The sequence below is a fragment of the Chamaea fasciata genome, unplaced genomic scaffold, assembly GCF_029207755.1.
Source record: "Chamaea fasciata isolate MVZ Bird 193981 ecotype frontalis unplaced genomic scaffold, bChaFas1.0.hap1 SCAF_3, whole genome shotgun sequence".
NCBI classification, from domain to species: Eukaryota; Metazoa; Chordata; class Aves; order Passeriformes; family Sylviidae; genus Chamaea; species Chamaea fasciata.
Genome location: NW_027094088.1, coordinates 75989262 through 76277619, shown reverse-complemented (window position 1 = coordinate 76277619; position 288358 = coordinate 75989262). Strand labels below are relative to the sequence as shown.

The 288358-nt window shown below is 36.7% G+C and overlaps 1 protein-coding gene and 1 long non-coding RNA gene across 6 annotated transcripts in view; both read right to left on the bottom strand.

Moving 5' to 3' along the window:
• Window positions 1–5490, bottom strand: part of LOC136287794 (uncharacterized) — a 14711-nt gene extending 9221 nt beyond the window's left edge. The window contains exons 1-2 of the long non-coding RNA XR_010720339.1: window positions 5429–5490; window positions 4829–4903 (exon numbers count right to left, since the gene is read on the bottom strand). This is a non-coding gene — a long non-coding RNA (uncharacterized lncRNA). The remainder of the gene's footprint in view (window positions 1–4828; window positions 4904–5428) is intronic.
• An 89398-nt stretch (window positions 5491–94888) lies between these two features.
• EPHA7 (EPH receptor A7) lies at window positions 94889–261891 on the bottom strand. Of its 5 annotated transcripts, none has more exons than XM_066179541.1 (17): window positions 261580–261891; window positions 257560–257624; window positions 252622–253291; window positions 206641–206796; window positions 205435–205770; window positions 142155–142279; window positions 138384–138552; window positions 130637–130745; window positions 129886–129941; window positions 125970–126095; window positions 121653–121838; window positions 121032–121093; window positions 119777–119986; window positions 118578–118727; window positions 113919–114112; window positions 112631–112786; window positions 94889–99097 (listed from the first exon to the last, which is right to left on the bottom strand). In XM_066179541.1, exons 1-17 carry the CDS (start codon window positions 261674–261676, stop codon window positions 98902–98904), a joined length of 3063 nt encoding a protein of 1020 aa, XP_066035638.1. In that variant the 5' UTR covers window positions 261677–261891; the 3' UTR covers window positions 94889–98901. The 5 variants fall into 5 exon arrangements, with proteins under 5 accessions (XP_066035638.1, XP_066035636.1, XP_066035633.1 ...); XM_066179536.1 differs by lacking the exon at window positions 94889–99097 and adding an exon at window positions 106290–111457; XM_066179537.1 differs by lacking the exon at window positions 94889–99097 and adding an exon at window positions 106290–111457 and having other exon boundaries at window positions 125970–126083.
• Between the last annotated feature and the right edge of the window lie 26467 nt (window positions 261892–288358).

Genomic DNA, 288358 nt, shown 5'->3' with positions numbered 1-288358 from the left:
CCTGATAGGTTCTGGCTATATTTCACAGCTGCTTTTCCTGTGATGCACCTTGATTGGAAGACAAATATTAGTGGCCTAGTTTTTTACCAGTTCCACAGATATTTGCATAACAGGGAGGAAGATGATGATTTTTGATAACAAGACATTTTCTTTATCTGTTTGGGGTAAAATTTTGCTTCCTAAGCTGAAACAATTCTGCCCATGCAAGAGTTTTGTCTTTATCAAACTTTAACACATTCCAGCATAACTCCTCTGCTTAGCAATATCTACTTTAGAAAGATGCAGCCCTCCAGTAACTGATGCTCCTAAGCGACCAACAGTAGCATGAATCATAAGACACACAGCTGTCAGTATTAATTTAATGTTTATGAAGTTGCATGATTAAGGATCACTGTAGTCTCCAATCTCCTTATCCCAGCCACCATTAACTTTAAAATCCTAGTGCAAGAACGTTTATCTCATAAACTTGAATTTACAGACAGTTCTATTCAGTGTTTTAGTGAATCCTTTAGTATGCCTCTTCATATATTGGGTTATACCTCATACTTAAGTAAGAGACTTAAAAATCACAATTGCCTCAAACACTGCCAAGGCCACAGAAGGAACTTGCCATAAGATCAGCCTCACAGTGTGAACTTGAGATAAGCACAGAAGAGACAAATTTTCAACAGGAAGGCATTAATCCCAGGCCTAAAGAAGGTGAGTTTTGGTTAGAACATGCTGGCTAATGCATTCAGACAAAAATTCCCACTGTGACAGACCGTGGGAAAGGAAGCAACTTCTTATAATTATATCACTCCAGTTTATGGGAATGTCTGCAGTCACCCTGTGGATACCCAGGACTTGGACTATATAAAACTGCTACTTCCAGAAGAATGACTCCAGGAACCCCCACCACTGAGAAGACCAGTGTGAAGAAAGTTCTGCTGTCTGGATCCAGGAGGGGTGATATCTTTCTACTTATTCTCTTTTCCCTCTCTTTCTTCCTCTCTCCCCACCCCATTCCTGTTTCTTTCTATCTCTTACATTTACTATTAAATAAAATCCACACTATTGCCTTTGGCATATGATTCATATGATTTGATTTGCATCTTAACTCAGGCAGAAGCATTTCTCAATAATCAGACCTTAACAACACTGCCTTGTAAAAGTGTCAAGACAATATTAGAAAAAAAAGTTTGAGACACCTATTTATGCATTAAATTTGTTAATTACTTTCTGATGCTAAAATGACCAGATCTAACAGGTAGGAACTTCAGATCACACAAAACTGCAAAGGCACTGGATTCACAAACTCTGTGGGATGCCTTCATGTAGTGTAAAAGGTTCAAAATGTTCATAGTAAATCATGCTTGAGACCAGATACAAAACTGTTTGTCTGACTCTTGATATACCAGTAGGTATTCAGGCATGAAAACACATGAATTTTTGCATACAATACATAGTATAAAATAATCAGGTATTTTATCTATGGAAACTTCTAGCATCACAGGGTTTTGATTTAGTTTTATGAAACTTTGTGAGTCTTCTTTTTAGCAAGAAATGACCACAATTTCTTTGGAGATAGAACCTGAAACATCCTGTGTAAAAAAGAGAGGAAATCAAACCACAGTAAAATGTTTAAAACATGCTCTACCTATTTGGAAACATGAACCTTCACTCCTAAAAGGTGAGAAAAAACAGGTGCAGACCAAAGTGTGTAATCCATCGGTGTAATGTATGGCAGTAAATTACCTGCAAGTATATGCCTGGTTCTGCCATTACTCTGCCAGATGTGGTGTGCATCAAAGCTGATGCAAAGATTGACATTAATGCATAGATTAACAATAATGGATAGAGATGTAGGCCACAAGAAAGAGAAATTATTCAGCATTTTCTTGCCTGAGGACTAGTTCCTTGCTGCATACACTTGCTAGCTAGAGTTTCTTTTTCCTTTATTATGTTGTGCTTTATGAAGCTTAAAAGCTTCATTTTTAACTTTCTGTTTGAAGTATTTTTCTTAGTTTCCTTAAAATTAAAGTAGTTCCTATCAAACCACTGATGATTCTTTGCCACAGATATATTTTGTACGAGTGATACAAATGGGTTGTGTGAACATTCCTTCAAGTATTCACCATAGCTCTCACATAGGTAAGCATAACTATATACTGATTTATCATTTTGACTTTTTTGTGTTCACTTTAGGATTAAAGAAATGGTTTATGAGAGTAATCTTGTCACATTGAAAAATAAGTCTTTTGGAAGAGTTTATAATAATCTCTAATGTCCACTCCAACCCATTATTCTCTGAACTTGATTTCTGCCTGTTTTATTTTCATAGTTTTTTTATTTCTACACTTTCCTCTTACCTTCACTGTTGCACACATAAAAATTTTCACTTCCTTCTTTATATTTAATGTATTCAATATTTATAATTTTAGCTACTTTGAAGTTAATATACAACTCAAGCTCTGACTATAAATGCTGACAATAATTAGGTAATTTAAGTTTAATTACAGCTGATTATAATAATAAAGACAGAAATGATAAAATATTTTTTCAGAATAAATTATTTAATGTATTTAACCTTTCTACCAGTTGTCACAGATATCTTATTGCAACACTCTAAGTCAAAATCAAGCTTTAAGAGTACTTCTTTCTTCCTAAAAAATCCACTGGATTTTTAAAAATATCAACTCTTCCTTAAAAGTTGCAAATTGTCTTTCTTTCATACTTTGAGTTTGCTGTAACACAAATGATTAATAATCAAAATGGATTGAAATGTATTCTGAGGGCCAATTCAGACTTGTTCCTGGGAAATAACTTCAGCTACTAATTTTTCTTTGTTTTGATGGTAAAGATATTGGCAAATGAAGAAGTGGATTTAAACCACTAAATTGTTTCTGTGGGTCACTGAATAACTAAGAGTTCAAGAATTTTTCTATATATTCAAGTAAGCCCCCAAGCGGAAATTATATTTTAAAACTGTAGAGATTTGGGGAAACTGGGATACAGTCTTTCAAACAACAGTGTCCCTGGTGATGAAAACCCTTTTGAAAAGGAAAAACAAATGTTTGGGTTTTCTCCTATTTTTCTTATTGTTTTTTACTTTGGCACACAAAATTCTTTAGTCTAAGAAGGCATTTGGAATCAGAAAGAATGGGAAGAGGCTGCAATATAAACACCAAGTTTCCGATTATTGTGACAGTTCAGGAATAAATACTGTATTCACTTCAATGACATATAAAGAAAATTAAATGTCTCTATCAAACAGCTTTATACACAGCGGAAGATTAGAACAGTATTTTAAAAAGAAAAATAGAAAGAAAACACCACTGTGGCTCTTTTTTAATTTCTAAGATATTTATCTCAGTATCCTATCCAAAATCCAAAGCTTCATTTTCCATTCCAGACATAGTTCTGTATAAATATATAATCTCAAGTTCATCTGAAACTTTATAAAATTTGAGGTAAAAAAATAGATTAAAATATTCAAAAAATTCTTTATCCTCTAAAGAATGGCAGACTGGAGAAAATTACAGCAAACTTTACGATACATAGGGCTCAGATTTGTTTCAACTTCAGTATTCAGACTTGCTGTTAGTATGAGTAATTAGGGTGCTTGTCAAACAATGTATTTCATGACACCCATGTCCCATGAATCAGGTTGATTGCGGTGTTCATAGCAGACAGGGTAGGATATTACTTATGCTCTTTAAATTGTCCGTTTATCAAAGTCTGGTGTTTCACAAAAGAAAGGAGATATATGGGGGTCACATCTAAAATATCAGAGACAAGACAGAGTACGTCTAGTCTATTCCAGAACATTTTAAAATTATCTATTCACTTTACTCAATTTGAATTCAGATCTGACCTTGTTAGCCAGTAATGGCAGCTATGAATAGCTAAAAATTTTAAATGTATTGGGAGAATCTGACATCAACACGGTTTTTTGGTGGTGGAAAAAGACATCAGAGCTGCAGGTTTTTCAGTGGAGTACAGCAAATAAAATTTTTCATAAGAAAAAAAATCTTCTAAGGGAAACAATGGAATTTGGGAATGAGTGAACATTGATGTTCCCCATATCCAAACACAGTGAGGCATTAAAGACCTTTAAGGAAATATGCTTAATGTCTCTGTGTAGATGGTAAAGAGCCAAAAAGGGTCTTGATCCATAAAAATAATAAAAGTACCCTCCCAGGCTCTAAATGAAAGATTCCAAACTGGGTAGAGCATTACAGATGTGGTCCCAAAAATGTGAAAAAAAATATGTGTTCATATTTTTCTGTGGCTATGAACAGAGAGTAGGGCCATCTGAAAACAGAAATCATTTTTTGTGGGATAAGGAGAAGTGAGTCTTTTGCTTTTGTATTATGATTAACTTGACCCAAGACAGTCATGCTATTTTCTTAACCTTCTGTAGCAGAAAGTCTATGGAGCAGTAAAAAACCAAAATACACCACAAAGGTGCACAAACTGACTTTACCCAGGGGTCCATTTACTAATTCAATACAAGCAAGCTAAAGAATTCTGTGAACAGCTTTTACCTACTTTGTTGTTAGATATGTTACAAAAAAAAAAAAAAAAAAAAAAAAAAAAAAAAAACAACAAAAAAAAACCCCAAAAAAACCAAAACCAAAACAAAAAAACAAACCAAACCAAACCAAACCAAACAAAAAAACCACAACCAAACCCAAAAAACCAAAACCACATCCCATTCCCATTTTCCCTAAAGTCACTCAGCACCAGTTAACTGCCTGGAAAGAATGGCATTAGTACCAATCTCTTTGATCTGACTCAGCACTGCTCTGATCAGACAAACTTAGAGTGATAGAAACAGAAAACTTGCCTTATTCCTTGAAGTCACAGCTTCAGAAACAGCAATCATGGCATTCATCAGCCCAAGTCGGGGTTTAGAAACAGGCTGTTTATAAAACCAATGGACATTTATTCAAGTAAAAGTAACTCTTTCAATGAGTTATGTTTAGTAATACCCAAACATATTGGACAGATGATTACAAATGTTCTAAGCAGGCTATAAACTTAAAGGCTTTATGGGTAAACCAGGGTCTGAGTGGCATATCTCATGCTATCAGATGCACAAAACAATTTACTAGAGAAACATTTTACCTTTAATTAACTCTTTAATCACATTGTTAATTAGTTTTAAAATATAGCACAGATTAACACAACAATATTCATTCATTATCCTCAAGCCATTTTCTCTCTTTGATATTTTCTGAAGAAACAATTTTGTCAGCTGTTATTTTAGTGTCACATGAACACTATAAACATCTAACTCTTTTGCTGCAGATGATCACCGCTATGCCTATGGACCCATATTATAGGGAGAGACAGTTATGACCTCTTTCATAATCTAAATTTGGCTACTCTGAAACCACCAATGCTCAGCTGTACAAGGACCCACTTGATGTAATACAGCACCTACAGAATGACTCCTGATCTCAGTGCCTTGACTGACTGCCTGTTGAAGTCCGTCTGATACCTAAGACATGGAGGTATTTATAGTGTCAGCTGCTACTTGTGCACTTGATAACAAGCAGCTACAGTTTAACTGCTCATAAAGCCTTATTTGAACCCAGTGGGTGAAGCAAAGATCCAGGTGAGCTCTTGTCCTAGTGGATCCTTTTTTGTACTGCTATGGCAGCATAGTAGTGCAAAAAAATGTGTGCAACCTCAGCTGTAGGGCAGTCTGAAAATAATGTATTCCAGTGATTGAGCCCACCCTTCAGTTCTAGCTTGAACTCTTGCAGAAAACTAGGGATAATTTTGTACATGACCATATCATAGATAAACTCTGTGTATTCACCTTTTGCAATGTTTTTTATGAGACTCATAGCTACATCAATTGCACTATGTATTGCTCAGCTTATTTCTTCCAGTGTAACTTCAAAAATATTTGAATTTTATATCAGATACTCTACTATTATCTCTTTTTAAGGCTGTTAAAATTATGTTAGTATTACGTGTTTTCTGAAAAAAACATGGAATATACGACATCTGCCAAATTCAATTTTCTAGATGGTTCATCCTTAAATAGGTATTTGTTTCTTCTGCCTTAATGTAAATCATTACACAAAGATTCAAAAATATATTTAATTTGATTGCTTACAATAGCTTTAAATGAAATAATATATAATAATTTTGTCCTTACAGTGGTGTAAGATCTGTCCAGCTTTCTTTAATGATAACATTATCTGTAGTCAATAGGGTTTTCCTTTAATCATTCTGTCAGGACTAGATCTGTAGAGATAAGCAGTATTAGAAAACTTTCGCAATTTCATCAGTAATTTTAATAGAGCTGAATATCATAAACCCTATTTCTGTGGGAAGCTTTTCTGTGCCTATGTGTTTAAAAAAGAATATAACTTTTAAAGAAAAAATAAATCTTAGGTAAAGTTGAGAAAGTAAACAAACACAAAATCAATCAAAAAGCTCCCAAAACATTTCCTACTGCAATACTGCTTCTGGAAAGTTCTAGATATTTCCTGCCCAAATAAGATATAAATTTTGAAAAGGGAGTGTAAATTTTTGCGCCTTGGCCCTTGATTTTGGAGATTAGAGATGTAATTTTCTTTTCTTTTAAAATTTATTCCATGTACAAATAGAAAATTCTGAATTCAGTTTTAACTCTGCCTTGCACCCTTAAAACCACATATTTATTTCCTAAATCGCTGTCTGGAAAGTCGTACTCTTCTGTGACAGGCAATCACTGAACTAGCCTAAAGCCATACTGACAGAGCTTTGAAGATTAAAAGTGTAGCATTGAACTGGATGTAAATGGAAGAGGGAAGGAAGTTTAGCATACAGAGCACTGTCACACTAAACCTTAAAAAAAAAATTGTCCTGTGTATGTTAGAAGTGTGGATAATGCACTGAGAAAAGCCTGTGTGTTGCTGTTCCAGGAGTAGAGCAAGAGTTGTCCAGTATGACCTTTCAGATATCTACATCTCAGTCAGCCCAGGAAAGCTACTCTGCCTCCTTCCTCATGTGTGAAACACAATTATATATCTTTGTTGAGATATATCATGTTAAACTTGTACAATTGGGGGACTTCACTTAAGTGTTGGATTTGATGATCCTTGTGGGTCCCTTCCAACTCAGAATATTCTGTCATTTATTATAACATTAATAGTGAGATGCCACTATGACAATTTTATCCAATAGCCACTGTCATTTAGAAGACACCTCATGCTGTGATCCATAAATGTGTCTGTGCAATTTAAAATTGCAGAATTAGTAAAGATAATTAAAACAAACAAGAAAAAAAAACAAAACATGACAAACCAGTAGTAGTTGATAACTTGTTTTAGATATATTTTGGAGGGATTTTTTTCAGTCTTGCTCAAAATATTTTTATATACTGAAAATCATAGGATTCCTTTTGCCTGGCCACAGTAAGCAGTAATTTTCCACAGCAGACTATCACATTCTATACTGATGGGGAGAAGGAGCTACTCCCTGTGGATCCTGGGACCTGCAGACACATTTTGGCAACAATAGCATGTATTGATTCAGGTTTGATCTAACTATTCAAAATTTTTTTAACTATTTTAAAATTAATTTTCTGTAAATGATCCATAACATGTAAAGGAATTTTGGTATCAACGGTCAAATAAATTTTCTGAGAAATGTTCAGAGAATACATGTGGACAGCAGTGCCAGGACAGAAAGAAATTTTGGATCATATTCTGAGGAAATTCTACTGTACCTGGAGGAGACTTCAGGCTGGGAAAGTTGGCTGTAAGTGGAAAAACTCATGTGGAGCTTGATATTAAATTATTTGCATTGCAAAATTCCTTGTGACACTCAACACCATTTGTATAAGAAATTTATGTTACTGCCATCTTAAAGAAAATTTGCCATTTAAAATTTATAGTAGTCTAATATAACAACTTTGTGATCAAGCCAAAATAAAATCAGCAGATATGGTGGTAAGCAATAATAAAATTAAATTTCCTCTTACAGACCAAACTCTCTTTTCATCACTTTCTGCATCTTAAACTTAGTTTATTAACAAAATAGCTGTGTTCCTTTAACTTCTATTTTGAGTTCTCTGGGAAAATTATGCTTTGACAGACTTGCCTTTAGGGTTTCTTCCCTCTCTGATAAATGAATTACCCTAGGAGATAATTTTATCTCTTCTTTCTAAATTGCACTAAAACAAAACAAAAAGTCATTGACCCTTCTGTAAGGTACATCAGCAGCTACAAAGGGTTATGCTGACCTAAACAGAGCCGACATCATATTATTTCAGTGCAAATAGATGTAATAAATAACAAGACATTAATATTATCATCATTTCAAACACTAAAAACTTCTCCATAATTTCCTTTACGGAGCAATATTATAGTTGTAGGACAATATGCCTTCATTCTGCTGAAAATCTGCAACTTTATGGACAAAGAACCTGATTCTGATAGATGATGAATGTCATTCCACCCATGGGGTTTGTGGATGCTGAGCACCTTTCCAAGGGATGCCTAGTACTTCACAGGATCAGTCCATAGTAGCACAACTGCAGTAATCTCTTAGGTTTGTCACATGGGCAATAGAAGAATGTTATAAAGTGTGTTTAGATGAAATATATCAACCTACTCAGCTCTTAATACTGGCTCTGGTGAGTCGATCTGAAGACAGAGTTGAAAAAGTTGAAAAAGTTTTGGATCAATATAGGTAAATAGGAACACAGTAGACTTACAGAGGAACAGAAATCCCAGTTTTAACTCTATAAAAAGTAAAGAAATTGTTTTGTCAAGATTACTGTTTAGTAGACCCTTCAAAGTCCTCCAGTGTTCAGAAAACTGTCCTCTTTAGGGGAGATGTACAAAATAGCACTGGCTAGCATTTTCATTTTCATTATATTTGTTTTCCTTATGCTTGACTGCTCCATACAAAGTCATTCCCCATAATACCAAGCAATCTAGCTTGCAATTTTAAAAGCATCATTCACGATAAATAAATGTATCTGTCAAATCTCAGAGTAAAACACAAATGTTCTGTGCTTTCCATGAGAGAAATATACAATTGAAAAACTCCTCAGAGTGATTTTCTCTGAGGTCCATCATATACTCATATTTAATCGACTTTTTAGTCCAGATGGCCAATGTTAGGAATTCTTCATAGCATATATAGAAATAAATTTACTAGAACAACAATATGAGCATTTTATAAAAAACATAGCATATCTGATGTTCACATGCCATTTGTTTTCTTTCTAACTTAACTTCCAAATCTCCTTGACCCAAATGTGTAGAGCACCCATGCAAGAGTAATCAACTTCCAGGTGCCTGATGCATACATGCCTGGGATGGATGTGAACTGCAGTACACCTGAGCCCTTCTTTCTGCTGGTACACACTTGAAAGAAGAAAGAAAACCAAGCAGAACTCTTAATTTTTGGGTCCATGGTATATTAGACCCAGAAGAATGTAGAATTCAAGATGATAATACACTTCTCTAAATGTGAATTCCAAGCAAGCACTAAAATAAAAGCCAATGTATCTGGTGGAAGAGAAAGGAACAGCAACAAAACCAACGAAACAGATGAGCACTGTAGTGCTCCCCTCCCCCCATACTACTGAACATAGATGGAGTAATTCATGGTTTTCATTGAGAAAGATGATTTCTCGGTGTCAGAACTGATTTTGATTACATGGTTTTGTGTATCTACGCTTTTTAGAAATTTCTACCACTCTACTGACCTAAGAAAGAATTCGGACTCATGAAATAATAAAGGGATCCCAAGTCTTATAGTCACGCTAGGAGCTTCAAGATATCTGGGAGTCTATCTCTATGACTTTAATCCTTATCAGGAATTTGACAAGACCCAACAAAAGGAACCAGTTTTTGTACACTTTGTGTCCTTCCTTATTAACTAAGCAGTCTGTCACTCAAGTAACTGAATAAGTATTGACAGACTTATTCTCACAGGTGTAATAAGTATTGCTACCTGTCTTTTGCAGTTCAGGATCTGAGCCACAGGCAGAGAGCCATGAAATAGGGAAATGCATAAGCACACGCTCACCTGAGACATATCTGAGAATCTTGGTTTACAGAATGAAAGCAAGGAATACATTTCAGAATTTGCCTAGATATAAATGACTTTCAAAGATTCATTCAAATGGTTGTAGCAACATTAAGTCTTAAAAACCCAAGGCTTCTGAATGCTGCTGAAAGCTTTTATTCATAGGTTCCTCTGCAGCATGTAGAAACATCTTTATAGGAAAAAATCTTTACATACAACAGATAAATTCCAGTCTTCTTTTTTTTTTTTTTTTTTTTTTTTTTTTTTTTTTTTTTTTTTTTGTCTGACGGTTGTTTTGTAACCTTAGACACAGAATTTTATTGGCAGCTGAAACCAAATCTAAACCTATCTGGGAACGAAAGATGAGAAAAATTCCATTATATAAAACAATCCCCTTCAGTTGGCCATATTTTTGCTACAAGCACTATTTTTCATGTTTCAGTGATGGGAAAAGCAGATTTAAGGGCTTCCTCCAGATAATTTTATTTCACTTTTTATAAAAGAATTAAATCCCACTGAAGAAAAAAGTTATTTACTTTTTATTTTGAATAAGTATCATAATAAAAGTAAAATTCACAAGGACTCAAACAGACCTGAAAATTTATTTTTAAAAATATTTGCTTTGGTCTGAGGAGTCTAAAGGGTTTCGGATAATTAATTAAGAGCAAATTTCAGGTTGGGTGTGATGACTATATTTTCTCCTGACTATATCATGTACCAACAAAAAGTAAGTGTTTTATGAGTCATAATTATGTGTGAAATCTTTGTTCAAAACTGTTTAGCTTAAGATCATTGCTTTTAGCAATTAGTATCTTAACCCCTTTAAAATATGCTGAAAAATATTGATGAGATTTAATAGATATCAGAAGTTCACATGTCACTTGGCCATTGAAGATTTAATTAGTAAATCAACATCAGAGTATATTTGTAATAAAATGTATTTTATGTACATCAAACATGGAACTTGAACTATAACTGTAGAACACTTTTTTTTAAAATTAAGAATCTTATCCGAAACGAAAAAAAAATCTTCACATTCAGGAAAAAATCTTAGGTTTACTTAAACTCATTACAAAAATAATACTTTCTGAGGCTTTTCATCAGAAACATTAGAAACTCAGCTGCAGTTGACCATTTCCCTCCAAGATTAAAAATGTATTAACACTAAGTAAAATTAAATAAATAATCCAAATATATCAGCATAATCTTGTTACTTGTAGTGTCGCATCTACAATCTTTCATGTGTTCTTCCCTTTAATTTACTTATTCTCATTTTTGTTAGTGCAGCCTTCTCTGGAGTTTTAGAGGAGCCACTTTTCCTATATTCCCAGGTGTGCCAGGGGAAATTTTGAGGTAGGTTGCCAAATTGCAAACTTTTTTCCAGGTCTGATCTGTCAAAGCAGTGGAAAAAAACAGGGGTCAGAACCTGCAGTAAATATATTTTGTTGTTTGTTGTTTAAATTTAATCAAATGTATCAAGCTGACAGTAACTGGAAAGCATAACGCTCACTTACTAAAAAATAAGTTCAAGTGAGTTTCATATGTCACCACTACAAAATTTACAGGGCTTTATTTTTTTTTACTTTGGGACATTTTTATATAAAGCAGTCTAATCTATAATGTGCTTGGTTTGATAGAGAATATTGAAAGTTGAATTATGAAATATAATAATAAATTGTGTTTAAAGGCAGCCTGTAAAATGCAGTAATTTTCTGACAAAAATGAGACCACAAAAGAAATTTAACATTTAATATTTAAATTATTTTTTTCTCTCCATATCCATTTACTCTGTGGTATCAGAACTTTAATAACATTACCTTTCCTCTGTTTAAACATTGTGATAACTTTTAGCCATTTTTAAAATTCATCTTTGGCATATCCTGAAAAAAGATGTTAACAAAAAATAATGGCAGGGAACCTGTTCATTTTTACTGTGAAAGAAGGAGGAAAATGCAGGCACAAACAGAACTGAAAAGCATAAAGATGTGTGAAATGTAAGGTTGGTTAGAATATCACTAGTGTGGGAAAAAAGAAACAGAACCCTTTCTCTCATGTCCCTGCTCCTCACTGACCTGGTCAATAAACCTACCCAATTACCAAACCACTGCCAAACACTGCTTGAGGAGACACCAATTTTTGTACCAGGAGCAGTCATATGCGTGGAGGATAGACAATGGACTAACAACATCTGTGTGCAGGTGTTTATGTATCTCTAGCCATTTTTTTTTTTTAATCCTGCCCCTTGACAGTTTCATTGAATGTCTCTAGCTCTTGCAGTCCATAATCCCATAAAATTTTCTTTGTGATGCAGCAAACAGGCAGGATTTCATGTCCCAGAATCACTTCCTGTCACCTCTGGGTTTTCCTCTAGGCATGTGTGCAAACTCTATTCGTTTAGCTGCTGTTTGGTTAGTGGACTCTGGAGGTTTATGTAGATATAAGATATACAGAGCTGACATTTCTGGCAGACTGTGATGCTACTGCCTTTTCTTTTGTTCTCTATTGTTCCTTTCTTTGGCATGAAGCAGATGCTTATAATGTCTGTGTTGTGAGTAGGAGTTGAGGAAACCCTACTGTTCAACTTCTTGTCAATGTTTAAGTCTCTGTGGGCATCATTATTTATACCTCCAAAGGAAAACGTGACATTCTGGAATTCTACAGCAGGAAAGCGGTCAAGTATAAATTTTTTTGAGTGCAAAGATCTCCTTTTGCGCACTGGTGTGTTACAAGAGTCAAGTGAGAGATATATCTTTTCCAGACCTATCCTCCCCCTGAAAGCACTGAGAGCTTTCTACTGTGTATTAAAAGTAAGGTGAAGAGAGGAAGGTTCAGTTTGCTACAGTAAATGAAAAGCATAAAATAAAAAAAATTAGATCATTGTAATCTGAAGCTTTTTAGATGCTGTAAACAATAATGAACACTGAAAATACTGTAAGCAATAATGAACACTGATACCTAAATATCTAACAGAGCAATCTTATGAAGTCATTTGCACTTGAAACTGACTTGCAGTAAAATGAAGACTGCAATTTAAGCAATATTGAAGCAGCTTTGATATGAATAGATGAAGGGGGCTAAATCCAGGGTAAAAAACTGGTCAACACAAACATGCTTCATATTTTTAAACTTTCTTTTTCAATTTTAGTTGAAAAAAGAGTTCAACTGAATATTAAACATTTTTTCAACTAAACTTATTTTATTCTGACCTTTAAGTATTTCTAAAGCACATCTTGTACTGAATTCCGCCTATCTGATATTTCATCAGTTTATCCTACCTTTACACCCTGTATGATTCTCATTTACAGTGGGCTCTGTTGTTGAGTGTAAAGAGGTGCTACTATTTACTAATTGTAATAGCAAGGTTATTTTAAATTGCCAAAATAGAATGCAAAGTGAATGAACAAGAACACATTAAAATTGCTTCATTTATAAGTGGGAACAACCCCTTTATCAAGAAATTATGTGAAAGATACACCCAATGGTTTTCTATCATCATAAAGTAAATGAAGCATCTGTGAGGACTGGGAACCAGGGTTACAGAGATACCCCTTTCCTTGAAATGTCAAAAAAATGCAGTTCATAACTTGAGTAACTGATAAAAAAAATCAGCTAAATATTTATTTAGAATAAAAAAAGTGTCTTATTTGTACCTATTCTTGCGATTGGATCAAGAAATGCAAAGCAGTCTTTAAGTCATCTCAGGTATTCCTAGGGCTTTTCAAGAATTCGTTGGTAGCTCAGATAGCAGCAGGTCTGGAATATCTCTGTACTCTGTCTTCTACATTCTGTAAGAAAAATAATGGTAATCCAGATTCTATGTCCTTGACAAAGACTGTTTTGTTACCTGCCCTGAAATCCAACTCCAGAAATTTTGTGGTAGCTAATGGCCACTGGAGATACTTTGAATGACCGAAGTAGTTAAAAAGGATCTCACTATAGCTATTAAAAATGCAATATAGAAATTATTTCATGGTTTAGACTTCTGATTTGAAAAAAATTAGCAATCTTTCATTTCTGCTTAGAATACGCCTATTTATGTATAAAGATTATCTGCTGACTTCTAATGTTTGTCTCTGGGAAGTTTCTCTTCACTGATGAATTTTCTCATCATGCTTTTCCTCCATGAACAGCTGTAAATTTGGCAAAGACATATATTTACATTCCTGAAGAACTTATTTGGCAGGTGGCTTTTGTTTTTCACAACCTGCTCTCTCTCTTAGATGGTAAATATTTTTTGTCTTCTTTCCCTCTGTGATTCTGTGTGACAGAAACATCTATTTTGTAAATTCAGATTAATATTGTATCCTGTCTGTAGTTATGTAGTTCACTGTAATTGCTCTAACTGAAATTAGTGAATATTAATAGTTTTATCCTTGAAAGCCTGGCAGATTTATTTTTTTTTTCTAAAACAAATGCATTGTGCCTTGCTCATGTTAAGACTCTAATTTCTGGACTATCTCATTCAGAGGATTCTGGCAGACTGAGATCTGCAGGCCAAATTTTACACAAATTCCTTTTTGCGACCTTCCTTCTTTGCCTTGTAGCAGGAATAGTAGTGAAGTAAAAGGTCCAAATGCACCCCAGGGCACCTTGGTGAGACAGTGGAGGTGTCCCCACAACAGGGATATCCACCCATGTTTTTTCACTAAATTTTTTCACACATCCTTCTTCACTAAATTGTATTTCCTGTTCATGGCAAGAAGCGAACCTGACATCCAGTTCACAGCTTTATTATTATTATTATAAATAATACAGATTTTTATTTTTGATTCAACAGAGATTATAAAGGAAAAAGAAAAGTAGATACTATTAAACACCGTTTTGAATACAATTTCAAAATAAATATAAGTCTTTGAATTTGCACAGTAGAAATCATATTCTACACCATAAAAGTTTGTTTTAAATTACATTCTGGACAGTGCATTTTCTAGGTTTCATGTCTAGTGATCCCCTTAAAAGACTGATGCCATTTGTGTCTGGCAATGATAACTACCATGTACTGTGGCATTCAGAACCAGTTATTTTAATCTATTCACACTGATTTCAGAAAGATAGAGCTGCATTGTAATATCTTGAGGCAAAAATGTACGTCTCTTGAATTGGTTTTGCAAAAAATTCACTAAAACTAAAATGACATTTTAAGCATTAGAGGCTTTTCATGCCATAATTTATATACACTTACAGTAAAATAGAGAAATATGTAGATTCATTTAGTGAAGCAGATTTATACATTCGTATTTTTTTCTTGGGACTTTGAGTAAAAACCAAATTGGATCATGAAATACCCAGTCTCTACTAGTCGTTTGGTACAAGTTCACTGTCAGAACATTATTTTCTATAGGGTTTTATTAAACCATTTAAAGAAGAGGCAAAGTGACTCATATACAAACTCAACTATAAAGTTCCAGATAGGAAAAGACCTGCTCCCTAGAATCCTAGTCATATGTGATGACAGAAATATCCTAAGGGAGAGAAAAGCCCCTAGCACATTTATGTAACTGAGATTCAAATTAATGTATTTCAGTATCTCTTCATAGTTTGCATTGTTTAGATTTTAAACAAATCCATTTTTCACCTATTTCTAAATACTTTTAAATGGTGTTGTGTCTAATGACATGTTAAACGTAGTCCATAATAAGACTGAGAAATATTCTCCAATACAATAGTAGTACAGTAGTACGCCCCTGATAGAGTTTAACATCTATCACTTTCACTGCTTTATACACAATCATGATTGAATTTCACTTTTGACTCAGTTAACTACCAGTTCCCAATGCAGTTGATGTAGAATTTGTTGAAACCTATCCATAATAAATCAAAACATAAATCGTCATAGCTATGTAAATATGAGAGAACCCGTTTGTGGTCCCACAGGAACAGACAAAGAAAAGTCATTTTATGGTACGTAATGAATTTGTATCAGTCTAGCCATTACTGCAAAGAAACACTTTTCTTGTTTGTTTTCTCACATTAAATGTGAGGTAGAGCAATTTACTCCCTTTGGTTGATGGGTGTACTGCTCCACTTTTGTCACAGAGTAAAAGGTTATATATATAATATAGTGTATATGTACGTACATGTGTGTGTGTGTTTATAAATAAAATAGTATATACCAGAGAGACTAGCATAATGTAAATCCACACTTATCACACTATAATCTGTGAGATAGACAGACCTTGAAATTAATAAAAGTATCTCTGCTTTGCTGTCCATAATGTTGGAACTAAGGCTAATACTGTTTTTTAGTCAGTTAGATCCTGATGACAGTTTTGTGAACTTCTGTCATAGTATATATTTTTAGCAAAGTAGAATTGGCCCAAAAATCTTAGGTTGTTCCTAAAATATTTTACTTGTTTCTTCCACCTGTCTGCCTCCCTACCAAGGAGGTTCTCTGATATGATTATTGACACAGACGTAGCAATTAGAAAAGACTCTTGGCTTTTCCAGGAGCCAGCTCTTGACTGTTCTGATGGAGATAGATGCAGGAATTCAAACTGCTTGAGATCAGCCTCATTTTTGATACCATGTCCTTTGAATTGTCCAGGTTTACCAGTTTTATAGAGTATGTTTTCCTTATAAATTTCTTAGATAAAATTGTATTATTTGGAACTGTGTCGATTTCTGGCACAAATTAGTTAACCATACCTGAGGGAAAAGCTAAGCAGACTTAGGTGAACTTTCTATTTCAGTGGAAGATATAATTCAAACTGCAATCCACAATTTCCTTTAAGTGAGGACTGAGCAGTACAATCTTAATCTTAAAAAAGTCAGTAACCACAGATGTCTTGCCTTCCAGGTGAAGACTGGATTTCACACAGGGTATCAGTTTTGAGCTTTCTGTGTATCTTAAAATTATTTCTATTTTCTAAGGAGGTTTTTTTGTTACTTTTTTCTCCTGGATTTGTGTTTTTGTGTCATTAGTGTATGACTTTGGGAACCACTTCTGTCCTGTGCATAGGGAAAGCTTCACAAGGTTTGTGCACATACCAATAGCACTATCAGATAATGTATCATCCTTCAGCCTTAGCAAGAAGCATAGAATTGGCTCTGCAGTGGAATTCAGTCAAATCTCGTCTAGCTAACAAGTCTCCTAGTTTCATGTACTCCCCTGTCTCCTGGCAGGGACGACAAAATTGCTGGAATCCAAACACACAGAAAAATGTCAGCAAAACTAGGGGGATTGTAGAGGGAGAAGGAATCCTAACATGTTTAGTCTAAAATTGATATCTTACTATATTTGAAAAGAAATCAGAAAATAAAAGAATGAAAATACAAAGGACTGTATGAACTTTGTAAAAAATTGAAAAATATTCAGCAGCACAATGGAGAAAAAAAAAAAAACTTTTTTCCTTATATAGTCTCTGCTTTGGCTCAAGTATAATATGAAGTTAACCTCAATGGAACACACACTGAATGCCCAAGATAACAAAAAGACATTTTTTTTTACTGTGATACCTTTATGACCTACAAAAAATTTGAACTTGTTTTCTTTTTTTCTACTAAAATATTTGTAAATTTTATCTCTCATAAAGCCTTCATCTTACTGAGAGACCTTCGTGAACTTGGGTCTTGCTATTTCATTTACTTGTTTGGGGTTTTTGGGTTTTCTTTTAGTTCAGTGTATTTCTAAAGTAGATATTTTATTGTGTACTGTCATTTCCAGGACACTGAAGCTTATTTCCTCTTTTATACAAGAATTCCATATATATATGGAGATTAAATTACCAAAATTTATTTCCTCCCAGAAGGGAAAAGTATTTAAAATGTAAAAAAATTATGTAAAAAGCTATTATTATCCTTTTTAAATTTTTCAACAAATATTAAGAGAACTAGAACAGACTACACCAGAAGAGACTAAGGGCAGGAAATTTGTTTCCATTACAAATGGTTCCTTCCCTTTATTATGCACTGAAGACTTTCTGTGGTGACGGCTCCCGTGGCACCTTTCCACCTGATTGCGCATTGCCTGCATCTGGGCGAGCACACATGGAGCATTCCGGGTGCGCTGGGACACGCCTGCTCCCGTGGCTCCTCTGAGCAGGGCAGCCTGGATTCCCATGGAGCTGCTCACTGATCACTGCTCAGCTCATGCAAATCAAAGTAAGTCACAACAACGCCGATGCTGCTGCGTCTTCATGCCAGAATGCTCTGCTGAGCCTTGGCTTGTTTACTGCTGAATTCCCTGCAAAGGGGAGGCTTGGCTGTATAAACAATTGAAGACCTTAATATATAATTAATGTGTTTCTTAATTAAATAGTAACCAAGTATGTTGTAATGTTTCAATTAAGAGTACAGAAAGTAATTAATTATAATCTTAAATACTTAATGTGAGCATGCCAATTAACAAAATGCTACTTCTCTAATTTAAAAATTGCACTTGCCTCAATTTCAGAATAACTGTACATTTTTTAGGGGGATTTGTTTTTCATTGCAGGACTTTTTTCGAAGAAAACAACCTTTTAAGTTTATCAATAAAATCTCTCACTGTAACTAACTTTACACACATATAAACCAATATAAAAATTTTACTTAAAAATATCATGCCAACTATTTTTTAAATCATCTTTTTCAAGTGAACGATGTAAAATCCCCATTTTAATTATTATTTCAAGGATACTTACTCCATGTCTTAAGTCATATGATTTAGGCATAAGGTTATTGCATTTCATTTCCTCTGGTTAACAAGAGGTAAAACAGTAGTAAAGTCCCTGGAATTAAACTATCAATTCCAGTTGGATTTTAGCCTTTGAAGTAGGTGTTTTGAGTCTCAGCTCTAAACATTGTATGTCGCTGGAGACAACGCAGAGTCACAGCAGTTTAGCAGGAGCGGGGTGGAAGACATATTACAATATTTGGATTTCTTTAAGAGGTGCTAGTTGAAATTCATTGCTGGCTTTCTTTTCTTCTTCTTTAGTGTTGCCAGTGAGGTATTCCAATGTACAAGGATGAGTTCAAGTCACACTCTGCATAAAGTCATACACAGAAAGGTAGGATGAATGGCACTGTTTGCAGTAACCATCTGTTTCTATGAAAATAAGCCTGGCATTTTCCACTCATTGCACTCCAAGCTAACAATCCTTTCCTGAAATGCAATATGAAACTGATATAATCTAGAAATCATTTCTTTGGACCACTGTAGTGGTAATATTGATAGAAAAACAGAGGTTAGATGAACATTTTTACAACACTGAGAAAGGAGAAAAAAGAAAATCAAAATTGGTTCTTGAAATAAGGATAGTATACCATATTTAGGAACTCCAATGGAAATAGGCTTGACTATTGCATATCACGTTTCCCTTGTGTTTAAAGAAAGTCAACAGAAGTCCAAATTTTGTGAGCTTTGCAATGTCTTAACCTCACAAATTTGAAGCTTCTGTAAAAGATTCCTCCAGAAGAGTCTAGCCTGATGCTTTTAATCCTGAATGGAAAGAATGCAACAGAAAAGAATAAAAAATGGTTGAGTACTCAGCTTGTGAACTCTGAAAATACAAAACCCTGATCATCTACTGCTTTAATAGATCTCTGAAATGTAATGCAAAAGACTTCTTAAAAGTAAAGCATAGACTAGCCCTTCATTTATTCTGTAAAACAGGTTATGACTTGTTTATTTCTGTAAATACAATATAGACAGATTATTTATCTGAGGAGTATCATGCGTTACTTCAAGGCCTAAAGCCTGACAGTATTAATTATAATTGTCATTTTGAATTAATAATAGGCCAAACAATAATGATAAACAAGCCTAGTATTTAATATCCTTTCATATTTCAGTGGAGCATAATGCATTGGTACAGAGGTTACTGCCTTTCACATTATTTAATGTTGACCAAGGTTATATACATTATAATTGCTATGAAACTAAAGCAGTTATATTATAGTTTTAGTGCAACCACAGAACCTATGTTTAGAGGATAATTAAAGTGACAGGTTTTTTGCACATTATGAATACTACAACTCTCCTTTTATGTCATTCTAATTTATTATAAAAAAGCCTTTATGTGTAAGAAGCATGCAAATGCACATGGGGTTTCTTTTCATATCCTATTCATCTTATTATCCAGTGCTTAATACTGAGCCATGTAGCACAAAATATAACCCAATATGCTTGATTACCTCTACAAGCTTCTCTTTAACTTTTCATTGCATGACTGGTTGGAATGTGCAAATTATAACTTGGAGCAGACTATTCTGAGAGAATAATATTTTCCTTAGGAGCAGTGTGGTCACATCATATTTCCACAGCAGAAGGCAACATTGAACTACCTGCCCTGACAGAGTTCATTTGTCACCAGGAGTTATGCTATGGTAGACCTCAGAGCAGCAGAAGTTCCCTATTTTATAATTAGGTGGTACAATTCTTTAACTACTCTTAAACAAAGTGTTGAAATTATTTTCTTGGGGTTTTATGTTCTTTATCTTCAAGGATAACTAATATGTTTAACATATAAAAATAGGAGTTCACATTCATCTTGTTGCTTGAAGACGTAAACCAAGATCTGATTGATCAACTTGAGAAGCACCTCACAGAAAACTGATTTGTTAGCTATCCATGGCTTGATTTTTGTGTAGTCTCTTGTATCTCGTTTAAGCCCCTGTCGAAGACCGATTATTGAATCAGGCACACGTATGAGTGGCCCTTCACACTGTAATGTTTGTAATAATTTAAGAATATGATTACTTTCATATAAAGTCAATGACTAGAGTTATGTGTGAAACCTAAGGTAGTCATCTAGGATCCTTGTGGTGGGCCTAAATTTACCCTCTGAAGGTAAATCGCAAATACCTGAAAAGCAACTCATCACCACTGCCTTTGATATCTATTCTGGGATAGGCAGAAACACCCTCTGCAAGAAGGTGTCTCTTCATTGTCCACACAGAAAACTAAGAAACGACATTTCAGTTTTGATGGCTAAATTTGCATAAAAGCAATCTCAGACTTAATCAATTGCTAAATATAAATTTATCACTTGAAGAAGGAAGTACTTCACAGTAATGAATACAACAAGTTTTCGCAAGGACTTTGGGTACAAACAAAACCCAGCAAGTCTGGGATCCTTCTCAGTTCTCACATATATGAAATTTGTATTGCACACAAGTCAGTAAAATCCCTTTTTCAGATTTTTAAATTGGTTTATGTGTAATGCAGGTGGGTACATGGTGTGATTTTTTTTAAAAGTAGATTTAGTCATATCAAAAACGTAATGAGAACATCCTTGAGTCTTGAGTCTCATAGATATCCTTATATAGTGATCCTTAGATCAACAGAAACATTAGAAAAGAAAAAAGAAAAACAAGTCAAAGATCATCTACAGAACTGATGAAGTAGCTTGTTTTAAAATGGCCTGAAAAATACTCATATGTCCTCCTATTTGTCCATGTGTCTTTGGATCCCCAACAATAATGGAAATAGTGAACCTCTGGAAACCATTTACTAGGAGAATTTGGTGAATTTGTCATTATCAATTCATGTAGTATTCCCTGTAAATTCACTAACAAATCTCTTTAGAGTTCTTAGGGATCTCACTTAACATTCAATTGTTCTTATGGATCCAGCTTGCAGTTCAATTGCAGTATATTTGTTTAAATGGCACCAGTTTGTGCTCAGATTGTCTCTAGACAACAAATCCATTTGTCACCTTTTGGTTGCTCTATTACTTTTCTTTTTGTTTCTTTTATTTGGAGATTGTACTGGATTTTAGAGGTGTTCTTGAGCTGCAGCTTTTTCTTAAACACCAGTTCCTACAATCTCGAGTTTTTACACTAAAAGCATTGTTAATGGAGGTTTGACACAATATTATAAAGGATGCCATGTAAAACACTCTCATTTTAGTCACTTTTTTCATAAAATTGGAAAAGAATACGAAGACAAGATGTTAATTTCCAAGTTAAGAGGAGCACTATCCTTTTTTTTTTTTTCATTTGACACCACTTCCAGAAGTAATAATGAGTATGTTTAATTCTTAAGTAGTTTAGCACTTTCAACTGTTAGTCTCTCTGTGCAAGGTTTAAACTTGCAAAAGAAAAAAATCAACAAGCAACATTTTACAGGTTCCCTGAATCCTAGCATATGCTACACATTTTATGCTGTCAGGAATGCCGTCTTTTTGCTCAGATTTTTTTCTTTGTAGAAGATAAAACAATCCTGAAGAAGAAAAAGAAATAACCTCTTTTTTTCACTTTCTGCATGCTCAGAACACAGAAGACTTAAGGACCTTTTCCAAAATTGTTACAGCTCATCCTTTTTTTGTTTGTGCCCTACATTTCGTATATATAGTTCACACTCTGCAAATTCTTTTGTGTGTGAACAATCTACTCTTCTGATCTTACCGTTACTGCTGCATGGTACATAATATGATCACAGTTGTGTTTTATTTCCATATGGAAAAGAACTGGGTAAAAGACAGGGTAGGCAGAGAGGACAGGTGAGTTTTTCTGTCTCCTTAAACCTCTGCACCCAGTTTCTAGTCTGCTCTCACTACAGAATTATCGAGTTCTCAAAATACTCTGGTTTTTGTCTGAAGTTTTTGCAAGTTGGGTTCCACCTGGCACACCAACCACTAGGCAGGTAATCTTGTGAGCCCTTCACAATTTTGTGCTCACAAAAATATAATTGCTTTTATCATTATGACCCCACATACCCATACCTTCTGCATTAGCATATGGCCACTTTTCTGCCCCTTCCAGTGGATGTTCCAGATAGCCTTGCAGTTCCTTCTAAAACTTTTTGCAATAGACTGTGATTTTAAAGCATGATCTAGTGTCTAATTTACTTTTAATTTCAAGTTACTAAAAAATAAAATTTTATCCACTATGCTGAAGAAACCTGAGTGTCATAAATTGAAAAGCTTGACATTCTGCAGAATATTAAGTACTTCATTATTCAGCAGTGCATGCAGTACCTTTGCAAAACACATCCAGTATTACAAAGTCTTGTATGTTCCTATGGAATATGCAGCAGACTAGCTCTGAAATGATAAGACAGTTTAGCAGCAGTAAGAAATCCTTTGAAAGTACATTGGTTTTTAAAATGTAGTCAGGAAATATTTTAGGAAAGATTTGTTGGGGGTTCATTTTGGTCCACTTCAGACTGAGTCAGCGTGCTTAAATATTTGTGATGTGACTGCTTCTTGTTCTATATACATTAACAATACATATACATGATGTGTGAAGAGACACTGATACACAGTGGAACTGAAATAGTGTTTCATTTGTCTTTACAACTTTCATTCTAAATGTTGGCATAACTGTTGTCTTGAGTAATAACAGTAGCAGGAACTGTTAAAAAAACAGTTTTAGATGCAAAAATGTGTAAACCACATCAATTGTTGTGACTTATTGCCACAAGAGTGAGCAAATCCCAAAGACAGTGATGCTATCATCCTTCTTCAATAGCCCAGTTACCAGCAGTCAACTGGAGAACCTAAGTATTCAAGCCAGTCATAACAGGACATGTTGGAGAAATGACATTTGAGATGGTCTTATCAGTGTCACTGAAGGGTTTTATATGGTCATCAACACTCACAATTACATTAGAAATGGAATTAGATGATGGCTTCTTTGTTACCAGCTCCCTCTACTTAAAGGACTCTAAGAAAATATTACAACACTTGAAAATTATTCTCTACAATGAATTATTCAACCATTAAATCCAAAAAATAAGTGGACTATCAGACCCTCTACGGTGAAGAACAGACTGCAGCTATCCAATTATCTGCTCCCTTGGTTGCCTAACTGATCTATGAAATCAAATTAAACACCAATCTCCAGATTTAATATTAATATTTCATTGTTAAGGATATGGACCAAATCTACTGAAACAATGAGGAATACCTAAGTCCTCTTGTGATTTTCAAATGGAAGATAGTAAATCTTGAATGATTAAAATCTATAACCAGCTATTCCATTCTCTAGAACTGAGAGTTATTAACCTGAATTCTCGATTTTTATGCTTAATTTGCAGCCATGTTCACTCTATCCCATCTGCATCAATAAACAAGTAATGGAGCTTACCAAAGAGGATAGTTAACAGTCTCTCTGGTTTTCTGCAAGCTGTTTTGAGTTTCCTAGTCTTCTTGTTTGCTTTGCTCTTGCTTTTGCTTTTTCCCTACCAGAAGTTATTCAGTCATCTAAGGGGACAGATACTGCAACAACAAGGAAACTGAGAATCATATCTGTCCTCGTATTACTCTTTTTTCTTTTTTTTTTTTTTTTTTCTTTTTTTTTTTTCTTTTTTTTTTTATGTTTCCTTCTTCGTCCTATTCTCTTTTACACATTTCACGTAGAAAAGCCACTAAGCATTTTCATTAGCAACCAGAGTTGAGCTGAAATGCTTAGGAGTTCTCTGTTTTGACTTTCCAGAAACATGGCAGAACAATACCTTTCTTTGGAGGACATTTTTACTTGAAAGAGGAAGGAAAGGGAAAGAGAAAGGGAAAAAAGGGAAAGGGAAAAAAAGAAGACTGATTTAAGAGAACAGATGATTAGTTGTCTCTTATTTTTTTATGTATATACTATTTCAGTAATTTCCACTGTTTCCTTTGTCAATGTTTCCCTATTAGTTAGTGAAATATCAAAGCATCCCTTATTGCCCCTTGTCAGTACATGCCACTCACAGGTTGAGATTACTAGGCTGAAAGAAAGTAGCACTTCTTTCTTTCAGTCACCTGGGATTTCAGGACCTTTCTTCTTGAGGAGAGATGACTGGTTAAAGTCTTCAATTATGTTTCCACTATCCAGTCTCCAGCAGCTTTCACATCCCTGAGTATTCTAAGACCAGGCCTAAGTCACCACCATTTCAGCTAAAATCGTTTCAGCTCTGTGATTGACGGTGAACATTTCCCATGGAAAGAATGATGTGTTCTAGATTTAGATGGACAGAATCAATTATTCTGCCACATTCTTGGCTTTTTAGGTTCATCTTAAAGGATTCTGGCAACTATTCTTGCCCAGAAGCTTTCCTATTCCAATTTGAGCTTGATGTACCTGGACAACTGGTGTCATATTCAGGGTAGAAACATGTTTTAGCTTTAAATACCTACATTTTTATGGTTTTGTATATGTTATGGACACAGGTGACCACATATAGGTTTTCCCTGCTATAAAAATGGCACAGGGTGTTTAAGACATTGACGTATGGCTGGTAGATAGAACATAAGTCTAGGAGAGCCTCATGCCTTTCTGCAGTAGCACAGAGGTTAAGCCTCCTCTAGGCCTCACTGAACGTGTTAAGATTCTAACATATCCTCCACTTTTGGCACCTATCTAAAGGCATCCAAACCTAGGTATGTTAGTTTCAAACTGAATTTCAGACTTGACATCTGGCAGGAAATTTGGATCCTGTTAGACATGAACTATGCTGCACCTAGTACAAGAGCAGCATAATTGGCTCCTCATGGGATTTGTTCCATTCTGAAAACATGAAAAACACCCTGAAAGGGAAATCGTATAGGAAAATTTGTAACATCTAGCAAATTCTCAATGTACTTATATTTAAGACTTTTCTTGAAATATCAGTTTCTAGTATTGAGCCATTTTTCTCCCATCTATGATGACCAACCTTGGTCTAGGTCTTAAAACCTTTCAACTAGGAACAGAAAAATTAGCTATTACTTGGTGCTGGCAGCACAGTTCTGGGTCTTTGGACTCTTTTTTCTTAAAACCAAAAGTAATATATGCCATACATTGAAAGAACTTAGTCTGCTTCTTATTTAATTCAGTTCCATCATTAAATTCTGGGAGGTGACTGCTTAAGGATTTTGTGTGGTACTGGAATCTTGCTATTGGCATCTGGTTCTAAAAAATAAGAATTCATGAACTTTTTTAAACCCTTATACCATGTTGCTTCTATCTGAGGTCTGCTACCAAATACATAAAACTGACGATTAATCATTTGAATTCTTCATTTAGAAAATATTAGGTTCGGTTCTACTGCTTATTAGTCACACAGATTAATGAAAGTGCTTGTCAGCATCATTTGTCACTAAAATACAAATTTTACTGAAAGTAATCAAAACCTTAGCACAAGACCCAGAATTTGCTGGCAGAAAATGCACATCTTCTGAAAGCAAAATTGTTTACAAAAGTAGTTTTGACAAATTTATTTGGTTTGATTTTTTGATCATAAAAGATAATTATGTTTTCTGCTTGAATATGTTTTTCAATAGGCAAATTAATTAAACTGTTTTTAAAACTAAAATTATTAATTATTAAAAAAATTTAAAGAACAAGTTGCATTAATTTGTGTGGACAGTTGTTGAACTTTTCTTTAAGATTTGGACATTTGGTCTCATTTAAGATTACAGAAAAAAGAATCTTGAGTATTTTTTCCAAAATCTTATAATGACATTAATGAAAAAGTCTTCCAGGGACATAATAATGATATCATGACTGTCTGAGAAAGAGGTAGAGAGGAGATAGAAATGGATGATAACTCCCATGGATTCCACTTCTACGTTGTCCCAGCTCCTGTGTTATTTAAAATAGATAGTTCAGTTTACCAGGATGCTGATCTCCATCTAAGAAGTAAAGCAAGCAAACAAATATGCCCTGTGCTCTTCATAGAAGTTACCTTCCACAACCTCTTTGTTGAAAGTAGATTTCTGTTCTATTTTGCACAGGGGTTGCCAGGAAGAAGAGGCTTTTGACTGTGATATTAAAATCCAATTATTTTGATTTTAAACTTCGGATTTAAAATGTGCAAAACATTTGTACCTAAAGTTGTACCAGGGTTTTTGATTTCATTTGTTTTGTTTTTCCTATTTAAAAATGTCTATTTTGGTATGGTATTTATTTAGAAATTAATGTATTAAGCACTGCATGAGCCAAGTAGCCAGTGGCATAAAGACATAGACATAACTCAATTATCACTTTAAGTGAGATGCCCATATTCTATGAAGAGGATACACATTTAATCACAGTTTCATATTGATCTGTAACTACTGATAAAAAGATAACTATCTAATGCTGCAAAACAGAATTTAAAAACAAAACCAAGAACCTTTCATACAATTGCTTCAAGGATACATAGATTTAGTAACTTTTACTACAGTTGCTCTGGGTTTAAGCCAGCACCATAGCAAAATATCCCTTCCTTAATGCTCAGTGGACCACCAACATGCCTGTTCTCCTCTTAATGAAAGTAGCTACAATTAAGATTTTACTACAGAGTTGAGACTCCCTTATATGGAATGTAGCTGTTTTGGTTATTCAACATAAACCAGGAAAATATTTTCTGACACGATTTTTCATTTGGCAAACAAGGAAAGCCACAAATAATTTATATTAAATTTCTAGAATCTCAGATTCTATTATAAGAAACAAATATACCTATATGCATGTAAAAGTAGACTGCAAAATATTCAAAGAAATCTGGAATGCTCATTATTATGAATAATCCCTTAAGATAGAAGAATGTTTTAATATTCTAACAGATTACTTGGATAAGTAAATATTAAATTTAAAGTTAACTTAAGGTTTTATGTAGCCTTTGTTAAAGGTGATGGAAAAACTTCCAATTGATTTCAGAGGGGCATAAAATGCATTCTTGATGACCATTTGGGCATGAGGGGTTTTTATTTGGGTAATCAAATTAAGACTCAGGAGAGGTTTTGCAGAACTGAGTTTTGTCATAATAACAATGTACCATTTTTTTATATCTGCATAAAGTGATGTATACTTTGGTGTATATCTATATATTTATATAGATATGCATAGAGTTAAGTGATTACATGTAATGAAATTATGTAGTAAAAATATGGTTTTTAATATGCCTTTGGGAAAGGAAATTGCTGATGAATCTACATCACTCATATACATTCATAAGTATAAGCATTTTAAGAACAGGAAAGATTTATGGTCACTTAAGATGACCTTCCACTCAAATCAGGTCATAGATTTCACAGGTTTCAAACAAAGATTATCAAGCCTCTATTTAAGGTGGAAATGGGGAATTCCATACATCCTGGATAAGGTTTTTAATTCATGATGAGAAAATCTGTATCTCACACATTAAAAAAAAAAAAAACAAAAACAAAATCCACAAACAAAACAAACAAACAAAATCAACCAAAGAAAAACACTTTTATTAATTTCTCACCACATGACTTCACTTTCCTTTACAGTAAAGCTGGTAATCATGAAGAATAAATGGGAAAGGGAAGCTGTTCTTCCCGCACACACGTTGAACATTGTGAATTACCTCTCAAACTTATTTGTGATAGGTTAAAGTAGGTAGTTTTTCTCACTGTAATGTGGTTTATTCACATTGTCATTTGTACATGATTATGCTTCTGTTGAGGTCTTTCCAAATTTCTAGGAATATATTTAAATGCAGCTTATCTCAAGTGGCTATCAATAAAACTTTCCTGACATTTTCAGAGGGCTATTTTTTCCTGTTGTTATTTCATTTCTATTTCCCACTGCTGAAAAAGCCATCTAATTCAGTACGAGTACTGTTTTACAGCTTTTGAAAAAGAGGAAAATTTTTAAGAATATAAATGTATTTCTACCTTTTAATAAGAATGTTGAATGTCAAACGGCAGAAAACCTTCAGAATAAACATACTCTGAAAAAATAACTCGTTCCTCTGTAGAAAAAGTGTTAACTTTCAAGTTGTAATCAAGCTTTTCTTATTTTAGTCAGCCACAACGGATTGTACCTTTTTTCCGAAAATTTAATGTTCAGACCCTATACACTAGGCAACTCCACTTTTTTTGTTGAGACATCTAACATTGCAGCTGTAATCACCCATTATATATATAAGAAAAGGAAGACAGGATAGGTCTGTAAAAGACAGAAGGTGATCAAAGTTACATAATATATGAAATTCACAAGAAATTAAAGATGACCCCATGCATGTCAAAACTACATACATTCAGCAGAATACTAGGAAAGAAAGAAAGAAAAAACAAATAGAAATAAAAAGAAGAAAAAAAGGAAAAAATAATGAAAAAAGAAAGAAAGAAGACAAAAGAAAGAAAAAAGAAAAGAAAGAAAATAGAAGAAAAAAGAAAAGAAAGAAAATAGACAAAATAAAGAATAAAAACAAGAAGAGAGAAAGAGGAAGGAAGAAAGAGAGGAAGAGAGGAGCAAGTGAGAGAGAAAAAAGCAAGTGAGAAGCAAGAAAGAAGATGAAAGGAAGAAGAAGGACTAAAGAAAAAGGACAAAAGGAAGAAAGGAGGCTAAAGAAAGAAGACTAAGGAAAGAAGACTAAAGAAAGAAGAAGAAAGAATGGAGACGATAGGAAGAAGACTAAGGAAAGAGGATGAAAGTAAGAAAGAAATACAATGAACGAAAAAAGAAACAATGAAAGCCAACACAACCCTCCTCCTCTTTCCAAATTTGCAATTAGAGGTTTCAAGAGAAAGATCTGGGAATAGGGTTAACACTTCTTTACTAGGAATATTAAGAATATAAATGTAGTAGTACAAAAAATACCAAAACAAGCAAACAAACAAATAAACTAAGAAAAATCCTAGAAACCCTGACAGAGTCAGAAAAAAACCTGTCACCCTGTTGGTCAGGTTGTTTGTAGCAGTCCAAAGTAAGCCCTCCTGGAGTGGCAAATGTGGTTCTTTTGGAGTAGAGATGGTCCTACAGAAAAAGGATCCAGTGATAGCAAGATGGGTCCAGTCTTCCTCTGGGAATCTAGTGGGAACACCAGATGCCTGGTGTTCCTACATCTCAGTTTTTATCTAGGTAGGAATGGTTTGCCTCCACACACTGGGTGGAGTATCTCACAATGGGATGGTGTAATGTGTCATGTCATTGGTAAGCCTTAATGGCACATTAGCAGCCAATATCCCGTGGAGAGAGGATGGCTGTTGGAAAGAAATAAGGAAGAATGCCCCACCCGGTCTTAACTGGCCCATTATCAGAAGGCACCTGCCCCCTCCTCCGTGGAGTTACAAGAGAGAAGGGAAAAAACATCTCCCCAGCTGCTTTCAACAGATGAAATAGAATACACATTTTTTGGTTCCATAACCCAAGACATTGATACAGACAGAAATGGGCACACCTGACATGAAGCATCCAATCATTTAAACTGCTTTTGGGGAACCTGAGAAGACTGGATTTTGAAAACCAATATGAAATGGAAAGTTCTGAATTATTTTTATTTATTTGTCACTTTTTAGAATGAAAGTTACAATACTAGCTTCTAGAAGCACAGAATTTCATGTCATAAAGCACTCCCTGAATAAGTTTTTCAACTCAGCATTAATGATTCTAGTAAATTGCACATCCTAAGTAAATTAATGCCTAGCATTCATACTTGTTGGATTCTGATGTCCCATTATATATCATTCCTCCAAAAGAGAGAAAAAAATGCTAATGTGAAACTCAGAAATGGAAGTGCTAACTTTTTAATCAGTTCCATTTCCTTCACTCTTATAAACTCTCAAATTTTTTTATTTAAAATAAAATACTACTTAGACACAGAGATACATGACATTTTTCATGAATCCCATTTCATTCTGAGCCTTTTAAATTGTGTGTAGAACTCTATGGAAAAGAAGATATAATATGAGAATATAAAGGTTTAATTCAGACCAAGCACAAAAAGAATATATGCCAGACTGAAGAAATCAACACTCTTTATCATATATGATTTCTCCACATATTTATTATGTTAATTATTTAAAGAATATAAGTTACTGGCAAATAGTAGCTCATATTTTCATTACGTGATAGGTGCCTATATATTATTAGTGGTGGCACATTAACAGGAGCCACTAAGTTTTAGTGAGAGAATAATCATGGCAGCGGGTTACAGACCCTTCAAAAGAGCTGATAAAAACATAAAAACATTGGATAGCTAAAAATAGAAATTATATTAAACTTTAAAACGAGATTAAGGCATTTAAGTAAGAGAGCACAGGAACTAATATATAGCAAAACAGAAGACCATGACCAAACCCATAGTTTTGGTTTCAAGAAAGCCCTGAACTTGCTGTAATGTAGGTATCACTTTGGCCACCACCATAGTGTCCTCAGGCTCTATAACCTATGTGATGTATCCCAGGCTCAAAATCTATGAATATAAAAGTATGTTCTTCAGTACCAGCAGTGCAATTGTGTGGTAAGAAAGAGATAGTGCTAAATGTAATCCCGCCTCTGATATATTGCAGCAGTGTTAATTACCAGAGTGGGAACAGCCTTGCCCTCACAGCTATGGATGTGATAAAAGAGTGAGTTAGTTAGTAATTGGTTGGTTGGAGTCTGCTGGCTGTGTTGTGAGGAGGAAGGGACAAGGGGTCATGTGAGAGATAGATAAGGTAAGCAAATGAATGAGGGACAGACAGGGTTAGGTGGCTGTACTAGGGACAGAGAGCAGTAAGCTGGGACTGCAGAGGGAAGAAAGAAGAAGGAGAGAAAGAGCCAGAGCTGTGTGGAGCTGCCCATAGGATTGCTATGTGGAGAAGGTATGAAAGACTTCTAGATAACATGATGCTGATGCTTGAAGCGCCCTGAAGTTTTTTTAATAAAGCACTCTGAGGGGAGTGGCTGTCTCAACTCTGATATATGGTGACCCTGATGTGATGAGTGACATGGTGAGGGATGTGATTTGCAATTGGGCTGTAGGGCGAAGTGCAGCAGTGACAGAGCCCAGCAAAGCTGAGAGCAGCAGGGGAAGCTGCTAGTCTGGACTTGATTTTGAAATCTGGAGTACAGGTGAGCTGCTGGGAACATAAAAATGGGGACTCAAGTATCAGGAGAGGTAAGAAGCTGATAAGGAGCTTTCTTCAAGGCTGGTACCAAGGAGATCAAGAGAAGAAAAGGAGAGAAGTTTGCAGCTGGATGAAATATTTTTAGAAGTTACCGTTACTTTTCACTTATGGTGTTATGTTGATTTATTGTAATCAATACTTTTTGTGGTGACCACCTCAACATATTCATTCTGGACCCATACGGGGAGGAGAGGAGAGGCGGGGTGGCATTGGTGAAGCTGCTAGTCCAGCTGTGATTTTGACACCTGAAAGCAGGTGAGTCACCAACTAGTAATAATGGGGCATAACTTATCTAAGGAGTAAGAGACTGTTTTAGCTACTTGGTAAGCTTTGTTGAGAAATAATGGAGTTTATACTTCTGGAGGATATAGAGATGCTTCCCACTGGGAATGGATTAGGGAATCTGAAAAGGTTTGGAAAGGACCCTAAAGCCCACCTAGACCGTGAGGTTTGAAGTCTACAGGAGGGATTCCACAATTGTGGGGCCTACAAGAGAACCATTACAACAGTAAAAGAAGATGAGAACCATTGCAAAAGGGAAATGAGACAGTTTGTGGAAGATAGAGAACATCATGCAAAGCAACAAAGATGAAGAACAAACCAGAAAAGTAATCAAAGCAGCTGATACAGAAGAAACTGGAGACAGAGCAATTCTATTACGCAGTACAATGTGTTTATTTGTAGTAAAACATGTGTTGTATTTAAACATTTGTATAACTGTTAGTCCTAAGAGAAATACATGAATATGTCATAATGTCGAATTACCTAAACAGGTTATTCTAGAAATGTTCAGCTCTATAATTAAAAAAGAAAGGGGAAATTGTGGTAAGACAAAGAATAGTGCTAAAGGTAATCCTGCCTCTATATATTGCACCTGTGTGAATTACTAAAGAGTGGGAACAGCTTTGCCCTCACAGCTACAGGTGTGATAAAAGAGTGAGTTAGTTGATAGTTGGTTAGTTGGAGTCTGCTGGCCGTGCTGTGAGAGATAGATAAGGTAGGCCACTGTATGAGGGACAGACAGGGTTAGGTGGCTGTGCTAGGGACAAAGAGCAGTGAGCTGGGACTGTAGAAGGAAGAGAGGAGAGAAAGAGCCAGAGCTGCGTGGAGCTGCCCATAGGATTGCTACATAGAGAAGGTAGGAAAGACTTCTACATAACATGATGCTGATACTTGAAGCCCCCTGAGGTTTTTATTGAAGCACTCTGAGTGCAGTGGCTGTCTCGACTCCCACACAGTTCTGCATAAAATCCAAATATTGTTATTAGATGTTCTTCAGGAGTTCCTTACCTTAAAAATTTGGAGGATTTGTGAATAAGGATAAATTTTTGTCCACAGCCCGATGACAGGAATATTGCAGCGTTTTTATTAAGCTTGGTACAAAAATCACCTTGTACGTTCCTCAGCTATTTTTCAGCAATTTGTTTGCTGTTTGACACCTGGCTTGTGCCAGTCTGTGGCATTTATGACTTCAGGCACCTGAGGACTGAAATGCTTGGTTTAGATCAAGTCAAATGGCCCCAAAGAGGAGTATGTGGGTGAAAGATAACTTTTGACATGCTACAGATTAATATAGAAGATTTATTGGATTCCTACTGCCTTTAAATTCTCTGAAGTATAAAACATAAACTTGTGCCAGATGGCTTGTATAGTTGCCCATATGAGTAAACTGACTTCTGAGTTAAGTTCTGACATAGCTGGGACTCCAGAGACCCACTAGATAAAAACCTTAGTCTACCTGAATCCACTGTCAAAGTCTCTACTGAGACTACAGTTTATTATTTGAGAACCTCTCTGGGAGTTTTCTGAATGGGTACTGAGTACTGGATAGTTCCAACTCCAGTCTCTTCCTTGAAGGAGCAGTCAGAACACTCCAGGACCAAGCCTTCCACACAAAACTCAATGAACAGCACCCTCATTCACAAGAGAAGCTTGAGATTTGTGTGAAAAAATTTGTTGTGTAGGTTGAGATCAGAGGCATTTTGACTTCCAAAGAGCAAAGGAAGTAAAAATGTAAAGAAATTGCCTCATATTTATACATTATTTACCTGTCATAAAATTCAGTTTTTGACAGTAAACACTATCCTTCATTAACAGTCTGGGTAGAGAGCAGAGGTAGATGACAGTCACAGTTCAATCTGTTCTCAATATAATTCTGTCTTGCTGTTTCCTACATGATCATTAACAGTAACCCAACTATTTTCAGTATGATTAGCATAATTCTTTCCAAATGAGACAATGCTTAATGAGTAGGAGGGTGTTTTAAGGTTAAAAGAAAACTCAGAACCAAACAACTTCTCTACCACTTTTTTGTCTCCTTCCACAGAACATACAGAATGTCATTTTCTCCCCCCAGTGTAGCAGTTACTGAGACTCCACGTCTCCCTTCTGACTAATCTCTGCTTACTTTCAGTGAGGATGAGCATTCAACCAGCAGCAGCTTCTGGAAAGAACCACTCGGAGATGATAACCTTCAGGCCAGATCTTCAGCCAAGTAATGCTGGTTAACACATTGTTTAAGAATGCGATGACTAGTGTCTGCTTATGTGAAATCATTCAACACAGCAGAGATTTGGATGAGACCTTTTCAATGCATAAGCCAAAAGTGCAACATATGCACTAGCAAATCTTAGATGCCATTTTTTTAGCCATATCTATTCAGAGTGCTGTGCTGCCTCGTTACTGACCACTTCCCATAGGTTGCCAGGCATTCAGCCATCCTCGGGAAAGCAGGGCTCTGTAATGCGTAAAGGTTATTTGGAAGACAAAACACCACCACTATAAATGCTCCCTCCTTGCTTCTTCTTGACCGAGCTTTATAGGCTGAGCATGATGCCGTATGGAATGTCCCTGTGGTCAGTTGGGTCAGCTGTCCCAGCTGTGTCCCAACTCCTTGCGCACCCTCAGCCTCCTTGCTGCTGGGATCGTTGAGAAGCAGAAAATGCCTTGACTCTGCAAGCACTGCTCAGCAATAATGAAAACATCCCTGTGGTATCAACACTGCTTTCAGGACAAATTGAAAACGTAGCCCATACTAATTGCTATGAGGAAATTTAACTCTATCCCAGTCAAAATCATCACATCTTGACACAAGGTGAATGGAATCCAAGAAACTTATTTTAAATTAATAGTTGTAGAGGAGGTCATTGCCTTGAACTCTGCTGAGAAGTGAACCAGAATAAGGCTCGAAAAAAAGCTGTGTTTCTGATCTTCTGATCCTCACATTCAGGTCCCTACACTGGAGAGGTAAATTATGCAGGTAACAAAGTTTTAAATAGTGCATAGAGTGCATTGCACATGCTCTGATTCCATTTTATTAGCAACAGGATTTCATATAATTCAAAATATTGGGAGATATGTGTATGGAAAAGTATGGAGAATAATCATGAAAGTGAATGGCTCAAAGTCCTTTTGAGTCAGAAATTACTTAAAAATGGGTTTATTCTTATCTCAGTGCAAACTGAAGTCAGTGCACACACCTTGGACTGATCCACATTTGCACTGGAGAACACAAAGGAAATGAAACCTGGAAACAAAGATCTCTGCAGTAAGGCCTCACAGATGCAGACACAATCACTCCCCAGTTACTGGGGTGCAGCCTTGTAAATCATGTGAGATCTATCAGCTGCTCTGTAAGAACCTCATCTGAGATTCTTACAAAAAAAGAACAGCAGCTTTTGTTAAAGAGCATGTATAGCCCAGTACAAAGCAATGCCTCTTTTACTTATCTTCATTTCTTAATATTAAGGGGAAGGGGAGAAAACAAAAGAGAAAAAGCAATGTTAGTTACTGAGGAAACTTGCAGAATCTGAACCATCAGTTATCCATTTTAACTACGAGCACAGTTTGGTAAAAACATCTGGTCTATTTATTTTATGATTATTTTCTTTTGTAATCTTTGCCTTTAAGATTGGTATGAAGTGGAACAACATATTTCATTGACATTTTGTCTTAATGAAGGTGTGTTTCAGCTCTGCTGACTACCCCCTCCATCCAAAACACCTACACACATATTCACATACTCATTCTGAAAGAGGAAACCTACCGAAATACACAAGTTGCTTTTTGTCTCAACAAAGGAGTGAGTAGGACTGACAGTATTATTTCACAAGGGGAAGAAAAACTTGACTAACATTTTAAAGATATCATTATCCTTTTGTTTGTTTCAAGTTTGAAGTGTTAAAATGCTAAAATTATGCACAGTAATTGTGACGTTCAGGACACTGAGAATCAGAACAGACCTCCCATGGAAATTACAGATGCAAAACCAGCGAAGATTTGGCTGAGCTGTCTAAATAAAAATGCTGATGTAATCTGAAATCACTGCATGTGGACACCTAAATTTAGGTGTCTTGATTTTGAATTAAATTTTATCTTTGCAGTTTTCTACAGGTATGATAGATGTTTATTGTAAACATCATGATTCAATTGTCTGTGATGACTATACAGAAGCATGTAGTGCCATTTGAGATTTCTCAGGGTATCTGAGACACCTGCACAAAAAGGGCAGCTATGATATAAAATCTGTAGGAGACTAGAGACCTGGAAGAGTAGCTGCAGGTATCCCAAATGTCACTGGATGCCTGTGTGAGGACAACTGGACTAACTCAGCTGCTCCCTCTAGTATCTCTCTGATGAATAAGCTGATGATTGAGGATCGGCTTTACCTCAATCATGCAACATATTTAATATCTGAGTAAATCACTTAATCTGATTTAGCCAATTAGACAATCCCCACAAGATTTCAAATTATACTAGGCCTGTGAACTCAATGAATGGTGTCAGCAGCCATAAAAATTATTAAGTCCTAGATGCACATCCAAATGTGCGTGGCACCTGCATGTGTCCAGCCCAGGACTTAGCTTCGGTTATGGTAAAGGCAAACTGAGTCAGGCAGGAACACTGGATCTGAACTGAAACCTTCCAAATTCTAAAGGTAGGTAATCCTCAGGTTTTGATTCAGGTTTGCTGTCAGTTTGATATCTTTTGTTGTAAAGATCAGTGTAGGTGTGTGAAGGTGCTCGCACCGAGAGGCAAGAGCCAAAGGAGAGCAGCACAGCAAAGCCTGGGCATGCCTGCGCTAAGTCATGCTCCCATGGCGTCGCACCCGCTGGCAACCTCTCAGCTGTTGGCTGCTGGGCAGACGCACCAACTTGCTCAAAGACAGCACAGAGATCATTGCACAACACTTCACTGTGTAAGGCAGACATGCCTCTTGGGGAATACTTTGAGCAGATATAAATGGCTTTTGTGTGCAGCTGATGAAGTCTGTATTCAAGGGATTTTGTGTTTTAATGTTTAAAGTTTTAAAACAGAGAAAAAGGTAGGATAATCTTTCTTTCTACACTTTTTGCTCCTCTTTACCTGAATTGTGAGGTGAAGATGAAAGGATGTATATACACTTGGACAACTCAAGAAGAGTTTTTCAAGAAGAAATGCACATATTAACCCAGAAATCTTTGCTTGCAAATCAGTTTTAGAATTGGAAATCTGGAAGTTTTATGGGTCATTACTTTGTCATACATCTTGTAATTTCTTTGCTATGGTATGCATTATTTAAGGAAAATCCTTCCACTGGAGTTTACTAAATGTATTGAAGCATCTCTCCCTTTGTATGTATATTCACATTTTTGAAATTAGAGACTGGATCTTTGCTCTTGAAAAATTCAAAGACAGACACAAGTGAGATGATAAAAATCTTAACTGTTTACATTTTGTGACCCAAAGGCTGAGGCCCAAAGGGTTAAATTATGCTTAGAATTTACAATATTTTAGACAATAGTTGAAAATGAGATGCTCATAGTGACCTTTAAAAACCCAGGTATCTCTGCTGTTCCACTATAAAAGATATTTTCCAGAAATAGCTGAAACTTTATCTTTTCAGTAATTCTGTCTTAAAACATTGAAGAAAGGTTCTTTATTTTATAAAGTACCAAAACTACCCATGATAAAATCCATACTAGATGTCTTATATGAACCAGAGGAAGTAATTTATTACTATTATTTTGTTCAATAAACAACTGAGGAAAAATAAAAGCATAAAGAAACTGAGGCTACAGCCAACTGAACAGGCAGTGGCTTAATCCTGTGTAATTTTCCATTCAGTAGAGGATTTATACTGATTACAGTGACAGAGATGCTGGATGGATATCATACAGTAGCGGAGGAAAAGATACCAGAAAAACCCAGTAAAAGCCTGATGGAGTCTTTGTTCCCTGAGCCTCAGTTTACTATTCCTTCACTGCTTTCATTATGTCTGGATCTTGACAGCAAATTAAAATGTACTGGGAAGCATTCCCCACCTTCAGAATCATATTAACACCTGCTCATTTGCCCCATTACTTTTCTGAAGGGATAATTAGTCTGCATCTGTCCTGAGACAGCTAGATGATTCAACCTGCTTCCAGACACCTTCCAGAAAGTAGGAGTAGGAACAGCCAGTCCCAAAGAGGCAGTTTGCACACACCATCCAGCAAACTTTATAGTCAGGCTGTGCCACTGGATTTCTGGGCCATAAAACAGTTTATTAGTAAAAAATATCACCACTGTGGCTTTATTACAAAATCAAATCTGTTAAAGATCCAATAAAGAGTTCTTCTTTTTAAATATATCTCTAATTTGAGGATTTATCATTTTCTCTGAAGACAGCTTTGGTGGTCCTTGCTTCTTTTTGCCCATAAATCAAGATTTTCCTTTAATGTAGTAGCAACTTCGGGAAATCAGGATGTTGTTGTTATTTTGTTGTTATTTCTGCCTCTCTTGTAATGTTTATCTTCCTAATGTCTGTGTAGAGCTTTCTTAATATTACACTTTGTTTTAAAAATTATATTCTTTCATGTCCAATGGTATGAATCCATCACTCAGTTATCAATCTGACCATGGCATCTAAAAAGTACTGTAAACATTTTGTTTATGTTTAAAATATACCATTTCAGGGAAATGCAGTAAAAGTTTTGATTGAGAAATTATAGGAATCAAATGATTGAATGGTAATGTGAAAATCCGATATTTGACAATTTGTCTCTATTTCCGTGAATACTTCTTTAAGTATACTTAAAGAATAAAGTACTTATTCTATAAAGTACTTATTTTATAAAGAATAAAATACTTTTTTATTGCACAATATGCTATAAATGTTTGCCTCAGGATAACAATTATATGTTCCAGGAAGCAAGAAAAAAAGAGATTGTTGTGTCTGCTACATTTTCTAGAAAATATTTTATTTTGTTGTGCTTTACCCTCCACTGATTATAACTTTGTAATATACAGTCTTGGACTGTAATTTTTGGCTGGTTTTTGGCTTAGACTGAAGACTGCTTTGCCATTAAAGCAGGACTCCTTAGTCTAGTCTTTCTCTGACCCCTGCTAATGACAATAAATAAACTGAACTACCAGTTTCATGAAATCTCATTAATACTTTCCTGTGAAAAAGGAATAGCTAAAAAATATAGTGGTTCTACATAAAGGGCGCAAGATGGTACTTTAGGGACTTATTGCTTATACATAAAGAAATCCTGAGCTCCTTTTTATTCACACACAATAATACAAGTCTGCAAGTGTAACCAAATTTTGTTTGTCACACTTTTCTGCATGCTTAAGCTTCATCACTTCTTCATCTGAAAAGATCTTCTTGAGTACATTTGTATTCACAAACTTTTTCGTTTTTAATCACATCTGGAAAGGACCTTCAGCCAGTTAGTTGTAACACAGATCCAGAGAATTTACAGGAAGGGAGGAAGGGAGGAAGGGAGGAAAGGAAGGAAGGAAAGGAAGGAAAGGAAGGAAGGAAAGGAAGGGAAGGAAGGAAGGGAAGGAAGGGAAGGAAGGAAGGGAAGGAAGGGAAGGAAGGAAGGGAAGGAAGGGAAGGAAGGGAAGGAAGGGAAGGAAGGGAAGGAAGGGAAGGGAAGGAAGGGAAGGGAAGGAAGGGAAGGGAAGGAAGGGAGGAAGGGAAGGGAAGGGAAGGAAGGGAAGGAAGGAAGGAAGGAAGGAAGGAAAGGAAGGAAGGAAAGGAAGGAAGGAAGGAAGGAAAGGAAGGAAGGAAGGAAGGAAGGAAGGAAGGAAGGAAGGAAGGAAGGAAGGAAAGGATTCCAGAAGTGAATACTGAAAATTGACAACTTCTAGGAGAATATGTAGAGCCAAGGTACCTATGAACCCTATCCATAAGGATTATATTCTACACATTCTGAAAGCTTTAGCACCGGGAAAATTCCACTTTGATTTAAAATGAAAATATTAGTTGGCCTGTAGTAGGGTGGCTGACCTAAATCAAATATAATTGTATGCACTAAGAACAGCTTGAGTCTGAATTATCTGTGCTATAATGCACCAAAAGGTATTGAGCAAAGAAAAGGCTTGAGTTTTATTTCATAACACTTTAAATATGCAATTTGCATGTAAACTATTTCTGCGAATTATATCAGACAAATGACTAATTAAGAACAAGCAGGATGGAAAAGAATACTTGGTTTCTTGTGATCTCATTTGCTATTTTTAAATTAGGCTGAAACAATGTCACAGATGACCTTCTGAAAGAGCTAGTTGGTATTTTAATATACTCCTTTTATTTGTTGTTGTAGTTGTTGTTTTATTGCATAATATAGCACAAGCATCATAGGGAATACACTGAAATTATTATCAGCACAAAAATGAGTGCTGCTTTTAATTTTAAAATGTTGTCACAATTTTTTTTAACTCTTTTCAATAGTGGGTCTGTGGGCCTGAAAAGTGCTACCCCACATTAATATTTGAACAACCAAAGCACTAGAAGAAACTTTGCTGAGTAATTTAGGTATTAAATATGTTATTTGTGTTGTAGATTTCTGATGTCTTCCAAAGGTCAGAGGCCCTGGAACTAGATAAGATTCACTATAGTTGTACTTTCTGACTTTCTTCTACTGCCTAGAATTCCCCTGCTTTTGTGGTTTTTTGATGTTGTTGTTGTTGAGTTTGTTTGTTTTGGGGTTTTTTTTGTTGTTTTTTTTTTAAAAGTCTTTAGCACACATTTATTTCTGTGTAACTTCTTCAATCTATGATTAGGTATGTTTTTCTTTTAAGCAAGTTCATAAAGTTTTAAAATGTAGGCATGCATATATAACAGTGTATTCATCATTCCTCATCTGTAGCAATGTTCCTTTCATACATATACAAACCAAAACTAGAAAGAGAGGAACTGAGATCTTTCTCATTACTGGGAAATTTAAAGACTATATTCATCATCTCAGAATTGACTTAAGGACTTGCAGTCAGCCCTAGTCAGAAATGTTCCCTCTTGCTTGAAGAAAAATTTGTTATCTAAAAATTAAAAAAAATAAAAAAGTAGTGAGTCAGATAACAAGACTAAGTAAAAAACAGAATTAATCTTGCATTTAAGCACTAGCAATTTTGCAATAATGCAGTGATTTATTGCATTGATTAATTAAATAATGATGTCCCTTCAGCGGTTAAAACAGAAGTTTAACTTCTTAACAATAAAATGCATCTCATTCACTTGTAAAGTTGAAGGAACTGACAAGTTGCGTTCATTGTTCTAAAGTTTTTCTTCCTACAGAGAGTACTGGAATGTACCCAGCAGCTTTCATAATAATAGCAATTGCATAACACATTCGTTATTTAATTGATATTTGATACACTGGATTAAAAAAAAATCATGTTAAAAAAAAAGTATTTTGAAACTGAATTACAGCTTTAACCAACATTTGGAATTTTTAAAATGCGAAATCCAAGCTGATGCAGAACACCCACACACATTTTTTTATTGTGTATTCTAAATGTTAAAAAGAGGGTTGTGTAGTGCTTTGTTCCAGTGTTAGCTTCATCCTAATTTATTTACAATGTTCTTCTTCTGGTTTCCTTTCCATCCCTTCATATATATATATATATATATATATATATACATATGAGCACATGTGATCAACAAGTGAAAAATATTTTCATTATAATCTAGAAACATTTGGAGGCATTTTGTGTGGCTTATGTGACTCTCCCATCTAAAGCAGTCAGATTTTGTTGCAATAGCCCAAGGCAAAACTGACAGGAGATAAGGAAGACGGGCCTTTGAGGAGGCCAACAACACTGCCAAGTCACGTGAAACACTGCGATATGGAAACCCGTGCCTGTGTCAGAGGTTGGACAGTAGGAAAGCCAGCTCATCCACATAGAAGGTAAAAGAGACTGAAGCTCCCACATCTCTCCCTGCTCAGTCCATGCCCTAGAAGAGGAAATTTGCATCCTCCTTTTCTTTTCCATCCCTGGCTTATATAGCAACCTTGCAGGCAATTAACATAAGTCAGATTAAAATGCATTGACTAGGTAATATGAATGAGGCAGATATTTTCATTTTAGGCTAACTCTTATCAGAATGAATTCTTATTCAGGTTAATTTGAGGTACTCATGAAATCTCCAGAAATCTTACCAGAAAAAACATTTATCCTTGCTGGAAAAGATTATGTGTAGACATCACCCTGTTTCTCACTGAAAATGGTTAAGACAAATTATGGGATCCAAAAATGGTAATCAATTGTCTGCTCATGATTACTTTCTCATAGAAGCAATAGATCACAAGTGTCTAACTGTTTGCATGAGGCATTCAAATTATGTAGTGAGACTGAGGCCGTACTGAACACCATGGCTACCATAATGTCATTCATTAATAATCATTCATGCCGTGGTTGGGAATGACAGGACTGCCAAGAAAAGTAGTTGAGTAAACAGCTTTATTTGTTGACCTATGAAGTAATCAGATAACTTCTCAGGATTTTAAAATAATCCATTAATGTTAGTCATTACTCAACAGTTACTTGACTACATGTAACCATTGTTTAATCTCAGCATGACACTAAGAGCCAGGAGTTTTGCGCTGCCTCGTTGCCAAATGTCAGTCATTGTGTATTTAATCAGCCCTTTGTACACATTAGCACCAGTCGTAATAAACACCCTCAACCACCTATCTGAGCATCTGCATTTCAGAAAGCACAAATCAGAATGCCATCTTCACAGAGCCTTCATATGGTAAAATACTCATATACATGTATCTGTATATATAGATGTGTGTATACGTATGGACAATTTTGAAAGCTCTATTCCCCTATCTCTGCAATATGGAGAAAGGGAGACGGTCTAAAGGAAACTTCCAATATGGGGAGGGGAGAAAGAGTGGAAAATGGAAAAAAGAAGTTAAAGTGTATGGTGGAAAGAGTAAAGAGATAAGTCACAGTATGTATGATTTACTAGTTTATCACCAATCCTGAAGACAGGCTTGCACTTCAATCAGCCTGCGTAACTGAGAGAATCACTTCAGATTGATAGCTTTTATTCAGAACAAGCCTGTTCAAAATCTTAGACTCAATGAAATATCTGTCTGGCATCCACATTATTGTCCATAAGGAGCATTTTGTTGGAAAGCAGCAGTGGTTTACAAAAAGATATACTCCTTTTTCTTAGAATTTTCTGAAGATACTTTTCATTCTTTCTTTCAACAGGCTTCTATATGGAGACCTAGTAGAGAAGGATTATCATAGTTTAACATAGTGAAAAACTAATTGAATCATTAACTGACTATTCAGATTCAAATGGCTTCTCATTTGCACTCATGTTTATACTTCTGCTTTATTCCTGAACATCTCTCTTTAGTTTGCCTTGTCTGTAAAACTCCTTAGTTTGTAGCTCTATGATGAAGAGGTCATGTGAAAATTTGTATCAAAATGCTAGTGAAAGTCAAGTTTTTCTATTTATTGTCATACATTTTTTTCACTTTTGCTCTTGGTGATTAAAAACACACAAAAAAAAGTGCTTGAGATTTCACAGCTCTGATAATTTATACAACTTTTTTAATACAGTTCCCGAATTCTTGTAAATAATAGACATCATTAAACAAGAAATACATCATTAAACAAAATGTATGATTAAACAAATATTAATAAGTATCAAACAAATAATAATTATTATTTTAAAAATTAAAAATGTTTCCTTTAACTGTAAATTAAATTTTTGTGTATCAGCTACCTTGGTTGTAGTGATAAATTGAATAACAATTTTCTCCTTTTATTCTGAAAAATTCCTCAACAGTAGTGAAAATAAAAGAAATTATATATATATGATTAAAGGATCCTACTGGTGAAGTTCTAACATGTTTCTGCAAACAGCTGCCTGAATTTAAGTGCCTGAAAACATTTTTTTTTGTTGTTTCAAACATCAGTTCTCTGAATATCCTATTAAATCTCACCCTTTAAATCTCACTGTTGTCAAGGGATATTTCAGATTTCTAAGTAAAAATAAACTCGTTCTTTAATGTGTCCATGGCTGAATGAATAATCAGATGGTCAAACTTCATGGAAACCATTAACTCCAATTCTATAAATTGTAATAACATAATTATGAGCCATATGACATTTACCAGCTTAGGGTTAGCAGCAAGCATTAGTGTAAGGTGAATGTCTGTTTGAGCATACTCACAAAGGCAGAAATTATGGTGCAGTTCCTCTCAGAAATGCAGTGTGATTTTCTTCCAGGAGTAATCAACATTAATAGGAGAACCAAATACTGATTGCATTTTTGTTTTCATCTGTGTACAGAATGCATTTATATGTATTTAAAATTTTGCTTCCTTAACTGTTATTCCTGTGTGAAAGAGACAGAAACTATAGACATAAGATCAATGTGATATATCAATAAGATCATTTGTCAGAACAGCTTACCAGTTCACACACAGGGATGCATATTTAAATCCCATTGACTCATTTTTATTCTCTTCTGTAATATTTCTGGAAGATCAAAGGCAAGCTGTAAGTATGCAGGTTAAAATGTACCATGCACTCAAACTTCACTTAGAAAAAACCTAAGCAAAAAAAATTCAGCTATATTTAATTAAACTATAAGTATTTTTTCTTTTCTTTTTTTTCTTTTTTTTCTTTTTTTTTTTTTTTTTCAGTGGGAACAACTGTCTATAAAAACACTCTTTTAAAAAATCAAAAAAAGATCTCAAAAATCCAAGAAATTGATTAGAGACCTGAGAAGAGGGAAAAGCACAACTGTAGTATATACCTGAGTCTACTGCAAACCCTTGAAAATTCACTCCTCCTCTGCTCAAGCCACCAGTATCTCTTCAACACTCCTTGTAAACCTGCCTAAAATGTAACCAGCTTCATGCAGATTACACCTGCTCTGATCTCTTCCTGCTGCTCCCACCTATCCTTAGCCTCCTCTGACACAACTGACCACCCTCAATACTTTAGAGGTCCTGCTGCTGTAATTTTGTATTACAAGAACCAGTACAAAAGGAAAAGGCTTCAACATAGCCAAAATGAAGTTTCATTAAAGGTGAAGGGCAGTTTGGCCACTTTCAAGTGTGACAATCTCCCTTTGACATAGAACAGGCCAATAACAAGTGTCACAATTGCCACTCAAGCAGATGAGGACAGCTTGGCTGAGCTGTACCCAGCACAATGGGGCAGGTAGCTGTGACATTTGTGACCTGCAGATCACAGGCTTATTGTTGACATCAAGGCTATGCTGGAACAGGTAGTTTTGGCCAGTAAAATCATGAATTATTCCTGATGGGAGAGCAAACAATGGCTCCTTTGCCCCATCACTTCCTGTTTTTCTCCCTCTCAGGAACTGTACCATCTGTGTGCAAGCTGCACACACACACAAGTGCACACACAGTCTGTCTCTCTTTCTCTTACACTCCCCATGTGGACTCCAGTTTCCCTAACCACACTTTGAACTTCTTCTTGTTGTTTCAGCACCAGACTGGGTCAATGTAACAGACTTGTGAAAAGCCAGTGCCAAAACCTATCCTCTTGCAAGTATCTGGTCCTCAGTGTAGACATTATATCCATGGACATTTTGCCACACTGCACACATTTTCCAGCTACTCCTCATTTCTGTAGTAAGGTAATAATAGTAAAACAATGGGGATTTTTAGTGATCAATATAGTGAAAGTTCAGGTCTATGTAACAGCAAAGTTATATGGAAAATCTGTATCTACCTGTTCCATCTATTTATCCATCCACCTCTCCATCACAAATTTCAGGTTTTAAGAACAAAAGATCAGGTATCATTTACCTGAAATTTGATGTATTTCAAGCCAAACTCATGGTCTCTTAAATAAATCATGAAATATAAGAAATAAAAGGTAAGGTTTTATTTCATGAGCTAATGAATAAGATGTGAATGGCAGTTAATAGGTTCTTATCTACAGATTATACAGGAGTTTCAAATTTCTTAAAAAATATTAATCAGTATGAGGAGCAGGCAGGTACTCTAACATGAGAAAGATGTCCTTTTGCCAGTGAACAATTAATCCTAAAATAAAATGAAAAGTATGTGAAGTCTGAAACAGTTTATTCATAATGCAGTTTAAAAGTTTAAAAGTCTTTGTCACTTGATGACCTACAAGGTTTAAGTTTGCTGTGTGATTTTAAAGTGCAGTCCTTCTGGCATTTGCGTGTTGTTGATTTTTAATCCTCATGTACCACTTGGGAGTGGGAAAACAAATTTTAAAGGGGAAATAATCTACTTATTAGTTTGATACAGCAAAATGAGTGGTAATTATGACTGGACCAAAGCAAGAAGTTACATGAAAACTGTAAGTTACCTGTCCTCCCCATGCTTCAGGGGTGTTTTCAGGGCAATATTTAATTTTGCCTGACTTGATCCTCATTCACTACATTTTGTGCTTGAGGAGGGGTAAGGGTAGAGAATTTGGGAAGCAGATGAAGGAAACAGTCCAGTTTTTCCTAGCGGAGTTTCCTTGCAGTGACTTCCACAATTACAATTGAAAACATACAGGTTTAGCGAAAATAAATGAAGTAAAATTTTTCCAGAAAATCAAAATATTTTTTCTTCAAGATGTCCTTAAGTCAGAAGTAATTTTTTCATTACAGACCATCCTAAAAGAATAAAATCATCATAATATGAAAGGTCATCCTAACTGTCAAATTTGTTTTAACCAACATAATAAATGTTTCTGAGCTTCTCTTTAACTCATAGATTCATAGAATGACTCAGATTGAAATCTGTCTTCCAATCTAACAGCCATGTTAGAGGTCATCTAGCTACAATCTCCTTGCCATAGGCAGGGACAATTTCCACTATACCAGATTGCTCAAAAGCCCATCCAGCCTGGCCTAGAAGACTCTCAGGGATGGGGTCTCCACAATTTCTCTGGTCAACTTGTTCCGGAGCCTCACCACCCTCGCAGGAAAGAATTTCTTCCTTATACCTAATCAAAACCTACTCTCTTTCCATTTAAAACTATTCCCTTCATCTTACCACTAAGTCCCATTGTAAAAAACCTCTCTCCATCTTTCTTATAGGTTCCCTCCAGGTACATTGGGAGGCTGAAATTAGGTCACCCTGGAGCCTTCTCCAGGCTGAAAAATCCCAGTTCTCTTAGCCTTTCCTCATAGGAGTGATAATCCCTCTAATCAGCTTGATGTCCTCTTCTAGACTTACTCCAATAAATCAATGTCCTTCCTATATTGTGGACCCCAGAGCTGGACACAGCCCTCCAGGTGGTGTCTCACAAAGCAGAGCAGAGGGGAAGAATGCCCTCCCTCACCCTGCTGGCCATGATGCTCTGGATGCAGCCCAGGGCACTTTTGGCTGTCTGGGCTGTGAGTGCACATTGCCAGGGCGTGTTCAGCCTCTCACCCCAAGTCCTTCTCAACAGGGCTGCTCTGATCTGTTCGCCCTCCAGCCTGTGTTGGTACTGGGCATCACCCTGACCTAGGTGCAGCACCTTACACTTGGTCTTGCTAAATCATGAAAGATTCCCATGGACCCACTTCTTGCACTTGTCCAGATCCCTCGGGCTGGCATCCTGTTCTTTAGGTGTGTCAGTTGCACCACAAAACTTGGTGCCATCTGCAAACTTGCTGAGGGTGCACTGAACCCTTTGTCTACATCATTAATGAAGATAGGAAATAACACTGGTCCCACACAGACCCCTGAGAGACACATTTAGCAGAAAAGAAAACAAAAACTTCATTGTATCATCAGAGTAGACATCTGTTGCACAGACTCTGAAGTCAAAGAAATTTAAATGTTTTATTTGCATACTAAATTTTAATTTTTTCTAGAAAGTCCATGAACTTGAAAAGATGAGAAAATTTACTTTTGAAGAGATGTTTTTCAAATAAATCTTTCCTAAAATAAATTCATTCTTTGTCACGTTACACACTAGTATTAAAATGACTGTCTGAACCTTTCCTACAAACTGCTCTGACTGGAGAAAGAGAAGTTATTTAGATCATTCTTATTACCATCATCTAAACCACAATAACACTTTGAATAGCATCAAACCATTCTTCCTAACTGCATACAAACAAATAACAAGGAAATTCTCCCCACCACAAAGAACTTGCAATCTCATTATAAGACGATAGACACCAGATGGATGCAACAAACAGATGGAGGAAGAATAAGGTAGCAATGAGATGATTATAATCAGCATGATAAGCAGTGATGCATACCAGCAAACCGGCTGCCTAGCTATTATCTGTGCATGTGCGCACCCGTGTAAAATTTACATAAATACCATTTACATGGTATTAACTAATTCAGAACGTCTGATATTGTCAATTTATAACAACAAGAAATGCATCCTCTGTCAGTGAGAGCTTGATACCCCCAGGTAACTTTGGGAAGAAGTATTATACATGCCTGTTGATATTAACTAACGAGAGGGTGGAGAGTACTTCCAGTCAGCAATTGGTTTGCTGAACTTTAACAAAATCTAAATTTCCATGTTACTGGGAATTATAAGGTGAGGAAGGGATTTCAGGTCAGGAAGAGTCATCCTTCAAGGTTTTCTTTCCAAATGAAAGTAGAGACAATGAGTACTAGAGAGAAATGTGGTTTGGATAGGAAATGTGCTGCATGAGGAAGCACAGTCTGAAAGTCTTTATTGCTAAACATCTGAGGCCATTTTGTTCAATGTTAGGACAGAATTTCAAATGGAAAATTCTATTCATAATAGCAGAATTACTTTAGAAGACACTGCAAGATACCTGGGAAGTATGTGGTTAATATTTTCTCTTTGAAAAAGGAAAAAATTTTAAAATTTCTTCTAATATTTATGACCTAAATTTCCACCAATATTTACGTAGTGAATACTAGTAGAAAAATATGCTTGTATCTAATTGTCTTTGTTGCAAAGGAAGGTGTCTAAAGGTGAAAATATAAATTTAAATGTAAATGTATATTTAAATATAAATGTATATTTAAATGTAAAAGTATATAAAGCAGATAATTCTGCATACTCATTTGTTTTCTGTGTTACACAAATAACTGTGGGGAACATTGAGCTGCAGCCACCTCTGGCCTTAGGACAGCTTTTTATCACAGGAGCTTCAAGAAATATTATGAAAATTACAAAATTCTGCAAACTGCAGCACATATTTTTGTAATCAATTAAACAGTGAAAAACTACATCTAAAGTGCACTGCAGAAATTGTTTGCAAAAGATGTCCCATGCCCAAGTAAATGTCATTCTTCCCACTGTGGCATTCAAGAAATAACCTGAAGGGTGTTGCTTCTACCTTTTTTGAAATACCTATACAAACATGAAGAATATGCAGTAATGTGAATTTGAAACAGATCTTCAGGTGATAACAGTATTGCATTTGCATTTCCAAGAGGGATTGCAATGAATAGAAAAAAGCCTACTTTTCATTTTTCATGAAATTTCACTTCTGACTGCTTAAACAAGTATATATTCCTCATGGGTACTTCAGGACTCTGAGTGTTAATGCTGCTAAAATTCATTCAGTTTCTGAAATTAATTCAGGGGTTTTATTTAAAAAAGACAATACAAGGAAATGGATTTCTAATCCATTGCAAACAAATTTAAAGCAAACTTTTCAAACATATTGTTATTAATATAGTTTATTGCTGAAAATATTGTACTTTGTCCTAAGAGACATTATTCAAAAAAATTCTTTTTCACGCAATCTTTTTTATTTTAGATGCAGATTTAGGTATCTGAGCTCTTAAATGCCATAACTGCAAAGAAATTATTACCTTCAAACAAAGGGACTCTTTAAAGATGCGTCATTCTATACTAAAGTCTTCACAGATTAACATGATGAGGACATGTGAACACCTACTAAAAGCACATATGTATTAATATTTTTTTTCTTTTTAAAGGAAATATATAGAGTAACTTTTTATGCATACACTTGACAGTAACTCAGTCATTCTGCCACTGTTGTTTGATTTCATTGAATTAAACAGATAATTTGCTTACCCTAGTAGCAAATAATCTGAAGGAGGGCAAGCTTGAAATTGCAAAAGGCAGCCCAGATCTACCTTAATGCTCTGAATAGTTCTTTGCCTGTGAAAGAACTGTATCCATTGGAGTCTTTGAAAATTCCTATAGCCCTTCTATAGATGAGTAGGTTAATTAAGCAGTTTCCTTAGTGAAGCTTTCAGTTTCTTGTCTGATACATTTACTAGATTATTATGTTAGTTAGCTTTCAATCCAGATGTTAGTCATAGTTCAGGTAATGTTAAAAGATCATTTAAAAATATTAAAAGTTAAGAAGATGTTAACACCAAAATTTTGCAATGTTCATGCAATTTTACTAAAATTAAAATTGCCTTATTTCTTTGATTTAATGTATCCAGAGTAATGGGCTATATTAGAAAACATCAGCTTGGCTTCAATTTGAAAAATCTAAAAACTCCTACTACTTCTTTACTTTTAGATTTTACTTTCTTTCCATATTTATGTCCTTTATAATGGTAAATATTGCTATGCAATTATCTCTTCCACACTAACCTCAGAGAGAATAAACTAAACACTAATAAAATATTTTTTTTAAAAAGGAGAGATAAATAATGAAGAAATATAAGAAGGAGAAAAATGTAGATAAATGAACAACAGTAAGGATAACAAAAATACACTGAAAAGACAGGGACGGAAATATTCCTGAATATTCGATTTTATAGAAATAGTTTATTGCAGACTATTGTTATTTGCAGGTTTTTAATTCCAGCTGCTGCTAGGATTTGAATAGCATTGGTGAAACAGGTGATTACTTTCTCTGTGAAGGGGATTCCATGCCATAAATCATTCCACCATTCCCAGATCATGTTGAAGGAGGAAGAGTATTTCTAGTTGAAGCAACACACCTTTCTACTGTTCAGGGCTGTTGTAGGAAGTTGTGAGTCTTTCACCCTTCTCTGCCTATCTAGTTCATGCCACCAGGTGAAATAAATCCAAAATATTTCCAGTACAAGGAACTGAAGTGGAAAGGAAGTGTCTTTGGCTACAAGGTGGCTGGCATATCTTTATGGATGAAGATTTCAAGTTCATTTCTTTGGAACTCTGCTGAGAGACAGAGTAGAATCATCAGTGGCCTTTAGGATATACACATAATTCCTGATGTTATTCAGTTATAAATCCTTCATAGGATTTATGCCTGTCAGATATTTCTTATGCTAAATTCAATAAATTAATCAAAATATTTCATTTATTCATAAAAGGTTGGTGTCAGTTGCAATTAATTCACACTTCACTTTCAAATCTCTTGTAGAATTGTCATCTTTTGTGTATCTGAAAAAAGACAGAAGAACATGAGAAAATTGTCAAGATTTTCTCCCATTTCTCTTTCACATTTTTAAACTTATTTTACGAATTACTGACATTTTTAAAATTCACCAGCTTTCACTAGTGCAAATTAACTCATTTGGAAATATTTGGTAACTTACTGTTTTGCTGTCTACCTTGCTTATATGTCATGTCTCTGACTGAAAAAAATCTGATAAAACCAGATCACCTAAAGTGTCTGTTAATTGCCATGGCTAACATAGTGCAAAGATGAAAAAAAACTAAATGAAAGGAAGAAATTGCAGGTATTCACACATCAATGAAAAATGTCATTCAATATTCAGCCAGGACTACAGGGATTTGGTTTTCAAAGATAGAACTAAACCTGCTGTAATAAGTTAGTCTAATGTTGAACATCCGATTTACTGCAATAAGCCACATTTATTGTAGAATCAGGACCCTAAGACAGTAAACCATTTAATAGACACCTAGAATGGAATCTAGAACCCCAGTTTTGAGTCCTGTTTATTCAACTATATTTTCCCTTTCTGTTTTTGTATTGTTCCTAATGGCATATTCAAATTCTATGATGTTTCATGATGATTTTCCTTTCTATTTTTTAAATTTGAGAGGATTTTGCTTATTCTAGAATATTTTGAAATATGAATCCAATTTTCCCATAAGCAAGTGGCAACATGAGTTTTCTTTTGCACTTGCCTGTCAGCAGTAAACATATGACTACAATGAAAATGAAAGAACAGTTACACAAACAGCAAAATATAACCCATCTCTTGTCAGGTCTGAATATTGACAGGCCTGAAGTGCTTGGACATGTAACAGTTAAAAGCTTCAAATTATAAGCACTGAGTCAAGGTTTCAAGCTGCCTGTATGTTGTAGGATTGTTGCTGGACACCTAAGAGTGAAACATGCAGCTGATGATACATTGAGCAGAGAAATGAACAAGTGAGACAAAAAAGCCACATCCATAACTCTGTCTTTTTTGGACTCTTCTGTCACTGTAGCCTTCAATAAGTCACCCATAGGAAACTGAAAAACCCTTCTGAAAATGTAGATCTCATCTCAGCTCAGACATTTAAATCATGCCCCTGAGCAGAATCTGCCAAAATGTACTTCTTATGAAAAAACAGTATAAGGAAAGAAGGAGTGGCTGACTGACAACTACTGCCTGATAGGTAAATATAGAGAAAACTCTTGGTGAAAGCAGGGAGTTGCAATATCACATGTTGCCTGGCCTGAGGATATGAAACCAGCTACAGAGGGATAATTTAGCATATGCTACCTAGTTTGCACACTGTCAACTGAACTCTCCAGTCAAGGAAGGAAGGGTCAGCAGAGAGATCTGGGAGGACATAGTCCTACATTCCATATCCGAGACTTCTACAATAGAGATGGGAAAACTCTCAGACTTGATGTAAATATCCCTTCACCAATAAAGCCTGAGCTGAAAATGCCATGTCTTATCTGCACATGCGCTGTGCTTCAGGTATGGCAAGGCAGAGGCACTAATAGGACTGGCCCTGACCACCCCATCTCAAGGGCTGTCCCACCCTACTCCTGACCCAGGAGCCCACTTCAGCCAGCCTGGACTGTCAGCCCCTGGCCCTGAAATGCCACAGCAGGACTGGTCTCCAGCTCCCCATAGCCTTTCTCAGCCACGGGCCCTGCTGAGCCAGTCCCATCCTCAGTTTCTCAGCCCAGGTCATTCTCAGCCCACCCTGACCTCAGGTATATGGCTGGTGACCATGGCTGTGGCTGTTCTGGTGCCATCAGCTTCCTTGCTCCTGTCTGGAGTGGTGGGGCAGGTCTTGGTTGGTGCTCCCTGGGGGGCCCCCAGGCTCTACAGGCCTTGATGGGGAGCACGTCTGGACTACTTTATACTTTAAGTGAAACAGCTGTCAAACACAAGCTGGGCTTGGAATGTCTATAAAATTGGCTATTGGTAACTCTTTTCAATGTCATTTTTGCAGTGTTTCAAGAGTGAAAGTTGAGAATTTGTAAGCCCATGTGCCAAGGAAGGACCCAAGTTATTCTTTCATCCCAGAGGATCATGTCAGCTGCTAGACAGGTACACAGAATTCCTACGTGGACAACAGGCTTCCTCCTCTGGACTTGTCCTTTTGGTGAAATTGACCATTACATCTGCATTTTGTATTGCTGGAGTGTGTTAGTCCTGCTAGTCCAGAGCCTGTGCTGGGCACAAGGCTGGAGGACTTGTAGATCTTAGGCAGCTTAAGCAGCTGGTGAACGCTTAGGTACTCACATCAGATAAGAGGCAAATGCTTCAGGGTCTGATTTGTAGCAGAATCTTAAGTGCCTGAGCAATTTGTGAGGCAAAAATACACTCCCAGAACAGGATAAGTGTTGGTTTAACAGACATAGAGATCTAAATCTTGTTTTGGATCTTGCCTTCCATTCATATCTTTAAAACATTAAACAGTCTGTATCCAGGATAGCTGTTCTTCAAGAGGTACATCACTCCTGACAACTGTAATCCTCATGTCCTGACAAAAATCTCCGAAGAGAAAACTCTCCTCTCCTAGAGAGACATGACTTTAACAAAGCTGGCCATGTTAATCACTGTAATTATTCTTCAAAAAGAGTTTACTAGAACAACTTCCCATGGGAAAGAAAAACTGCTTCTCAGTCCTCTCTATCTTAACATAAATAAGCAGAGTGATAATATACTTACTAAACAGGAAATGTATTCCTATTTATTTGGGTTTTGAGAGGCAAATAGTGAAACAATTTCTAACAGTGCTGTTAGAGAAGTTTCTCAGCTTTTGAACCAAGTCTGTGTAGCTGCCTAGGGAGGCTGCAACTGTAACGATTTGTCTGCACAGAGCAGCGATCTGATTCAAGTGTATCTGGCAAATATATTTATACCTAGCCAAATACGGGGGTGCATAAGAATAACTCTCTGGATGAGTCTGGCAGATTGGTGGAGTTAGGATCACAGAGAATACTGGGTAATCTTTCAGAAAGTTTAATGTTTCAGCAACTATTGTAGGTCCTAGATCATTTCAGGTTTGAATAAGAGGACAGGACTTAGTCCAGTCCGTGCGGCAGTCAAAGAAAAAGCTGTCAGAGCAATGTATAAAGCATGGAAATACAGAGAATGGAGCATAGGAAGGAAATAAATCTCTACAGGATTTTTTTTTTCTTGGAGTAAGATCCAAACTGTTATATAAAATGAAACTTCAAGCCTTTTAATACTTACTCATTGCTGTTATTGGTGACAGGATAGGGTCTAGAAGAAGAGGAATCAGTAAAAGAAAACATTGCTAGCTGAAATATTTTATTTAAAGATATGAAGATATATCTAAATAAGAATTCTTTCTCATGTATATTCCACAAAGTTTATATTTTTACTAAAGAAGAAAGATTTTCTTCATGTAACCTTTCCTTAGTCATAACCATACCTTATTTTTTTAGAGAGAGTGTCAGCAAAATAAAAGTTTTCTTCTGAAACTACTAACATTTTCTTGCTTCTTATTAAAACAAATAAGAAAATTACAAAACCTCCAACCACAAACCAAAAAAAAAAAAAAAAAAAGCATTAGAAGCTGAAATTCTTAAAAAATACAGAAGGATTTTGTTATAGTAATAACATTGTGTAAATGTAGACTTGTGTGCAAGAAAGCCTGTTTAGAGGCTGAGTGCTTAGCCGATTTGTGATCAACTCCATTTACTGTTGAAGGATAGATGATTCTCCACAGAATACATTGACCCCTTCTAGGCTCCAGAAGCTCATTCAGTGGTCTTATGTCTGTTTGGAAGTTCCTTCCCACCAATATAGCTTAGGGGCTGAGGGGAAAAAAGCATCTTTTTCTAAGGCTTCGATGCTCTTCGACTTACCACAATTATTTTCCTATTTAGTTTGTTCAGTTGTTGGATAGCTCAGTATGTAAAGCCAAGGATTAAAAAGCAAGAAAGAAAATAAGAGGTGGTCTGAGATAGGCTGAGCTGTAAACTAAACAAGGAGAGAGTGACTGTGCATTATCTTCATGTGAATGGAGATTCCTGGGATAATGCTTGTGGCTCTTAACTGCAAGAAAAAGACTTTACCAATAGCCACCCATTGTCCTGCTTTTGTCAGGACTGAAATAAGAGAAGACAGGCTTTTCAGGTCCAGTCTGTGAGGATGGCAGGATGGAATGCAGTTGGATTCCAGCTGAGTGTTTGATGTCTTCATTTTTGAGGCCTCTTCTGAAAAAGAGCTGGCAGGAAAGTGTGGCCTTGCATAGAAAAAGGGCAAGTCCTGAAGCAAGTCGCTTCCCTAGTAATGAGTAGACATCCAATTCTATTATAATAATGTTCTTTCATTGCCACAGTGGAGCTAATAGAGTTGTGGTGACTTCACACCTGCTGCAGCCTGGAAAAAAAGTCACCATGAAATCTCCCAGAAGGCTACTGCTGTCTACAGGCAAGAGTGCAAGTGACAGATAAAGTGTCTGACAATGACATATTGCTTTAGGACTGCCATGAAATTGCTAGAATGCTGCAGTTTAATCTCCAAATTCCCTGCCTCTGAATAATATGAGAAAGGCTAAGAAATGATACATACATTTTAAATGTTACCATTTCTTTTCCTGAATATCCGTAGAAGCACTAGTATTCCATCTGAGAATTCTGAGATTTAAGCTCCTCCAAGGCCATGCATGCCTATTCAATTCCATACTGTTTTTATTACTGTTTTTTGTTAGAAAAGAACAGTTACCATCTAAGTGTTTACATTCACTTTCAAACGACAATTTGTTTTAAAAAATGTCAAGATCAATGGAAATGTTTCCAATGGCACAGGACTGTGTTATTGCTTTTCTCCAGATTCCACTGATAAACACAGGCTTGGTTTTTTTAAACAGCAAGATGCCATCTTTTTGACAGATACAGTATGTAGTTATGTCGCAGCATTATGATAAACCTTATAGGGAAGACACAGCAGGGTCAGAGAGTTTTCTACATTCCCAGCACAGTTTCCGTGAAAGGAATGTTTACATGACCTACAGCGCAAGGTTTAAATGTATGCAGCAGTTTTGCTGTTAACTCCCTGAACTCGCTTGCTGAGCAGCCTGCGACCAGCAAAATTCTACTGGACTTGTTACAGTCTTAGTGTTAACATTTTCCTGTCTTGTCAGCTGTTTTGGACATCTGTTGTGCTCTATAAAATGACTGCAGAAGGGTGATTGGGAGGTTTTGCTTGGTCTGTTTGATCCTCTGAGGAACGTAAATATTAGTCTGTCCTTTTGTTTATATTGGTTGAGAACAGATGAGAGAAGAGAAGGAAATCTTGGATATCAAGCCAATGAAAATTAGTAAGATTGTTGCTTGACAAGTGCTGTATTTGCCGTATTTGCTTTTTGTGACTCCTTTTCAAAGCTGCAACATGTACATAGAGAAAACCCAGGCTACATATGATCTCATGTTTTGTTAACATGTTTTTACAGAACTGATTCAGAACTCATTGTAGTCATATAGGGTTTTCATAATCTTTGTTAATATCTTTTGGCTGAGATGGGATTGCTTTATACATCGGACACATTCTATACACTGGAGAAATTAAACTGTCTAAAATGCCTTGAATACTTAAACAACACTTTAAGCCATTCTCAACAAGGCCTAATTGGAGCAAGAAGCAAATCAGATAGGGTGCTAACCAGTGACTGGTTGAAATTCATGCATGGAACATAGGCCAGACCTAGTGGTGTTTATTCCTTGTGCTACAAAATCTTATTTTTCCCTCAGTTGTTCTGAGAATATTCTATCATAGTTTATCCCCATAGCATTTAAAGCAATTTTACAGAAGCTTCTGTTGGTTGTAGTCTAGAAAGGCATAGAGATTCACAGAGAAAAGCAGTTATTTCTCAAATCCCAGTGGTAGACCGAAGAGAATAATTCAAGACTAGGTCTGGAGTGTTAGCCAGTGTTAGTCTTAGTAAGATCAAGTCCATATTCACTTCCTAGTTTAAAACTGGTTAAAAAATTAAATGAGTGTGAGCTTCAAAACTGCCTATAAATCATGACTGTAAGCTCCCAATAGTTTCTTTAATGTCATGGTTAAACTGTTGGAGATACTTGCCCTATCCTGTTTAAAGCTAACTTGATTATGCTTATGACATAATACCCTTGCTTTTTGTGACTGACATTCCAATTACTATCCACAAAAGAATGCTGCTTGCTCAGGAACTCTAATTAGTTTGCAAGTTTTGAAGGACTTTCTGAACAAAACTCAAAACTCTGGGGAACTGCTCATCACAGCCCTAATTTTGTGTCATTGTTCAAAACTTTCAAAAGTTCTTTAAAAGAAAGACTGATTAAGATTGCAAATAACTAACAGTGCATACTTGAAGATTAAAACATTATGGCTTTGATTTATTAGAAGTTACTCAGTTGAAGCATTTGACCTTGCTTAGAAGCTTTTTTTTTCTCTTCTCTTTTACTTACTGGCCTGCAGTTAAGTCCAAGTATGCTTCTTGCCTTTACACAGAATTATATGATCGGGATTTTATTGATAATGGGATGTCTAGTGTCTTAGATGTATTAAAGAATGTTACCTCTTTAAAATATTTTGTTTTCAAATATGAAATAAGTTCTTCTGATTTGTTTTTCCCTTGCATGAGCATATGTGACAACTATCTCAAATAAGACAGGCTACATGCTTTTTTCCCCTCTTATAATGACTGTAATTGAAATGTTTTCTGTAGTTGCAAAGAAACTTCAACTCAGCTATACAAACAAACTGTGTTGATATTTCTCTCCAAATACACATTTAACTAGCATTGTATCTTTAGTTATTGGAAACTCTCTTTTTAGGATTATTACTTCTTTGCAGACTTGAGATCTTCAACAACTTAAAAATGTGTTCTATGACTTACTTTTAAAAGCTTTCTGCAATAAATCAACCATATCTGAAGGCAGGAAAATTAAAAACATTTTTCCTTCTGAATGTAAATTCTTAATGAATGTCAACGTACGCCTTCTTCCCCACAGAAAAAATTCTAAGATAGCAACTCAGTCATGCTGAGATACTGACATGATAGGCTGAAGGCTCCCAAGTCAGATATGAGGGAAATGGGGCAAAGGATATGTCGTAGTCTTAACTGTCCTGCATGAATTTGCTTAGCAGCAGTAGGGGGGACTGGGTATGCTTTATGACAAAAATATCAGAGATGGTCAAAGGACTGCTGCCAAGGAGCATTCCCATGGATGGCGCAGTGCAACAGCAGTGACACCAAGGCAACTGCCTGGCCAGTTGCTAAAGGTGAACGGAAAGCACAACGGGAAAATGAACATTGACACTCACTCACAAATGAATTTGACACTTTTGAGAGGAAAGTGTAAATATTCCTCTTGCCCTGCAATATTTCCTGCCATACGCCTATCTCAGACCTGCCAAATTACCTGGATTCAACCTGTGCTCACTTAGATTTGTTCATTTAGATCTCTGGTACTTCAGGGACTGTTAATCCTGGAAACTCATAGGGAATCTCAGGTTTTGATCTCTCAACCCTTTTAGCATGTCCCACAGATGGATATGACAGCTGTTTGCATCTGACAGATTAAATTCGGTAAGTGAACTTGCTGTGTGTGTGCTCAGCCAGTCCTTGAACCAGAACCCTGGGGATGTATAGAAAGCAGGTTTACCAACTGAGTCAAAAGGGAGGCTGCCACTAATAGCTGTGGCTAAGCTTCTCTCAGTTTGAAGTCAGTTATTTTCAAGTCTTACAGCAGTTCTTTGGCACGAGAGATTTTTCCAGTGATGAAACAAGAAAAAGAGTTGATATTAATAAGAAGAGAGATGTTATACATTGCCAGAGTGAAATGGTGTGTCTCGTTTATTGCAGCAGGCTCGTGGCTGTGAATTATGTCATTAGTGCCTCACCATAGATTAGTAATAGGACTTGAGAGGGAGACGAGGCTGAAGAGTTGCTTTTTCCTTCCATGTAATTAAATGGACACAGTCCTTATAGAATTTTAAAATGTGAAAAAGATCTTCTGTCTTTATCACCTGATAAAATCTGGTCAAGGCTGTGTGAAGCCCAAATTATTGGTTACAGAGGTGTATCTTGATAGTAGAACTACTGGGGTGGAATATCTTTTAAAAATAGATCCTAATGTTAATTTCCTGAAATTGTCCCTTCAGGCAAGTTTCAGCATCTCTGTCAGAGCTTCAAAGGAGAATATTTCCACTGGCTTCAGAATAAATGTCAATATTTTGTTCTAAGACCCTCAGTCATGAAATCTGTTGGGTTATCCATCCCTTTCTCACATTTTAGGTACACGGAAAAGCATCTGAAATATGACTGTGTTGCTTAAATTAGTCCAAGAAAAACATAAACTCAATTCCTGTCGAAGTCAAGTTTCCTTTTTATTTTATCTTTGAATTCACCTCTCTGACTAGGAAGCTACATTTTTGAGAAAAGTAAAGAACTTATCCCAAAAGATTTCTCTCTTTTTGTTCTTCCAGCAACTATTGCAAACTCTAAGCAGGCATATCTCAACCAGGCAGCTGTGGCAGCCGTGAAGTCATTCTAGCCTCGTCTTAAAGTACTTGCTCTGCCTCACAAAATCTACAGAAACTAAATCATGCTTCTAAACAGATTTCTGGCAAATAGTACGGTGGACTTTTGTGACTATTTTGATGTTTTCTACTTATTTGCTTAGGAAAATTTCATAGGGGTTTGAGTTTTGTGTTGCATAGTGCCAAAACACTAAACTAGTGAATGGACTAATATTTTAGAGGATTTTTTTTACTGATTAAAAAAAAAAATAGAAAATGCAGCTCTCTAAGGGTCAATAGTGACATACAACTTTGGTAAGGATGATATTAGAAAAATGTGTATAGTTTCAGTATTCACAACCTTGAAAAGAGATTAAGAAAAGGAGATGAGGTAGCTAAATCCATAAATTTTTTTTGCGGGCTAGAAAAAAAATCTTAGAGGGAGAGATATAAAGGTTTTCATGTGTTAACTTTTTTTTTTTAATGGCTTTTAACTTATCATTGTCATCATAGATGGAAGATAAAGGGTACTGAGGATTTTAAAATATAGTAAAGAAAGAAAGCCATAACAAGATTTATGGCTGCAAGAAGAAGCAAGATTTCAGATTAGCAAGAGACCACTTTTTTAAAACAAGTGGGCCTTATTAATGAATGGAAAAGCCCAGCAAAGAAATTAATTCTCTGTCTCTCAGCATCTTCAAATCAAGACAAGATGCTTTTCCAAAAGCTCTGCTTTTTCTAAATACAAGGCCAGTTTTAGTCAAACCAGGACCATTGGCTTCAGTACTTGGTGAAATTTTATGTCCTATAAATAAAAAGGCTAGATAATCCAGTGTTCCCTCTGGCCTAGTTTTTATTAACCTCTTATTCACTTAAATATGTGTTCAAAAAAAAAAAAAAGAAAATGAAAAGACTGAGATCTTCATATAGAAACAATTTAATTTTTTCTTTTATTGTATCATCTTGAACTAGATGCACATATTTTTCTTGTGTCTTTTTGAAAATATGCATATACACTTTATTTCAGTAGATGCAACAGAATAAAAGTCATTTTTATTTCCTCAAACCAAAACCAAAATCAGAAAATCCTGAAATTCTTTACTGACACAAAGTGTCTTTTATCTGAAATTTATGGACAATTATTGTCTGTAACAATAGAGGCAAAAAAAATACAAGCAAGCTTGGGGGGGAATTATATTTTGTGAAATGCTAGGTGCTTGCTCTCATTATTGTACTAGACTTCAAGTGCAAATGTGCATTCAATATCAGATTACAGTTTGAGCTCCAGATGACTTTCCTGTACTGGTTTGAAGGTAAACCAGCAGGGGGAAATTAACACCACACAAATACCTTGCAAGAGATTTCAAGTTGGAGTTACAATTCAAAAGGAAAATTACAATAAAGGTGATAGAATAGTAATATTGGCTTAAACTGACAAAGTCGGAGTACAGCCTGGCCCCTGTTGGTCCGGGATGGTGGTCACAGTTGGTTTAAGCGGTGGTTGCAGTGCTTGCTGAAGTGGTGGTTGTGGCCTTCTAGAAAACAGTGGTCCTGTGGAAAACTGGGTTTCCATCTGGATGTCCAATGGTAGCGGTTGTCCGAGTCCCCAAATCCCCAGATTACGTACCCCAAAGCCCAGGCAAGAACGGTCAGTACCTCCCAAAGGGTGAGGAGTTTCACAATGGAATGATGCAATCCTATGAGTCATAGGGCATTCCAGGGAGTCATTGATGGCCCCTTGGCAGAGATGACTGCCCTTAGGCTCTATGTAGTTGTCAGGTGAAGGCCTAGAGACCACTACACCAAGCTCACATCTGTTACAAGTGACCCACCATTAACAGTTCATCAGGAATAATGTAGATGCCTGTGAAACACATAGTTTGGTTACACCCATACTGGTACTTTTTCTTCCTGTAACCACAGCACTTGCCACATCTGGTTTGCACACTCATGCAGAGCATTCAAAAAGACGAAGACAGGGTATGATGGTCTGTTTTTTCTGAAGTACATTTTGGCATTGGCCTAACCATGATTTGTTGGAAACCAATTAAAGTTGTGCTCTTCATTTCACAGGCAGTATCTTCAGGTTGATGTTGAACACTTGTAATAATCTTAAACTGCAACTCTGCAGTATCATTCTTATTTTTGAACTGTAGAGTATTAAATTTCAACCAATGAGTAATTTTAAATGAGAACATTTATTGGAAGGAACTAGAGACTACTGATACGCTGGCAAGCTCATATGTAAACCTATAACTCCACACTATCTCTCTGAGCCTGAAACCTTATTTCAGAAGAGTGTAGAAGAGTGTTTTCCTTTCTGCTGAGTTTTATGTGGAGGGCGACTGAGAAATTAACTCCATTAATTCAAACACTCCTTACTTTTTTTCTTGCCTCTCTATTGTTCTAATATACAGTGAACAAGGGAGATAATACCATGCAAACTTGTCACTAGGACAAGAAATCCAAATACTTTTAAAGACAGTTAATAACTGATGATACAAGTCAAGAGATGAACATTGTCCCATTCCTCTCAACTGGGTTATAGATAACTCTTATTAGAAGCTTACTATATTACGCAGCTCTGGCTTTCACCTGTTTTCTAGGTGAGACGTTTTTTCCTGTGCTCACCTAGTAATTTTATTATATCCCAGTAAAATTCAGTTGATTCATCAGTCTTCCAAATTTAATAAGCAATTATTAGCAATGACTAAAATTTGTTCTGTGTTGGTGAACATGCTTACTGCTGCCCTCATGTTGCAAAATGAGTGTTTACCTTTTATGTCAGTTCTGATCCCAGGTAATACTGAAAAGGACTGTGATATAAAAGTGAGAAATTTAAGAAAATATATGCAAAATCTGCATCAACAACAAAAACACAACAACAAGAAGAAAAGAAATGAGCTACTTCTATCTGCTTTTGAAGTGCAACAATAGGTGAAATTTTAATGTTTTACAGTTTACTTATACACGTGAAGATATTCTGATCAACTGTGGTTCAAAGGGCATAAAAGCATAAAAAGAAATCAGTCTGCAGAGAAATAGATAACATGCAATCTATTTAGGAAGAGAAATTTATTGGCTAAGGTCTTGATCATTGGTTGTGATTCTGCTAAAATTTAATTTAAGTATTTAATTTAAAGGTCAACATTTTTCTCTCAAGATTCTTCTGTGAAATTAATTTTTTGGAAGTGCCCAAATCACCTATGAGCCTAAATCTCTTCGTGAAAAAACCTTCAGTATCTAAAAATATTATCCAGGAATATCCAGAGCCTTTTTTGTATTTGTTATGCATTTCAATTCAGCTCTTTTTTTCTTTACTGTGTCCATACTGACAGCCAAGTACTGAATTCTATTGTCAGAGCAAATATAAGAGACATTTAATAGTACTTGGAAATCAATTTTTATATATATATGTGGCAGTATAAGAGAACTATTTTTCTTTTTCTTTTTTTTTTTTTTCAGAAAAGGCATGTTTAAAATAAAATGAAAATAATTAGAATATACTATAATAAAATGTCTGGAGGGAAAGAGGCTTCCTTCTGAGCAGTGTTTAGATGAGGCTAAACTCTGAATCACAAATAAAAATATCTGAATTGTTATTCTGTGTTCCTTTTTCACTGGAATCATGGGAAGATTTAAACATTTCAATCTCTTGTCAGCACTTCTGCTCAACATTTCTCTTGCATTTGCAAACAGAAAGAATAGTAATAATTTCCTTACATGCCCTATCAAGAGAAAAAAATATCAAACATTTCCCTGCATCTGAGGTAAGGGACACAAGGGAGCTATGCATGCTACTTTCTGTTGATTATATTGGGCTGGGATTAATGATAAATGATTAATGAACAGATTAGTTGAGCACCCATTGGGAATGGGGAAAATACATTCGGAGAAGAAAGATAGTGTAGGTGACTCCTCAAGGTTCTTTCCAGATCTATCTTCTATTGTTGTATGATAACATGTAAGTTCATCCTCCCTTGTTTCAGGCTTTTCTCTAAGGGGATGTCTCTATTCAAGGTCACTTATCTAGAATGATGTGCCCTATAATTAATGGCCCTAAAATAGTGCTAAACTGGCTAAAAGTGAAAATATGCAGGCAAAATTTTCAACTGCTAAGTAAACTGCTTCTGCTCACTTACCCCAGAGCTGCTACAGCTCACAGGGGATGAGTGTATGGCTCCCTTTTTTCAACTTTCACCTCCAAAATGTAGTGAGCTAATTCTCAATATTTAAAGTATCGCTGTGGATGAATTCCAACACTGGAAGCACAACTGAACTGGCAAACAGTAAATGGCTGCCATCAGGCATAAGCACTTGTTATATCAAAGCTTTGGCACATTATTTATGGAAGACTTATTCTAATGAGTTCCATCCACACCTACCAGATGTGCAATCCAGGATTATGCCAGCTGTTTACCAGAATGCTTGATGTCCAATATTATCATGAGTATAACAAGACATTCAATTTTAATGTTGCTGAATAAGGAAACTTTGTCGTAATATCTTTGTTGAAAACGAATAAGCAATTTTCTCACATACCCTGATTCAAAATTTTGGTGGTCCGGCCCCTGTGTAGACATGGGCACTTCTGTGCAAGTGAACCTGCACAAGGTTCTCCAGTGTTCATAACAAATTAACCTCATACATAAAATCTGTGGAACACTGAAATACCAAATGAACAATAAAGGAATCTAAACAACTAGATAGCATTCACCATTGTCTGTTTTTTTTCAAAGGAATGTGCAGGAACAAAAGCACTACTTCTAATAATACTCTCCATCAGAAATCTCACTAAAATTAGTTGTATCTTTGACAAATTCAAGTTTTACCAAACATATATGAGGACAGAAGAAATTAGTTTTGCTTTTTTATTGTGTTAGATTTACATAAATAAAATTGAAATGGTATTCCATCATGGAACATTGAAATCATTTAATATTAATCATTCCACTTCTTGGGTAGGAGCATTTAATCTTCAGATTTATGACTTTTAATACATTGGCTTCATGGTAATTGTATTTAAAAATACAATAATTTACCAGTGTAAAGAATAACTCATACTTTTAAGCAAGGAAGGCAACAAAGTCTTCTTAACAGCATTAGGTTTTCTGGGATAATAAATGTTTATGAGAACCTGCTTGGTTTTATAACCCATACTTCCCACCATGGGTTCACAACCTCTTCTCAGGAATCCACCTGCTCCAGCATGAGTCTCTTCCACAGGCTGCCAGTGAACCTCTGCATCCCTGAGGTTCTCCATGCCCTGCAGCGAAATCTCAGCTCCAGTACCTGTAGCAACTCCTCTTCCTCCTCCTCTGACCCTGGTGTCTGCCGGATTGTTCCTCTCACTTGTTTTCACTCTGCTCTTCTCTGGTTGCAGTTGGATTTACATTTCTTTTTTAATTTCTTCTGAAATATGATATCAGAGAAGCATTACCACAATTTCTAAATGGCCCAGCCTTGGCCAGCGGTTGGTCCATCCTGGGGCTGGCTGGCCTTGGCTCTGCTGGACATAGGGAAGCTTCTGGCAGCTTCCTCACAGAAGCCACCCCTGTTGCTGCCCCCTGTTACCAAAACCTGTCCATGGAAACCAATACACTACCTAAACTACTCACAAATCAAATTAGGAAGAAATAAATACAATGTGCTGATAGCCACCTAAATAAACACATACATTAAAAATTCACAACCTTTTTTAAAAAAAAAAGTTGCTTATAGATCTTTATTTAGATAACGAAAACTACAAGCAATTCACACAATACCTGTTTCCACAGGAAAAAAATTGTGGCACTAGTTTACTGTAACTCTTTTATAAAATAGATTTTTTTTTTTAAGCAACTATGAGGTCAGCCTTTTAAAACTTCTTTTTTCTTTAAATTGCTGATCAAATTAGGACTTACTAGGTTTTGATCTCAGAAAATCATCTTTTCTTTTCTTTCTTTTTTTTTTGTTCAAGTAGTGTTATATGTGCAAACATTTCCCACACAGGTCTTTGATTTGTTAAATTACCTACTCCTCTGTAGATATATTTCTAATGAGAAAGAGTAATTCTGCAGCTGATATGACTGCCTTAAAAATTCTAGTTTCTGACATCCCAGCTTGCTATTCCTTCAAGTAAAGCACCACAAAATGATGTAACAACATAGCCACATACTGGGGATATGTGTACTGTGGTTGTTCAAAGATAGGGCATGAAGACAGTTATAAAATATTACTTTGTTTATCTTTTCCTGTAGAACAGTAGTAATACTTGTAATCTATTTTTCAAGTCTTCTTTATTTCCCCTGTGGGCCTGATTCTATATCAAACCCATAAGCTGGTATATTGAAAACAACTTCAGATTAACATTTCTGTGTTGTAATACACCATTCCTAGGCTTTTATCTCTAAAAGCATTGTTAGAATTCCTGCGTTTCAATGGTGTTTGATAGATGGACAATACTTGGGAATGTGTATAAGTGTCTTTTATTCTGCTTCTGGTTGCAAATATACATGTAGAAAAAAAGTGAAAGATCTTGGCATGAAAAATATCTTTCACTGTTAGAACAGAATTTCCTCACCAATTCTGAATAAGCTTTATTCACTGGTCTTCTCCCATTGTTTCATTGGCACCTCTGGCCTAAAACATACTAAAGTCAGTAGGTATTGAAATGATTCATCATGTTCCAAAGTCATGGATATATTTTCCATATTTGAATCTCATTAGAAAATGAATATTATATGTTAAAAAGTACCTTAAACAAAACAAAAAGTTTGGAGATGAATGTAAATCCACTCATCAGAAAATTTAGTCAAATCATACTTAATACTTCATTCTTCTTTGTTATCAACCTAGAACAAGTAGTCATTTTTATCACATAAGTACCTGTTTGTCAGTCAAGATTAAATCACAAAATCACAGAATGTGGAGGGTTGGAAGGCTGATAACCTTTGGTGAAGAGTTGATCTCTGGAGATCATTTAGTCCTATGCCCATGCTCAAGCAGGTTCACCCAGAGCAGGTTGCGCCAGATTGTGTCCAGGAGTATTTTGAATATCTTCTGAGAAGGGCAGCCTTTTCCAGGGCTCAATTACCCTTACACTAAAGAAATTCTTCCTCATAATCAGCCTGAACTTGCTTTGTTCCCATTACTGCCTGCTGCCTCTTGTCCTGTTGCTTGGCACTACCAAAAAGAGCCTGACTCCATCCTCTTGGCACCCTCCCTTCAGATATTTGTAGACAGTGATAGAGTCTTTAGGCTGAGCAGGCCCAGTTCCCTCAACTTTTCCTCATAGGATAGATCCTCCAGTCCCTTAATCAACTTTGCAGCCCTTTTCTGGAGTCACTCCAGGAGCTCCTGGTCTCCCCTGTACTGGACAGCAGAGAACTGGACACAGAACCCCATACATGGCCTCACTAGGGCTGATTAGAGGGGTAGGATCATTTCCCTTGATCAACTGGCGATGTTCTTCCTAATGTATCTTTGGGTACCAATGGCCTTCTTGGCCACAAGGACACACTGGTGGCTCATGGACAGCTTGCTGTCCACCAGGACCTTCAGGTCCTACTCTGCAGAGCTGCTTTCCAGCAGGTCAGTCCCCAGCCTGTACTGGTACATGGGATTATTTTTCCCCAGATGTAGTACCCTTCATTTTTCTTTGCTGAACTACGTAAAGTTCTTTTCTGTTCAACTCTCCAGTCTGTTCAGGTCTCAATAATTTCAGGACAGCCTTCATGGCAGCCACTCCTCCCCATTTTTTTTCCTCAGCAAACTTGCTGAGGGTACATTCTGTCTCTTCACCCAGGTCACTGATGAACAAGTTGAATAAGACTTGACCAAGACCTGACCCGCAGGAAACACTACTATATTAAAGTCACCAACTAGACTGTGCCACTGATCACAATCCATCTCACTGTTTCCTCATCTAACCCACAATTCCTGACCTTACCTATGAGGATGTTATGGGAGACACCGTCAAAAGCCCTGCAGATTTCAAGGTAGACAACATCTACCGCTCTCATCTACTCAGCCACTTATTTCATTGCAGAAGGCTGTTGTACTGGTGAAGTGTGATTTCCCCTTGCTTAAATCAGTGTTGACTAGTCTGAGCAACCTACTTTTTCTTTTACATGCTTGGTGTTGGCCTCCAGAATGATCTTACCAGGGATGAAGGTAGAGCTGACTGGCCTGTAGTTTCTTGTGCCCTTCTTCTTGCCCTTTTTGAAGACTGGAATTACAGACTTCTCCAAGTCCTAGGCATCTCTTATGCTCTACATGACCTTTCAAACATGACAGCAAAGCTTTCAGGCTATTGGAGAATATGGTTTTATTGTTTGGTTTTTGGTTAACCTAATTGGCCTTTTAAGAACAAGATGAGACCCAGGATAATTAAAGTCTGAACAAAATCATGGGGGCAGGTTGCACATCGTCTTCTTGGTTGATTTGAGAATAGAGGATGAATGAATGAATGAATGAATGAATGAATGAATGAATGAATGGACTCCCAAAGATGATAGCAGGGCTGGAACAACTCTCTTGTGAAGATGAGCTACAAGAGTTGGGATTGTTCAGGCAGAACAAAAGAAGACTCCATGGAGACTTTACAACAGACTTTCAGTCCCAAAAGGGGCCTAAAAGCAAGCCAGAGGAGGCACATAGTGATAGGACATGGTGGAATAGCTTTTAACTGGAAGAGGGTAGGCTTAGATTAGATATTAGGAAGAAATTCTTTACTGAGAGAGCACTGGGGCACTGGAATAGGTTACCCAGAGAAGTTATGGATGACCCAGCTTTGAAGTGTTCAAGACCTGCCTGGAAGGGGCTTTGAGGAACCTGGTCCATTGAAGGGGGATTGAAATGAAATGATCTTAAAGGTCCCCTCCTGCCCAAACTATTCTATAATTATGCAATTCTAAAGATGCTTTGGGGGGATAGGCAGAGGGGAAGAGAATCTGGTTTGCAAGATATTTTGTATTACTCTTACTACTGTACTCGTCTAATGAGTCCCTGGTTGTCTTGATCCATTTTCAGCATTTCTCCGTGCCTGGAGAAAACTTAACCCATCCTAAAGGCCTATATATGGTCTGTGTCCAAAACAAAAGCCTCAAACTCACTTCAAACTCTCCAGGAATTCTGGCAGACAGTCCTTTTCCACTAATCATACCATATGCAGGTAAAAAGGTGCCAAGAGTCACACAAGACCAGAAACATCTCCCACTTAATTACTTGCTTGCATAGAACTTTTAGAAGCCAAATTTTAATAAACAAATTATTTTGCCATTAGTCCCCATCATCTTTTCTCAGTCTTAACAATGCAAAAGCTATCCCTTTCCTTAAACGTCTCTTTGGACCCATATCCAAACCTACGATGTTTAATGGCAACTTACTACTTGTTCTTGTTTCATTGGCAAGTACACCTGCTGACAACAGCCAGGCAAAACTGGAGTTTCCTGTACTCATAAACTTTCCAAGAGCCTCCTAGAAAGACAGCATACTCTCTCTTATTGAGAAATTACAAATCATATCCAAGAACATAATAAAAAAATATTTAGCATAGCAACAACAAGAAAAGAAACTGTTGAACCTTATGTGGCCATACTTAAAAATTGTTTTGCTCTCTTTTTGAAGGGGAATGCAATTTCATAGAGTTGGAAATACCTTTTTTTTTTTTTGTCACTTCATAGTGAAGGCAAAGTTGACTTAATCAAGAAGCTATATCGTGATGCATTCAACCTGACACAAAGTTGTGATCAATAGAAAAACATCTACCCTTTTGGCAGTAAGATACATAGTGTGGACATAAATTTAATGCACTTGAAACCTGAAAGCAGGCTCACATTTTTATGGCATATCTACAGAGATACAAGCAGTGCTTCTAGGAATTGTTACTAGTACCCTGTTTATACATGCTTGTATCTTGTTTTTTCCTTGTATTTATAACATCTTTATCTTTGTATATACATGTATGTGTGTGGTATGTGTATAGAGAGGAAGAGAGAGAGAAAGAACATGTTGTAAGCTTACAGTTACAGTGACGTCTCATAATATTTTATTAATATAATTTGCGTCTTTCACAAATGTAGTTGTATGCAAGATAAAACAGCATCAAAAAAGCAAGCAGACACACTGTGACAATTTTAGAAAAATTTAGATGAGAATTTGTCTCCAGTAAAAATGAAACAATAATTTTATAGAAAATGTGTGTCTGTTGACACTTAACATTCCCAGGGGAGTATTTATTGTACAGTCACCTTCATTTGTATATTCATTTGCTCTGTCATGAGAGCGAGTTGCAGTTTACTACAGAAAAGAAACATTGTCTGGCCATTTATGTAGATTGTATTGTGTCTCCTTTGTATGAAATGTTGTCACATAAATATCATAATGCTACAGTTAAAGTATCGCCAATAATTATGTATTGTGCCACTTCTAATGAAGAAGGTTAATGTTTTTTGGAAGAAGGAATGTACTCAGCCCTCCATGAAATCAATTTTAAACACAGTAAGCAGAGGAATATACCTGAAAGTAGCTCCCAAGCATGGGGGTGGATCAGGGTTAAGTGGATGCTCTTTCTAGTCTTAACCAACACCCACTCACAAGTGGGATATATGTGGCTGAGAAATTAACATACATCTTTCTTTACTATTTTTTACTCTTTTATTACATGGGGGAAAGAGTTTAACACAATTTGTTGTGGTTTTTAAGTTCACAGGTGAGGATTGAAGATTTTTTACTACTATCTAAACTCTCACTACAATTCTCACATTTTTCATTAAATGTGCAGCTGATTTAGGAATGCATCAATAAGAAAGTTGTTGGGTTTTTTGTTGGTTTTGTTGTTGTTGCTGTTGCTTTTGTGGGGGACTTTTGTTTGTTTATTTGTTTGTTTTTTAGCTGCTGCCAGAGACAAAGTTTTGAAAAGAGAGTCCTGAAAATGATTCAAAAGGAAAAGTATTTCTCTTGTGTAATGAAATTTTAAGCTGTAAAAAATGTCCTTTATCATGCAGGTTGACACTCAGACTGCCTAATTCTCTCTAACCTGATACTCAGATAGAATTTAAATCATTTATGTCTCAGACTGATCCTTTTCACCTGAGACAGTGGCATGAAAATCTGGACACCTTTGGTTTGGAAGATAAGGTTCGTAATATGCTTAAATCTAAGCTGTAACATATGTTTGAAAGTAGCACCTGGTTCCCACCTAAACCACTTTATAATTCACAGATGGGCTGGGAAGCAACAACTCATTTGGAATTCCCAATATGTAAAATATGATCTTAACAAGACAATGCACTCAGACAGTCTAGAATTTTAATTAAAATCTACAACCAGATGAAGAATCTTACTGCGGTTAATTCTGATAATTCAAATGCTTACATTAAGGGATATGGATGCAGATCCTAGAGCTTCAGCCCTGTAAGGGGTGTCAGAGCTATACATCCTGCAACCAGGAGGGGAATTTAAGCACCATATAACAAGCTGGACAGGAGCAGCTTGAGCTCCTCTGGGTTGAATTGGTGATACAGAGAGCAAGAAAAAGTGTGGCTCAGCTCTCTCTAAACCTTAAGACAATTTCTCCAGGTTCAGGATACCAGGACTCCAATCCATTTCTAAAAAACATTTATTTATTTTAAAGAATAAGCCATAATGCAAGAATTATTAATGATTCCTTAAAAGATTAATTCCTTAAATTCTCCAAATTTTGAGTCCTATCTTTCCTTTCTTGTCCCATTAAAGCGGTCTCTTCAATGCTTTCACAGTCATGTCCAGATTTCTACCTTGGCTACAGTGAAGATAAAGTTATTGTAAAAGGGTAACCTACTTGGTTTTCTCCTCCTGTGGCTGGGTTTTCAAAGGAAAGGACAGCCACTTCTGTGGTCTCTGTAGTGCTGGTTGTCTAATATAGGTGTACAGTGGACTAAATTGGAGTAAAAATTGCTTTCTAGATTTTGATTGGGAGACTTAAAGCTGTTCTGGCACATAAAAATAGTACCTATACTGGGAATGCAGAGGCATCTGAGGAATGTTCATTTCAAGTGCTAACAAGTCTATATGCTTTGGCACTCAATCAAGTATCAGTTAAATATATACTTTCAGGATCATAAATTTGAACCTAGACACACTGCTCTGACTTTATAGCCTTTTGTATATCTTACCTTGTGAAGATGTTGCCCACAGCTGTGAGGAAAGAATATGTACCTTCCCTTGCATTTACATTACTGAATTATTAACAATGTTGATTAAAGTGATCTTTTAGTTCACATTTTAAACCCTTTCTTTTAATTAATTAAAAACATTTACCTTTTTTTTTTAATTTTAAGTCACATAGTTCTTTTATCCTAGATAAATAGCATGCTGTCTTACATGTTTATTTACAAAAATATATTGCTGACCATCTCTGGTTTTGTTATTGAACATCGTTTTGTAGTCAAATCTGCAAATAGCTGAATTACTTCAAACCAATAGTCCAATTTTGTGTTTAATATCACATTGTGTTTAATTTCACTACGGTGAAAATGTCTTTGATGAAAAGCTTTTTGAAGGCAAAATGCATAATCCCAAATCTTCAATCACTGAAAAATACTACAATTCCATTTAATGCACTTAGTTTCAAAGCTGAAAAATTTAAAGAGATTCCTTTTGACACATTCTATTCTAAGTTAAAAGACTTATTCCAATTTAGAAAGCATGAGCATACCTTCAAGAAGGAAAAAAAGAATTCAGAGAAAAAGCCCAACATATGCTATGCTCCATTGTCTTAATACCATCAAAATAACACCAGAAGCCACTTGAGGATTCTCTGCTGAGCTGCAGAGGCTTGTTCACCAATCACTAGACATTCAAATGGAAGTAAGAAATCCCCTCTAAGACCAGCTAAAAGGCTGTGAATTATTCCTTCTTTCATCTGACAGACTTTTCTTGGACACAGAATGCAGAAATTGATCCGCAAAATAACAAAAAGCTGCACCCTAACTTTGAAAGTTACATGTATACATACATATTATGTGTGTCTGTATATGTGTACAGTGTATATAGTTATATATATGGAACCTGGGTCAGGTATCCCACTGAACTGCCCCTCTGCCTGCCTCACCTTAGCTGCTGAGCTACACAGTGCTACCGGCTTGCTTAAATGTCTTGTTTGTGCAAATACAGAGAGAAAAGGATTTATCAAAAACGTGATCTGAAAGCACACTGGTGCTGTCAGTGCAGATAAAACTTGGTCTCTGCTGCCAGCCAGGTGAGAAGATTTGAAGCCAATATTTCCAGCAAATCAGTCAGCACACAGTGCCTTCCCACACATGCCATCATTCTGCTCTTGGCTTTGTTTGCTAGAGGCTGGGGGTTAGGCAAGCTGGACATCTACAGCTTCTGCTTTCCAGCCTGGAAGCAGTCAAATGTGGGTAAGTCTGTGGGGAAAAGTGCTACGGTTTCTTATTTCACTGCAAGACATGGTACAGCTATGCATCTTAGACTTCAGATGATAAGTGTGTCACACACATTTGTAAGGATGCCTTCACAACTCGACAAGTTAAAAGCTGTTTGATGCCTGTAAATGGGATACCCTTTGCTCCTTATTTGTGCCATTGGACTTAATCCAGTTCCCTGCTGCTGACTTTCTTTTCCCTTCTTGCCTGTTGGACAGATATTTTCAGATAATGTCTTCTGATAACATAACATAACATAACATAACATAACATAACATACATAACATAACATAACATAACATAACATAACATAACATAACATAACATAACATAACATAACATAACATAACATAACATCTCTTGCAGTTCATTGTTAAGGTTGAGCTTATGAATCCCTGACCATACAAGCAGTAAAAATTGTGATAAGGGCAGAGAGTGGGTACAGAACTTCGAAATACTTGTTTACAATGCCACCTGATTGTTTCTGTGCTATGAAATTGCTTTTTACATTTTTCTCCCCAGTAATTCTCTGGTGAACTTATAATGGAATAATATTCTTAAGTCCCTTCAGACTTGAAAATATTTGTCAGCTGACAAACCCTTACAGGGTTTTTTTAAATGAAATTTAACCAATCTAAAAGTCTGTGTTATTTGTTGGGTTTTTACTTTTGGTTTTTTTGGGTTGTTTTGTTGTTTGCTTTTTTTTTTCCCCCACAATCACATTTTTATGGGAGTTAAAACTTAGGACCATGATAGAGAAAGCTTTTAATTTTTATGAGAAGGGGAAGAAATGAATAAATTGAGTGAATTAGCTTTGCAAACAGATCTCTAAATACAGTTGTTGCTCTGGGACTATCACTAGTGTTACGACCAATAAACAATTTGCTAATACTGAGCCAAGTTCTAACTCTCTTGCTGCTAATTTTTAGGTAGAAAAATTGCTTTCATTCTTAATAGGCTTTTCTCTCAATTATGTATTTTTCATATCCTTTGCTGAATGAAAAGGTAAAACTGTGCTCCACTTAAGTCTAAAAAGGTAGTTTTACTGTATTTTTTTCATACTTCGCTAAGTATTTGGTGCCTAATTTTCACCTTAATTATCTTTATCTCATATTTGAATAAGAGAAGAAGCGAGAAAAAACGCTCGCATTATGACTTGAGTTATCTTATATGATCCTAAATGAAAAAGCTTTTTTTAGATCTCACATTTTTTTTATTATGGGTCCACCTGCTTTTAGAATAAAGCTTAATTTTTTTTTTTGGTGTTGTATAATATATTTTCAGTTAGTTGGATTTGTACTTTGGGGGAAAAAAACCGAAAAAAACCAAAAAGAAACACGTTAACAACAGTCTTCCAATTTTGCTTCTTCAATTTTTCAATATCTCTCATGAAATCTAAGTTATTTTTCAACATGTTGAGCTTCCCACTAACAAAGAAACAAGTTTATTAAACTTTGTTGTCTTTCACCTTTAAAAAATAAGAATAATGATATAAAAAATAAAATAACTTTAAAAATCACCTTTTAAAATTTATTCTGCACTATTCAACTAAAAGATGTTGTTTATATTTGGAATGAGAAATACCCTTGTACCTAAGCTGTAAACTTTTCAATGTTATCTCCACAGGGCTGCCAGGAAGATTGGTTAGCTGATAGTTGTAAAGCTCAATGCAGTTGTGAGTTATCTAATTATTCCTAGTTATATAGATGAATTATTGGTTTTAAAAAGTGCAAAAGATTTATTAATGAGTCAGCTATCTAGTCTAGCAAAGAGACTGGAAGGTAGACCTAGAGAAGTAGGATTTTCTGATGTATTATACATGGACTGAGAAGAACGACATACCTCTAAAAGGAAATGTGTAACCAGGGAAGAGGTTGTAGTGGAAAAAGAAAAGGCAAAATCACAGGGCTGCTCCTCATTGCATTGCCTCCATCAGCCTGCACTGCTGCCCTTTTTTGTGGGAACAACACTGTGAATGTGACAAATGCAAAACTGGAAAATGCGACAAGAGTCCAGGATATGTTCCTACGGAAAAACATCCAGAACCATTAGACTATCCATATTTTTGTTTCTTCCTGGTTTCCATTCATTGAAGCAGGAATGCACATATTCCATAGATCCTATGTTAGATCTGTCAGCTTATGTAAATGTCTCAGTTTTCAGAGAGTAACAGTGTACTACTTGTCTAATATATTTGCATGTACTGGCAATTGTGACATGAGACCTATGGATTGTCATCTACACGGATGGATACTATGTACTCCAGTGCTCCTAAAGCGCCTCTGGACACCTGTGTTTCAACAATACCTAGAAATTTAATCTAAACTTAGAAGAACCATTCATGTCCACCTAGTGTACTTACAAGATGTGCAATGAGTGTTCTACTAGTGATAGAGAGGGCTTAAGATAGACCCAGACTTAGATGCCTTGGTCTCAAACTGAATTCCATCCAAGCAGGTTTTTTCTTGACTAAAAGGTGGCATTGCATACCCAGCACATGATGTTTACACAGATACAACTGTTTGTCTCGTCCTCACTGTTGAATTGGTATAAAAGCAAAGGTGTTATTAATAGAGCTCCCCTATGCAGCTTTCCCTGCTGGGTGCTGGCAGAGCTGTCCTGCACAGCATTTTCTGTTTAGCTGACCACCTAAGGTTTCTGTGCAGTCTCCAGATTTGCTGGGTAATAGAGTTCTTGGCTGCCCTGTGTGAATCTTTTCTCGGTTGAACACCAGGACATGCATGAACTCAAAGGATCTCACAATGGGTTCCTGGGCACCAGCCACACTAGCTTAATGTCTCAACACATTATTTTTTTTTTAATACTGTGTAAAAAATTATCAGCTGTGGCAACCTTTAGTAAGAGTCAAATTGCTCTCAAAAACACTGTTCATATTCTTACAGTATTTTTGCAAGTATTAAAAGTATTTCCAGAGGTTCCATTTTTCTCTTGCTTTTTACTGCTGTTTCATAATCTCTTCTGAGTTTTACCTTTTGTATTCGGGCTGCTTTCAATCTACCTTCATGCTTCCACTACTCAGATTATATTTTATAGAAGTCTGGCTTCTAATTATTCTCAAGACATTGCATGATGGCAATCTGTCTAATTCTACAACTATGTATCTGAAACTACTTGGAAGAATGCAGCTGATAGAATGTTAAAGTCCTACATTATTCACTCATGTCATATATTATAAGGGACTTTTCTGGCCATTCTCTGTTGCAAGAAAGAAACCTGGATATACAAGGCCTTGGTATGTTCTAAGCACGTCCTCAGAGACAAGCAGTCTGATCCACCAGGAAATTTTTCATGATTGTTCCTGTAATGCAGAAATCAATTAAAATCTCAAATCCACCAGACAGGCATAGAGTAGTTAGTTCTAATTGTCCAGATTTGTTGTGGAACATCAGCTAAGCAATAGTAACTTCTTCATGCCTCTAAGTTCAACTCAGAAATAGAGATAACAGTAAAAGCTTTCTCTCAGTTTCATGTTTTCTCTGTACTTAAAATGTTAATATAAGGTTTTTGTATTCAGAAGAGTGTGTATGTATTTGTGGGTGTACTTGTGCATGCATAGGGATAGAGAAAAAAAAGCTGCAGTACAAATTTTTAGAAACAGAAAAAGAGAGAAATATTTACTAGTTAAAGAAACAAATAATTTTTATCCAGTTGTAAAAAGTACTTATGTACGGTCTGTTGCTACTCCAGCTACTTTGGCTAGATCCATATTAACTAGCTGAACAGGGCAGACTCCAGTGCAGTGGTGCTCAAACATGCATTTAGATTTCTAAAAGGCCTTGTAAAGATTAATCTTTACATGTTTGTAAAACTGTATACTCTTCTAATGGTGCTTATCATTGCTTTAGACAAAAACAGTAGAAAAAATATATCTTTTGAAGATACTTTATTGTCTTTTTTTCTTTTCTAAAGCATTTTTCCATACAGTCATCACACTTAAAAATAAGAAATTTCTGTTCATACCACCTTCTAGAGGTGTCAGATATAAGCGTTACAGATACTTTTGCACTCCAGGTCAAATTGAGAATGAGAATTTTGGATCGTCTTGGCCAATATTTGCATACATGGCCAGCGCTACTGTCAATGAAAAGAACAACTCTCAAAACTTAAATTTCACAAACAGCAAACAGCTTACTTCGGGACTCTAAGTACCACACTTGTTCTTTCCATTGACTTCAAAGTCAGTAGATAAGCCAAGCTGAAAGATTTTTTTTCCTGCAAATCTATCATCATGATGCTTAACTGGAATACCTCTGGAAGACTAAATACCACCTATGACACTTTTTCTTCCTGCATAAGGTCTTTTTGAGTTTTTTTAACTTTTTCTCACAGACAAAGCACCAATACACACAAGAAATAGCAGTACATTTATATTTTATTTTTAGTAAAGCAAAATTTTATTCAATACAGAATAATTTGCATTTAAATAGACATGTTTAAAAGTATGTAAATGCCACCAACATATCTCTTCTTATTTTTGATGTGAATCTTATTTTTAGGAGAATTGTATAGCTCTTATGCCCTAATTTTTTAAAGTATACAATACTATTTGCTACTAAAAAAATCAGTAACCTAAAAAGAGGTTGAATGGTGGATCCAGCTGCTAAATCATGTCTACAGTGCACATTAAACAGCCAAAAGATATAAAGCAAGAATTTAATTGACCAGTTATTGGGTAGTGTGTGACATTATGTAGCTGTTTTAGCTGGCTTTGTAACTTCACACAAATCTATAACTTCATACTTCATGAGTCAGAATCAATAAACCTGCCATTACAGACTCCAAAATCAATCATGCCTTACATGCTTCCCCGCCTTTACTTCTTCCTATTTTCCTTCTACTTCCTAGCAAAACAAAACAAACTGCTCTGAGAATTTATAATCTTTTGAGCTAAGTAAAACAGATGAATTAGGAATGTGGATTCTATGGGAAAAATCACTTACCATACTCTTCAGGGTAGGGTGTACCCAAGCACTGGTAATCCAATGTATTCCCGTGCTCCTGCCCCATTATTTTAGATTATTGTGACTTAAGTTTAACATAATCAGCCTTAGGCATATGAAGATCTTCAGTTAAATTGAGAAGCAAAGCCCTAATTTATCCTTTAATGTCTGCAATTCCTCTATTCTTCTTTCTGAGAAGTCATTTTACAATCCTGATCTCCAATGCAGTGAATATATCTTTTCCACACTACTGTATTTTTACCTCCCCAGTTGAGGACACCAACATTGTGGGTGCTAAACTTCATCTACTTATGTACTTAACCACACATTCAGATGTCTTAAAGCCTCTACCACATAAATATCATGGATGTCCCAGAAATTTTCTAGATAAGCTGAATCTTTGAAAAAGAAATGTAACACACTCTTTTCATTCTAAAAATTTTGCTACAGTAAAATTGTGTCGCAAGAATAATTTATCTAACGACTCTTTAACCTCTTAATGCATGTTGGATCATTTGAAATCCTTATCCTGTCAAGAAGGAGGAACAAGATCCTTTAGATACCCTACAGAGAAAGATGTTCATGGAAGGAGTATCTCTGCTTTTTGAAAGTCCAAGAAATCACTTACCTTCATTTTAAGGTTAGTATTATTTATCAGAGAAAAAGGGAAAAAATGAATGTGAATATTATTAACATTTGAATAACCAAAATGCACAAGCTGCCCCTACATTTCTTCTCTAGGGGGTTTTGTTGTTTATTCAGTAAAAATATATTTATTTTGATGATAAAGTCTTGTCTTGGTATTTAAATGTCTCATGATGGAGGACTCATCTCCAAAGAAGCATATGAATCATATATGAAAACATTTCAACAGGTTTAAGTATGGTAAAAATATATATATATATATACATATATATATATATAATAACCTGTTTGAGCAAGCTGGGCCAAAATCTCAAAAGCAGGCAAGAAGTGATATGATCTTTGATTAGGTTCATTATTGTTCACCAAGGCATGTCTGCTAACAGATCTAAAATTTAATCTTGTGAAATGAATATACAAATACTATGTTTTGTACATCATACACTCCTGGCAGTAATTGAACGTCAACAATCTGAATACTAATCTCTTCTGAGCACAGATTTCCTGTATTTTCCTCATTATTTATTTATATTTCCAAATAGCCCAGACACTGCTCAGGATGTGGTTTAATAACCCTGGCTCATAGTGTTGAGCTATTAGTGCACTTGTAGAGAGAAGCTTTTGGCATGGATTTTGCTGTGTCAACCCACTGGAGCACTTAACAAAGGTTGGTAAATGAGAAATTTGAGAAGGGAACAACAGTTAGCAGGTGCCACGCATTTACTTGCAGAGCTGCACTTGTGCACTTGTTACATTGAACACGTAGTCTGGCAAAAATATTGGCTTGAAATGGCAGGGAAGAATGGAAAGAAAAAAAAAAAAGATGCAAAACACAATTATTTTTCCTGGTATTTGTTTAGTAGGTTCTGGCATTCTGGCACAATTTTTGCCCATTTATAAGAAGGGCAGTGCAGTTCCTCCACACAAGATGCCATGTCATACTTAATTAGCTTCTCTGATCTTTCTGAAAAGGGATGTGGATTCTTTCCAAAATTAATAACTGTGCATCTGTTAGCATAACAGTGAAGCATATTTGTGATCAATAGACCTACACATGTATCTGAAGAGATCAGTGGCTCTGAATGAATCTAATCATGTAATTACAAAAATTAGGCCATTGTACCAGTCATCTGTGTCTCTATTTTGCGGTAGTTGATTCTGCTATGATATTTTAAATTATCAAAGTGTCAGCCTTCCCTTCCCTTCCCTTCCCTTCCCTTCCCTTCCCTTCCCTTCCCTTCCCTTCCCTTCCCTTCCCTTCCCTTCCCTTCCCTTCCCTTCCCTTCCCTTCCCTTCCCTTCCCTTCCCTTCCCTTCCCTTCCCTTCCCTTCCCTTCCCTTCCCTTCCCTTCCCTTCCCTTCCCTTCCCTTCCCTTCCCTTCCCTTCCCTTCCCTTCCCTTCCCTTCCCTTCCCTTCCCTTCCCTTCCCTTCCCTTCTGAAAGAATGACCCTAGATGGTAAAATTAAATTAAAAATCCCTAATTAATTGCAATAGAAAATGGAGGAGAATTTTAACCAATCAGTACTCAGTAGACCAAAACCACAATCTGCTTTAAACTCCTTGGAAGCTGTTCAAAATATAGAACTTTTTGGTACAGATCAAGTTTATTATATTTTTTGGTTGCTCCATCAAATACGGCTAATACAAACACAGAAAGGGAAGAAAGAGTATAAAAGTGTTCCTACTTTCTAACAGCAGCATACACACCAACACTAACTTTAAAAACTGATGAAAAAGTTTGTTCTCTGATATTGTGGTCTCTATGTGGATAAAATTGCCACTGAAGTATATGGCCTGAGAAAAAATTGCAGAGAACTTCACAGCCAACGCACACCAGCTAATATGAATTATTCCTTTCCTGCAGAGGAGAGGAAAGTTCTGTCAATAAAATGAGATTTTGTCCTAATTCTATAGGAATTAATTACTTGTTTTATTTGGAAAAGAAAATAAAGGAGCTTGTAGATTTCAGTATTTATTCTTCACACCAATGTACGAACCATCACCAGTTATCACCAGACTTCAAAAATTTTAGATTTTTTTCCACTCTGTTAGGAATCTGAAAGCAACTCTACAACCTTACATACATGTAGAGAAAGCAATTAATCTATATGGGCAACCAATAGGTATTTAATTTCTGAGATCTTTAGGTTTTTTGAAAAAGTATCATCACCTCCTTCCTTTTGCACAAAGGTAATTATGTTTTTCAGTCAATTAATGCAAGATAAGCTTCATACAGATATGAATCCTGATGTTCCTTGTGAGTTATTTTGGCCGTGGAAAAAGGTAAATTTAGGTTCAAATGAATGTGCTATGTCACTAACTGACTTATCTGCTTGCAAGAAACAGTAGTTATTCAAAGGGGGTAAAGAACAGATCTAGCTGGGTATTCTGAAGCTGCTTTCACTAATTAAATAATTGAGGTCAGGTTATTTGTCAAATTAGAAAAAAACAGACAGACAACCAATAAGAAAAGATATGAGATAACTAAAGTTGAATTACAAGGGAGTTGTTTGGGTTTTTCCACAGGACTACACAGGGAGGCGTCACGGTAAAGTCTAATCTTTATAATCTTTTCACAACATGAGAAATGTTTGGTTTTTATGCCGACTCTACTGATACCTTGTGCCTTGATAAAGCCTTTCAGTAACAGCAAGCATTTGGCCTCTGCACATTGGTTTTCTGACCCTTTGTGGTGGCCTGCTTTTAACTTGTAACCGCAGTTCTTCAAAGCAGCATATCAGCTCTCCTGTGTTTGGGGAAGAATCTTGATGAGAGTGAAGTTTCATCATTTCCCCCTGAGGATCTGGCTTCTTTTCCAAAATGTAAATTATAACACTTCACATGCTGTCCCTGGCAGGACCTTTCTCTAAACAAAATGTGAAGATTTGCAATATGAAAACAATTTCTTACCTATTGAAATTGCAATGGAGAAGACATGAAAATTATTTCACTAGTCACAGGAATCATATAGAGAGGTTCTCTTTGCCAGTGGTAGATTCAGATTTGTAAGACGGTGAGAAACTGCTGCTGACTTTTTCCAGTCTTTTCTGGAACTAAAGATCAGCATGGATTTATGTGCTACGTGATTCAACTGACACCCTACCAAGGTAACTACAGTGTCTTTTTTTTTTTACTTAATACATACAACTTGTAATTTCTGTCTTCATCTTTATTTTTTTTTTCCAGAACAGCATCCCTGAAAAATGTTGACAGTAGAGGAGTGATCTCTGTTTCTGATTCCTGTCTGGGATGAGTTAACTTTTTTGCTCTTCCCCTCACATAATTTTGTCAATGAACCATTAAAATGACATGCAAGAGCTTGAAGTTAGAAGTGCTCTAAATTATGTATTTCTAGTACAGCACAGCTGCCTGGGAGATATGGGCTTGATTTCACATCCAGATCTCACAGTCCTGCACATTTAAACAGAAAACCCTTGAATAGTAACTGGTAATTAATTACCCTCTCCAAATTGTCATCTCCCTCAATCCCTGAGAGTGATACTGCTTCCCCATCGGCACAATAGACAATGCAAGGAAATAGCAATTTGAGATGTGGATGGCACTATTTTTTGTGTCATGTTCTTTAACAGCAAGTTGCTGCTTAGAATTCAAGAAATAGCTCTGACCATAAAGTGAGTTAATATTTCCACCCCCTCACCTTGTTAGGACCCCCACTGGGTCTGAAGAATGATTACAGAACTTTACATATTTTTCCCCAAGGAAGCAGCTTTTACAGACCATTTATAAGAAGAAGAGACCAGGTCTTGATCTCGTTGATCTGTCAGTTAAGTTACAGTATTGGTATTAGCTTCAATGGCTGTGGTATTCTGCAACCATGCTTTTAGGTTATCATGGGACAAACTGTATTCCGGAATTCAAAATAGGCTTGGAATAGACCCAATACTTTCTTTCCCTTCAGAAAGGAAAGACCAAAACTGAAAATAAGTCAATGCCTTCCCTGCTTTTCTGAAGATAAAAAATCCAGAGGAAAGCTCGAATTGATATTTCTAGTTCACTACTAAACACTTTGTTATGTTGAATAATTATTCTTCGTAAATAGATATAAGCATATTCGCACTTTGGATCCTGATTATTACTTTTGTTTTAAGGAAAAGAAAAACTTTGTTTTAGATAGAGATGTTGTTACATGCATTAGTTTTTTATACATAAATATTTATTCTTGTGAATGCTGATCACAGGATGCTGGTTTATGTTATTATCAAGCTTATTCTTACTGCATTGTCCCTTAACATCCAAATTTTGAATACATTTTTCTGCTGAACACTTTAAGCCATATACTACTTGGTTTCTCTACATATACAGCAGCATGCCATTGCACATGGAATTGCAGATTTTGGATTTTAATAAATGCATCATGAAATTAAAGGAAATATTAAATGAAAAACTAGTCTTTTCAGAACCATATCATGCCCACAATATTTTATATTTTTGGGAGGAAAATGGTCATTTGAGTATGAAAATATATAATGGTGCAATATTTTTTAGAATTCTGACTGTGAAAAGAGTATGAATAAAACTGATAATACTAAATTTAGCAGTAACACAGATTTTTGGCAAAAACTGAAGCAAAGAAAGCAAGTATACCTTTAAGAATACTTATCACTTCTGTCTTATTTTTCATTACAAGGTCTCAAAGAGCTTTATAAACATCAATTAAATCACACTTGTCTCCTAATCTACTTCAAATGAGTAAACTGAAGTTCAGGGAGATTAAAGGGCTTCTCTATTATAAAATAGTAAATCAGTGGAAGAGATGAAAACAGAATTTGAGGCTTGGATGAGAAGACCATATTATGCAAAATATAATACAATAAAAACGTCTTAAATATCATGGAGATTGTTTGTTATAGAGATATAATTGGATCTAATCTAGTGAAAACTACATTTATATTCTAGTGGAAACAAAATTTAGTTTGTGATGGAAGTATTCAAATCACATTTGGGACTGCTTTCCAGTAATAACATGCCCATTTGTGGGTGAAAATAGATTCTTGAAAATTGTTTGTACATCAAAGAATGAGTGAGAATTTATGGGTTCTTGTACCAGTATGTATGTATATGTACACCAATATGTTTATTTATATATATATATATATATATATATAGCCAAAAAAAATCATGTTATTAAATCTACAAATGCAAGAGGAACAGTGGGACTGAATGTGTTACCAGACCATGATAATTTTCATGCAAAATTACACAAAATAAAACCAACAAATTTAATCCAGTTCTAATCCTAACCATGAACACAGAGAGAGAAACCAATGTTACATTGGTTAACTGAAAACGTATTTCACTTTGCAGATATGTGAGCAGTTGTTTTGTAATATATATGATTTCTTTTTCTGAATGAGCATTATTTCTGCAAGTAAGGGCAAGTAACAGCCAAAGTTAAGACAATGAGATATATATAGGATATTTATTGTTTTCTATACTGACAAAAGTATGACCCACTGGAGTCTTTGGTGAAATTGAAACAAAGGTTTCAGCACTTCAAAAGGTTCATGATGTTTTTGTTCTTGGAGATTTATCTGACTGTATTATATCTGGCACTTGCTGGTGAGCAGCTAACAACATAACACAGTGGTGACTGCATGATGCTGTCTCTGTTCTCACTGTGAGCTGGGCGAAGATTCCTATTTTATATATCCTTAACAATTTGTTCCAGTGGTGGAAAAAAAAATCTTCTGAACTTGTCACATACTGGCAACAACAAAAGTAGCGTTCATCCAGGAATGTTTCTGTCTTGTTAGTTTTGGAAAGTTATCTGTGAAGTTGGATGTGTAAAGCACACGGCTCGGTGGTTGTGTGGGTTTATCTCACTGAGGCCTCCCAGAGCCAGCTCAGCACCCAAGTGTCACTGGCCTTAGCTCTAGATACCAGGTAAGGATTTCGGGGTCTTATACTGCAATCTCCCTTACACCTTGTCATTTCTATCTTTCACACATTTTGCTTGTTTCATAGCTCAGTAGAATTCCAGCTTTCCAGGCAACTGCCAGCTGCAGCTGCAATGTGGCTGGCACCTTCCCTCTGATTACCACTGCAGTCAGTGAAAAGTTTCTCACTGATTTTATCAGGAGCTGGACTAAGAGTTTTGTGTGGAAAAAAGCTCCTTCGAGACTATAGTCTGTAATACTCCAAGTAAATTCTTCTGACATACTCTTGGTCAGATAGCAAGCTTAAAATCAAATTGCTGCTTGCCAAACCAAACAGCTGAACACAGACCATTCCATTTCTGATCCACCTGCAAAAGTCACTAAAATTGCATTATTAGTGGAGGAAAGCTAATAAAAGTGTTTTTTCTTAATTTTGTTTTTCTTTGTGGTTGGCTGCAAGACTTTGCCTACTCAATTAATATTACTATAGGTTATTTGATAATATCCAGAGGAAAATGTTGGTTTATTCAGAATTCTCAGGTGAGCCTTTTTCTACACCAGACAGAAAATATACTTATAGACACACATATATAATACTTCTGTGACAGTTTGTCCATTTGCAAAGAACAGGAGGCAACTTCATAAGAAAGTATTCGAAATTCTCATTCTGAAATTTACTATTTCTTTCGTTCATGTGGGTATAGTCTCATCTAACCCTAAACCAGTTGCAAACTTAGCCATGGCACCTGGAGTTTATCTGTAGCCAGGAGAAAGAAAAGAAATGAATCTAATTCTAAAACAAGCAAGTCAGGTAAGAGGAATGACTCACTTTCTAATGAACCTTGTCTCTCTGCATTAATTATAGTCTTAAATAATTAATTTAGGTTAGATTTATATATTCTGTCCCACTATTATTTTTTTCTCCAGAAGTTAAATAAGACCTATTTTAAAGACAAACTTTAATCAATCTGTGAATGCAAAAATTTATGCATATGACTAAAATGTATGTAACATGAAATACATAATACAAAACCACATATATAGATGCCCAAATTCACATATGCATAGATTTATACACATATTACTGCCAAAACTCTTGCCTCGATATACAAGTGATCAGGTTCCTTAGATGTCTTTCTAAAGCCAGTCCTTCTGTTTCCTTAAATTTTACTACATAACCTAGTGACATCTCCCTGTGTCCTCCAAGGTATTTCATTAAGAAAATTACATCAATAATTCAGAAATACTGTGCCCAATATGATTCTGTTTCTTTTCAATTTTATCTTTCTTTAAAAAAAACCCAAAACAACCCAAACCACCACATTTAACAAATTTACTTGCCTGTCACTGCATTGCATTGGAAAACAAAATTGTAGAAAGATTTCTTTTCAAATATCCATATTCATTACATTAAAAAATAATTAGTTGCCTCTTTTAATAGTGATTTTAATGCCTAAAATGTCATTTTGATGACACCTCTGTTTTAAAAGATCCATAATGTTTTAAAATCTACCTTTTGTTGAAAAATTCTCATGACAGTGGAAGAAAGAGTTTATTAATAGGAAGATAGAGAAGGGCAGCAAATGTACTGTAAGAATGGGACCATCTTTATTTTCAAACTGATGTTAATTTTGCACCAGAGTAATATGACTCAACTGAAAATTGTTTTATTCAATTATATATTTGAGATAGATTTGAATCTGACAAACCAAAGAGGTGATGAGACACTACAGTTAAAATCTCCTATAAATGTATTTAGATTTAAAGTCTTACATACTTTTTGGCTTGCATTTCTCCTCCAGATAAATGTTAACCTTTTAAGAGATTGTTATCATTACAAGTAATTGTTAACAATAATATTGTTAATACTAATTAGCAAAAATGCTGCTACACACAGAGAAGAAATAGGCACAGATAAAACTACAGAGGAGGTGCTTGTTAGGAAACTGATCAAACAAGCTTAATTATGACCCCCAGATAAAGGGACTGCCATTAAGCCATTAAATTATCACAGATAAGACAGACGCTCAGGCACCGTCTGATGATAAATCACAGCTAAAAACAGCAAGGAAATCAGAGCTTGAACTGCTAATCCTTCTGAGGTTTGTGATGAGCACCAGTTCCCTACTGTTTTGCATCTATTTATATTGCACTTCGAACCCCCAAATGGCCTCTGCTTATCTGCAGCTCTAGATAATTTATGCCTATTGGTGTGTCACCTCACAGCAGAGGTTGTTATCAGGAAAGAGGAGTTTAGGAAATCTGATCCCTTGAAATGCTAATCCTCTGGAGATTACTGCACATAAACGAGTTTTCTGCCATGATTTACTTTTGTTTATTAGTAACAGAGATCAGCACTGTAGGCTTGCCATTTCAGACAACTGTTTGGGAATAAAGTGATCACTTAATGTGCAGGATTTTCTCACATGAAGTTGTCCTGAGTCTAGTAGTCAAAGGCAAGACAGTAATTTTCTTTATATGTCATCTCTTTAAAAGGTTTGTAAATATTTTTTGGCACATCAAAGGCTGATCTGAAACACCTCATTCCTTAGACCCTAATCCAGAAAAGCATCCATCTACACTTCTGTGCAATTATAAGCATGCAGGTCATAATATAGTAACTTTGATGGGATATTCTTGTCCTTATATTCTAGCTGTACTTCTGTACTTTGCTGGATCACATCCCAGCAATGAGATGTTCTCTGGTTTCATTCAGCTATGATGGGTACACTCCATGCTGAAATGGTTAATGATGAGAAAGGGTATGTGAATAGGAATTTTATTTAAATGCTTTTTCCCTGTCTTAATGCTGTTGAACTGCTAAGAAATCTTATCTTTCGGCATTTGATGGGGTTATTTTGGTTGGTAGCTAAACGCCATGATTTTTAGTGCTGCAGACTATCCCTATATGAATAACTCCCAAAACCATCAAATCTAAACATGCCTATTAGCTTAGTATGAAAGCTTGAACTGCAGGCATATAATGTTGCTGAAAATAGTGGACTAAACACAGCTGCTAAGAGTTTTCAATTTCCTTTTGTGTTGTTGCACTCAGGTTCAGTAGTCAGACTGGATGAGATCACACCAAGTGACATGACTGATTACCAATTAGCCAAGCACACTGAAGGTAGCTGCTGGTGGCAGCTACTGAGATATAGTACAATGTGTCAAAGAGATAAGGAGATGCAGGAAATTAAGTTGACCTTGAGATTTCATTACATTTAATGTCACCTAATGGCACTTGATAATATTAAATCCTGGTTACATTCACCTCACCAACTTCATTCCATCTGGTAATTAAAAAAAAAACAAAAAACAAAACAAAAACAAAACAAAACAAAAAACAAAAAACAAAAAACAAAAAAAAAAAAAAAAAAAAAAAAAAAAAAACCCAAACAAACAAAAAACCACCCAAAAAGTTTCATAACTTGTGCATTGTTTCTTTCCAGGGGAATACTTCACTTTAAAATGCATATGAGAGCAGTCTGGAGGGAAGGAAGTGGCAAAACCAGCGTCTGCTATTTTCAAGGGTGTCAGAGGGACTATTTCATTACTTTAAAGCACATATTGTATAATTTTGAGGTTATTTCTCAGGTCTCTTGTGGGAATGCAGTTAGCAGTTTTGTTAACCTTCTCCAAAAGCATGGAAGTGAAGAGGTGGAAAATAAAGCCATCACCAGAACAAAAGCAATGGATGGACACAAAAAGGCAAGTAAGAATGCAGATTGCATCTCTCAGTGTTTGTTTTTGTTGGATTGCATAAAATTACATTTTTATACACAGGAAGGTTTCTGTGAAATTTTGATTCAGATATAGCACAAAGGCAAAGGTTTGCTTAAATTATTTTATTCTTAACGTATCTCTAGTTTCTGAGAAAAGAAACAAAGATAAGACCTTTTGACAGGCTTCTCTACATCTATTTATGAATGTGTGCTTGAATATCTGTGTGCACCCACGGGTAGATAGATAAAATTTCTGGTAAACTCAGAGACAGAGCTTTTAATCTTTTGCTGAAGAATTTTGCCTAGTTGTACATAAGGAATTATGCACAGCTCTGGTGATAATTAAAATGTGATTACACAAATATCCAAATCCTTCATTTTCTATTCACCATCAATATGAATGTACAGATTTCATAGCTGTACAGATAAAATATAATTCTGAATGGAATAATGTGACAATTTCTACATTTTTATTTGGCTGAGATGAATAATATTAATATGTTTAACTAGCTTTAAACTTAGTTTGAATCATCTACAAAACCCTGCATTTATCTTTTTCAGTGAGCCTTGCCTACTTTTTTTATAAGTTAGAAGTCAAAGTTACAAATTGTGCTTTCAACATACATTTGAAAACATTAAATAATGAAGTTTTCAGAAAGAACATGTTCCATATATTTTACCTATTAATTGGCAAATGCTTGACAGTATAAATAATAAGAAATTTATAGTAAGGAAACTTTATATCTTGAACTGACTAAAGAAATTTCTGCTGGCTCTAGTAACCAAGACCTACTACAGTAGTGTTTGAAATATTCTTGTCCAAATTGGTATTAATTATGGTTGACAACAATGTATTTTCTAACTTTCACTTAGCTGAAATATTTAATGAAGCATATAACCAACTCCTTGTATTTATTAGAAAACCTGCCTCCAAACTGACCATCTCAATTTGTTTTCCTTGATACTTCAGCTTTGATTAGAATTGCTGTCCACTGGTTAAAAGTTCATTCGTAATATTAACATTGAGAGACTTCCCTGGCTATTCATCTACACCAATACATGCAGCATGAGCAACAAACAGGAACTGGACGTCATGGTGCAGCAGGAAAACTATGACATAATTGCCATTGCAGAAATATGGTGGGAAGACTCACACAACTAGAGTGCTGCAATGGATGGCAAAAAAACTCTTCAGAAGAGGTAGACAAGGATGGGAGTGTTTTGATTGCCTAGAATTTAATGATGGTGATGCTAGGGTTGAGTGTTTATGAGCAAGGATTGGAAGAAAGGCCAACAAGGAATATGTCATGAGAATCTCTTAGAAACCACCCAGCCAGGATGCAGAGGTGGACGAAATATTCTGCAAGCAGCTAGGAGAAGTCTCACACGGCTTTTGTTCTCATGAGGGACTTCAACTTACCAGATGTCTGCTGGAAATACAACACAAGAGAGAAGATGGGGTAGGAGGTTACTGGAGTGTGTGGAAGATACTTTCCTCACACAACTTCTGAAGGACCCAAAAAAGGATCCCATTGGACCTGTGATTTGTGAACAGAGAAGGACTTTAAGGTGATGTGTTGGTCAGAGGGCTTCTTGGGCACAGCCATCATGAAATAATAGAGTTTACGATTCTTGGAGAAGTAAGGAATGGGATCAACAGAGCTTGGCCTTCTGGAGGGCAGACTTTGGCCATCTTAGGAGCCTAGATGAAAGTCCCTTGGGAGGCAGTCCTGAAGGAGAAAGAAATCCAGGAAGGCTGGAAGAGGGAAATCTTAAAAGTACAGAGGCAGGCTGCTGCCACATGCCGTAAGTATTGGAGGTGAGGAATAAAACCAGCCTGGCTTAACAGAGAGCTTTGAGTGGAAGTCAGCAAAGAAAAAGAGTTTATGACCTTTAGAAGAAGGAGCATGCCATTCAGGAAGACTGCAAGGATGTCATGAGGCTATGAAGGAGGAAAACTTGAAGGCCTGAAGCCCAACTAGAATCTGGCTCCTGCCATGAAAGATAATATAAAGTGTTTCTATAAAGACATCAGCAACAAAAAGGAGGGTACGGAGAATTTCCATCCTTTAATGGATGCATAAGGGAATATAGTAACAAAGAAAAGTCAGAGGTAGTGCCCCAGTCTTCAATAATAATAGTAATTTTTAAGACACTGGGAGATAACCAGCCCTCTGAGCTGAAAGAAAGGGATGGGGAGCAGAATGAGCCCCCATAATACATGGGGAAATTTTCAGTGATTTGCTACACCATTTGGTGGACACGAGTATTACAGGGCCTGGATGGGATCCACCCGAGGGTACAGAGGGAAATGCCAGAAGAGTTCACTAAGCCATCTTCCATCATTTTTCAACAATCCTGGCTCACCAGGGGAATCCCCAATGACTGCAGATTAACAAACAGGACACCCATCTACAAGAAGGGTGATGTCAATGCTAGGCAAAGTCTTGGAGCAGATCAACTTGAGTGAGATCATATGGCACATGCAAGAGGACCAGTGGATCAGGCCCAGCCAGCAGGGGTTTAAGAAAGGCAGATCTAACTTGACCAAGCTGATTGCCTTCTCTGACAGGGTGACCAGTTTAGTGAGTGAGGGAAAGGCTGTGGATGTTGTCTCTTGGGACCTTAGCAAAGTCTTTTACACGATTTCCCACAGGATTCTCTTGGAGCAACTGGCTGCTCATGTTGTGGATGGTGTTTGCAGAGTAAAAATTTCCTGGATGGCTGGCCCAGAAAGTGGTGGTGAATGGAGTTAAATTTCATTGGCAGACAGTTATTAGTGGCATTCCCCAGGGCTCAGTGTTGGGGCCAGCTCTATTTAATCTTTATCAATGATCTCAATGAGGAAATTGAGTGCACCATCAGTAACTTTGAAAATCACACCAAGTTGGGCAGGATTGTTGATCTGTTGGAGGGTAGGAAGGCTCTACAGAGGGATCTGGACAGGGTGGACCAATTGGCTAAGTCCAACTGTATGAGGTTCAACAAGGTAAAGGGCTGGGTCCTGCATTTCAGTCACAACAAACCCATGCAGCCCTACGGGCTGGGGCAGAGTGTAAGGCAAGGTGCCCAGCAGAAAAGGACAGGAGGGTGTTGGTTAACAGCCAGCTGATCATGAGCCATATGTGTGCCCAGGTTACCAAGAAGGCCAACAGCATCCTGGCTTTTATCAAAAGTAGTGTAGCCAGCAGGACTACAGCTGTGATCATCCCCCTGCATCTGCCACTTGTGAGGTGACACCTTCAGTACTGTGTCCAGCTCTGTATGCCTCACCACAAGTACATTGAGGAGCTGAAGTGGATCCAGAGAAAGGAAACAAAGCTGGTCAAGAGTTGAGAGAACAATTCTAATGTGGAGGAGCTGAGGGAGCTGGGGTTGTTTTGATGCCTTGAGAGGCTGCCTAGAACAGAGGCTAGACAGTGTAAAAGGAATGAAGTAGGTATTTATTAAAAAGGCCTTCAAAGGATACACCTTGGGCAGTACAAGAGCCTGGACAAGGCTACACCCAAGAAGGATGACAGGTTGCATGTTTTTACACTTTTATAAGTTTTTGTTCATTTACATACTGGGGTTAATTGTCCAATTACAGCTTCAGATTATGAAGCCACATCCACCCAGTTTGCTCTCCTCAATTTGCTGTTGTTTATAAATTTTGGGCCTAAAGCTGCAACAGTGTCTTTGGTTTTCTGGCTGGAAAAGGATTGTTTTGTCTGACGAAACTGTGAAGAGAACTTGCTAACACTTTTTGTGAAGTTCAGAGTTATATACTAATGCAGTACAGAATCTGGAAAATATGAAAGCTAAAACTTAAGGTATTACTTAACACTGGGGAAAATGAGGCTTAGGGGAACCTTATTGCTCTCTAAAACTACCTGAAAAAAGGTTGCAGTGACAGGAGGCTGGTCTCTTCTCCCAGGTAACAAGGGGTAGGACAAGATGAAATAGCTTCTAATTGTGCCAGAGGAGGTTGGGTACTGGGAAAAAATTTCTTCATGAAAAAGGTTTTCAAGCATTTGAAAAGGCTTCCTCAGGGAAGTGGTGGAATCATCATCCCTGGCGGTATTAAAAGTTGTGTTGATGTGCTGTTTAGGACATAATCTAATGGTGGACTTGGCACTACTAGGTTAAGGGTTGGACTCAATCTAACCCTTTTCCAAACTAAATGATACTCATTCTATGATTCTTTTCTGTGAAAGTGCAAACATATGTGTATGTATTTATAAGAAAGAGAGAAAACAAGCATAAAATAAATCAAAGCCCTAAAATGTCAAAGAAAATTCACTAACTCAGGCTTTTCCTTTTATTTTTAAAGATATATTTATATATTTCTTTAGTTTGTAATAAATTGAGAATTCCAGTATTTCAGAGGTTTGGAAATCAGTACTTTAAAAAAAGTTAGAGAACCAAAAATGGGTTCAAATTGAAACGGCAAACTTTTGGAAACCTTAGAGAAGAGGTATGTAACAGGAAGTGTTTTTCTTTAAGAGAATGAGAAGAGGTGTTTTTTTTTTTTTTTTTTCTTGAAGAATCAGTCAGTCATTTATCACTTCCTAAATCTGGATTTTGGAATAGAAAAAAATATTGAGACAGGTCTTTCCATAATGTAAATGTAGTTTACATGACATTGTAGTCAAAATGCAACTAAAAAGACTTGTTTTATGAGTAAGCCTGTGACCAACAACCAATGAAGTCCTCAATTGTTTACTTCATAGAAAGAAAAGAGCTAGAAAGGGCTGGTGACATGCCCTGTGAACAAGGAAGGGGAATTTTTCTAGGATCTGTGTGAACACAAAATGTCAGAACTGGCACAAAGTTATCGCTTAGATGTTTTTGGACAAGTTTAAAAACAGAGCCATCTCCTTCATGTCTCAAAGTATTTGAGGCCTAGAAAGAACTTTCCTGTTATTTGGTGTAAGTGCATAGAAATCCACTTTTTTGCCATTTTGGCATTACATACAAAAAGGGTTGTGCCTGCCCAGTACACACCAGGAAGGACAGGCTGACCTGGGATTTATTATGAATTTTTCCTTGATCCCAAGTTTCTGTTCATTGTCTTTCATTTTATTGCTACCGGACAATCTTACTCAATTAATAACTATCAACTAAAAAGTAGTACCCATTAACATTAATATCAGCGAAACAAAAAAATGCTGAAGCACTGGAGAGACTGTGCCAATATACAAATCTAACAAACTGAAAAAGTAGAAAAATTACAAATGTGGGAACTACCTTGTATTAATATAGATACATAGATATAGATGAGAGAGATAAAGATAGAAAGATAGAAGTCATTCAGAGTTTGTTATTTTTTAAAAAAATGGCGGGGCAGACTGATTTGGTAGTTTGCAGTCTCTTAATTTTTGGCTTATTAGTTCTCGAAGTTCTCCTGATTAAGAGAAAAATTTACAGGTACCTAAAATGTAAAGGAACAGGTGGAAAGTTGTCATCCCAAATCTCTGGCAGCTGGTTCACTTTTGTCACTGGCCAGATTAGTATAGCTATATGATTTGATAGAATTACTTTAGAACTACAGGAAAATAAGCACAGTACATAACTGTGGTGTGGTTTTTTTGTTTGTTTCGGGGTTTTGGTGGGGTTGTGTTGTTTGGGTTTTTTTGTTTGTGGTGTTTTGTTGGTTTGTTTGCTTTGGTTTTGTTTGCTTTTTTAATAGTGGCAAGTGGGATTGTTTCTAAAACAACAAATAAATAAAAATATGCTTTTATTTTTTTTCTCTCAAATGTTCAGCATACAACTCAGCTTGAGAAACACTAAATGTCAGTCATGGTTCTCTTATGTTGCTCACTCCTTTTCCCCACTATGTAAGATTTTTGGTATGTTATGAATACTTATAACACGTAGGGTCTACTCACCTTTCTACCTTTACATACTGTATTCACATGGTAATGTGGGTCACGGCACAACACTTGTGTAGACTGAGCATAGATTTTGAAGAATTGCAAGAATGCCATTTGAGTGAAGGTAAGTTATGGGTTATATAGAGTGAGTCCTTTCTATACAAGCAAGTTTAACCGGTCTGCAAAGCTGGGATTCAAATTCTTGTCACTGCTTTCACTGGTGTTGCAACTTAGACCCCAGCTTAGACTTGCACTAAAACAGAAGTGGCTAAACACAGCTTTGAGTGCTCATGCTGACAGGGTAGTTCCCCAAAGCCCACTTAGTTGTTGCCTAACCCTGAAAGTTCAACATTCACTGGGCTAGAGAAAGAGAGATTGTGACCTCAGCATTGTAGTTTGGTTCCAGAGCTCACTGAAGGAAATAGTGGGATCAACAAGAGCAACAGCTTCTGTGGAAGAGATCCTGAAAGTCTTACCTCACAGCACCTTACAGTCCCATGAGTGAGGCGGTGTTGAAAAATATACCAATATCAGTACACCACTCCCTGGTTTAATTTACCCCATCTGGATATTTCTTCTTTTCATGCAGACTGTTCCCTGCTCAGTATGAAAGAGTTGGTGGAGGTTGTTGCTTAAAACCCAGATTTCCTCTTTTAGTGTAGAGGGATGTGACTAATCTGGGTTTACAGCTTTTGCAAAGGAGACAGGACATCAAATTGTCTAAAGGCATTCCTTGATGCAGTTTATGGATCTAGCCCTTAGCAATTTTTCACTCTGAAGGTTGTATAACCACTCTGTCAGAACCAGAAGGCAATGAGAAGGTCTAAAATCAACCTTTAAGGTTCCCAGTTAATAAAACATAAATGACAATAGTTTGAAGTCCTCCCTCCCCCAACCTTTAATACATAGAAGAGAATTACAGCAATTGGGCACTTAAGTGCATGCACAGATTCCTGAATTGAAGCATGAAATAAAACAAAGGATTTAAGCAAAAGTACTTTTATTAGTAGTAAAGGGAAATGTGATATCTAAGAACTGTCAGATGAGAAAGTTTGATACAAAATGCTTTTTATAAGTTAAATCAGTAAGGAACTGCCTGGAAAGAACTGCAAAATGATTTCACAATTTCCAATGCCCTTGGCTATGAAGGAGAGATGAAATCTGATAAAACAGAAAGAACTGAACAAGGGGTAAATAAGTCTAACTATACACACACAGGCAGGGACTACAAAATAACTATTGCTTGAGAAGAAAAAAATAAGGAATTAACATCAGACATCTCTGAAAACATCAAGTCAAGCACCCAGTATCAAGTAAAAATGTGAAACAGGATATTTGGATGGTTAAGAAAGAAACTGTAAACAAAATAGAAAACATATATATATATATCACTGTATAAATACACTGTATCGCTATATCACTGTATAAATACATCATACACTCTTATGTTGAATAATTCATGCAGCCCTGGTCATTCTGCTTCAGGAGAAAGAAGGGCAAGACAGAGAGAGAAGATTGACAGAAGAAGGAAGTAAAGTCACAGAATATAGGACAAATTCAGACTACTCATCATAGTGCACCACTCTGATTTGGGAAGCATTTGAACTGTACATATTGGATATAGACCCTCGAAGATGTCTGGAAGTCAACAGCTGAAGGTGTCCCTATCTGTAGGGATTAGTGGAGGCTTTCTAACAGGACTCTACCCCTGTACCCCTGTTATAAACACAGCCAGGTACACACGGCTATGGAGGCTTGTGGCTTGAGACGGTGCAGCTATTCTTACTTTATGCACAACCACGTGTCTTCTTGAAAAAGCTGAGAGACAATATCAGGGAAGGATCATGAAAAGAAGTATAGGAAGGTTAGAAATTAATATGTAGGCAAAACAACCATGCTGTCCTTCAGTCTCAGGATACATTATAATAGTTTGGTTTGTTTTCAATCTTTTTCCTGTAACACCTTGTGGCTACTGAGGTAGCTGGTATTAAATCCCTTCCCAAATCATGCATCCAGTTCAGTGTCTGAACCCAGAAGGTAGGTCAAACTGCATTTCCCAGAGGTTATGCCACATTTCCCAGTGGAATTTTTTTTTTTTTTTTTTTTTTTTTGGTAGCAGAAGGTGGTAAGGTGCCACATAGCTGAATCCTCTCTCAACACCAAAAGGTAGGTATGGATAACCTTCATATCTGCTATCATGCCAGAAACAGTGGCAAAATTATGCAAAATCTGGAGCTTCAGTAAATAAAATTAGTAGAAGTATTACCTGTGTTTTGATATTGCTTTATGTTGTGTCTCTTATTGCAAAAAGTTGTATGCAACTGAGTTAATGGAGTTCTTTTAAAAATGTAAAAATGATACATAAAAAATCTGTATTATGGGGTGATACTAGGACACTACTTTGCAATCCCATTTATTTAATGGTAGGTGGGTTGTCACAAAACTTTGAGCAACGTGTAATTGAAGAATAATTTAGGCAGGGAAGGTTTTGGTCAATCGACACCGTGGCTATACGATTTAAATCCAGTATTATTTCAATAAAAGTGGAGAGAAATTACTAAGGTGGGAATCATTCTTCAAGCACTACTGAGCATTGAATTTACTCTCTATTCCTCATATGTTATTTAGTAGCTGAAGTTTATACATTGACAGAGAAGGTCTCGTAAACCTCATTGCTAAAATGGTACCCTGAGATGACAAAGGCTTAATTAACTTAAGCAAAGTTCAAATTGAAGAAAATGAAAAGAAAGTGCATGGTCATTGGTGGCATTTGGAACGAAGTAAGCCACCATTTACCAAAATCCTCAAGCAAATGATGGCCAAATCCAACCAGTTAAGAATTTTTGGTAATATTTCAGCTATGACTTTCAGTTGCCTCCTTCTCACCCAGACAAATTATTTCAATCTTATCCAGAGTCACCAAGATATTCTTAAATGAGGCCATTGTCTCCATGACACAATACTTAAATCATTCCACTGCTAGAAGAAACTAAAAATGGGCGTCATTTTGATAAGGTGTTACAACAACCAACTTGATATCACTCTTGTTTACATTCAAGATGAATGACGCATGAAAAGCTGTGTTACCCTGAAGGAGAAGAAAAATTTACCCAGTTCTGTCCTCTAAAACTTACAAAAAAAAAAACCAAAAAAAACAAAACAAAACAAAACAAAAAAAACCTCAAGTACTTATAATAGCCTAAACATCAATACTTTGCAGTCAGAAGTACCAAGTGAAAAGTGTCTATATACGCCAAGGTAATAGAATACTTCATTAACAGCAGGAGTCTCTCAACTGTCATACCAGTACATCTGCTAAGCTATAACTATGTTCAGAAACAGTTTCACGGGAGACAGAAAGATCTGAGCCTTTCCAGCATGCTTTCTGATAAACCTTTCCAGGCAAAATGGAAGAGCTTTGAGGAGGATTTAAGTGGAGAAGAAAGCGACTTCACGTAAGTAGATCCAGTTAAAAATTCTTAAAGTAGTTGGCAAAATGCCTTTTCTCAGGGAGACATAGAAGCTGGCTTTGCTCTTTGCAGACTAATCATTAGACATGTCTGATCACAGAAGCAGAGGAGAAGGAAGTGAGGAAGAGATTAGACTTGGCTGCTTTTCAGCTTTCTTACTCCTGAAGAACTCTTACCTTGGAAATCAGGGAATTTTAAAATGTCTGACAGACCTAACATGGCAATTTTCCTGCTTCCTTCTAAAAATACCAATTTTCCAAAAAAAAAAAACAAAAACCCAACCACCCCAGAAAAAACAGTCCTACATAATTAATATAACATTTCATGAAAAGTTATAAAATGTATTTTTTTTCACAATGAGCAAAATCCACTTTTATATTTTTCTGTAATACTGAAATGATTATTTTCAGCATTAAAAAAAGCTGTTAAAATATTCTTCTTTCCTGTTTCCATTTCACTGTCAGTGGTATAATTTCTGCTTCTTTCTGTTCTAGAATGAAAGGACATTTTAAAATGTCCCAGATTGCCTGGAGTATTATAATTTTGCTGAGTACTTCTCAACAAGGCCTACTCGTAGGCAGAGGCAAAGACTCACATAGATTTATTTGCAGGAGTATGACTAATAGAATGCTCTCTACCTCTTGCTACCATGAGCAGGATCAGTAGGAGTTAATCTGTATCATCCCAGTTTAAACTTCTTCCCCAGCAGGATCTTTAAAAAGTTTATTTAGCTGCTTCTCCTTCTCCTTTGCTCTTCTATATACATATTTTATGTATAAGAGGGGAGCTAGAAAGAAGATGGGGAAGCAGGGTTATGTTAGCGTGAGGAACTTCCAGGGCAGGCTTCCAGGGCAGCTTTGCTGGCTCTTCTCTCCCTAGCAGCATCGCCATGTCCTGCTTCGCCATCCTCCTGAAATCATCATGCTCTTCAGATGTGGTCTTTCATTCTTGTCATTAGTCATAATCCTCAGTTTGTCAGATGTGTGTTCTGGCCTCTCCCACACACCTCTGTTTACTCTTCCTCCTGTTGCCAGTCTGTTCCTCCCTTCTTCTCCATGCCTTTCCATGCTTCTTTTCTACATTTCCATTCTCTAATCCCAACTACAAAGTCCTTAGGGGCTTTAAAAAAATGCCTCATAGCGTTCACTGTGCCTCCAAACCAATCTCATGATCTTATGGTTATAACTCTTGTTTTGCTTCCCCTTTCTGCTTCCTTTGTCTCCTGCCATTATGCCATTTCTATTCAGGCTGTCATCTCTTCTGGAAAGGGATTTTTCTTGTTCTCTGTTTTGCAAAGCACCTGGCATGTTTTTGATTCTGTCAAACAAATAATAACAACAGATATGAAATTTGCAGTGCAGCAGAATCCTGATATCAGGAAGTAATAGAGGCAAATTACACTATCATTTTCATTGCCATGTATACACCACTATTTGTAAAAAATTCTCATTGACTGGCTAGGTAAACATCAATAAACTCAAAAATTCCCCAGCAAACACCTCTAACATGAAGGAAATGTAGTTGTGCTTCACGTTGGATCTCAATGAGCCACAGGATTATACTTGACAATTTCAGTATTGGAAACAAAGGAAATAAATGAATGAGGTGCAGTTTTTCAGATGGGGATTAGGGTATAAAATTAAGTACTGGGAGCAGATGTAAATAACTGCTTAAAACAGAGAAGCAGGACAAGGGTGGAATGGGTGGGTTCAATTTAACTCTGCTTAATTAAAAAAAGCATACACAAGGTAGATATATTCTATCATGTAAGCTAATTAAAGTAGACTCTTCTTTAGCCAAATATTATCAGAAGCTCTTAGTATGGCTGAAGAGTCTTATAAAACATTTTGACTGACTCATCTCAGTCATTATATGAGGCACCTGGAGATAGTATTTATGTTACTTGTGCTGCTAGAAAAGTCCCAACAAAACAAACCCAGAGCTTAAAAAAGAAAAAGAAAAAATAAGATGTGGATTTTACTGTACATTTAGTGACAGATTAGTCATAGGAAATCTCTAAACAATACAGCTTTAGAACTAATGGATGTAGACCAGGACTGAATGAAAAATATTTTACATATGGCTAGAAATCTCTTAACTAAATTATTTGAAAATTCCTGGGAGAAAAGCAATTTGTTATATACACTGAGACAAGCCAACGTAACACTAATACTAAAGAAAAATAAACCAGCAGAGGAATGACTCCCTGCTATACCAACCAATATTCTTATAGCTGATTCCAAAGTAGTGTCTGTCATTCCAGCACATGAATTAGATTATTTAACAGTGTGAATCAAAGGGAAGAGACTCATTCAAGAGAAGAGTGATATTAACACATCATTGCATGCCATACATCTCTGTCACCAAACTGGGAAAAATGGGAGCAGATGTTTCATGATAAACCGAGAAGAGGATCTGATGTTATTAATAGCTGTAATATCTGAGGCTTAACAACCAAAACGAAAAGCTAGAGGAAGCAATCTGATGGAGGGACAGAAAGTTTACTTCTGTCTCTAGTAAAGTGTCTTAGGGACTAATTTTACATGAAGGAAAGGTATTAACTAAGCTAAATCTCATTTCTATAAGGTTTTTTTGCACCTGCCTTTGAAGCCCTAGTAATGCATGGAATGCATGAGAAAAGAATTTATCAAAAAGGCACTCTGAGGAAAAGTGTTTTCTAAAAGAAAGAATTTTTTTACTCTGATAGGTCCTTTTAGTATTTTGAAGACAAGTAAGCCTTTGAATTAGTAAAAATGATTGACATGTGAATTTATTCAAAGCTAAAGGGTAGTCAAAAATGGCACTTTGATGCATAGGTATTTAAAACCTCAAGTTATGTTTGTACTGGCTCTCCCTCTCCTGATATGTTTTGGTTAGCACCAGAATGAAGGTCTCCAGATCAAGAGATTAATGAGATAGGGTACAGGGCTGCCCTGGACTGTGGCACAGCTTTGCAATGGGCTGCCACTAATTCTCACTGCCTAAGTACTAGTTTCACCAGAGCAGAGCCCAGGTGCAAGCTAGCAAGTATGAAACATCAACAAATGGGAGATGAAGATCCCTGTGCAACACATGGCAAATCAGTGAGATAATTTCCTTGCATCTCTATGACCCAGCTACTTATTATCACAATGGTTCATTTAGCTGACGTGCTGTCCCATATCATTCCAGATTTGAATTAGACACTCTATCTCCCTGGAAAGAGATGGAAACCCAAAATGATTTGGAGAAACTGAAGGCCAGTGAAAGAGCAGATAAAGCTTCTGTAGTGAGGATAGCGCTTCAGTTCTTGGTTGCTACATCTGCATGGTTGGATTTAGTACTTATTTATCCGTACACGCCAAGGCCATATCTGAAATCAATAATGACAGAAAACGTGTAAAAGATACTACCCATACTGTAACTTCCACATAAAGGAAATCCTATGAGAGCTAACTCTCCGAGTGTCCTGGGTGAGCCATCATGTATCCCTAGAGTAAATCCCAAGAGTAAAAAGGGGATTCACAGCCTCTAACCTTCTCTGAAATTAAATCCCTAAATTTATCCTTTCAATAGGAGATGCATGTCAAGAAGGATCAGAGATCACATGCTCTTTATCTAGTGGTTGAGCAGTATCAGAGTGATATGGCAGTGTGGTGCCTACAGACCGAGATACCAGCTCTTCTGGGAAAAGAAGGCCACTCAATGTCTTCCAAGAAAAATCTCCATTTTAATGAGAACAACAATCTCCTCATTCCCAGAAGTGTCATAAGCATGATTTTCAGAGGAAGAAGGGGATTTCTGAAAAGGAAAGGTGCATCAGGAAGGGAAGGGATTGTACAGTGCAGGAAGTAACATAAGAGGTAATTTTGGACTAGGCTTACCCTAACCAAACTTTTCCCAGGCAAGCAGCTGCAGCTCAAAATGTCTGGCAACGTGTGAATACCGATATATGAGTCTCTCCTTTCCCACAGAGAGGTTGAAAATATCATGTTGGCCTTTTTGTAATACCTCCCCACAGCCCAGTACTGTAGAGTCAGTCTTAGTCTTTCTATGCCTTTCTCACCCAAGAGATATGTAACATTGTCACAAGCCCCAGAAAAGTAGGCCATTCATCAAATCACAGAAAAATAAGGTGAGCTTTATCCATAAGGATGCCAGACAGGTCTTACATGTCCACCCATCAGCATCCTAAACCATGGATAGCCATGATTCAGCTCTCAATAAGCATGAGGGGAGTCAGTCTGTTGTCTTGTTCTAGCACTTATGCTAAAAAAGGAGAGAGTGACCCTAGTAACAGCTGGATATCATTTCTGTGAGGTATCTCCCTACTTGCATCAAACAGCTTCTACCAATTTACAGCATATTCATCTGCTTACTAATGCTCACTGACCTTAGCTAACAAGGACTTCCATCACCAAAAGGCTTTAAATTAAAAACAACAGCAACAACACAATAGAACTTATGGTCTAAGCACTACCAAATACAATATACTGTTTTGCAAAAGTATGCTGCAATGGTTCAATGACACATTTTGCACAAACGTAAGTCTTTGCTAAGATATCTGGCTTCTGTTTCTGTGGTAGCCAAAGTGAAGGTCTTTTAACTTAGATCTGAAAATTCAGCCTTAAATATCGTGCAACCACTTCCGAAAGCATTATGATTGAGACATATATACATATACATAATCTTAAATTTAAATAATTTGACAGCATCTGATGTTAAAAAAAAGAGATAAATTTAGCTTTGCACAATTCTATTACAAATATACAGGTGTAAAAATGGTATTAGCTACTTTAAAGTCTTACTTTATAGAGATTTTTCTTCCCTTTTAAATAATAATTATTATACTTTGCTATAGTGAAAGCAGGTACTATTTCTAAGGTATATTTTCTGGCTTTTTCAGCAAATAATTCAGAAGCAGATGACATATTCAAGTGTCAGTTTTCATGTGATTTTCAACAATCCAGCTATATTAATGTCATAAAATCCCAAAGAAGTATTTGTAACAGTACAAATGAATGTGAAGAGACTTCCCCCTCATTCATTATGACGAGTGTAAAATCACAAAACGTAACTCTTTTCTCCTGCTTTCCTGATATAATCCCTTCACCATATGGGTTGGGTTTTTTTTGTTTGGTTTTTTGTTTGTTTGTTTGTTTGTTTTTGTTTTTTGGGGGTTTTTTTTGGGTTTTTTGGCTTTTTTTGTTTTTTGTTTTTCTGCCATTCAGCTCCCGCTTAGATTGCACTGCCAACAAAAAGATTTTGACATTATTTTAAATACATTCCATTAGCTTGTAACACTGGTGTTAACTGGGCAGTCCATGTAAGCCTTACATTCTGCTCTTCTGTATTCAACAATTCCCCCCTCTTTAAACACACTTCTTTTTCTGGTTTGCTTTGATTTGTTTTTACCCACGCTAAATGACTTTGGTACTTAAGAGCTGTCTCCCTGACTCATAGTCTGTTGGTTGTAAATAGACATTGCTTTTGTTGTTGCTGGGGTAGTAGATATTCCTTCCTCAGGATCATCTTCTACTTACCCTACAGGGAAGCATGGGTGCTGCTAGGTAAGTATTAATGACTGATGTCAGCTGGGGGGAAATTGAAGTACAGCACAGTGCTGCAAATAGCTTCCTACCTCATGGCTGGGAAAATGTCCCTCAAAGGCAGCTCTGCACAAGGAAACAAACACGGACAACTGCAGAGGGAATTCGGCGTTAGGAATACTCAAGTAACTACTGCAAGAAAGGTATGGTCTGGGAGTCACCCGGTTGTTAGGAAAGCAGTTTCATGGGATAGGAGGCAGCTTGTGACTGAAACTTGCAACAAAGAGCACACAGTCTAATTGGGATGCTTTTGCCAGCAAATAGAAGGCATAAAAGAGGATTCTCCTCTTGCACAAATTTAGGTAATGTAGGCATTGAGACAATTATTTCTCTTGAAAAGAGCGCTACGAAGAAATGCCTGAAAGCTGTTTTTTCTTTCCTTCCCTGCCCCGATTCCTGCCTTTGGCAGTGGATGAACTGAAGCTATGTAGTAAAGAGCAGCCTTTCCCTCCGCAACAGCAATGAATCACTTCTCCACAGCACTATGTGGTTAAAGCCCAGTAACATTAAAGGAGAATCCTCATTAAGAATACCTCTCAGTGCCTTGATGGCCCAATTTCTTCAGGTAGGTATATTGGCCTGGATTTGAACCTAAGTCTCTCTTTTTCTCCAGCACTGCTATTTTGTATAGATTAATATAAGGGATGACTTTCAGGCTACTCCTGTAAACAAACCAGGAGAGAGACTTGGAATGCAATGGCCTGAGGGCTAGAGCTCTGCAACTCTTTCACTTTCTGAACAAACTCCTAATCACCTAATCACTTTAAAAATGCCATTTCTGAGTGGCCTTCAGGAGGTATCTGGGTGATGTTACTAAGTTTCTTCCAGGCAAATCAGATTTCTCATGCAATGTACTATGTGAAACATCAGGGGAATAACACTTTTAATTTATGACTATGACTGTAAAGAACATGCTGGAGAGAACAAATCTGAGATTCCTGCACCTTCTTGCTGTTAAGCTATGCATGTATTCTTGGCATAGGCTGTTTGTCCCTGAGAAAAGGAAATTAAAACATTTTACAGCAGACATGTTAAAAATGGACATGCAGACCTTCAGGAAGCCAGTGTAAGTTGGCATAGTAACACAGGTTGAACAACAGTCAAGAAATTGCCTGAGTAATGTTTCTACAGACATGAAATGAGAGGAATCAATAGGAATACATTCTATCAGTCTATCTATCTATCTATCTATCTATCTATCTATCTATCTATCTATCTATCTATCTTCAATCTAGCCTCTTGCAAGCCAGGTTTGAATGTTTGAGTAAAAATAATGGATGATTTTTCTTCTCAATGAGACAGTATCTTTGGATCAGGAAGCTTGTTCCTCAATGTAAATTCATGGTTTTCTTCATAACTCTAATGACAGAATCACAGAATGGGTCAGGCTGGAAGGGACCACACTGGGTCATCTGGTCCAACCTCACTGCTCAAGCAGGGCTGTCCTAGAGCACATGGAACAGGATTGTGCCCAGATGGTTCTTGAATATCTCCAGTGAGGGAGACTCTATATCTCTGGGCAATATAATCACAAGATAATTTCTACTGCACTTGATTGATCCTACAGACATCATTCCTTCTGTTTTGTTTTGGCTCAAAAGAGGAAGGCTTTAGTTATGGACTTGGGGCTATAATGTCTCCAGTTTTTAAATGACTTGACATACTCAGTTATGGAACTCAGACACCAGTAGCACACAAATCTTTGGGCATAGTTATGGCTCAAAGCACTGGGTGTGTATTTCAGTGTTAGCCATGTTATGACTCATCAGATGACCTCTAAGTTGTAGTTTTTAATTATTAATTACTAATAGCAACACAGTTCTACAATTGGCTATTTGGTTCAATTACATGCAGAAGCCTTGGTCCATGGATGAATAGATTTTCTATTCCAGATTTAGCTCTTCTGGCACCGGGCATAATGTCTTGTTCTGTCCAAGATTCATTTGGCTGGCTACACAAGTTTCGCCTGGCTGCATCACATCTTTTTTCATAGTCTATCAAGACATCAGTTATTTTTTAACTTGTGCTTCTTTTTTGGTCAATCTAATTAGACATTTATTTCACCCAATTTGTATGGTATAAGTGCCAAAATTTGCTATCATTATACAAGACTTAAAGAACTACTCTAAAATTATCTGAGAGTAAATATCATCATAGTTCATGTCTTATTTTCAGGCTTGTATTGTAAAATACTCCTTTCATGTCTCAATTTCAAGTTTGCTTGAATGAGTTGTGTATTACCAGTTGCTTTCCCATCTGTCTCTATTTAGTCTCTTTGACAAATTCCAATCTGGCCTGAGGAAAACTCAGGGTACTGAAACCACTACACATTACATTATTAGGTATATTATATTAACAGTGCCTCTTTACTTAAAAAATCTTCACACTCCTAAACTCCCCTGCCAACAATGTCTTGTGGAGCCCTACAACTTAGACACTGTGAATGACTTCATGGCTCTCTTTCCACTCCCTCCCATCTTCTGACTTCTCACCACGTACCAAAGCAAGGGTTTTCATCCATAATTTCTAACCTTTCATAATCTTCTTGAATGTAACCTACAGGGTATACACATCACTCCATTCACTTTCAAACTGCCTAACCCTTACCCACCCTGAAAGTGCTCCAAGAATTTCATGGATATTACAGACATGCTAATTTTATCCCTTAGCCTGTCCCAAGAAATTTGGCTCTAAATGCATGTGTCAATTAATGTAACTTAAAAGTCTCAAAAAAACAAATCCAGAGGAAAAATTCTCACAAAAGTAACTTGCATTCTGCCACTACTCTTTGATCAGGATATTGCAGATTTTATGCCTATGGTTTAATCCTTTATATTTTTCAAATCCCTGTATGGAATGTTTTACAAAAATGGGGAGCCCCTGTTATACTTTGGGTTTCACAAACCATTTGTTGGATAAGGTTATTCTTTTTTTTTTTTTTTTTTTTTTTTTTTTTTTTTTTTTTTCCCCTTAAACTGTTGTATTCCCTCCCCAATCCATTTTTTGCAGGAACTTTAATTGCAGAACTGCATATTTCCAAGTAAATAGAGGGCTGTACTATGCAAACAATAAATATCTATGTTTAAAAGTAATTGTTGACTACATTTGAAACCCTTAAGGGAATACGAGAAGATATACAGGCTTGAGCCCAGGATTTCTTGTTCTACTAGAAATTTGTTTTAGAGTGAGACTTTTGAGTAGTTCTGAAAATCTGAAATCTACCATATGCAGGTCCATTATAAGTTAGTGGGGAAAAAAAAATCACCTGCTTCCATTTATCAGTTAATTGATCAGAAGTACAATCCAAACAGGTCCTGAAGATGGAGAAAACCTGGTGTAATAGTTGCTCAGCAAATTACAGCACCAACTCTCTGAACACCTCTGCAGCACCTGCTGCCAGAATGGTTCTTGGGCAAGAATTTGTATTGTACTTTTCTAAAACAGCATTTGTCATTCTTAATGGGATTGGTTCTCTCCCATGAGAACCTCAAATGTCAATTGTTCAAAATAAAACTAATAAGAGAAACAGCCCAACCAACAAACAAAACCCACCAAAGACCAAATGCATACCATGAGCACATAATTTTTAAACCACTTGCAAGGAGGCAATGAATTAAGGATGTTTTAGCTCTAACGTGTCACAAACACACTTTTAAAAGGCGAGATGACCATTTTTTGGCTGAGTTGCCCTTCAGTCTTTTCTCACAGCCAGTGGACTGCTTCACGCCATTACTGGGCAACAGAATGCTGGCTGAACCGTGCCCTTGTGGCAGGGTGTCTCTGTATTGCCTGGCATTATGGCTGTAGTGACACAATCACTCTCTCAGCAGTAACCCAAAAGTCATGGAATTTAAATCATTCTCAAAATTTCTATATATGAATTACTTAGAAAGTTAAGAACAAATTATTATTTTATTTCAACTACTAACCAATAAATGTAAAAAAATACCAACAACAAAAAAAACCAAAAAAAAACCCCTTCATCCCCCACATTAAAGCAATAGTTTTTTTAACATTCAAAACAGTGGAAACTATTCATCGTATATTACTATTAGTGGAGAAAAGCAAATTTAATTTAAAATAATTTTTTCAAACTCCCTCAGTGGATGCCAGATAGTTCAAGCTTAAACAAATATAAAAAACCTCATTTAAAATTGGAAATAATACAGACAGAGCTCAATTATTGAGATATTAAGGGCAACATTCAATTTGAGATACATTTAAGCATCTTTGCCTCCTGGAGATTTTACATGACAAGGCTTTAGATAAACATGGTTTTGCAAAACAGTGGCTATCATATCTGATCACATAACCTCTGGACTAAAGCAGTATGTCAGCAAATATTTCTGATTATTTAAAATATTAAATAACTATAATTTACTAGGCAGGTCTTCCTCAGAACAATCACAAAAAAATTCAATAATTGATATCCACATACAAAAAGCATGGCCTGTTACAAGTCTCTGAGTAATAATAATAAAAAATCACCTCTCTCTGTGATAAAGCCCAGTTTAAATACATTCTGGGATATACCAGTGGTGGAGGATCTGCCTTTCTAGGACACTCAGCTTACAAGGAAAACCGTAGCAGCCAATAACAGATAGGGTAGAAATCACTTTACCTAACTTTAGCTATATAGATATTAGACACCTAATTTAAGCTAATCATCTGGCTTCCCTCTACATCTAATGGAGATAAGCATTCCCAGAGGGAGATTCATCCTGCTTTTTTTTAGGCATCTCTCTTCTAGATGCTTGCAGACGGATAAAGTCAAGAAAGATCAGTCTCACAGACAGCCTGATAATCTGTCATTAGCAATGCACAATGTCCAAATTCTTTGAAATGAAGCCAGAACTGGATTTTTTTATTTTTTCCATCCTTTACCCTTTCATTCTCCCTGTGACCCAACTTTTTCTTCAGTTCCTCCCATGAACATCAACTTTTTCTGGCACTTTATTTTTCTTACCCTGGACTGTGTTTTCTGAAACCTGGGGAATTGTAACCAATGTCAATATTTTGCGGCTCTACCAGTTACAAATCCATTTACATGCATGTGCTCTAAACTGCAGCAATGATCTGAACATGTAGATAAGTTATCTGATTGATTGCGGTTGATCGCGATTGTGCTTTCTGGGTCTACTCTACCACTTTCAAATGTGTAAAAATCTGTGGCAACATTAAGGCAGTAAAGGTATATAGATGAATGCTAAAATATATTTACTATTCAAAGAAGATGGCTTAAATCAAACCAGGAAAATTAAGGAAGAAATACCATTAGGGCACTCACTTGTACATGCGTGAGCCCAAGTCACCACGCATGCTTAGAGGCCTCCGTGCTTCAGAATATTGGACAAGTCCTAAAGGTGAAGCCTGGCCTCAATTCTTTTGCATTTAGGGTTCATAGGTTCTCAGCAATACCAGCATTGCTGCGTGGTGCCTTTGATGACCAAGCCCTTAGAAACAGTAGCCAAGATTTATAAGGAAGCAGGTGGAAAGACTTCTAAATTCTTAGCTGGGTGCCTAAAACAGAAACAAGACTGACAAGCACCTTGCCCAGCTGCCCACAGATGCACACCCCAGAGGTGAGGCACCTAGCATTTGTTATAACACAAAATGGATGTTTATTAATTGTGCATTAATTGTGTTCTAATGGCTACTTGAAGTGCCTTGGCCAAGTGCTTGCAGGCACTAATTCCAATATTGGGCATGCAGCCTACTCTGCATCTTACTCCTACAGATTTTTTAGAAAATTAAATTTAATATTAAAAAAACATCTTGAGCTGCATACGTGAAAATAACTCCATTACTACTGAATGACAATCTAATACGAAAGAAGAAATAGTCACCCTTTTTTCTTACTCTGCCCAAATCCAGGCAATAAATTAGGCTTCTCAGCATGACTGTAAAGTGCTGTGAATTGTATAAACAATCATATATGGACACTGAAAAATAACCCTTATGCACATTGCATTATAGTTCCAAAAATATATTTACAGTCTATTACAAAGATTACAAATGGAAGTGTCTATGTATCGGGATTATGCTAGTTAAAAGCTTTTTACAGATATTCTTAAACAAAGGTGGGTGGGGACAGAAAATTATTATAACCAGGCTGATTTTTCTAGTGAAACAAATAAATAAAATGACAAATATAACACTGTACAGTGATCTAAAAAGGGGGAGAAAAAAGGAGGGGGAAAAATGATGCATTTAAGTTTTTGATAACTATCTTTGGTCCTAAATGTGGGAAAACACATTATGTAGCACTGAATATACATGTTTGTTTGTGATGCTCTGCAAGTAAAATAGAAAAATATAGTGCATTTTCAATGTATTCAGAGCTCACTACACATAAATGTGTGTACAAAACAAGACAGTATAAATAAAATTTACAAGTTTTACAAAGGAACATTTACAAGGTTTTTCTTTTGTTTTATTTTTTTTGTGTGGATGCCCACATTATCAAACCAGACCAATTTATGACTGATCCCTGGGATCTTTCTCTATCAAAATCAATAGAAGCAGCCCAATTCTCTTTGGAAGTACAGCATTTCATTGCTGGGGTAGTTCACAATTTTCAGATTTTTTTTTTAAAGCATTTCTCTCTGGTTCATATACATTCTTGCAATATCTGTAAAGACTCTTCATTATTGCTTATGGTAATTAAATATTTTAATCAAAGAAAAATTATATATAATTAAATGGTGTAAAAAGTTATTCCATTGAGCAACTACCCTTTGCATCTCTGTTCCTGATGAATGACTGTTGTGTCTGTGTGACCACGCACACACATGTTCGTTCAGAGCAGCAAAAGCTCGTAAAAAAATTGAAAATTTTGAACTGCCCCTTGTCTCATGCTCTACAGTTCTATATAAAAGCTATGTCCTTATTCTGACAGCTGGACTGCATACGGCTTAAACTCATAGAAAATATACACCAGCTATTTCTCTTGGATTTGCTAATGCGGAGTACTGAAAAAAATTGTGATGTGCTCAGATTAAATGGTTTAGGTAACACTGGAGAACTGCACCCGTACTCTGAGACACTCCTACAATCACTTGTCCATTCAATGCTGTGTCTCAGCAGGTTTACAGTTGTAGATCTACATCTCAGAATAAATCTTAGTTTAACTCTAGTCCATTAAAATCATCTTGCAAACAATTTGCTAAAAGTGCCTAGAACTACTTAGGGGTCATTATTGCTTTTCTTCTTCTTTACATTTTTTTTCTCTTTTATTTTCTTTTAAAAGATAGCATATGTATAACCTTAAAAAATTCTTTAAAAAATATCAGAGCTCTTGGCAACTTGCATTTTCCTGACTCCCTGCCAATTAGCTACCCATGTCGATACGGTGTTGATTTAACAAAAGGAAATGGCACAAAGGGATACCAAAGTTCAGATAGATATACATTGCTTGGTCATGCTTCTTAAATCTCTAGGAACTCAAATAATCCTTCAGAGGTACCCAGTGTAGTAATGTGTCATTGAATTAGCACTGAAAAGGTCCAAATATATAAACATCATACTAAAAGAAAGTCTTTATGAAGAATAAACACAAATGATTAAAAAAAGATTCAGAAATCACAGATTTAAGGAAAATATTTTGTTGAATTCAACAATAATATCATGATTTTATCTGACAAATATATTCTTTTTTAAATTTTTTATGTACATTTAAAAAGTCTATTAGATAAAAAGGAGGTTAGAGAGCTCAAGGTGTTTGTATGTTTATTCAGGTAGTACTTTGTTTATTGTCACTGCTGTTTTCCTTGCCACCACTGGTGGATGCTAATTCCCTTTTCATAAATTCTGGTGGCACTTAGGAGTTCAAGTCTGTAGGTGCTTCTTGTAGCTCTTCTATTCACTGCAGGAAGGACCCAGGAAATCAAGTGTCTTCTAGCAGCACTTCATATATACTGAAGGCCAGTGCTGTTCTCTCAGTCTGTCACCTCCCTCATAAGGGAGAAATGTCTATCACACTTGGATGCCAGTGCCGTGTAAATGTAGCATTTGTGCTCTCATAGTCTGAATGCTGCTCATGATTTTCTTTTGATGACCAACCAACGTGATCCCTAAACTCATCACATCCCTGGGGAAGATAAATGCGTACATTGTTAATTTTTCAACTTAGACTGCTATTGTATGGTATTCAGCTGTGAGTCAAAGCTACGCAGTGGTTTGGACTACATTGGGTTCTGACATGGAAGCTACGCCGTAACCTTAGCTCAGCACTGGGAAGTTCATACAGGCACTGTTCCACCTCTCAGCCACGAGTGCAATTACATGACAAGTGTCATGTAATTACACTGTGTGGGTCTCCACATCTGAGAAGGAGGTCAGTAGGTTTTATGTTAAGATAACCTTTTTGTGTAGCTTTTAAGGGCGCCCGAAGACAAAGACACTCCTCTCGTAAAATACTTCGGGTGGTTTTCAGGACAAAGTTATGTATAAATACAAGATTTTGGGGATCATAGTCTGTTTCTTAAAGAGATGCCTAGATGCCTTCACATATTGACACATACCCATCATGCAAATGAATGAGGAGCAACAGTTTCAACTCCGCTCCTACTAATACTGAAAGCTTGTGGACTCTGATGACAGGTCCCAAGTTATAGGCTGAAACCCCTAGTGACACCAGGCAGATAAGAATAGGGTTGAAATCTTGACAATATTGGGTTAGAAACTTGTTTAGAAACCCACGGCTCTCTAAGAGGAATTACATGTGTTTGGCAACCACCAGGACAAGGAAGTTGTTTGCAGGGTGTCAAGAAGACCTGTTTTAAGATGACAGTACTGATACAGGCCATGTTTGCCTTCAGAAAATTGTTTTGCTTCTACAGACTTATCCTGATGCAAAGTCCTGTTTTGCAGGACACAGACAGCCCCCAGCCAATTAGAAGAAAATTCCACATCTTCCTAGAACACATTGGGGAAAAGGTACCAATTAGGTGGTGGAGGCAAAGTGGTTATTTTCCTACACATACATACTTTGGAAGGGGCCACATTCTCCCTCAAATTCTAGTCCCTTGGTGTTATTTCAATTGGTCTGAAAAGCAGGGAAAAAAGTGATGCCACACAGAGGTAGCAGGGTACTTGCCCTTTCATGAGATGCTGTAATACAACATCATCAGCTGCTAAAATGGCTGGTTTGACCCCAAGTACCATGTTTGTACTCAGGGTAAAGTTTTGGAGTTGAACATTGTGTATTATTGTACCTAGAAATTCCCTAAATGCAAGTTAAACATGCCCAGTACTAACTTACTCAATAGTCATCCTGGCAACTGATTCAAGAGAGTTGTAGCCTGCTGCTGTGAAATTATCCTTATATCTTTCCATCTTAATAGCTTGTAACCATTCGCCTACGGAGCAGAAAGTGGTAAAATCGGGAGTGTTCTGGTCCAGAAGAGGGCTAATTGGTCTATGGAGAAGGAAAAAGGAAAGTAAGTTGTTTCCAAAGAGAGTAAAACATCAGGGAGTATTTAGCAAGGTGAGAGTCAAATAAGTTTTGGGTATTAAAAATGTCAAGAGTAGAAAGTTATAGGCCTTTATACACAGTTTAGATTATTCTGTGAATAGCTCTTGACTGCTCTGTAGCTCACAATATGTACTTCTTAAGCTTATTGACAAAAAAGATGAAAGGTCAGAGTGAGCAAAATCAGCCTAATGGACTACTGTTACCAACAGAAAATCGACCTTATTACCTAGCATGACAGCAGCTGTCTCTATGTTGCTGAGTAAAATAAAGATGCTATTCTTTTATGCATCTTAGAAAATATAGTAGTAGCTATTCCCATTTTTCAATTGGATGGGACAAAACAAAGACAAGGGAAGAGCAGAGACACAAAGTCTTAAGGTCATACAGCAAATCAGCCAGTAGAAGAATCAGGAGCAGAACACAGGCCAGTTGATTCCCTAGTACAGTGGTCTAGCTAGCAGATCAAAAGATTACCATGATTAAATAATTCACCTGAAATTTATGAAGAAGCCATTAAAAACTACATCATGAAATACAATGAGATGCAATCACTGAAAGGAGTTAAAAGCCAGAAAATGAAAGATAAAAATCTAGAGTGTAGCATGTCAAGGTACATTGGCCAAGCATGAGTATTGTTAATTACTATTTCTACTGTAGCAGTTCCTACGGCAAGGGATGCATCTTATAAAACTACAATAGACAATGATCCTTGCCCTCCAGACTTTATGGTTTTAAGAAACAAGGAAAACATAGACTGGTGGTGAGAGTGCAGAAAGAGTGAGGAGCAGGCAGTAGTTTACTGAGAAATGTGTTAGTTCCACAATACTTACTTTATTTTGGTTGTTTTATTTTTATACGAAAGTCCTTTTTTTTTTTTTTTTTTTTTTTTTTTTTGCTTTGTTTAGCATGGTAAAAAAGAAGGGCAAATGAGGGAAGAGAAGAACAGGGAACAGAAAGAAGGAGGAACTGAAAGACAGATGAAGTAAGTGTGAACTGGAACCAGCCACCAAGCAGAACATCCAGAGCCCGGCCATGTGCACTGTCATAAGAACACACACCAAAGCTTTTTCCTTACCTGCTACAGGTTCCCAGTGGGGTTTTCAAGCTGTTTGGATTTCTAATCATTTTGTCCAGAATGCCAACTATCTGCTCAAACTTTGGCCTTTCACCGCGTTCCTTCTGCCAACAATCCAGCATCAGCTGGTGCAGTCCTGCTGGGCAATCCATGGGTGCTGGCAAACGATAGCCTTCTTCGATTGCTTTTATAACCTAGTAGCCAACATAGTTAATCACTTTTCATCAACAGTAATTTAAAGAATATGTATTTCTACCCAGTTCAAATTTCTAAGAAAAAATAAAAATTAGATAAAAAAATAAAACAAAATAATTTTAAAAAAATCAATAAACTAAAATTTGCCATTGGGGTTGTAAAAATATAAGTCTGTTGTTTTGACACTAGCTTTCAGGTTTTCAAATAATTTCCCCAGCTTTATCTTTGGGCTCATTAAGCATACCGTTCTATATCTGCAGAACATAGCTATATTACCTAGACAAGTGAGTAGCGGGGAACAACAATTAAATTCACCAAGGGAGCAACAGATAGATTGATAAATGGAGTTATTTCAGAAAGCATTATTACTAGCCCCAAGGTTTTTACGAAAGAGTGTGTGGTAGAAGCAACTGACTTTTAAATGGATGGATATCTGTGCATGCACATACAAAATACAAGAAGCCTGAAGATATTATAAAAGGATCCAAGAAAAATGTTTAGCAGATAGAAATTGTTAGGGAAAAAAGTTGTATTCTATGTCTAGCCATGTTATATTAATGACAAAGCAGCAGAACTGTTCCATGTGAGAGAGCAAGACCTGGGTAAATGCTATTTTAATATATCACAGAGAGTTAGATTTAATAAGAGATGCTGCTAGATGATGACATGATCAAAGGACAGCATAAACGTCTGAACTAAGAATTACACCCACCCGTTGACTTCCTTAGCCAAGTCCATTTGGATTTAAGTAAAAAAATAAAAATGGATGAAGCAAAATCACAGCAAACTGCTCTAAACCTTGAGGGCAGAATAAAAAAAGCACATCAGGAAGCAAGGCAGATAAGAAAAGCAAGTGAAAAAGGGCTAAAACACTGTTCATGGGGGATTTCAAGTATACTGACATTGACTGACACAGCAGCATCAGAATTGCTAAGGAAGGGTGCTTGTTCCTGAAGGGGAGTGCATAGGACTGTTTTCTCCCTCATTTTACATAGAAAACAAGATCCGAAGCTGATCTAGATATAGTTCTGGGAAGTAGATCTGGTATGATAAACAAAGTTGGTGAATATCCAGGTTTTAGTAAAAATAATAACCTCAGAAAGAAAATATTCTGTAGGTTTTGTGAGAAAACGTAAAAATAGTAGACTGCAAAGTAGACAGAACTGCAGGCAACACAGAATGACCTTCGAAAAGCTGGCTGAAATCCAGTCAGGTTTTGTATCAAAACCTTTTGCATAAAAGAAATTTTGTGAAAAGAGAAGGCATAGCCCAGTGGTAGGGCACTGACTGCAGTTTTGTGTCACAGAATGTCCTTCTGACCTCAGGGAAGTTGCCTCATCTCCCTAGGCCTCAGCTTTTTGTCTGAACATTTAGAATGACAGTACTGTCCTACAGCTCAAAAATGACTGAGAAATATTAAATTCCTGCAGAAACATCCACACCTTGAAGAATGAGTGCAGTGACCTTTTACAAACATTGAAGTTGTCTGTCAGAGAGGGTGCGGAGAGAGGTTTTCTGCAGAAGAACAGGAAAATTGGAAGAATAGAGCTATATAGTAAAGAAAGCATTAAAAGTAAGATGTAAGATCCTTTAGAGTCATATTAAGAGGAAAAAGAAAAGGACAGCTCCTTAAGCTTAGAAGTAGTAGTGGAATGAAAATGAAAAATAATTTACAGCGTGTACAGGACAATTGTTGTGCTGTGAAAAGTAATACAGAAATCTCTGACCCTCTAAATGGCAAAAGGTATTAAACACTTTGAGCATGCTACGTAGGATTTACCACAAAAGAAGTAGTAGTTGCTTAAGATGTCAGAGGGCAGAGATCATCAGTGAGAAATGAAAAAGTAGGTGTCAGAAACAACAGTGCAACCACCAAAATAATATCGTTAGAACTGGCAAACCATCTACATAAGACTATATCCAAGAATGTAAGGGAGAGTGAAAACATGAATGAAGGGATCACAACAGGAGTTTTCCCCATTCACTACGAACTGCAGAGAAACCTGAAGAGAACTGTGAATAAAGATGATGATACTGTTTTAGAAAGGCTTTGGTGATACTTCAGAAATAGTTTCTCTGATGTGTATTCTGAGCAAGAAGGGTGAAACCAGGAAAATATAAAACAATGAATCAGCTAGAGATGGATGGAATTGCTGGGAATATTCAAAACATTGAAAAAATATTCTAAAATATTGATAAGTAAAGTATGACAAGGGTCCACTCTGCTAAGAAAGGAGGAGGTAGGGTTCAGTACTCAAAGAAAAAGAAATAGATGCAGTATATTTTGGGTTTTTTTAATAAGCAAATCTACAAAGAGAAAACAGCTGGAATTCTTACTAATAGAATTGATTTATATCATCTATACTTCCCACAATTAGTTTTTGAAATTCTGCTTTTGCTGCAAAAAGAGTAAAAGGGTATACTGTTAAGATTATGCTTTTATCAAAACCAGGCTATCTGAGGATGTAAAGCAGCATAGAAGAGGATCAGGTCTGTTCCCTTTATATACTAGATGCCAACAAGGAAGTATTAAATATGGGTAACTGGGCAATGTAATGTTGGAACTCTGACTATGGTCATATAATAATAATACAAATAAATGATTATTATAATGGTAAGAAATCCAGAAGTATAGCCATGCCCTTTCCTGAAGAACTAATCTGCACTGGGGTCAGAAACAAAATGAGACCAAGAACATCAGCAGTCTAATAGGGGAATGGGGGTTTGAGGGCTACTGTTGCTAGAAAGGGTGAAGCTGAGGAGAGCCCACTGCTCAGGGAAGTTGGAACAATGTCTACCATCTGTGCTCAGCAGGGAGTTTGTAGGATGACTTTTCTTTCCGTGCACCCTAGCTCCAGGTCATTGCTAAAAGGAGGGTCTTGCTTGAAAAGAGTCCACAATGCAAATATGTATCCTTCATCAGCCTGAAGTAAAGACTTAAAGGAGGAAGGGCAGAATTAAAGAAATGCTATCTAAATATCCAAAGTCAGGGAGGCCTATTATTTAGGAGATCTGGTCTGCTCTATGACTATACCCACATTCACTTTTAGGCAAAATGATACACCTAAAATACATAAACTAAGTGCAAAATTAGAACAACACATCTAGAATTTTTTATTACCATTAAATACTCCAACTCATGACTTTGAAGGAGAATAAATAACAAATCATTAGGTGAATCTAAATTTTTGCATCATAGATTATCTATGGGATTGGTAGGATGTGTATATAGTATGGGAGAACATGCCCAAAGATCACAACATACAGGAATATTTGGAATTGTTTTACCAAGCAATTGATGCATCTTTTAACTATGTGCTATTGAAGATTATCATGAAAGATGCTAAAAAGGGATAAAATTGTAAGAAGTGGCAATCAGATATTTTTTGAAAGAGGCTCACTCATGTGCTTTACATGCAGTTCTCAACAGAAGAAATACTTCTCAAAATCTAGTAAGACGCATAAAGATATCAAAATTTCTCCTCTACTTTAAAGTTTTTCCTTATTCTTCCTTGAAAGATAGGTAAGGTTTGCCTTTGAGGCATCTTATATTCCTGTCAGACTTCTTTTATGTTTGAATCTAGTACAGAAGGAAGGTGTCAAAAGAAATGAAACTCTACTGGGTGTCTGGGGAATGTAAATATTTCTCTTTCTCTGCCCCAAGGACTTGTTTGCCCATATTTTGACAGTCCATGAAATCTTTGACACTGAGACCTGTCAAATATTAACAACTTTGCACTGTGCCAAACTGACTCATCATCTACACTTTTATCTTTTTTTTTTTCAACTTTGATGTTGATCATTCAATCAAAAATTAAAATAACAATTAAAAAACCCACTCAAGCCCCCACCTGAAGAACTTGAAATGAGACTCTTTCTGACATCTTTCACACCTGTATGGCTTTTTCTTGTGTAATTTCCTTATTAATAGATACTCCTGTCAGAAGTCAAGATTAACACCCATCTGTTCTATTACTGCTGACCTGTTGCTCTAGATCATATTTTATGCAAACAAGGGTACTGTTAAATCAGCATAATTAACTTGAAAAAGCCAAAGTAGGTCATTAACTGCCACTCAGACTTTTAACAACTTTTTTCAAATGATTAATCATTGCTCTAAGGTCAGAAACCTCAGAATTATTTTTTATTGGAAAAAAATTAATTCTTTCCATGCTTAAGCATAGTAAAGTGAAGAGCCCATATTACTACTTTTGATGTTCCAGTTTTAATTGATACTTAGGACAAAAACCTACAATATCCATGTGGCAAAAAAAAAAAAAAAAATTGATTTCGGTAAAAAGTGAAAGCTCTGTAACTTTTTCATTTTGTGACAACCACACAGTACTGTGATAAATGTCATTTCTAAACCAACATTTCATACATTTATAGTGAAATACATATATATGTGTTTACATTATGTAGTTTTTGTAACACACATGCACACTCACAAACAGACAAACCTACATCTTGATTTGACATGTCCCAGTAAGGCCGTTCTCCATAAGACATTACTTCCCACATAACTATTCCATAACTCCACGCATCACTGGCTGATGTAAATTTGCGGTACTGAATGGCCTCTGGAGCTGTCCATCTCACTGGAATTTTTCCACCCTATGAAAAAAAAAAAAAAAGGAAGAAAGTTCTCTTTTTCACCCACAGAATTTTCATATCATCTTCCACAGAATGCATTTATGATTACTTCCATCAACCTTAAGAGCAGCACTTACACGATCTGCTATGGTTGACCAATTGCAGAATTTTCAAAGGTGCCTAAGGAAGTTTAGTAACTTAAAATACTTGGAACATAGATACTTAGATACCTGTATAGGCTAATTTCTCTCGAAGTGCTTATCCTTCCACTGATTTTAAAGGGCAGCTTAGATGTCTGATTTACACTAGCCATTTAACTCCTGGCTGGCTGAAGCTAAGTGAGGGGAATCCCAACCTGTGCATATAAATCCCATTGCCTTGTCTTATGTTCCTCTGAAATCTTGGTCTGACATTTTTAAACCAGGATCCCACTTAGAGCCCAATGGCAGGAGTGACAGCTGTGAACACCGTTGCGGTTTCCTGGATCTCTGTGCCTGTCGGAGCAGATTCCAGGGGGCCCTCCTTCCCTCAGCATGGGAAAATAGGTACAGGGAGGCCCCATGGGTGGGGAAAGTAGAACTGGCTCAACAAAAGAATAAAGAGCACAGTGTGACTAATGAATGCATATTTAAGAAGTGTCCCACCCAAAAGCAAGTGAAAATATAAGAATTGAGATTTGTCACAGACTAGCCTCAGGCTAGTCAACCCTTCGGTGAGATAAAATCTTGCCTGAAAAATAGTAATAGGCAAAAAAATATTTTAATTGACTCACAGTAAATGAGATGTTTAAAATTTTTGTGGGTAAAACTTCCTTATTTGTTCAATCAGAAAATTATAAGGAATGGAATAATGAAGATACCGTACAAACTTATTAGAATTTTTCAAATAAAAATGTATGTTCTTACAAAAATAATATCTCCTAATTAGAGACAGATTTCTGCAGATTTTCTTTTGACTGGTTAAACCCCCCCCAACAATTAAAGTATTTCTCTTATCTATACTCTCCAGAAGATACACTTCTTCTAAATAACCATATTTCAAAACTATTAAAATCCATTGATTTATCTTACGGTTGTAGTGTAGACAGCCTCTGGATCATCTTCTATAACTCTGGAAAGGCCAAAGTCTGATACTTTACAAACAAGGTTGCTGTTGACAAGAATATTGCGTGCTGCAAGATCCCTGTGTACATATCCCATATCGGCCAAATATCTCATTCCAGCAGCAATTCCTCTCAACATTCCCACTAGCTGAATGACAGTAAATTGCCCATCATGTTTCTGGTGGGAAGAAAACAGCAGCAATTCTTGTTAGTATAGCTGAGAGGAGAAAGAAGAATTAGTTTTACGACTTTGGCTTTCCACTTATTTACTCCTCACATAGCGAAGAAACTCACTTCACACACACTTTCTTCAGACATAAAGCATTCAGTTAAGAAATGTGTGAGTAATAAAGTACTGATAGTAACAAAACTTGCTAACCACTGTATATTTCTTGCTAACTCATGGCAAGTCACTTCTAAGAGAGAATATGTACTGAAGATTTCCTAACATTCTTAGAAGTTGCTTCTACGCTCTTCATCTATCAGAATAATTATTTGTATCAAGAAAATAAGAACTATCTCCTTTTTGTAACCCTAGCTACTGATAATTTTCATTCATTGGAGCTTGGAATTCATTAAAAAAAAAAAATCTGTTCTCTACAGAGTGTTTACAATATCGTCTCACACTGACATGCACACCTGGTAAGGAGTCAGAACTGACGAGTTCAGAACACACTTAAAAACCACTAAATTGATCTGAATTTGCATTTTTTTCCTTTTTTCATCTCTTAAACAGAATCATAATTCATTTAGGGATTCTTTTATGCTGATTTCCACCATGCTGAGACAGTAAAATTCTGCTCTCAAAAGGCAGAAATTAGGTTACAGGTATCAGTGGTTTTAATTTCAACTGGTGGCTGTATTAAAACCCACCATGTCTATGCCACACTAAATCACATAAATTCCTACAATATCCCCACAAGATCCTGTCTGATCCTCTCACTTCTGATCTGGTTTTGCTGAAATAACATAGAAAATCTGCTCGTATTTGTCAAAACTCCATTTCAACCTGAAAACCATTTAAATTCTATCTAATGGAATACAATAAATTATTATTATTATTATTATTATTAATAATAATAATAATAATTTTTATTATATTTTATTATATATGCATGTATATATATACATGCCCACAGGTGTAAGACATATTTTTAAATGTGTCAATATATAATATATGTCACTTTCAATATGTTTATATATGTTTTCATTTTGGTACTTACCCTAAGAAATGCATCTAAGGCCCCATTCTCCATGTATTCTATTACAATCATGACTGGTTTCCCTGAAAGAAAAGAAGACAGATATTTGAGAACTGTAAAACAAATGGAGTGCCTTTTTTTGATAAAATGCACGCTATTCCTTTGAAGGACTGAATCTTTCAGACACTGAACATTTCTGAGCCCTCCAGCACTGTTACAGAGCTCTAATTTCTTAAATATCTGCATGGAAAGTGGTCGTGATTCATAAAATCGAACCATACAAATCAAAAAGTCAGCGTGTTCTCCTAACTCCTGCTGTGTGAACAGGACTCTGGAATAATGGCACTTCAGATAATATTAAAGGACATGAGAAACCTTATCTCTCTGCATGGTCTTTGAGGCTAAATGAAACTAGAAAAATAATATGTTTCAAAGTACTTCATCTTTTAATCATGCGTTCATCTAAATTTCTTTCCTCAAGTTGTAGCATAAAGTAAGTATTGTTTCAGTTAGTTACGCATCAGAAGAAAATCCATTAGGAGTGTGCAGTCTGTTTATAATTTGAATCTTTGACCATGAATAAGGCAGAGCAATTTCTGCCGTCCTGTAGTTATTTGACTGACAGGCTGAGCTGCTGCTTACCTCTGGTAACAACTCCTTCTAGGTGAACTACGTTGGGATGGTCAAACTGTCCCATGATGCTCGCTTCACACAGGAAATCTCTCCTCTGCTTTTCAGTGTAGCCAACTTTCAGAGTTTTTATGGCTACTGCAACATCTCTCTTGCCAGGAAGCTTTAGACGCCCACTGCACACTTCACCAAACTCTCCTAAAATGAAGTAGATCAGTGCTGAATTACTCTGAATACCAGTATTTTTTTTAGTCTTTGATTCAAATAGCCACCGAAGTGTGTGTTTAAATTTAATGTGTTCATATTTGAAATGGATTACTTTGGCATGCACCTTAAATGAATTGCTGACCCTTATGGAATAAACACTTCAGTTAAGCCAACTGACAGGACTGTTATTTGAATATTTTAAAAGAATTGTAAGTAATTTCTTGCATTTTTTTCAAGAACAGAAGATAAAAAATGAGGTGGCTTTCATAAGAAAACACTATTATTGAAATAGTAATACCATTCCTAAGTAAAAATGTCATTCTGCTCTACATGGTTTCATTTCTATCAGTTGCAATGGGCTTTTTTCTTTCAAAAGGCAGCTCTTGCAGAGCTGCTTTTAATTTAGCATCCTTATGGTGTTAAATGAAGCACTACATTATTACCCTGAAGGAGGATAATTTACTTTACAGATTATGAAATTAAAGGTGTGACTTATAACAATTTTGTTCCATTAAACAAACACTAACAAATGCTGCAAGTCTTTAAAATGTTCTAAACTAACAGACAATTGGAACTTGAAGAAACCTGTGATAAAAAAGACCAAACAACCAGCAAGAATACAAAAAAAAAAGCCCCAACAACCAAATCTGGAAGAGAAGTAATTGTATTCCATCAGACAGGAAAGAGGATGGAAACATGTGAAATGTGGAGCTGAATGGCAATCTATCTACCTCACTATTAACGAGATTATGAAAGATTTAAGTATTGTCCTTTGCCTCACAGCGGTGTCAGCAGAGAGCGAAAGTGAGACCTCCAATTATGCAGACAGGAAGAAAAATCTTCTAGTATACATAGAAGAGGGTAGTAATGTATGTTACCGAATTAAAGGCAACATCTCTTTAAAAAGAAAGATTAATCACAAAAATATTTAGTAATCTGGTACTTCACAAATTCATCTGGAGTTTGAGAGATATGGTTCCAAGTCCCTCCTCCAAATCAAATCAAATCAAGTCAGAAATTTATCTTCTGCTTACCTGTGGAGTGTCTTAACAATAAGGTGTACACAAGTATGCCAACACACCTACATCTAAGATGTTTTAGGATGAGTGCTGAAAAAATGACTGAACTAGACAAGATCTACACAGAGAGTTTGATTAGATAATTCTTTTGGGAGAAACCTTGTGGGATCAGGACGTAAGTGGACATGCACACTGGCAAGGTGTCTGGCTGTCAGTGGAGAGAAGTATGCTTGGAAGATGGGCTGAATGCCTGAAGAGATAGACGTTGGGGTGTTTTAATGGATGGGCTGCAAAAAGTCTTGTTTATGACACTGCCAGTATTTGAACACTACTGTTCTCCTATCAGCCACAAATCGAGCTTTGGGAAAGAAAAAAAGGAGCACCTGGATCTTGGCTTCATAGTTCATCCAGAAGGGTAGAACTTTGACCATGCCCTTGACCATTTTTAACTGACTTGTTTGAGCAAAACTCCACTCAGTATGGCTCTTTTCACGAACCTTATTGAAGATGACTGCATACAGAAACAAATTCCTGTCCCTCACACTCTATGCTGCTGAACCAAGGCTAGCTCAAATCAACTCCATATACCTCTGTGAATACCATGCTGTACCTAAGCTAACTGACCACACAAGTGTTCCTGCCTGCATATTATCCTCAACCATCCTTTAACACCGAACAAAGAATGCCAAAAGGTATAGTTGTTGCGTACACAACAACTAGCTGCTCATGCCCCTAGCTTGGTGCCTTAATCTCCCTCCGGCACTTCATTAGCAACATAGATGACTATTAATGAATCCACCACTCACCTCACTCACAGCTCCTAGCCTCAAGAACTTCCTAAAGGATGACAATTTTCTCTAGCAGTACTTTCCAAAATTGTTACATTCCATGCCGAAAACAAGGCATAAGGATAGGAGTGTGTCTGTGATATTTCAGAGCCAGATAATTAGGATACTTGGCACAGGAGACACCAAGGCTTAACTCCTTTCCAGCTCTCTGTGATCTGATTTTGATTGATTTCCAAAGGCAGATCACACACACTTGGGCAAACCAGAAACTTCAACTAGTATGTTATGTATTTCAGGCCAGGATGCTAGCCAATGAACTACTTTTACTCCCAAGAAAATAGTATATTCAGCTGAAATGATTCCCAAAAATAAACTGGAAAAGATGATAACAAGAGAGGGAACACTGCACAGCCGCACAGCCACTAGCTCAGCAAGTCAACAAAGCAGAGGCTAAAACAAAGGATGTGTGGTATGAACAACTTAACATAGTGGACACCATATTCTCTATCTGACAGGTGGCCACAGCGGGATGGCAATGAAAATGTTGGCAAGGAAAGCACATACCCCTCATGCAAATTGAGCACAAGCATACTTGCACCCTGTTTGTGTCTGAGAGACATGACACTACTCAATAGTTGATGTGGACAGCATTGCAGACGCCTATTGAGATTGCTAAGTGGTTTTTCTGGTGCTGTCACTAGTAGAAATTCCAAATTCTTCTTTGATGTATGAGTTTCAGCTACTGCTTTGGGTCTGTTTGCTTCTGTTGTTCCTGGACGGCATTTCATTTCACTCCTGTTTGCTATTTACATCAACAGGTTAAAGGCATAGCTAAACACGACACACAGTATGCTTTTACCACTGCACTCCTAATTAACTTTCTTCAGATTGACTACTGACACACTTTAGTTGTTTTTGCTACCAATTATACCCATTAAAATCAAGAATAAATTCATCTGCAGTCAAGCAAATTAACATTCTGGAATATGTCATAACAGTGAAAATGCATTTTAAACTGTATACTCTGCAGCGCAAGTGTTTTCAGCATTTTTCTAAGAAGGCATTAGCAAAATCCAACTGAATATATCTTTGTGCTCTGAACTGTTGCTATGCTGGTAGCTTTTTAACTCAAAGAAAAAGATAAAGCTCAGCAATTTTTCTATGCTAATCTTGCATATTGCGTATTTATTAGAAGAGATGCTGCCATTCTGGCATCACAAAAATTACTAGTTAGCAAGGGCTGAATTCTTATGCTCTTACTCACTGAAGGAATAATTTGCTCAGCAGTGTGGTTAATTTCAATGGCACTACTCCTTGATTAAGACGTGATTCAACATGACTGAGGTTACTTTAAAAAGGCATTGTGAATTCTAAGTGTAAAATTTTTTACAGGTAAAATCACTTATTCTAGAGAAATTTCTTCTTCTGGTTTTAAATAATACTGCAACATGTAATTTACAGTACCAAACTACAGGGTGATTTTAAAAGTATTCTACTAATACTTATATAAAACAACAGGAAAGCAAAAGAACATTTCCTCCAGGAATCCAAAGTATTTGATATTTTTCTTACTCATGGAAAATTAATTTCACTACATGGAGTAGTGCAATAAAAATGTCACCTATCTTATTAATACAAACAAATTAAACTGCCTTTTTAGAGCATGAACACCATGGCTTAAGTAGGTGGTAGACAGTTCAAAAGAAAAAAAAAAACAACGTAGTGCTGGTGCAATTACAATCAGTCATAAGAAGTTAAACAATAACTTTTTGTATTCATAAAATATCAAAAAGAAAAATGGTAGAAGAAAAAACAGCCTCAGGGAAGATTTTGTTACAAAGAAACAAGGCCCTCCTACTCTCTATTTAAGATTTTGTGCTGCAGCCAGTTTTCCTTACTCACATGAACAAAGCTGCAGAGGTCAAAAAGCCCCCTTGCAAAAAGGCAAGCAAGCACAACTTGCACAAATGCCCAATGCTTTTACTGTGACAGTAAATAATAGGGAGCACAACTGACCCACTCCCTCCAGTTCCAATTTTAACAGCAGATACTTAATTAAAAACACATAAGCTTTCAATGTCAAGCAAGACTTTTAATTTACTCATTTATTTGGGGTTTTTAGCTGTTGTTGGGCTTTTCTCCCTGTTTGTTTTTACATTTTGGAAACAAGTGCAGCTTCATTGCTCTTAACCACTCTGGCAAATGCAAAAAGTTCTTCTGTACCTGAGGTATAATTATTTGCCTGTCATTATGATGTATGAGTTTCGATCCCGGCTAAATGGAACAGTTGAATCAGGAAGCCACGGCAGCCTTACCTGCACCAATCACACGCTCAATTTTAATACAAGAGGCATCTAGCTCCTTGGCGAATTGATGGACAGCTCTATTTGGGTCCTCGTAGGTTTCAGGGTCAATGTAGGTTTTGGTGCCTGGAAATTTAACTGTAATGATGTAAGAAAGCATGACTGTGATGAAGCAAAAGCACTCATTGTGCAGTCAGCCCAGGAATTTCATTATGCAGAGTGCTCCTTGGAAGAGTGAACTTGTTTCCATGCTGCCTGAGCCAGAGCTGCTCTGAGAGGTAACCTTAGTTTTAGGCATCATCTGCGAGCATGCTGACACAAGTACACACAATCCCATCTCTAAAAAATGACTAACATTAGAATCTGCATCTCCTCTTGAACTGAAAGAAATAATAAATATTAAATAGTGCTTAATGGAAAAAAATGCCAGGGTTGAGTGGGAGTAAGAACAAAGCAGGGAAAGGGTATAACACCAGCAGAAGAGGTGAAAGTTTCTTTTCTGTGTAAGAACATCTTATCCTCTTAACCCAGGATGTGTAAACAGCATTTCTTTATGTTACTTCTCTCCTCTAGAGGGATTTGAAAGGCTCCTCCACTCCTCTGAATTTGCTTAATCTACTGAATATAATATTGTTTGTAGACTGTGGCAATAGTCAAACTATTCACAACACTCAGAAATTACATCCTTAGGTGTATTTCTCACACTATAATCTGAACATGAGAAACACTGGTAGCCAACTTGTAAAGGCACAGGAAGGGAAAGTGGCCTCTGTGGCACAATTATCTCCTCTCTCAAAGACCTAAGTGAATAATAAGCAGCAACTTGTTTTTTGCCCATTCTTTCTCCATGCTTAGTGCAGCTCAGGCAGCACAGTTCCCTTAGTTTGCTGATGATTCAGGTAAATTATTTTTTGCTATTCTGGTCAAAGTACAAACTCCTGGTGGTAGTAGAGCAACCTTATTAATCAAGCAATTTTTATGAAATAAATTTGCTCACTAGGATTATACTCTTGAGCTTTAATTAAATCAGTGAATTAAAATTCAACATGAAAATGCAAAAATGTTCCTCTGTTAATTGACATATTCATATACAAAAACAGGATCAAAAGTCAATAAAAAACATAATTTTCAGTTGCTTGGTATTCTTTTAATTTAACATAAAATATATTAAATTTGAAAATACATTAAAAAAAGCTTATTAATCATGTGTATTTATGTTTTAGATGGTACTAATGACCTAAATCCACAAACCGTAAGAAAAAACCAAACCCCAAACCTAGAGAAATTGTTTCAGTAATATAATGAATTTAGAGCCAGGGAAATTATTTGAAATGTTGCCCAGATGTTGTTATCTGTTACATACTGTATTTAAATGGATCTTCTTTTAGTTGTATTGGAAATTTATATGTTGAATTTTTTTAAAACTATTAATATTTATTTCTTAAAACCAAAAGAGACTAGACAAAATGAGAATTAAGCAGTAGGTTGACCTCTGTTAGTAGTGCTTTAAGGCAAGGATATGGAGGAGACATACTTGTGTGTTTGTGATAAAGGGCCTGGACTGGAAGTAACCTTGTGAATCTCAAGTGGGCCTCTGATGGTTCTTTGTTCAAGCTGTCATAAAACATTTTGACAGGCCAAGGCTATCCTGGCATAGCAACATGAAATAATGCTGACTTGCATTTGCAGATATTGTTAGATGAAAAAGGGAGGAGGAAACCAAATATAAATCTGGATTGCTTGACTAAACTCCTCCATTGTACTTGTATCTTCAGGTGTAGCACTTGAGGTCAAAGAGAGATGAAGGGAACTGAAATGAAATATATGATGGTTCATTAGATGCACTGCTTTAGAATCTGCTTTAAAAAATGTTTGCTTGTAAATTTTTGTTCCACATAAGTGCTTGTTGTAAGTTACATTTTTGAAAACCCAGTCTGGTACGTCAGCACAGAAGAATGATGTCTAGCTACTACAGACCAAAAGGCCACCAGATGGGTGTTCACAGCTCTGTGACAAAGATGGTGACCACAGCACTGGGTTCCATCTCACTCTGTACATGGCTGTCAAATGAAATTAAATGATACACCCACAATCAAGAGATGAAGGAAAACTAGTTTGGCAAGAAGTGACTTTTTTCTGGTGCCACAATTTAAGAAAGACTGTGTGTGCTCAATAATCAGGGTAATTTTCTAGATAACCAGATTTCTTGAAAGTACAAAGAGGGAAAGGCATACTCATAAAATCTCACCATTCCTGGATCAACTATCAATTATTTAGTAGCAGCTTTCAAATTAATTAATTTACACTTTTACTGAAATAAAAAAAAAAGTCACCAATAATGGAGATTCTTATTTAGTTAGTGTATCCCTTTTGTTTATATACTGACATATAAGAATACATAGTTGATCTTTTCTATCAAGGACATAACGGGGATTTTAAAGGTAAAAGTAGTTACTCTTCTGGAGATGTGAAAAGCTTATAACGCATTATGAGAGGCAAATTTCAAATCCATCACTCCCAGAAGAGTAGCATTTAAGTAAAATGAGATTTTTGACAAATTCTTTAGAATCATGTGCACTGCAAAGTGCACGATACATAATTCTTATTTCATTATTATTTTCTGTCTTTCTGGCACAGTTTACGAATTGATTGACTAAAGCTGCAATGATGTCACTACTTAGTTTGACACTCACTACATTTAAACAATTTAGATAGCCACACACCCAAACTTAGGAAATGTGATCAATTTCCAGCTGATTCTTTCAGGGAAGAAAGCTAAAACGAAACCTTGATCTGATTTTGAGTGGAGCTTTATCTAGAACTATTCATTTAAAGAGGAATGCATTGAGAAAATGCTTAGAATTTATGGCTAGTGGCTACTTCATTTTCTATGTGACATTCCTTTTAGATAATAGCTCATGATTTTAATATATCTAAAACAAGCCCTATTGCTTTCAGAAAAACCCCCATAATAATCTGATGGATTTAAGCTACAACTGCAATTATTGGTAGACAACAAAGGCTAAATACAGCACAGCATGACTAAATAGCATGTACTAATATGAGAGTGACCAGGTATGGGAGAAGACTGGAAAGACTGGCATTGTTCTGCATCAGAACATACGTTCAGTTTAATTCTGTGATTTTTCCTTTATGGTTGCTCAAAATAATTTTGCAACTTAGTTTAACACACTTCCTGAGTTAATGACTAAAACAGGTTAAAACATTCCTCTCCTCTTACATTTTCAATTGTCATTAAACCAAGAAAGATGTGTTTTATTGAGTTTTTCCAGGGTTCTAGTTTAAGCTGAAAAGGTAGATGCAATTTTAACAATAGAGGCTTTTGGTACTATTCTTATCTAGGCAAGTGATTCTAGATCACACAACAGTAATGAAGAGGCTGACCTTTCTTTTCATATTAAATATTCTATTTTTAAGGATATTGTGTTTCATAAATATTGATGGTGCTACTGTATTCACAGTAGCAGAACACAGCTTTTGAGCAGAACAGCTTCATTTCAGGGTGATGCAGTGACTCACACTTTGTTAATCTGAAGTTTGCCTGAGGTTAAGATCAAAAAGTCACTTAGGCAAAGGTCTCTTGAATACTGCATCTCAGAGGGATCATTAGGACAACGTAAAACATGTATTCAAAGCAACCAAAAGGAAACAAAAAATGCAGAATGAAAACAAGAGTATTTCATAGACATGTATAGAAATAAAACCATCTGTGTGAACAATGGTGACTTTAATCTGCATTCTTTTCGTGTAGGTCAAATTTTTACAGTGTTTAACTTCCCACTTGCTATTTACACAGCATTTTTGAATTTCTTATGGCATTATCTCTCATGGAGTCTTGGTTTAGTATTGTCTACACTATTGCAATTGGGAATTTTTGAAAGGGAGAAAAAAAAAGCAAAACACTTACAATGAAAGTAAAGTTCTTCATCCCCTTCTTGATCTGCTTTGCTATAGCCACAATGCCTGAAAAGAAAGGAAAACACCAGTTTCACTAGTAAATAATGATTTACTTCTCACATCTAAAGTCCTGAAAAAATCAGTTCTCCAGGCTGGGATTTTCAGGCACTGAGCACCTAACTGCTGTAGGCCCTTTGAAACTTTCACCTATAATTCTATTGACAGCAGAGTTTTAAATAAATCATGAACAGTTGCAATCAAAAGGCTTTTGTATCAAATACCAGTCGGGACAGGTCCTAGAGAAAAAATTCTAGTTCTTGTGAAAGGCTTCTACAGATAAAACAGAGGATTAAAGAACTTGAAAGTAGAACACTGCTTTACATGAGGTTATTCCTAAACTTACTGCTGTGTCTCTTTTTCTTGAATGTAAAGTCATTTAAAGGCTGATCAGATAAAATGTCAGACTTCTCCATGTGAGAAAACTGAACAGAAAGAGAGACTTTGAGGAGTACAGGTAAAGAACCTGCTAGGGGTTCCTTTCACAGCACATTTAGGTAGGACAAAAAGAACATCTTGATACAAGTATCTCTCCAAAGTAAGAGGACAAATCATAAAATTGATAACAGGATTTAAATGAAAACTGTCCTTACTAAGAATTATTTCTGTTTCAGTTTTGAAAATCACTATCCCAGGTTTAACTGTGTCTCAAGAGTTCACAAGAGTGGTGTCAGATGTGGTTACGTCCATCAAAGATGCAATACCTTCGTCCGATGATGAATCCAAACACCATGAAGACCAGGATGATAGTTCCTGCCACAGCAACCACAGCTATGATAATAACAGGATTCTGTTCACTGGAGACAGCTGTGGCTACAAACAGAGCACAGAGCTGAGATTAGTTAAAAATTAGTCCCTGCTAAGGGACATCAAAAACTTAAGTCGATCATGAATTGTAGACTGTATGCTGTTGTAGACTGTCTTTGTCTGAAACAATTGCATTGATAAAGTTAGTCTAAAGAAGGGCCTCCACTGGAAATTCAACTAAATGCTGTATGGGTTACTGATTCCCTACATTGAATAAAAAGAAGCCAAGCTGGAATTTCCTTAGCCAAAATGGTACAGCCATTAGGTGAAAGCCAGCACCACTAGCATCAGCCACTTCCACTACCTACTACTGCTTTGCTTCATCTGTTTTGACTCCCTCCTAAAAGGGGAGTCCTGGATATCCTTGTAAGGAGGGACAGTAGGAGGGTAATCCCTAACTCTGCTCCTAGCCTCCCCTCTAAAACTCATTGATATGACTTTGAGAGTTTCCAAGGAAATAGCGTCTTTAAGAAAAATTTTTGAGCTGAAACGCTATTAACACAGATTTCCTAGGTAGCGTATTTCAATCTCTTACTGCTATTAATCATTGTAAATGGCTATTATTACTTACCATTTGTTTCTGTTAGCAACAAAAAGGTGCTTCCACATTAACACAAAATGGAATTCTCCATGCTTCAGAGAATTTACATGCTAAAATATCCACACATTATTGCTCTTTTTATTCAGATATGCCAATTCTATTAATATATGCAAATGTATACATGTCACATTAATGTAAACTGAGGATGTAAATACTTAGCCTGAGAAACCTTGTGGCTTGTCAAAAACATTGCTTGCCTGACATCTAATAAGGGTGGCCATGTACTTAGAAACACATTAAATAAGCACAGCTCTCTGGAGATGCACTGGTTTGTAACAGAGAGGATCTGAACCAGGAGATGAATAGGGGATGACACATGAGGGACTGTGTAAGTGAGAGTCAGCTGGAATCACAGAATCACAAAATCGTAAAATCATTTAGGTCGTAAAAGACCTCCAAGATCATCAAGTCCAACCTTTGACCAAACACCACCATATCAACTAAACCACAGCAGTAAATGCTGCTTACAGTGGCACTTGGAACACCTCTCTTGGTGGCCCATTCCAACACCTAGCCACCTGTTCAGTGACAAAATTCTTCCTGATATCCCCTGGTGCATCAAGAGCTTCTGTCTTCTTGTCCTGTCATTAATTGCCTGGGAGAAGAGACTGACCCCCACCTTAAAACAAGCTCCATTCAGATACTTTTACAGTCACTCCTCCCTGAACCTCCAATTTTAGAGGCTCCTCCCTGAGCCTCCATTTCTCTAGGCTAAACAACCCCAATTCCCTCAGCTTCTCCTCATCAGGCTTGTGCTGCTGCAAGTTCTCTTGCCCTTCTCTGGACATGCTCCAGCAACTCAATGTCTTTTTCAAAGTGAGGGGCCCAGAAGTAGATACAGGACTCATCCTGTGGCCACACCAGTGCCAAATACAGAGGGATGATCACTATCCTAATTCCACTGGTAACAGTATTCCTGAAACAAGCCAGGACATTACTGGCCTTCTTGGTCACCTGCGCACACACTGGCTCATGTTCAGCCAGCTGTTGATCAGCATCCTCATGTCCATTTTCACTGGGCCACTTTCCAGCTACTCTTCTATGGGCTTGTAGTATTACATGAGGTTGTGACCCAAGTGCAGGTTTCAACACTTTGCCTTACCAACCTCATACAGCTGTCTTTGGCCCAACAATTCAGACTGTCCAGATCCCTCTACAGAACTTTCCTATCCTCCAGTAGATCAACACTCCAGTCCAACTGAGGGTCATCTGAGAGCTTACTGAGTAAATCCACATCATCAATTATATTATTAAACAGGACTAGCCCCATTACTGAGTTTAGGGGAACCCCATTAGTGATCATCCACCAGGTGGATATAGCACCATTTACCACCACACTCTGGGCCTGGCCATCCATCCATCTTTTAGCCAGCAAAGAGCTCACTTGTCTAAGCCATGGGCTGCCAGTCTCTCCAGGAGAATGCCGTGGGAGTCAGTATTGAAGGCTTTACTGAAGTCCAGGTGGACTACATCCCCTAAGCAGCTAACTTGGTAATAAAAGGAGATCAGATTGATGAAGCAAGACCTGCCTTTCCCAAGCCCAAACTGGCTGTACCTGATCCATTTGTTGTCCTGTATGTGCTGTGTGATCATACTCAAGATGATCCATGACCCTCCCTGGCAGCAAGGTCTGGCTGACCTCAGCCTGTAGCTCTCCAGACCCTCCTTCCAACTCTACTCGTAGACAGGTGTCACATTGGCCAACCTCCAGTCATCTGGGACCTCAGAGTTTTCTTCATCCTTGGTTACACTCCTCCACATCAAGAAAAGGTTGGGTATTTTCTTTGACCCTCTTTTTGTTGTTAATTCATTTATAAAAACAGTTATTATCTTTCACAACAGTGGCCAAACTGAATTCTAGCTGAGTTTTCAACTTCCTAATTTTCTCTCCATATGGCCTAATAACATCCCCATATACTTCCTGAGTTGCCTGCCCCTTTCTTCCAAAGGTCATAAACTTTCTTTCCCCTGAGTTCCAGTGAAAGCTCCCTATTCAACCATGCCAGTTTTCTTCCCCCTGGCTCACCTTTCAGCACACAGGGACAGCCTGTTTCTGTGCCTATGAGATTTCCTTTCATCTCCTCCTGTTTGCTACCCATCCTGTGTGCATTGGTGCAGATGCACTTCAGTTGGGCTGATTTCACCCCCAACATTGGCATGCCACCTCTAGACTCACCGCAGCTGAGCCTGGTCTTACTCCCTTCTCCTTTCAAACCTAGTTTAAATCAGCCCTGAAAACTCAGAGGTTAGTATCCTTTTCCCCTATTTAGACAGGTGAACCCCATCTGTCTCCAGCAGGACTGGGGCCATGTAAACTGTCCCATGACTGAAATGCAGCCAGCAGATGACAGAGAAGGAAAAAAAGAAAACCAAACTGATAGCTGATTAACAAAATTAATGGCATGATAATATGGTTTACTGCTGGTATTGGTAACTGAACAAGAATGTCTACACCAGGATTTATGAACTTCACAGAATTGCGCTCCTGTTACAGACTTCAGAGGTTCCCATAGAAACAAATAACCTAGACTTTTCTTGGGAGAAGTGAGCCAATCAACATGATTTATTTTGTCACTGACACTGGCCTGTACCAACTGTTTCACCCCAAAATAACAAACCCCTTGTTATACTACACAGATTTAGAATAGTCTGCACTGGAGGGAAATTACACACACATGCATACACACACCCCTCTAATTTTATTTCCTGAAGAAACTTGTATTTTTTCTGTATTCTCTCTAATGCATATGAGGAAATGCACACTATTCCTGTAAGTCTTTAACTAAAAAAGAATTCTTATCTTTAAGTAACTATAACTTTCTGAGATACACAGGTCAGTAGGATGCTACTGTAGACTTGCTTATGTTTCAATTGTGTACCTTTCAAGAAATCAGTAGTGACTATGTTGTGCAAGAGCATAGGGGCACAAGTCATACAACTCAGTTTCTGCAACTTATCTAGGCCATCAAAACAGACAATCCCAAGGAATGTCAAATTTCTGTAAAACACAGCATTTCCTTAAACTGTTCCTATCTCCTTTTGAACTTCACTGCAAATCTCACTTGGAAGTGAAGAGGCAGCATCCTGTCATAATGGCCAGGGTGTGAAGCTCCATCCATCCAAAAAAGTTTGGAAAAATCCCCAGCCCAGCCTGTCACCTAGTCCAGTAGCCAAGATAAGTGCATAAAGGCTGACATATGTGAGTAGGTTGCTCTATGTAAGTGCCTCACAGATTTTGGGTACTGGCACATTCTGGAAGCAAGCAGACGATGTTTTTTGGGCTCTGGAAAATGTTGGGGACGTGGTACACTGGCCAGCTGGCAAGACAGGTGGGATGCAATGTATGATTTATTTTTATATCTTTTAAAAAAGAGGGGAGGGGGCAAATTGTGGGCATGGTCTGGTATAAGTTCACTGACAGCAGTGTAAGACATCTGCCTGTGTTCAGGTACTCTGCTGCTTCTCCTGTGTGATGAACTCAGTCTGCTGGTGAATCAGAACACAGCTTCTGGAATCATCCCTGTGGCTTGGCAGAAACAAAGATGCTAGAGTGTTCTTAGAGGAATGATTTTGAGATGCAGAAGGTCTTTTTCAGGGGGTGCCTGCATGGCTACCTGTTACTGGTGATGCCACAACAGTGATGAGAGGGAAGCAGCACCAGGACAGGAAAGTCCTTACCTCTGCTCCAACTGTGCAGTGGCTCAGAGGGCAACACAGGGAGCTGATACTTGGGCATTCAGCTACAGCTGGCACCTGATCTGAGCTCTGAGATGTGCACATCTGATGCACAATGCTTAATTTAAAGGAGTTACATTTAAACCAGCTTTTAAATACATGGTTGTAAGGATGGGGAATGCATATCTGAAAACCCTGGAGGATTAAAAAAGCATATCAGCTGAAAATGCTGCACAGCTGCTCTAAAAACTTCTCATGCAAGCAACTTCAAGCGCATGATTTCTGGAAAAGAATTCTTGGTGAAGTTCACCATGAAAGCTTCAATGATAACTGGATCCGTCCATGCCAAATACTACTTTCTTAAGTATTATGCTTTAGTCCTCCTATAAAAATTTGTACTATTGATATTTCAGACTTTAGAGATCAATTTTACATATAGATAATGCTTCAATCTTGTTTGATTTACTCTGATTCATGGAAAAAGGAAAGACTTCATGCCAGGTTTTGTCAAGTGCTTCTACTTTAAGAGTGAGAGCTGTGAAAGAGTCAAAGATTGGACTCGATGAGCTCAGAGGTCTCTTCCAACCGAATTGATTCTGTGATTCTGTAAGTGAAAAAAATCTGCTTCCATTACAAAAAGCAGAGGATCATCTTTAGGTCCACTTGCTAAAAACCACTTGACTTTTAAATACTTCAGTGAACCAAGAGGTAGAATTGACACTTAAGTGATATTTTATACATTTGTGTGTTTTTCCAAAGGGACTTCTGTTTCAAATAATCAGCCAACAAAAAAATATGACTAGAGCCATTGATTGATCCGTGCCAAACACAGTGTAGAATAGATACAGTCTGCCCTTATAAAGCATGTTTACCTCATATTTTTGAATTTTTTTCCATAAATATCTATGCAATACCCAACATGTATGATATGATCCAATACAGGTATAATATATGTGTATTTTATCTATCAGATAATAATAATATAATGGATATCGTTCCTCAAACACTGAAAAGTGGCTATACAGTTTCTATCACAATTCAGTAAACAGCATATGATTCAAAAATCTACTTAATTAACAGCACCAACCAAATAGTACCAACCAGTGGAAGTGCCAGGACAAATCCAGGCAGGCAACATGACTACTGAATGTGGTGGTCATTACCTATATTCTTACATAAATATATATGTGTGTATTTTTATCTTAAAATGCTTTGACATTTTTAAAAGCTGCATTCAGAAATCCACTGGAATAATGAGAAGCCAAAGCCTCTAAACTGTAGCATAACAGTTTAGTGTTCACTTGCATGGTACTTCCCTTGAGGTGCAAAGGGAAGTACCATGCAAGTGAACAAAACGAAACAATTGTTTTTTCCAAAAAACAATCCACTAAAGGTCTTCCTTTAAAATGTTAACAATAGATGAATTTAATGAATCTGTAAGTTCTGATAAAACTATAAATAAAATACAAGAGACAAATACTCTTATGTAAAAAAATTTTAGAAGAGTTTAATGGAATTTTTTATCTCAACCAATATTTTCATTATTTCTGAAAACCATATATGGGAAATTTTGGATGCTTACCCTTGCTGTGAATTATATTTTATAATTTTGTCTCAAGATAGTGGAAAATATGCTACTTCTAGAATTTTCTTTAACAAAAACACAGGACATTTTTCATGGCATCTCAAAGCATTTAACTGGCCTGTCACAAAAGAAACCTGCTGTGCATGCTGGCCAAGAATCCTTGTGGTTTATATGGATTTTTTTCATCATTGAGTCAGAAAAAGAGTACAGGAGAGTGGTCAGTGATGCATTTATTACAGGATTTCCTAATCTCCCATATGTTAACCAAACTCCAGTCAAAACTGTTTATCTTTGGAATCATCTTCGCTAATCTTAGCAGCTACCAGTCTGCTTACATTCCGTATGTAAAAAATACTCAGATAATTAAGGAAATGTTGGGGAAATATTTTGATGTACTAATTTAAACCACTATGGACAATAAATTATCTAATTAGCAGAAACTTATTATGACAGACTTCTAATTTGTTTTCCAGCAAACTATTCAAAATAAGAAATTACTTCTGGCTGTACCTCAGGTTCCCATTCTGCAAAATGGGGATTCTGCTACTGACTCTTTTTACAGATGGGAAATAAGCTATTAGACACAGAGCTAATAATATTAGTAATAACAGCTTACTTCTGCTATTATGATAATTACTGTTTCAGTTATGTCTATTAGATATGTGGTATTATTCATTATTTATAGTTTTCATATTCTGTGTGGAACTAAGGTGGAATCAAGACCTAACTACTGTATATTAAGAATAACCACAAGTTGTTCAGGTGACAATTAATAGGATGCTATAATGTGTGCCTGCACACAGTCTTAGATTGCTGCACAGGGTGCGTCCAAGGTATAGCTTTCCATATCCACTGAACTCATAGGCTATGTATTCCTATATTCCTAGCTCCAAATCTGGCTGACCTGATGTCAAGGTCAACGTGAAGCAAATGCTCTAAACCAGGGTAACCAAATTTGGGTCTGCAACAGGGTGGTGGAGCTGCCAGGGACACAGTTCCTGTGAAGGGGCTCAGCGCTACCAGCTCTCACCTGTGGAAGAAGATTTTTTGTTACACAGCTTACAATCTATATGAGCCTGAAAGGAACTTAGTATCTTTGAGATTCCTATTTCTTTACTAAACTAAATTACCAATGAATTCAAAATGCACTAAAGAAGGACTTACAGATAAAGATACACACATAATCAAAACTACCAAGTGGTTTATTCTGGGTGTTTCGTTTTGGTTTTTTGTTTTTGTTTTTTGGTTTGTTTGTTTTTTTGTTTTTTTGTTTTTTTGTTTTTTTTTTTTTTGTTCTTGTTTTTTTTTTTGTTTTGTTTTGTTTTGTTTTGTTTTTTCAGAAAATCAAACAGAAAAAAATGGCCTGGAGAAGTCTCTGTGGGTTGAAATCTCTTCCTTCTCCTCCCAGCTACAGAAGAATCTAGTTGAGTTACTCAGCTCACCACTACTCACTTCTTTTGTGGGGAAAAATGAGGGTGTATTTGAATTTAAAAAAAAAAAAAAAAAAAAAAAAAAAAAAAAGTCTTTGCGTATTAGAAGGGCAGCAAAGGAGAAAAATCTAATTTGTATCAAAACTCCTCCAGCCAATTATAGGACTAATTTTCACATCTATGGTAAAATAAATTATGGAAGCTTATCCTTCAAAATGCAATGACAAAAATCCACCTTCTTTTAGAACTAAATTCTTTCTAATTGTAATTATATTGCTTATGACTCTTTTCTTTCTTGCTTTACTTACTACCTCTACAGAAAGGGTTAATTTCCTGTAAACCTAATTCCTTACCTGTGGCTTCTTCCAGTGTGGCAACATCCAGTCTGGGGCTGTAATTTCCATAACCAGCAGCAGTAAAAGCACGAATCTGGAAAACATACACTGTTCCTGGCTTTAGGTTATTAATAGAAGCTGAAGTGGACTTGGTTTTCATTGTTGAATAGGTCCTCTCCCTTTGATCCTGGAAACAATAAGACAAAAGATCAAATGACATTTACAGATCCAATTTTATCATGATTGCACAACAACAACTGACAGACAGCCTGGGTAGTTTATTTCAATTTGCTGAATGCTCTTGTTCCCCAACAACAAAAAACAAAGCATACTCTGTGGAGTATTACAAAACATTGTCAATGCAATGAAGAGCTCTAAGTATAACATAAAATTCAAATGGGATGCTCATGTTGTTACTGAGAAACATCCCCTCCCAAAAAACACTTGCTTTTTTGGCTCTGATTAAATTTTGTGAAATTTTGATGAGAAATAGCCACAACTTTCCAGGAGAATCTGTGAGGTCTAAACAGTTCAAGGACAGGGAAACTTTTCTTTCCTGGTCAGAACATGACAAACATACAGCTGCACAATCTGCCTTCATTCTGCATTAATTCAGTTCATAGCTGTCAGAATTTTCTTATTTCTAGAGTACTTCAAAGTTATCATGAATTAAGTCCTAGACACTGTGAAATGAATGGAAAAACTCTGACTTGACATCATTACTTTGACATAGTACCCTTCCATCACCTCTAAAAAATACAATATCACCAATGTATAATTGGCTGGATTTTGCATAATTTCTGAGGTCCTTAACTCAGTTTTCACTTCAGATTTTTATCTCTGGCTTTTAGTCTTTTCTCAGTTTTAGACTCTAAGGCATAAAGAGGAACCCAGGGAAAGAAGCTCAGTATGACACTCCACAAATTTGAAGCTGAAAGATTACAAACCCTGTGAGTAATAACTCACTTTCAAATAGTACAAAAGCTGTATCACAGATCATTAGAGTATTCAAAAAGCTCTACTTATTCATCACATTTACTGACACAGATTATGTTTCAGCATAGATATGTGAAGCCCTGTTGATTTTTGGTGGCAGATGCAACCCTGATTTGAAGGGCAGAAGAGATGAATTAACCAACCATCTGAATGCACCACATGACCAGGGAAGCATGAGCCATACGCAGCAGTGCTAATGAGACGGATACAGAGGGAAGGAATAAATCTGTAACTCATTTCAATAATACTTCACCAGCTAAATGTGATGGAGAGCCTTCGCTGTCACAGTCAGTAAAGCAACAAAGGCTTTTGCTGAGATACAGGGCTACACAGAACATACATGATTTCTTTTCTCAGATTCAGTAAGGGCTTCTCCTGGCTCTTGCCCAGTCTGTTACTTGAGCAAGCCCACAGTCTTGGCTAGCAACAATTTTCCACATCTTCTCCAAAAGAATTTAAATCATCTGTAAGTGAGGACCATGGTGGAATGTATGTTGGTATATGAGAAAGAACAGGAATGTTTGAGAGATGAGGAACAAGTGTAAGGAAACCATAAACAGTCAGGTTCAGGACTGCAAGCCACAGTGGAATTTCAGTTTGGGTTTTGATGCATAAATGAGGCTTATTTGAATTGCCAACAGTCCTTGTATTCAAAACTAAATAAATAACAACAACAACAACAAAAAGTAACCTGCACTGGAAATCTCACAGGACAGGCTTATTTTGGAGATTTCAGGCAGTTTCCATTCCAGCCCTAGCCAGAAGTGAGAGGTGAAAAAAACCACTTATCAGAGTATTTCAGAACTACAAAAATGTTTGATTTAATTTGGCTCTAAAAGGAGCTGAAAGTTCAAATCCTTTTATTTTTCTTTTCTTTTAAACTAGTAGAACAAAACATTAACTACTTCTTTCATTCTGAGCAAGAAGATTATGAAGTCATTTTAAAGCTGAAATGCATTTTTTTGGAAGGAAAACAACCGTTTCAGTATTTGTGCAAAAATTGCCTCAGTTAAAGTTGTATAGTCCAGTTTATCTGTGACATTTAGAATGAGCTTTTTTATTCTCTTTTATTAATTTCACTGTATTAAGCATAATACTGGAAGATGTCTTTCCATTAAAAACAACAAACTTTAACATCAGTTTTTCTCTTTGCAAACATAAAAAACTGGCAATGAAATTTGGTTATTTAAAATGAGTAATAGAGAAAATAATAAAAGCCACATTCTTAAAGCTATCATTATATAAAAAGCTGGGTATCTTGGTCATTTTTCTGTCACTTTACACTACCCATTTAAATTATTTATTTTATTTGAACAGATAAGAAACTACTCTGGGCATTAAAAAATCCAAGGCTTTTAGTTCTCAATTTTTTTGTTGTTCTTTTGTTTTGTTTCGGGTATTTAGGTTTGTTTGTGTGGGTTTTTTTTTTCGTTCGTTTGTTTTGTTGTGGTTCAGAGGACAGTTGTGCCCTTATGAAATATATAAAGTTTTAAAAATACTTGGACTTCATTTGCATGTGTATGTATGCACATGTACTGGAGGAACAAAAATTATCTCCTAAAATTATTAAAATTTCTTCCAAAGAATTATTTAGCTATCCGTACGTATCTGCTAGATTTTCTTATATGAATCATTAGTGTGAACAACTTAAACTGGAAGTTAACATCAACAAAGAAAAATTTTATTCCTTTCTGAAATGAGATAAAGATCTTTGCATAAGTATATTTGTGCAATTCATCACTGAAAATAAAACATGACTCTTGATATTACATCCAATCTGGGCTGAATTTACCTAATTCTGTGTTACCTAGCAAGCTGACATGTTCTTTTTGATATAGGGATACTGTTACCTTGCCTGCAGAAATGTCTTCATGAGTGATCACAAAGGAGCCCCTTCATTATTTTTTTTAATTTGATTTTTTTTTTCACAGAATGTTTCATAACAATTAGGAGTATGTTACATTATGCAGTCAATTTCCCAGAGAATCTGGAGGAGCCAAACTTAGTTTGGGTCCCATGAAAAACACAGGGCTGTACAACCTGCCTTCACTTTGCTTTCATCCAGTTTACGGTTGTCAGAATTTTTTTATTCTGCAGTACTTCAAAGTTATCATGAATGAAGCCCTGGACATGCTGAAATGAATGGCAAAACTCCGACTGACATCAGTAAGATTGCAATTTCACTCTACCAGAAACAGAGATCACTTCATCTACTATTGAAAAGCAGCCTTCAATTAATTGTTGTGTTGAGAGAACAAGTGAAAAATAAATTTCACAGTCCTGGTCCTTTTTAAAAGGAGAAATAAGGAATATTTATTTCCTAAATGTCTAGGAAGTGTTTTCAAAATTTTCAGACATCAAGTAAAAGCTGCCCAACTCATAAGGAAATACAAAATGCAGTCAGGAGTTGTGCTTGATACACCATTTCAAGACTAGAATTACGTTGATACAGAAGGAAATGAAACAAGCTTCAAACCCAGGGTAGAATTGACGTGAAAACAGCAATGTAATGGTAAAAATATCCAAGTACGACTTAACAATTAAAATAAAAAGAAAAGAAAGGCAGATTTCAAGTGTATATTTCATTTTTAGTATGCCAAAATACAATACATGAGACGTGATAGCAATCAAAATTGCAGGATTTAGCTAGTTATTAAAAACAAGCAAAAATCACTGGCTTTGGAGAGACGGGGTAGTTGATAGCTGATGACTTTAACACTGTTCCACAATGCAGCAAGCCAACATAAAGCAAACAACACATTGTTGCACATTACAGATAATCTTAGCACTTACTTTCTCATAATACTTGATTTCATATTCAGTAATGACTCCATTGGGATGTTCTGGTTCCTGCCAGGAAAGCTCCACACTCCTCTGCAGCACTCTTTCTTTCATTACGCCACTAACTTGCGAGGGAGCTGTTTGGACGAGACGTGACAATAAATAAAAAGCAAATTTGTTGGATGCCTAAAACCAAATGTCATTACTGATCCACCCCATGCTGAGCCACTTTCATTAAGGTAAAAGAAAGCACCTTTTCATAGCTCACAATACAAAGCTAATGAATATTCTAGTAGATCCCTATTACTGTTCATAAACTTGGAACAGAAAATGAACTAAAGTGCAAACAGCAAAAGGTGTCATTGTTCGAGTTAGTGCAAAACTGAGATTGATGGGATAGGAAAAACAATTAAGCAAATTAATTCTGATGATGATAGCAAATCAAATTTTTAGATTGATGTGTAGTAAATTAAGAGTCTAAATATTTATTGCATATGTTTCTGAAATGCATATAAAAAGAGAAATAATCTTTTAGAAAAAAAAATCACATTTTAGGCTGATCTAATATGACTAATTACAGTTCTGCTTAGAAATAAACTCTCACATTTTCTGATTACAACATGACGGTGATGAAAATGACTTTGTTAAGAGACTAAGCCCACTCATTTTCATTAGTTCAAACCTTTCCAGGACATTTTCTCTTTAGAGCTACGTTTCCATATTTGGTCTTAGCATTTTTCAAAGTGCAAGACAATTTAAGGAGTAGATCTTATGGAACAAAGGGGACACTGTCTTCCTCTGCCTCACTCTACAGAGATATAAATAAATGTGTACTTCGTGCACGCACATGTACGCACACTGAGTTTCCTAATAAATATCTCCCACAATCAAGGACCTTTTGGAATTAAAAAACCCAAAACCCAATATAAAAGCATTATAGAGACATTGACTCTTATATAAAAAATGTTTAAGGGAGAATGTAAACTGTGAGAGACTGAAAAAATCCTCACTTTCTCCACTTATTTTAATGAGAAAGACAGCAGATATTTTGCTGATGTGCAGCATCAAAGGATGACAAACATCACAGTCTTCCTCAAATATACACACTGAATTTAGAATAAAAGTCCTGTAAAACTATAACACTTTAAAAACCAAGTATGATATTGGAACCATGCAGAACTTGATCTTGTTCTCATTCAGTTTAATGGAAATCAATTTTGCTCATGCAAAAAAATAAAGAAAGAGAGGACCTGACCATCAGCCCCTTACAGTTAAAAGCTAAAGGACATTTACACGGATAAGGGCTCGGTCTTGGGGCAGACTCAGACATAGGAAACGTGCCTGAGATAAATTTATTAGAAATAATATACTAGAGATAATACTAAAGATATTAAATAGAGAGAAATTAATATCTTTTTCTAACACAGAATCTAATACGAATTATTTATTGAAATTTTTTGGGAAAAAACCTGAAAATTTTAAATCTTTTAGGTAAAAAACCCCATCACCTTATTTCAGAACCTTGTATAAAGCTTTCACTTTGTAAAATTATGTAGTCTTCAGATAAAACACAATTCTTTTCCCAAACAACAAGGTGATCTTCACTTTCTCTAGTTTTTTAAAATAACATAAAACATCTAGAATCCACACTCCTTTATCATTAAGTATAAAGACATAATGATACAATTAAAATACCTACAGCACAATCAAGAAAATAATCCTCTGAAAAATTAAATTGGATTGTTAACTTCTTATTGCAATTTTGAAGTTCATAGGATTTTTAAAAAAAATGTAACATGTATGTTCATGTAGGTTTTTAAAACTTGTTTACATTTCATTGGAGATTCCAAGAATACATGAAAATTAGTGACTGAAGCCATGCATGATAATTTTCATTATGAACTATTTTGCTGTAAATAATCAATCGAATCAAAGTTGCAGATCTCTTACTCTAGGCTGCCTAACTAATAAAATCATAAAATTATATTGGACAGACACCCTGGGGGTTGCTGCACAAAGCCAGGATCAGTTTCACACTCCTTGCATTCTCCTTCTAAAAGCTTAGAGTATTTTCACTCTTTAATTAGTGAAATACATCCTTTTTTCACAGCTAGGACTCCAGAATGCAGTAAACTAATTTACTGACTAGTTTTCTTTGACATGATTAACTAGTTGTCGTCTTTGCCTAAATCAGTACTCCTGCATCCTGAATGAATTTCAGAGAGGTCATTATGCTTCATGTATAATTTTCTATCTTACCCAGAAAAATGTTTCTCAAATTGCTAATCTTACATTTTTAGATGTCTGAAATTGTTAATGTTGGTACTTATTATTGAACCATTTTATATTTCCTAGGTCACTGGAATTTGTTCTCCATGTTTCCTGCTTTTTGTTTCCGCTTATCTAATTTTTTCATTTTGATGGCCACAGCATTCATTTTTCTTAAAGCAGTGAAGCAAAATAAACTTGGTATTAGTTAACTCCGTGTATGTGGGGAAGGAACAGCAATGTGAAGGAGGAGAGACTGAGAGAGGGGGAAGATTTTCATCGAGGAAATGAAATAAATACACTATGTGACATTCCTACTTAACACCTGTACAAAGTACATCAAAACCAGGCATACTCCATTCTTAAAGAATTTCCATTCAAACTGAAATCCCAGTGATTTATCAACATTGCAAGACAGCATTCAAATTGGTTTGGGGTTTGTGTGGGGGGGTTTTGGTAATTTGTTTTAGTTTTGGATTTTTTGCACCCAAAACTCAAAAAAGGTCTGCTACCTTTCACTGTTAGAAGAATCACATGAGGGAGAAGAGAAAGTCCAGACCTACAGTCTAACCTTGCATACGTTGGCAGCTCTGAAGAAAATTATATTGCATATAATTCCCATACCATATGAGATTCCTAAAATGCAGCATGCTACCTAACCTTATTTTGAGTCCCCATGTTTTTCAGGGGAAGAAGGGAATCATTAAATTGACTGAAGCCTGAGCAGACTACTCTGGCAAGGAAGACCACTTTGTTTTCATTGCACAGAAATCTCTTCAAACTAGAGCAGCCACATAAGCCAATCCATTGACGTGAGAGGGTAGGCTATCCTTATCCTTATCCTACCTTTTGGGCTGCATTTCTGATCTTTGCTTAATGAGAGTGTACAGGTCAGAAGCATTTTGTTCTTTATTCTAGTATAGCAATTTTCTCCATATTCTCTCTGTGGCTTTCTTACAGATGGTTTTACCTTCATGTTTTATTTGCTATGGCTTCTGACACCTTCTTTTAAACCTTAAGGCAACTTCTCATTGCCTATCTATGCTAATTAATTAACAACTTTTTATGGCTTTGAAACAATTATATTTGAGCAAGCTTGAAAATTAGTTAAAGAACACAATTCATCCTTAAATATGAGATAAATAAAAGAATTAAATTACAAAAAAAAAAAAAAAGATAACTCTATAAAAACAGGATTAAAAATAACACATTTGTTCCCATTTCTACCTAAACCAATAATGATAATAACAATAATGATAATAAACTACTTCAGGGTGTTTCTTTTGTAGTAATCTACTTTTTGTCACTGCATCTCTAATGAAGTCTTTCATGGCAAAGACACTCCTTAAGCATTTCTAGACAACTATATACCCAGTCCTGAATGACTTGAGCATGCATAATCCCTACTGTATCACTTCAGGTTACAAAGAAGCATCACTTGACAGAATCATTATTTCCATAATATATTACACAGGGGGGATACAGGCTGTTCAAAACACCATTTGCTATCAACTTTCTTTCTGATATACCTCATCTCTTCTTTTTCTCCTTCCTGCTGACACAACATCCAATGCATCAAACACACACAGCCTCTCAGGGCCAACAGGCAGATGTACCTACACACACAGCATAAGAAAGTACTCTGAGAATGACAGGCCCTCAGCATACTCATTCACCTTTTTTAAATGCTTCAAATATACCATTCAGCAAAAGAAAAAATTGATTTTCCCCAGGTTTCAACATCACAGCCACTGAGAAATATAACTGTGCTGGGTTTTACTGATAAAGCCTTCAAGTTATATAGATTTCAAGCTGGTCATCATTTTCAGATCAAGTTATAGAAAAAGTTAAAACTGAGGTGACAAAAAGAGCAGGATATTCCAAGGATATATTCTGTTGCAGAGAGAATATTGCATCTGGTAGACTAATATGTTCCATACTGCTAAGCCAATCATATGGTACATTATTAATATGTGCAAATATTAAGGTATAGAAAACTGTAGCAATTGTTTTGGAAAGCACTACTTCTAGTCCAAAGTAATTTGAAAATTTTATAATATAATACTGTTCATGCCTTTAATCTCTATCCTTAGCTATTCTCTGGTTCTCAAGACTAACATTTTCCTTGATCCATAGTGTGCTTTCCAGAAGGCAAAGAGGGAGGTATCAGAACACGACACCAAAAAAACCCAAAGAAAAACAACAAAAAAAATCCCCAAACAAACAAACCCCCAAACCAATCAAACTAAAATGCCAAGTAAGCAAAAAACCTCCAATAAAAACTGAAAAATTTAAAAAATATGAAGCTGGACTTTAACATATAAGAGGAACTCGGCAATAATGTACCAATTGCTGGCACAAAATCAGCTACAAACATCTTTTTACTGAAAAAAGATAAGTCAGCAAAAGGAACATACCTATCAATTTCTCAGTGATTTCCTAAAGACCTGAATATTGAATGTGTCTCAATTCCATCAACAGCATCAGTCATGGAGACTTTTAATTTGATACTTTTTAGAATTGTCTCTAGAAGCAGCATCCTGTGTATTTAGTAGTCCATGTATATGAAAAAAACCACTTAAGATTCTTAGAAATAAGGGTTTACAATCCTGCAGTCACACTTCATGCACAAAATTTCATAAACGAACAGGAGTACGTGCTCCTTGTGCAGGACCAAACCCTATACTAACAAATGCTACCAAATCTATGCTTGCAACTCTTGTTTCATGACTTGTCATACAAATTCTAAAGAATGGATGGGCTATCAGACTTCCTTAACCTTTTTTTTTTTTAATTTCCTTGTCTTACAACAGCAATAATGTGCTGAAGTCAATCTGAGCTTCCTCTAGTACTTGCTGAAGTCGAACAATAACACTGGCACTTTGATAGCACCCTTACAGCACTTCCTAAAGGACAAAAACTTGGCTTTTGGCATATTTTATTTTCATATCATGAAGATATGCAAGGATCATTCAAAACCACCAGCTTTTCCTACAGCAGCAATGAGATCAATTTTACATCCCTTTAAAACTGTATCTTAGGGTCCAATGTAAGTTTTACGTGACATAAACCATTTTTCTGCAGCAGTGTTCTATGGCAGTTGAGGGGTGTTTTGAGTATTGAGCCCGAAGGGGACATTGCTAAGACATGCAAAACACAGAAAAACAGGGATATTGGTCTCCCAATGGTTATAACCTACTCTGTTATTTCTTTCTAACATGTCTTTGCTGTGTCCTTTTTCAGCAGAAATCTTTGGATAACAGAGTTGTTTTACCTCTACATCTATTTTAAGTGAGACTGTTATCTGGCATTTTACCAATAGCAAATGTAAAATGAACCCGTGTGTGTATATATATCTATATCTATATATACACACATGCATATGAAAATAGTAGCAGAAAATTTTGCTGTTATTAGCTCTTAAATGGTTATTCAGGAAGAGAATACAAAACTCTCCACACTCCATTACAGTCCTGCACCCAGATTACCCAAAGGGCACCTTTCTGCACCAGCTTTTGCACTGATTTGCTCCCGAGACAAAGAGTGTAAGTGAAGTCATAACCTGGCCTGCAACCATGTTCTGGTTTGTTCTCAAGGGAAAGAGGCATCAGAATTGCCAAAATTACTAAATAAGAGTGGAAGGCATACAGATTATACACCTTGAAGAATTGCAGCTGCCGCTGTCAGGGATCTAGGGGTCAGCATGTGGCACCACACTGGGTTTTGTGCTGGTCTGAAACAGGATACCTCAGGATACATGCCCTTCCTTGCTTCAGGACACGAGCCCTGGCTTACTTCTAAGGAGCTGTCTGAGGTAAAAAGAGCCTTGACCAGGTTTGCTAGTACAGGGCAAATTTTAATACTTTACTGTAGAGCTATTTCCCTTACTTATGCATTTTGTTTCTTAGAAAGATACAAAAGCTTTTTTGTGAGAGAGAGAAAAAAAATAAAGTGTTTACTATACTAATTATTCAAATTATTAAAAATTTCACAGAACTGTAATATAGCACTCACTTGAGTGCTACTAAAGCCATGATATAAACTGCCACAGCTTGTCCTTGAAATGCTTGGAAAAAAAATGCTTACATTTCACTTCATGTTTACACTAATACGTGCAATAATTTTCATGTTATTCTGTATCATAATTCATGCAAAAAGTTAACAGAAAAGATCATGATAGCTCTTAAACTGATTAAATGTATCGATACAAATTCACAAGATTTTCTGTTTCATTACAGTGCATTTCTCTCCCCTCAGTTAAGCCTCCCCATGACAAAGCAGCCCATGATAAAAGGTTATTGAGTACCACTGTATTATGCCATTAGTACCCATTGCTTTGGATCAATGGCAGAGAAATTCCCCACTGTGTTTACAAGCTGCAGCATTCAAAAAAAGACCCAAATAAATCAGATATTTTACACTAACAATATCCTACAGAGAAACCATTTTAACTTCCTCGCTGACACACTTTACTTTCCAGCTCATAAATATAACACAGTGTGCTTACAGTGCTGGGTAAGCCATCAGCAGAGGCACACACAGTTGCTCTGAGCCACTTGGGGATGTCATGAGTACATGGGAACAGGTAAGGTAGTCAAGTAGTACTTGACTGCATTACTCCATCACATGTTTTGCCATTACTTTTATGGCTGAGAAACTCTCAAAATATTTGCTGATCTACAGAGAGGAACAGAAGCAGTAGTTTCCCATACACTGTTGATTATCAATTAAAAAAGTAGAATCATAAAATATGCTGAGTTGGATGGGACCCACGAGGAAAAAAAACCAACAAATACATTCTGATCTCCCCTAATTTCACTAGCAAAATTCTAAGAAAGCTTATGATCAATAGCATTATTACCAGATATGTAGTGATTTACTAATTGTCCATACCTTTTAAACATCTGACGCATTTAAAATACATAATGGTTTGGTAATTTCTTCATCAAACTCAAAACTTAGCAGCTGGATCAGTTCTGTATGCTGTCTACTCTGGCAAAATTCTAGGGAGGGAAACCAATAGAAAGAAAAAGAATCTACCAGAAAGAAATGAAACAGTTTAGAAAGATCCAGCTGACAGCTTGTCTATCATGTTTAGATTTTTTTTCTGGTCACAGTCTACATCTAGGCCCATTCTATGAACTCCCCTGTTTCTTCTGCCTGACATTTGGTACAAATATTACTGTTATGTCTGCATCTCATTTCTTTGAAAACTGGCAACTTGGGCATCAATCAGTGCTGAATGGATGCTGAGTTGCGTAACAAGTGACAACGTCTTCTCCCAAGATATCCACAACTCTTGTTTAGTGAATAAGTTTTGACATGTCAGGCATAAACCTGATTCTTACAAATGTGTTAGAGTAACAAACCAGCCTTACAAATAACAGAGAGGGGCTTTTGTTCTCCTGAAGTGTTTGTTTTCCTTTGCAGAAGAAATATTTCTATGTTAATTAGCTTTTTCTTTTGTCCTGTGTTATTTTGTGATTCATCTTTCAGAACATTTCTTTTTTTTTTTTTTCAGGAGAAACATCTGCCACCAGCCTTGCTGTAAATCCTTGGCACACACATATTATTCCTCATTAAAGAAAACAAAACACCATCAAACTCTCCAAAGATGAGGATACTCTTTTCCCTGGTGGGATACTCAGACTCGTAATGTTCTCCTTCTGTCTCCAGTCATCTCTGCTGGCAAATGTCAATTACAGACACAGGTTTTAGGGGACAGAAGGATAAAGAAACAATTTACAAATACTTTTCTCTGGAAACAGACAGGTGTAATGACTGAAACTGTTTGCTGTAATTGAATTTCATGCTGTCATCTATTCAGTCACAAATAGATGTCAGCTTCAAGGATGCTACACATGGGGAAAAAGTAACAACAAAACCCCCTTAATACATTCTTATTGCCACTGTATAGGGAAGTTTGCCACTCTAGTTTGCGTTTGCCACTCTAGACTTCAGCAATAGAAATGTTTACTTTTAGAGAAGTGTATGAGATGATTTAGAAAAGTGCCTTTGGAGGCCTATGGAGTAGTTAGATTGTGTTTATTTAGTGTAAGATGTCCAAGACACAACTGAGTGAATTCCAGCCTCATAACAAAGCATTTTGTTTTAGACACAGACAACCAAAATCTGGAAACAAAGTACCAGGCCCAAAAAATTAAAACCAGTTGATCAAATATTAACAGAAAAGCATATAAATATTCTATAAAGATGTCAGTACAAAACAATAATTATGTGCCAGAGGTTTGATCAAACTGTTGCTTCCAAAGATATAATTGTTCTGTGGGGAAAAAAATAGTACTCGACTACCACTCCTCAAATGTGTAACAACTTCTGTTCCAGCCTTCCAAATTCCTGTGAAAAGCATCATAATGGCTCTGCTAACAATGGGGACATTTCCAAAAGCAGCATTCACAGGGTAGTACTCACCAGGAACACAGGAAGAACTCCATGCACAAACAGCTTGCATTTTTTCTCATGTTATGAGCTGTTTTTCTCCCAAAAAGCAATAAATCTCTAGAATTTAAGAAGATGGATAAATATCCATCTGGGAATCTCTGCTAGAGTGATAAATATCAGAAGCAGTAAGGCTGAAGTTATTGACTATGCACAGGAGGGAAAGTCACGTCCATGAGGAGAAGGTCAGGCAGAGCAGACAGTCCATGATTCCCCAAGTCAGGATTTGTAGAGGAAGAAGTTTCACTGGCCAGAGCGAGGTCACCACTGAGGAGAACTGCCACTGACATTAACACAATATTCAAAATTTCTCCTGATGTACAAAAATTCACATACATTCTGTCAGCTGAGAAAAAATCCATTTGATACAACATTGACCATCCCAAATGAAGTAACTTTGGATGTTTGCATGAGCTGTTCGAAAAATACAAAAATACTCTTGTGCAAAAGCAGAAGGAAAACCCCTTATCTTTGGGGGGATGTATTTTGCAAAGTGAAGCTATTTGATTGATTTGAATACACAAAAAATTTAACATCTTACTATTAAACAGCAAAAACTACTTTAGACATAATGAGAATATTTACTTAAAAATAACGCTAACAAATTTTGTATATAAATATATTTAATTTTTTAAATTTTCTTATTTTTTACACAAAAAATATTAAAACTTTTAATACATTTATAGGGCTTATGCAACTGCATATGATTAAAAGCATGATTTTTAAAAAAAATATCCCTCCCATCTATTACCTCTGAAAAACTTTCTCCACTGACTACATAGCGCATTTAGGTAGTGATTTCAGAAGAAACAGATAACCTAGTAAAGCAAATAAAACTTAAAAATTTTGTATGAAAATATGGGGTTTTTTTTTATTTTCTCTTTTTACACCAAAAATATTGAAACGTGTAATACATTTATAGGGCTTATGCAACTACATATGGTAAAAAGCATGATTAAAAAAAAAATATCCCTACCATCTACTACACAAACAGTAAACTCTGTACATAATTTCAAATAAGATCTTAAACATTCTTCCCTTTGAGTAGACATTAGTTCCCCAAACTCCTTACTACAAAAAGTAACTTTGGATTTAGGGGGATTTCCTTTATTTGTTTGGGGGTTTTTTTGGGTTTTTTTTTCTTGTTTGTTTGTTTGTTTTTTGTTGTTGTGTTGTTTTGTTGGTTTCTTGGGTTTTTGTTGTTTTTGTTTATTTTTGTTTTGTTTTTGGTTTTTGTTATTTGAGAACATGCTACGGTTTAATGCTTCTCCAGGTTTTGCTGACCAGAAAACTTTGCTTAAAGATTTGTCTGATGCAGAAATGTATTAAGCTGGAAACACATCAATCATTTAATGAAAGATTTTACTATGTGGTTTTAAATGCTATACAGGATCATCTCTTTTTTTTTTTTTTCTTTTTTAACAGGCTTTCTAGTGGCTTCAGTTCCCTGAATACTATGAGACTCTAAAGGAAAGCGAAGTTCTGTATCCAAAGGTTAACTTCTTGGAGATTTACATTACGAAAATGTCAATTGCACAAATTATAAACCCATTTAGCTTACTGATTAGTTCTACTTTTAGCATACAATTTAGGGCTCAATTTTGACCTCTCATCAATTATATTTTAGTTAAGCTGCATTGATTTTATCTAAGTTATCTTTGCTTTATAACCAATAGAAACAAGACCAGAATCAGGTCCTGAGGGTAAAGTAATTAAAAATGTAATTACCACAACTGATTATGCAACATAGCTACATCATTAATTGGCTACAACTTTTTATATATTTTTTAACAAAAATATTACAATTACTTTGCCACTTTCGCAGAGATTGGTCTTTACTTTTTTTTTTTATTTCAGAAGTAATTCTAGATGAGATAACGACAATCTAAAACTTAGGCACCTGGGTGCACTTCCCCTTTATGCGACTACAGCACACATAAATTAAGTGCTTAAGTTCATCCAAACAGGTTTTCTCCCTGCGATAGAGAGGTAAGTGCACTGGAAAGATCCAAAAAGAGAGCCTGCCTTTTTAAACTGAGACCTGTAAATTTTAAAGCATCACTTAGAAAAACTTTCTCCACTGACTACACAGTGAATTTAGGCACTGATTTTAGAAGAAACAGATAACCTAGTAAAGCAAATAAAACTGACACATAATATTTATGTACTTTTTAGGTGAGGTAGACCCCATCTTTCTCACACACTATTCCTTCCTTCCTCCTAAATTTTCCTTTGCATTTAAGGAGGTATTCCATTATCCTTAAAGCTCTTGAAGGTAATTAGCCAGGAGTTTGCTCTAACTTACATCTCATGCAAATTTTGTAGGATCCGGGTTTCTACATACAATAGTTTAAGTCTAATTCCTTGTGAGCCTAGAGGCATTTTAGCAAACTGCTATTCAAATACTGTGACTACTTATATAACTCCAGCTTCACAACTGCAGAGAATCAATTTAAAGATTAAAATATTCCTATGAAGTATTGAAGTCTGAACTAATATTTTATAAGGAAAAAAAAAAAAAAAAAGCCCCACAAAACAACAAGACCAGAACAGCTTCTGGGTTGGATTCTCTTTCAATTTTTAATGGTGTGAAAAAGTAGTGACTGCATTGATTCCCTTCATCCTGGATGTTGAACTTCAATCAATATCCAGGTTGAAGGAGATGAAAATGGAGCTCTTAGCAGTAACACAAAACCATGCAACAATATGTCAGAAAAGCTAAAATTAAAAAAACCCAACCAAACCAAACCAAACCAAAAAACCAACAAACAAACAAAAAAAATACCAAAACTCAAAAAACAACCAAACAAAGCTGGTTCTGTTTTACTGCACATTTACTCAATATAATGGAAAAATAAGCAAAATTGCATAAGTATCTTGAATAGTTTATTATGGTTCTATTGATCTGAAATAATAAACTTTATATCTGATTCTCCGCTCCCTTACTCATAGTTATGGTATTGGGAGAGAGTAGGGTTGGTCTGTCTTTCAGACTGCATCCAGTGTAAGCTGTTATGCAAAATCAAAGTATGAAGAATGGTGTCTACATATCTAACAAGTCCTTCCAGATTGTAAAGCAGACAGAAAAAAGGCCATAAAACCAAAATGTCATAAAAGCAATTAAACTTGAGTCTTAACAACAGCGCAATCCTGTGTTTTAACAAAAATAACTTTTCCTATACAGACTGTGCAGATCATTTTTCAATTACTATTTTCCTATGAGACCCTCCAGGTTTTCAGTAGAAATTATTGCTACCTACATATTTATATAGCCCAAAAGTTGCACTTGCCACCAACAGCAAGAGATTCTAATTTAGTGATTCCAAGGCCCCTCACTAGAACAGCAACTGAACTGACATGAATGAGAACAGCGTACAATATGGGTCATATTTAGATGAAACAATACAACATAACTTAGACCAACAGTGTATTAAATAACAGAATGTGCAAGGTTGCATGGTATGTAAACAGAAACAGGACTACATCCCCTGAACAAGAGTGTAATATCTTCTTCATTTGAAAAAGCTCCAGTGTAATTATTTATAGTCATGAATGCACAATAATATACATATTAAGATGGATATACATCAGACTTATAAACATTTATAGCTGGTTTCCTTAATGAATATGGTCTCAGCACCACTTACTGTATGAAATAAAATAAATTACTGGTATTAGAATTTCCCATGACAATAAATATACTGTATGGTCATTACTCCCCCATATATGTGCAAGTAAAATCCCTGACTTAAAAAAATAGCTGTGCTAAACCACTTAGAAACTTCTCTTCTGATCATTCAATGACAAAAATAGTCAATCTACTCATTACCTAGTTATGAGTTTTTGAAGATCTTGATGTGAGCACTGCTAGAAAAGGGGAAATAATAGAGATTCCTTAACTTACAGATTACTTAGCTAATAAAGTTGTATTGCACATATGCTCAGGCATAATAAAAACAGAAGAAGAAAATCCCCTTTTTTTTCTGTGTGACCAACAGTGGTTGGATTAGCCAAAAAAAAAAAAAAAAAAAAAAAAAAAAAAAAAAAAAAAAAAAAAAGCTGGCAATGATATGTCCAAGTTTTATTTTAAATCTCTACTTGAAAGCTTTTTCTTTTTTTAACCTTGTCATTGCTCTAATCCAAAATAAAGGTTCATGAAATACACATATAAAGTCAGATAATACAGAGTCTCATGGAACTTTTTAAATAACACCTGTATCCACAGGAACCAATCAGATCTATATACATGCAGCATGTGTGCAGATTAAATAGAATAACTATCTTCAAAAGGACACGACTGCAAACTTGTTTTAAAAGTGGTATACACAACTGGCTTATCTTTTTTAAAAGAACTATTACTGCATATATTACAGTCTTTAAGGTAATGTCCAATTAAATATAATTCTCCTTATCTGGATTCAAATTTCACACCCCAGTGTGCCATGGATTGATCCCATCTAATTTTTCACCAGACATTAAAATCCAAGTCCAGGGTCATTAAGGTCCTTTGAGTTAGTGGAGAGGGAGATCCCGAAGGTCCTGATGGTCATTCAGATCTCAGGTAAGCAAATCTCAGCTGTGCCTTTAAGCTAGATTGTTTCTACAGGTGTGTCCTTAGATGGAATCTACATCACTTGACTGGCAGGACTGTTTTCTCATTCTACATCTTTCATAAGGTTTGTGGTTTTTTTATAATTTCATTATCATTTTTAAATTTTATATCATTTATTTAATGTTTGTTTTCTCTGATAGAAATATAGAGATGCTAATTTCTGGTATTTGTCTCAATTTATTACCCACAGCTGGGAACTAGCCTTCCTAAATTGAACCTCTGAGTCTATTTAGTAAATGCCTAAAAACTTTCCTAAGATGAAATCTAACCAAGGAAAGGGGCTGCCCTAAAAGGCTTACAGAGAAGTATCCTCTCTGGTACAATTCAGGCACCCAACTAGGGGGGCTGGACACCCCTCTGAGGGATGGTGGAAACATCTGCCACTTTTCAAGAGGTAAATGAGGCATATCCTGTAAAGAGTCTGGCTTACTCAGAGTTTAAAATTTGTGTCGATACTCAACACACAGCCAAGTTTGGCAGACGGAGTCTACCACCTACCCACCTTTCTGCTGCAGTCATTAACTTTTCTCCAGAGTGCCTAGAAACCACTCTCATCCCCTAGATACAAAGAGACTTTTGAGTTTTTGCAAGTAATTTCCACAAGATTGTATTCTATGAAACCACGTTAAAAAATAAGTAAAAAAACCATGATAAATTAGGATTGTGACTAACGCAGATTTGTGAGGTTTAACATGTGAACAGCTGGCCAGCTGACCTAGAGCACAACAGCCAACAGCCACATGCCTGTGTCTTAAGTGACTCAGCATGGCCTGAGGTTACAGGATCACCCCAAATTATGTTTGAACTCTACACTTCACTGTACAGCCAGACCACCCAGATTACATACTCTAGTGTTAAGCATGTACTTCTCCCCTTTTCAGCTCTGTGGTAAACTGCTTGTCAAAGAATTTAAAATAATAAAAGAGATCATCAATTTGATTTTTAAAATACTTAGAATGTATTTTTACATTTGCATTTTGTTAATATATATATATTTAATATATACAATATATTTAATATATATATTTAATAGATATATATATTTAATATCAAGATAGGTCTCAAACCACCCCACTCCCCCCTACCATTCCCCCCCAAAAGGAAAGAAATTCCAAATCTGCAACACTTTTGAAGAAGATGGATTAGATTATTGTGAAATTATCCCATTTGATCCTTTCCTTTAGTTTTCATACTAGTCCATAGCTCAGTGCATATGGTTCAAGAAGAAGGGAATATGGTCCCAAGAAGGGCAATGGAAAGGGAAAGGGAAATGGAAAGGGAAAGGCTGTGCCTTTTTTTAATCAGTGCATTCTTTCTGAAAAATCAGATGCCTGCATCTCTTTCATTAAATTTAACATGAAGAAAGCAAAATCTGGAAAATTTTTGGCCCAGTCCAGACTGTGTAACAGTAGGTGAGTACCATGACTAGTCTCAAGTACAGGCTCAGAGGGTCAGGAATGAAAGCAGCTGGCTAGAGTTTAAAGGAAGCTTAACTGTTGTGGGAGAAAGCCATTTTAATGACTTACCAGAGGCTTACAGAAGGTTAAGCTGTCTGAATAGATACGAACAATGACAATAAAAACGTTAGACAAAAGAAATTCTCCTTACCTATAGAATATCAATGCTTTATCAGAGGAGCTTTATCTTGCTTTAACAAGTTGAATCATGCAAAAACAAGATCAATAAGGGAGGATGCCTTTAAAGCTCCATTGTTGCATAATGAAAATTACTTTGAAGAGCTGGCTGTGAGTTCATGGAGTAAGCAAACTGTCCCTGCAGGCGCTGGTGACATTAGGCAGCTCAAAATACAGTATTTCACTTGAAGCACATCTGACTCATTCTATTGGCATAAACATCACATGTTTAGCATTAACTGCTTTTACAACCAGCTTTATAAATATAGCTTGCTTCCCCTTCCAACGGCTGTCTTCTCCTTTCTTTTGTTGCAAATATTTTTGCTTGTTACTTTTGCCTCTGACAGTTTGACAGTTATTACCTTAAGACATTGCAGGTGTTCTTTAGTTCTTTCCAAAGAATCATCTAGGTACCCAAAGCCTTCAGCACATTAACTGGTGACTAATTTTTAATGGTACACCTAAGAGAATAAAGCTCAAAGGCAGAAAATACAAATAAATATAAAAGGATGACAGGAGCATTTTATGTTTTTTAAAAATCCAGCGGTATTCTTTTTATGGCGAAATGAAGAAGAATCTAACCACTAGCACTTTACAACATGGCACTGTAAAACTCAGGTTATAACAAATGGAACACACCACACGCTAAATTAGGCTATTAATCAGTAGAGTGAAAGGTGGATCGACACTGTTGCCATTTCCTCAAGATACAGATTTCCAGATTGTCAGCAGTTATCCGGATAGTGATGGTTTTGCTGGAATGCTGGTTTTGCTTAAACAGCACCCTGTGCCCCAGTCATTCTGGGACTGAAAGTAAATCTCCCTGATTTCCTTTGCTTCCACAACAAAGTCCCTTTGCCAGGAATCAGGATGTAGGATGACAATCCAGAAATGTCCCCTAGCCTGTATCAGCTTTTCCTGGACAGAGCCACAGGCTTCTCTGAATAGAAGCTGATATGGGCAAAACTGTTTCTCCTCTCAGAATAAAGCAGACAAGAGAAGAAATACATATATATATATCCTTCTATATATCTGTTATACTATTATTTCCTTCTTATAAATGTATGATGAGTGATTTGAACCTTTTTTCTCTATAGAATTCCTATCTTTCTTCCACATTCTCATTTTGTTTGTATTGAAATGTAAAACCAAAGTCCTACTTCTCGACACAACTATGATTTATGTTGTTTCATGTATTTAAATGCATTCAAAGTTTTCAAATGAAGTTGTGATGTTTAAATAATAAAATAGCAGAGCCTAATGTAGACTTTAAGTGTCTCTACTGCAGAAGAACCAAAGAGAAAGTAAAAGACAAGCTTCTTAAATATAGCAAAATAGAGATATTGTAAGGAAGGCTATATTCAGTCATCAAAAGGATGGGTAAGAGAGGTGACCAAAATTTACATATAGTTTAGAGCAACCTCTGGAAGCTGTATTTCTAGGTCTCCTCTAATATTAGTACAGAAAATCTTAACTGTAATTTAACTGAAACTTACATAACTTAATCTTTTATTTAAAACAGAAAATCTGACTACAGCAGACTGTGATGTTTGCTGTGGTGTTTGCCCATGGCAGATGAAGAGGAGGATTAAAAGTTACATATGTAAATCAGGATGTACTAGCGTTGAGTGGTTTGTTTAAGAGACAATTATGTTTGAACAGAGATTGTCGAAATTGGGCTCTTTTGTACATTCTACAATTATCTTTCATCCTTTTAATTGAAAATGGTAAATTCACTTCAAAATAATAAACAGGATATGGTACCCCTTTCCATCCCTCTTTGTTTTGGAACAATGATCTAAATCTAGTCAGTAGAAAGCATCCATACTACTAGCCTGCATCCCCCAAAGGACTGTAAGGGATGTGACACAGCACGTATCACTTGAGAAAGAGGCCCCAAGAGCAAAATGCTGCTAAGGGCTGGAAAAATAAATTATGTCTTTGCATCACTGGAATCATCAAGCCCTGTGTTAGATCACAGATATAATTAAAAAAAAAAAAAGAAAAAGAAAATTATGTGAGCAGAATAAAGAAGCAATCTTAATGAAATTAATTTTTGTCTTCTTTCTTGCAGACTCTTTTGTCATGGTATTGAAACAGAGTTTTCTTCTAAAAAAAATTAATGTGTCTTTGTGCAAATTCTCAAAAGACTTTTTTTTTTCGAGGTAGCTATTTTGAAATTGCTGTCTTAAAAATGGTTTATTTAATGCACTTTATAAAACTACTTCTCTCTTAGACATATACTTTTATGTACTAACTTAGTGCTTCCATCTTTCTTTTTAACTTTCTAAGTTTGTTTTACTACTTGCATTTTTTACAGCTTCGAGGTAAACAACAACCTCACCTATGTACATCAGGATATGGCTCTTAAACTCTCTGCACAATGAAGGCTGCACTATGGCCTTTCACTCAAGATGTAACACCTGGCACTCCTTTTGTTTGGTTGGTTTATGCATTTTCTTGTCTACCTGAATCATTGGCCATCAGTTGTGAATAGAAGCTAATACACCTGCTTTGTTTCCACTGCTCACAAGCTAAGTCCGCTCACCAGAAACAATCAATAGTACAAATGACTTGTGCATTAATGACATAAAATAAACAAAAAAAAAAGCATTAAACTGATGATCTTCTAATTATCACATCTTTATTGAGGCATTGCCTGCATATTTATAAATGCTGTTGGACTTTTATACTGCCAGGGCATTGATTTTTGCCAATTAATGAATCTCTGTGTCCTGAAAGTATACCGTTCTTTCTTGTGCTAAATACAGATTTCTGATTACACAGAGATGTTCTTGGGAAATCACTGTAATTTTTCATTTTGATAGTCTTTTATCTGTGAGAAACAGCACACTGAATTTGCTGGGATAATTATCATGCCCAAACCAACCAATAATAAATATCATAAAATAAGCAAACAAACAAAATCCACCAAATTGATGCTGCTAATAAAATAGTCCACTACATTATGTTTCTCTGACAAAAAAAGAAAAGAAAAATGGTAGTATGCCCATGCAAAGGCAATCCTGAATTTTTCAAGACAGGTTTTATAGCAATGAGGTGCTACCATAGCAAGTATTTATATATTATAATAGGTTCTCTCATTTCACTTAAAACATTTATTGTTTATTAGCATTTACTAAAACATTGGGGAAATACCACTTTTAAAGCATGTTGATTAAAAAGTACAGAAAACGAGGAATTTCATTACCAACAGAGATACAGCTGCCTTAGGTGTTAGATATTTTCATCTAAAATGAAGTTGGGGACCAACAGTACCTTAAGCATCAGCATCTGGTGCAGTGACTGAAAGGTGTCTGGATGTCTCATACTCTAATGGTGATTTCGGTCCAGAAAACCCAGGTTCACCATCACACAGCTTTAGGCACTAAATGGCACACCAAAGTTAAAAATAATATCTCCAAGACTCAGAGCAAAGTCACCTTCTGATTTAACATCCCTTTGTCTTGCTGTTGGATTCATGAGAGTTTAAAAAAAACCCCTGACTTTATCACTAAAAAGTCTTCTGCATAGGTGCTAAACTTGATAAAGATTTAAATTAGGCCTGCATCCTTATCTAGAAAGTGTATGTGACTGAACTTACACAGATATATTGTCCCAGGGGAGTCTGGAAAAACAGGGGTTTTTTGTCAAAATATGATCTACTGTGCAAATACAATCTCAGTTGGCCAAAGCTTGCCCAAAAGGTCAGCAAAGCTAGCACAGCGGATAAAACACAGCATGACAAAACACTAAACAGCCTAACAAAAGGATTAAAAGGAAATTAACCACATTTACCATTATTTTTAAATTTTTTCCTTCTTTATTCTTAATTGTGGAAATGGTGGCATCTCTATCTAAAGCAATGGTGAGAGGAGAATTCAGGGTACTCAGTTCACAGTGAAATTCCTGCTTCAAAAGCTGCGTCTGTTCAAGTGTAAACATCAATCCAGTGATCTGTGCTAAGAAAATGCAAGAAAACAATATCCTGAGCTCACTTATATCTCTCTTTCAAATAGGGTTTCTGTGTATATCCAAGACTTGGCCACAAATGCTTCTTCCACTCAGAGGAAGTTTTCTCAGAAATGCCATTTAAACATTTGCTGCTTGTACGACTTTAAATTACACAATGATGAATATTAAACAATTAGTTTTTACTTATTAATTACACCCATGTATTCTCGCTTTTTCTTTTTACAGGATAAGGTTAATTTATAGAAAAGACACTACAGGTCCTGCATGGCAAAGAAAAATTAGGATGTATTTTTGCACCTACTAGTACTGCCTGTGAGAACTACTCTGTAAAAGAACTGAGTGACAGGAGCTGGACTATCTCAGGAACGGGCGAGTCCATGGGTGAGATGCCCTGGTACTTCTGTATTACAGATCTGTATGAAATACCTTCCCTCAACTACGGTCATTACAACCCTTTTTATTCACCAAAAATGAATTTTGCTCTTAAGATCTGGCCACCTGAGAAGAGACTTTCAAAGGCAGAAGCAAAAGCAGGTGCCATAATTTTATTTTAAGAATGATGGCTTAAGGGATACTTTTTGTGCTCGTCTTAAATTTTTTTTTATTTTCAAAATCCAGACATTTCCACGGGGATATAAGGTTAGGTTTTTAGCTGAAAGAAAACAGTATAGTTTCAGAGAATGTTATAATTTAATTTCTATTTATGTATTGTATACGTAATTTTTTGTTTGGTTTTGTGCATAGTGAACAAAATTAAACTCACTGTTATTCAACCTAACAATTCTGACCAAATTTAACTTCATGTGTTCTGATAACACACATAAGATTTTTCTTCATTACAAAAGGATTTTTTTGCTTGGTTGGTTTGGGTTTTGTTTTTTTTCCCTTGTGTGTGTTTCTGTTATTAATGCAGTAATACAGTTTATATCTATCTAGATGTAACCTAGTGTTTGGTGCATAAGGCACATATCTGTTACACTTGAACACATTGAAATACTAGGGTATTCATTGAAAGAAAATGCTGCAGTAATGCAAGTCACATGGTAATGTAAGTCATGATACTAAGATTCAAAAATGAGCACTATAGAATATAATTACACAGCAGGGATTTTCTATTCTAATATATAGCACTGTCTCAATGTAATATAAATTATAATATATAATACATATATAATATATGTAACGAACAATAATTTTTTAGAATTAAGGAGAGAATATTCTAGTTACAAATACTTTGACAAAAATTAATCTAATAATAATTAGATATTAGATCTAATTAGATAAATAATGTTTCATTTACTTATTTATTTGGATTGATCCCCCCCACCCCCCCACCAAAATAACACCATACACAAAAACAACCAAAAGCACCAATAAGATTCAACGTTTAGTAATGTCTGAATTCAACAGTTCCCATTGTCAAACGAATTTTCACTGGTAATTATTTATATTCTTTTAATATTAAAACAATTTCTAATATTAGAACTTTCTTTAAAAAAACCTAAAACAATCAAAAATTACTAGCATAATTATTCATTTTAAAAAGCACAAATATATTTTTCTGGGTTTCACTGTGAGTTTTATAATCTGAAATCTGGTTAAATGTGTATTTCTTCAGTCTTTAAGAGAAGTGGTATTTTAAATACTCCGGGATGCAAACTTTTCCAAGTCACAAAACTTGCAGACTCTCACTAACTTCTGACTTAATGGAAACTCTCACTAACTTTTGACTTAAATTCCTAATCTAAAGTTCAAAAACTACACAATGTTTTTTTCTGTCATGTCTAATAAAAAAAAAAAAAAAGTCCATGTCAGAGAGTTAGGAAAGAAGACATGGGAAATGTGTGTCGAACCAGCAGATAAAGATTTTAATCTAAAATGGTGGAAAGAAATTTGAGGAATCTGTATTGTTAACTAGACAGAACCATCGTAAATTGGCATAATAAATGAGCATGTCCTAATTACTCAGGAAGTTCCTGAAATTAGAATCATAAAGCTGTCCTTCAGAGTAAGGACTTTTGTCCATTCCACCATGCATATCGTTGGAAGGAGGTAAACAGGACATTAGCATTTCACCTTGTCCTTGGCATAGCATGCCATTGTTACTTAGAGTAAAAAGCTTTTTTGGTTACAGAATGCATTTTTATATGCGGATCTAATGACTAATGTGTCAGCCTGAAGTCTGATGGGAGCCTTTTAATGCTATTCCAAAAGAAATGGAAAACAGTAGGCAAAAAAAAACCCCAAAAAACCCAAAAAACAAACCAACCCTGATAATGACCCTGTCTTTCAGCTAGTTTGGTAGCAGAGTTATATGGCTCTGCAGATGAGAGATAATTTTAAGTATACTTCAAATATAAGGCAGAAAGTACAGTGATTCCATGGAATTAATAAGACATATTCATAGCAGAAAAGTAACTGAATTATGTCTATTTTCCCCTGTCTTATACATAAGTCACTGCCATTCTCTTTCTTTATCAGAAATATCTGCATGAAACAAGATAGGGTACCTCTATTTCTATCTTGGATAGCAGAGCTCAGTCCTGCAGAAAAACCATAAAGTTGATTTGTGACATCACAAATAATGTTCCGTGTAGCAGTTCTTATCAGATTTTGGAGTAAAGAGTCTTTGAACAATAAATCAGAAAAAGATGGGTCATCAGCAGAAAAAGCTTAAAAATATCTGGAAAAATATAAAAATAGAGCATCAAATGGGATAAAGAAGTATTTAAAGCTGATTTCAGAAAAGGCCTGTTTTCCCAAACTGTGTACCACAAATATGCAATGAGAATACATATTCCATTTCTCTGAATATTTAAAATGCACCGGCAGAAGTCCCTTTCTTATTTCCCCATTAATAACCAATAATGCTGGTAGTATATCCAGACATCAATAATGTCAGTAGGGCATGATAATGGTAATAGTGAAGGAATAAACCATAGTATTACAGTAATGATTGTTTCCAGCAGCTCCTAAAGTGTGTTTAATATTATATAAAAATATAAAGAGAATGGTAACAAATATGCAAAATTTAAAACTTTCCATTATCCCATATTTGTCAGAATTCATCAAGATGAATGTTTATGAGCATCTCCATTACACTCAATAAGGCATAAGCCCACAAAAGGTGCTTTCAAAATGTGTACTGTTTAAAGATGGACAATTATGCCAGACCAAAAAGGAATTTCATAAAAAAAAAAAGAACAAGGAAAATAATAATCAATAATTGCTATTTCCTTGCCAGAATTTCCACTCAATTATTTTGCTGCAAGTGTGGCTCAAATAAATAGGCCTATATAAATATGTCATAAAATCCCCCACATTCCACCATTTCTTTTTTCACTTAACATGGAAGATGAGTATTTCAATTATTTCAAAAGTTTGGTATTTTTCTTCTGCAAACTACTAATTAGAAAAACCAAAAAACCCATCAGTCTGAAAAAATTTAGCCAAAAAATTAGAGCTTGGTCTAATCTGTAACCACATTTAGGCTAGGATTATCACAAGAGTAAATATGTTTAAGGAACCTTTGACTTCATACAACTAGTTTTATTAGGAGATGTTTGGCATTGATCCTGCAGCAACAAATAGTTTAAACTTTTGCCATTTGAGGAGTATACATGTCTATGGTCATACCTAACTGTAAACACAGTATTGAGGTACAAAAGGAAAACTTCTTCTTAGTACAGAAAGTATAGAAACACAAAATGAAAAATTACCATAATTTATTAAAAGAGAAATATTAAAAAAGACGGCAATTTTCATAAACCATATCTAATTACACTTGAAAAACAGCCAAGTGTACGTAAAATTACATAAACCCATGTAAATCTGAAGTAAAAGGGACAGCGTTTGTTAGCTAATGAGCTTTACTTTTTAATCTGCAGAGCAGTTGAAAGGAGAGGCATTTCAGAGCAAAGAAAAGTCCACCATATGGTGCAAGGAAAGACGCATAATAATTAACCCTTAACAAGGGAAGCGCTGCATGCAACCAGCTTATGAATTCTCTCCACATTAGCTAGATTTCAAATGGTGACATAGTTTTAAACAAAGAGAAATCTGGAGGCACCCCAGCAGCCCTCCTCAGGAGTGCTGTGGCTCAGGCATCTCTCTGTGCCTCAACAGCTCACTCCTCTCCTTCCAGGCTTTAAGGCTGGGGCGAAAGATTTTGATTTTTTACACCTCCAAAACTTCTGAGCAAATATTTTTTTTGATTCTGTAGTATAGATGGGTGAAAGAAAGGAGCACAGTGTAGAAGTAGAATGCTTAATGGACTTTTTGGAGCATGCTGCAGTTCAGTGATCTGATTGCATACACATGTTAACAGAGGGGCAGGAACAGGAGCCCAGATCCAAGTAGGCTACATGTTCTTCTACTAATGCTCTTATTAAAGAAATGTTCCCTTAAAGAAAAATACAGTTCTTTGCGTGGGAACACAGAGGGGATAAATTGATAGCTCTACTCCTTATCTCAGGACGACATCTAGGGCAAAGCACAAAAGAGGGGGAAAAAACCTGAAGAGCTTGTCGCAATACAAATGCATTATTGCATCCTTGCTTCACTCAAACACTTCAAGCACTGTGAACTATCAGGATTTCTCTCAGCTTTCAATATTTCAAGCAAGACCCTAAGAGAAGGAAATTTGTATGTGCCAAGGTATCAAAATTAAAACATCTGCAGTAACATTAGATATTTAACTTCATTAAATTTTTCTGGGCACGTCTGGATTGTAAGTGCAAATGAAATGCCATGCTAGTCAGCTCTACCAAACACTGTAAAATTATTGCTATTAAGAGATACATATAGTTAGTTTCTTACCAGGTTTCTGGTGCCTGGCATCAGGGATATGCTTTCTGGAAAGCAGGTTTATGCACTTTGACAGATGGGAAGGATAAAACTTCCTTTTTTTTTTTTTTTTTTAAGAGGATAAAAATTCTTTGTATTCATATGAAAATGTTAAAAACCTGTTTGCAACTCTTAAATTTCAGCACATTTCCTTATGAAAATTGAAGAGGATTGGGGGGGAGAAGTAGGATCTCATTTCAGACAGCATAAATAGACAAAGTGCGAGAGAAGCTTCCTAAAGGTATTATTTTAAAAGAGACAAAAAAACAAGACTGAAGCACAAAGAAAGTTGAGGGGATTCAAGCATACAATATATTCTTTATCTTCCATGAAATGGTCACTGTTTTGAAGCCTTTGAGGCTTAATAACTAATGAGTGATGTGCCATATGATAACTCAAAGCTCCATCTCAGGATCCACCCACACCAAACCTTTATTACTCCTGGAAACTACAACATTTCTCAATGGCTCATTGAACTGAACTCACATAAACTCTGGTCTGGCAAGTGGGAGAGCTCCGAATAAACCCAAAGACAGAGCTATCCAAGAATTGCCCTTCATTAGCAGGAAGCTTTAGAAAGAAAAATGCGACTTCCATTACTCCTTCAAACTAAACCAGAATTAATCTAATTTGTTTGGAAGCTGAAGAGGAAAAAAAACCCAAATACATATGGGGGGAAAGAGGAAGTGAAAAGGGGCAATGGAAGATGTGAAAGAGAGATGAAAGAAGAGAGAGGTGGAATCAACAAACTCGTAGCTGTGAAATCCTGGCCTGTAGATTAGCATAACCCAATCGGCAATAAATTCAGGATATGATTTGCTCCGGCCTCAACAATTAAATCAGTCTGAATGCTACTTTATAAATCATTCAGTCATTTTTTAATAAGATGAGCTTCTGGCAAGATGCTTTCCCTCACTGCCTCCTGGAGGAGATTACATTTTAAAAATCTTTAATTTCTGAAAGTCTTCAATATGCTAAAGTATGGGTTGCTCCAAAAAGCAGCTTTAGCTCTGTGTTTCAACAAATGAATTGAGACTTAATACACAAAGAGAAAGATGATTTACACTCATTGCCTCTCACAGATTAGTGTAGGAAAGAAAACCCAAAACCAACCAAAAAAATAAATAAATAAATACCAAACCAATATTTTTTTTTTTTTACATAAGCCTTTTTACTTTGTGGAAAGGCTGATTTTGTTGAATCAATGCTTTTTTAGTCATGTTTCCAGGAATGGGCAATACTTTAAAGTCAAATTCACCCTGATACATCTGGGTTATACTAGATTAGATTCTGAGCTACCCTGAATCAATCATTTACCTGAAATGAGTCACAAAGCCACAGAAAGGGTTTTCTGCTTTTGATTTTTTCCCTTGTCATTTTCTTCCTGAAAGATAGCACTGCTAGAAAATAAATCATTTATTTAGAAGTTATGCCATACTAAACAAATAATTTAATTTTCTGATTCTGAAATTGTTTAATCTGATGCAAGAAAATGGTAGGAGTGGTAAAAAGATTTTTCATCTACTAGTAAGTAAGTTCAGCTTCGTAAATTCTAAAAGCCCATGTTTAAACTTTCAATCAAGTGAAGTCAATGACATTTAAGAATATTCTGACTTTTGGTTACTTATTTTGTTAAAAATAGTTGTTTTGTGGGATCAAATCCAAATTAATTAACCCATGTATAGCCAACTGCTTGCTTTAAATCTAAACTACTACATTCCCATACTCCAACTACATTTATAAAGAACACAAAAAATCTTTGCCCTTTAAATTTGAAACATTGTAGGCAAAGGATTAAAACCTCCATGTAACTACCGGTAATAAACATTAGGCAAACTTTGCTCAGGGAAATGCTAAGCTAAGTTACTCTGGGTTTACACATGGATGCCATCATACTTGGTAGAAAGATCTCTGCCAAGCATTTCTATGTTCTGCTGCATTCTTCCTTTCAGAGTCCACTTCTTGCAGTTTGCCTCATGTCCCATCAATCTCATACACGCTGCAGAGGGAAGAGTATAGAGGGAATTCATCTAGAAATGAATACACCTGTTGCACATTAACTTCAAGGTGAATTTTATTATGATTTGTCCTTCCTTAGCTTTCCATTTCAAGCCTCTAGCTTTGGACAGAAAAAGAGTGAAACCTTGAAGGCATGAGCATTTGTATGTTTACATACAAATTCTTAGGAAGAAAGGATTAGGCCAAAGCAGAAATCCTACAAACATGGTTATTACCTTTTCATTAATTAGTTTCACATTTATAAATCCTTCCTAAATTATGATATACTGTGTGTATTTTTCTATATAGCCTGGACATTCTACTCTTCTTTTGGCAAAATCTATTCTGTAGACAAAATCTATTCTGTAGTCAATTCTACACAACTCCTATATTTTATCAAGGATTCACAGATACGACAAACATTAATACATTTCAGGTCCTAGTATCTGTCTGAGGTCCAAGATGCTTCAAATTATATGTATGAAGTTAGTCAACTGTTCTTGTTTTTCAGTTGGCTTTTAAATTATTTGGAAATTTTAAATCTCTACATGGCCTTAAGGTGTCTCAATATATTTAAAGACACAACATCTTGTGTTGTCCACAAAAATCAGATTCATTACCCTGCATGCAACAAGGCAAAAATTAGACACTTAAGAGACATCGATTATTGATTTCAGAGCTGCACAAGCCTGACTGCTCAGTGGTATTCACCAGATCAAGCACACCCACTATCCAAACTTTTTATTATTCATAGCTTCAGCAAACAAAGGAATTAGTGTTCATTGGTTACAAGTTACACCATTTTTTTATTAATTAGTATTCCATCTTCTATTGGTTAATGATTCTCTCATTTCTCATCATAATTAGTCCACATGCTCCATCTTTCTCTCCTTTTGAGTCAGTGGGATTCTTGGGTGAGTGGTCCATGACTCAGTGGTCATGATGTCCCCCCGCCAGAATTATCTTTTATCCAGCTGGAGCTGATTTCAGAACAGTTGCTAAATTGGCCTTGTTAGTTTCTTCCTTATCTTGGGAGTTCTATCAAATGTCCTTGTGGCCTGTAAATGCTGTGTCCTTTGTGTCCACTATCAGAGGGCATCCTTCTTCCCAAGCTTTTTTAACCTCCCCCTAGGTCTGAGATCATTGAACACATCAAGCCCTAAACCTTAACAAGGCAATTCTACCTACAAGTAATTAGTTTTTCTAACACCTGGACATCACTTACAGCTTGTTACCTTCTAATTAACAGATTGAATCTCTCTTTTTGTTGATTAGGCTTGAAAGCATACCAAGATCAAACACTAAAGAACATCCTTTCTTAAGAAAACTTTACATAGTCCATATTTTGGAATACTATGACTGATATGTTTGAAAGTTTTATCTTTTTTTTAAGCTCTAATCAAACCTGCAGGGGCTGACTTCTCTGCAGTGATGCAGCCAATAGCTTCCAGCAGCATGACAGGAAGCCCCAACAAGATATGCAACAAAGTCCTGAGACCCTAACAAGGCCCCCATGATCGTTACTGCCAGAAATATCTCAAGATTAATTCAGCAGTTTGAATATTGTACCCAGATAGTTTTATTAAGTCAACACTATTAATTTTTATAATATGAAATTGCCCTTCTGCAGTCATCATCTTATGGGGTTTTTTTCTGAATAACCTGACCGAAAGTTGTAACTGACATTCAGACTCAGAAGGGAGTAAGTACAGCCACTGGAACATTCCTGAAGCAGCAGGCTATCATTTTATTCATTCATTATACGTGGCATATAAGAAGAACCTGTCTAGAGATAACAGGGCTACCACCCCTGAGAAATGCTTGGCTGAATTCATTTAAAGTTCAGACCAATCTTTAAATTCTCTCATCCTTCTTCTTGAGGGGAATAAGACACTCAAGAAGTAATTCAATTGTTAAAATCCTTTCTTCTGTGCTTTACAAAGGAAAAAGCTCAACTATTAAAATACCAGGTCACCTCGCACAAGATGAGTCTTTAGCTGTTTGCACACAGAAGATACGAGTCATAAGCTGAACTAGCTAAACACTTACACATATTTGGTTATTCATTTCTAATTAACTGTTCTTCATCCCTCCTCCTCAATGTCCCCAAAATATTATGAAGTATGAAATAAAAATTTGCTTAAGTTCTCTTGATAGTCATTCCCTCTTCAGTTTCAGGAAACAGAGATTGGTCATAGTTGCAATATCCTAGAAAAAAATTCTGCATTACAAGAAGCACAAATGGGACAAAGAAGAGACACAGACACACTTAAAAACTTCACATTACTGAACAGGGCAGGTGACACTAATATGTCAGTTCCTTGTGGCACTCCGTGAAGCATACAACTTCTCTGCAGTTGAAACTGCATGTTCCTTCTCTTCCTCCACCAAGCCTTACTACACTCAGCCTCCCTTATCATTATGCAGGCCCAGACACTATACCAAACCCAAAATAGTTAAAAATTTCTACACTATTAGTTCAAAAAGCTGCACATAATGCAAACTTTTTAAAAGGCAATCATGTTGTTCCATCCCTTAAATTACTGTATTTGTACAGGAAGAATGGATGGTTGCATATCAGAAAAACTATGTTGCTACTATGACTGGAACCCTTTGATATTATTTGGAATAAAGTTATTTTGCTATGATGGCCAATAAAAATTACCTGTGGATTAAATCAACTTTAAATAAAGACAAATATTAGAAGACACAAAAAATACTATTAAATTTACTATGCTGATGCTGGGAAGAGGAAAAAAAACCCACAAAAAAAAGAGGAATATTTAAGATCCTCCTTGTAAGAACATAGATATTCTGAATTTATTTTAGTCTGGGATTAGATGAAATAGAACTCTTTCACACAGGTATTTCTTAAACTTGTATTTTCTATTATGTCATAGCAAATGTAAACTGAAGGTGTTATCCAGAGTTTAAATCTATGTGAAAGTGACCTTCGAAGGACAACAAAGCTGGTAAAGGATCTAGGGAGTGGGTCATATGAGGAATGGCTGAGGGAGCTGGGGTTGTTTAGCCTGGAGGAATGCAGGCTCAGGGGGGAAGCTACTGACAGGATGAGAGGACACAGCCTCAAGCTGTGCCCAAGGGAGGTTCAGGTTGGACATCAGGAAGAATTTCTTCATGGAAAGGGTTGCTAAGCACTGTAATGGGCTGCCCAGGGTGGTGGTTAGGGGCACCACCCTTGGAGGCATTCAAGAAACAACTGGACATGTCAGTTAGTGCTATGGTTTAGTTGACAAGGTGAAGATCAGTCAAAAAGGCTGGACTCTATCAACTTGGAAGTCTTTTCCAACCTAAATGATTCTGTGATGCCTGCTCAAAAGATACTGAACTTGATACTGCTTCAAAACAACCAAAACTGTATTGTGCCTCCTGATAGCTGCTGCTACAAGACTTTAACACCCTGGGACTTCGAGTTTCTCCACTCTCTCTTTTCTTCAGAAACCATCTTCTACATCAGTGCTCAAAAAGAAGCTTCAGAAACTTCCCTGGCAACAATATAGTTTCTGTGGAGTGAGTATTTAACTTTCTTTTTGACAGCATGAATTTACCTTCCATGCTATCAAGTTCAAATAGCCTGACCAATAACATGATTATCAATCCTTGCTTAGTTCTTATTCATAAGCTATTTCCTTTGAAATGCAGAAAATCTGATTTAAAATAATTTATTTCATTCTTCCTTTTTAGTTTGTTTGGTTTTATTCCTCTAAAATCCAGGGAATATTGACATTTCTGAACACAATGGATAAACATTTTAAGAAATGCCACTCCCATTGAGTGATAGCTTGATTTACATATTCTGATTTGCGAAGTTCTCCATCTTGAATAGAACAGGCTAAAATAATCTGGAGATATATCTGGTTGGCTGACACACTTTCTAGATACTTCCTCTATTTGGTAATAGGTTGTTTAATTTCTGAAATTTCTTGGAATCAGTACATAAACCTTGACAAATCATCACACTTCTAAGACTGGAAAGAGATAGCTGTGTCACAAAATTTAATTCTCTGTTAACTACATTGCAGACAACATTATGTGGTCAGGATATAAAGATTAAAAATACTGTGGGGTTGCTGCTTTTTTGGCTGGAAGATTGTTCTAGAATGAGATGCATGCATTTTTAACTCAAGGAGCATTTCCTATCTGTCTTTCTCTTGCTAAACAAGCTAGGTACTCTAATTTCTTTCACTTAGGAGAGGCAAAATGCATACATCTAACTCTGCTAAAGTGTTTGGGAGGAGTTATTAAACAATCTCTTAGGTAGGAGAGAGATCTGAGTGGGAGAGAACTGTTGCCTAGGAAGCCTGATGCCAAAACTGCTGCGGTGAAGGGGTAGGAGGTAGAAGTGACAATAGGAGGGGGAAGGAAGTGAAGGAAGCAGTATAATGAAAACTCTGATCTCTCTCACTCCCTTTCTAGACTCAAACCCCTGTGGTACGTGATAAAACCCAAACAGAAGTGTTATTATAAGTCTGCTCTTTGGACAGCACACCGATAGATACAGTTCTGCTGAAAACAAGTTTAGAGTAGTATATCACAAAGAAGTGAATTAGGTCTCACTCATTTTGTCTTCTTACTGCTTTGGATTATTGCAGCCCTGGCTTTTCAAATGATGCAGAGAGGTGGAATGTATCCAGGCAAATTATGATTCCCTTTTCCTGCTCAGCAAGCCAGCTGAAGAGCAGTAGTGCCAGGATGCTCCTGAAGTCTGTTCAAGCCCTGAGAGTTCCCCTTGGAGAATCTGCCATACAAGAAGAACTAACATCTTCCAACATCAATGCAGTGATAGAGAGGATAATGCTGCTTTGGCTTTGCATGTAATTATTTCCCTCTGGTTTTGACCTGGTCTTGGCTGCCACGTGATTCTTGATGCACTTTTTGAAGGATAAAATATATAGACTATTTAAAACGTGAGAAAAAGAGAGAGGAAAAAAATTAGAAGGGAAAATAGGATGGCATTTCCAGGTTTCTATCCAAAATATGAACCATATAGCAACCAGATTGTCTTCAATTTCTAATACTTTAGGTGAATGCAGTCTATGTGTGTAGCTTAAACAGACCATTCTGTAAGAATTCTGTAAGAAAAAATAATTACATCATAAATTACCAAAAAAAATTCACATCAAGTAATCAGCCTGATAAAATGATTAAGGAATAAAACTTGGAGTTGAGATTTTTGGATTTTTTACTACACTCTGCCAATGATTTCCTTTCATATCTTCAGCAACACTTGATATCTCTCCATCAGAAATTCCCAGTGCAACACTGGATAATAATTCTTACCCTTATTTGTGATGGATATGAAGACTGGAAAATAATCAGCACATCACACTTTCCTAGGGATTTTCCTAACTTAAACATGAAACCTACAAGGCATATCTCTGTGAAAATATAACATAATTACTGTATTAAACAAAAAGGTCATTGACTGCCCCTGCTGTATGTATTTAATAAGAACATTTCTGAAAGACTGTTACTACTATTTGTATTTAGCAAGTGTGTGAGGCAGTGAGATTATCCTTGCTTCTCTACAGCCACCAGCAATTTTTCTTCTCCCAAAGATGACAACCATGAAAAGTACTTGCTTTCTTATAAAAGGCATGTTTTTTATTTAAGTATTCATTATTATTATTATTATTATTGTTACTGTTATTGTTATTGCTATTATTATGCCTTTGGAAAAATGTGTTAGCTATAGGTTCTACTACAACTAGTAGAGAATAAAATCATAAATCTGAAAACATGAGATTTATTAAGTTCATTATATCTTTACAGACTGACTTTCTAATTGCAGCAGCAGCACACAGGAGCAGCTGGTTCTAGAATCTGCAAATGAATGAATCCATCAAGCCACGATTGGTAGGTTGTGAAAAGGCTGTTCAGTATTATAAAAAAAATCTTTGGTTATCAAAACAAAGCAAATTATGCTAATCAGGGTGAAGATGAAGCTTCCTTCAATTTTGCCCCAACTTACTCAAACTATTAAGCTTTTATTTTATGTAAATAATTATGCATTACAACTGAGTGTGCTGACACATACAAGAAAATAAACATAGCAAAAGGCTTTCCATTTTTAAGTCATCTATGCCTATTTCTTCTTTAAAATATATAAAAGGAGATAAACAAGTTGGTTTGATTTGGCAAACAGAGAGAAAGATGAGGAATGAAAAAACCCTCTCTAATCCACAAAGTGGTAATATGAAAGATCAAATTTACTAAACATATCCATGAGTTTGGCTTCCTGAAACACAAGGCAACACACAGCCTTGACTTTGTAAGTGAGTCAAAATGTGAAGGCAGCAGTACACAGCAACTCTAAATCAGCACTCTATGTCCTGCTTTCAAAAGAAGTACATTCAAACTCTTGTTGCCTTGAAGAAAGCAAACAATAAGGAGACAATCATGTCTCAGGTGTCAAGCAACAGGAGAATAATGTGCAATTTCTGTTTCAGTTGTACATTGTTCAAATATACATTAAGACTCTTATGCAGCAGACTGGTTTACTTAATCCAGCAACTTCCATTGTTTTTTTCCAGGTATAGCCCATTGTTGTAGCACTAATGTCCCCATACCAAAGATAAGTCAAATGTATCACAATATGTTTGGAAAATTAAAAAAATTGGTGTCTTTGCTAGGGCTACAACACCCCTTCCAATAGTATTCTTTATGTAAAGCACTTTCTTGCTCATAACATATCCATACTATTTTCTTTATGGATTGCTGTACTAAATTTTAGTTTTCAGCTCCTAATTGTAACAAACAGACTATGCAAGGACTTTTATTCTTTCTCTGTTTATAGCAGCTGAACTGCCACCCAGTATTTCTGCCTCTTCATAGAACACAGCTTAAATATGACCATTTTCCTAATTTAGATAATTCCTATTGTCTCTGTTATCAACTATTTTGGAATACACCTCTGATTTCAATATCTTTCTGAAAAGTTTAAATCCTTCTGACACACTTTATAGAAAAACTTGTATGAAGAAAGACACGGTGTGAAGCCACATATATATACATATATATATATATATATATATATACTTTCCTACCTATCTATACTTAAATATTCACCACCAGTTGTTGGTAAAAACTGTACCTGGATTTAGTGCAAACTCCACCTGCTAAATTTTAGTTTTATGTATGCCATGAAAATAAAGAAATGCAGCTGAGATCAGACAACTCCCTTCTTTTCACACCTGCCCTTTAAAACTACTAATTTATTAAATGCTAGGTTTCACTAGAAATTAAGACCAAATGTGGTTTTAATATAGTGAAATTTTAGTATAATTATATATTAATTTTAGAGAAAATGCATGTATGTATGTTATCATTTTCTCCACTGAAAAAGGAGCTCCAAAAGATGAGCTTTGTATTTCTTTGTTGTACCCCAGGGAAGAACAGTTATACTAGCTTTTTTAAAAGGAGTGCAGCCATTCGTGTACAAAGCATCTTTGTCAAAGTTCATTGCACAAAGTAAGAACCTATCCTCAAAATTTTCTTTTTAATTAGATGTCATGGAATATAATTTTCATAATTAGGTCATAAAATGGCTATATATTATTGAAAAAACAACATAGAACTCAAATTGAAAAATAATAAGAAAAAAACCTGACATATTCTTTCAGGTTAACAGGTTTATCTATAATATACTAAATTGCATAAATGCCAGTGTAAAAATATTTTTTTACCAGAAGTTCTATATTAGTGGTAATAAAACTTAGTGCTCTGGAGGCAGTATGGTCCTGCACAATTAGTAAAGCCCTGAGACAGCATTAAAATATAAAAGGTGAGATGAAAATAAACTTACTGCCTCATAGGTTCCCAAAAGAATCTGGACACAGCTTAACCTTGTAAGAGGTTCCCTATGTCCCTCACACCTAGTGCAGAAACTGTGTCTTCTGTCCTGTGGAACTGGCATGAGGTAAATATGTGTAACAAACCTACTCCCTTATAAAACACCATGGTTCTTTATGTCTCATGCCATTGTTTCACCACCATTAAGTTTGCATAATTATGCCATTTCCCTGCCAACAGGGAGTGCACTGGAGTGCATAAATGCACACATGCTTTAAAAAATGGAGACGGCCATGATATAGAAATGGACATCAACAATTTGAATGTTTGAGTAATTTTTATTTACAGGTACACTCTATGACTGAAACTTCTAAAAATGCTCTACATTATAATTTTCTTATGCAACTTTCCTACAGGGAAGAAACATGGCACTTGAATTCTGCACAAGCTTATGTTTTCAGGAAGCCTAGTTCAGTGAAATGCAGGATTAGGATGCCTTTCTGGCACTTTTTCATGTTTCCCAGGCTGGATTATGAGGGAAATTGGAACGGTCCCCAGGAGATGACAGCCGAGGGGGGGAGCTTTCTGTATTATAGCAAACTCCAAGGATGCCCTAAGGTAAGCAGAATTGCTCAGAGTTTGCACAATGCCACATGCTGTTATTCTGTTACTGAAGGCACCATTACATTTCAGTACACTGTACATTCACAACCCACCGGCAAAAAGGTGACAGGCATCACTGGTCATCTAGCAAAGCAGTTTGGTTCCCCTTGGACTGCCATTTATAATGCAGCCATTTTATATGCCTGGAGAGATATTTTTGTCTGCTACCTGTGCAATGACAACAAACAAAAGAGTCTGCTTCAGAATATCACATGCTAAAAATGAGGGAAAAATTCTTTGCTGCCTACAGGATAGTAGTGTGCATGAATAAATCTCATGTCCCCGTGTGTTACCCCATTTGTACAGGAATGCCACTGGAACAGATCTCTGCCATGCCAATGTTATCAAATGTTGTGTATGGAAAATAAAGAAATGTGATCCGCTTTTCTTTATGGTCCAAGGTGCATCTATGCAACATTTGGGAAAGCTTGCACAGGAAGAACAATTGTTATGGGAAAAATAATAATATGGTGAAGAAAAAATAATTATGAAACTGTTTATGCTTTAAAAAATCTAGTTCTAGAAATAACACTGAACTCGAATTAATCCCTGGTATAAATGCATGGCATATTATTAATCTAAAGAAATCCAAAACTGTCTTAAGACAGCTGCATGGCCAGGATCATAGAAAAGGTGTACTTCTGTCCCTCATCCATATTAAGCTTGTTCTAAGGAGATTCAATCTGAAATACTTGTTTGAAATGAAGGTTTTGGCTCTGAATCCATATTTTTCCTTTAAGACTCCCTGGCAGTGGGACTCTCTCCCACTGTTTGCACAGTGCCTGGCACAACGGGACATCAAACCTCACTGTGTGCATTAGACACAACTGTAAAATCATTATTGTCTACACATATCTGTTCCATCTTGGTTCCTCAGTAGCAGTCATATGCCCTCTCCTCTCTCAAACCTCCAGCTGAATGTTCTCATGTGTGAAACAAGAGACTACATTGGTAAATATGAACTATACAGATTCTGAAATCTGCCAGCAAAGGATACATGGTAATTAAACATCAGCAGATGCGTGTTATTTGCTAACTAGGCCTTAAACATCAATACGTTCAGGGTTACGTTCTGCACTCCTCAGGCTATTTATTAAAGCATAGTAATTGCAAATGTTTACCTGTTTTGACTTTTCTTTTTTTTAGATTTATTTTTAAGCCTTTAACTTCCTGCGGGATTAAATTCATTCTTACAAGGCCAAACTAATAAAAATTTAAGAAATTTGCCACTAGATGATCTGATGAAGCACCCTCTCCACTTCCAGTCATTTCCGCTTTTTAGCATCTTCAAGCCTGACATCAGTTTTGGATGCAGTTAAATGCCAACTATCCCGATAAACATGTACACTACCAGCTGTGGCTCCATCTGCTCAACTAAACATTTTCACACCAAATCTGCCAGGGAAAAAAAAATATTGTTTTTGGAGTTGGTTTGTAACAACTGAAATATTAAAATCTTAACTCCAGGTGGCCCTTCACTTGTCTATTTCCTCCGATGAATATATTTAGAAAAAACAACCATCTATTTATAGTCTACTTTAAACCTACAAAATCCTATGGCATGAACTTGGTGCAAAAAGCACAGATAAATAAAATGTAAATTGAGAGCTGATAAACCTTCACATTGCCTTTTGCAGAGCCCTTGCAAATGCCTCTGTGACTGTGACCTGACCATTGTGCAACAGCAGCTATAAATAGGTCCTGGTCCCTCTGCCCCAGCCTGGAGGCTGGCAAGGCTGGTGTCTTTGTCAGCCTGCTCCCAAAGGGCTGCTTTGCAAACCCAGAGTGGCAATTGTCACTTTTTCTTTTTTCTTGTTTTTCTTTATGTGAGGAGGAATACCTGCAGGATCAGTGCAGACAAAATGCTACCAGAATCCTGGATGTGCTACCAGTCTGCATTGACATCCACCTGTACAGCACACTCTCAAGTCATAGCTGTGTATATCCCTTTGCATCAGGCAGAGATCTAGCTCCCAATCTGTTAAACTCTTCTTGCTTTTGAACAGTCAGGTCTTCTTAAGCAAAGAAGTAAAAGCCGTCAAGAAATGGCAGAGAAACACTGTGAATGTGGCTCTTGCTTGGACTGTCAAACTCATTTTAGAAAGTTCATGTGGTAATGAGAAGGCACCAGGACCAGCACCTGGCACTGTGCAATAAGCAATATAATGTACCAAGTCTGAAACCGGAATAAGGTTTGAACTGCACAAAACCAGTGCTTATCACTTTCCCCTCCTCCACTGGGAACCCGACAGAAGGTGTGGGGCAGTCCAGTTCTGTCACCATGAAAGCTTGAGTGGCTATTGTGAAACATGGATAGCACAACTGCCAAGCCAGAGGAGAATAACCCTAGCCATAAAAAGTTCAAGTATGTGTTTCCTGCTATTCCTGCTAGGGCCTGTACACTGCTCCTTCTGAAAGTCCTCAACTGCACATGCCAGAGTCCTGAGGTAATCTTACATCTTCAGGAACAACAGTTTTAAAATAATGGATACAAGACTATTTAACTCGAAAGACCAGCTGATTCAGTCCATCAGCTGGTTTGTACAGAGTTGTCTTAGAGGAACAACCAGAACAATTCCCTACCTCAGTTAAGGCTTTTAAACAGTTGTAGTAACATAAGAAGTCACAAACCAGCAAAATAACCAATAAATAGACTGTGGTTTCAAATTTGAAGAAATCCAAGTGGAAACTCAAGAAGGATGAAAAGGTATGATGCTTCTCTTAAGTTTTGCTGAAATCCCAAGAGTAATTTTATTGAAGTAAATGGAGGAATGCAAAATTTTTCATACTAAAGAGACATCAGATCCATTTAGTTGCAAAGTACTCCTTTACAACTAAAGACCTTTCTGTTATAGAAAGTTAAGTTTTATTTTCGATATTACACCTTTGTCTTTTCTGGTACATATACTCCTTACAGAAAAAAAAAAAAAAATCCTGCTACATCTAATAATTTCTACTAATTAAAAAGAATGTCACCCAGGAATGTGCTTTAAGTAAATGTGGCAAGCAATTAACAGCTCAGACACCACATCAGAGACTTCTGGGCTTTTTTATACAGCTTTCTCATCATTTTTGTCTGAGCTGATTCCTACTATTAAAGCCTAGTATGTAGGAAAGCCAGAAAATTTATTCAGCTGGTGAAATTAAAAAACACGAATTAAAACAGTCATGGGAAAGGTATCCAGATTCTGCATAAAGATGAAAGTTTGTATATTTTATTTTTTTCTGTTTCACTTAGCAATGACTTGTCTATCTGCAGGAGTACAAATGTGTCAGTGGAAAATATATCTATTAACTAAATTAATAACCTAACAGTACCTACCAGAGATTGCACATTGCAATCTAGTACTTACTGTTGCTGTATATAACAAGATAATACAATTAAACTGTGAAAAATAACTATTTTTCTTTCCTTTAACATTTTTGACTGAAGAAACATTACAAATAATCACAGTAATAAAACTAATTGTGAGAGACATGAGTGCCAGAAATAAGCAAAGTATTATTAAGTTATGTGCAGAGGCATATACATAAACCACTTTACTACCTTCTGTAGCTTCAGTTTCTCCAAAACAAGTACTACCAGCATCAATCAAAGAATAATGAAGAAACATGTTTTTGTAAAACAAAACAAACAAAAGAAAATTATGAAGAATTTTAAAACCAAGATCAATATCCAGCACTGTACATAAATAAATTGGGTTTTCTGTGGTTTAGTAGCCATCATCTCTGCCTGCTGGCAAACAGTAAGGAATGATACTTTTTAAAAAAATCATAATTTTAGTATTTAGCTTTGGTGTAGATATTGCGCTATTATCTATGTGACGATACATCAAGTTCTCATAACAATGATTTCCCATCTATATACTAATTTGTTATAATTTGGTCTGTTTTCACTGGAGTTCTTTGAGCTCTATTAGTTTACAAGTCAGGGATATTCACAAACACGGAAGTATATAAATATAGTATACATCCCTCATCCTTTCTCAAGGAGGGGAATGAGTAACTGAACACCTAAGCTTCAAAGTGCTTTTTTGTTCTGCTTATGGCTGTTTCTGTGCAACTATCAAGATAGAAGCAAGTCCAAGAAATTTGCATCACACAGAGAAATAAAGCAATATTTTGATAGTCATCAGATTCCTTGGGAATTAACTCAGAGACTTTGATGCAAACTGTACTGCTGTATGCTCTCTCTTACAGATAAGCCTTATATTTTCTGTGAAGAAATCTACTGAAGAACTTGCAGCAGTGAAACTATCAAGCACTGAGACTTCAGATAGCCTTTTAGATATCTGGGTCCAGGCCAGAGAGTCTTGAAGATAAGAGTGGAGACTGCAGTTAAGCCTAATTCTCTGAAAAGCCAATGTAAGGCAGTATCATGTGTTCCTGGTGGTCTGAGCTGCTGCAACCTTTTGTACTAGATAACTTTCCCTAGCCAGCAGGAGCTTTATGCTCAGGTATACTGTGCTCCTATCATCCAAGGGAGAAGAAGAAATGCAAGAATAACTACATTCAGTGCAGCATCCAGCAGTATGAGGTCAAGTCTCTCATGTAAAGAGGAAAGATGGAGTTTTATTTACCAAATGCCACTCAGTAGCAGCTTTGGTGTCAACACAGAATATAGAAGTACTCCTAAATTAATGAACGCATTGATGAAAAAACAATATATAACTATCACCAGAAGCTCCTACACTGGGCCTGGAATCTCACTGACTTGTCACTTAATTTTGTCTGCCTCATTTAGGTTCAATTTCAAACAACTATTTATTTCTGTGTTGGTTTTTGCAATCAGTTGTCACTACAGTGAAACTGGAATGGTTACAGGCCTCAAAGGAAAAAAGGAAATGTATGTGATCTGCATATTTCTCAAGCATACCATCCGACCTGTTCACACAGTAGCTGACTATAGATGCCAAAGAGTTAGCAATAAAACTGATTCTTGAAAGACACCGGAATGAAGAACAGAAAGGCAGTCTGCCCTGAGTGCTGGTGGGATGTGTTTGTCTGGGAATAATGCCAACAATTTTAGTGTATTACTTTGGATCCTGCGACCTCTCTCAAGCAAGAAAGTACTATCTCATGACCAACTGTGTTAAACGATTCAGATATGTCTAAAGTGATGAGAATAGATGTCTGTACTGACTCCACTGACAGGAGCAGATTACATATGCCACTAAAACCATTTCAAGTCCTGCTTTAAATTCAGATTGTGCTGGATCTAGAATTTTATCTTAATTTAGTTAATGCAGTTGGCCTTTGGCTAGCTTCTCTATGAGCCTGCAAAGAGTTTCACAATTATTCTGTGTCTGTATGTGGGGACAGACAAAGAAAGGCAATTACAATTTGCTCTAGGGTGAAATGTGGAACCTCTTACAGAGCACATGGAAATGCTACAGAAAGATTTGGGACAGGAAATGAATAGCTAATCCAACTGAAGCTACAGGGGGAGTGACATGGATGTGAGACATAATTATTCAAACTGGAATTTGCTTAGGACACTGAGGTTAACGCCTCTCCTCTTGAAAATTGTGTCAAGGCTACAGCTGACAGGACTTCAGGCATTTTAGTTCATTTGAAAAGCAACAAATCCAATTGCAAAATTCTTTTTTCCCACAAGGGACAATGAGTTTGGCATAATAGAGTCAGAAAGAACTATCTTCTGAATCATCCTTAGCACTTCTTTCAACATTTGGATTCACACTGCAGGTATCCAGTTCCAGCAATAATACTCCCCATTATAACTCAGTATGATAGGTGAAAAGAAACAGTTTAAAGAAGTGTAGCTACAGTGACCATGAGTCAAATACTTGTGTAATTTAACCTTGCCAACTAACTAACTAACAAAGTAACAACACACAGCAAACTAAACACTGGAGAATGTATACTGGAAAATTTCTAGGTTAGTACTTCAAATTTAAATAAGAGTGGTAAGTAAGTGAATGAAGGTTATTAAACCACATATATATGTGCACTCACACATATAAAAGAATCAATTTCATGATGTTCAAAGTTGTACAAAAACTACTATGTCTTTGTGGGATTTCGCTGATCTTTCAAGAATGACAGATCAATTTGTTAAAGGAAGAGAAATGGATTTAAAACCCACAATGTTTTAAAAGCAATTCCTTTCAGAGCTCTACTTTTTTGATAAATTAACTATTATCAGCAATGAAGAAATCCATTTTCCTTTCTATCTAAGCTTCAAGTAATGATATATAATACTACTACTAATAATAAAGGATGCATATAAGCAATTAATGCCAGTGTCTAAATTTCTAGAAGTAGCCTCTAATTTTCAATTACTTTGTTTTCGTAACTAATGTCATGATTTTCAGAGACGTCAACTGCCTACAAGTCCAGTGGCATTTCAGTTATGCAGTAAAATAATTCTGACAAGAAGTCTGGTAGTTGTCTGCTTTGTTGTGTCCATGAAGCCTGACTGAGCAACTTGGTGCAACATGAACTCATGGACTATCGCCACAACTTCTTTCCTAACCCTTTGAAAGAAACAGCTCCTCACAATAATCACTGATGAAAATCATGGACATCAATCAGTGGGCATCCAGCACCTGAAGCACACAGAGAAAGCACATTTTAAAAGCTCGATCATATTTCTACATAATCAGGCAATTATGTCATTACTTCTAATCTGTAATCTCAAAGACCCTTCTCCAGGGGTTTCATTTCATAGAGCAAGTTAATGACCCATTGCAAAGCACCTCCTTATAGTACGATTCCAAACCTCATTTTCACACCTTGATTATGACTGGCATTTACTTGTTACACCTCCAGGAAGATGCTGAGTCATTAGCAGCACAGGATATGAGAGCAGAAGTTTTAAGATTAACAAAGCCAGGAAAAACACAGTCTTTCAAAGAGTCCCTTGAACTCAGACACTACATAAGACTACTATTATCTGTAGCAGAAAAATCTTTGAGCAACTAGTTTTAGTGCAACACAAAGGCAAAACTTATTTAAAATGCATTATAAGACCACTTACTATTAATGATCATAAATTTGCCTTCTGGGTTTGAACGACTAATGGCATATTACCAAAAATAAAATCTAATTTGAACTCATTTACTGTAGTACCAATGTAAAGCAGTATTTCCAAGTACTTGTTTTACTCACTACAACATGATTTGTCCTCCCACAAATTGCAAAGAAGTGTTTTGATGAAAAAATGGTGAAGTCAGAATACAGTCAAATGGATTTCTATAGCACCAATGATGCAGAATTTACAGATTCCAAAACATTAACAAATGCAACATTCATTTAAAAGTAAACAAACGGGGATAAGTCTTTGCTTGCCTTCTAAATTTACTCTACCCAATGAAATAACACTTACTTTATGCTTTATCAGTCTTGACATCAATATTAAAACAGATATTACAAAGTGCCATAATTGTTTATACATCCCTTCCAGCCATTCCAGTGTGAACAGCGTCCTCTTTGTTTCTCTAGCCTACACCTAGTGATTTCATCATCTCCAGTTCACATATCAATTACCAGACTTGTGCAATCTAAACAAAATTTTTTCTTTTCTATGTCCAGCCTCTCTTAAGCAATAAAAAAATACCACCATCAAATTACAGGTGAAATGTTTCTGAGAAACCAGAGAACATGAAAAAAATATTTTCATAATTAAGAAGGTAGGAGTGGAAGGATACTTTGAGATCACTGTGACCTGTCACCTGCCATCTAAGGCAACCATGTGATGTCATTACTCCCAAAAGAATCCACACTGGAGTCCACACTCCATCTTAAAATTAGATTATGTGACCCCCTACTTCCATCAAAAGGCTGTTGCAGAATCTCACTGGTCTGATGGCTAGAAAAGTTAAAATTTCCAGTCTAAGTATCTCATGATACAAAGCCAATCATTTGTTTTCATATCTGTACTAGTCATTTCATTAAGTTGTAATGTCATTCCTGATTGTTCCCCAGCATTAAATCCCAGTGTATTTCTGAATACTAGTGATATCTGAGGCAGTGTGGACTCAGTCTCTTTGTGATTCCCGTTGAATCTCTATCAGGTGAAATAAAGGCAACAGAAGAAGAAAATTAGGCACTATACATAAACATGACTCTGTGGACTAAAAATAAGGATATTCCTAAAGACATGGAAGGAGCACAATAAACAAAACAGTTAAAAAAAGGACCTGACTCTCCTATTTCACAAGTTATGGTATAGTGCTGGAACAGCATTTCTGAGTCACAGCACCGTATTTTAATAGAAGGCTTAGCCTGTTCTTTCTCAAAAAAAACCAAATCATGAACACTGGCACACTCACCTCAGGACAGGTATTCTAGCTCTCAAACCTACATACACTCCAGTGCCAAATTAAAGGCAGACGAAAGGAGCTATGTTTTCAGCTAAGCAAGTCCAACAGCTTTTCTTCCAGCATGTTTCTCCTGAAACCTTCTGAGTCACCTGACCTCCTAGAAGCAGAGGGTGAAATTTCATACTCTGCTCGATCCCCTCCTAATAAGGTGTTACTGATAAAATATTCCGGTTCTCCCCTCTGCTCAAAACCACACTACTCCATCATTTCCTTTACATGAGATCTTTGGAACAAGACCTGAGAGAAAGAGGAAACTGTTCTCTTGCCTCCTTCCCATTGGGGTCATGAGTACTAATGCAGGACCCAGCACTCAGCACACAGGCCCCTTCAAGCACTTTGTTTCTTTTTCAACTGTGAAACTGAGCTAATTATCACTCCTTAATGTAGGGTTAAACGACCTGTTTCTCCAGGCTCATAGAGATGATCACAGTGCAGATTCAATAAAAAGAGGGTCAGGTCTGATGAAGTCCATGTTGAATTCACACTGAAGAGTAAGTTATGTTTTACAAGTGGTCACTCTTGGACTTTTCAGAAGGAAATAAATTTGTCAAATCCCAAAATATAAATTACTTCACACTTGTTTAAAAAAAATCTTTTTTTTTCTTTTTACTAAATCTGAAGTATAGATAGTTTCATGACTATTTTTAAAAACTGATCTGCAGCTCTTTGTCATTAATCATACAGCCATTACCAAGCTTCTGCTTTCAAACTGGATTTTTTAAATTATTTTTTAAGATCAGTTGAAGACAAGAAAGCAATAACAACAATACAGCACCTAATGTCACAAAAGTGAAGAATTTGCTTTCAACTCTTATAGGAGTCTAAGCCTCATCTGTTTCATTTTTCATCACAGTTAATCTCTGCAGATATTACACTATATTAAATCTGTACCACAGCCATATATATCTTCAGTTCTTCTGTTATATGTATGTTCATGACAAAAGCAAACAAAAAAAAAACCCAATTCAAATTCTCCAAGATGTCTCATTTGATGAAAATATGTGAATAGATTTCTTTTAATTCATAACTAGTTACCAAAATCTACCTACTCTTATGTTTTGCAGCATATAGATCTGCCTGGCTGTATTTTAATTTATAAATTCCAACAAAGAAAGTTAATCATTTTACCCACTGTAACACTTGCAATCATCTTACATTATTACTTTCTTTTTTTCCCTTCATATCCCTCCCCCAAAATGGATTTAATAATACAATTAGTGTTGATCACCTAAAAGGTTAATTTCCCGAATGGTTAAAATGTGTTTTAGAACTGCATTTTCAGCTGTTCCTAGTATGAAATTACACTTGAGACAATTCAAATCTATAAATCTGTATAACAGTTCTGTGGCCATATTTTCTAACACTGGCTTGCATTTCAGTGAAATCTGTAGTCAACAGAAACTGAGAGCTATAGAATACAATAAAAAATTAGTATTCTAACTCAAAATGAATGCAAGTTGAAAGCAAAAAAAAGAAAAAAAAAAACCAAAAAACCCAACAAACAAACAAGCAAACAAACAAAAAAAACCCTTAGAAAATTCCCTTGGGCAAAATAGAAATAATAATGTGTAACACAAGCTTCTCTGAAATTTTTAATATTTTGTGTATGTGCAAAAAATAATTACTGATATCTATGAAGTCATTAATAATATTGTCAAAGAAAAATATTGTTTGTAGTTCAACAGATTTTTCTTAAAAAAATTAAAAATTGTATCACCTACTCATTTCAAGGTTAACAGAATAATGCAAATTCACATGGGTCCCTGATGATCAAGGTAGGATTAACATATTTTTACCTTCTTTAATAGAACTGCTTTGGTACAAAATACATTGTTCTGCACTGTCATGATGTATGGCTCATATTTAGAAATCTGACAGTTTAGGAGTGCATTATGGCATTCCATTAAACTGAATACATTTTTGTGCTGCACAGGAAAAGATAAAGAGGCCACAATTCCTGTCTTCTTTTCAAAGAATAATGACTTTTCTCACTACTGTATTGAAAATTTTAGAAATTTTTTTATTTAGTGGACTGCTAAGTTCTACTCTCTGTGTCTCAAAAACCATGAGGATAACTCTTTATTTCATATAAATCCTAATTTTTTTACAAGAACATGAATTACATTGTTTGATAGAGATGTCAGCTGAAACCCTCATTTACATCTGCTATAACAGTAATTCTGAAAAACTTTGGAATCACCCTGTAAGTGGACTGTGGTGTTTCATCTTCTGAGCGATATGCATGACTTTCATAACTGTAAAATTCCAAGAACACTGGTGATTCACTGTTATTTCCCTAAACAATGCTGTCACTGACATAAAAAAGAATGGAAAAAAAAAAAAAAGAAGACTAGAAAAACATGTGAAACTTCAGGGTAAAACAGGTATGTGCAAGGACACCTTATTCCCATGGTGACAGGACAGTGCTAAGTTGTCTACAATACCCTGAAATGTAGACAAGACATTAAAGAGATTTACCTATCCTTAATATATTTGGGGCTGTACCACTACAAAGCCAGCTACATCATAAATGTAATTAGCCCACTCTTCAAATGCAAAACATTACCTCAACAAGAATCTAGAGGATGCTTTAAAAACAGTTTATAAGTTGACTTTTTCCCTTCACTTTACCTCCCCTTCAGTCTTTTACCCTAAGTTTTCAAAATCAAGATTAATAAAGAAATAGCTTTCAGAAGATCCCTGTTTCCCCTAGTGACAACCATAATTTATCTGATCATCAAGAAAAGCAAAATGTTTGTGCATGGCCACTCCCACTGGATGGGAGTCCTTTAATCACGGGACCCAAAAAATTTTAAGTCCCAAAGCCTCAGCTGAGCATTTGAGTTTCTTTCTTCCCCTTATGGCTGAGTCAACAAAATGCAATGTGGAGCAAGAAGATGGCAAAACAATTACAGCTTCACACAGCAAATGTGTGAAGAAGAATGGTGGCTTTGAGAATGTGTTAAAGGAGGAACCAGGAGGCCAAGGCTTGATGGTTCTGCCTTTTCTCACCCTCAGCTGGAGATGTGGGAAATTGTCCTCTGCGTTTGTACCTAAAATTTACTCCGTGATTACCTCCCAATATTAGTGGCTTGGATTTGCTGACTATACATGACTTTATCTATAGTTCAAAAAAACCCCAAAGTAACAAAATTAATCCCCAAAGTTTAGTATCCTCTGCTTCTCTTTACACCTACTTTTGTGTGATCTTAGAGACAATCAGGTTTAAAATTGCCTGCCCTGCAGCCATTGGAACAGAAGGTTATGCCCATAGGTCTGAACAAACTCTTAAGCTTTAACGATGTTGCAATGTGGCAGAAAGGTGACACCTAAGCTTTATAACTCTTCCAACAAAAAACAAACCCAGGATCTTTCCACATGAAAGATACAAGAGCAATGGTGCTGTCTCCATAAAATTACTCCTCTCATTTGGAGTAGTGGTTGAGAAAAAACACTAGTCATGAAAATGCAGTTTAATGTGACCAATCTTGTTATTTTAGAGTACTGGGTGAACAGCTTATTAACTGCAACAAGGTCCAGATCTTTCCATGTGCAGTTAGGGAATGAAGGAATGCATCAGTGTTTCAGTTTAAACACTGCTTTATAAAGACTTGGTTTTATTCAATGGAAGACTTTCCTAGAACACTGTAGAAAGATTGACAAGGGTCAGGTTGCCAAGAAAAGTGACAATTATTAGTTATTAAAAGCAAAGTTCCAGAAAGAATAAACTATTTCAGAAAGCTCAAAATCTTAGAACTTTTTTTTTTTAATAAACAAATGTATTACTAAAATATCCTTAAGGGTTTACTCTGCTATCTGCTTTGTCTGTCTGAAATATTCAAGATTCCTGGTGAGATTTGTTTCTTTCATATGAAACACTGGCAGCTACCCAGTCCATCCAGCAGAGCTGCAGGAGACAAGCTTTCTCAAAAAGCTTGGACTAGTCACACTGGACTAGTCCTGTTTAAAATCTCTCTATAATGGAGAATGATTTAGATATAGAGGGATGAAAAAGTCTGTTAAGGGAGGTTTAGAAGAATTCCAGCAAAAAAAATAATTTGGTCATTACTGAAAAAACCCACAATACCTCTAGATTAACATGAAAACAAGGGTTTAATTCTATTTTACATTTTAACAAGAAAAAGATAAAAACCCCCAAAAAACAAATAATGGAAGATAGATATCTTTAACCTACCTTCGTATTTATAAAGCCACTAGCAAAATAGTATCTGAACGCCTCACAGTCATTAATGGATTTTTCCTCACAATGCTCCTTTGATGCAAAGAAGTTCTATTATCCTTATTCTTCTCGTGAAGAACAGTGTCATGGAGAGATTAAGTCATTTATCCAAAGTAACACAAGATGCCTATGGGAATGACTATGTAATTTATCACGGATCTCAAGAGCTGCAGTCCACTGCCTGAACTAGTAGACCATTCTCTTCTTAACAGACAAGAGCTATGGTACAGTACCTGAAATGACCTTTCAAAATGGCTATTTTGTGCATGGTTTTTGCTCTATCACCATTCTGAAGAAAGCTGTTAAAGCAACATACTTTGAGAGAGCTTAATTAAGCACCCTGTATCTTGTCTCAACACCAGCTGTGCAACTTGACAACACATATACTTGCAGACCAAATATTACGTATCTCTTGGAAGTCAGCAGCAAAGCTAAATCTCAGCAGCTTGGCAGCTGGAAAAGATCCTTCATGCTCTGCAAATGACCATACTTTATTCAGGTCCTTTATAGGTTTTTTTCAAGGCTTTTATATTCCTGTGACTGAAAAGAGCTACTATACTCGCAATATTTGTCTGAATATATGGCAGGAGCCATTTGGTAACTACCAAAATATGTTCCTTCCTGGCACACTGAAGAGCTCTGTTTATCATTTGGTAAAGCTGCTTAAAAAGAAAAGGCAGCCAATTGTTTCCTCTTTATATTCAATGAATGGTTTCAGTTTGAAGGTAATTCAAGCTACAGGAGCACCCACGAGACTGGTAGTCTAAAACACTGGGTGTGTATCTGCCTCTGAAGACACAAATTAATTAAAATATGCTATTTAAAGGAAAAAAAAAAACCTACTAAAGTTTTGTCTTTATCCAAAGAATAAGTGCAATTCACATCAGCAACCTAAAACTCTCCAGCCACTATGTTCACCTGAAGGGATCATGACCAGGAGTGAAAAGTTTACTGGGTCATGCTCCTTTAATCTTACCGTCTCTTTTGAGCGACTGCCAAAAGCCTTGCTTATGATGAAGTTTATGAAGAAGAAAATGAACTGAGATCATAATTTAAATTCCACACAGTTCACAAACAACTTTCATATGGTAACAATTTTTGGTCACTGGGTTTACTGAATTTGAATTGGTGACCTAAAGGGGAAAGATTCTGCATTCCAGTATCAATCTCCATGCTGTTTATTGTTCCAATTTTCTGAAGTTCAAAGTGGTAGAAGTTAGAGTTACATGGTTAAACACAATTGTCTCCACTTTACATCCACTTAAATATTTTCAGATTTTTTCCCTTAAAATAATTCTAAGCATAAACGACAATTATACAAAATTTTCCTGTGTATTGAGTACTTCTGATTAAAAAAAAAAAGTACCCCTGTTAAATAAGAAAATAATCTGTCACATAATGAAATGATGATATTTAAGAAGTCCTGTTAGGAAAAGAACTGTCTTACAAGTTCAATTGTACCTTTGAAAAAAAAAAAAAAAAGTACCTTTGTCTACTTCTTGCAAGAACTTTTAGTTACGAGCATCATAAAGATTGCTTTGGCTAACTTAAAAATTATAACAACAAAGAAAAATCTTATGATTTAAAGATTTCATCATTTTCCTCACAAATCCTCATATTTTATTAATTCCTTTTTTTTTCCTAATCCATCAATTCTGTTCTGCACTTAAAACATGAAATTTAACTAACACACTAAATCATCAGCTTCAGAGATAAAGCGAGCAAATTTATTTCCAGGAAATGGACTTGTGAAAATTCTCAAGGAATTCTCAGCAGTACCTGAAATTTTTTTCTGTGAAAACTTTTGAAAAAAAAACCCTTTCTTTTTTTTCATTAGGGAAGGGGAAAGAAACTGAGAGGAAACAGAGAAGGAAAAAAATACTTTCAGAAAAATTAGAAAGGAATTTCCAAAATATTCAGTGTGTTTAAACTGTAGGCAACCAAATGAAAGATTTGCACCATGCAATTATTTATTTTTAACCAATTAATTATTTTTAAGGCAAATTTTTTTTCAGTTTTCCAAACACCTTAGCTCTTCACCATTTTTATATGAGATAGACATAAGAAAAAAGAATAACCTCACCTACAAATTTATGGCCATGCTATTTAATCTTCTGTTTCAGTATTACATTTTTTAAAGGTCTATCTCACCCACAGAGCAATGAAACACAAATCTGAACACAAGCTGAAATCCTTAATCTGATATTGGGAGGGGGACTTCTAATTTATCCTACGAGAGCACCAGTTCTACAAAGTAACTCTTTGGCATACAGAGCTCATACTGTGAGAGTTATACATTATTCAAGAGCAAAAAAGATTATTTTTGGTACCTAGTTTCACAACCTGGTAGCTATTTCTTCAGAGACTGATTGACTTTTATGATCTGTGTTTTTAATTATTTTTTTATCAGCCACCATTTTCTACTACAGCCCTTTGCCACTTTAAATTATGCAAATCTCAACTATGTCAACAAAAGCAACTAGACCACAACATCTGTACCAACCCATTAAGCTAAGGGAAAAAAAAAAAACAAAACGAAAAAAACCAAAAAAAAACCTCCACCAAAACAGAAAATAAAGAAAGAATCCAAAATTTGTTTCATGGCCTGTTTGGTTTAACAACAGACCCAATGCCCATTCAAGCACATATAATTTAGAAGGCCTGCCTGCCAGCAATAAAGACTGAAATTGGATACTTTGTGAGATTAATTACCTAGATAGGGCATGATAATGCTAGTCAAATGGGAAGGTAATTAAAGTGCACCTTCCATGAAAATTATTCATTGCTGATGGATCAGGTGACAGATAAATCAAAAGGCAGTTAAAAAAGCTACAGGTTAACTTGTGGAAGGCTGTTACTCCCTGGAAGCCCGCGTTGTAAGACAAAAGGAGGGTAATGCGGCGGCCCCCGAGAAAGAGGAGCCCAGGGAAAAGTTACCAGCATTGTGCCTGCACACAAAGGGGCAGCTAGAGTGGAACCAGCCGGCCAGCAGCCTGCAGATTCCAGGATCTCTCTGCTTGTACGCTGTAAAGGGCTATTGCACCATGAAAGGCAGCAAGTGATGAATTAATAAGTTGACTGGTCCCCCGGGTGCAATCCTTACAGGCAGAGGACATGCCGCGGTAATCAAACGGGGCCGTAAATTGTGTACATTGAATGGCACAAAACGCATCTCACTTCATCACCGTTAAGGCAAGACTTCCTGAATTTGTCATTAACTCTTTGGCTTCGATATATTTATTTAAACAGTAAAAGTAAGAGAAAGAGCTTACAATAACAAAAGGGCAACTGATACTACCCAGCGGGATATACAGTCTAATGGAGATCACTGACTTTTACTTTCTACAGCTACATGGGTCAGAATCCTCTCCTTTTACACCAAAGCTCCCCCTGAGATGCACCGATTAAGTTCAAAACATTACACTTCTTGCGCTTCTGAACACAGAAAAAAACCGCCAAAACCACAGGATCAAGACATTTTTTCTACAGCTAGTTTATGCAAATTCCTAAGTATTTATTCCATATTTGAAGAAAATGGAGCATTTCCATGGGTAAGCATTTCCCAAATCCCACATTTTTACAGAAAATTTCTAAACAACCTTATATTAGATGTAACATCTGAGATTATTAAAATATATGAAAAAGGATTATTGTATGAAAAATGTTCAATAATTACCACCTTCTCTTTGCATCTTTTTTTTTTTTTTTGTGTGTGTGTGCTTGCTCTCTAGGTTGTGATACTGAATAATACTGACTTGTTCCGAGGTAGTTCAATGGAAAGCAATTTAGTGCCACCCTATTTCTCCTTAGTAGTCATTTTAAATGGCTTAGATACCTATGAGAGTTAAAGAGAAACTTACCACTGACTCTGAGTCAGAGCATAAATAAGCAAGAGAACATTTTTTAGAAATTCTTTACCTAAATTCCTCTATCAAAAATATACTTGAGGTCTTCCCACATTTTGAAGCAATTCTGTGTGTTTCATCAATAGCTTCAAAATTATTTTATATATTCTTTGAATATTGTTACCTTCCCTAGGCTTCATAATGAGTAGAGGAAAGGAAAATTTAAGTCAGTATTGAAACAAAATGCAAACTTTAAAAATAGGAACTACAAATTGAAGCACTTTCTCTGAGTCCAATGGAAAGCACAATCCTTTTTCAAAACAGAATTTATAAAACAAGCTATGATTGTTCCCAGGAGTGTTCTACATTCACAGAAATTTATACGACCATGTGACCAAGAGAGGCATGGTAGCAAGTTACCAACTTCACTGCAGTTGGCAGCTGTGGTATTTCCCCCAGAAAAGGAGCTCTGCTGGTTTTATGAATAGGTTTATCACTTTGAGATTAGCTCATTACAATATTTTGCAAGAAGTCAAATTTTATAGACCTTCTGATCTATAAATTTACCTCAGGAGACTTGGTAAACTTAATCTAGTAAAGTAAATGGTGCTAGAGTTGAAAATGGAGTATGAACACATGAAAGGTCCATACGGTTACTTTGTTAGCATGCTTAGCTAGTTGGGCATAAATGTGGCCATCTCAACATGGGAACACTGTTTTGAGAGACAAAGAAGTTAATTTTGCAAGCATGAGCCCTGACATGCCAGGAACAGAGGATGAATCCTGATCTCTTTTGAGCAGGCTTAGCTTTGGTAAACAGGGAACACCCATTAGTTTCTTGAAGAGTCCCACTGGCTGTCTGCTGGTATTCCAGTGGAGTTTGAGCTATCAGTTTAGATCTATTGATTTCTAGATGGGATGGGACATGTATGCCTGAAAGATCACCACCAGCATCTCAGTATAGGTCTGAAAGGTAGTCTCTTTGGCATACAGAATTTACCCTCCAAAGCCTTGGAATGTGACAATATCCTGAGAGGCCGGGGTACTTAAACAGCTCCCAAGAGTTTGGTGAAGGAGTTCACTTTCTCTACGTATTGCTCATTGAAGGTTATCTGACTGTAATGGCTCTGTGCCACTGCATGGCTGATCAAATTCATTTTTTACAGGGAAGGTTGTAACACTGATGGGTGGCCATCATTGCATTACTGCAGGCAAAATAAGCTCTAAGGAACCTGCTGCCCTCCTAAGGCCCTCTTAAATAGCACAATAAAAATAAACACACCTGTATATGAATATCCTCACTAAGCACTTTGGTTAATTCAGTCCTCGGTAAACAGCTTCAAAGAGTCTTCATAACATGAATTACTAATAGGACAAGCAAATTATTTTTTAGAGTTTCAAAATCCCACAGACAATAAAATATTTTAAAATTTGCTTGCTTGCGTAGTGTTTTCTTGAAGATAAATAAAATCATGTAAATATTTAATGTTAACATGGTGGCAAAAATTAACATTTGTGTATGTGGGAGGCGGGAGGAAGAGGGCATTCAAGTCAACAACTTTTGCCAGTTAATTTAGGTGGCTAAATAGGGAAGGTAATCTAACGCTTCCTCTGTAATTAAGAACGAGTCGATGCACAGTTCCTAAACTTGGCTCCTGTTCCAAATCACTCCCTAAAGAAACCTATCAATCTCCACTGACTACAACAATGTAAATATCCACCAAAGATTTGAATGCTAATGTTTAATGCCAACATCAAAGAGCAGAATGTTTAGCCCTAAAATACCTCATGTGATTAACTCTACACAATATAAAGTGCAATGACACTTTTCCCTCCTCATTATCAGTTAAGCTGCAATACAAAAAATTAGAACTAAGGGTGAAATTTTGATCTCCGCTACGCAAGGGAATATTTGGAATAATTCCACAGGAGGTCCACAGAGACACATCATTACTGTATTGGCTCTGAAATATGAGCATCCCATTCCTCATTTCACAGCCATGATTAGAGGCTGTATGAACTTAAATAGACTCTTTACCGAAATAAATGGCATTTCTCCACATAAGCATCAGGGTTTATAAGCTTTGAATCTGCTCTGCTGACTCAGCCACGAGTGCCTGATAGGAGCTTGGGTGCTATGGAAAAATATGAGCTCTCCATGAAGCATTAGGAAATGCGATTCTCAAAACAAAAAGAAACATTTAGGCAAAGACAGAAAAGGTCAAAAGGAGAGATGGCAAATAGATCCATCAGCAGACATGAGATGGCAGATACAGAAACTGAAGGGTCTGCTGCTGCAAAAACACACATATGAGAGAAAACACCAGATTCAATGGATAATTTTGCACAAGCTGTTTAAACGCAGGTAAGAGTTTAGGAGGGATCATGCAAAGCAAAGCTAAGAATCACAATGACAGGACCTCATCTCTAATCTTAAACCTACTTAAGAGGAAGTGAGATCTGTCTAAAAAATTCAGAAAAAATACAATAACAGGATAGCAGAAAGAGTGATATAAAGAAGATTGAGCTACATGTAGGCCTGTGCATGCAGAAACAAGCATGGAAGTAAGGTATGAAACATCCCCATTCTGCACTTGTAAGACTTCTTGCACTAATATTGGAAAAGTTTGAGCAGTTCTGTGAATATTTTTTTTCTTAAGGTTGTCTGTGTTTCTGCACACATAGATTCTCTTGTGTCTGACACAGGATTTACCTCATTCAGTACAGAATGAGGTCTTAATTGAGGTAAGATTTCTACCTCTCTGTCAAACAGAGTTAAAAATGGTCAAAAACCGTTGACAGAGGATAAAGGCTCTGAAGGAAAATGTTCCAAAGAGATGTGCATTTAGAATGCTCACAGTCTTGGATGTTTAGAAAACTGAGCTAGAAGTAACCTTTTCTTAATTAGTATTAATATTAAAATGCTCTGAGTCATATGACTTATGACACTTGCTGTGAAAATTTAAATGTACAAATGAAAAGCAGCAAGTCAGGGAGTTTAAAACTACAGCTTCACTGAAGTATTATTTATTTTGCAGGCTGCCAACACAAACAAACTACCTTATGGAAACATAAAAAACAGCTTGTTATAAGCTTGAATTTAGGACATTTATATTGGTTCCACAGTAAGAAGATTTCTGTGTCATTACCATGAGCATGATTTAGTTGTATTATGTTCACATGTAGACACCATTATGTAACACTTAGCTCAGAAAAATGGCTCTGTTCTTGATCTTTCTTATTCTACTGTGGTTAATGACCAAATATTGTTAAAAATTGGGACACTAATTATCTGATGTCGACATGTTATGGATAATTAAGAATTGCTCATTCTGAAGCCATGCTAATTGTTTTTCACATGTCTCCTTCTCTCGTCCTTGTGTCCTCAACAAGGCAAGTAGCTACAGGTTTATACGTACATCTCTGTCACATACTTTGTCACAGAACATACATCATCCTTTCTGGCTCATCCCCGATTAATTTTGCTGGCTTGCAGCAATTATCTCTCTCTTTGTGACTGACCTCCTGGTAAATGGAGTGCATGATCACGGGGCAATTTTTTCCTGTGTATTTTACCACTTAACTGATCCTTGTTGTCTGACCACAACAGGATACACTAAATTTAAGTCATAAAATGGTTGAAGTTGAGTAGAAGTGGTAACCATGTTTTAGAAACTGTAGTTGACAGCTGTAAAAATCAGATCTTGATAATGTTCTCTCATTTACCCTATTACTTGGATCAGTTGGTTAAAGCTGTTAATGATCCTCTTGGATCAATGTCGTTTGCTTGCAGCTATAATTTACTGCATTGGTGGATTAGTACAGATGTTTTCATAGATAGCTCTGCATCATTCCACCAGATTGCTGTCTGCATCAAATTTGATTCCATTCATCACTAACGAACCAAAGAAAAAGATAATCAGCATCTCCTATCTTAACATTAACTATTGAACTTGGGATAACACTTTTATTGTTGACAATTTGCAGCCTTCAACCATGGCTTCCTCTGTAAATTGCCCCGGGAGTTCTCTCTAGAAATAGAACCAATTAGATATTTTGACTGTTACAGGGAAAGACTACAGAAATACTTAACCATACAAAACAATAAATACACTAAAGAGTAGTAGATCCAACCATTCAGTTACGAATTTGCCCTATGCAGTCAGGGCTGGTTCTATCACATACAAAGCAGAAGAAACTACATAGGGCAGCGGCATGTCAAAATTGGCAAAAATTGTCCAGGCTATTAATTATTGAGACTATTCCAGTACCTGAAAAATCTGCTGACACCCATGGCTTGTCATAGTGGGTAAGTCAGCAATGCTCTATTAAGGGAGATGTCTCCTTTTCTTATTACTCCACTATGATCAGAAAGATCATAGCCAGCTCTTCACAGAATTTGTCTATCTTCACTCTTTCCTGCCAGAGGTGAACCATTTATTCTTGGGCCATTAATATTCCCTAAACTGCCAGAAGATGATGAGCCAGAAGAGGGAGACTTGTACTTTTCCACTGAGGGCCCATTTAGCCAAATCCGTTTTTCCCTCTAAAACGCAGGCTTATTGGCACACGCAACAAATATAAAATAAGTTACTGAATAAAATATGACATGCTCCAAAAAAGAAGCAGCACAATCTCTGACTCTATTTCTAAAGAGAATACATATTAAAAAGAAACTAGAAATACACTGTCTTAAATTGCTGGACAATTCTACATGGCATCATTTAAGCTTATTGAAGAAACTTCTTTAGCGCTCCCTACACAAGCTACCTTCTCTCTTCTGAGGATTTCCACAGGAGTCGTAACAGTAGGTTGGCTCCATGCCATGGTGTCATCAAATGCTTCACTATAAAGAGATGTTATAGTCTAAGAATTTTTTAATTCACTGCACTCAACTGTAATTAGGATTTCACATTTGGTAGCACTTGTACACTTGCAATAGTGCCTTTCAACAGGGATGTTCATTTCTCATTGAAAAAGCATCTGAGCACCTAAAAGGTTTTGTTGGTTCTAATGACAATGGCACTTCAATTCTTCAAAAGGTCTGAAACAAACAAACAACACTGAGTTCAGAGTTCCTGCTGATGATGGCCTGCACTTATTTATACACTGCATCCAGTTACCATACTACAGCTCACAGGAAGCAGTAAAAGGAAGATCTGGAGATGTTGCTCTGCTGTGAAAATCAAAGGTCTGTGGAGTTGTATATTCTTTGCACATAAGTTAATTAGCTGCTGTAGAATTTGTATCACCAAGCATAAATATATCAAGCAATTTCTTATCTTTGTAGAGCAGCTAACTTGAAAGTCTTTGACACTAGCTGGATCACAGAACTGTGTATTAAAGTTCCCCAAAAGTATAATAAAATGTAAAGAGTTTCTACTTCCTTGAAGAGAACTTTGGGCCATGAAAAAAAAAATAAATCTAACTATGGATTAAGTGAGAGAAGAAGCTAGGCATATTTATGAGGGTTCAAAAAGTCACCCAGCAGGTGTCACAAGTACAGCTTTTTAATTATAGAGACCTTTCAGAGATTGGTCATAGGCAATGTGATGTTAACACATATATTTGATTTTTGAGATCAGAATTAATATTTCATCACTGTTTTTATAAAAACAATTGGTTTAACTCATAAATATTGAGGAGATAGCAGGCCCATTCCTTTAAAGGAGAAAGGGCCTCCTAGTCCTTTGTGCGACATCAGTAAAGCAATCCCTCCTTTCCATGGCTAAATTGTACTTTATGTTGCTCATTTTCCTCCTCAAGTACATAGTTTTTTATTGTGCAGCTGGTGAAATTATTCTTGAGTAGTGTACATTAGACCATAGTGACATAACCTGCTTTCTCAATAGCTCAGTGCACAGGAAAGTCAATAGCCCCGCGGCTGTCATGCTTCTCTGAGCAGGTTGCCACCAAACATTCAACATACATAGCTTAATCAGACCATTTCTAATTTGGAGCTTTTTTTCTGTGAAGCTGAAGCTTTACTTTATCTTTGTGTAGTTACACAAGAGTGTAGCTTCCCATTCTTTTCACTTCTAACTATTGTAAAATTCACATCTTTATAGAAAAAAAAATTACTTTCTTAGCAAAAATATTGTATCTCTTCCAAAAAAGCTTTTATGATAGAGCAGGACAGGCAAGAATTCTGATATCCGTTTGAGGGGGGGAAAAAAAAAAAAAAAAAAACAACAACAACAAAAAAAACCAACCCACAACATATTTTTGTACACTATACAAAAATCCAAATTACACTCAGTCACAAACTGATGTGCAAAAACCTGATATAGTCAGACTCAAAATATGATAAGAAGTTAAAATTTCCTTTCAAGATGACAGAGTGCCCATTGCTTTTGCTCCTGTGTGTTCTGATAGAGCATGAGGTTCAAATCCTGCTCCTATTGAAGTCAATGACAAGGCTTCCATTGACTTCAGCGGTGCAGGATCAGACCCTGAGCAACAGTTAGCATCTGCTTGCTTTTTATCTCTCTTATCTTTCAGTACAAAATATTGGAACAAATTAGAACTAAATAGTAGAAAAAAAAAGAATTAGTATCAATTAGCTACTCTGTGGTACATTTTCTTATAAAACACACTGCTTGTCATTCCAAATTTTTTGCGAATATACATGTCCTGTGTATGTATATAAAATATCATCAAAACTCTCAAATATTATATCCTAGACAAATGTTTACTTCTTTGTGAAACTCCTGAAGAAAAATCTAACATTTAATAATCTAAAAATTATGTCCCAACATTGCAATTCCATAGTATCTCTATAACCTTGTGGATGTCACAATATTAAATATGACCTGATACAATCAGTGAATGAACAAACTGCTTTCCTTGATCTGATGGTATTTGCTATGCAGAGGCTGGAATTCTTATCAAGTTTTTATCCATCAGTTTGATTCAGGCATAAACTCAGTTATCGCCTCCTGCAAAAAAATCTGTGGTATTAGTTCAAGGTAATGTGATTGCAGATCAATAGGCAGTCCTAGCTCCACAGAAACAACCCAATCCATTATTTTAATGTACTGAAAAGACATCTAAAAAAATAGAAGAATAATAACTATCATATGCAACTAATTCGTGCTCTAATTTTTTCCTTTTTTAGTTGATGACCATGGAACATTTATACAGCTATGCTTTCTGCCTGCTGGTCTAGGAAAAATGTTTAAAATATATTCTAAATATTATTAAGAATAAGCACAGACATCCACATAGCTCCCATTAAAAAAATAAGCAAAAAAGTAACCCAAAATGCAGTCATCATCACATATATGTTTCTAAATCCCTCAGTTTAATGAAATCATTTAGTGAATATTACATTTAAAAAGTGACTTTTTGTTAAATAATTCCCCAGCTAAACAGGTGGAACACATTTGGTAAAAAGAAAACATTACTTTTAGAATCTGAATTCTTTTTACATGAGGCATTGCTTTTAAAAAAATATATCTGTTGATGATGTAGCCATATCAACGTGTGAAAACTGATCTACAGTTGGAGGTCAGGAGATGAAGCATAGCTCAAAAAGTAAAGTCATTAGCAGGAAATAGCCAAGGAAACCTACAGCTGAAGGAAGTCCAGTGAAATGGGAAAACATTGAAGAAATGTTAAGTTGAACACTGAAGTTATTTGTAATAAGCTGTTGTGTAGCACCAGAAGTGAACATTGGATGGAAGATGTAGATGAAGGTAGATTAAAACAACTTGGTGGTGGTATGGGAGGAAACCAAAATGGCCTGAGAAAAGGAGGGAAGGGAGAATAGGGCTAGAACCCTCAGGTCTCAGTGACTGGGAAAGCCGCAGGCATCAATTTTCTTGATGGCTGCCTTTGCTGGGGGACAGTTCACTGCTGAAGAAAAGTCAGGCTTAAGTGAGACTGACAGGGAACAGGAAACAAATAGATGGTCAGTAGTGCAGAGGCTTTGAAAGAAGAGACTTTAAAAAATGACTAGTGATAATTGAGAGACGCGGAAAAAGCATAAAGAAACAAAGAAACAAAGAAAAATTAGAAAAATTAGAAGCAGCAAGAACAAAAGGAGAATGTAACATGAGAGGACACGAAGTGTCTCTCTCATTTAGAAAGACTTCAGAATTACCTAAGTAAGGCAGAACTCATCCCACAGATCTGCATTTATGCATTCAGCCATTTCTATTTGTCATGGAAATCAACAGTGCTGCTGCTAATAGTCATGATTTTATAGCATGTAATGTTTTTTTCAGTTCAAGTTGCTGGGATTATGCCAATTTGAAAAGTTCAGCTTCCTTTTTTTTTTTTTTTTTTTTTTTTTTTTTTTTTTTTTAACTGTGTAATTTGGAATCTGCTTTTATTTTTTTTTTTGTAGGAAAAGGTCTTAAAACCAAACTGTAAGATGTAAAAATGGAATAGCTGCAAATCAACATATACAAAGGAAATTGTTACTAAAAAAGAATGTTTTTCAAGAGTAAGTCTTGATTATGGAACTGAATCAGGGTTTTTTAACCACTTGAAGTCGCCAGCATTAAGTGCATCTGAAGGCACAGCATGACCTAAGAGTGCTATGGGGCACCGGGGCACCTTTCTCTTGCTGTGAAGAGGCAGCAAGCATTAGCAAGTGCTCCCTGCACAAGAGCAATGAGTACATTTAGGGGCAGTTATTGGCATAACATTTTAACCTCTGTTTGTCTTAGTTAGTTACGGTAATAAGGCATGATAAGTGACCCCTTGGATATGATTTTTTTCTTTGCAATGACTATAAAGACAATTTAAACTGGCTCAAGACACACAATTAAATTTTCTCAAACCCTGATAAATTTTGGTATTCATTCAAAATATCCTAAGCTTTATCAAGGCCAGGGTAGGTTGGGTGTATATAACCATTTACCAGAGATGAGTCCATTGTTCATTCAGATAAATTCTAGAGAAAAGGATGCAGAAAAATAGTTTTAAAAATACACTATCTTTGCAAAAATGTCAACAGAAAAATTATAAAATTGTTATTGAAGCATATTTCTTAAAGTGAAAATACATGAATACCAGAATACAACAAATAATCATCAGCAGTTAAACCTACCCAATTTCCATTCACCTTCTGGGTGTTGTATGGAAAAATGAAAAATTTGGAAAGGAATTTGATGGATCAAAAGGAACTACCATTAGAACTGAAAGGGGAATATCTTATCAGGGAAGTGGTCAATTTTATCTTTGGTAAGAACCCATTCAATAAACTTGCAAAGGTAGTGTTTGTCAGCTGTTTGCCAGGTGCAGCTCTTTAGTACATTTGTTTATTGCAACTACTGAATGTAATTGTCACATTCAAATCTGAATTCTACAAGGATGCAGGGAGTCTCATAGATCAGCTTGCACTATTGGGATGACATCCTGTATTCTTTATGATACTGGACAGGCAAGATAGGAAACAAGATGGTTTACTCCTGCAAGACTTCATGTATCAATCTTGTCAAAAAAAAAAAAAAAAAAAACAGAAAAAAAAAAAAACAAAAACAAAAACAAAAACAAAAGCCTCATGGGTCTTGGCTGAAGCATAAAGATATGCCATATGAAAACTGCTAGCCTAGTCACAAAGTCTTTTTAAAACAAGGAATGAATAGCAATGTGTCATACGTGTATATATATAAGCAACATGAAATGATACCTACCCACTCGCAGTCATTTTATTATTTCCACAAATATAAATCAGCTTTTATCCACCACCTGGTTCTTTTATGTGGCACGCTGTCTTTGTCTCATCAGAAGCTTGTTACATGTGGGTGAAGAAACGCTGAATATATTCTACAACGCCATTTTTTATCAATAATTTCCTGTTATCATTACACAATGATTTGAATTTTGAGACTGTGGCCACAAAGGAGCAATTCAATTAAACCAAAACTACAAAGGGAAAATCTCATTGCAATCCTCTGTGCAACTGGTGAACCCAGTAATTATATATAGACACCTATTGTGTTAGCATAATAACATGTGAAGAAGGTTTAGTTAGACACACTTACACACATAAAAAGCAATATAGGCATAGAAAAAGTCAGTTTTGCCAGAAGTATAGAACAGTCACAGAGGAACAAATGAGAGCTGCATGAATCCTAGTTTACTTGGCTATAAATAAATCCAACATTTTCTTTCTCTCCATGGTAAAATAAAAGAGAAACACAGAAGCGTAACAGTCTCCTTTGAGCAACCAGTCTCTTTCTGTTCAATTATAGTCATCAATCTGTTCCACCTAAAATATTTTCCTCCTTGAGAAACCAAAGAAATCAGTATTAGGATCCAAAACATGCTGTAGCAAAAAATAATGTAGAAGAGGTCTTTCCTTTTGCTAAATGTGTTTGTTCTGAATATTTGCATTTCTTTAACACAAATTTTTTTAATTCTGTGAGGGGAAAAAAAGAAGCTACATTTATGTGGCACTTCTAATCAGAAAATCTTGAAGAGCTTGGTAAGGAGAAGTGAAGGTTACCTTCATTTTACAGAGAAAACTGCAACAAAAAAGCTTAAAGCCTTCTCTTTTTTTCTTTCTTTTTTTTTTCCAAAATCTGTCCCCCATATATATTCCTTTTAGATGTCAAATTGGAAGCCTTTAAATCTTATATTCAGAAGTGCTAAACAGGCAAAGCTTCAGTTGTATCCTTTCTCTAAACAGTGTCAGATCCTGGGAAATGCTGGTCTGTCCATAATCCCACAGCAAACTGGAGAATAGAGCAGATCTCCTGCTTCATGGTCTCACAAAGCTTGTCTAGGAGGTTGAAGATTTTTGATTACTTTAAATCTTTAGTAAAGTCTAGAAGTTGTCTCTAATACATATGCAAACTATAGTTTCACTTACATCTCTGGGCTTGATGTGAGGACCATTTAATAAAATCACATAGTTTGTGAGACTTACAAGATAGCACAGTATAACCATATTACATCTTCTGGCCTAAAAAAAGCCCTGTAAATCCATGACTATGACAACACAAAATAATGAACTAGAATGAGTTATCTTGGAGAAAACAGAACAAACTTCTGATTAAGACTTTTTTATCTTTCTGAGATGTGATACTAGCCACTAAATTGCAGTGTTACTTCCTTTGCCCTGTGTGCCACTGAACCATCAAAGCACATAAAGTAATTTGATTCAGCTAAATAGGAAAAAGTCCAAATCTTCTTCTTCATGTGCTAGTTCTCTACAGTCATCTTCAGAGAGCTGTCCACCTGTGCATGTTTGGAGGATTATTCTGAAGATGAAAAATCAAGGTGCCAAAATAGTATCATCTGTAGTGCAAAAGTAGTTTCAGGGTAAGTCTTCTGTGCTGAAAGTCTCATCATAAACTTCAAGAACTTAATGAACACAGAGATCAATCCTTTCAGCCAGAGAGATGGTTCCAAAATAATATAAAATGTGCATTTGGAATCCATGAAAGTACTATAGGGAAATTAAGTTTCCCATAAATACTCCAGCCTAACTTTCTTTAACAACCATATCAACTGTTCTAAATTTGGGGGGAGGGAAGGAAGGTTTTAAACTAAATTTCTTGTCCTTTTTTTTTTTTTTTTTGAGATGACTATCTTTAAAGTATAAAATAACTACAGTTTTTCCTGTTTGTTTATTTGTTTACTCTGTTTGTTGAGTTTGTTCTTAGTTCAAAACATTATTTTAGTGAATCATTTCTACTGCACTAAGAAAAAACAACTAGCATGATTCATGGTCATTGAAATTTCCTCTAAGATTTAAATATGAAGTATCCTTTAAAATATTACTCAGCTGTTCTTATAGGAAGCATCACATCATTATTCACTTTATATTTTCTTCTATGGCATTTCTTTGAAAGCCAGATCTTGCAAATAATACTCAGTTTAACTCTATTCAAATTACAAAAGGTTAGCTTCACTATCCTCTCTTTAAGACCACAGCACACTATTGCCTGTAATTCTATCAACAAGCAACTCACCAGTTCAGAAACCTAATTTTTTTTTTCTCCCATTCAGCTGCAGACAACTAAAGCCCTTTTTTTCCCTGGGGTGATATGCTGGTTTGATTTTATTTCCCCTGACATATCACCTGTCAGATTATGATAAATAGAAGAAACAAAGAATAATCATCACATTCTCATGGCATCTCATAATCAAATATCTGGAAATATAAGATAAATCAGAAATATTGTCCTGAGGGAAAACATTAGCACTGAAAACAACATCAGAAATCCAAATCATCTTCCAGTGACCTAGGACTCCCATTCATGTTTAAAAAATTCAAAAAGGAAGCCTGCATAGAACTGTCACATCTGTTTTTTTTTTTAATCTTCAAATACTAGGGAATTAACTATAATGAAGTAACAACAACAACAACAAAAGTTCCTAAGAAATTCTATTTAATAACAAAGCTGTGCATCTTCTTTAAGTCTTCTGTGAATGCTTTCTGAAAGCAATCCTGAGGCCAAGAAACTGGACAGGTTATTCTGAAATAGTATAAGCTCAAATTAAATAGCTGGCAAGGTGAAAAGATTAATGAGCCAGAACACACCAAACATGCTCCTGATTTACTGCATCTATAGTTGGCATGTTCCAAATCTCTCCCAGTCTCACAGTGGTGAGATTCATAAGTGATGAAAACTTACCTGCTTGGCCTGTGGTAATACTGACAGCTGCAAAAAGCCTCTGGGAACGACTCAAGTCAGAAACTCCATTCACAGCTTCAACTTCAAACGTGTAGTTAGCATGAGCTAGCAGGTCCATGACAGTGACATAGTTATCTACTAATCCAGTTTGCTGGGGCATATATCCAATGTTACTCCCACAGGGAACACACTCGCCCTGCTCCCAGCTGCACCTCTTGCACAAAATGCGGTAGGTCACATCACTTCTTCCCCCATTGTCAGCAGGAGGACTCCACTCCAAACTCACAGTAGTCTGGTTGATATTGAAAATTAGGTTCTGTGGTGCAGATGGAGGTCCTACATAATACACAAAGAAGTCCAGGGTAATTACACAAAACCACAGTGGGACACACAGGTAGCATTTTAATTACTGAGACAGGAAACAGGTGAAGCATTTTTCTTCACATAAACATTTCATTATTTTTAGTACAGACTGCATAAAAGCTTTCTTGAACTCATTTGGTAAGAGCTTTATTTGTTTTCCATTAAGACATCAAAATAACAACTGTCTGTGTATTTACTGCAACTGATTTAGCTGTTTCTCTTCTATGTAACTAAAAGGAATGGTTAATATACCTTAAAGATTCTCCTTTAGAGGTTTTCCAAATATGGGATTTGTTAATCTCTCTTAAACATACTGCACAAGCTGCATCTAGTCTTTTGTTATCAGCTCTGATAAGATTTACAGAGAAATTTAGAGATGTTTTGGATTTAAGAGACTTCCACTATTTGAACCACCAATTTGTGTAGGACAATCTATTTGGAGTTAGAAGGTTAAGTCAGATCCAATTACAGTTCAATCAAAGTGCAGCTCCATAGAGGTTACTTCCCATTTTTCACATTACTAATTTTGGTATTATATCACATAATGCACAATGTCTACAACAATTTAGGGAGAACTGGGCCTGCATTATATCTATTACAGTGAGTTATGCACGTATGAAACATGCAATGTTTTCCAATGCTGTATCAAGCAAACTTGAAAATTATATTTATGCTGATTCTGTATTCACTGTCAACCCTTTTCCCCTCTGCCTTTCAATTTCTTTTGCCGTTGCAAATGTACTTTTCAAACACAGGAAAAGCCAGACAAAACTACTCACTGCAAGCGGCTGCACCTGGTTGGTTAAGCAACGTCCATTACTATTAAATTCATGACTCACTCACTTGTGCATGCGACATATGGTGGATCAGAAGGTGCTCTATAATAGCTGTCTTCACAGTCGCATCTGGAAGATCCTTCCTTGTCAGAGAAGCTGTGAGTGGGGCAGCGGGAGCACTGCAGATCTTGTGAGGAGGATTTGTAGAAACCACGGCCACAAGCTAAAGCAGAACAAAACAAATTAAGATTTAGATTTGCATGGACGTCTGTCCTGATCTTGTTTTGTTTCTGTCACATGAGGTACACATTTCTGTAAACATCTAAACTGCCCATTCTGTTATGTTGGCTCAAGCAAGATATGCTCACAATTTTTTTTTCTTTATATGATGCTGTTAATGATTTTGGGCCATTTTTTTGAGTTCAAATATATACTATATGCACCTCAACAGCTGGCAGTACAATATTTAAAACAGGGGGCCACCAAATACAAGAAGCATTTGTTTTTCACCAAGGAAGAGTGCCATAATGGTGTGAAATATCTGGATGCCTGCAATAGGCCTAAACAAAAGGAAAACACTCTTGAGATCTGCTCCAAGGCCACTGAAGTGTTTATGGTATCTGAACTAGTTGTTTTGGAGCAAAATTTATTCTTCCCTGACCTCAGAAACCCAAAGACGCTATAATCCACCAGAAAGCTCTGATCTTGAGGAAAGAATGAGACATGAACATGTGTTTAAAAGATAACTCTGGTAGGAACATGAAGAAAGAGGAGGAAAACAGCATAAACTGCTCAATTGGTTTGCCCAATTCTTTTCACAGAAAGAGACAATTAGGTTGAAATTAACTTATTAAAACCTTCAAAAAAAAGACAAAAGGTAGACAATAGGAATATGCACATAAGAGAATTTCTTACTTTGGTTTGCCCACTGTGAATCCATGAAATTAAAAAATGTGTTGTGTTACAACACTGATGTTTAGAAATACTTCTTGCAGCTACTGCCACTGTAACCAAGGCAGAAACACACACAAAACAAGCCTACCATTAGACTTGCAAGCAGAACACTGCAACCTAGACAGCCAGCTTAAGAATGTATAAACTATGAGAACTATAGGGAATGAGGAAGAGGGAAGTGGGGATCACACAACACTAAAACTGAAAAGAGATTAAGACTCAGTTTCAGCACTGAGGTTATGAGCAACCTACAAACACGGTCAACATGCAAAACAAAACACAAAGTCCTCCAGAACCTTCTAATAAAGCAGAAGTTTTTTCCACCAGACTACTTAACTATTTTTTTTTCTTCCAACCCTTACAGACAGAAGTCTAACCTTCTTAAGCCACGACCTGTATGCAAAGGAAAGGGACAGCGGGTGAAACTTTGTACTGGGTATCAAAATATTAAAGCTAGTTAAATAGTCATTCTCTATTCAGAGGCAGAGAATTTACTTTGGTTACATTCATATTTGCTTGGATATTTTCTCAGAACAGAAATGCAAAGTATCAAAAGACACTGATATTTGGAACAGTTATTTCAGTTGCCTGCTACTACAGTGATGGAAAGAGCATGAAAACAATGAACTTTATCCAAAGCTCACTAAGTCAATGAGAAGTACCTTTGACTTTAATAGCCTTTGGACTGGACCTATGGTGCTGCTAAAGCAACTCGAGTCATATTAGCCTGACTATTTTATGCAACAGAGAAAAAAAATAAATGCAGCAAAACTTAAGAGTAGATTAAAGCTGACAATACGTAAATCAACAAAAGATCACACCAGTAGGAAACTTGGGTTACTACTATATAAATACACTAAGGTTTTTTTAAGAAAAATATGCTTAAAATTGCCATAACATTTGGAGTTTGTTGTGTTGAAAAAAAACCCCAGTGGATGGAAGCTAAATTATTTGGCAGAGCCAATTAGCATGCAAAGCTTGTAGCCTTTGATTTTGACAAAGGGGCACAAGATTGCATTAGAAGAAAATGTAGTCCTGCTTGTAAAATATACTATAGCTTGACTGTGCCACAGTAGCTGTTATATGTGCTATTTAGAAAAGACAACAAAAAAGATTTTGGAGAAGTACTTTAGATAAACATGACCTGTGAATTCATAGTTGTGGCAAATTCAACTGAAAATTATCCTTTTATAATTTCTTCCAAGGTTGTTTCAGAATTTTCTGACAAAAGCACACAAAAGCTGAATGGATTTGTATACATACACCTTAAGACATACATTTAAACTTCTGTCCACTTTTTTAGTACTTGCAGTAGAAATGTAGCTGAAATTACCAAATAACAGTTTCCTGCCTTTCTTAAATTGTCGTGTTCCTCTTATACCAAACTAAATACTGGACAAATACACCGGAACTTCCAACATGCAGTCCTCTGCAAAGCAAAGAGCAACTTAAAAGGCAAAGATCCCTACTGTGTTTCCAGTCTGTCCTTCTCAGCAGGGAACATCACACGGCAAAGATGCAGAGAGTAAACTAAATATTTCAGACAGAAATACCAAAATGTAAACAGAAAACTCCTTTTCGGTTTTTTTTGTTTGGTTTTTGTTGTTGTTGTTGTTGTTGTTGTTGTTGTTGTTGTTTTTGGGTTTTTTGGTGTTTTTTTTGTTTGGTTGGGTTTTTTTGTTGTTGTCTTTTTTGTTTGGTTTTTTTTTTTTCCCCTGATGACTTCATCAAGACATTTATATGCTCAGTCACTCACTATTTAAAGTAAGTGTGCATTTCTTATTAGAGTTCAAAGGATCTGAATGTCTGTGACTAGTTTACATGCCTGAAAGCCAATTATTCTCCTGCACAGCATAACACAGGCAGCAGGTTCAGGCATTCATATCATGCTACCATTCCATTAGCTTTTTGTCCACTTAAGGGGCTTGTGACGACATTTAATAACCATCCCTTTAACTTATAAATCCCAGAGATATAAGGGGCAGAATATTCCAGAACTGAACTTTTTAACAGTATGAAAACAGCACTTTAAAATACGATTTTAAAAAATTTGCAATTCTTCAGAAAGGAGAGTATGCAGGCCTGTACAGTATAATTTAAGGTACTCATTGGAGGAATACAAATAAATTATTCTTCCATCTTTCTTCATAAAATTAAATTTCTCACAAAAATTGTTTTTACAGGCTAGAAGTAGAATACTTCTATTGCTTAAAAACTGGGGACCTATGGGTCCTTACCTGTTCTTAACACATACCATTGTCCTTGCAAAGAAAATTACAGCTGAAAACTCTACCAACATGGTGTTGCACAGACCACTCATGAAGGTGTGAGAACTTGCCAGTCAGATACACAGATAACAGATAGGTAAGAATCATTCAAAAATACTGGTTTGAATCATTTTTTCCTCCCTTTTGTCCTCCCTTGCCAAATTGTCATGGTGGATTTTTTTATTTTATGAGTAATTAGATAGATTGGTTTTTCCTACACTATTTTGATTCTACATATTTTTATTCAATTCAGTTCTTCATGTAATATTTTTAGGATTACAGAGACAGGTGGCATAAAATCCCCACTGCTGCTACCTCCATAAGGAACATTAAAAAAAGTTAATTGTAAAAAACTGAAAAGAAACACATTAGCCAAACAATACTCAAAGCTCCATACATGCAAATCCAAAGGTGATAAATACAGCTACTCTTTCACAAAAGTATCTCATGGCAAAACTTCAGGCAACTCAAATGACATTTGATCACATCCATTTTAATATTTCATTTCATTAGTACAGGAAAGCACTCATTAGCTGCACTTCTTCCCTATAAAGGGAGCCTAAATTATAAGTCAAGGCACAGATCTCAAGCAATGACAGAAGATATGCAGGGGGATATAACTGGTGAGATGGCACTCTGATGTTGTAGCTCTAATCCTCATCATTGCTGATGTGATTAAAATGTGAACTCATTTGATATTCCTCAAGTTAAGATCCAGAAGTAGTTTTGCAACTGAAGGGCTTCTGGGGTATGACAAAAGGCAGCACAAGGGTGGGGAGAAAGGCAAGAACGGCAGCCCAAAATACCATTCTCTTCCATTCAATCTGTTGAGTCCTTTTCGGCTGCTAATTTAATAGAACAGCTCCTCCCAGATGAAGCTCCCATTTTGTTCAAACAGCTGCTCCAAAGTCTTACATATTACTGACAGCACAAAGACACAGATTAGCACCTACCTGCCTGACCTCAAGCAGCTTAAAACAACACAATTACGTTTTAATTCTTTCCTCATATACTACAAAATCAACAATAAATACAGAGCAAAGTCTTGCTTCAGCCAAGGCACAATTCTTCACTTAGTATCTTGGCCTCAAAACTATTAGGGACTGTCCATCACTGACCCTCCCAGGGCTGACCAGTTCCTTGGACTTGCTCACTTGTCTGCAAGAGTCATGGCTGCTCCTCAGAGCAAATCTTCTCACCTCCTCCATGAAACAGAGATTTTTCTTGTTGGGAAGCTGGCAGAGTTCCGGTGTGAACTACAAAGACAATGTGAACAAAATCTCTCAGATGAGAGAGCTTTCCTGGAGTTGGGGTTTGACACTGAGGAAGCCCTAGATAAAGCAGTACAGGATTCTGGCTGCATACAACGCAAGACCCTCCAGAAAATCATACCAGCAGCCTTTCTGGGCTTGGACTAAGTTGCTCTATTCTGGTACATCCAGTAGCACTCGGCTGTAAGAAAGATGTATGGTGACAGTAGGGTCTGGCACACAGCTGGGCATGGCTGCAGCATCAGTCCCCACCTGGAAACACATTTGGAATGTGCCACTGCAGTCAGGGCATTCACAGAAACTTCTAACCAGTGTGTTTGGTATCCCTTAAGGGGCTACACAGATATTGTAAAGCATGGAATTTTGCAAAGCCGAAAGTAAATACTGAGGAATTAACACACACTAACAAGAACTATGATGCCACATCTGTGGCACAAGCTGCTAACTGCACCTAATGGAGAAAAACAGCAGCTTCTCCGCTGTGAGCTCATCACATGCTTTAGTGGCCTGCTAGAGATCAAATAATGTGTATGTTTCTTTTTAATGTTTGTTAAAAAAAAGCCACAGGACCTCTGGAGAAGGGAATTAAGGCAGATGTAGAGGGCAACCAACTGCAGTCTGAAGTTCCACTTGTGGGACAGGAGAAAGTTGAACAAGGATGTGTTAAGTACTATTCATTTTTATGTAGCCTTTTCATTATAAACACTATTTCATTTTGTGTCTAAGATAGTTAGGGAACTTAAACTTGGAGCAATGATGGAAATACGGTGAGGGCTATGAGTGACATATGTAACAACTGATGTCAATACAAGCAGAGGAGAAAGAATAAACAGCTATAGGGCACTGAAACATTAATCAAGAAAATGATTTGCTACTACAATAAACAATTTAAAAAAATCTCCATTTTTTGAAGTGCAAGGCTTCCAGGTGGCATATCAGCTTAAGACTGAAAGGCCACACAATTGTTTCAGCATGTTAGACACTTGATTGAACATGGCTTTTGATAATTATTTTTGAGTTTATATGAAAATAATTAAAGAGGTGAATGCACTAATTACTGCTTGATCCCATTATAAAAAGTAGTCTGGTGTAAGAGGATAAGAATAAAGATGACATACTGTGCTAGCAGAGGGAGAGCTTGTCTGTTTACTCTGGTCTGTGCACCATTCCCTGAGTTTGCCATCACTAGTAAGCCTTAGTGGTGTGACAGTTTTATGCACACTAAGATGAAACTAATGTTTAAAAAAACCAACACTTTTACAGAGCCAGTGTCAAAGGATGACAAAGGAGTAATCACAGAGTATCAACAACATCAGTATTACCTATGAACTTGTGGTACCAAGCTGGTCCCACTAAAAACCATGGCAAATCGACCGCCCATCTTGGAAAGGCTCAGGTTTTCCCCTGGGTTCCTTTCTCTCTTCACTTGAATAAGTTGACTATAAGTGATCCTACACATTGTATTTTTTCCTCCAAGCAGTGAGTAGAATTTTTTTTTATATCTGTGTAGGCATAACTCACCATTCTTGTGATTTGTTTTCCATTATTTTAATCAACTCCCTATCTTTCTACCTTCTCCAAGCCTAAGAAAATTAAAGAGAATTCAGCTAACCCTCTTTTCACAGAAATGATGTATACACAAAGAGTGCGTGCAGATGTTTCCTGGATGAAGTTACGCAGCTGCAAAGACTTTATTAATTATAAAATGCAAAATGGATTGTTCTGTAATTGAAACTTTCTGGGGCTCGGACACATTAGTAAATTAACATACATAGATGTTTGGCCAGGACATAGATGGATGCTGTTAGATTATTTATTACAGATGGATATTTTAGCTAATGCAGAAAAAAAAGAGCTGGTCTTTCTCCACTGAAACTTTCAAATACTTGCTTCATATTAATGTCCATGGTTCCGTAACTCAGGACTAAAAGCACAGCTTGCAGAAACAGTACTCCCACTGCTAGTGTTGCTGACCTCATCTACGATGGACAGGTCTAGAATCTTTATTTTAATCCTATTGACAGTGCCTCAGTGGGAGTAATTATAACAGTCAGCCACAAATCCAGACCTCCTGTCACTGATATATTAGGGTTTTTCACAACCAAAATGAGCAGCAGACCAGGATAAAAGCAACATGGGGTAGTGATTATAGCAAGATTTGTCAACCCCCTTCTGTATTAACCTGCTACAAACACATGACAATTTGGCATGGAAGACATTAGAAATGCAAAAGGTTTAACCTTTCACAGTGTCAAAAAATAAAATTTTTAAAATTTGGGGGTGGCACTGCTCTCTTATGAGATACTTGGCTGGTAGATCACATTGGCCAAAGGCACTTTTTAGCTGAAGTCTCTGAAAAGTCTAGATAAACTGAAAGCAGACCATTATAAAACAATTCCCAACTGCAAAATTCAATGTGAAATATTAGACATAAGAAATCCACTAACAAAAAGAGACTTTATAACCTCTGATCCCCTTTTCCAATAATTTGTGTATGTTCCAGTCATGGCTATGTTTGAAACTGTAAATTACTTTTATAGTGAGAGATGGCATCTGTTATGCCTTCTCTGGCACCTAATATATATTGTTTTATAAGAAGCTTAGACTGTAGTATTTTGTCTAACTACTATGCAATGCTAAATGTCTAACTGAAAAAGAAGTTTATTTTAGCCTGATTTTTAAACTGCAATAACATCTAAAGATTATTCATGTTTCAACTAAGGAACTATGTTGTATGTTTTAGTCAGAGTAAACTCAGGACTTTTAATGGTGCCTAAGCTATACTGTGAATGACATATCTAAATCGGGTTGTCCCATGGCTGCATACCATCATTCACTGAATATTTGCTGTTGCCTGTCAGGAATCTCTCAGATCTCATATTCATTTTCCAAGCCTAATATGCCCTTGTTTTCCAAAATCATGCTAATGTCTTTTGAGAGATGTTCACGTACTGCTGGTCACACAGAGATCCAGAAAGAGAATGCTTGCTAGGTAATAGTAACTTCCTCTGATTTTTACACTGTATGAAGTCAAAGCTTCACCTCTCTACAAATCTGTTAAAAAAACCCAAAACCAAACAAAACAAAGCCCCAAAAGCAAGCATGACAGCATATGTATCTTTTAAAGTTACCTAGCTGCAAAAAAATATAGGCACACTAAGCAGTATTCTGCTGTTTTCCTGGCTAATTTATAGACAAGGACAAGGTAATCAGATTAAAGAACATATCCTACAAATCAAAGAGTATCCAATGTCACTATACTGTAAGAGCAAAATTACTTTGAATCTAATCATTCCAAATCAATACATAAAAGACTACATCTAAATGGCAATTAAAGACACGCTAGCATATTCTGAGGAAACTTAATTAACTGGGTGAGTTAAAAGTTGTGTATTGAGGCTATGACACAATGTTTCTCTAAATTTTCAGTTTACACGGATAAGGCATGTGCCTCTCATTAACATTCTTGGAAATGACAAATATAAAGCCACCAGGAAAACCGAGGGAAATTAACGTGACAGATACAAAGACACTAAAAATGCAGAGGTATGTAACCCTGCTACATACCATACCTGTTACAGAGTAACAATGTTCAAAACTAAAAGATGAGTCAGAAAATTAAAGGAGAAGAGATATTCTGGCTTTCCTGTTAATTCTTTTCCTATTTATTCCCTTTTGTTCAACCATGCCCTTCCCTCAAGATTAGGTTTGCAAGGTGCTTGAGTAGCTTCTGCTGAGAGTTGAGTGACAGTTCAACTCATTAGCCAGTTTGGGAGCAAATGCTCCACACTTTGCAGGATGTGGTATAGTTTCATCACCAAAAAAAAAAAAAAAAAAAAAAATAATAATACATGCCTGAAGTACATGAAGTAAGCAGTAGACATTTTATCTGCCTTCATCAGAAGGTTCTCAACCAGGCAGAAAATTAATGAAGAAATGCACTTGATTTGCTCACAGCTTCTTCATCTTCAGGATTTGGTCATTGTTCCTTCCTCTTTTATTAAAATGGTAATATCCAGTTATAAACTTTCTGAATTTTTTTACTAAAAAAAGAATCTGTTAAAACTACGGTGACTAAAACTTCAGCAAATCTAAAACTACAAACCAACTTATGTTGTGAAAGTTATGATGGTCTGATAGGAAATTTGTATGACTACCCAACTGAGCAGAATAACACATCCCTGGATGCATCAGCAGACAACAGAGAAGTGCTGCAACAAAAAGAAACAGGCTGTGCAAACTTGGATGTAAATGGTGCTTTTTTTCTATACAGGTATATGAAAAATTCATGCTAAATTTGTCACATTCCTGTAATTATTTTTTGTTGGGGCATTTTTTTTGTTTTGTTTTGGTATTTTTTGGTTTTGTGGTTTTTTCTCATATAAAATTAAACTCTAACAGCTGTACGAAAATTAAAAAACCAACCAAACAAATAAAAACAAACAAACAAAAAAACCTACCCCAAGCCAGTGGTGATGAAATTAATACAATAGATTGTTTTCATGAGATTTTTCTTTAACTTTTTTGCTTCCCTATTCAAGAGACATAGCTCAAACAATGAAGCTTACACAATATTGCCACTTAAATAACTCACTGAGTTCATCAGGGACTTTTGACAGCACCGATTCTGTGACTAAACTGCTCTGATTTGACACAGGTTCTGTACAGCCATGCCTTGTCTGGCCATAGACAAATTAACATTTTGAGGTATCTAATGCACATGTGGGCTTTGGTATTGCCAATGTGCCTTAGGTAAGGTTTCCTGTTGTTTTGTAAAGAGAATGAAAACCATCAAAACAGTAGTGAAAAATAATGGAATTTGGGAAGGGGAGGGGCATGTTCCTTGGGTTTGCTTGTTTTCTAAATAAAAATACAGTAAAAACTGATCACTGAAAACTCACTTGGAAAACAATTTTAAAATAATTTGAAAACAAATCTTTGAATTTCAAGCCGACAAGATTTCCATGGTCTTCCGAGTCTTCTTACTTGACTTTCCAATGTAGCAAAGACCTTTGGATTTAACAAAAAAATCTTAATCTCTAGTATTATGTTCAATCCTAGGTCCCTCACTACAAGAACATTGAGGTGTTGAATCAGGTCCAGAGAAAAGCAACAGAGTTGGTGAAGGGTCTGGAGCACAAGTCTTATAAGAAGCAGCTGAGGGAACTGCAGTTGTTTAGCCTGGAGAAAGGCAGGTTCAGGGAAGACGTTATTGCTCTCTTCAACTGCCTGAAAGGAGGTTATAAGGAGGTGGGGATCAGCCTCTTCTCCTAAATAACAATCAACAGGACAAGAGGAATTGGCCTCAAGGTGTGTGTGCTAGAGGAGGTTTAATTTGGCTATAGGAAAAAATTTCTACACTGAAACGGCTGCAGGCTTTGGAATAGGCTGCCCAGGGAAGTGGTTGAGTCATTGCCCCCAGAGGTATGTAAAAGATGTGAAGATGCGGCACTTAGGGACATGGTTAAGTGGTAGATTTGGCTGTGTTGAGGTACCAGTTAGAGTTGATGATCAAGGGTCTTTTCCAACCTAAATAATTATATGATTCTAGGATATTAAAGGTAAAAATGTACAGTGGAATACAAAAGCACTGAGTACTAGGTAGGGCTGGGGTTTTTTCATTCTCTTATTGATTTTTTTAAGAAACTCCATTATTTTAGAGTCTTTTAGCCTCATTACCTCAAATCAAACAAACAAAGAGCGACGGTCACACTCTAAATAGCAACCTTATTACACAGCACCACTCCAACACAACTACGATATGACAACCTTTTATACAGAGCAGTGAACATGTCCCCTGACATGAGCATCTCTAATGCCTAGTAAGCCCCCTGAAGGCCCTCATTTCCCCTGCCAAATGAACATCCATAGTCTTGCCAGTACGGCTGTCAGAAGCTTCTAATCAGAGAGTCACTATGTTCTTTCACCAAACCTTACAGAAACAATTTATAAATATCTGAAAAACCCTCTCAATCCCTGGCTACCCCTATTCTCCCTTTCCTGGGAGCAGCACTGAGAAACTTCCAGGAGAAGAAACATGAACTGGTGAAGGGAAAATGCAGTGGTAGCTTTTCGGAAAGAGTTGCTTCTAAATTACCATCAAAGGGACAACAGAAAGAGAGGCACCTTTTGGTCTACCATTGAAATACGTCAGCTACATCTACCACTCAAGGAGATCTAACTGTGCAGTATGAAGGTTTGCAACTTGCCTTTCATCCTTTGGAGCTGTTCCTCAATGGACAAGTCCAGTGGCAGCAGGGCACAGATGGCTTATGCTGCCCCAAGAACTGCAGATGCCAGCAGGTAGGCATTTCTCAGCTGTCTACAGACTGGATCTGCCCCTCTGCAACCTTCCAGGAGAATCCAGACCTTGACCTGCCTGCCTGACCCCATCCATGGACAGCTATATGAGTGTTGTGTTGGACAGTGTTGGCTCAAGCCAGCTGGAGGATACTAGGCCAAGTTTTGCTTCCCAGGACGCCATGAAGTTCATCTAACACTTGACTCTAAAAGCCCGAACACTCAGACAGTCTGATTTGCTCAAATGCTCAAGACTGATGTCCAAAACACAGTGTAGACACACCGATGCTGACAAAGGAGTTCCCCAACAGCAACCTACCTCTGCAAAACATAAAAATTTATCATATGGGCAAGATAATTCACATGCCACTAAAGCCTTATGTACAAAACCTTGTGCCAGATTACTGTAAAACTAATTTTTGCACTGTTCTATTGGTTCCTCAATCCAGTTTACTCTACAACCATTAAGTGCCTGTGAAGATACTAACACAGGGGCAAAGGGCTGAAAAATGAAGTGGAAAAGAGTAGAAATAATACTTTCAGCAACAATGTTTAATCAATGCATTAATAAAATGTAAAGTTATTAAAAAGAACCTGAGTAGCTTCTTGTATTTGTGGAGAGAATATCTCTAAGCTTAATCATTCTGCCTATCTTTATGCCAGCCTCCCTCTTCATACTGATGATTCCCTCCAAAAACCCCAAAAATCCTGTCCTACAGCTCTCCAAATACAAATAAAATGGAACCGTTCCCTATGAAAGCCTCAGATAATCTGAAATCTCTTCATGAAATCATTTTGGGCCCTGTGAAATAATGAAGGTCTTTTTGGGGAGTCTCAGATCTCCCTCAGATCTCACGGTTCAAGGATAAAGCTCTCTGTAAAACAAGTGGTGCAAATGGATCTGTTCTGTTTCTTCCTGAAGCTTTGAGACAGGCAACTTATTGTGGGTGTTTAATTTAATTTAACTGTAACGATGCTTAATAATTGGCTGGCAAGAAATAAATCTGGAGGGCTTTCTTGTGAAATAGAATAGAAGCAGGCATCTCTATAAGCTTTCCAATTGAAATGAAGTTAAAATAACTTAATAACACATTTTTGTTTCCTTTGGACAATGACCTACTATTATCGTTCCAGGCCCCAATCCAGGAAAAGTTTTTCACAGGTTTCTGTAACACATTCCTCAAGGCCATCATTATACAGCAGGCAAATCCATCCAAACAAAAGACCAACTTCTAAGAATCCACAAGAGAGAAATTACTCCACTTCAGCACAACAGTGCTATAGAATCTAAAAATAACTTTACTTGCATATCCTGGTCTCAGATATTTCTACATCTAATGCTGATTGTCCTACTTACTCAGAAAAAAATATGCTCATGCCTTTGAATCCATTGCGCTGCTTTTGAAGGAACTTTAATGCAAAAAAGCAACTGTTCTCCACAGTTACATTTGGCTTGGAATGGGAAAAAACAGAAATGCTGCCAGAAAGGAAACAAAAAATACACTCTAATTTCTTCAAGAAAGGATTCCCTTCCAGATTCACAGAAGACAATAAAAAATTTATCAGTGTATAGACTGGCAATTTAACTGTCTTTGTAAGAATTTAACTATAATCCTTTAAAATAAAAATGGATTTAACCTTTTTATCTAAAGATTTGAGTGCCAGTTTATTAAGAGATTACAAACACACAACTGCCCTTGAATTAAAATAGATAAATAAATAAATAAATAAATAAATAATTACTTTTACATAGTAATACATAGTAATTTTTACATAGCATTACATAGTAATTCACTGACGTGAAACTGAACTGGAACAAAATATGAAAAAAACTTCTGGGTTTCAGTATGCATGTGGTAAGAAAAAACACAGCTAATTCTGACAGCCTTATCTGCACCAGTTTTTATGATAAAACTCCTTGGATTCACACAGTGCTTTAATTCCAAATAGTACAGCATGAGTTGTGATACTGTGAAATGAAGTTGTCTTTACTAATTGCATACTCTGAACAGAAGTGTGTCTTATAGCAGAGAGCATATCAAATCTGCCTGGCTGATCCTTATGATTTGAAAATGTCACTTTCTACTAAGCACAGAGAAAATAGGGAGGGGCAATAAAGTCACTCAAAGATAGCAGCCATCCAGAAAGATAAAGAACACGCTGAGGAAAAGCAGACAACAGATTGCAGAGACAGAACAATCACAGATGGAGGCCAGGTGGGTGGGTCAAACAATTTTTTTATGAAAGGTTTATTTTCATATTTAAACAGTACCCCGTTGTGTAAATGTTCAGCAAAGAACTGATAAGAAAATGGATTTGTAAATGCGTTTGAACAAACAACATGTCTTACAGTCAAGAGGGGCTTAGTCGTATATAATTAAGGGATAATGTGCATGGCTGAAGAGTGTATGATACTGCAAGTGATTAAACACCACTGCAAAACAAAGGAGCTGGATATCCAAGGAAGCTTTATGGAACCAGCACGATACAATCTCAAAACATGAACTTTATTTTTGTTAAAGAAGACAAGAGGATATTTATCTAACCAGACAAAAGATTTTTTCACTGAAAATGCTGTGCACTTCCAAGCTGCTTCTGCCACGTAAGCAAGCTAACTAAGATTATCACACTTTCTGTTTCAGTGTACACTGTTATTACATTTAATCCTTTAAAACCCCTAAGAGAACAGCTCTGTGCATATGCAAGGCCCAGGTTCTCCGGAACAGTGCAATCATAGTTCTCTGCAAATTTCCAAAAAATTACTGGCATTAGTCAGCTGAGTAATTAAAGCCCTGAGGGCTTGAACAAAACCCACTGAAGTAATAGGTGTCTTGGACAATGGATGACCTGAATCCTGCTATAAAGACAAGGCAAACAAGGAAGATCAAAGGTCCACTGAGACCACTGGTATTTCATAGCAAAGACTGCAGTATAGACACATGAACAATCTCCATTGCATCTGCCCAGCTGTCAGCTATATTTTCAAGAATACCAATATTCCAAAACATTTACAAAACTTTTAAGGGTTTGGAAACTTAGAATTTCTGTTTTTAGAGTTTTGTTATTAAAATTTTTTATTTATGTCTTAGGTTTCAACTTTTTTCAACTGAAAACTGAAAAGGAATAGAAAGAATGCCAATATAACGCTAATGTATCCACATTCACATTTTTGTTCGGATGTAGACTGCAATCCTTTTGAAGGGATTTCCCAGTCATCCATGCATACTTGTGTTTTTGTTCCCATCACAAAATCTCAGAGCAAATGAACAGGTTTGTTTTCAGAGGAAAATAACCAGAAATGTGCTCCAAGGGTGAAACTTATGTGTTCCAACTACAACTGGATCAGACTAGACCTACCACAAATAACACTTTCTTGAAATTTATTTAGCGTGAACATCAGGACAAACTGTTTTGCTCTACAGCTCACTCCTATTGCTCTATTCTCCTTGATAGTGAGACCATCATGAGGGGAAAACATGAATCCTTTATTTAGACAAGCTTTAATTGTTGATTTTGATTGACAAATCACTACTTAAAATATCTAATAGATGTAGAGGTGACTCAGCATCCTAATTGTGAACAATTTGTATCTCAAATGACTTTTTGTGCAAGTAATTCTTCAAACATCTCTGTGGAGTTAGTTAGAAAGGCAAATTTATAGATGTTGGTTCCTCAGTGCTCAAGAAACTGCACAATTCTTTGAAAAAGATACTGAAAGAAAAACAATGAAGGAAGCAAGTTGTTATAGTCACAAACAAAAAGAAAACAGAAAAAGAAGGGCTGGTTTATGTAAGCGAGGGGGGAGAATAAGCAAATTTTTATAAAGTTCAATACCAGTCAAGTAGGTCCACTTCATCCTCACCTAACATGTCTGCAGCTCCCAATAGAAACTGCCCATGTTACAGAAGCGCCCTTGCAGCCCATAGCAAAACTCAGTTTTCCATTTAAGGTGGGATTTAGGGCTTTTAATTAGGCAGCTCAATTAAAGAACCATTCACTCATTCTCAAAAGCATGGACTGCCAAGGAAGAAATAAAACATATCCCACAAAGGTGTGAAAGTCATGGCAATGGCCCAGGGGACAGTAGATACTGTCACTGATAGAAAGCATTCCCTGGTATCTCCCTGGCCTCTAATGCATTTCCACCTTCATTTCTGCTAAGCTACCCTAAAGCATACTGGCTCCCTAGTATTGCTCTCCTTCTTCCCCAGTCTTACGATTTACTGCATTAAATATTTAAATAGTGGGCTTTTTTTTTCTGAATGATAAAAGATACAAATAAACTTTAATTGAAGTTAATTTAATAAGAGAAAAAAGATGGAACAAATTCAGAGAGTAGAGTGGCTGTAGAGGTCCACTAGAAACCAAGAAATAGGGCTGAGCAGTGGGAAAACAACAGGCATGCAGTCCTCATGCAGGGTGCTGAGTTCCTCCCCTTCCCAACTTTTTACTAATCACTCAGCCAGACATTTTTCCATTACACAACCCACCTCCTTATCACCAGCAAGCACACCAGTCCAGCAGACCCACTGATCTCAAATGGGTCTCCTCTGAGACAGTGACAGGAAAGCTACACAAAGGAAAAAGGTTGGCCAACTCTGACACTGGATTTAAATACAAAGTCAGACCGGGACCTAGGTATCCTGAGTCTGCCCAGAGGGCTTCTGCAGGAAAAAAAGGGCTGTTGGGAGGGAAGTATCAACAGAAACTGCAGCAATGTGATAGCATATGAATACTTTTAGAGAAATTGTCCAAATTATTCCCTTGATCTCTCCCGCCCAGATGACCACAGGCCACACATTAAACATTCGGGATGTGACTTCTCCCAAGATTTTACACCTAAATTTCAGTTAGTGCTTACACACGTAATGTGCAGCTCAGTTCTCACTATAGTCTATGGAGACCTAGGACTCAGTTCCCAGTTGCCAAAGGCTATCTGGCCACGTTCTCAAGCTAATGGTCCAAAAGAACATGGGTCTTCTGTGACTCCTGTATCACATGGGTCAACCTACATACTGCACACCATACCCGACCTCAAACAAGACCAGACAAACAGCGTTTATAAACTCAACCCAAGCCTCTTGCAAACGGTCAGTGGAACGGTTCTCCAGACAGCAGCTTCAAATAAATCCTTCTCTCACTTACTTGTCCTGGCATGCCAACATAAAGTATCCAGTCATAAAAATTACCAGTAATCCTCAAATGGCACCCAGCTGCATAGCCTCATAAAATATCTCCTGTTTTCATATGCACAGAGTTAAACTAGCCTCCGATGAAGCTGGGTAGTGATGAGAAATTAGAACAGTGGATTGTCCAAAATTCTTTAATAATAGCTGGATCCACCTAGATCCATACATATAGTGTTATAGAGATTTTTATATCTTGTCACACAAAATCTTGGTGACTGAGACAAAATGAGTAATGTATGCCTACAGGGAATGAGATATCAAGCTCAGGTTGGTATATTTGAACTTTTGAGTAAAGAACTGGTGTACTGTAACTATTTCTCTAAATTCAAAACAAAATACTGGTGCAGTCAAGTTGTTTATGATTGTATTAGGCTATTATGACATTTATATGGATGGTGATGAAAACTAATTTGATATGAATATAAACGCTAGATGGCAATTTCCTGCATTACAGCAGCAGTACAGATAGGACACACGTTTGAAGAATCTTAATTCATGGGCATGTGCATGCTTCACGATCATTCACATTTCAGTGACACAACCCTCTCTACTGGCCTGTCATGCAGCCAAAGATGAATGGTATGAGTAGCAAAGAGTTTGGATGAACCAAAGAACAAGTAAACATACTCAGTTATTAGTGACTGCAGAAAGTTGCACCGTTAAAGACTTTATCAAGTACTCATTCATTATGAAGAGAAATTTTTAAAACCCTCTATTTTTCTTTCCATGTCTCATCTTTCTTCTTTCTTAGGAACAAACTAACCTATGACATCACTGAAAGAGCAGATGCAGAAGCTATTTATTAGGCTTTTTGCCAATATATGTAGGAAGCTACAACAATTATTAATTATGGAGTTTTCTGAGGGATCTGGGAATCCCTCATAAATATGCTATTTCCAGCACTAAAAAGTGTGCCAACCCCTTTGCCCAGCCACTTATTCTCATGTTGAACTAATAAAGCACCTTTGTGCACTTTTATGCTCTTTTGGTTTCCATGTCCTCTAAGGCCCATAAGGGCTTGAAACTCTAATCTGCATTTAAGTCATGTGATAATTACTAGGAACTCTGTGAAAACAAAACATCATTCAGAATAAGGAATTCTAGGATGCAAAAGGAATGTAAAGTTCACTGGAATCTGTTTCAAATACAGTGAGAGGTTTTGGCTATGTGTGCAAGCACGAGATTCAAGAGTGACTTTACTGGACATATTTGCAAGAATGAACCCAAATGTACATCAGCACTGCAGAAAAACTGGGTTTCAACCAGCAACATTCCCAACAGGAACCTTTGGATGGACTTAAGCCAATATATCCTCCAATCTGTGCTCTGCGCTGTTTTTCTAGTAGTACTAGAGATTTCAAACAGCCCATACTTTGTGCTGGATTTTCACTCATCCTCCTTCAGTCCTGAACATAGCACGTATTGTGGATTAGCAGTCAAAAAACCTGTTTCATCAAAGTCTGATAATGGGTGCTTGTGAAAAAGAAATGGAATTTAATGTGAAAACAGGTATTGCTAGGGTTACTGTACTGATTGCTTTTTCTTTGCTTTTTTGCCTTTTTTTTTTTTAACTGAATTCACTTATAGCATCTGCTTTGTGTTTGCAGTGAAGCTGCTAAAAAATTTTTCGTCAGCTGTAACTGGCCTGCAGATCTAAGGGTTTCTGTTGTACAGTTTAGAAATACAGATACTTGACCTTTTTCATGATTATGTTTCTACAATGTCCTTTGGCAGCAAGGCCCACAGTCTAATCAACCGTACAGTAATTGTTCTAAAAATTAATATAAATTATTCCTGACACTGTGTAAGCATATAGCACCTTTATTTATGTCCACTGGCATACAGAAATAAAATATTCCTTTTTTCTCTGTAGTATTTGTAACAGGTTGGCAGACTTAAGATTTTACGTAGAAATAAAAGAGTTTGTGTGTACTGAGCTGCTTAAAAAACCTAATCAACACAGCCCAAAAAAAAAAAAAAAATTCACAACCTCCCAAATGAAGACAACAAATCTCAAGTCATACTTGTAGATGAGTAGTTTCCACATCAAGCAGCTCTTTCAGATGAGAAAGTCGGAAGAGAACAGGGGACAAAGCAACACCTCAGACAGACCCAGAATTCATGATTAGGAGGAGTTTATGTGGTTTTACTAGTAAATCAAATCCAATAACATGAAACTTGAGGAAGGGATTGACTTGTGGTATTATTTCAGTCTATATTGTTCAGCTAAAGATCTGACAGGTATATAGCCCATTTACATGCAGCTCTTTGCATATGTAGCAAAATTTATGTCTTCCTCAAATTTTATACCACTTCTGTTAAACTTAAAAGATTGATTGCACTGCTGTTCTCATGAAGGTCAAACAGGTGATGCAAACTTCTGCTGCTTTTAGATCCTAATTTTCTGTAGAGTTACCTTATTGTGTAGGGCTTAGGTTTACTTTATTGAGGCTGCAGCCATGCTTAAATATGTCAGTGGAGTAGGAAAAGGAAATCTTTCTGTATAAAATAACGTAACATTTGGCAATCCATATATCTTCATAATCTCCTTAATTTTCTTTTTTCATCAAAAACATTTTAAAGCTGCAGTCATTTTCTTTGTTCTCAATTTATTTAAATAAAATTATTTTACATTTCAATGAACTTGGGAAAATATCCCCTTGAAGTACCTGTTTCTTAAAAGAATAATGGAGTAATAGAATGTCTTGGGTTGAAGGGACCTTAAAAATCATCTAATTCCGAACTCCCATCCCCACCCCTACCATGGGCAGGGACACCTTCCACTAGACTAGGTTGCTCAGGGCTCCATCCAGCCTGGTCTTGAACACTTCCAGGGATGGCGAATCCACAGCTTCTCTAGGACACAGATACGTTGCCCAGAAGAAGATGAGCACGGTAACTCATCATCATGGTAACTTAGCTCTTCTAGCTTGCCATTTGTATATCAGAGAACAGGTATACTATTCTTCCAGGCATGCTGACATCTTATTACCTTGTCTCCTTCAGCTTGGATTCCTGACACTGAGTACACCAAACCTGTCTGTCAATTTTGAACTCCTACTCCCTCCTTAGGGAGCATAAGATACTTTTTCACTGGGTCCACTGTCTTCATAGGTACTCACTCTGAAGTGACCAAGTCAACAACAATATATACACAATGTCTTTATGTCACATTGTCAGACACACATCATGAAAAGTGTTTAAAATTAGAAGCTTAGTCAGTTTTTTTAGTCATAGTTCCAGTTGGTTGTAATAGAGCAACATGGAAAATACTGGGTTTTATTCAAAATTATTTTATTCAAATACCTATATGCCTAATGTATATTTTTGTACTTCTCTTTGTGGTAATAGCCATTAAACTAGATTTTATATGAAGAGCTGCAGAAAAATGGTCACCCTACTCTGTTTCAAATTTCATTAGTCATGATAAGGTATAGTACAGCCTGAAAATTTAGGGTTTATGGCCCTAAATATTCTGTTTTAAGCAGAAGTATAAAGTTGAAGTGGAACAAACCCACACTTGCTTTTATTTTGAGATTTCATGCTACTTCTCTGTTACCTACAATAGGTATTTGTCCAGCTTTTCAGGCTAAGGAGTCTTCTTCATAGGAGAAAATTATGTAGAAGTATGCTCAGTAACAAGAGTCCTAAATCAAAATTTGTGCTAGGGATCCATTCCCCACATTGGCGCACAATAATTTTGTTACCAGACCCAACTCAACTTCTCTATCTTCTCTGGATAAATAATGAAAAATAAAGAGCAAAGAAGGGATATATTCCCATTAAGTACATGGAGAAGAGCACCCCAGAATTGATTGATTGATTGATTCCTCTTCTTAAGTCTGGCTGAAATATGTAGGCATTAATACACAAAAAAACAGCCTTCAGTAAAATCTGTGCCATTTCAGAAGAATTTAAACAGCTCAAAGGAAAATATCAGTAGAATAGGGAGTACTTTCTAACAGCTGATAGAATTAAATAGAATAACTGACTCTTCTCCACCAAAACAAGCATGAAATGATAAAGTCGAAAAGAGCCTTGCTGTCAGCCATAGGATGTACCTAACAGACAGGCACATTGAAGATAAATGCTTTATTCCTGCATCTTTTTTTCTTTTGGGTTTCAGGAAAGGGCTGTGGAGGTAAGAAAGTAGACGAGAGGCTTTTATTGATTTTCTCTGCTATACTTGCTGTTGCTACTTATTAAGAGCTGTGGAAATTGCCCATAGCTATCTTTTCCCGTGTTTTTTCTAGCTGCAATACTGTCACTCCTCTCTTTATTCATGTCCTGCAAAAGTAGTTCCTCTAAGGACCACAGCTACAACGGCAGCAAACACCTAAGTCTTATAAATGAAGACAGTAAGAGATGTGCAAACACCTCACAATATTCCAAATTCTCCTATAAACACCATAGTCATTTAAAGAGGTGAAGACCTTCAACACACTAGCTACAGTTAAGACCATCCAAGACTTGATGGCAAGAGAGACCCCACAGGACCAGGCTGTAAAAGACTACCTTGTTTTTAACTGTGGGTCTTCTTTTTCAACTGGAGTAAGACTCTTTGCAACTTTCCTTTAAGAATTTGCAATGGTGTCAGCAACAGCGGCAGTAGGGACAGCAGCTTTCCAAGCATCTGTCATGTCAGTGCTAGGGCCATCAGCAGAAACAGATTGTGCTAGAGACAGTTGTCCCGTGTGAAAAAGTAAGACTCAGCCAAGACTTTCCATTCTGCACTATCACTGATGAAAACGGATTTCTATGAATTGAAGGATAAATAATTTCCTTGAAAAAAAACCAAACCAAACCAAAACAAAAAAACCCCAAACACATACAAAAAAACCCACACAAAAAAACCCACCAAACCAAAAAGACCTCAGCATGTTTTATGACTTACTTTCCCTGAATTTCTTCCAGTAAAGGCACACGACAATCTGATATTTATTCCCTGAGAAGCACCATGCATTCTGCTGTCCATACATGGGGGAAGGGGGAAATTTAAAAAATCAACCTATGGGTGACTAAATATTGATGAATATGGTGTGAATTCTGAAGTGGGTTATCCCCCCTCCGTCTCCCACTTACTAATTTACAGAATCTGCAGTATTTAGAGTCACAATGTCAAGCAAAGTCAGAAGAAATAGAATTCTAGAAAGCATTACAACCATCATTAGCACTCTCTATCCTTACTACTTATCAGACACATATAAATCTTGATGCCTATGTGACTCACTATGATGAAATTAAATGAGAGTAGGCAGAGCAAATGCATGTCTACTGCTTTTATCTCTAACCCAATCAGACAGTCATCAATATATTTGAGCTACCGCAATATATTCTGTAATATTTCAAAATATTGTTATCATTTTATTAACCCAAGTATCTTTAGCATTTTCTTCTATATCTCCACAGTTTTGTAACGGATAAGCCTTCTCCAGCCCTGACTGCATTATGCAGCATTTCATACACCATCTTCCTTGTTCTAAAAAAAAAAATACATATATTTTTGAATGTACATTTAATTTATGCCTAACATAGTGAAAGGAGAACTAAAATCAGCATGCACAAAGGCAAGGAAGCAAAGCAGTTAAGAGTCCATAAGGACATTAAAGCATGAGGTATCCCCGTCCATAACTGCATGTATTGTAAAAGCACAGAAGCTGCACATTCACACCAGATCAATCCTCTATTTACCCTCAGACATTTTAATCTGTTTCCTTAAAAGGACAGGTGCTGATAAAGATTTGAAACAGAGACCAAATTAAGAAAATGACAGGAAAAAAGAATCCCTGCTGCTACAAAACAGCATTCTCACCGGGACTGCATTTCTTGAATATTCTCCTTCAAGGAGAGGAGCATATCAGTTTTTATATTTAGCCAGGAAAGGTGACAGACTGAAATCAGAGTTGCTAAAACCAAAACAGGTAGTGTGAAATCTAAGAAAGTACAGAACTGGGAACCTAAAATGAGGAAAGGGCTTAGTTTTTCTTTTTTTCATCTTTAGAAAATCAGCACATTATTCCAACTGAGCTAACATGCTCAACTGTACTGCAGGATTACAAGGAAGCTGAAGACAAAGGTTTCATTCACAACTCTACTCTTTTACAAGGGATAACCTCCTGCGCAGATGTGAAGTCAAGTCACGTCTGATGAAGTTCACTTCTCCTGTGACAGTGGACAACACTTTTGGAATCAAAATAAAAAGAGAAACCTTGATCCTGTATCGTTCAGTGTCCTGTACATTGTTCAGCTCAAAATTTAGTATAGGAAGAGGTGAATGTAGATAGTCATTACAACTATGCAAAAAATCATAAAGAAGTTTTAACCCTCCTTTTCATTTTGACCACTACGCAATAAAAACATCAACTCTTTCTAACAGCAAGGTGTGAAACATCTTTAAACATCACTGATTTTCCACCACTTATTTTCTCTTACTGCAGGTCAAATAAAATAAATCATTGTCTACGAGGCCTAGAAATGTACCTCTTCTAGATGTCTGTTTTACCCATGATGTCTCTGCTTTCTGACATCACAAATAGCTGTCATGAAAATGAATGTAAGATAATAAGCAGAATACTTTAGGTCAATTCCTGGTCCAATTAAACTAAGCTTTACAGCCATTCACATCACCAAGGCCAAAGTTACATCTTCTAACTTCTACCAGTGAAAACCCAGTGGTAACAGCTGAACAGAAAATGGCATCCAGTTTTTATGCAGTGCTTGATAAATAAATTCAGCAGGAGGATCATCATTTGTTTTCGTGGAAACATGGATGAACCTTTCTCATGCAAATAAGCTGTGGTGGCAGAAAAACATGCATAAACCGGAATATTTTATAGAAAGTGATTTTTTCCACACAAAGCTTATGTTTTTTAGGAGCTTATTAGTTGTACCAATGGCCAAATTAAAAGAGACCATTTTACAAACAGGCAGAAAATTATCTTGCTTTTCCATGACTTACACATCATTTTGTTTTGTTCTGAATTTCTACCAGTGTACAGTGAGATGCTATTAATTCTTTGTGTTTACTGAGGCAGCAAGGGAGACTATGAGATTCCTGGTTATATTAGAGAATTATCTTTTACCACATCATTTTGTAAGTTGGTTAAACTATGTTTAATCATTGTTTCAAATTGAAAATAATAATGTAAAATTATCCATATGATAAGCTAAATAGGACCTACCTCAGAATTGTAGGAACATGAAAAAAAAAGTGAAACATAAGACAGAAAGCTGACACTAGAAATAGTTTAAATCTATTTAAAGCTGACACTAGAAATATTTTAAGTATTTAAAATCTATTAATATGTTAATATTTCTCATTTATCGTAGAAAAGTAGGATGTGTGTTGACTTAGCACTGCAACTTTTTGCAAATACACAGTAGCCAGATACTAATGCCTTTGAATGTTACTAGTGCACTGTGCTGAGAATAAACATATCAATGAGTTCTTAATGACTTTAAATGAGATGTCTCCGTGAAAGCAGCAAAGACAGGCACAAACATAATACACGGTGTTTTATTAATAAAAGATCAACCATTTTTAACTCTGTTGAGATGATCCACTTCAGGCCTCAGGTGCACCATAGGTGATAGCTTTGTGACAAAAATAGAAAGGTATTCTCTTAGTCCTAAAATAATACTGCCTACAAGGCATTACTTTCTTCCTTTGAAGCCAACGGATTATTCTGGACTTTCATATAGCCCTAAATAGCCCATAACTGGAAAACACATCTCAACAAAAAACTCCCTGGCTAATGAATGATATGCATACAGAAGGGTTAATTACAGGAGGGTCACTTCTACTTATTTGCATTGGAGACTTCAAAATATGAGCATTTCCATTTTTACTTTTTGATTACCCCTGATCACTTATTATGTCTTTTTGACATCCTTAAGTACACAACGTTTGCAAAACATCAGAAGTGCTTTACAGCTGACCCTTAAAAAATTCAAGAATTGAAACTGAAATATATTTCTGCAGGAGCTGAAACTGTACAGCAGCAAATAGCCATAAAGTTTGTGACAACACTACAAGAGCTCGCAAGAGGCACTTCATGCAATGAGGCAAATTCAAACTTATTTTATTGTCCAGCAACTTTACCAAATTCCTGCACTTTATTTTTAGCACAGGATTAGGAGTTACCTCTCAGTGGTGCAAAGAAACTCAGTGAATGATGTGGTATTTCAGTTAATTCAGCAGAGCAGGCGCTGATCATTCTAGGAATGTAGATGTCATAACACAAATGGGCAGCAGCAAGGCTGTAAACTTCTAGGGGTGTATACTGAGAGAACTGTGCATTACTTCAGTGGAAGTAAAAAACACACGAAAAGTAAAAAAACGCAGAGGAATACAGTTCTGAAATAATCAGGCTGGTATTGCATATCCAGGAGTTTATCCCTACTTAGCATTCAGTGTTAAAGAAACTAGACACTGGAACACATAGCTAAACATCTGACTTGCAAGCTGAGGACCCCTGTGGTCTTCACAGCCAGTTTTTCCTGATTATAACCATGCAAACAGAGTAAGACTTGTTCCTGTTTAGTTTAAACCACTTTAAAACCTGGATTCCCCTTGACATGCTTGCTCTGCACCAACAATTCCTGTTTTATCCTGCACTCTTCAGCATGGAGGAACAGGTGTGCCCTGACTAGAAACCTTCTGCTGCTCAGTGTAGAAGGATATTTCCTCACTTTTAACCTAAATTTTACCCATAGGGAGACTCTAATTACACAGACATTGGAACGTAAGTCCTGTTCTCCCTGATGTGCTGCATGAGAAAGGCTGTGAAAGAGCCAGATCTCATGTGCTCAAAGTCCTCTGCAGTCTAGCAGTAAAGAGTAATTCACACATGCAGGCTGTAGCAAAGATTTCACTCCACAAGGGCCTCTACAGTCATATGGGAGGGAGATAACCATTCATGCTTATGGTCTGCTTGGTGAATTCTGCAGGAAATATGCTTAGTTTGCAATAAAAAGGATGGTTTTGCTATTCATCAGCAATCCAAACACAGTTTTTACTTTGGATCTTCCAAAGCCCCCAAGAAGTTTCTCTCCTCCCCATTCCTCATCAGTGGCAACAGTGTTTCCAGAGGTTAAATGATGTCCTCCTTCACACTTACACAACAAATAAATACTCTCCCACGCTTGGAGACACTTTGCCCATGATGATTTTATAGAGGTAAAAGCTGCTCGAATTCAACAAACAAACAGAAAAGCACATTAAAAAAGGGCTTCAAAATCTAAGTATGCTTGAGCATATGAAGTTGCTAATTTCTTGCTTTTTTTAATTCATAATTCTAAAGCAATTGGTAATCTATTTTACATTCCAGTGCCAAGAATCACATGGTTTTGTTGCTGTTATTGTTTCTGAATGACCATCTAAACACTAACTTGAGGAAAAAATGGCTTCTCATCCTTCCAGTTGTAGAAAATATTTGGAAAAGATGAGCCAATTACATTCAGAGACTGAACAGATGGATACAGAGGGATTAAAGAATAATTTTTATTTCAGACATTCCTGATATTGTTGGCACCCAATTAATTTCAGCTACATGAGCTATGTGGATCTGTCTAAAGATAAAGAAATTTTAAAAAAATAAACAATAAATTTTCAGCTTCAGAATCGTTCTTCTTTTACTCAACCCATCTTTATTTTCCAGTTTTCCAGGCACTTGGAGATGGTGCACAGAGAAAAGAGACATTCCTCCTTGCTAAATGAAAAGCACAGAGCCCAAACATCTCAGGCTGAGATCACAAATTCAAATTGCATCTTTTTTTTTTTTTTTTTTTTTTTTTTTTTTTTTTTTTTTTTTGTGTGTGTGTGTGTGTGTGTGATATTGCTCCTGCCTCTCTTGCCACGTGGACAAAACACAGCAAAACACAGTGAGGTCCTTCACATGGGTAGTACAAAAATCTAATTTTTGTCACACCCTCTGCCATTTGAGGAGAAAAAAGAGCACTAGGGAAGAGGAAGAATTATTCTTCCTTATTCTCCTCTACTAAGTAAGAATATGGCTGCGCTTACAAATGAGCCCTTCTATTTTTTATTGCTTACGAAAGGTATTCCCAAAACATTTACCGTTGATATTTCATCTATTAAAACAGATATTTCATCTATTAAAAAGTATCTTTTCTGTGTGTGTGACAGGCACTTTGAAAACTGCTACCATTAAAAAAAAAAATAAATAAATGAAAAAACAAAAAACCCACCAAAAAAACCCCCCACAAACCCAGAAAACAAAAGAGAGGCAGCAAATAGACCTTAGTGCTTATGAAGGGTAAAGACAACCTCCCAGTCATTTCAAAGCGGCAAGATCAGGTCTCACCTTTATTCTTGTACATCTGCATTATTGACTTTATGAAACAAAGGCAGAGCCCTAAGTGAAGAGCGGGTGGAGTAGACGAAGGGTGGCTGTGTGGTGCTGTGTCAGTAGCGATGGCAGCTTCCCGGCACACCCCACGCTGGCTGAGGTGTTGGGTATTTGCACAGCATGTAGACACGACCTTGCGTGCCATCAGATGGAATGTGAACCATCAGATGTAATGCCAACCACAGCCATGAGAGCTTCCCATTTCTGCTCATCCACCTCTTGACACTTCCACTGCCGGGCACGCTGAAGTACAGGGTAGAAGGTGAGAAACACCACCGTCCTCCTCAAGCTCAGCCCCCACCCAAAATCTTATTTTTAGATTGCATCTCCTCACCTGTCCACAGTTCCTCATAACTGACCCTCTCCTTCCCTCTCCCCAGCTTCAATTAGACAGCAGGTGCTTTATGCCATTCACTTGATTTTTTTCTGACAGCCAGTGCTTTATGCCATTCGACTCTTCTTCCCGCCCATATGGCAAATTTTGTTCATTGTAAAATCATGTATTTCATTACTGGTAGGTGTTTTACAGTATTTTTGATCCGTTCAACAAAATGGTACATGGTTTAACTGTTCTCTTTGAGGTGATTCTTTATTAGTCATATAATCCATTTTTCTTCTGATTAGGGAAGATGAGTCAGTACTAAATATTCTATCTCCTCATACAATTGATTTTTCTGTGCTTTTTAATTCGAATATTATTTTCTCCAACAGAGTTTTGCTGGCTATTTTTTATTAGTACAAATCATCTGCAGATGCGTTAGAGATTTCACAGAACAGCTTCAATAATGTTTTCTAGAAACTGGAGAACAAAGCAATTTTTCATATCTAATTCCATTCTTCTCTTCCCAGATGATGTAATTGTCAAAGAAAATCACAGCCATGCTAACAATGCAATACAAATGAACTCAGATCCATACAGACTGTTTCTGTGGAGGCCTAGAGTCCAGAGGTGAAAATTATACACTATCCTAAACAATAGAAACAGCCAAAAAAAATCTGCTGTTGTAGACCTCACCTCTTACAGATAAAATGAATCAGGAGCAAAAACAACCAAGTTCCAAGCAAGAACATCAGATTCAAACTCCCTGACAGGTTTTCTTCATCAGAACTGACAGACACAGCACCACTGTCACCAGCAAATCCACTGCTGGCAGTGCTTTTCATCAGCAGGAGAGACCCCAACCACCTCCCCACACCTCACAGCTACCTGTGTCCCTATCCCCTAATGAATCTTCTGCTGACATTTACTCCAAAGCATTTCTTGTCTGCTTAAGGGAAAAAAAAAAAAAAAAAAAAAAAACCCCAACAAACTAAAACCAAACAGAAAAAAAAAAAAAAAAAAACAAACCACAAACAAACAGAAAAGTACATTAAACCAAACACTTTCAATTTATATTATTTTTGGATCACTTCCTCATAGCCTGCCCATGGAAATCTAGCATTTTGCAAACTTTCAACTAAAATAAGAACAATATTCAATACCAACAGGATGAAATGAATCAATCTGTCCATGGGTTAATTCACAAAGGCAAATTTCTCCTTCCAGAAATAGGAAATAAACTTCTGTAGTCAGTATCCATTTCTGCCGGAGGAGAGGGCAGAATTGGGTCAGTTTGATGTTTGTTTTGGCATTCTACACTTTTCATAGGATAAAGCCTGACAAAGGGACAGACTAACAAAACTGAGCCAGAAATGAACCAATTTACAGCAGAGTAGTAAAACGAAAATGTGACTCAATCTGGTTATTACTCAATATAACTTACAGAAGAAATGGGTCTTTGTAAAGTCTTAAACAAATTAATTTGCTTGCTTAGTAGACTTAGGGCTTGTTAAAGGCCCACTAAGGTGCCTCATTGCTTTCAGTGCTCTCTGGCTCATTGCTCTTTCCACACTGTTCAATAGCTGGCTGTAATTCTGTATTTCAGAAATTTTCATCTAGCTTCATGTATTTTCAGAAAGATTGTAGAATAAACTGAATACAGGATTGGGGCAGGCGGGGAGGGGGGATCTGAGTTCATCTATCTGGACAAATTAGTCCTACCAGATACCCATTAAAATCAGTTCTCAACTAAAATTAGCCTTTTAATCATCTGAGCTATATGACTGAGCCATCATATGTCACAGACAGCACACAAATAACCAGAAGCTAATGAAATACAATGTTGTACCTCAAACAAAATCAATCATCAATTCCTTAAAATTGCATCCAGGAGGATAGTGAATGTATTTCCCTCTTTTTTTGTTAAATCCCATCTGATAAGAGTTACTATCGAGCAAAGACATAGTGAGAAATCTCTAGCTGATTAGTTTCTAAGGAAATCTGTTACTACAGGAAACACATTCACTTCTCTAACAGGTACAAACAAACATAACTGATGGGAAGAACACAATCAATAACAGAGTTTCCAAAAATACTAGGACTGTTTATCTTAAGATCAGATTTGAGTGATTTCAATTAGATGCAGATCTGTTCTGGTATTTCTCATCTTTGCCAGCTTGTCAGATAATTGCCTCCCGAGCAACTGTGATTATCAGGCTTTCTCAGTTCAACTATTAACTCATTCTTTGACAAAAAAAAAAAAAAAAACAAAAACAAAACAAAAAAAAAACCACAACAACAAAACAAACAAACAAAAATAATTTAAAAACAACAAACAAAAAAAAGGTAATGCTATTTTGAGTTCTTTTTCAAAAGGACAGGAATGCATCACAGCCTGAAAGGTGCTAACTATACTACAATCATTATTCAAATGTATTTTTAATATCAATACCATGGCATGACAGAATTTTCTAGATTCCTGTTACCTGATACTACATTTTGTACAGAGAGGGGAAAAACATGGTTGTGCAAAGTTCACTGGTTGATACAGCTGAAATTTTTTCTTAATAGTGACTACTCATCCAGCACCTGCACTTTATTATCATATATTATTATGTTCATCTTGCATAAGATAAGGGCACATGAGCCAGAATTATAGCTGATTTACAAGAAAAATAAACCAAATCAAATACTTTTCACCTCCCACGTGTGGTACATGTTTGTAACTTTCCTCGAATCAGAACCACAGGCTGCTGAGAAATAGCACTGTGCTTTAAAAAGAACCATAATGTTTCACCCTAGAGTTACAACATATGTTTGACACCAGCTTTTACACAAGAGGAATGTGGATGTGTTCTGTTTCTAGAAGCCTGCAGAAGGTTTGAGGATCTGTCTGGATGAAATGCACTGTACAAATACGAACCTATCACCAGTACGCTGCTGTCTTAGACAAATTTCTGGCAAAGTGGAACCTATAAGAATTATTTAACTGTCTGTAATTAAAACATTAGAATAATCATGTTTCACCATGACAAAAGATTACTGGAGACAAAGGAAGACATTAACAGGTGCTTGCAACAGGCTTTGCAAATTAAAAGCTGTCTGTACCTCTGAAATGTTTTGTTGTTTTTTTTTGGTTTGTTTTTTTTTTTTTTACCTCTGTTATAAATTTCCTTTCATGGAGGTATGTTGCAAAATAAAATGCTATTCTTCATTTTGCTCTAAAAATGTCTGCTTGGAACTATTTTAACTACTTTAATTACTCACTGTTTTATCAGCATATATAAATTTTGCTCATTGACCCATATATTTCTTATCTAAGTGAATCACCCTGACCACTTAGTGCAGGTTAGCCAGGCTTTGTGAGCAGCATATAATGACATGCAAACTAAAACCATAACTATGTCAATTTAAGGTCAAAAAGGCCTATTTGTGGTTATTATGGAAATCAGTTTAAATGCAAGGTGCCTAAACAATGCGTCTTTGCTTGCGTACTGGCTCAGCAAAAAAAACACAAACAACCTGCCAACATCTGCTTTTTGAAGTGTCAGATAACATTATTTCCAGGATGACATCAAGGGCCTTCATTGGCTATGCATAAGGTCAGTGAATATTAACTTCATTTACACTTGGCTGAGAATTGGCTGATGCCAACAATAGGGGTTTAGATCCTCTGCTGAGCAGGGTTAAAAACTGACAGAAAGCTGCCATTGAGGAAGATGGATGATCGTACTGGCTGACCCTATTCCTCCCCAAGTGTCACAGCTTCGGCCTCTTTTCTATCTCCACAACAAAAGACCCTCTCTGAGCTTCCCAGTGGCCTTCAGCTTTATTGGTGCTAACAGGCCCAGACATTTTCATCAATTGGATTCTCTGCCTCTTAAACACAAGAGCTTGCCCTCCCTGGCTAGCCAAACCTTGGCACAGATGTCTTTTTTTGTAATTGCTTCTCTGCTGTCTGTTGGGAAGGATGCAGTCGGACAGGCGAACATCATGTCAACACAGAAAATGCTTCACCATTTATCTCGGTTTCCCAATGGCATTTTAAGGAAAGTGATACCCTGCTTGCCCGGGAGGGGGGGGGGGGGGGGGGGTGTTAACCCTTCAATGGCTCAAAGTGTCTATAAATATAGAAAAAGAAATTGCTGTAATGTTCCTGTAAGAAAATTCTACTGCATTTGTCCTACACATCATTTAAATACTATGAATTTAGTTTTCTCAATCAAACTGTTAATAATCTACATCTCTAAATGCAGAGAAATCAATTCAGTGTTGTTAGTGCGTATGCTTGTACATCAGATCCTCAAGGGCCTTTTCAGTCAAGATCAACGTATGAATTTAAGGCTTGAATAGCTAATAAAGCAAACATCTGTAGAATTTCCAGTCTATTTAAATCTGAGAGTACAAACTTAAGAAAAATCACAAAAATACACTAAGAGCTCATATGGAACATATCTATTACATGTAATGAAAAAAATTCTAACATTTGAATGACAAAATGACTGGAGAAAGAATATAAAGGAGACATAACAGAGCTGTAGAGAATGCTTTTGGGTCAAAGAAAAGCAAAACTGATGTTCCTTCATAATTTTTTTTCCAAACATCTGCTACTGGACATTTGCTGGCAAAAGATTAATGGATTTGACAAGACACTTGTTTGATCCAATACAGCAATTCCTGTCTTTCTGCATACACCATGGAAACACGCAGCCTCCTATCATAATTTATGTATTTTCCTAGATTCTGGACTGTGCTGCATGCGCTCTGTGCCAGACCGATTGTTTAAAGCCACCCTTAAAGGCACTGCAGCCTGCCAGGGGACTGGCCTGCCACTGAGGTGCAATCAACAGGATTATAGCAACCCATGTTCTGCCTAACAGATTTATAGCCAGAAGTGAAGGAGCACGGATTAAATGCTCCTATTAACTCTTATGGCTCAAGTTACCTTGCAGGGACTGGCACAACTCTCAGAACTAGTGATGAACTGATGGAAAAACAAATGGGCAGGAAGACATCAAGCTGATCCTTTACAGAGATATGGGGTTTGAATTAAATATGAAGGGGTTTGGATCTCAAATATGAAGGTAGAAATACAAAATAGGGGGAGTTCACAAAGTTGGGGGGAATAAATGCAATCCAACCTAGCAGTTGAACGGAAGAAAGAGCCACCAAAACTACCTCTTTGCCATGATGTGTCACGGCAAGATGGATCAAATTATTTCAGTTCTCCAGTAATGCTTGTACTTATAATTGAGGAAGGGGACTGGAGAGTGTGTGTGTCTGGGGCAGGGGAGTCATGAAATAAAAAGTCAAACATTTTCTACTGAAGGAAAGGAAAAAATGTCACCATTTTCAAACTAGCTGCTATAAAAAAATAAATAATAATAATAAAAAAATGTTTACCTCAGTCATAAAAACAGTAGAAAAGAAAACCCAGTCATATTTCAGCCATAAAATAAAAAGATGTACTATGAAAGAAATATGCGTGAAAGTAGCTGGAGTGATTTTTGAAAATACTGCAATACATATATTTCTTGGAATGAGATGTTTATTGCATACAGCCTACCGCAATATAAAATAATGCAATTGTATGACTGTACACCAAGATTCATGATGACTTTTTTTCTTCACTACTGGAAGGGAATATTGTCACAGTAATGAGGAAAACACACATTTTTCATATTTGTAGTAATTCCTATTAAACAAACTGCTTTTAGCAAGGACTGAAAGACTGGGCCCTTGCTCTTTGTGTTAATAACAGATGGTTATGACATGGGGCCAATTCCTGTTTTTCTTACTTTCACAAGCAGTCCCAAGGGACCTTTTTTTTTTTTTTTTTTTTTTTTTTTTTTTTTTTTTTTTTAATGAATAAAGCAAGCAAGATTTTACCCAAGGGAAAATAAGCAGTTGTGCAGCAGAAACGTTTGTGGTGCCCTTTTCCACTGGGTAAAAGAAGGGAGTACTGCCTCATTGCAGGAACACCCTGCCAGCCCCAAAGAAGCATTAAGGAACCCCAGTAGCAGGTATTTGGAAGAAACAGGGAAAGAGAAATCTGGCACACAAGCACAAAATTTTAACAGCTCAACAGATTTCCCCAATATGCTTCAGAAACTGTTATCAGGGACAGAGATTGGCAAGGGATTCCCAGCAGCACGCTTCTCCCATCTGGAGTGGGTGGAACTGCTATGTCTCCCAAAGCTGAAAGCTATGGGGACTTTAAGAAAGACAAGAGAGACGCAATTTTTAACCCACAGAGTCACGTAATAGAGCACAGGAGTTTTGCCCCCATGGATAATCACAGGAAAAGGGTTCCAGTCATAAGCTCTCCTTTTCAGTCACCTTAACAAGCAGCCCTCTTAGTTAATAAATCCAAGCCAACAATGATATATTTGGAAGCATATTCAAAAAATTTAAACTGAAAAAAGTCATGAGAAATAAGTATCTGTGAAGCAGGTGCTTATCATATGTTGATGACCAGGCAATGCACTTACACAGGAAAGTGTCATCTCCTTGAAAGCCTCTACAGCCCATAAACCACCACACTCTGTTTATTTAGCTAAGTACTGCCACCGTTGTACAAGCAGCTGCCCACCAAGAGAAGCAGGAGGAGTTCAGACACTCTTTACACAGCACACAGGCTACTCAGCCTAGGGTAAGTGGAACTGGTATGTGACACACTAAAAGCTTGCTTATATCCTCCTTTAAAAGGAGGTGTGAGGTGCCATGAGGGTGTCTTCATTTCACTGAATCTAAACACACTACTGATTCAAGGAGATGCATGCAACTGGTATCACTGCAGATATTTAAAACTCACTTCTGAAGAGACCATAGAGATGGCAAGATTGAAAGACTTCTTCCATCTCTGTATTTCAAAGTAATATAAATTAGGGGTTGGGAATTTTCTTCTGCCAAAAGAAAAAATTGCATTAGTATATACCCATTAAGTAAGTACATATAGCACTCCAAAAAGTAACATTAAAAAATATTCCTTCAAGATAAATGTATAAGCACCTCAATTACAAACAGCTAGAAACAGAACAGTGAAACGTTTTCCATATTTACCACACTAAACTGAACTTTTCCTTACTGGTGACCACAGTGCAGGAAAGCGAAGGCTTAACTTACAAATCAAGTGAGACTAGGATACCTGGAAGGATATCCTCCCTTCGGAAAGAAGGACAGCCCGAGTTTTTAGTGTATGGGGAGCTGATCTGCAATGTTTCTATGTATTCAGATGACCTGAGCAGGTTGTTTGTGCATAGTCCCAGAACATGTCCATCAATCAATGTCAACATTCTTCCAAGCTCCACTCTGACTGGCAACTGACAGTCAGTTATCTCCTGAATGTTAATTAACAATGAATACCTTTGTCACTGCTTAAACACACAAAATGTCTTTAAATGGTGGAATTATAAAAGTGGGGTTTGTTTTGTGAGAACAGGTATTGCATTTTCATTTAGCCCTTGTATTAAGGAGAGAAATAAAATCCATTACTCAGATATTGCACACCATTTGTGCTATCAGCCTGTGCTTTATTTTCTAAAAACCATTCATCTCTACTTGTCATGGAATTTTGAATCTTATCTTCTTGGATACATGATTTTTTACAACAATAATACACAATACAATGACTGTAGCTCTAAATATGACAGAAAATCTTTAAGATAAAAGATCAAAAGTAGGTATGTCATTGTCTCCTCTATGTCACATTTGCCCAGGGAAAAGAAAAACTGTTTCAAATAGATGTTATTTCTCTCCCTTGTTTACCAGTATTATTCACTAGCAATGCCACTGTCAAGACTTTTTCAATAATAGGACAAATAGAGACTTATTTTAACTGACAAACAAAGCAGACAGACCAACATATACATCATAAAGACAAAAAAAATTGTGCCTTTTAATCAGAAAATTAAGTGATATGCAACTAATTGTAAGTGTTAAGTAAAGAGAAGAGACAGTCAGAGATCACAGATTGAAAATTCTATTCCATCTGCACAGGGGGGCATGATTTTCTACCCTGCTTATGATTTTAAGTACATGATACTTTCACACTTCTCAGCATCAGATTGCGGTTGAAATCCAGCTGAGATGTCCAGAGGTGAGATAATAAGGTGACAATGTGGAGCCTTGGGATTTGCTAACACTTAAAACAATGTCTATTTCCTTTGGTTATCATTTGGAAGAACTTTATCACTACTCTCTTTTTTTTAGGTAGTGCCATAAGTGACCACGCTTTGAGAGCTGCTTATTTGTCTGTATAACAGACAAATGTGTCTTTGCACAATCAGCACAGAACAATGTCCCAATTATAATACACTCAGTAAATAATATGATGATTGTTAATTTTTCTTGAAGAGCTACTGATATGGAACAGATCTATTCAATAAATTGAACAAAAATAAAATAAAATGGAGAGTTATTTAATTTCTTTACTGTACAAATGAATTGATCAAGAAAAAGAAAGTTTACATTTTGAAACATGAGAAAGCAAATATCCAAGATTCAATGCTTGATTTCAGCTAAGAGGCTATATCATGGGCCTGAACCAAGACAATAAAATCAAGCAAGAATACCCTCTCTTTGAAAGTATTCCAGTTACAAACCAAAACTATCTCTATGTAGCAATTAAAAACAAAATACCAAATATTATCTTTCTTAAAAATCTGTTCCATACAATATTTTTCTTTCTAGTTATATTTTCATACTTGATGTTTTACGACTTCAAACAAGACTCTATACATTCTAACAGAAACAAGGGAAAAGATCAATACATCTCCATTTGCTTTGACATGCAAACACATCATTCTTATAGTCAAAAAAAAAATCAGTAGACCTTCTTCTCCAGTTCTACCATTCACCTAAAAGATACATACATATATACACAATGCAAATAATTAATCAAAAAAATTATGACAATATTTGGAAACACTAGAACTGAGTCAAGATTAAATGGTTTATATTTTATATGCATGTCAGTGTGTTTTGTATGTTATATATACACATATAAATAAATATATTTATATAAAAAAAGAAAACTTATAACATAAGGGATTGGAATCTGTCGCTCCATATGAATGGTTCTAACTGCTACCGATGGAAAGAACAAGTTTCAGCAGTAGCTAATAAAACCTTCCAACAGTGACTGCATGGTGGTTAAGAGACACGCCCTATTTGAAGCAGGAGATCCAAGTTCAAATTCTACTCAGCAAGAAAAGTGGTTGACCCAAGCCTGGATAATGAGTTGAGTGAGATCATGTAAATGTGGTCAGTTATCACAGCCACATGTTGCCCACTCAGACCATGTTCCACAGACAAATTTTTGAACCTGCAATTTGTTCCAGCATTATCAGAACTGAGCTATTTGGCACACTAACTGCTCAAATTTTAGGAATACAATAAACTTAAGTTGTAATGCCTCAATTGCCAACATTCTTTAAGAATTTTCATAGTAGCTAAGCAAGGGTTCCAATATTTTATATTAGAGATTTAATGAGTTGCTCAACACCAACTATTTCCCTCTGTGGACATAAATTGATTGATTCAAATAGGCACCACACACATTTTCATTAAACATATCATTTCACCTCAAAATCTACCCATATAATAGTTTAGTGTTTAAAAAAAAAAAAAAAAAAGTACACTCAGGAAGTTAAAAAAATTCTATGTTTACTACCCAAAAATTAACATTAGCTTGTAAACTGAGAAACTAAGGGATTTGGAGAGTTGGAGGTCTCATGCCATTCTAACTTTTCAGGTCAAGTGAGTCAGGTCATTAATACAAGTTCCATACAACTCCTAGGTTTTGTTTTGACAGTCCATCACAGGTGGATGAAGGATGTCCTGCCCTCTCCTACACATGGGTTTAAGCTTCCATAGGAAAATATGCACACTTACATTATGTCAAAAGACTGGAAACAAAACATATACATGCTAATTTGAGAAAAATTAGCTCTAGCAACTGTCAGGGGAGACTTGCAGTTTAGTCACATTATGAGGACACATCCAGTAAGACAAAGAAAGGCATTGTACAGCAGGGCACTGGCATATGGCTACATGAGGCCACCACATTAGTCACCTGTCAGAAGACCTCCAAATACCACCTGACCCCCCCACACGAGTTTAATCCACTGTGTTTCATCCACTGTAAAATGAACACCAGTCATCTACACTGCATGATATATCATATTCACTACATGCAAGGAAAGAATAATAAGTTAAAGCCATTAATTATGCTAGAGATTTTACATCTCACCAGTGGGAGATGTACCATCAGTGGAATTTTAGGGCTCTGTTTATATTCACTTCTCTGTATACATTTACAGCAGCACAATATTACAATTCTGAAAATTCTAAAAAAGCATGCATTTAAATATGTTTCATCAACATAGAAGTTTCAAGTTTATGTATATGCTTGCACTACCTAAAACATTAGCACTTTCCTCAGTAGGAAAACATCAACACATGATGTTACTCCATTAAGTTAATGGGATTCTTAGCATTAAGTTCTGGAGATGGTGCCTCAGACTGCAGTTCTCCACATAGTTTCCTGCATTAGGCATTACTTCCTTAAAACACTTATAACTTGTTTAATGAAAAGTAGAAACCTCATTTTTACACTTTCTCAGCATGTTTATTTATGGTAATAAATAGTATCAGAATTATTTTTGCTAAAGAAAAAAAAACAAACAACAAACAAACAACAAAAAAAAACCCACCAGCAGCCAGCCTGCTGTAGACTTACTCCAGCCTCTCTAAAGCCTTAGTGTATTTCTCAATTACAACAAGAAATAACTTCTGCATTTATGTATACTAAATACATTGCAAAATATTAACAGTAATTATTTTTCTCAGTCATGTACTTCCTTTTTTTTCCCATCAATCACACACATTTGAGGTATGCACTGATGTCAGATGATATTAACAACTGAAGTTAATTAGACTTTTATTGAAAAATGCTTGATACAAATATTGCAGTTGAGCCATGTCTTGCAAAGAGACATATGTAACTAATTCAAATCATAAAAATTAAGAGGTTAAAGTATCAAATTACCCTGGGTAAAAAACCTTGATGTTTGTTACAGATGTGAGAAAATCTATCCTCCTTAAGACAAGCAGCAGGGCCACCCAGCTAAATAAAAAATGTACAGGTACGTGCACTGACAGATCTGAACTCAAGAAATACAATATTTGAGCCCAATTCTTATTGCATGCAAGTTTTCTACTTGGTAGCCTTTTCTACTCTGAATCAGACTTATAAACTAGCTTGATATTAAGAAAAATTTTCCAAGGAGCATGTACATTCAAAGAGATAATTTTTCCTAAATGGAAAAATTCTTCATAATTAAGAAAAGTAGAGGGCAAAAAAGTGTTAAATACTTAACAGACACTCCCCTTTTTGTTGGTGTGTTGTGTTTATTAGGGAGACTATGAAGTCAGAAACAGTCATTAATGGAAAGTATACAAAAATACTTTACCCAGAGCCACCAGGCACACATTGCTGATGTGTCTGAGAGAAAAAAATTAAACACAAGATTACCACAGTTTCTGCCATGAACTATTAACTGGATACTACTCACTTTCATATATAACATATATTTTTCATTAATATTAGGGACAAGAGAACTCACTGTGACAGACAGCAGTAGCATGAAGATGAGGAAGTGCACCGGAATAAAAGCTTCTCTAAGTAAGGAGAAGTGTGTTCATAGAAATGTCTTAAATACATTTTCTACTGCTTCTGTTTTCACAATAATGCAACGCTATAGAAGAAATTAAACACACCATTCTGTAAAGAGGGGTTTCTTTTTATGAAATTAAAGACGGGTAATGCTGACTTAAATAATGAACCTGCACTTTTTTTTTTTTGGTTCTCCTTGATGCCACAACACTCTGAAGGATTACAGTAGAACTCATCTACATATTTTTTCTGTCAAGTGCTTGCCTTTTAATAAGCTCCCTGAATACACTTTTCTAATTCTTTGAAAGAAATTCCTACAAGCTGTTTTACTCTGAATTTGGTTCCAGCTTTAAGTTTTTTATAAAAGAATTATTTACAGTACCTCTCTAGAAGAGGCAAAAACCAACAGAATTAAGTTATTTGTATATAACTTATGTAAATTATTATAAAACTTCAAAAGATCAATTTTGACTTTGTAGATATTAATTTGAACATGTTTTATTTGTTTTCAATCTAAAAACTGTCAATCCACAATAAAAAAATCCATGGCTTATTGTTTTTAATAATTAAATTAACATTGCAGACAGAGATTGCATAGTATAAGGCAAGTCAGCTGAGAAGTCAATAAGCAAGAATTAATTTTTACCCTATATTTCAAGTAGTAATAAGCATGATATTAACTGAAAATCTACACTAAAACTATCTCCACAGTTTCTCAAGTGAAAACAAAAGGATATTCTTAAAGATTTAATATTGCTTAATATATTGGACATGTTTTTGAGGAGCAAAGATTTTCACAATAACAGAGGAAGTATGGGATGCCCCAAAATTCAAAAGACAATCTAGTTAACCAAACATTTTGCCCACATAATTTCCTTTTTGTTTTTTTCAGCTTCAGTACCAAACATAGATCTCGCCATATGGTTGTCTCACTCCTTAAATAAAAACCTCAAATTCAGTCCTTTACTTAGGGTTCCTTATTTTCAGAGACTAATTTATACTTTGAACTGCAGCTTTCTGAACAACTTTCAACACCATTTCACCATAGAGATAATAGATGGTTTACAAATACATGAAGTAGATTAGGCAAAAAGTTATTAACGCATTCTTCTCTTTTCTGTGATCACTTCTTCCATTAATTGATCCCTACTTTCAGTTTCTCTGTAACCTACTAACTCTCTTTTCCCAGTTCCTGAAACTTTGTCTTCTGGATGGATTTGGTTTCATTTTTTTCTTCAAAACCTAATAGTCATATTTAATGGAATGTATGTAGATGTATGACACTCCTAATGAGGATTATATGTGACTTCTCCCAATTGTACTCAGAAATGAAAGAATACTTAAATTTATTCTTAGTGGCCTAATTCTGAAAGGTTAACAGAAACTCTGGACAAAAACAAAAAATCTAACCCAAAACAAACAAATCAAAAAAACCTCTCAAAATTTCCAAGTAAGCCGCTCTTTTTCATGTAGGAAAACTTTTTTATACTTAGAAACATAGCAAATTTCAAAAATGATAGCAAAGCCATTAGACACCTATTGCACCTTTCACAAAAGATTTCTGGCCAGGGAAGTTTGTTTCAGAAGCAAAATGTATGGTTTTGAGCAACAGTCTTGGCAGGATGAGATTCCATTTCTAAATACCAACTGAAGCTTCATTTAGAACAAAAAGCAGATAGACTTTATGGCTAAGAAGTTAATGGCCCAGCTGTTGAGCAACCGTAGCTAATTCAGTAGTGGCATCCCAGACCCATAAAACAGACAGTTTTAGTGCTTCCCCTGTAACTAAAGGAGATATTACTAAAATTCTCTTAGATCTCATTGCTGGTTTTGTTTTCATTTCAAAATCTGTGCACAGCAGTGGATCTGACCAAAAAACAAAAACAAACAACAACCATGCAGCAAATTTAGTTTAAGAAATTGGTATTCATCAAACCTCAAGTAAAATGCAAAACTAATTCCTGGAGACAGCAGAAGCTGGGAAGAGGGGCAGGTGGGAGGGCAGGGGAAGAGAGGCTGAAGAGAGAAATGCTCTACATTAAACGACATCATCCAACAACCCCGCTTCTAGGATCTGGGCACCTGATTGCCTATTTGCATGTGCAATTTCACCTCTTTCAGCTTCTTCTGGAGCATAACTACTAGTTTATTGGGAACTAAATCTGTCAGTAGCCCTGCAGTTAATTCATTTTAGGGATCACTCTGATAGAATTATTAATGAAAACTAGATGGTTCTGACTGCCTTTGTTACTTATCATTTTGACTTCTCATTTTACCTCCCTCATATCTTTATGTCACATTTGGGAGAGGATGCTGTATCACCAAAACAATGACAGCCTATAATCATACTTATCAAACTAATTCAGATACTTCAGGCAAAGCAATAATACAAAAAATCAATTGTATCGTAGGGCCAAAAGACAACACAGAGGAGACCTGAAACAGATTTTATGAAGCATGAAGGCATCAGTTTGCATCAAGAAATGGCTAGCCCTGACCTCTGAGAACATCAGATATTTAGTGTTATTTTATTTGGAAGCCACTTTCAAATAAGTCATGTTTAACAGTGGACACAGCTCCTTTCCCTTTCTATTTTCTGTGCTTTCACATCCAGAAAGAAGACCATAAACAAAATAGGTCAAAGAAATCCAAATTACTTAGAGAGACTAATAAATTTGTAAAAATCATCCACTTTATGAACACTAGACTGTAAGATATAGCAAGAAAATATATCTTTCTATGACACCTCCCTGACAAGAAGGGAAGACAGAAGACTACAGGGTGAATGATAGCCAAAACATTGAACTTTCTACAAATTCCAAGGGGGGTCTTGAAGCAGAAATCAAAGCTCTCCATTTAATGGTAGAAAGACCTTCACTAATTCTTGACCAGCCAGTTAGAAGGTCCTACTTTCACTTTAAAGTATCTAGCTTATTTTCCTGAACCCTGCTAGGATCCTTTGCAAAGATACCTACCTTTTAAGCTTTTTTTTTTTTTTTTTTTTTTTTTAAATCAAATCGTTCATATTCAGCTGTATGTGATGCCTGATATCAGATCCCATTGACCTTTCTTTAAAAAGGAACAGAAAAGTTATTTAATATGTTAGGGAATAAAAAGAGAAGGAGATAGATGCTCTGCTGTTGAACTTCTATGGGCTTCTGCGAAAATGACAAGATTCAGTGACACAGAGATACCCTCATTCTCTGCTCAGGTTCAATTAGCTGAAACTAATTACATTCTCTTCCCTAGAGTAATTTTGGAACTAAAAGGAAGAAAGGTAACTCTTCTTCAAAAAGGAAACATTTAAAGACTTGATGATATAAATGCCATTGAAAAGTTTTCTAACATTTTCCCCATTTCCACAAAGCAAAAAAATTTTCAAGTTGAAAATGCAGGAATGTCAGCATGAGTTACTCAAGTTGCAGGTCACCCACAGCTTCTGTGACGCACTCCCTGAGCTGAACTCTACACCCAATCCACAGTATGTGCAACTTGGGCTTTTGGGAAGCACAGTAATACTTGTTTTAATGACAACTTATTCACATTCCCATCTTAATTCATTGTCCTCTATTAATAAACATTTGGCACATCAACTCCTAAATGGAGTAACATTAAGAAACAAACACACAAGAAAGCAAAAAAAAAAAAAAAAACAAAAAAACCCAACTAAACTAAAAAACCACAACCACACACATTTTACCACAAATATGCTGCACACAAGGCAAATTCAGTTTCTGGATCTGTTATCAAGTAATATCTCACAAAGAGAAGAGAGAAAATGTTCGTCCCAAGAAGAAAAAAAAGAAGGAACAGATGCAGCTTGCTCTTTGGCACAGTGTATGGTACTAGACAAAGTCTGAAAAGAAAAGCCTGTAGCTCCCTTTTTACCTCACCAAGACAAAATGTGCAAATAGCTACAATCCCCCCTCATCTAGAGGCCAATAAAACAACTGTTAATGCATACAGTATTATAATATGTTTAACAGTAAAATGCACCCATTTGGCTTTCCCTAGGAATTTAAATTTTTGGACTTGGTGCCCAGGGATCTATGCAATTTCTCCGTTCAGTAACATTAAGAGAAGCTTCCTCCCTTCTGAAATATCACTCTACTGCTCTGATTGAATAAATTTAATTCTCTCTGTCTCCACCCCCAACTAACATGAAACAGATGGAAAATACATTATACTAGAAGCTCTCATAGAATTATTTTCACCTTCAAATATCAATCACTGATCACAGTGTACTCCTTTACATGTATAACATATCAAATGAACTCCACTGCGAGAAAAATCCAAGCTAGACCTATTGGGAGTCCACTACAGTTACTGAGAAGTCCACTGGGTTTTGTGGTTGAGGATTTTTTGGTTGGTTGGATGCAGTTTTTTTTTTTTCCAGAAGAGATGCAATATATAGTGTTAAAAGAACTGAATATGTCTAAGTACCTTTCTGGTACTGCTGCTAGGTACCCTTCAAGATAATCCTTTAAAGTGCATGATTTCCACATGTAAGCCTAGTGCTACACACCAGCAGACCTAAGATCAACACTGAGAAAATAGTCTCTTTGTACATAAGCAAAACAATCTGCAACTGAAAGTTCAGAGGCTCACCTAGTTTTCTTCACAGAGCTTGTTTCACATAGCTTTAAGATTTTACTTTAAACTACATTTGTGAGCTCACTGAAGTTTGGCTCTCTTATGTATCTGTTAGACCACTGAGGCTGCAAGGATTCTTTGGCACTCATATTGTGGTAAGTAATCAGAGTACATTCAAAAGGAAAAAAAAAATTAACTCAGTTTGAAAGATCAAGCAATGAAGAGGGAACACAGGGGACCTCATTTTCCAGGTTATGTGTTTCACCTCTCATGATTGTTTTCTTCCTTATCCTTCTCAGCACTACAAGTTACTTACATTCATTAAAAAAGAAAAAAAAAAAGGGGAAAAAAAAAAAAAAAGCATCCAGTGCAGAGTTGTGTATAAATCAAAAGTCAATTGTTTTAGTATCTGAACTCAATAAATTTCACAAACAGGAGAGGAGTTGTATGCAAACGGAGCACATTATTCAATCACAGACAGCTAATCAAGCTAGCATAACACAAATGAAAATCCCCTCGGAGTTACAGGCTGAAGAGATATTTGGAACTACAATGTGGCCATCTACTCCTACCTTTGCTACAACATAGCCAGATAAGGTATTATTCTGTATCTTTAAAAGACTATCCAATTGTGTTAAGTTAATTCAGCAGAGCTTTAGCAAGTGTAAGAGAAGAATCACAGACTTCTGCCCATCCTGACAGAGCACAATACTTTCTGCCCTGAGTAGTCCTAAAGAAGTCACGCAGCATGCCAGGTACAAAGCATTTGCAGAAGTGAGCCCTCAGACAGGGCTATAAAAGCTCTAGGTTAAGGAAGCACACACCAACTTGCTTCCACTTGATCTGTTACACAACTTGACAGTAACAGATAGCCAGTTGCATTAGTGTCAATGTTCAGATAAGTTTCTCTCAATACCTGTCACAAAAAACAGACACAGTATCAGTGTGCCAGCTGCATTATCGGTCACTACATAGTTGATCATACTTAATAACATCTTGGAGCCCAGACAGGACACACAGACAGCAATTACAAGCGTGTGCCACAGTCACCCAGATCCTTCTGACTTGGTGCTGCCAACTCAGCGCACACTCGACGAGTGCCTGCCTACCACGTCTTCCTTCTCAAATACATTAGCTTGCCTCAATATGGGGCCAGAGTTTGTTTTGAAATTCTTAACAGGATCACTGAAAGAAAAGAGGAAAAATACCATAAATGATCCTCTGGACTGCTTCCAGAGTAGCGTGTTCTCCCAGCGATTGCTTTGGAAGCAAGCCAAAAATGGGAAGTGTTCTTGCAAATGAGCGCGCCACCAGGCTCAAGTACAAGTTATCATTTAATTCTTTTGTCAACATCAGCACAGTTAGAAATTAAGAAGCCTGTTTAATAAACAGGTTACTTGAATTCCAGCCACCAAACATCAATTTCTTCTCTATCCATCCCTCCCATGCTCACTCAGCTCATGTTCCCCACCCCTTCCTAAAATACACTGGAGGGTTTTTTGGATATTTTCTCTCTTTTATTGAAAGTCAAATAAAATTAGTATATTAATTACATCAATGATAACTAGGTCTGTAATCAAGAGCAAGTTAACTAAAAAAAAAGGAAAAAAAATCAGTCACTCAAAAGAAAAGTCTAAAACCTCAACACAGACTTCTATGGGACACAGCACTTAATATTTTTAACAGACTTCTAATACCGTCTACTGAACCGTTTTGTCAGGGCAGTTTTTCACATTACAATTACTCCTAATGAGATCACCCTCTGCAGTGTTTAAGACTTCATCCCTTCCCAACAGAACAATGGAAGATTTGTGTGGAGCTACAAAGATCAACCTCAGATCAACTCCACTCACTTCATCTTCTACTGAATTTCCTCATAAAAACTCATCAAAAGCAGAACTGTGTTTTTTTCATGAGGACAAACTATTAATAAAGAGACTAATTCACTTTGGTTTAGAATGTCCCAAATCCTCTACAGTTTTTGAAGTCCTCATCAGACCGAGGCACCTCAGACTCAGTGAGTGCTGCCAGCTTTATTTTTTTAAATTATGTACATTTCTCCTCTTCATAGGTTTGTGGGGGTTTTTCCACTTTTACATTTTCAATATTTCTCACCAACAAATGTCTGCCTATCTTGCAAGAAACATATGGTGATATATAACACCTTGTGTTATCTTGTGATAAAAATGATAGACATTGTACATGAAAAACATGAAAAACATCTGTTTTCAAACAAACTGCAAATTCTCTTGTTCTTACTGGAAGCAAAGACAATAAAACATTCTTTCTCATGCTAAGCAGAAATGTCTTATACCTTAACCCCAGTGACAGCAACACTAAGGGTAAGTATAATTCTAAGAACATGGTCAACTGAATTAGTCTTGAACCAGGAAGTACAACTCAGTAGTCTCTGATCTGCTTGTATTTTAAAATAATCACAATGATCAAACTGCAAGCCAAAAGTTTAGAGATAATTTTTTGCAAAAAAAAAAAAAAAAAAAAAAAAAAAAAAAAAAAAAAAAAAAAAAAAAAAGCATTATGGAAAGGATATCATACTTTATTCTGAAAATTTGATACTCTGAAATATCTGTCTCACATTTAGAATTTTTACACACTTGACACAGATCTTTAGCTTGGTTTTGATTTTGTGTGTATTCTTCCCATTACTAACCACACCCATTCTGTTCACTATATCCATTTTAGTTTCCATATAATTCTGTCAGAGATCATGTGAAAGAACAAATTACTTGTACCTGACATTGATACAATGTTCTGTGATAGGTATGACTTACTCAGCCTTACCAAAAAGTACACCACCACATTAATCAGTTTATAATGTTAGTCCTGAACCTATCTTTATACTTCTTATGACTTCAACTTTTTTTTGTTTATATTTAAAAGTGAATTGTGCAACCACTGATTTTCATAACCAGACAGACTGACTGATTTAGATTAAGCAGTGTGAACTTCACAGAATGAGGATCTGAAAACTTTAAAAGCAGACTGACGATGCATTTCTCTTAAAAATAAAAAAAGAAAAAAAAAGCAAAAAGGAAGAATCTGGTAGAACATGACCTTCAATTTACAGCAAGTTGTGTGTTTACTTACGTTCACAGGTGTCTCCTTTCTGCTGGTATCCTGCTTTGCAGATACATTTTCCAATAGGCACTAACCATTCTCCCTCCGCGCTACAGTGCATCTTCGGCGAGTTCTCCGCCTCCTCCTCCGCACTGCTGACACAAGTTCCTCGCACTTCAACTAAAGAGGAAAACTCTGAGCCAGTCACTGTGTCAGGAAAAATAGCTAAGTTCTCAATGATGGACCAGCACTTCTTGTAGTAGACTTTGACAGAGACCAAAGCAATGCAGGCCCCTACATCCTGAAATGCAAGATAGAATCCTTTTTTGGACAAAGGTCCAATTTCTCTCACCTCTGTGTTAAGTTTCATTTTTCTCTCCCCAAGATCACCCTGGGTAAAACTTTCATCTGCTGCAATAGTGTCTATTTTTACATATTGGTTTTCTCGGATATTCCTGCCAGTGTCGTAGTCTGTTTCATAATAATACAAGTTAAAAGTTTCTTTACAAGTCCCCAGAACTCCAGGAAGACTGTTACAATCCCTCAGAGTGAATTTCAGTTCTACAAAAATCCTTTGTGCATTGCTTTTTGCAATCCAGTTAGTCCGAAGCCAGTTGTTTTGGTTTGATTCCATCACCTGGCATACCTGGTATGTTCGTATAGGAGTGTAGTTTTCATCCAGTCCACTAATTTCTTCCCACTAAAATAATAACAAACAGTTAGTAACAAACAAGAAGTATATCACCACATGCAACTACTGAGTATTTTTAAAAGTTTCAAACAACTACTGTATCCCTTCTTTTCAACAGTAAATTACTGTTAAAAATACTGTTAAGCACCTAAATTAAGAAAATATATATTAACGCAGGAGTAGGCTCTCTCTCCCTTTATGTCCTTCCCACATAAAACTTCTAAAAATCTTTGTCATATCATGGGCACAGTTGCAAAGGGACAGCTTCAGAAAAGGCTGCTTAGCATACCAGGATCCAATTTCACCCTGAGCTCACACACATTTCTTTAAGATCATAATGGTTTTGAGCGAGCAAAGACCGAAAGGAGGGAGGCAGCTCCTCTCTTCCAAAGAAACCTAACATTAGTGAAGTCTTAGAAACTGGAATTGCTTAGCACTAGAGTATCTAAAACTTGTGCATGTAAAGCTTCCAATGAAACTTGCAGTTGTATAGAAAGCATGGGATCAGATCCTGAAACACATGAGTCAGATGATTCCCACTCATATATGATCGAAGTGGCATAGAGACAGGGCAAGAGAAAATGGACAGAATAAAAAATCTGAAAGCAAGAAAACATTTTAGTTGTCTCCCTTTCCTTCAGTCTACCTTTTGTTTTATTTACAAACTGAAAGGTTAAGGAGCAGCTTCTCCTCACCTTTTGTCCAGTGGCTGCACCCACATTAGAAGGGGCAAACTTCATTTAGCTGAGAGTTCAAATGAACCATGAGACTACATACAGAATTAAAAACAACCTATATGAGTGAAAGCTTGCTGGTTCAAAGCCTGAGTTTTGTTGATGCTCTCTCTTTAGGTTACCAACTATGTAATGAGCTGGTAAGCCTTTAACAATCCCAGAGTCTTTAATAGCCTTTGGTAGCTTGGGAATTTGCACCTCCAGCAATGGCAGACCTTCCACTGAAATCAACGAGGCAGATCTGCCCAGGTATAACCAGAACAAGTCTCTCACCTTTCTTCACATTTCTTGTAACATTTCAGTGCTTGCAGAAACTGCAGCTGTAATAAATTAGAGGAGGGGGGTGAGCTATCGTCACCCCAGGATACAGGCAACCACGACTTCTCTGGATGGCACTTAGCCCTCTGGCCCTGTGTCAATAATGCACTTAAGCTCACACTTAAGATCAGTGACTGTACTTATGAGCTTAATGGTAAGCACATGCTTAAGTGCTTTGTGGGACTCATATAGACGGAACCTCTGCGGGATGGAGCATCCACTGACATTCCTCACACCGGCAACCAAGTATGGAAGGCATTGGTTTCCCAGATCAGGAGCCACACAGTGTACATTACTCTGCGAGCCTATTTGACAGCAAATGAGACCATTTTAATGTTGTTGTCTGTTTCAGGAAAAAACAGATGTGGCTAAATTGATGCTGGAAATTATCACCACAAAATACATCACAGCTGCAGATGCTGAAATGCACAGAAGTTGTAAATATCAAAGCACATTTCAAGGACCTACAGTTAATATAGATGAGATATATACAGCATTATATATTACATGCATATGGTATTAAATTATTGGAATAGATTATTAAATGCTCATGGAGTTAACTGAAGTGATTGCATATGGAACTGTATTAACCTCTAAACAAAAGAAAGTGTATCTTCATAAAAGATTTATTGGAGCTGAATGAGTAACTTCTTTTTTACCTCTATAAGAGCTAGAAAAAAAAACGGAAAAGAAAAAAAAAAAAAAAAAAAAAAAAAAAGGCCTGGACTGACAGAGTTTTGGCTATAGTAAAAATAATAATAAAAAACAATAATAAAAAAATCTCCCCATTAAAAAAAATCCCATCAAGATGACACAAAAGGCATAAAGCCTAAAATTTTGCCAGGTAATGTTATGTTATGTTCTTTGGGGTTTCTTTGAGAGGCTTTGGGGGGGCTTTTTGTTTTATCTTGTGTAAGCATTCTTCCCTTAAGACACCAAGCCAGATTCTGCAAGAAGATATTCAGTAAGACAACGCATTTTTGACACGAAAGTAACTCTCATGCATCACACAACAGAATCTCTTGAGTTTTGATGTGGATTGCTCCACCAAAACAAATCACCATTCCTCCTCAAAAAAACCAACAAACAAACAAAAAAAAGCAACAAACAAAATACATTTTTAAAAAATCAACCTACACTTCATAATACAACACAATTGAGTTTTCTCAGTCAAAATCTCACTACCTGAGACTAGCTAGCACCAAAGAGATTCTTATGTTACAGTCAAGGAAAATAATACAAAAAACTAATTCACAGAAGAAGCAGTACTTTTTGAGATCCCCAGCATTAAGCACTGGAGCTATTTTTCCATATTTTGCCGAAGCCAAAAAATTAAGGAAATATGATTTATAATGCAATTACATAATCAGAGTGTCTGAAGGAAAAAAAAATATCAGTACTTCAAGACGTTTTCACCTATGGCATCTGAGGTCACCATCCACTGAAGTCTTCTTATAGTGATCAATTTCACAGAAAGAAAACTCCACTTTTCTTTGTTCTACTACAAAATACAGTGCGATACATGCTAATCTGTTTGAATATGCTCTGTTCTATTGGTTTCAATTTATAGTATTTTAACCTCTTAGTTATCTTAACAGCGTTAAATGTAGCATTTGCAGTTGAATGAGGCATTTAAGGAGTGTCTGACTGATATATTCTGTACTGTGATGATGCAGTAGTTTCTCTGAAAATTTTCTGTGTTCATTCCCATGAAGTCTTTACTGCATAGTAAATAATTCAATAATTAAAATTAGAAAAACATTTATTTTCAAAACTACATATTAAAATGGCACTACTATGTTAGTTTACAGATAACTTTTTCTGAACACTTTCACACATACAAATCTAGCCATTAGTTTTGATTCACTTTTAATTTGTGATTGAAATTTGCTTCGACCTCTGAAACTTGCCTTTCACTACTTGTTGAATTTGACTCAACTTCCACCTTTCTGTATGCTGATGTGCAACATGTGTTGACATGTCTTTCATTATCTATAGGTTAGTTTAATGTAAGTGCCAGCAAGCTAATCTTTCAAACACCTCTGGTAAAGGCTTCAATCAGCAAAAAACACTTATGCTGAGGTTATTGGCTATCATACACACTGAGCCTGCACTGCATTCTCTCTGAAGTCTTCAGATTAGTTTCCAGTTTATGCTTGTATTGATACTACAATCTTGCTTTTAAAGAAAGACACTTCCACATTTTCATTCTTCTTATTGAAAGGATTTGTTACACTTTTATATCCCTGCTCACAACTTCACGCTCTTCTGGCTCCAGATTTCTTAATGAACTGAAGATTAAGGGCCTGCTCCCCCAAGTTCTTGTTCGTGCAAGGCATCACAATAGCTTCAGCAAGACTGTTTCCATGAGCAAGAACTGTCCATATAATTTATGATTTGTCAGACTAAGTTCATGTAGGACTGAATTAAGGTAGGACAATATATCCATTATATCTTTCTGAAAATGCTCCTCCTCAAGGCTTGAGGAAGAAGAGGTTTTATAACACTTTTAATTCAGACTGAAAGCAACATTTCTCAACTTTACATTTATAATAAATAAGACAATAACACTAATGTTCCTAAATATCTCATTTTTTTTATAATGATGTATTTTACAATGGTACATTTCATAAAATGCCATGAGGTTAATTGGTATGCAAGCTGGAGGTGGCCTTAACCACGTAATTCATGCCCAGTTCCACATATCAGGCTCCTCAAGGCTTGGGGATGTTTCAATTTTGGAATGTCATTTCAAACACATCTGCAATATAAATGTTTTTATTTTAGAGCACTTCAGTCTGCTATTCAATTACAAAGAAAACATCGTAAACAAATTTATGATCACCCATTCTACAGAAAATGAAAAACATATTTTTAGAAAGTTTCCACACAGAAGCAGATCTGTTGTTTCTAAAAGAAGAAAAAAAAAAGGGGATTTAAAATGCTGTGTTATAAATATACAGTGTGCTTTGTACAGCACAAAGAAATGCACAACAAAACATAAAGGTACCAAAAGTTTCCAAAGACCCACTTCCTTAAAATTAGTTTGTACATTTGTACACTGTAAGCTGACGACGTTTCATTCTAAAAATCAAGAAGCCACAAACACTTGGTATGATTACTGAGAGAAATATGAGGGGGAACTAGTTTAAACCAGGTCTTTCAACTGCTTCGATAAAATAACTACTCATCTTCAGGAACTTAAGTTTTGCCTGCAGTACTTACCCCATTGGGAGGAGAGGAAATCCATTCCAACTCTGTCTGTTGTGCTTTAGAGTCCAGCAATATTACTAAAAAAAAAGGGAAAAAAATTAAATTCCACAGCTTGTTAAGCATAACAAGGGGAAAAATTAAAACTAAAGAACAAAATATGAATTTTAAAAAGTGATATAATTAATATAACTTTTTTCCAGATTAATATTTCTTCTTCATATTATCTAAAAGAATTATCTGCAACCATGACTACGTATTTATTTTTAAACCGAAAAATTATGATGTACCATTCACATATAAGCAGATATACGTAAATATTTACAATTTTGTTGCTTAAAACAAAGTGAGGGTTTTTTTAGTCCTCTGAAGTGCTATTAATCAGTCATTAAGATGCATGCTCCCTCCCTCTCCTTTTTCATAAGGACATTTTCCATATGCTGGTTATTACAATCAGCTTAAAGCACACAGACACCCAAACATTTCAACACATCTCCAAACTGATTTATACAGGACTGGTCTATATTGCATTGAAAATGAAAAATCCTTCCCTTTGGTGATAAAGCAATAATTCCACAAATAAATGACAACCAGGAATACAGAAAATAAAAGACTCTGCAATTACCTCACATCTCGCATACACAAAATCAGACTAATTCACTTTATGGTAATAGCTTCCTAAAATCTTCACGTCACAGTAACATTTATATATAGAAAGACATCAGTTCTAGCAGCACCACAATTATTTTCTGCTAAATTCAACCCTACCTCCAAAAGTGGTTAATCACTGCCTAATAAAACAACTCTTTAGCAGCATTCCTAATTTGAACCTATTCCATGTATCTTTAGCTATAAAGCTATTTATAACTTTATACACAGCATTTCTGTGCTGCCTAAGATATTTAGATGTGTGACTTAAGGCTGCAACTTGGAGCAACTTTTGTCAGGTCTATCAAAACAATTTTAATTCTAGCTTTGGCCCTTTTTCCAAGGACAAATTAACACAAAATTTCAGTGAATTACTAAAAAGATGCCTAAGAAGTTAATTCATACAGTAATACATGGAATGCTAGCTGAACACAAAACGGTAGCTTCCAGGCCTGTATTTCAGTAATGAAGTGGAACTACTCATTAAGGAAGTTTGATAGTCTCCCTCAAGAAAGATTACCTGCTTATGTCATTAAGGTTGGATTCAAGGGGCTTTACTTTGTAACACTTTCTATAGAAAAGCAGGTGGTGTATGCGTTGGCTTGTTAAACAAGAACATTTATAATGGTCCTGGAAAAAAAGGTACCACCAAAAATTTAACTGTTTCAGCACCAGCACAACACACACTACGGCTGCAATTCATTATACTTTTTATTTGGCAGTAGTTCTCCATCACGTAGCAACGGGTGAGCACATCAGACAAAGAAAAGATAACAAGCAAACAAAACAAACAAAAAGAAAACCCACAAAGAAACAAACAAAAAACAAACCCCAACACAAAAACCCCTGCTCTGCAAACACTCTTGCAAAGAAATCGTGGCGTTCCTTCCGGCATCCAAAGTTACCGGGGAAGAGCTCTCCAAGCCAGCGGCTGCTGCCCTGCTCACACAGCGCGGGGACACCCGTGGCCGTCACGGCTCGTTCAGCAACGCGGGGAAGTGATGCTGGGGGCCGGCGCCGCGCCCCGCGCACCCCGCCGGCAGCCGAAGGGAGTCCGCAGCCTCCCCGAGCGCACCGGGGCTCCAGCGCGGCCCCTCCGCGGGGGAGCCGCGGACCGCGCTCCGGGCGCTGCGCTCCGGGGAGCGAAAGGAGGCGGAGAGGCGGCGAGCGAGGCACGGGGGCGCGGCCGCGGGAAGTGGGCTCCGCGGGGCTCCGCGCAGGCGGGCAGCAGCGGCCTCTCGCCTCCGCGGGGAGCCGCAGTCGCGCCTCGGGCGCTGCGCGGAGCTGCGCGCAAGCGGCCGCGCCCCCGCGCCCAGGAGTGGCCGAGCCGCAGCGGAGCGACGGTCCCGCGGCCGCCCCCGGCACTCCCCCGACAGCCGCGGTTTTGGGAGGAAGCCGAGGTTTTGGGCCCGGGACAGCAGCCCCAGAACGGAGCCCCGAGGTCTCGCAGCCACGGAGCGAAGGGATAGCTCGCTCCCTGTGCCTGCGCTGGACCCGAGGGTCCTGGCCGCTGGCAGAGGGCTCCGCAGGTAACGCGGTCACTTCCTCGCTTAGAGAGACAGGCGGACCCTGCCCCGTTCCTCTCCAGCATCTCACCGCGGCTTGTACTGAGCTACAGAAAAGAAACTCGGAAAACTTTTCAGCCTTTTACCCCTCCCATACTTCTTCCATACCCAGCGGGGAGGGGTAGGAAACCAAGAGGGGCGACTGCCGCCGCCGGCCCTTCGGCGGGGCCGGCGGCGAAGCTGCAAAGTACTTTTTTTTTTTTTTTTTTTTTTCACTCGCTCTTTCTTCCGCGAGAGTTTTCTGCGCTTGCAGCAGGTAGCCGGTATCAATCCCTGTCTGCCGCTCGCCCCCTCCTGACCCTCCTTTGGCTAGGTGATTTTCTCCGAATACAGACATTATACCCGCACACTAATAGGTATAGATGCATCTATAACCACCCACACACGTAGAAGACAGAAAAAACCGGGATAGGCTACCGCTGGGTAGCACGGGCGTAGCTCCGATCACGGAGCAATCCGTAGGGCAGAGCGGGCCAGGCAGCCCGCACCCTCCACGCCTGCCTCTCAGTCCGACTGCCCGGCCCTTCTCCTCTCCCCACCCCACGGCTACGCGTTCGTGCTCCCCGCGTGAGGGCTTCTGTGCTTTACAGCCCCACCAAATAAACTTTCGAAATGCTGCTACGGAAAGGCTTCTTTTTCTTCCCCTCTCTAATCAAGCCATCGACTTCGTCTTTTAAGGGCAGAGCACATTTTAATTGAGGCATTTTTTAAAGCTTCAAATGATATTTTATCGTATGCCAGAGGTTTGATGAAAAATACTGACGCATCCAGCTGAGGCGGGAGAGAAAACCCCAAAAGCATACATATGCAGAGGTACCGAAAATGCCCTGACTCTCCCTTCCCTGTCATATCGTGTGTGTCGTCGTCCCCCCCTCCACGAAGATGGAGACGGACCTTCGCCTTTGGCTGTCAAGCGCGAGCAGGGCGCTCCTTTAAATCATTTCGGATTTTCTCAGCGTGAAAAAAAGAGATTCCCAGATGGGCTTTGTGAATTGATTTTAAACACCTCCATCAGTCTCTGATACAAAACTGCCTGGTTTGTCTCCGTGCGCGGGGGAAACGAATGTGCGGGGTGCGCCTTACACAGATACCAGTATTGGACCGATGAGAACGGGGAAGCTCCGTTGTGATACGCAGATGGTGTAAAAACCCCAAACCTCTCTCCAGCAATGCCGGAGGAGAGCACACACGTCGCAGGCACACGAAGCCAGGCCCTAGGTACTCTCTAAATACATGTCCAGCCTGCACGACTAGGACGTGCAAAACTGCACCCCGATGCTCCTTCCCCGCGGTCTGTGCCCGGCCCCGCTGGGCCGGAGCGCTGCAGGCCCCCGCTGGGGAGCGGCGGGGAGCGCCCCGCAGCCCAAGCCCCGCACTGTGCCTTGCCTCCCACCAAGCGTCCCGAGCCCTAAAACTCGGCCCTCAGCCCCTGCCCAGGGAGCAGCGAGGTAACCCGCCCTCCCTGCGCCTTCCTGGGAGGATCAGGGCTGGCACGGGAGAGCGACGCTCCCCTGCACGGATAGCCGGGCCGGGGGCTCTCCCAGCCCCATTCCTCCTCATCACGTGCGAATGCCTCGCAAACCTCATTCCTGGGAGCAAAGGCAGTTGTCCCGGTCCCTCATACTTACACATGCACAACCCCCAGTGAATGCCGTGCTTTTTCCTCCCTCCCACCTCAACTAAAAAGTCCGTATTTTTTTTCTGAGAGGGGGGCTGACAAGCAGCTGGCAGGGGCAGGAAGGTCCCCTTCTAAGCCACCAAACAGACTTCGTGGGTAAACGCAATAAATAAGCTCAAACTTTTGTTTTCCGCATCACCTTACCTTCTTTTGCAGCCTGTGCCTCCCCCGTGTGTGCAAAGCGGAACAGCCAGACGGAGCACAAAATAATCCAAGAAGGGAGCCTACTTTGGAAAGCCATGGTGCAGGAGCGGGGTGATTTTATATTTCTAGCTCTCTATTCCTAGACACTGCCACTGCCGCCGCTTGGTGGGTGCTAGAGGACGGTGGAGAATTTGCTGTGCTAGTCTGTGGCTCGGCGCTCCCTCCCTCCAGGCTGCCTTTCTCTTTCGCCTCCTTCTCCTCCACCTCCGCGCCGCTGGCCGGCTCCCGCACCGGGCCGGCCGCCCGCCAGCCCCGACTGCAGCCCGGCCGCCCGAGCCGCGCGCCGATAATATCAATGAGGGCGGGGGGGCGGGGCCTCGGCGGCGGAGCGGCTCGTCTCTCAACATGACTGACAGCGGCTTCGGACCAATCGACAGCAGGTATCGGCGGCCGGCGGGCCGAGGCGCCCCCTGACTCGCCGCCGCTGGGGGGGCGGGGCCAGCGGCGCTGTCCAATGAGCGCGCGGCGGTGTCGGGTTTCTGCCGGTGCCGGGGAGCCGCGGGCTGCGCGCGGGGTGCAGCGCCGGGACGGAGGGGCCGAGCCGTGAGCGGGGCGCCGATCCTGGGTGGCTCCCGGCGCTGTCCCGCACGTCTTGGGGCGACCGCCCGGATCGTCTTGCGAGCGAGGGGACGTCCGTGCATCCCTGCCTCAGGGTTCCTTGTGGTCTCCCCGTGTCGCAGCCGCCGGGGTAGCGAGAGAGAGGGGTCCCGGCCAGGGTCCGGCCGAAGCCCAGCCGCCGCCTGTGCGGTGGCCGCGCGTGGCCAGGCTGAACGCGCACCTGGCTTGCTGCCACCGAAAGGGAAACTTCGGCAGAAGCTGCGGGATGGTTCCCCGAGACAGCCCTGCCACAACAGTCAAGTTCCTTGGGGCTGACATCACTTGGGATCCCTTCCCTCTGTTGCGTTCGTGTTTTCCGCTCCGCGTCTCCGGTTTCCCCCAAGTATGAAGAACAGGTTAATGGCAGTATAGGTATTATGTGGGGAGGGGAAAGAGCGGCTGCTTCCCCCCTGCCCTCTCCGGGTGTAACCTGAAGCGCGTGTAATCCTCTAACAATGAGACAATTTAAATAGGAGGGGGAGGGGGAAAAAAAGTGAAACCCGGGGAAGAGAGGAACTTGCCAAAATCTCTCTTGTCAGTGCTCACCCTGCGGGAGTTTTTCCCGGTGATCCATTACGCCCCCAACCCCTTCGCTTTTCTTTCTTCAAACCCACCCCGCGCTCCTTCAATGAGTGGAACCACTGCGGGACGGACACAAAAACTTACCGCTCCCCGAGCGAGGCCGCGGAGCGGAGCGTGGTGCGCGGGGCACGGCGGCTCGGTGGGAGCGCTCTTCTCTGTCCCGCGGCGACAGGCGGCGGCCCCGGCCGCGATCCCCGCTCCGCGCCCCCTGCTCGGACCCTGCCTCCTCCACCTCTGTCCCGCGCAACCTTCCTGGGACCGATGCCGAGCGGCATGGACCGGGTTTTGTACTGCTCCGCTAAAAGTGCATCGTCGTGTCCTTTCGAAGGATGGATACTGCGACGTAAACAGAATAAGTGACTATCGTCTCGGAAGCAAGAGAAGGCTGCGAAGAGCGAGAGGTGTAATTGCAATTCGGTGGCAAGATTGTGCGATAATCTGAAACACGCCTTGCGCAGATGCGGGTCCTGATATAGAAAATGTTATTCCATAAATGGGAATTTAAACTGGGGGGGAAGGTTTGTTTATGGAACCTTTAGGTAGATAAGGCAAAATTAGAATTACTACTACTAATAATAAGCATAATACAATGCTCAGCATTGACGGATGAACAGCTGCCACACTCCGGGCTTTGAGCTCTTTCCCTGTGGGCTCCTTGTTACTTCCGAGAAAGGTGTAAAGAGAGGCTCCAAAATGCGCTGTATTTCTTTCACTTGCTGAGTAATTAATATGGCTTAGAATATGACAGTTCTTGTGTTTCATTCAGAATGCTCTGTTGATACTTTGGATACCATGATGAGTGTAGGCATAGTACAGACTCTTGATTTTCTCATCCTCTCTCGTCTGTCATTCCCATCCTCATGCATGTGTACTTAGAAAGGGGAGCTGAGCAGAACAGTGAGTAGGCTTATCTTCTTTTTAAAAGGCTATTTTAAATACACGCAGGGATTTTGTGACTTCGTGGCAGGTTTTCATGGGTGAAGTTCGTTTTCATGTTGCATATATTGTAACAGTGATCAATGAAGATGTAGGAAGTCTTCAACCTAGTTAGTCCTCTGCAATTTCCTAGCATGAAGTGCTAGCATTTTACCATGTCACTAAGCCAAAAAGACAGCTTTTACCCTAAAGAATGTACTAAACAAAATGTATTGATGTTTTTTTGAATGACGGTGTTTGTAAAAATGTAGAAACTTGCTAAATGGAAATATTTACAGGAGAAAGGCTTAAATGGTAATGAGGTGTATTCCTATCCTGCATGTAGTGTTAGGCCAGACACTTATTTTTATCATTACCAGCATTTATATAGATTATACTGTATTATTTTATACAATCTAATATTGCATGTGTATGATATATATATATCAGATCATACACATATACTAAGATTCTCAAAGTTATGTAAATGTATTAACCTTGCAAAGGATATGTGTGTACATAAGTGAGTGTATAAAGAAATTAAACAAGAGATTAAAAAAAGAAAGAAGTGTATATTCTTCTTCCTGATCAACTCCTTTTAAATGCTCTGTCTTCCTGACAATTGTAAATTAAGGTAAAGATGACACATTATATGTACTACTTTGTTAAAACAGTCGTGGATGTACTCACACCAAAATGTTCCATATACATTGAGAGTGTCTATTAGTGTTGGGGTGGTCTTTTGTGCTTCTCACACATTAAATCTTTGTGAAATCAATGAAGAATTTGAAATCTTTTTTAGTGAATTTGATTTTTCCATTTCCTCTGTTTGTTGTAGTGTTTTCTAATACTTCTTTGTATTCTGTAGGATGCACATCCTGTATTGCATCTAGTCCAGCTGTATTGGATCTTCTGCAAAGAAAAACAGAAAAGAGATGTAATACAACTGAACAAAAATACTCAAGCTAATGAACTACAATCCTCAGATTTGGTAACAAAACCTCTGAGAGAAGAAGAAAGAAAAAAGGTGGGGAAAAAAAAGGAACTAGGAATTTCATTCAATTCAATGTATTATTATTCAGGCACCACCAAAGACATGGTTAATGAGAAAAGAACAATGTATTCCAAGATTGTCTCTTTATTCTGTTCTGTCCTTTTTCTCCAAACTCAAAGTCTGTAGACCAGATTCTGTCTTTTATTTTAACTTGTAGTTAGAACAATTTTCTTGACATTACCAAGCTTCCCTATGTTGGTACTAACTTCATATTAGCTTAGATTCTCTATACTGAATTGCCAAGTTGCAACCAGACTTTGGAGAAATACTTAAATAATTTCATCCTCCTTAAATTGACTAACTCTATCTTCACCACAACTCGATCTGAAATTATGGTACAAGAAATAGAGGGTGAATTCTAGGGCTGCACAAGAATTTGTAAGGAAATGAGTATAATTTGAAAGTTGTTACAAAGTTCTGTTTTCACAAATTTTCTTCTTGCAGGATTCACCCATTCTTTCTTTCTGACTTTGTGCAGGGCTGAAGTGAAATTTTGATAGTTTGAAAAAGCTGTTGAAGGTTAGCCGCTGACACAGTTTCTGTAAATGATGTTGAGTCTTGGTTCTGTCCATAGAAGAATGATCCTTAAAACTGGTTAAAAAAAAAAACAAAAACAAAAACAAAAACAAAAAAAAAAAAAAAAAAACAAACCTGATCAACTCTATTGATAGAGTCCAGGGTGGCAAAGGAAGACATTAAGTTTAAGTAATAAAAGAAGATCTTCTAATCCATGAATTTTTTGTCTTAATCCAAGCAATCCCTAAGCAGTTTTTATCCATGCACAAGATTTTCTATGAAATACGTAGTACAAAATTTTGTGCAATTTTGGTCAATTTTTTGTATACTTTTTAATATAAAATTCAATGGCTTTGTGAAGCCATTTCACTTATAAGTCGTGTATGTATAATAAATCATTATATCAGACTTTGCATTTAGTTTTACAGATGTAATGGCATTTACATTCCAAATCTGGACCACAGATGAATTTTCCATACACTGTCAATTTCAGATAATCTGGTGGATTTATAAATCAGGGTAGCTCTATTATAGTAAAGAAGGGAATGAATTAAATAAATATTATTGTTTCATAAAGAAATTGTAGAGAATTGGGACTGGCTTGTTTAAAAAGCATGCTCATATAGAAACTTCTTTTTCTAGTTAAAATGCCAGTTTGGTTTGGATTTTTTTTAAATTATTTTAGTTAACACAAATCAAAAATAGTGCCATAAAGCTTCACACTCCAAAGTCTTTACTTATATCAGAATGGTAATAAAAATTCACTGTCAAGTTCTCTCTTGGGGGATTTAAAGTTGTACTGTGCTAAATAGATACATAGATCATGTTTTCTAAATCTACGAATTTTCAATACACTTTGAAAAACACTGTACAGAAATAGAGGTAGGATGGTGTGTCATCTTGCCATTTAATGGAAATGAAATACATTCTATAGAACAGCACAAATTAAATTCACATTAAATGTACAGTGAACATAAAATGCATTTGCCTTTCCCAAGGAACAACAGCAGAGTTGTAGAGGGTCCAAATACATGCTGTATTTGGGTTCTGTGAGACTACTTCCCCTGATATACCTGAATTGGGAAACTGCTTTACTGAGGAACAAGTGCCTTTGGAGAACATACTGTCTCTTTGCTGATCATTCTTCGGAGTCTGTTAGTATATCACATTGTGCTGTGGACCTTCCCCTGGGAAGCTTGAGCAGGACAAACCAGTGCCATCATCCTGTGATAGCATCTGGAGATATTCTGAATGGAGATAATTTGCCTTTCTCACCTATGAATTAAAGGAGTGTCTTTGTGTCTGGGTGCAACAAATATAAGCTCCCACATATAAGCTCCTTGTTGATTTCAATTCTTCGTAAGATTTAAAGCTTCAATTTTCCTAGGATGTTTGTCATACTAAAAATTGTGCACAAAAGAGCCTGACCATAAAGGCAGCTAATTCGTATTGTAGTCAATTAGTTGTAAGTGACAGATAAACTCTAGCAATATGCTCCAGTGAGGTTAGTATCTTCCTGTTCTTATTCAGCACAAGTGACATCTGATCACTTCCATCTGTGACAGTCTTAGATTCTTGTTTCAGCCCAGCTGAGGTGAAAAATCAGACCCAGTAGATTTCCTGTTTCTGTATATTACCTCCTCTTACAGTCAGTCTCAGTCTCTCAATTTCCTTCTGTGAAAGAGCATGAAAGCATCTCTTCTCTCAATCTCCCTTCTGTGTTAGGAGGTAGGAGGGGAAAGGATAAAAGAACAGATGCAGAAACCCTTATTTAGTTCTGAAAGAGAAACTACAGATTGCAATGGCAGGAGTTCCAGTGCTTTCACCTCTACATCCAGGAAATGTAGTGATGTGGAGCATCACTACTGACAGGAAAGCTGCCAAAGTGTATGGGAGAAGGTGTTCCTTGAAGTAGAATAATTTAAAAATTGCATCTCTCAGGAGTACAACCCTCTGCAGATTTCCTTCTTTGTTGTCTTTCACATATTCTCATACTCTGTGAAGATTCCATGCAGATATATTGCCACTTCCATCCTGGTCTGTGGATTTACTTTTCCTCAAAACTGATCTCTCTTTATCCACTGCAAGTAAACCAAATTTCTGACAAGTAATACACTTACTAATTTGTGGAATCTTGTTTTGTCCTCAGATACTTGATGCTTGCCAGATACACTTGATCACAAGACTTTGCATATTTTTTCTCCTTTAAATATGAAAGTGCACGTGATAGTGTGTTTCATGGGTAAGTAATGCTTTATTCAGAATGCATTTTCTTTTGGCTTGAATTTGCCAACTGCAGTTTCAGGATGTGAGTTTTTAGTATTTACCATAGTGTGACAAAGGTTAATAGAAATACCTAACAAACTGTCTTTATACAGTCAATTCTGGTTTGTCTAGAGTAATAATCTTCTAATACATATGCAGGGATGATGCAAATCCCCTCTAAAATTAAGCTACAATGCTGTATAATGAAGAAAAAAAGGCTTTTCTGTAGTAGACCCTAAAGGGCAAGCGAACCCCTGCCTGGATCAGTAAATACAGCAAATATAAACCACAGTGTTGCAATATTGCCTCTGGTCCCCTTCTATCCTTCATGCGACCTGATAAGTTATCTCTATCTCCATGAAAACATGCAGCAGAAATGGATAATTTCACCCCATGCACTACTGAGTAGTTGGTTTCTTTTCCTTTTAATTAATATAATTTCACATTAATTTGCCAAGCAAATTCTTAGTTGTTTCCCATCTAAAGCCTCAGTTCAGATAATATTTTCTCATGTAAGTGGTTCCATTGATCTCAATGAGAGCTAGGTGATACTCCACCTGAATGAGAGTGACGCTTTTAACTCAACACTAAGTATCATTCAGGCTCTTCCAGGTGAAAAGCACTTAATTTCAAGAAATACTGTATTTGTCCTTTTGCCCATGTTTTTCCTGAGAAGGTGATTCGAACTGTAGTGATAAAAACAGCTAAATGGTGCAATGGGGCGTGGTTTCTTATACATCAATTTTTTATGTGTTCCTTTTTATGAATAATATGGCAGCTGCCTACAGTAATTCATCTGTCCTTGTGTTGCCCAGTTGCTTAGAGTTAAGGTTTTTAATCCAATGCATAACTTTTCTTAATTCTGGCTATCCTGAATAATCTTTTGCTACATTGTTGTCTACAATTTATCTGATAGGTAACAAATATATTTTCTACTCATAGTACATATCTTGAAGCATCTTATAAATTCCTTGTGTTTATGATTAAATTAACAATTTATTTTAAAATACAATTTGTTTTCTATTTCATAGCCAAACTGCAATTTTAGACAGTTGTCTACCTTGCACTTTGTGATTATTTTGGTTTTAACAGTCTTCTTTGGGTAGACTGAAAAGACCCTTGTGTATCAATTTATTCAAAACTTTATTTTTTCCCTTCTAATAGTCCAATTCAAAACATTAAAGTCATTTGTGATACAGGAATTAACATCCTCTGTTGTGCTATATGAATTAACATGTTTTATTTTCCTTCACTTTTAAATTTTGTTCTTTATTCCATTTTCAAATATAACCAGATATTCAAATAATGTTACAGTAAAGGAAATTAATATATCTGGCAGATTGTACTTTAAAACAAAAGAATTCAGATCTATGCTGTCTGTGAAATAATATGATTCTGTATTTCTTTCACTTATTTCATTTGTACACTACCAGAAAAATTTCTATAACTGCTGTATTACTGTAGTAAGTCCCAAAGTAAGAAATCAACTTACCTAAATGAACTACCAGTATTAGGATTATTAAAAAAGAAAGAAAAAAGAATTTATAGTCTGCCAGACACAGGGAATCTGCCAAGATATTTTAGCAGAAATCTACCTTCTGAGTTCCAGGGGAAAAGATCTACACTTTTTTCTCCTTCTTCATTGTTAACATCTTAACATTGTTAATATATCTTCCTAATCATCCCATATGGGTAGTGGGAGTTTGTTTTTCCCCCAAATGGTCACAGGCTTGTCAATGAATGTCGCTACACAACAAACAAACAAACAAACAAACAAACAAACAAACAAACCTACGAAAACAAAACTACCCAAAATTTGCCACTGTGTGCCTTTTAAAATTTACTGTCAAAGGACATGGCAGGCTGAAAGGTTATTAAGTCACCTTTGTGTCCTTCTCCTTTGGTAAGATGAAAATGCCCTTATTTTATTCTGAAATGCTCTGAGGTCCTTTAAATTATGGCACACTTCTGAGGCTGGCTGGTGCCCTGCAGGACCAGTTTCAGCCATTGCTGTCTGGAGCCCTGTCCCAAACCACTCTTCCTTCCCCCAGCCTGGCCTTATCTTTGCCGCCTCGCTGTATTTTGCAAGTCAGTGCTCTGAAGGTTTCCTTGTGGCATGCCTATGCAAAGACTTTCCTCTCTCAGAGAGAAGCGGGGATGCTTTACTGCTATTCCACCCTCTTTGTCCTGCCATATAATGTGTCTTGCATATAACCAGCTGTAGCATAATTAAGCTAGATTTTAGGTGCTTAATCAGGCTCAGCAAAATACCCTAGTTTGTCACATTCCTTCCTGCTGAAATCAGAACATAGCTCTAAGTCTGCACTGCCTCTGCTGTACCTGTTAGTAACTGCTGGCAGCTGGCAAGAGCTTCATCTGAATTTGGATTCACTAGGAGATTATTTAAGATACTTTTCTTTCAAAACAAGTACTGTACCGTATCTGTTCATACTGAGACTTTTCAGTACATTTATTTGTCAAATATGCATATGTATGTGACTACATACATAATTTCCTCATAAATTCAGTAGTCTTAGATAAATGGAATGTAGAGATAATACAGCTTCATGCACGAAATACTGTTTACAGAGGGCCAGTCTCTTATCTCCTGTGAATTGACATAATTGCAACAACATTATGCTAGTTGGGGCTTTTTGGCAAGAATTCATGACAGTTACATAATTCATTACAGCCTATTCTAACCTACTGAAATCTATGCATATTTTTAGGCATATCTTGTACATTCTCACCGATTTCTGCTCTCAATTCCCTTTTGATGTGCCCTTAGGTTCCCTCTGGGTATGCTTCTGTCACTGTGTCACTTTGAGAGACACTGTTGCAATTCTTCCAGCTATACAATTCTCATAGAAGTCAGTGCAGTGTTTAGATGCACATGTGTAATGGGGCTGGATGTTGGTCAAAGCACAGTGAGTCCTGAGCTCTCTGTACAGTTCTCCACACACTCTTCCAATTACCAAATGTTGTGAGCCTGAGCCTTTCCTGATGTTTCCTAACATTCCTAACTCCTGAGCCCCTGGAGTTGTGTTTTAATTCACCTGCTAAGAATTTCTACCTGCTAAGATATCTAACTTATGATGAGTTACACCAGTTAAACCTTTCAGAAGTTGTTTATCTGAATATTAAAAAAAAAAATAATAATCAAGTGTCTGGATAATATTAGATTTTAAAAGGGACAAAAAAATCTTCATTCTTTTGTGAGGATGGAGAGGTCTTTCTCCACCTCTTTCCCCATTAGCTTTCCACCTGATTTTTCTAGGAGGCTGGGACTTGTTCCTGAGGAAGTCTGTCTTGCAGTTGAGACAGTAACCTACAGTCAGATAGATGTTTGAACTGCTTTCTTCTGCACATCCTCACTGGGCTGTGCCTGTCCATGGGAAGCACCCTCTCTCACCTGAGGGCAAGGCAGATCTACCTGACTGCTCTCTCACTGTTTTGGTTGTGTTTCAAGACTGCACTGGAGGAAGGAGAGGAGTGAGGGAAGATTAAGTGTACAGCTTGCCTCCTCCTCTGCCCTGCTGAACTAGAAAGAGAGGCAGCTCAGGGAAGCAGAGTAGCAGGAGTAAAGACAGAAAAAGGGAGGGCTGCTGTGCTGTGCAGGGGATGTACTGGGTTATCACTGTGGGTACTGTCATAGTCACTTAACAGTTTTGTTGATGTTTGGTGCAATTACTGATGATGCCATTGGGTATGCTGTATTATCTATGCCTTGCCTTTTTTCTCACCTTCAGTTTTGCTGTTCATAGGGAATTATACAATTCTCAAAAGGTGTAGCTTTGATTTCAAAAGGTGATTGTCTGTATCCAAATGCTAAAAAGCCGAAAGAGTTCATAAGGAGGCTAAAATAACAAGATTGTTTTAAAACTACATTTGCTTATGTTTTTTGCTGTTACATCTCTCTAGCACACAGGTATGTGTGATAACCCCACTTCACTGATAGGTCACATTAATCAGGCTGCTTCTCTAACCGTTTCTTTTTACCTGCAACTGCATATTACTGTCCGAAGGAATTCCACATAATTCTACCAGTGAGGAGATAGCTTTGCTTGGCTACATTTTGTTTTGCTATATGGAAAGAATTTAGTTAGTTTACATCAAAGTTATCCTAACTTCAGTGACAGGCAAGATTGGTGTGTAGTAGTGTGAGCTGATATAAAACTCAGGAACCTGGCTTTCAATGGACATATTAACACAGCTCAGAAAAGCAAATCCCAGCATAGTATAGCTCACAGAATTGCTACAAAAGAAATAAATGAATGAAAACTGTATGATTAAATGCTTTCATCTGGAAATTTTGGTGCAATATTCAGAAACTCTACAAATTCTTCTAATTCATCATACTCTTTGTTTATTACTAATAAATTGTTGTGCTGATGGAAGGAATTCATTACCCTTTCTACACACTTCACTAGTTGCAGGTCATTTATTAATCTGTGTTATCTGGTACGACTAAAACCAGCTGTAATTACATTGTTAAACATTGATTAATAAGCAGCCCACATCACTAAGATACGCAAGAAGCAAGATAAAAAATCTTTTTAAAGATTTAGAGTAAAATTTGAACATTCCTTTGGGAATAAGGAAGTCTGAATCTTCATAAATATTCATTTTTGTAAAATTCCATTTGCCTTCACAGCTGTATTTTTTAACACCTTTTGGAAACAGATTAACAAGCAAATTCAATTACACTAGAGTAAACGAACTGCATTCACAAAGTGGTATTAATGCACTAAATGAAACATTTAGAATGAAACATTTAGAATGAAACATTTTTTTAAATAGTCTTCAGCTAACCATACTTTTTTCATTCTTAATTTAATCATATCATTAGGCATACATTTGTTTTAAATCCATTTGTACTCCACAGATTTTAAAACAATATTGCAATTAGAAATATACTATTAAAAACACTGCACATTCCTAGACCTTGCTTTTGTAGGTTTGCAATAAAATCAGTTTGATTGAAGTGACACAGATAAAATTATTACTTGTCAGAAGCTTGGATTATCATTAAAGGTAAATAAGCAGAATGTCTCTGGCACTTGACAAAATTGGGGAATGGATTTTTATGATATAGCTTTATGGGGAATGAATCTGATGGAAAGAAGATGCTTTTAGAAAAGATGTTTTAAGACTATCCTCAATTAATCATAAATGACAAATCTCATTATAGCAGCACTATTGTTAAGGGTCTGTCAGTATTTCCATTACAAACCTGTATTTCAAAGATTTATAAATGGGCTACAGAAATTAACTCTGGGATGAAATTTGCTGTTAACACTGTTCACTATAGGATTATACTTTCCTCACAAAACTTTAAGAAATCTGTTTTACCTTTATGAGTTGGTCAGCTTCAAAAGAAACAGAAATGAGAAGTTCTGTTGATGACTTTTTCATTTGTATAATTTTTAAAACGACATAATTTAATAGATCAGGAGAACTATGATTCTATAGCATAAAGGATTGAAATTGCCTTTTTTTCGTTTCTGTCCCTGAAAAGATGACCCATTTTAGTGTGAGTTCAGCTTGTAATAGGGCTGCAATAGGACTACTGGAATTCTTTACTCAGTCTTCTAATCCTTTTAGGTTGTGTCTTTCAATTTCATTACTAATCAGGGATTGAGACCTGTTTTCCAGCTCATTCAAATTTGTGCTAGGCCAGAACATGTTTGACCATTGGGATCTCATAAGACTTTCAAGCAGAGCCTACTATTTCTGCAGAACTGATTCTCTAGGGTGCAAAAATAAGTATTGCTAGGAAGTTGCACCAGTGTGGTGCAACTGGTCAGTAGTGCTGTGGTTCTTCAGTATTATGACTCAGGAAGGTAGATGTCCTGTCGGACTTTTGAAACCTCTGAGAGAGATGGAGAGAATTGCGATGGTGTGGTGCTTCTCTCAGGGCTTTCACCCATGCTTCCTGGCTAGCTCTGGCACTGGCGTCGCAGAAAAAGTATGGTCCTGTATTCTGGAATACAGTTCCGATCCTTTGGGTCCTTGCCTCAGCAGAAGCCTGAACAACTTGAGAAACAAAAGGTTGGAACTCTGATGAGGAACTTCAACTGTGTTTTATTAAATCCAAGTGGCTTCTTTCCACCCAGGAGTCAGCCCACCAAAGCCGGCTTACTTCGCTGGGTTTCAGCTTAAGTATGGGGGTGGGGAAGTGGGAAGGGGGCAGCCTGGAATCAATCCAGGAGGGAAAGGGAGTGACCTAAAACATAAATGACAGACAGTGGAACAAACCAAGGAATAAAGGGGGGAGGAGAACCAGGACCCTACCAACCATTCAACATCCTCACCAGAACTTTCTAGAGATCAGGGCGAGGCTGTGGAGTGTTGGACAGGACCCACAATTGTGACTGACACCTGACAATCACTTGGGTGAAACCAAGGAGGATTTAACATAGAGGTACATGGGAAAAACCATGGTGATTTATATAAAAACAGTTTAAAACAAGGAACAAATACAGAAAACAAGTAAAACCCCAAAACACACCACTACAGAGAATTCCTTAAAGGCATTTTGAAGAAGACCAGAACCATGTTTTGAGATCTCTAAGTATGTCCTCTAATTCAAGGATGTTAGAGGTGATACAGATGTTCTTTTGTACTATTCTGTACTTGGGAGACAGGACTACCCACATACATATGTCCAGAAAGGTGGTAAGTGCCCCAATCCTAGAAACACTCAATTCCATGTTGGAGAAGGCTCTGAGAAACCTGGTTTAGTTAAAGATGTTTCTGCATACAGCAAGGGGTTTGACTAGATGACTTTTAAATGTCCCTTCCAACCCAAACTCTTGTATGATTGTGTGAAATTGAGACAGATAAGGAGATCCTGTTTTCTGGCATCTGACAGTGTTTTTTTTAACCTCCTTTGGTCAAATCTGTCTTGGTGAGCCATGTCTGTGCATGTTGTCTCACACTGGTGGCCTAGTAGAGGAGTTTCTGTATCCCACTCCTCAACTGTTTGAGCCACCAAATCAGATACCTGCTTCCAGGCTCCCCATGGGGAATTTCATCTGCCCATGCCCAGGAATCATTTAGAAAAGTACTAGCTGATCTGGCCACATTCTGCTCTAACAACACAAATAGTTGATGCTTGGCAAGATTCCACACTATTCTTTTATTTACTGGTGCAGATAGAGATTTTGAGGTAATTCAAACTGACAAGACAGCTAGAGGTTGGTTTAGACAGAGCTGAAATATGTAATCAAGGTGAAGTTTGCCAGTTCTAAATAGGGGAATCCAGCTTGAGAGGGCCAGACGTTCAAGCTGACAAACATCATGTTACCTCTAGAGCTGGTGGCCTTGAATGACCAGTGTCTGGATGTATGCTGATACCTACACATCATATATCTAAAAAATTCCTGGTTTATTATGGGGTCATAAGCTATGTTCCCAAAGAAACACAGTATATGGGTGCCTGTCCTGGATGTGCTCTTTTGTAAGAGAAAAATAAGGTACTCTTTAATCTACTATTGCTGAAAAGTTATTTTCTTAATAGTAGCCTCAGAATAGGCACACACTAAAGACCACAACCTGCTACCTGGCAAATCAACCTGCAAACAAGTACACCAGTTACGACAAGTGAACCTTGCAGTGATTGAACAAGAGGCTGGCATGTGTGATCTATGTGTACACCCAGACAGCAAGTGTCTCCATTAACCACATCCCTCACTTCATCTTAGATGGCAAACTTGACTGGCTGAGGAGAGATAGTACCCTAGAGCCAAAACTCAAGCTGAATTACCAAGAAACTAGACTTGAATAAGTAGATTGAAAAATAAAATAAAGTTCGTGGAAAGAAGATATTCAATATACAATGGCAAGTTTATTGATGACATGGTTATTGTGCTGAAAATGACAAACCTGTTGTTCGTGTAGAAGACACAAACAGAATTTATGAAGAACATAATGCATGATCATGTGTTTTACTTTATTTAGAAAACAGCATTTATGACATTTAAAATCAAGGCTGATAGCTTGATTTAGACAGTTGATGTGTAAGGTATTTTGAAGAAAAAAACCCTTCTATTTTATTCAGAAATAAGTTACCAAATAATTCAGGTGGAGAGTAATTATGTTGTGTCACTTTTTACCCATTTACTGTTAGTCTTTTTACAATGTTGGCCATGCTTAGGACAGTAGAAGCTTTCTAAAGTATGATGATATCTTTTAAGAATATAAAAACAAATTCAATAGGGTGTGAAACCAAAGCAAGTGGTAATAAAGGGAAGCGGGTCGAGTGAACAGACAAGTAAGTATTGAATGAAATTTTCTTTTTAAAATATTCTCTTTTCCAGTTATTTAAACAGTAGTATTTTATTTAAAAAATAAACTTACTAAACATCTGTAAAAGTTAAAGTGTGATACAGGCCTCTCTCCAGTATGCAGTGGGTCTCTTCTTCATTTTGGTGTAGTATAACCAGAATTAATGAGGCCAAACAGTAAGTTTTCATAGACATTCATATGTAACTGTATGCTAACTTGTGATGTATGCTAACTTGAGTTTTGAGACTGAAAGATGTGATATGCAAAAAATGTAAAGGTTATTTGTGCAGATAATTGCTGCTTTAAGAAGTTCCATATCTTTTAACACATTTCTAAAAAGAGGATAATTTCCCTTTATTCCATTATATCTGTGTCTGTTATGGACTAGAATCTCTATTGTACTTGAAAACTGGACTTAAAAAACTAGCCACTTAATGACAATAGAAATAATTCTGTAATGTGTGAGGATCATGCACATCACTTCTGGCCTAAAATTATTGATCTATTCAAACTTTAACAAAAGCAGTCAGTGATTCATTACTCAAAACATATCTAAATGTTTGTGGACTATTGTTAATCAATAGCCTAATCAACAAAAAATGAAGAGGTGTTACTGAGCAATATTCATTCTAAGTGTTGCATCTGCTTAATGACTCACATGCAAATGTTATCAAAAAGGTCCTTTAGCTTGCTCTTTCACTTCAGAGTTCATTTGAATATGCTGTATTTCAATTATTCTTTTTTGATTAGCCTAGCTTGACTGAAGGTGTATATTACACAGTGGTAGCATGTGAGTGGTCAGCGCTGGACCAGTGCTCGATGTTTGCAATAGGATTTTTTTAGGCCCAGAAGCATAAGCACAAGCAAAATATTGATGGAGAAATTCCTTCTTTCATATAGACATACAGAAAAAAATTACAAGACTCTGGAGACTGAATAGAGAACCACATCTGACTGTGTTGTACCTAGCCTGCTTGTATGAGTAGCCGCTGAGTTGTGTTTGTTCAAATCTTTACCTGCATTATTTCTCATGCTCACTGCCTAAAACTGAAAGCCTCCATGTACACATGTTAAAGGATTTCTTGCTATGAATAGGACTGAAGTTAGAAGAAGAACTGGAATGGAAACAGCCCCACAGCATACCTTGGGATGATCTGAAAAGATGATATCAACTTACGGGTGTGTGGTGTCAGCTGATTTTGATGCACAACCAGCAGACAGTGCCTTGCTACTCTTCTCCCAAATGCACACTTGTGTCTTCTGTGGGTACAGTGCTCTATCCAGGCTGAAGGCAGCTTAGTGAAGGGAGAAGCTCTGATGTGCCTTTGAGGAAAATACAGAAGATTCTCCAGTTGTGCCTTGGCAAAGCTTTTGGCCTGTTGCACATTTTGAACAAGCATGTTGAAATTGCCACTGTTTTTGGGTGAGTTTCACCAGCCAAGTGATGTAACTGGAAGTGTTATGGTATAAATTCTGCCAGTTTGGTCATCTCACACTGTTTCTTTCTACTAAAATTATAGCCTGTCCTCTGTAACAGATCATGGGACCTAAGCACAAACATGTCTTTTGCATCTTATGTTGGCATATTTGTAGGGAACCTGGTAGTCTGCATGATTTTCTGTCCTAAGGTACCTAACTGATAGTAATGCATAAAAATGAAGCTGTAGATTGTACTGGAAAATCTGTATTTTTTGTTTTCCTGTAGGAAATCCCAAAGAAAAATGAAAATATTTTTCTGTTTGAAGGTTTTTGGTGGTAGTGGTGGTGGAATTTTATTTTCTTTCAAAGAGAAATTAGAAAAATTAAATCAGATTTTTCTTTTCAGAGAAATACCTTAGCTAGAAACTGTTTATCTGCTTATTCATTAATTATAATAATGAGGGTTTGTTTCAAAAAAATCCTCCTAACCAACTGTAATTATATATTGAGGATTATTGTGAGGAATATACTGCAAAAACCTGCTAAATAGCTATAAAGATGATTTAGAAAGCGAGACAACATCACAAAATATAAATTTAGCTTTTAAATGTGACAGAAAGCAAACAAAAGCTATATCCACACAAATAAATAAAAGAGGCCATAAAATAGGCTCTTTACTCCTATTTGTATCTCCTCTCTTAAAAGAGGTACTGCTCCTGCTGCCTTGTCCCCCACCTGAGCTACTGCTGGCCACCCCAGGCAGTTCCAACTCTGAGCCTCTTCTTGCAACTGGAATAGACTATAGATGGTCACAGGTCCCTGTTTAGAGCCATATCCTGCTCCTGCTTAGTTTTTTAGAGAAAATGTAACAAATGGAGTAGTTTTCTGCAAAAATTTTGGCAGCAGTTTTGCTTACCTGTTGAGCTCGATCCTCAGTGACTACAGAGCTTTTCTCATGTGGGAGAGCCTCACCACAGATGAGCAGAGCACAAGGAAAAGCTTTTGGCCTGAAATAAGAGTGGTCTGTTTTAGATGATAATTTTTAATAGAGTGTGAATCACCACCACGTCATCAAGAATATAGCAAAAATGCATGAGAAAATTCTGTCAATAGAATACTATTTCCATGGACTATTTTGTATGATTACAAATTGCATTTGCTGCAATAAGTTACAAAAATAATTTATTACCAGTTAAAATCAGGACTGAGAGAAGTCATTTAAAATGCATAATATACAAAATTTTGTTTCTCCTCGTGAATGTGAAGTTTCAGAGCTCAACTTGCCTCATTAATATGTGACAGTGCCAGGAGACACTTTGATCCAGAAGGCTAGATATACATGCTGTATGACATAAACACATTTTAGTTTTAATCCAAGAGGTTCAGCATATTGCTTAATAAAAGATCAATGCAGTAATATGATTAACCACTCTGTGTTGCATTCTTTCCATTTGTGAGAAAAGATAGTTCAGGAGCTGCAATGCAGTGAATAGCAAAATGACTAATTGACAGGCAAGATGAAGGTTTTCCTAGGGTTTTTTGCTTCCTCCGCACCCTCAAGGCTTTCTTTGTTGTTAGAATGCTGTTAACTCTTTTGTTTAGGGTCTCTTACCTTTAAACAGGCTTGTGGAAGAGCTTTCTATATTTTTAGCAGTAGATTTACTTGCTGAGTAAATATAGCTGATGAAAGGAAAGCTGGTGATCCATAAAAGACCAGGCTGCAGGGATCCTCATTAATCTTCCAAAAGTTTTTGCTGTCATTCCTCTTTAAAGTTCCTCCTTGCCTTGTAAAGTGTTTGTGGAAAACATAGGAGCACTTCCACTAAGCAGTGATTTCCAGCCAGATCCCGACAAAAGCTCTCACTCCCTTTCAACTAAATTTAACTTCAACTGTGTTATTGGGCAGGGTTCTCAGTTGTGAAAGGGGAAACATTGTTTAACTGAGTTTTACAAAAGGTAGACAAAGAAAAAGCCAGTTTTCTTGTTATCTGATGATGGTAATGTGACTACATCACTAAATGCATAAGATAAGTAGGGTACAATGATAAAATAAATTTAAAAAATAGGTCATGTTCAAATTCAAAGAAGAGACTCTCCTTTGTAAATCTTGACTTCTCTTGCAGAGACAATGAAGCATATGGCATGAAATTGAGAAAGTTAATATAATTAGCTGGGATGGATTGTGGTAAGATCATGAGCATATTAGGATGGAGGCCTGCAGTTTAGAAGCTATTTCAAATTTGGGATTGCTGAGCTGATAGTCTCTCAGCAGGGCTCAAAGCATGTTTCTCCTGGGAACTGACAAACCGACTCATGTTCAGATTACCTCTCCTATCCTCCCTAGTGTTTCAGTGCATCCATCAGATATGCTACCAGTAAGTCTTTAGCCCAAGGAGTCACTGAATCATGTTTCAGAGTGGAAGGGACCTTAAAGACCATCTAGTTACAACCCTCTTCCCGAGGACAGGGGGACCTTCCATTGGAACATTTTGCTCAAAGTCCCTTCCAACATGGCCTGGAACACTTCCAATGATGGGGCATCCACAACTTCCCTGGGAAACCCGTTCACTTGTCTCATCACTTCTAGATACCTTATCTAAATTTACCCTCTTTCAGTTTAAAGCCATTCCCTCCTTGTCCCATCACTTTTTAAAATATGTTATTTTTAAAGTCCCTCTCCAGCTTGCTTGTACATCCCCTTTACTTATTGGAAGACTCCCATGAGGTCTCTCTGGAGCCTTTCCTCCATGCTAAATAACCCCAAACCAGCTCTTTCTCTTTCTCTTGGTCTTGATAGGAGAGAGAGGTGCTTCAGCTCTCTGATCATCTTTGTGACCTTCCTCTGGACTCACTTCACAAGGTCTATGTCCTACTTGTATTGTGGACCCCAGAGCTGGTCACAGCAGTCCAGGTGGATTCTCACAAGAGGAGAGTAGAGGGGAAGGATCCCCTCCCTCACCCTGCTGGCCGTGCTGCTTTTGATGCAGCCCAAGACACAATTGTCTTTCTGGGCTGCAAAACGCAGATTGCTGGGTCATGTCCATCCACTCATCCACCAGCACCCCTAGTCCTACTCAGCAGAACTGTCCTCAGGAGAAGTTGTATAGAAAAATTCAAGCACTTTCATGGACAAGAGAGAAGGGAATCAAATGGTTTGAAAGGTCCTCCGGTTAAAAAGGGAAGTAAAAAAACAAGCCACCAAAATTCTACTGGTTTGCATCAGACTAAGGGGAAATAATTTTTGCTTGAGGTAGGAGAAGAGAGTAACAATCTTAGATAGTATCTCCACATTTTCACTAGGACAGTGCAAAGGCTTTGAGACAGAACATAATTTTTGTCCTCTTTCAGTTGTATTTGGCACACTTATTTTCAGAGCTGAGTAAAAGTATTTTAGTGGATCAATTTTTCTAACAAAATGTAAAGCCTTAGGGAACTGGAAAATATTTGATCTTGGATTAAGTCAAATAAATATTTTTTGGTGAAGCAAAAAAAAAATTAAGAAAGAAAAAAGACGAAGAGTAAGAAACAATGTAATATTCTGGTTCAGCGTCCCCAACAATCTTTTGATGAGGGCATCACTGAGAAAATTAAGTAAGTCCCCTTACGGTAGAAGTGGGGATACTTGCTTCTGGTAACACTGCTCTTGAAGCCTTCTCTGGGACCATGGAGGCCAAATTTTTGACTTATTTTCTTTTGAATTGAAGCAGTAACACAGTTTTGTGAATATTGGCAGTCAATTGTTCTATCTCCAATCTCCCATGTTACAATACAGCTTTTCTGGTTTCTGTGTATTGCTTAGATTATCATCAAGGCACAATCTAAAATTTAAGAGGCAGTTTTATGTGGCTTAGATTTATACCGCTAAATGATAGTAATTTTTTTAAACCATCTTCTAGAATCTGTCTATAGTTAATGTCAGGTCAGCAAAACAGTCTTAGAACCTATCTAAGGATTAGTCTGAGCTCTGAATCTCTCTCTGCTCATGGTAAAGGGTATTAAGATTATTACCTAAAACTATGTGTCCTTATGGAAGTGGGCCAAGGTTGGGTGATATGAATCCCTGATGGGGCATCTGCTCTTCTAGCAAATCCCAGACTTACTTTCATTTTTATTCTGTGACCTAGTGAGTAGTTATTTATTTTTACAGCCAGCAATAATTTAAAAAAGAGCCATATAAAAACACAGCTCTAAGTGAAGAACTTACATTCTTCTAGGAGAATGAAGATGTTAAGAGAAAAAGACTAGCAAATGCCCTGAAGAAAATATTTGTTCTTCTAGAAAAAACTAAGTGTCAATTTGTCCCTGAAATTTGATTTTACTTTCATTGAATTACCTGTACAAGCTATTATTATCCCCAATGCTATAAAATGAGGTTATATAATTAACACACCAAAACACACCAAGATAATAATGTGTTCAGGAGATGCTTATTGGTAATGTTAAATAACGATGGTCTTTTCTATTCCTTGGCCTCAAAGTGATCTGGAAACTGAAACTTCTCCTATAGAAAAGAAGTCAGATCAGTTAGATGCAGCAAATATTTGGGGTTTTACGAGCAAGCCCTCAACAGCTACAGAAATGGCTCTGTGGCTTATTCAGTACATAGGTCAGCCTTAGACAGATGGCTAGTCCCTGAGAAAGTCTTCTACAGTGAGTTGCAGGACTGCCTGGGGCAAGCTCTCTTCATGGAAATGATCTCACCTCTTCTTCCATTCCCAGATTCCTAATTTTTGGAAACACCTGTTCCTTAACCTGGGGCTTCTTAGCTCGAGAGAGTTACTTCAGCTCGTTTCCTTTGTAGCCTTGGCTTTGTATAGATATCTTTGCCTGCTGGGTAGAGATGGAGGGACCTTTCCATCAGGGAAGAAGGCATTCACTCTCTGTGGTGAGGTTTGGGGCTGTTTGTGGAGAGCAAAACACACAGGCCCTGACTGTAATTGAAACTTGTTCCCACTGCCAGCAGAATAAACAAGACCAGATACATTAACTCTTATTTGCAACAGCCATCAGTACTGTGATGCAGGACCTCCATGGTGAGGCAATTATGATCATAAGTGAAAATCTGTGCCTCAAAGACCTGTGATCTATAAACTAGAATCAAGAAATGGCAAATAATGCCCACTGGTATAACTTTAAAGGAATGGATGGGCTCAGAAATTATTCTATTTTAGCCACATGGAATCTGAACCAATAACTAGATATATTCAGGAATGTATGAGAGATGAAACAGTATTTTGATTTGTACAGGAGAAAATAGGTTTGGCCGAAGAAGTAGTATGATTTGTCATACCAGAGGAAGAATAAAATCAGTTTGCATCTAAGGATAAAATTACCTGTAGAGAATGAAAAAGAAGGCAGTAATCTAGAACACAGTTTGTAGTTCCACCACACTGAGGTTTCTCCTTTGATGAATGCACTGAAAGGTCAGATGTTAGAAGCAAGAGATGATCCAGGAAAGTATCACAGAAACTAACTGAGACAAGAGTTAAGGAGAGGTCAGTGATATCAAACACAGCTGATAGATTAAGATGAAATAGTGTCTGTCAAAAAAGAGTGATTAGAAACTGTAGTAAGAATAGTTTCATTGTGCATATGAGGATATGTTAACATCACAGAAAAAATAAGGAGGATTTTATAAACAATGGTCTAAAGTAGAAAGAAGTGAGGGGTTTTCTTTCAGTGTCAAGGTTAAGGTTTGTGTCATTGGGAGGAAAACAGCATGTCACTGAGAGCTTGGGGATAATAGAAAGAAATAAAAATGAATAGGTTTATGGGATTAGAGGGTACCTAAGATTCAAAAGGAAGAAGAAGAAAGGGGTTTCTTCTGAGACAGGATAGTAGAATGAAGGGTAGGGAGAAAAGCATGTTTTTTTCAAATTATATTTAATGTGAGTACTGGTTCAAAATTATATATACATTTTCTTCCAACACAGATTACCGTAGAATTCTCTAGTGGATTGTAACAATTTTCTTGTATGGTGCCATGAATTATTCTTGAGAAATTCTACAAAAGTTAAAAAGCCCAAACAAGCCAGGTTTTACTTCCCACTCATTATATATAACACACAACAAGGTAATTCTTAAGAAAAAGATCTATTAATAGCAAAGGGTTTAAATATGTCTCAGAGTACTATGATGGCACTGAGAATGTGTGGTAGTGACACAGAAGTAGTTAGAAATATTAGAGTATATAACAATTCTTAAAATCATCTCTAATTTTCAACCACAATGTCACTGAATTTAGATTTACATAATAGAAAACAGTCAGGTACAGCAATGGTTCAAGGGACTCTTTACCAACCAGGCGTTCCCCATGGCAAACAATCTGCACACCTATATTTCTGGGCTGCATTCTCAATCACTTTTGGAGCAAGGAAAGTATAGCAAAATGCTCCTCAGGACTGGGAATGAATCCTGCCTCACCATCTGCTACTAATTTTGGAGCTGAAGACCCCATGCATTCTTAAATCACTGAGTAAAAAAAGTTGAACATAACTGGTGCTAACCCGCTACAGTTAGAAATGTTAATGTTGCCTAGATTTGGGGCAGGATGTCACTGATGAATAGATTCCTAACCATATATATCACCTGACCTGGATTTCTTTGGGGCAGAAAATGATATATTTTGTAAAGAATTGTTTCACACTGTGGTGACTGAGTACTGACATGGTCTTGAATAATAATATATGGTAATCAGTCTTTTCTGTAATACCATGAAGCAGCTAAACACTGTATTACTAGTTAAGGGTATGCTCTCACCTGTGTCTGATAAATGATGCTATCTGATCTGTGTCCTCACAATGTGATGGCTTTAAAAGGCCATCCATGGCTTTACAAAGGTCAGCTGTTTTGGCCCTGCACTATTCTCTTCATCTTTTTGTAAGCAGCTCAACAGGACCACAGAGACAACAGAGCAGGGGATGATAATTTCAACATCATTTGGTGTAGAGTTCCATAGTATGGCAATAGTCCAGAGCATTGCTTGGGACTGAGTCCTTCATTCTAAAACTCTCTAACTTAGTAAAAATGGAAGTATGCTTTCAGTCTGAGTAATTTGTAGGTTTACCTTCCTTTTCTGCAGGATTTCCCAGGAGAAATATATCCACAAAGCACTGGACTTGCTGCACCTGAGCTGTACAGATGGTCTGCATGTGCACATAAAATCAGATGGATTGACCTGCCCATATGTAGCCTATATGCCTGTAGTCTCTGCTGCTCCTCCAACTGAGCTGCCAGGCATCTGGAATTCTTAAAAAAAAAAAAAAAAAAATCTCCAAAACACTCAAATTCCACCTGGGCACCATTTCCAGGAGGAAAAAGAGGATATATCAGGAAAAACCTGGGCATATGACAGCCCTAGTACAATCAGAATTGTTAACTAAAAAAAGCAGCCAAATAAAATAAATTGTGTATTCTGTATTCTCTGTCTTGTGCTGAAAATGTAGCATACCTGTCAATGTGATTTAAGAGTGATTCTTTATTTCTATCTCTTTTATCATGGAAATTAGAAAAAAAAAAAGAAGACAGGGCTTCTAAAGTACATTGGGTTCTTATTCAACGTCTATATTTTCTACAACATGAAGTAATATTTTTCCTGTTCTTCTCAAGGGTCACTATCACATGTAGTATGAATCTGTATGCACAATAATTAAAAATAGCTACAGGGGATCTGCAGCTCCTACTGCAGTTATAAAGCAAACTCAGTGAACACTTTTTCAACATCTTTATGTTTTATATATGGAAAACACAGTCACTACTTTTGGTATCTTGCAGCATTAAGGCAATGACTCCTTTAAACACGGAAACACTGTGTTGTAATAATCGTACAGATTGCATATTATGAACATGCAGCACTCAGTGCAAAGCAAATATCCCAATGGCAAGTAACTACTTAGTGTGTGCAATAGTTGCTTTAAAACTACAACATATTGTCCAATTTAAATTACTTAAACTGATTATTCTACATTCCAGGCTAATTGCCTGCAAAATTTCATTATAAAAATCACAGCTGTTTTCTTGTGCATGTGTGCATGGGATTTGGTTTGTTTGGTTGGGTTTATTCATTTGAGAAAAGAGAAATATGTGTCTGAAATAAATCTTTTTTCCGTATTCAAGGCAACATTTATTATAAAATGTTTAACATGGAATCAGTTTAAGCCTATTAAGCATTAGTGCCTAAGCTTCAATTCACACCATCTCTGTGTATAGATACTCACCAACATGTTGCTAAGGAGGATACACTGGTGCATCAATGCCTAAAGACACATATGGCTTCAAAGCATATTGACTTAATCTGGGCGTAATTTATATTAAAAAATGGACAATGCCTATCCTTATTTGCATATAAAAAGCCTCAGACGTCTTCAGATATGAATCAGAAAATCCATTTGGCATCAGTGGAAGTGCATGATCTAAAACTAGCATATGGTCAGCAGTTTGTGGAAAACAAGTGTTCTGGTCACACTTTTCTTAAAAGACACGCACATAAGCTTATGTGCTATACTTTCACTGAGTGCAAAATGGAATAGATTTATTTATCAAACTTTTTTCTATATATTCTTTATTTTGGGCTGTATCTCTATCCAGAAAGATTATGTTGGGTTTTAACTGAGCATTTAGCGAGACTGATAACTAATGTTTTGCATACTATAAACCACTGATAAAGACCTAAATATACCAGATCAAAATATGACTGATACCTGTAAGTCTACTTCTGTTACCTGTATAGACAAGGGTAAAAGTTGCTGCCTTACAAGAATATCATTAGCCACAATAGTCGCAATAGTGATCATGGTATGTGAGCAAGATAAGACTGAGAGTCATGCCTTATATAGTAATTAGATCCAATCTATTAATCACTTATTTCTGTGCCATCTCTCCAACTGCAGGCAGTGTCAGCTCCCTCCATAAAAGGCTGAGAGTATTCATGCTGTAACTACAACTACTACTCACCCAGTGATTGGAGAGAGTTTTCTGGCAGACTATTTAGTGACTTTTCAAAAACACCTGCGTGACTCAGAAGTTTGAAAGTGGCTTAGACACTTAGGAAAGTCAATAGAAATTATGCACCTCAGGGCCAGATTTTTAAAGGCTACTATCTTCCATTGATTACTGGAATTAGGAACCTAAATACCTTTACAAATCTGGCACAAGAGGCTAAATCACATTTGAAAGTCAATAGGAATTAGACTTCTAAGTGCCTAAATCAAATGAAAAAAAAGACATGTTTTAGGAGTGAGACTCTTTATAATTGTATTCCCGCTAGTGTAACTGCAAATTATGGGTTCAATTATTCCACTTAGGTGCAGCTCAGAGGAAGAAAGTGGTATGAAGTTGCAATACCCCAGAGGAAAGAAACCATTCCTAAATTCTTTCAGGAGATGAAGAATACTGCTTCATGAATTTTAGGCTTGTGAGAGAAAGAAATCATGGTTTAGGCTGTTTTTCTTAAACAATCAAGATAAGGACTAATGATACTATTGGTCTTTATTTCTTATTTATAATATGTTGCAATTTTAAAAAATTATAGTTTATTATTCCTTACAGTTCTGAAAACTGATATAATACTTAAAATAAATAAAACAAGACTCAAACAGGGTTTGAGTCCAAGAGCTCACAGTACAGGGACCAAATGGCATCATTATTTGAATGTTCAGGTGGATGCTCCAGTGAGGTAAATCAGTAGGATTAAGAAGAAACATTTTACTCAAGTACACATGTGAACAAATGTAGCAAAATATCACTGTAAGTAAATAGAGACAAATATATAAAACGAGAGCACAGAGAAGTGAACCAAAGAAAGGAATATATCAATCGGAAGCTAAAAATAATTTTTCTAATGCCTTGAAAGACAAATAACTGTATAATGGTGATGCAGAATAATTTTGTTTATAATTTTATCATAATTGCATAGGAGAGATAACCTACCACCACCAATAGGGCAGTGATTATATGCAAAGGTCATCTCTCTTCACATTAATCAAGGAGTTAACAGTGATTGAGATGAGTCAAGAAAATCCTAGAATGAGAAGGGGGTAATTATTCAGAGAAAGGAAGAAAATAAAAAGGAAATATCATGTATTGAAAAAAATAATAATGAGACTCTAAAATGAATAACACAATAATTTTCAACATTATCTCATTTAGGGGAAAAAAAAGTTCAATTTTTTCACTCACTGTCATATGTAGTAATCAAAATTTTTTTTTTTATTCCTCATTTGAAGGACTGAGAGTGGGAACTGAGGATGGCATATAAAGAAAATTATGTAAAAGAGGCCTATAAAACCATATACCATATAGCAAAAGCAAATTGGGAACTGTTATTCACCAAGTCTCACCATGCATCAGTTAGGGGCAACCCAATGAAATTAACAATTAACAAGCATAAAGCAAAAAAAAAAAAAAATCATTTTTCACACAAAATATTGTTATATTCCATTAATTTTTGATATATACAGTTGTAGAGCTGAAGTATGAGGTTGGTCAAAATGAAGAAGAGGGCAACTGACAATTTCAGTCATTAGCACAGAGGTTGAGTCTGAAAATTTCTAATGTTGATGACTTCTAGAATCCAGGTATCAAGTAGAGGAGGAAGCTTTTAGAGAAAAGAGGAAAATAAAAATATGTGTATCCTATTATTACATTCTTCCTATAACATACATTAGCTGCTGGTGCTCCTCTTGGTTCTTTTTCTTGTGGGCAGATTCATGCCTGGGTAAAATGTCTTTCCCTGAAACCTGATCTGGGGAAGACAAATAGGGGGAGAAAACTCACTCTGGAGCAAGCAGAAGGATTGTGGGAGAAATAATAAACAGAGAAGGGTGGAGGGTAAGGGTCGCAAACATGAAAGAGGGGAAACAGCAGGAGACACCAAGCAGAGTGCCCCAAAAGCACTCATCATTTTTTGAAAGTATCATCCAAGGACAGGTGGGCACTGCCTGCTGCAGTGATCTATGGAAATGTGACAGAACGAGGCAACAGTTACAGGGTCTGCAGCTGCCCCCATCTCCATGCAACTTCCTTTTCCTAATTCCAGGAATGACCAGGGCCAACAGGAAGGTAATGAGATGCTAGGACATGGCG

What these genes read in the sequence shown, in the direction of transcription:
- EPHA7 (XM_066179541.1), bottom strand. Translation starts at nt 261,676, where the DNA reads ATGGCTTTCCAAAGTAGGCTCCCTTCTTGGATTATTTTGTGCTCCGTC. An exon ending in GAAAGGAGACACCTGTGAAC is followed by an intron (nt 206,797 to 252,621) that starts GTAAGTAAACAC and finishes GTTCTGCTTTAG; the next exon opens with CTTGTGGCCGTGGTTTCTAC. An exon ending in TGAAGAACTTTACTTTCATT is followed by an intron (nt 126,096 to 129,885) that starts GTAAGTGTTTTG and finishes ACATCATTACAG; the next exon opens with TTAAATTTCCAGGCACCAAA.